At 37.3% G+C, this 288,358-nt stretch overlaps 17 protein-coding genes, 2 long non-coding RNA genes and 5 pseudogenes across 31 annotated transcripts in view; 8 read left to right on the forward strand and 16 right to left on the reverse strand.

Moving 5' to 3' along the window:
• Positions 1 to 49, reverse strand: part of LOC110762177 (monooxygenase 1) — a 2,714-nt gene extending 2,665 nt beyond the window's left edge. The window contains exon 1 of the mRNA XM_021964779.2: positions 1 to 49. This exon is cut by the window's left edge and continues 277 nt beyond it. The gene's annotated coding sequence lies outside the window, so the exon portion shown is untranslated.
• A 6,856-nt stretch (positions 50 to 6,905) lies between these two features.
• On the reverse strand, positions 6,906 to 10,236 carry LOC110762187 (monooxygenase 1-like). 3 transcript variants are annotated; one of them, XM_088245997.1, is made up of 6 exons: positions 9,964 to 10,236; positions 9,559 to 9,795; positions 9,413 to 9,463; positions 8,743 to 8,911; positions 8,433 to 8,667; positions 6,906 to 7,581 (listed from the first exon to the last, which is right to left on the reverse strand). In XM_088245997.1, exons 2-6 carry the CDS (start codon positions 9,570 to 9,572, stop codon positions 7,049 to 7,051), a joined length of 1,002 nt encoding a protein of 333 aa, XP_088102123.1. In that variant the 5' UTR covers positions 9,573 to 9,795; positions 9,964 to 10,236; the 3' UTR covers positions 6,906 to 7,048. The 3 variants fall into 3 exon arrangements, with proteins under 3 accessions (XP_088102123.1, XP_088102122.1, XP_021820484.2); XM_021964792.2 differs by having other exon boundaries at positions 6,941 to 7,581; positions 9,559 to 9,705; positions 9,964 to 10,231; XM_088245996.1 differs by lacking the exon at positions 9,413 to 9,463 and having other exon boundaries at positions 9,559 to 9,705; positions 9,964 to 10,235.
• Positions 10,237 to 17,715: 7,479 nt separating this feature from the next.
• LOC110762186 (Protein kinase superfamily protein) lies at positions 17,716 to 30,054 on the reverse strand. Of its 2 annotated transcripts, none has more exons than XM_021964789.2 (21): positions 29,520 to 30,054; positions 29,371 to 29,415; positions 29,194 to 29,232; positions 27,774 to 27,944; positions 27,521 to 27,673; positions 27,263 to 27,298; positions 26,357 to 26,400; positions 25,036 to 25,126; positions 24,643 to 24,684; positions 24,405 to 24,513; positions 23,783 to 23,897; positions 23,639 to 23,688; positions 23,429 to 23,507; positions 22,645 to 22,695; positions 22,085 to 22,226; positions 21,913 to 21,972; positions 21,639 to 21,734; positions 21,496 to 21,537; positions 20,352 to 20,534; positions 18,984 to 19,103; positions 17,716 to 18,107 (listed from the first exon to the last, which is right to left on the reverse strand). In XM_021964789.2, exons 1-21 carry the CDS (start codon positions 29,895 to 29,897, stop codon positions 18,003 to 18,005), a joined length of 2,151 nt encoding a protein of 716 aa, XP_021820481.2. In that variant the 5' UTR covers positions 29,898 to 30,054; the 3' UTR covers positions 17,716 to 18,002. The 2 variants fall into 2 exon arrangements, with proteins under 2 accessions (XP_021820481.2, XP_021820482.2); XM_021964790.2 differs by having other exon boundaries at positions 21,913 to 21,957; positions 29,520 to 30,053.
• A 1,704-nt stretch (positions 30,055 to 31,758) lies between these two features.
• Positions 31,759 to 32,787, reverse strand: LOC110762192 (18.3 kDa class I heat shock protein-like). The gene is made up of 2 exons (XM_021964797.2): positions 32,500 to 32,787; positions 31,759 to 32,218 (listed from the first exon to the last, which is right to left on the reverse strand). The coding sequence occupies exons 1-2, from the start codon at positions 32,705 to 32,707 to the stop codon at positions 31,968 to 31,970; spliced, it is 459 nt and encodes a 152-aa protein (XP_021820489.2). The 5' UTR covers positions 32,708 to 32,787; the 3' UTR covers positions 31,759 to 31,967.
• A 629-nt stretch (positions 32,788 to 33,416) lies between these two features.
• LOC148291227 (uncharacterized) lies at positions 33,417 to 34,151 on the reverse strand (annotated as a pseudogene).
• Positions 34,152 to 39,201: 5,050 nt separating this feature from the next.
• Positions 39,202 to 44,321, forward strand: LOC110762185 (Oxidoreductase family protein). Its single transcript, XM_021964788.2, has 2 exons — positions 39,202 to 39,859; positions 43,437 to 44,321. Exons 1-2 carry the CDS (start codon positions 39,395 to 39,397, stop codon positions 44,052 to 44,054), a joined length of 1,083 nt encoding a protein of 360 aa, XP_021820480.2. The 5' UTR covers positions 39,202 to 39,394; the 3' UTR covers positions 44,055 to 44,321.
• A 14,150-nt stretch (positions 44,322 to 58,471) lies between these two features.
• CYP78A7 (cytochrome P450, family 78, subfamily A, polypeptide 7) lies at positions 58,472 to 60,509 on the forward strand. The gene is made up of 2 exons (XM_021964773.2): positions 58,472 to 59,470; positions 59,877 to 60,509. The coding sequence occupies exons 1-2, from the start codon at positions 58,472 to 58,474 to the stop codon at positions 60,507 to 60,509; spliced, it is 1,632 nt and encodes a 543-aa protein (XP_021820465.2).
• Positions 60,510 to 62,675: 2,166 nt separating this feature from the next.
• On the forward strand, positions 62,676 to 112,168 carry LOC110762175 (cytochrome P450 78A7 pseudogene; annotated as a pseudogene).
• LOC110762178 (laccase-15) lies at positions 84,047 to 87,610 on the reverse strand. Its single transcript, XM_021964780.2, has 6 exons — positions 87,452 to 87,610; positions 87,093 to 87,244; positions 86,739 to 86,983; positions 85,609 to 85,737; positions 84,571 to 85,524; positions 84,047 to 84,281 (listed from the first exon to the last, which is right to left on the reverse strand). Exons 1-6 carry the CDS (start codon positions 87,545 to 87,547, stop codon positions 84,151 to 84,153), a joined length of 1,707 nt encoding a protein of 568 aa, XP_021820472.2. The 5' UTR covers positions 87,548 to 87,610; the 3' UTR covers positions 84,047 to 84,150.
• LOC148291228 (uncharacterized) lies at positions 88,017 to 88,955 on the forward strand (annotated as a pseudogene).
• Positions 112,169 to 123,196: 11,028 nt separating the features above from the next.
• Positions 123,197 to 128,194, reverse strand: LOC110762189 (TMV resistance protein N-like). 7 transcript variants are annotated; one of them, XM_088246061.1, is made up of 6 exons: positions 127,993 to 128,194; positions 127,072 to 127,627; positions 125,738 to 126,809; positions 125,326 to 125,601; positions 124,153 to 125,241; positions 123,197 to 124,061 (listed from the first exon to the last, which is right to left on the reverse strand). In XM_088246061.1, the coding sequence occupies exons 2-6, from the start codon at positions 127,572 to 127,574 to the stop codon at positions 123,450 to 123,452; spliced, it is 3,552 nt and encodes a 1,183-aa protein (XP_088102187.1). In that variant the 5' UTR covers positions 127,575 to 127,627; positions 127,993 to 128,194; the 3' UTR covers positions 123,197 to 123,449. The 7 variants fall into 7 exon arrangements, with proteins under 7 accessions (XP_088102187.1, XP_088102182.1, XP_088102186.1 ...); XM_088246056.1 differs by having other exon boundaries at positions 127,072 to 127,874; XM_088246060.1 differs by having other exon boundaries at positions 127,072 to 127,594; positions 127,746 to 128,194.
• A 2,164-nt stretch (positions 128,195 to 130,358) lies between these two features.
• On the forward strand, positions 130,359 to 134,585 carry LOC110762173 (TMV resistance protein N-like). Of its 2 annotated transcripts, none has more exons than XM_021964775.2 (5): positions 130,359 to 131,068; positions 131,668 to 132,100; positions 132,191 to 132,466; positions 132,567 to 133,583; positions 133,686 to 134,585. In XM_021964775.2, the coding sequence occupies exons 1-5, from the start codon at positions 130,569 to 130,571 to the stop codon at positions 134,370 to 134,372; spliced, it is 2,913 nt and encodes a 970-aa protein (XP_021820467.2). In that variant the 5' UTR covers positions 130,359 to 130,568; the 3' UTR covers positions 134,373 to 134,585. The 2 variants fall into 2 exon arrangements, with proteins under 2 accessions (XP_021820467.2, XP_088102272.1); XM_088246146.1 differs by having other exon boundaries at positions 133,672 to 133,834.
• Positions 134,586 to 135,681: 1,096 nt separating this feature from the next.
• On the reverse strand, positions 135,682 to 139,005 carry LOC148291229 (zinc finger BED domain-containing protein RICESLEEPER 2-like; annotated as a pseudogene).
• On the reverse strand, positions 138,983 to 144,550 carry LOC110762172 (TMV resistance protein N-like). The gene is made up of 5 exons (XM_021964774.2): positions 144,017 to 144,550; positions 141,769 to 142,864; positions 141,082 to 141,357; positions 139,740 to 140,825; positions 138,983 to 139,643 (listed from the first exon to the last, which is right to left on the reverse strand). The coding sequence occupies exons 1-5, from the start codon at positions 144,508 to 144,510 to the stop codon at positions 139,053 to 139,055; spliced, it is 3,543 nt and encodes a 1,180-aa protein (XP_021820466.2). The 5' UTR covers positions 144,511 to 144,550; the 3' UTR covers positions 138,983 to 139,052.
• A 5,318-nt stretch (positions 144,551 to 149,868) lies between these two features.
• Positions 149,869 to 152,531, reverse strand: LOC148291230 (laccase-15-like). Its single transcript, XM_088245626.1, has 6 exons — positions 152,430 to 152,531; positions 152,091 to 152,242; positions 151,734 to 151,978; positions 151,463 to 151,591; positions 150,424 to 151,377; positions 149,869 to 150,139 (listed from the first exon to the last, which is right to left on the reverse strand). Exons 1-6 carry the CDS (start codon positions 152,529 to 152,531, stop codon positions 150,009 to 150,011), a joined length of 1,713 nt encoding a protein of 570 aa, XP_088101752.1. The 3' UTR covers positions 149,869 to 150,008.
• A 583-nt stretch (positions 152,532 to 153,114) lies between these two features.
• LOC110762188 (laccase-15-like) lies at positions 153,115 to 169,655 on the reverse strand (annotated as a pseudogene).
• Positions 169,656 to 189,977: 20,322 nt separating this feature from the next.
• Positions 189,978 to 194,477, reverse strand: LOC110767503 (cyanogenic beta-glucosidase-like). The gene is made up of 13 exons (XM_021971053.2): positions 194,252 to 194,477; positions 194,029 to 194,098; positions 193,428 to 193,486; positions 193,225 to 193,300; positions 193,009 to 193,086; positions 192,840 to 192,927; positions 192,489 to 192,744; positions 192,223 to 192,338; positions 191,329 to 191,552; positions 191,210 to 191,241; positions 190,981 to 191,083; positions 190,726 to 190,834; positions 189,978 to 190,605 (listed from the first exon to the last, which is right to left on the reverse strand). The coding sequence occupies exons 1-13, from the start codon at positions 194,429 to 194,431 to the stop codon at positions 190,362 to 190,364; spliced, it is 1,635 nt and encodes a 544-aa protein (XP_021826745.2). The 5' UTR covers positions 194,432 to 194,477; the 3' UTR covers positions 189,978 to 190,361.
• An 8,463-nt stretch (positions 194,478 to 202,940) lies between these two features.
• On the reverse strand, positions 202,941 to 204,707 carry LOC148291231 (uncharacterized). Its single transcript, XM_088245721.1, has 6 exons — positions 204,491 to 204,707; positions 204,164 to 204,402; positions 203,864 to 204,064; positions 203,654 to 203,749; positions 203,478 to 203,558; positions 202,941 to 203,381 (listed from the first exon to the last, which is right to left on the reverse strand). The coding sequence occupies exons 1-6, from the start codon at positions 204,705 to 204,707 to the stop codon at positions 202,941 to 202,943; spliced, it is 1,275 nt and encodes a 424-aa protein (XP_088101847.1).
• Positions 204,708 to 216,662: 11,955 nt separating this feature from the next.
• On the forward strand, positions 216,663 to 218,917 carry LOC148291232 (uncharacterized). The gene is made up of 2 exons (XM_088246383.1): positions 216,663 to 218,534; positions 218,623 to 218,917. The coding sequence occupies exon 1, from the start codon at positions 216,668 to 216,670 to the stop codon at positions 218,132 to 218,134; it is 1,467 nt and encodes a 488-aa protein (XP_088102509.1). The 5' UTR covers positions 216,663 to 216,667; the 3' UTR covers positions 218,135 to 218,534; positions 218,623 to 218,917.
• An 8,975-nt stretch (positions 218,918 to 227,892) lies between these two features.
• Positions 227,893 to 232,184, reverse strand: LOC110764649 (cyanogenic beta-glucosidase-like). Its single transcript, XM_088246332.1, has 13 exons — positions 231,954 to 232,184; positions 231,728 to 231,797; positions 231,141 to 231,199; positions 230,943 to 231,018; positions 230,729 to 230,806; positions 230,539 to 230,626; positions 230,188 to 230,443; positions 229,921 to 230,036; positions 229,036 to 229,259; positions 228,917 to 228,948; positions 228,690 to 228,792; positions 228,415 to 228,523; positions 227,893 to 228,295 (listed from the first exon to the last, which is right to left on the reverse strand). The coding sequence occupies exons 1-13, from the start codon at positions 232,182 to 232,184 to the stop codon at positions 228,052 to 228,054; spliced, it is 1,686 nt and encodes a 561-aa protein (XP_088102458.1). The 3' UTR covers positions 227,893 to 228,051.
• A 10,089-nt stretch (positions 232,185 to 242,273) lies between these two features.
• Positions 242,274 to 245,989, reverse strand: LOC148291233 (uncharacterized). 3 transcript variants are annotated; one of them, XR_015826070.1, is made up of 5 exons: positions 245,218 to 245,989; positions 244,816 to 244,891; positions 244,227 to 244,557; positions 243,862 to 243,939; positions 242,274 to 243,721 (listed from the first exon to the last, which is right to left on the reverse strand). It is a non-coding gene; the product is annotated as an uncharacterized LOC148291233 (long non-coding RNA). The 3 variants fall into 3 exon arrangements; XR_015826069.1 differs by having other exon boundaries at positions 242,274 to 242,628; positions 243,660 to 243,721; positions 243,862 to 244,557; positions 245,218 to 245,987; XR_015826068.1 differs by having other exon boundaries at positions 243,862 to 244,557; positions 245,218 to 245,986.
• Positions 245,990 to 261,143: 15,154 nt separating this feature from the next.
• On the forward strand, positions 261,144 to 262,212 carry LOC148291234 (uncharacterized). The gene is made up of 2 exons (XM_088245722.1): positions 261,144 to 261,789; positions 261,941 to 262,212. Exons 1-2 carry the CDS (start codon positions 261,144 to 261,146, stop codon positions 262,210 to 262,212), a joined length of 918 nt encoding a protein of 305 aa, XP_088101848.1.
• A 13,637-nt stretch (positions 262,213 to 275,849) lies between these two features.
• On the reverse strand, positions 275,850 to 279,851 carry LOC148291235 (cyanogenic beta-glucosidase-like). The gene is made up of 13 exons (XM_088245723.1): positions 279,621 to 279,851; positions 279,397 to 279,466; positions 278,810 to 278,868; positions 278,612 to 278,687; positions 278,398 to 278,475; positions 278,208 to 278,295; positions 277,857 to 278,112; positions 277,590 to 277,705; positions 276,706 to 276,929; positions 276,587 to 276,618; positions 276,360 to 276,462; positions 276,085 to 276,193; positions 275,850 to 275,946 (listed from the first exon to the last, which is right to left on the reverse strand). The coding sequence occupies exons 1-13, from the start codon at positions 279,849 to 279,851 to the stop codon at positions 275,850 to 275,852; spliced, it is 1,539 nt and encodes a 512-aa protein (XP_088101849.1).
• A 4,752-nt stretch (positions 279,852 to 284,603) lies between these two features.
• Positions 284,604 to 286,878, forward strand: LOC148291236 (uncharacterized). The gene is made up of 3 exons (XR_015826025.1): positions 284,604 to 284,803; positions 285,572 to 285,652; positions 286,573 to 286,878. It is a non-coding gene; the product is annotated as an uncharacterized LOC148291236 (long non-coding RNA).
• Positions 286,879 to 288,358: the final 1,480 nt, after the last annotated feature.

Raw genomic sequence — 288,358 nt, forward strand, 5'->3', positions numbered from 1 at the left:
TCACTTGGTGTGCTCTCATTCTTTTTCTGGAGAGATACATTCTCTACTGATAGAGGTGTTTATTTATAGGCCAAACTCATAAGCCTTTGGATTCTCTCTAATGTTTGGCAGACAAGCATCATCATTTTTCTTCAATCAGTTAGGTTGTGGGCTCTACCATTTTGGGCTCCATTCTTGACTTTACAACATTGTAAAAAGAGGAGTGGAAGGTGAGACACTATCTAGTCCTCTTCTTGGCATTATGCTCATGTATTCATTCATTTACTGATTCCATTTTGAGAAAAGTTTTGGAAATTGATATTTTTCTCTCTCAATCCTCTTTTCCCTGGTCAGACAGTTTTGTCCAAGGCATTATATAAACCTGACTGAGCATATTTAGATAAACTTTAAGCAACTAATTAATTAGAGATTAGAGATGCGCTAGCTAGCTCTTGAGTTTAATTATTCTTGTATTTAGTTAATTCCCGGTTTAGTGCATCCCAAGTAAGAAATGACATTATTCCTTGTTTGATGCAGGTCTGATGGATAAAGAGCAGAAGACAATCTACTAGTGATGAATCTTATGTTATTTGTTTTTGGGAATCACTTGACATTTAAGTTGAACTTAAATATGTAGCATTTTGTTTTTGAGATATCTTGTGAATTTGTTGGAAGAATGTTAGATATATGGATTGCTTTTGAATGCAATGAATTATTTGATGCTATAAATTTTATCTACAGTACTGTTTGAAAGAAATTAATTGTGATTTAATATTGTAATACAATAAATAAAGAACATGGAGAGGTAAATCTAATTAGTTACCAATTTTTTGAAATACATTAGTGACCAAGCAAGTAGGTCACTAATGTGGGCACGTGACCCAGTTTCAGTGACCAAAATGCATGTTTTGGTGCCGAAATTGTAAGCCCTTTAGTGACCAAAGTTGTGGTCCCTAATAGCGTTTTTATTAGTGACCAGACAGGGATAGCCACTGATTCTTTGTGTTGTAGTGACCAATAGTTGACATTGGCCAGTAAATAGAATTTGTGATGAGCTTCTAGTGACCACCCAGTATATTTGGACACTGATTACATTCAGTGACCCAAAAGGGTAGTTTCTATGACCAAGTGGGCGGCCACTAATACCTGTTTTTCTTGTAGTGAACACTCCCCCTTGGAGACCACAAATAATATGTCAGTTGCCTCATTAAAATCTTGCTTGAAGAAAACCCAGTGAGATAGAAAACTAGTGGAAGGAAGAAAAGTACAACAATTAGTATGGCGTACTTCTGGATGCTCCTCCTAATGAATATCTCCCCCTGATATCTTCATAATTATCTCTCTTCTCATCTTTGACCAATGATATTGTTGACATTTAATAATAGAACGCGGTTACAATCAACACAACCCATTAATGATTTAAGTAGCTACTATTCCCATGTGCATGCACATGCATCAATTATAAGCATTTCTTTGCTTTTGAATACCCACGCCAATTCATGGGGCTTTTATTCTCTCTCTCTAATATATGCTTTTTGGCTCATTTTTCAAACCTCAATTACATATAGGTCCTACTATGTCCAGCACAAGCTTTGTCCTTTTCCAAAAAGCTTAAGAGGGGTGTAGTACATTTTGATTTATATGTTTGTAAAGGCTTTTTATGGTCCTACCATGTCGAGCACAAGCTTTGTCCTTTTTCAAAAAGCTTAAGAGGGGTGTAGTACATTTTGATTTATATGTTTGTAAAGGCTTTTTATGGTCCTACCATGTCGAGCACAAGCTTTGTCCTTTTTCAAAAAGCTTAAGGGGTCTTAAGATTTCGTCCAAAAAAAAAAGGGGTCTTAAGCTAGCTAGCCAGCTAGGTGCTTACCTTTCAAGTGTGTAATGTTTTGGTAATTTGTACTTGGGAAATTGACATGTAGGCCCCATTTGGTTCACGGAATGGATTTGAGGGGAAATCAATTCCCATGTCATTTCCCAATGAATGGGAATGAAAGATTCATTTCCCACGTTTGGTAATGTTGGGAAAGTAATCAGGAGATTTCACTTTGTTTCCTTTCCCATGTTTGTTTTGAGTAGGAATGGAAAACAAAATTTGTATAATTTTCCAATTATACCCATATTAAATCAAATAAAAAAAGAATGCATTTAATGATACGTTGTAATTATAAATTGTTCATAGGGACAAAATAGTCATGAAAATTGTGCATTGAATGTTGGCACATTTTCCCAAACTTTCTCATGAGGAGGGAAAGCAAAACCCAAGTTAAGAGGGGGGCATCACTTTCCCCCATACTTTCCCATGTGCCAGGAATCCGTTTCCCATTCCCGGACTTACCAAACATGGGAAAGCAATTGAATTCCCATTCCTATGCCTCCTTTCCCATGAACCAAACGGCCCCGTAGGGTTGATTGTTGAATGCCCAAATAGTTTCAGGTGTGTAGTACATTTAGATGTATACATTTGTAAAATCTTTTTTATAAGTGATAACTTTTAAAAATAAAGTAAGATTTGACATTGATTTTTTGCTCTGGCTGCCCAGATTGAAGATGAAAAGGAAATAAGACATGCAAATTCTTACCTTCTCTGCCCACATAAAAGATGTTAGTGTGAATTAAAAATGCTCACGAAAGAAATAGTTATTACCTCTGAAAGTAGAGACTCTAGACGACCAATTTTGAGAATGCGACATCATCTAGGAATCAAGATTGTGGTATGATGAAGAATATACAATGAGCAAAAAAATAGAAAGAAACAGCACTACTCCTCATATTGAAAAAAATTAAAAAAATTGTATTGGAGCTTTACCTCATAAAGAAGGGCCGGCAGGGAAGACTTGAGCTCTGGTGACCTATCAGCTCCAATACTTTCTCCACCGTTTGAAACTAGGTCATTTTGGATTTACTTTCTCCACAGTTTTCTCCTTTGTTTTATCAGCTTCCTCTTGATACCCTTTTTTACTTCAATTCTTCTTAAACAAGATGAAGTTGTTTGAATATTTACTTGTAAAAAGGTGACAAATTATTGTGTCAAAGTGGGACTGTCCTTACGGAATAAGGCATACTGAAAGATGACCAAGTCTGAGCATTGTGTTCCATTAGTTTATTTTACATTTTGCTAGCTTAAAAATTTTGATCTTCGTGATGATGTTCCCTTTCTTCTTAATGAATTTATGAATGAACCCTAATCATAACACCTAAAATACCTACCAGATATAAATTTGTGTATTCCTCTTCTCTTGTCGTAGAAACTCCCTAGTCTACTCTTTCTCTTTCACTTCCTCTTCTGTTGTCGTAGAATCTCCCTCATCTAGTCTTTCTCATATGAACGTCTAAATCGGTACGTTTCTCTCGAATTCCCTCTCTCTTTCATATTAAGGTTTGCATGTTATATTGCATTCACTTAATGTTTAAATTTTGTTTAGGATTTTAGGGCTTTGATTTTCTGGGTAAGAGTAGTCTATCTCTGTAGTAGTTGTGTTTGCAAAAATATAAATTGGCTTCAGTTTTTTTTTTGTGTTGTGTTTTTTAGTTTCTAGTAATTTGTTGAAGCATAGTAACTCTTTTTTAAAGTTTTGCAGCGGTTTTAACATTCTTTCATTTTTCCAAAATTTGGGTTTTTTTTTTTTTTTTTTTTTTTTTTGCAATTCTTTGTCGTAATTTGTTGAATTGTAGATTCATAACTGTTGCTGCTTCCTTTTTTTTTTTTTTTGCATTCTACTTGTTTGTTGTCTTTTCTTAAAATTCCAGGAACCTTTATTTGTTCCTCATTGTAATCCCGCTTTGCCCATCAAGTGGTGTGAGTGTAGGGCATCATTTTAGTGATTTAATGGGGCTTGAAAAACAAATAATAAGTACCATTAGAAGTAGAACGCAAAAGAGAAAATTAAATCTTAACTGTGAATATGAGATGATTTGGGATCATAAGGATCAATGCATCTTGTAGTAGGTATCAATTTTGTATCTTAATGTGTTGAAAATAGTGTTTGTAGGTGAAAATTATGTATCTTAATGTGTTGAAAATAGTGTTAGTAGGTATCAATTATGTATCTTAATGTGTTGAAATAGTATTTGTATGTATTAATTATGTATCTTAATGTGACGAAAATGTGTCGATAATATTGTGAGTATGTATCACTTCTGTATCTTAATGTGTTCATAATATTGTGAGCAGGTATCACTTCTCTTTCTTAAGCAAAAGGTGTTTGTTGCAGGTATAAAATGGAATCTGGGTTTGAGCTTTGTTTCCCGAAGTCAGAGGTCTATTCTACGCGGGTGAATAATATGTGTATCGCGAGTATAGTCCTATGTAATTTTGGGGCGCATTTCAGTGAGTCGCTTATGAAAGGATTTAGAGAGAGCTGTTTTGGGCACCTGTTGGGCCTCCATAAAATTGCATTTAGTGGTCAAATTGTGCATGCTCTGGCACTCATGCGAGTCAGAGGACTTGGTGTAAAGGACATGCTGGGCCTTAGTTATGCAATAGGGTCCAACATTGCTCAATTCAATGTAAAGGATTTTTGTTTGATAAGTGGTTTGAAATGTGCAACAGTGCCTGACATAACTTCGACGGGGGATGCTCATAATCGATTTATGAAAGCGCATTTTACCAACAGAAGTCACATTACTTGCCATGACTTAGAAAATGCATTCCTAAAGTCCGAAAGAGGAAGCGAGGACTCGTTCAAATTGGGACTGCTGTATTTTGTGGAGTTTGTGATAATGGGTAACCCCAAAAATGTAAAGATAAACGAGAACTACTTACATTTGGTTATATAAAGTCCAAATTGGATTCGGAGAATCTGCCTACAATCTGCCCAACCACGTTTTGGCCTCAAATCTCCTCTAAATCCAGCCCAAGATAGCTTGTTTTAAAGATAGAAATGTTATGAACACTTCTCCAGAAGGCCACGAACCCATCTTAGGTCATCTTGGGCTCCAAAAACGCAATAAAAGCCCAAAACGTCACTATTCCAGCACCGCACACTTCTCCTTTATTTTATTGCCAGAAAATAACCACTTGGTAGAAAAATCTGAAATTTTGAAACGATCAAGCTAAGTGACTCACGAACGTCCTTCAACTGGAATTACTCTAAAATTCGTCCATTTGATTATGTTTTGCTCCAGAGGAAGTCGAAAGTCCTATATTGGAAATATAATTCAAAATATCAAAATTCTTCCAAAATATTAACCAAAATATACTAAGAATGGGGTTAAATATATAATATAAAATATACCCATCACCTAACAAAGGCGCAAAGACCATCCCTTAGCGGTTCGTGTTGAACGTTGTATCAAATACCACCACATCTCCAAAAAAACCCATAAGCTTGTCTTGACCTTGCATCTAACCAGAAAATATTACCTATCCTTCCTTCCGAATCTACCTCACTCTTGAAATAAAATGATTCATTCTTTTCTTGATCAGCCAAAAAATGCTCCTTAAGCAGCTCTGCATCATGCCTAATCACCTCCCTACGCACGTCCCTTACATAATTATAAACATCTCTCTTAACAAACCCAACATTTTCCAATCCCCTACTTGCACCTTAAGAAGGCTTACCTGTTTATGTACAGGGATATTAACTTTGCTCATATGTGCACTATAGACCTTTGTAGACTCTGTTAAGTTACGGTGAGATCTCAATAGATGGACTTTATCAACTGTGGTCATGTCATAGTTGTGTACCTCATTGAATCCTACAACAACGTACTTATTCTTGTCTTTTACCTTCAAAATCGCAAGTTTAGCCTTGCAACCAGTTCGAGTACAATCTCAATGTCTTCTCTTATGAGTAACAGTGCTTGTCAACGAATACCCTTGTTTACAACATACATATTCTTTCCTTGTTACCTCTCCTGTTAATATGCACGTTCTCGTTGTAGAACACCAAATGCCGAATCCCGCTTTCGCGGCATACATATTATAGAAATTGAACACATTCTCCAGCAATCAAATTCAAGTCCTAATTTTGGTTTGAACTCCGAACTTAATTCTGGTGTCACCTGTCCTTCATACTCCATTTCACAATTCTTGTAATTTAACACCGAATATCACATCACCACCATCATACCAACATTGGCATATGCTTTCAAAGAGCTTTAAAATATATATTAACTAGCATATGATATGAAAATGAGTCTATGGTGAAACATTAAAGACCTACATACAAACTAACATAACTCACTAGAAATATATTTACTTACTCAACTAAGGAATTTTTGATGGCTACATCCTCCACTCACTCCGAAAGATTTTCCCTCCAAAAAGATAGTCATGAAGATATCAGGGGGAGATATTCATCAGGGGGAGCATCCAGAAGTATGCTACACTGATTACTGTAATCTTCTTCCTTCCATTAGTTTTCTACCTCACTGGGTTTTCTTCAAGCATGATTTTAATGGGGCAACCGACATATCATTTGTGGTCTCCAAGGGGGAGTGTTGTAAAGTCGAGAATGGAGCGCAAAATGGTAGAGCCCACTACCTAATTGATTGAAGAATAATGATGAAGCTTGTTTGCCATCATCCCTTGAGAGCCAACCACACATCCACAAGAAGCTATCAACTTTGCCTATAAAAAGGCTTTATCCTTCCCTTGCGTGACACACCATCTAAGAAGAAATGAGAGCCCAAGCAGAGAGGAAAGAAAGAAAGAAGAGAAGGAAGAAAGAGGGTGAGTGAGTGGAGAGAAAAAGAGAGCAGAGAGAAATTCTCCAAGAGAGAAAAATCAGTGAGCCACATATATTTTAAACACTAAAGTTGTAGCCCTATTATTTTACATAGTGAAAAAGTTACTGCTGCTACTCTCCGAGGACGTAGGCATGGCCGAACTTCGTTAAATGTTGTGTCTCATCTACTTTACATGCAGCTCAATATTCTAGCATATCACGTTTATTTTACAACAAAAAAACTATTATTGGCACTTCAAAAAAGTCGTTATGCACTCGATTCTGTAACATCGTTACAATAAGAAGTTTATTTCAATTAAATACAAAATTTCGATCACAGAACAATAGCATTATTTGAATCTAGTTAAAATGCTTCCACTTAAAGTAACACTAGAGTTTTAAAGGCATCCACAATCATATCGAGTGTGACGAGTCATATCATTAAAAAGAGTTGTCATCAAGATGATACACACAAATCTGACCATCAACCCTGAATCTTGTTGTAGCAAACCAGCAAGATAAGTTTGTGTTGACAGCAGTACCAATCTCATCCTTCTTTCCTTCACATACTTATCCAAAGCCTCTGCCACTTTCATCATCATTATATGCCTTGCCCTTGATTTTTTATCATAATTTTCAGCCAACTTTTGAGCCAAACATCTAGCAATGACAATGGAGTCTTCGATGGCAGCAGAGCCACCCTGGCCAAGGAAAGGTCCCATCGCATGCATGGCATCTCCAGCAACTGTCACGCTTCCTTTTCGAAAGTTTCCTACTAGAATGTCCCACGGCGAACGGTATCTCAAGCGTGTGTTAGATAATGATTCTGTGTCACTCTTGCTTATCATGTCTATCATTTCAGAAGGGAAGTCTTTGATTGCTTCTAATGTCAGCTGCCGAATGAGCTTTGGATCCTTTGGAACCTCCAACCCTGTTCATATAAACAATTTCTTTCATGTATTTAATCAGAATTCAGTCATGGTTCTACAATAGTTTGAGCTATTTTTCATTTTGGTTCCGAAAATTGTATTTTGTCCAATTAGCCTTAACAATTAAAGCCAAATCAGAATGTAAGTGTCAAATTAATTCATAGAATGTCAGCGTGACGTGCACGTGTAGAAATATTTCGATCTTGTGCATATATGTAGGCTTTAGGCTAGCACAAAAGAAAAGGTCAAAAATACCACATGAGGGCGTCGTGTGATTATTTTGTGAGTTAATTTAACGAAAATCTGTTTTAAAGAAAAGAAGAGGTTTTTTTTCAAAAAAATTTATTATACAAGCGATAGTCTAAATTATAAGGAGGAGAGGGTTTCTCACACACATTATAAAGGTGCCATGGGGATTTGAACCTAAGACCACGGGTTTTCAAGTCAAGGCATTTTTCCACTGGGTTAGACCCCGTTGACTAAAGAAGAGAAGAGTTTCTAGTTGATGAAAACTCTAAATTGGTCATTTGATTAACTAGAGGAATAAGAATAAGATTGAAAAAATAGGAACAATGTGGACCGAGATAGAAAATGACCTAAACTACAAGGATCAAAATTATAATTTGGCCTTGCTCGCAGAACTGAGCCAAATTAGTTGAGATACACGTTAGCTGGCCCGGACACCTCATGGTATTTATTCAAAAAAAAAAAATTATAGTTTGGCCATTTTGCCTAGAAATATGAAGATTATACACTCTATGTGCGATGCATATTCCAAAATCATAGTAAGCTGGAGTGGAAGGAATCCCATTTGTAATGGATTTTGTGTTGAAGAGAAGAATCAAGAATTTACCTCCTCTACCATACATGACTTTCTGAGTGACGAACCAATAAACCAATTTATTATGAATGGGCATTCTTCCAACTGTGCACTTGTCACCCTTAACTTGGACAAACTGATTCCCAAAATTATGACCACTTGGATACATTGTAAAACCTCTAACCTCCGATAATGAGAAGAGCTTTGATGGTTTTAGGTCAAGAAAATCTGCAACAACTGAGTTGGTTCCATCACATCCAATCAAAACCTGACACGTATAATTTTCATTTTGGCTTAGTATTATTTTTCTTTGGAAATTGACAAATGAAATATAATTGTTCACCTTGGCTTTGATAGAGCTTCCATTCTGGAGATGAAGACTTGGACTGGAAGTTGATGAGTCTAACCTAACAGAGAGTGCTTGGCATCCATGGCGTATGGTGCCACGTGGCAAGCTCTCTGCTAGTGCTGTGATCAGATCCATCCGTTTCAGGCATCTTGTTTCCCCACCTCTATAAAATTAATTATATTACAAACAATTATAACATGTTACATAATTTTGTGACACTACTTGTGTGTCCCTTTATTCAAATTATAAGGTTAGGCCTAAAAGATACATACTTCATGTAAACATGAAAGAGGTGGATTAGTAAGAGTAATGTTAATTACCACAAAGAGGTGGTTTTCTTTTTTACTTGCATTGATTTGTTTTTAGCTTTCTTTACAGGGTTTTGATTTTTATCATGCCAGACTAGATGTATCTTTGTTTTTCTTCTTAATAATATAAGGAGATAGGGGGTAGGGAGGTCTCCCTAAAGTATAGGTCCTCTCTCCTTTCGGGCCGAGAGTGGATGTTTACATTATCTGACCGTCATTAAAGAGCAAATTTCGCCTAATCTTCTATTTTAAAATGACTTGAACAAATAATTTGATGAAAATATATGATGATTATAAGCATTATTGATGTACGTAATATGCAGAAATTAACTTGGGTCATATACACTCACACTTACCCAAGCGGTATTTCTCGTTGCTTCCCACTATTGAGGCATACGTCTCTAGCCCTAAGTATGAAAATAGCAATAACAAAAACAATAATAGTATAATTAACTGTGAAAAAAAAAAAAAATTTGATAAAGACAAATATGGACATATATACCCTTGAAGCGGCATGGCAGTCTGTCTGAGCTTTGAGGCCACACCAAGTTCATCCAAAGCTCGCCAACCATTTGTTCGAATGGTGATTCCTGCCCCGGTGGCTCGCAGGGATTCTGATCTTTCCAACACCACACTCCTCAAACCCTTCCTACATATGTTCCATGTACTAAATCATGTTGATCTTTACATATAAAAATAATTACTCAGTTGGTTATGAGTACTTTGGCCTCAAGTCCTCCTGTGGCAGAGATTCGAAAACCCCAGACACCCATGAATGCTCGTGTGTAAGCCCCCTTTCCCCAATTGCTTGTACTCAAAATAAATAAATACTATAATTAAGCATAAATTAATCAACTACTTGTTCTGTTTTAAAATACACTCCAGTAGTAGTGAAGAATCAAAGTACCTATGAAGAGCAAGGGCAGTTGCAAGGCCGCAGATTCCACCACCAACTATGGCAATCTCTATCTCTTCAGCTACTTCCATATTTCTGACCCCTCTCTCTCTCTCTCTCTCTGGTAGAAATATATGCTTTTTGACTCATTTTTTAAACCTCAGTTACATATAGGTCCTACCATGTCCAGCACAAGCTTTGTCCTTTTCCAAAAAGCTTAAGGGGTCTTAAGCTAGCTAGCCAGCCAGGTGCTGACCTTTCAAGTGTATAAGGTTTTCGGATCCTACTCATATTGTTCTACTTGGAAAATGACATGTAGGGTTGATTGTTGAATGCCCAAGGATTTGTACTAAACAATGTTTAGTGGCTTTTGGGTACTCTTAAGAGAGAATCTTTTGTTGTAAAGTCTTGAGTGGAGCCCACACATTTGGAAAGAATGAAGAATATAATGATGAAAGTATTGTGGAAGTGGAAGATATGATTACACACGTTCACGGGAGGTAATAACCTTGCCTACAAAATAAGGCTTCCTCCTCATTTGTAATAGATAGAAAATGACTCAATGAAAACATCAGATTTCTATGCTTTCTCTATATCTCATTTCTCTCTACAATTTCCTCTAGTTTTATAACACGTTATAAGCATGAATATCTCTAAAATACCAGCTGAGATATTCAACCAAAAACTCCAACCCGAAGTTCCAAAACTCAATTAATCATCATATGGATCATCCCATCTCCGATGACCCCAAATCTCCACTTCTCCCTCTCCACCACGATCATCCAATCCAACGGTCACAAAGCTTCCTGTCAGATGGCCTTGTGGCTAGCTGGAACATGCTGGAAGTGCTTGTTTGGGTCTTTGCTTGGTGGCTCGCAGAGCTTGTGCCTATGCCCATCACCTCCATGGTTCAAAAGGTGATCAGCACCTAGGTCAGCCTTTGCCAATAAGGTGGCCATGGCTTCCATAAACATGAGACAGGATCTGCGCATGCCCTCAAGGAATTGGAATTGTCCCTGTATCTTACCGTAACAAGTACTGATAGGAAAAAGGGGATGTGAAGCAAAGCATGGTGGCTTTACTTGGACTTTGCTCGCAATATGAAAAAATTGATCAGAAAAACAACACCAAAAGGGGATAAGTTCTCTGCCTCTCACTTTATCTCTTCCATTAATTATATTATTATAATATTTGCACAATTTAATACTTAACTAACATTCAAAGCTAGTGTCGATTGCAGGTGGAAAAAAGAAAAGCCAACGTGATATGTCTAGCTTTCCACTAACATATTGGTATAATAATATTATATTATTTAATTGTGGTGTTGATAAGAACCCACCAATGACTGCCTTTACTTTATCCATATATATAGTAGTTCTATGGATGATTTCACCTTCTATATTTTTAGTGGTGGTTTTATTCCCACATTTACTATAGACGGTTTTCACCTCCTATATTTTTAGTGGTAGTCTTATCCCCATATTTATTTTATTTACTGTATGGTGTAAGTTTATTACCCATACGACAATATTTATTTAAAAATGTGGGGCGGGTTTATCGTCCACACAATTGCCTTTATTTTTTTTTATGGAGCAGAATTAGTGCCCATACCACCGCATTTACTTTATCGCATATTTACTTTATTATTTAAAGTATGGTGCGGGATTAACGTTCATACATGAGGTAATTTAATTTATGAATTTATTTTACCGCACATTTACATTTATTTAAAGTATGGTGCGGGTTTATTGTCCATACCAGCAATTTATTTACCAGCAATTTATTTTATGGATTAATTGTGCGATATGATGAGTTTTTACAGTATACAGATCAGGACCAGAAGCTCCTTGATCCTCATCATGCAACTGCATCAGGACTTGAAGATCCTTGATGATGATATTGATATGAGAGCTGGCAGTCTCTCGGTACTATATTTGTAAACAAGAGATTGGACCAGAAGATCCTTGATCCTTGACATGTAAATAAGGATTTGGAGTTCCTTAATAATGTAATAGTACCGTATTGGTTAATAGTATAGTACACATGAATAATAACTGTATTGGCAAATGTACTGTACACATGAATAGATATGTATTCATGACTTGATGAATAGTATCGTATACATGAATAGTGATGTATACATTAATATTAACCATTTTGGGTAAACCGTCACTATATACAAAGGGAAACCTGCAATTCCTTAAACTCATGGATGAGCAATTAAATGAGATGCCAGAAGTTCCTCAAAACATGGACAATTATATAAGGGCCCGAAGTCCTGAAATATGTACATGAATTTATAAAAATGTCCATACCGTGAGAATATGTGATTTTGACCTGAAGTTCAAAATCTAAGAGTATTGAATGTCCATACCATGAAAATATGCGATTTTGGCCTGAAGTTCAAATCTGGCAATATTGAGAACCTGAAGTTCCAACAGTTAAATGTACAATCCTTGAGGTATTATTGCAAATTGTGGTACATCACATATTTCTTTGGCATAAGAAAATGATGAATTTAATAAAGTTCAATTATGTTACAATCAACACCTCAAGGAAGAAATATATTTTGTGAATCCCAGTCGTTAAGAATACATCGTGAAATGGGTAACATCTGGATAAACCTCAAAGGATGAATTGAGGCTCCCCACATATTTTGTTATATTGTATGATCTGGGCCGGAAGCCCATGGATCCAAATATATGAGAGATCCCAAACCTGAAGTTTTGGGTATATAGTAGTTAATGCTCTTCACTACTATATTGCAATATTATCATGGCTTTTACTCAATTCATATTTCATGCCCATTTGAAAAGGGCAAATAAATTCTGAGGTCGTGTTTTAGCCTGGGCCAGAAGTTCCCGACTCACATGCATTGAAATATGTAACTTGAGAGATTTGTTGTGGTTATTTGAACCTATAAGGCACAAGATTCCAAACCGTCATTTTGAAAAGACGTAAAAAAAAAAAAAAAAACCACATGTGCAAGTTTAAGAATTTGCCCAATTATTATAACAGAAAAGGAGCATACAACAGATACATTTTCTTCACCTGCAAGAAAGGAGCAAGGTCTGTAAAATCTATAAAATTCCATTATGTTCTGGAAGCCTCTGCAGGAAGAGGACGACGCCTCTTAAGCTTAGCCATGAGTCTTTCGTGGTCTTCCAGAATCTTTTCATTGGAAATCTGCAGCATGTCAAGCCTTGTCTGCATATCAACGGAGTATGAACTCACTAGTTTCAACAAGGCATTATTCTCTTCTTTAAGTTTCTCAACCTCCTGTTGAGACTCATGAAGTTTTCTCTGAAGAGACAAATTTTCAGTGTTCAGCTCCTGAATCTCGTTTGCTCTAACACACAAACGATTAGCCAAGTTAGAAACAGAAGCAGCACTCTGAATGCTAAAAGCCAGTGAGTCATCAATGGCCTCTTCTTCAGACCTCCATGTTAACAACATGTCATCCATAGGAATAAGGAAATTCCTAGCTACTGTGACAGTAGTCGAATCATTCATCATCACAGAATCATTAACTGTGAGATGACGGTTTTGGGATACAAAGGATGGCCGCCAGACTTTGGCGTCACGGGTTGCTTTGGGATCAACATTTAAATCGAAATGATTTGGGCGAGAAGAAGAGGAAGCCATTTTCAGACGATTTTGAGGAAAGCCTTAGAAAAACTGAACTTTCAGAGAATGAAAGGGAATTGAGTTGAAATGCAGTTACTCTAATCAAATCTTACAGAGGCAATATCTATAGGTGGAAATGTGGCACCGTTTCCAGGATCCAATATTTCCCCGGATCCCCATATTCTCTTTTTCTTTCCCAGGTTCCAAAACTTCACGCGGCCTCCATTAATGTCTGTTGGCACTTTCGGCGTTTTCCAGGATTATTTTCGTCAAAGCCGATCTTACTTTGCGGATTTCACGGAGTTACTTTTTCAAAGAACCCCGAGAACTTCGCAAATTTCTGTGGTTAATTTGAAATTCACCAGATTTACTTATTCCCCTTATTTGTGTATAAATATGTTATTAACGAAATTTTCTTTGTAGAAGACATCCAGTTTACTCCAATTTTCTCCAATTTTCTCCAATTTTCTCCATATCCAATGATGCAATATCTACTTGTTTTTCTTGTCAGTGAGCACTCGATGTGCTTGAGAAGCGAGACTATCTCTGATCATCCATTCAGGAAGTGAGACTATCCCTGATCATGTTTCTGCAAGATCAGGGAACTGTAAGGACGGCCACATGCTCTGATCTCTTGAAGTTCTCCTAGGCTAGGAGAAATGAGAGTTTGTTGTTTGCTCCCACCAGCTTCCTTCCTTGATTGCTTACCTTACCTTGCAATCAATATCACAATTTTTGTATCTTTTCTTTCTTTTTATATCTCTCTGTTCATAAGGGATTTTATTTCCTTAGAATGAACATCCGAAGAAAGAATCCATGTAGTGATCCTAACACTGAGGGTTATATTTTTGACAGAGACAGAAGGATTGTGATTTTTGCTCTTGCAGGATATAACTAGATCATCAAGCGTCACATTATATTTGCAAAGCCGATACGAGCTTGAATGATACCTAAGAAAAGTTTCTCCCACCTAAGGATGTAAGAAATACTTGTGTTATTTCATGCTTGTACTCTTATTTTGATATTTTGCACTACATCCTTAAAGGTAACCTAAAGGGGAGACAAGATCGTTCTAGAAGAACGCCATGCAAAGAACCATCTCAGAAGAACGACTTGTATTATGACCATTCCAGTAGAATGACTTGTATCATTCTAATATGTATCCATAAATTATTAATGCAAATTTCACAGATTGCAAGTTGGATACATTGACAATACACTGCACAGATTAAAGTCCCATAAGGACAGAACATGGGTATAGCAGTGATCAATATGATGCACGCCTGTTGCGTAGCAAATGATATGGATTGAAGTCCCAAAAGGACAATCCTTTAACATGTCAATATTAATACGGTGCACGCCTAATGCGTAGCAAATTATATGATTTAAAGTCCCAGAAGGACAATTGATTGACATGTATGTATTAATCTGTGGCATGCCCGCAGCATGACAGATATATGGGTTCTAAACGTTCCAACTCCCTAAATGGAGATTATCCACGCCCTACTGTAAAATAACGCTCCATTGGAGGTTATAATCCACATTCTCACATAATAAAAGCCCCCTGAAGTGGCTTAGGTACCCAAAAGCAAAGAAATGCTTATAGTTGATGCATGCGCATGCACATGAGAATGGTGGGATCATGAATTGATGAATGACAGTTTTTGGTTTTAGAGTAGCTACTCAAATCATCAATGGGCTGTGTTGATGGAACCACGTTCTATTATTAAATGTCGACAATATCATTGGCCAAAATGGAAAGAGGCAATTCCATTACAGATGAGAATGAACGTAAAAGAACAAACCCATAGTACGAAACCCGAAAAGATGTTAATGCTGAAAGTTATACTTGGGTGTTCGGAATAAAAGGTAACATACCCATTTTGTATGACACAATGTTTCTGGCAGAAGCAAGAAATGTTGGGTTTCTCCATATTTACAGACGCAATCGTGCCTTCTTATTGCACATTTACGAAGACCAACATATTATCTTTAAGGGTTATTAAATGCACGAAGCATATCGCCAGAAGCGATTCCCTAAAGATGGACAAGCATAACTAATAGCTGGATTTAAAGCTATATAATGTGTCATGAACTGTAATCCCTTAAATAAAATCCCTGAAGGACATGTGCTTGAAGCACAAAATCTGTACTCAATACTAATATGTATAAATTGCCTCAGTGAGTACATTAATTATAATATGGTTGCAACACATTACAACTCCCGAAGAGTTGATAATTGATCAAAACTCCTGAAGAGTTAATACTTGGTTAAAACTCCTAAAGAGTTCAAGAAATATTTGTCTCGGCCTGAAGATCGAGCATTATGCCAACGAGATTCTTGCTTATACTAAGAAAGTATTGAAGCATTTTTATGTGGATTATCCGTTGGGTACTTAAATGATTTTCCAGAAATATACTGTACCGAAGATTGTATTTTATAGATAGAGCTCAACTCCATCACCATCGCTTTGGGATGATGTGAGGCATATTTGATGCTATCTCTGCATAACACCATATACGGGCATATTTTTTTCAAGTGAACTTACAAATGGCCCAGATTTTTTTGGATACGCGAACTTTGGAAATTTCTATGGTCGCTTATTAGAAAAAGTTAGTCATGAGATTTTAGGGGGAGATATTCTTTAGGGGGAGCATTCAACAATATTACAAGATTGACTCACAGAAGCAGTGTCAACTATCATATTCAGAAAGATGATCAACAGTATGGCTTAAAGATATTTTGCCAAGCATCAGGGGGAGCGTGTTGTCAATAAAGATATTCACACACTGTACTCTTTTTCCTTCGTCCAGGTTTTTATCCCACTGGGTTTTTCCTGGCAAGGTTTTAATGAGGCAGTGTCGCACGCGTGTCAATATACACAGATTTTTACAAATGGTTATGTACTCTTTTTCCCTTTGACCAGTTTTTGTCCCACTGAGTTTTACTGGCAAGGTTTTTAACGAGGCATATTCCATAGTGGTCTCCAAGGGGGAGTGTTGTAAAGTCTTGAGTGGAGCCCACACATTTGGAAAGAATGAAGAATATAATGATGAAAGTATTGTGGAAGTGGAAGACATGATTACACACATTCACGGGAGGCAATAACCTTTGCCTACAAAATAAGGCTTCCTCCTCATTTGTAATAGATAGAAAATGACTCAATGAAAACATCAGATTTCTATGCTTTCTCTATATCTCAATTCTCTCTACAATTTCCTCTAGTTTTATAACATTTTTACGTTTTTAAAAGTCTGAAATAAAATGGTTCATAAAACAGTCCCTATTTCATTCAAGACATAAAAATAACTCATGTCAAGCCAGTTCTCCAATCTATTCACAATTGTTTGATTTCCCAAGATAGATTGCTTATGTCTCACTCATATTTTCTCATTGGCCATTCGGTTCAAGGTTTAGGAGCTTGGAGTTGGAGAATGAGTATGAAATTGCATTCACATGTTTAGTGTGCATCTTCGAAAATGCAATACCTAACTCATGGGTGGGGAATTTCATACCATTTGCTCACTTGGGAAAGCATTTAATGCAGTTTTTTTTGACTAACTTATCTATGTTATAATTTTTAAATATCACTTTTGACCTTTAAAGAACTCTTTGTATTAATAACTCTTAATAATAAAAATCAAGGGTATTATTGAAAAACTAAACAACTTTTCAATCCTAATATAGCACAAACCAAACATGGGAATTGGAGAAAATGAAATTTCCGACTCCCTATTTCCCAACGTTCCCAAACATGTGAATGAGCATCCTCCATTGACATCTCGTGGGATTAGACATAAGAATTTCATTCTTTGGAAATTCAATCCGCAACCCAAACAGGAAGGGAGTTGTAAGTGAGTTGTACTCTGTGAATATTGAGCTTGGTAATTTTTTAGCATTTCTTTTAAAAATTATTAATGATCTCATTTAAGGATTAAAGTTCAGGGATTAAGGTTTAGGACAATAAACTCTTAAGGATATTAATATTAACAAATGGACAAATGATATTAATCAAATACACAACCATGTGGTGTATCATATACACAATAATCTCTCTAGAGTATAGCGGACATAAAACTTTGTTTTGGTTAAAACATGCCTACAAGGTGTCATTTAATCATGTGAAATCCATAAAATCAGTCAATCCTGTAAAAGTTATCACTTATAAAAAGCCTTTACAAATGTATAAATCTAAATGGACTACACCCCTGAAACTATTTCCACACCTTTATAATTTCCTACATATATATATATTTTGCTTTTAAAAATATTTTAGATTTAGTTTTAGCTAGACAAGAAAATAAAGGAGCCAATTGTAAGGCATGATCAATACAGCCAAGGAAAACCAGAAAGAAGACTGCACAAAATCTTGCTTCTTGTATAAGCTAGCAACTTTGATTGCTGTCGGAATTATATTTGGGTATCACAAAATGATCCTCCGGATCGTCCTTGCAGCAGCACGAGAAATTAATCTTCCGGTGAGATCGGCTGGCAGATTAAGTAACTGCTGCTGTGATTCTGGTGGGAGCTGCCAAAGTACGAACATATAAAGTTGTAATCAGCATAAATGCAGAATGCAGTCCAAAATTAACAAAATACGTACAAAGAAATTGTAATCAGAAAAGAAAGATAATTTGCGCATTATAAAAAGTACAAGTGTATGAGGTTTAATCCTAGGTTTGATTCCCCCACAAAAAAAAATTTATACTGATTGTGACAGAGAAAAGCTACAACCGGTAGAAAACAATAAATAACAATTGCATATAGACAATAGGCACAGAAGATGCTTGCCATATATTATAGAAAAAAGATGGTTCTTTCCCGATGGTGCATGAACCAAAACATCATCTAAGCAAACTTTCTAGCTCACAGGTCCCGACCCCATCTCTAGCACACCTCCTAGGCCCCTGCCCCCGCCCATTAAACCCCAAGTTTCAATCCTGGCTTCACCACTGGTGATCAAAAGGTATAATCTGTTTCCCACACTGGTAGGAAACTTCTATAAGGACCACATATTCCCACAAAATTCCCCAGTTCGTCTATGCAGAAGAGTCAACTTCTGACCAAAAGGTATAATCATCATTAAATTAATAAAAACATACATTGCTGGAAAATTTAAACAACTCTTCAACAACTGGACGACTAGTCAATTGCATAAATTAGGGCCAAATTCCTAGTCAAACCTATTCTGTGAAGACTACTCAGTTAATGCCACGAAATAACAACCATAGTTTCTAGGAATGCTGTCATAACCTTTTAAATATGAAATCTTGAAGAGAAGTGAATGGGCCATATGGATCCAAACACTACAGTTTTGGAAATCCCAAGCTACCAAGTACTCATTCCAGAACTAGCATGCCAAAATATGTAAATGATAATGTTCAAACATAAATGTGCTCCTTACCTCAGGAATAACAGAAAGGATAGGTAGAATGTCTTGAATGGATGCAAGCTGATTGAATACTAATGATGCTTCCTCCGAGTTCATTTGTTGATTCTTGTATGGGATATCCTCTTTAATTACCTTCAAGGCCAAAGTTGAGAATTATCAGTAAATAAAAATATTAAGATTACACGCAATCTGAAAAAGTTATATCCTTCACTGATAATTGGTAATCACAATGGGTACGTGATAATTAATAACAAAGCATAATACTCACACTATAAAATGAAATTATTGCAACAAACTCGCCTATACTATGAACATGTCAAGTCTCAAATGCAAGATAACTTTCTGATCATAGAAAACTAGGTGTCATCTTAAAATGTGATCTTCCATTTAATGAGGTTCCAATTCACAAATGGGTGGTTCTAGTAATCTTCCCCTTATTTGTAAAATTTTTAATGCAAATTTACCCTTAACAAAACAAAATGAAGAGCAAACAATTTATATAGAAAAAGATAAAAGACCTTCCATCTGCCATTCCTCTATGCACTCCTGGCACCTCTATCAATGGTGCTGGAGGCAACAACCCCTCTGCATCCTCTAGCTTTCTATGGCCAGGCCATTTTTTTTAATGCCAAAAAATTAGGGGTAAAAAAGTAACTTCATTACATGTTTCCATTTAAAGGGGACTAACTGAGAAAATATGGGTGGTCCAAACTCTAAATAGAACCATCACCTTATGTCCTCATCAGAAAAATTAAGAGGAAGAATGACTTCTTCAAAATGCAAAATTAAGCTTCCAAAGTGTTTAGTGTTCATGAACATGCAACTTGTCTTGCAAATACTTTCTCCATCTTTTCCAATCCAAAAAACTACTCTTCTTTGTCACAGGGATATCATCTCAGAGAATATTATTATTATTATTATTGAAATGAAATCATTTGAATGGCCACATTTGCACAAAGCATATAAAGCCAAAGAATTTAAAGAAAAATAAAAACAAAACCTAAGCACCAGTCTATGCACTTCCAATACTCAAAATTATACCTGTCAATATATTTATTTTTTTTGCAGTTTGTCACAAAAGAAAACTGTTTTGAAAACAAAAGAAACCATCGGTCCAAAAAAAGGAAAAAAGTGTCGCTAAATTTATTCAGATGAAAACAGAGATTTACCAACCCAGACTCAACATACTTGCCAGTCATAGTTCTAAACTACTATGAGAAGGTTCACAGGAAAAGCCTAAGCCGTACCACAACCAGAAAATCAAGCCCTTTATTTAGCCCTTTCAAAGAAATATTATGTGCATTTAGCCCTTTCGTCTTTCCCTATATTCTTTACCACTGATATTATTCATCACTACGCCAAACAAGCTTAAACTCTTACTGCTTTGGAGTTTTCAATTCCTTGAAGCCCTGACAGCAATAGCAGAAGGCGATGTAGTGTTCTTAAGTTGATTTTGTCTTCATTGGTCATTGTTGAGAATGAAAAAGTAGAAGTGAATGGTATGCTAGCAGATGCCACAGCAGTAATAGAATCCAAGGTTGCCAGCCCAAGTGCATCCAATCCCTGAGTTCAATTAAGGAATCAAATAGAAAAGAAATACCAAAAACAATAATAAGAAGAGCAATAATAATTACAATCGTAACTACAATAACCGCATGCCCAAGACATTTTGACAAATTCAACCATATCTCTGATGCGATATGCGAAACTCAGGGATTACAATGATGAAATAGTTTACCTCTTTCATCAAGGCCAATCATTTAATTGTTTCAAGGGAATTAAACATGTGTCATAGGATGGGCAACAGAAATGTCTTAGCTTGTGTAAACTGCAATCATTCAGCCATTTTCAAATTTTGAAATCCAGTGGACCTTGACAGGGAACATGTGATACACGTTTTTAATTCACAATCCAGATGTTGGGTTATAACCGTGTATTTGCTTTCACTAAAATTACAATAGAGATCTATTCTTCGAAGTCCATGCGTAAATATATCATTGAAGACTCATTTTACCCCTAACAATCTAAGTGGTTTTATGCCACCCTGTAAAGGCATATTAAATTGAACACTATATTAATTTATAAGTTGAAATTTGATAGTCCCCGATAAACAATAATTTTCTGTAGAACAAACTTCGCTCCATGTAAATAATTAAAAATTCTATCTCTTGTAGTCTTAAGATTTTTTTTTTCCTCATCAGTGAAATATATTTACGGGGAAACTAGTAATTCTATTATTTAATACATTTTATCCATCAAGGTTCAATTCTGTTTTCTTTTTAATGAACTAGTGGGGGGTGGGGGGGTACCCCAACACAAAGAAACTACTCAAGGTTCAATTATTAACGGCTCTAATGTAAAGGTAAAACCTTCCAAACAAAACAAAATATGTTTCAGATATTAAAAAATACAGACTGCAGTTACATTTCTATTATGTTGGTTAAATAAAATTGTACTTTTCTACTATCACCATTCCTAATATGGATTATAACTAAAATAACAAGCATAAGTGCAATGATTCTACCTTCGCAAATTCTTGAAGAAGTATATCCCTCACAAATGCACCCTGAAATGACATTACAAATAAAGTAAGATTTGACATTGATTTTATGATCTGGCTGCCCAGATTGAAGATGAAAAGGAAATAAGACACATGCAAATTATTACCTTCTCTGCCAACATAAAAGAAAGGATTTGCTTGATAACTAGCCTCTCATCTTCTTGTTTTCTTAATAAAGCCTTCTCTGTTTTGGCACGGAGGGCCTGCCACAAAAGAGTAATAAAATTAATTCAATGACATCAACTGTACCGAAATTCAAGATAACTAAGATGTCAGTGTGAACTAAAAATGCATCATGTATCTAACTCACATTCCATTATCAATACATATTTCACAAGAAAAAGACCAGAGGGCATGCATCACGAAAGAAATAGTTATTACCTCGGAAAGTAGAGACTCTAGACGATCAATTTTGAAAATGCCTTCCTGATAAGACATCATCTAGGAATCAAAATTGTGGTATGATGAAGAATATACAATGGGCGAAAAAATAGAAAGACACAGTACTACTCCTCATATTTAAAAAATTTTAAAAATTGTATTGGAGCTTTACCTCATAAAGAAGGGCCTGCAGGGAAGACTTGAGCTCTGGTGAGCTATCAGTTAGTACTTTTCTAGCAATCCATGGGTACGTACTACCTAAAACTTTGTAATCTGGGTTGGTGCTGATGGCGACGCCTTCCAATACAGCAAGGCTGAGAGCCATAAACAAACGTATTAGAAGACAATAGATAGCACCAGTATTAAACATTTGGCAGAAACTAAATTGATGGAAAGTTCTAAGAATTTTCAGATTTAACATTAGATGATGCTAGACTAATTGTCTTCTTAGATAAGGTCCAGAGATGTGCAGTTTTGGTTTCTATATGGATTGTTTGGTTGGAAAGACATAACAAGTTCTTTGATGATAAGGTTAAGTAAGCGGAAGTAAGTAGATTTCATTTGTGACAGAATTAGTTTTTTACATTCTCTTTGGGTGTCATTATCAAAGGACTAACCAGGTAATAAAAATTATTTAACAAATTGAGGAGCCATATACGAATCTCAACAAAATATCAAATATAATTAACAGTACATGAGGTCCATTTTATATTTTTGGAAACACAAAACTACCTTCGAATGACAAGAGAAAAATAAGAAGGTATACGGAATTTGAACTTGTACCTGCAACAAACAAAGAAAATATCAGACAATTCATTGATGAACAATTATATATAAAGCTCAAGAGAGTGAACATGTCAACTTCAATATAGCAGTACATACTTCCAATCTTCAGGAAATGTGAACGAGAAGTGAAGACATATGCACACTTTCCATGTGGAAAAAGTTAAAATGCAAACAATAACATCAAGTGGTCTGATATAAGACAGATTTCTTGGGTATCAAAAGAAGAGAAATAGAGGACATAATGTTCAACGTGACATGGCACAACAGTGACTGAACCAATAATATGAGATAAATTCCACGAAGACAACTATTACAAAAATTGCTTTATAAGTTCAATTTAAACTTACATTGTTCATACATTGAAAACCCCTAAAAGAGCTGTGTCTTCATCCTAGTGTGGGTGAAAAGCAACAGTCTTACAGACTTGGGAGGACTTTGTTTCCCAAAAAGCGAAGGAAAAATATGAGGAAGATGATAATGATGATAACGACGAGAATGAAGATGCGGATGCTACTGAAATTGATTTTTCATTTAATGTTGTGGATGAAGGAATATAAGTCATGAAATTGTGAAATCAATGGCCTAAAAATATACAATGAATCCACACAAGCTCAAGCATTGGCAACCTTGAAACGTTAACTGAGAAACAAAGGATGGCGGCACATTAAAGTTTGCAAATTTATAAATCTTATCTTCCAAGTGGATCAAAATGAAACAGGAAACACCTTACATGGTGGTTCCTAAATCTCCTAAGAGGTCTCCAAAGCTAATATTTCGCACTCCTTTGGCAACAGCATTCTGAAAGACACCTACAGACACAAACAATGCTGGTGGCTTCAGACCAGTTAATGGAGCCCTTCCACAGAAATAATTCCCGACTTTTAATTACAACACATCAGACAAACTAAGTCCTTAGGTTCATGTAAACACAAAGAGGAACCTGTTAAAGCCTTTGTAACAGCTTCCTTGTCTGCAGTTGGTGGAATAAGCCTGCAGAGTTTGTAAAAGAATTAACAAAGTAACTTCCAGCAATGTCAATTAACATAACCTGTGCATCAACTGAAAGAAATGGAAAACATGATACCCAAGAGTAACAAAGTCCTTAGCCAAAGCACCAAAATCACGGTTTACAAGATGGATGCAAGCTTCAATGAATCCATTGCGGAGTTCTTGTTTAAATTCACCCATCATACCAAAATCTGGTTGTGGAACCATGTAAGTTAATAAAGGTTGATAAAATAAATCAACACATTAATTGGAATTCAACCCATTAAGCAGCAAAGAGTAAATTTATCTCCATCTTGTGTCTTTGTGGCTTCTTTTCTTTCTTACATTGAACTATGTAAATCTTTGTTCACGGTCAAATTTGAACAGTCCACCAGTTCTAATTTGGATATAAATATCTATACAAATCTTTGTTCAACGCCGCTTCTATTTAATATCTAGATGGGCCTATTTTTAATAAACCTCAGTAGTTGAAACTTTATATTTTGGCAATCTTGCTCTAATTCCCTTATTCTGTTGTATTTTTTTGGTGACTTTCTTTTGTTTTTCAGACACGTTCCTTTCGTCCACTGTCCTTCATAAGTAACTATTCTCTCCAATCACCAGAGCAACTAGCATTTATTATCCCTCAACCACACATTCACATATGTTATGTACAAAAAAAATGTAAAGTTAACCTCACACGTGAGCAAGGCTAGTACCTAAATAGGCAAGTTTCCCATCATATGTACGAAGAAGGTTTCCAGGGTGTGGATCTGCATGATAGAATCCATATTCCAGAATTTGATTGAATGAGCAGTAAGTCCCAACCTATTCAGCACCAAGAAGCAAGCATTTTATTAAGCTCTTCAGCAAGGTAAAAATTAAACACAAAAAGTAAAGAGTTCAACAGGTTGATTTTTTACGAACGGTGAAACTGAAATTAGTTTAGCGCATGACCTCAACCATGTAAAGATCATTTACTTCTGACAGCTTCTGCCCCTAGAATACAAGTAAACAGAGAAAATATAAGCAGAAACATACAGACATACTAAACGGCACGTAAAAATACATCTTTAAAAACAGTAATTTCTATTGCCTAGTACTTAAGTCATATATATCCACATATATCCACCACTTTCAATTCTTATGATTTAAGTGCACAACAAATTACAAACAATTTTTAATCTTGTTGCAATATCTCATACGCCTTTCAATTCTATCTTGTGTCTAATTGGTTTTCTGATTATCACGTTTGTGCACTCCAATTAAATGTGATAATTAAAGGAGAATGGTCAGGGAGCCACTGGAAGTTGTTCTTTATAGAGCTGGTCCCATAGCATGTCATAATACCTCCACCCATTCCATCACAAGCACCCTACGAGTTGTGTAATCCAGATACATTTCTGGAACCAAAACATCAGGTATACCACCATATAGCTGTCTGATCAAGCGCAGAGGACCACAGTTAGAACATTAATTTTGTGCTCAAGCTCAATGCGAAACATAAACCTCATAACAATTGGAAAAGGATATAAAGTTATCAATGACATGAAAGAAAACGGGAGGTGATACATTGAAATTTTATGATAATACAGTGCATTATAGGCAGAAAGCGTGTCAAACTATGGTAAGGTCAAAGTCAAAGAATGTTACTGCAAATGAAACAAGTTGTCATCTTTAAAATTCAAAGGATAAAGCTTTTCAAATTGAAGCTTTTAGTTGATCAAGAGGCAATTCAAATAACTAATTTTCAAAGTAACTTCCTTGCGTGGTGTGTAAAGTAAACATTGCCAGAGACTGAAAAGAGGTACCTTCCATTAGGTAAATAATAAGCTTAGGCCTTCAATGAAATCAAATAGAAAGCATCATTTATGTAAGGAAGAGAAAGAGAATCTTACCGGGGAGAGAGAGAGAGAGAGAGAGAGAGAGAGAGAGAGAGAGAGAGAGAGGACAAATAGGCTATAATTTGACATGTGAGGTAGTATAAATTTAAGATTGATCTCTGAGTCCCATCTACCCAAGTATCAAGTATTTAGGATCTCCCACCATGTAAGGATATAGCAGAAGAAACAACTCTGATACCAAAACTGATGTAGTAGAAGAATGAGTTAAAGGAATATAAGAGAGATCCAGACTCACTCCAGCCTATGGAATCCCACCAAATGTTTACTGGAATCACTACAATAGAAATTAGAAAAATTACGGAATCACACCAGCCTTGGAGTCACTCCGAGTCAACCCATACTTTTCAAACGAGCAGGAAATCACAAGAACTTTCACTAACTTTTACTAAAGCTTGCTAAGTGCCCCTTTTATAGGCTCATTGGTACATAAATCTGAAAAAAGCCGCATTAATACACTTCGAAATTCTAAAAACATAATCTATCGCACTTAATACACTAATCATCTGACATCAATGAACCTCAAATGTATGTGTAAATTGCATTTATTACACAAAAATTCTAAAAACATAATCTATCCCACCTACTACACTAATCATGTGAATTCAATGAACCTCAAATGTATGTGTAAATTGTACTTATTACACAAAAGAGTACACTCATAATTATGTGCTTGTTCTTGGATTGGTTTTATTTATTATCCTTTGAACTTAGTTCCTACAACACTATCAATCATTAAGATTACGTAAGTTTTGAATCCCTCCACTTACCTGAATTTGAGACCATTATTTGCTTCTGTCCTGTAGTCCATCTCCTGCATTCAATGTGATTTACCTGTATTCAATTTGAAGTTCTAAGAATAAACCTTATACAACCAAAAAGAATATCTTAGATAACAGAAAGATGTTCAGGGAATTACAAAAAGGAAAGGAAATGTAAGCAAGTAGGCATAATAACACATGACAAACAAAGTATCACATTCAAGGGGTGCTGCTGAAAATTTCGGTGCAATTGAGACATACTTTTCACATGATGCAAATTTGTCCATTCATGCTAATAATGTCACTGCAGCATGTTTCTGGCAAGAGTATATTTTTAGTTGAATCGTGAGTTTTGAAGATGTTAAGAGCATAAAAATAATGCTTATCTTCTTTTCAAAATGATAATAATAATAATGCTTAACCCACATTCCAACAGCTTAAGCTTTTGAAACAATGGTAAACTCAAATATCATATCTGAGTGCAAGATCCTGAGTGCACATCGATAAAACTGCAATCTCGCAATTTACACCGAGTTCCACATTTTGGGCCCTCTAGAGGTGAGAGAGACCCACACGTGATATTAGAATATAAAATAACACATGGTCCACATTCTAATTGTCATAGTTTGAAAATATTAATTTGCCACATTCTAACAGTTAATCTTTAGGAAATAGTGGTAAACCAAGAAAAGTTATCCAAAGACGTCCATTATTTGTGTATACTATAGTCACTTCAATGAGAAAGCATATAAACAAAAACAAAGGGGAAAAAATAAAATAAAAATCCTTGTTCAGTATCTGGTTGCTAGTATACTTTATTTTTCTTTTTCATATCTTTTGATCAGATGTCAACAGTGATAACATATAATTTGAAACATCAAATTCCATAAGGTGCATAAAGGGATAAATACATACCCGAAAGAGACTTGATGCCCATTCATCAACAACTGCCTGCGTGTGAAGGTCATGTATACGTTATAAAAATCAAAAAGGCATAAAAGAACAATATAAAGAAAAGATATGCACATACACAGAGCGACCATACATTGATATGTACTAATGTTTCTCATAGACATACCTCATATAATAACTCTGGGATGGGTGCATAAATTTTCTTCTCATTCACACTAACTAGAGGGTGGTGCAATACTAGGTTACATGCTGCAACATTACCTGAAGATCAGTGTTTAATTTTCTTGCTCTCCTAAGTAGACCTGCTAGGAAACGCAAGATCAATATGTCTAAGGAAATAGCAGCTTGTACTCCGGGCCTTTGCACTTTGACTGCAACAACCTGTCCTGTATGACGAAGCCTAGCTTGATAAACCTAACATCAGAGAGAGAGAGATGAATTTGGACCGTCAAGATAAAAAAGGATGCCGAAAGTTAAGTTACATAATCAGGAACAAAGCATAAACAAATAAGACCTGTCCAAGGGAAGCCGCAGCTACAGGTTCTGGTGAGATCTCTGAAAAAAGCTCTTCTATTGGTAAACCTAGTTCTTGTTCTATTGTATTTATAGCAACTTCCGTAGAAAATGGAGATATTCGATCTTGCAACAGTGAGAGCTCATCCAAATATGATGGTGGTATCAAGTCCTTGAAAAAAAAAAAAAAAATAGGATAACCAAAGCAATGGCTGAGGTAGACCCAGAAATCTTACATTTTGCAAAAGAACAAACTAAATTTTATGACCATCTTTTACTCTGTCATTTTTCCAGTAAAATATTTGAAGTACTTCACTGTAAGTTGGGTGGTGCCAATCAACTTGTTAGCAAGGAAACAATGAGATTTAAACATCCACTGATAAGACACAAAATGGCAATTGTTTCTTCAACAATTTTCAATTACCATTCCGGTGCTAAGAGATGACACTCTTTCCTGGATAAGTGGCACTATTGAATTCCAGAACTTCATTTGAAAACAATGCAAATATTTCGACAACTAATAATACTACGGCATCCAATGTATAAGGATTCAAAAATTTCTCAGAGATTTCAGAGTATTGATCAAGAATATCTATAAGAATTAACAATTACTTTGGCAACCAGTTTAACATGTCTAAAGACAAACTGTCACCAAGGCATTCCAAAATATCCAAAAATACACATGAAGCCTTGAAAACATTAATTTTGGGAAAGTGCACTTTATAAATTAAAAAGTGAGGGCAGAACATCCCAATGCATATATGTAACTCTGCACAGCTGCATGTCATGAATACGTAGAGATATTGAACCAAGTTAAGAAGACAACTTCAAAAAAAAAAACCACTTAAAATATAATACATCAAAGGCAGAACTTCATAATCTTTTATATTTATCTTGTGCCTCCATTATTAGTACTAGCCAAACTCATAAGCTGGATCTAAATTCAGACTTTCGGTGAAACAATTCCACATAATTTAAAACATGATGTCTATAATATCAACTGCACTGCCTGCCTACCTGTATTGTGCTGCAAAGCCCCTATATCTTTCACTACTATATTAATGCAGAAGAAGTGAAAAAAAGAACAAAAATTCCAGAATTCACTAAAAACAGACAAAAAGGGAGAAGGCCCCTCCTAATTGAATAAAAATTCCACCAGTAATGACTAATGACTAATGAGCACTAGTCAGTCTCTTACACAAGCAATAGCCAAAAGTATGGACAGACATTATAGTACATGCACGGAATGCTTTCAGCATAAAAAAGGGAATGTAGTTTGGGACTGTCAATACCCAACTAGAGAAATATGCACAAACCATCATATTTTGATGACTGAAATGTCCTGACGTCAGAAAACCTTTAATTTCTTTTTTTTCTTTTTTTAAGGAAGAGCACGCTTTAATCAGAATGATTCAACTTACAGGTCGAGATGAGATGGCCTGAGCAATTTTGATATATGCCTATAAGATTGAAAATAATAATAATAATAAGAATTAACTAACAACTAGCTTAACCACAAAACAAAAATACAAATAATCAACAATTGTAAGCAATTCAATAATGAAAAACAAAAAAAGAGAGAAGCAAGCATAACGCACCGGTCCAAGTTGCAGCAGTACTTGCCGAAGCTCTGCAGCTCTGACCTGCAAGCAAACGTATTAATCAACCATTACATACTACTAAAAATTAATAAATCCTCAAAAGTTTCGCAATTTCATTTCAGAACAGAGCAGAATTAAAGATTGACCTCGAACATTTGGTCAGAGCGCTCCATTAGGTTATCAATGTAGCGAAACGCGAACCACTTTCCGAAGGTGAGACCAGTCTGGAAGAGCCGGCGAAGAAGAATCAGCGGCCTCCGCCTGTAAATGGCGCCAATTTTGGAAATGTCATAGTCTTCTATGGAGTTGGCATCGGAGTCACTGAGCTCGAAGAGGTAGCCCGACTTATTCGTGAAGGCGTCGACTTCGACGACGTCGTTTCCGGCGGCGCATCGGAAAAGAGAGCGGCGACGACGAGGACGGGGGCGAGGGGAGGAGGAGGAAGAGAATAATCGGAGGTGTTTGGGTGTGGAAGTGGAAAGGAAGGAGGAGGAGAGAAAAGGTGAGGGAGGGCGAAGAAGCATTTTTTTTTTGGAGGGGAAGTGAAAGAAGTGAAGGAGAAATGTGAGTATGGGAATTGGAATTTGAAAGGAGGTGTTTGTTGAATTTCAACCATTCATGTCATGCAAGTAATGCTCATGCTTTGTGTATGAGCGAATGTTGAGTGTTGTTGTCTCGTCTCCAAGTGAACGTTGCTTTTGCGTGGCCGTTTTGGTTATTTGGATGAGGGTCTTTTTGTGGTCCATAACCCATAATCTCAAAACTCAGTGTAAGGGAAAAATAATAATAATAATAATAAGGGGTGGTAATTCAATTAATTAAGATTTTAAAAGAGCTTGTAAAATTTGGTTGTATTCAATTCAAATTTCTATTGATTTTAAAAAAATTCATCAAAATCTAGGTGTATTCAATTACGACTTTTTAGAAGTCAAACAAAGTTCAGGTATATTAAAAAAGTTATTTATTTTGAAGGAATTAATAATTTGCCCAATTTCGTTAGATTTTAAAGTGGTAAGTATAAATAGAAAAGGCCCCGACAAATCTTATGTCAATCTTAGAAACTTTGAACTTGCTCGACGCTTTCCAGAACGTATATGCTTGTTAAGTGGAGGTAAAAAAACTCTTTATCTTTTTCAACGCTTTCATAGATCTTTGATACCCTATCGTATGGTTGATAGTCTTTGAATAGTTGTTGTTGCTGTACATATATCCATGTACAGAAGCATCCCAATTATTTTTTCTACTTTTCCTTCTTCGTTTTTAATTTTTTTTATTTTGGTTGTGGATAACCATGGCATCGTTTTCTGTATAATATATATATATGATGACAAACCATGGCTAGACATATAGGTAACTAATTACGCAAACCATGGCGTCGTTTTCTGTACATTATATCATACAGTAAGCATTCCCTTTTTTTTGTTATGCCTTTTTCATCTTTATTTATTTACTAGTTGTTGTTATTCGGTATTTGTTTTTTCGTACAATATATATATATTTGTTGCTATCATATATATATATGTATATATATCTAGTCCACGCCAAAAGGTAAAAATAATCTTCAAATTTTTTTTTCTTATGTACTAATTAAAGATTGCATGTATTATCTAGTAACATTATAAATGGGAGATTCACAACAGGAAAAGTAAAAATACCTTATAACCCATGGACCTCGAAAGAGAGCAATATGCAGTTAGAACTCATGGTTGATGCTGCCAACCGTGAATGGCGCGATTCTAATGGTTTGCACGGTTGCGCGATTCTAATGGTTTGCTAAGCAAGCAATTAGTAGAAAGCAAGATACTTCATATTCCTGATGAAAAATGTGTTCATGAAAATGTTACCTAAAAGAGCACTCAGAATGGATGCTATACAAAACATATGTTGTTTTTTTATTTTCTTTTGATGTATAATGTTTGAACGTTCTGTATTTGTAAAGGTACTTTTCTATTTTGAAAATATGGAAAAACAATAAACATCCCCCAAAAAAAAAATTTAGAACTCTAATCAACTCTTTTAAAATCTATGATAAAATTCTAACAACCACCATTCAAATCATTCAGGAATTCAGTCAAACTCTATGTGGAATTTATAGAAATCAATTTATAGAAATCAATTTAAATATATTGAACTCTATAAACTTAATAACTCCATTAAACTCTTTTAAAATTTTAATTGAATACACCCTCTTAAAAAAAAAAAATATTCATAGTCGGCATCACACCCAGTCGGATCACACAAATCAGCCGATTTTAACTATAATTGACGGTTTGATTTGGTTTGAGAAGGACGAGTTCTCTATAAACAGGGCCAGTCCATTGATTTTGGATAAATAAAAAATTGAGACCTTTTATGTTCAATATGTACCTTATTTTGAACAAAAAATGAAATTAAAAACTTCAAACTTAGGTGTTAAGTTTGTTTGTTTATGTAAAATAGGCCCATTTATATGAAAAGTAAAGAAAAAAATCCAATTATTTGTAGAATCGAGCCCAAAATGCATCACTTGCATACATAAAAGACATCGATGGTTCTAACATCTTGAGCTAAAAAGTGCCATAAAAAAAGATCGCTTAATTCTACAAGAGAGCTCACTAGGCCACATCGATGGTTCTAACATCTTTTGGGTTCTGCTCTGCTTCCTTCTTCGGAACTGTCACCTTCAGCACCCCGTTTTCGAGTCCGCATTTGATCTTTTCCGAGCAGCATTCTTGGGCAGCCAAAACTACTGCCTCACGAAACTGCCTCTCCGCATCAGTCTTCTCCTGTTCCTGAACCCTCTGCCCGCTTATTTGCAACATGTTGCCGTCCTCCACTTGGACCTTCACGTCCTCTTTTTTCACTCCTGAAATTGGAGCACAATCGTAACAGGTCTAGTATAGTATTTGCGAACTCACACCAGGGTGACACCAGTGCACACAACCCTACCGCACAACCCACTGTAGCCGCTTCTTCTTCTTTCATTTTTTTCTAGCATATATATATGCACCAATTTTCTACTCCTTCAAAATTTACAAAATAAATACGAAAACAAAAACCAAACAAGAGAGAGAGAGAGAGAGAGAGAGAGAGAGAGAGAGAGAGAGAGGAATGTCACATATATGTTGATTTATAGAAACTACAAACCAGGAAGATCAGCAACAAAGATGTGAGCGTTGTCGGTCTCACGCCAATCAAAATGAGCATTAGCGACAGCAGAGGTTTCATCACCGCCGCCTTGTTGTTCCCTGTCAGATATTCCTAATCCTAAGCCGAAGGGGTCCCACACTTCAGACCCAAACAACGGCTCAATCCACCCTCCTCCTCTATGCCCTCCTCGCCACGACCCCAGCATATATGCTTCAGAACGACGACGTTCTTAACCCTCTCTTGCTACAGCTTAATTTCTCTCACCAAATTTGGATATTAACTGGATTTTCTTACACTCTTTGCTGTAGAAGCTCAAATAATTAGGATATTAACTCAACATGCGGAGATTATGGGCATGCATAGGTGTCACAATTTCCTTCCTGTCAGTGTGATGTTGGTGCCACTTGTTTTTAAACATTGCCACGTGCTTCTTCTTTCTCTTGCTACGTGTGATGGATAATCAATAGACATGACATATAAATAAGGGTAAATTACCGAAATGCCCTCTGAACTTGTACCTAATTATCAATTTACCCCCTGACTTTTTTTTAGCGAATTAAGGGCTCAAACTAAATTTTATTCTCAATTTTCCCCTTGTCGTCCAAATTCTCAACATTTCACCCAATTTTAGTTAAATGATTAAAAATATTTTTTTTTTTTTGGAAAAAGTTTTAAAAAAAGAGAAAAAAAAAAAAAAAAAAAACCCTCTCCACAGCCATCACCTTTCTTCCCCACCATTGCCATCACACCTCTCTTCATCACCACAACCAGCCAGGGACGGAGCCAGAAAAAAAAAAACCCTCCCCACAACCATCACCTTTCTTTCTCTCTCTTTACCCAACCCCTGGCAGCCACAACCACCCTCACCTCAATCTCTTTACCCAACCTCTCAAATTCAAAAGGCCATTGGAGCTTCATGAATCATGATAATTCCCAGAAGCCACACCAGTGGCTTTGTGCCAATCAGAAACATGGAACATAGAGTAGAGAAAAAGAAGAACAAAATCACAAATGGCAAACCTCATTAAATTCAGCCATGGAAGAATGAGATCGGGATTTACAGAAAAGAAAACCCTATCCCTACCCACAAACCCAAACCCATTCACGCCCTTTCCCCTATGATTTTTTCCCCATAGCCTTAAAGGCCCGGACGATGTTTGAGCGGAGGATTCAGACGCTTTTCGCCTTTGCCTTTCTTCTTCTTCATCATCATCGTCATCTTCGTCGTCCAATTGGGACGACTTCATCGAATAAGAGCTAATGGGAGGCTTGAATTGGACGACCCTTTTAGGGTTTCGGCCTGAGGATGTGATATTGGTAATGGGTTGATTTGGGATTTGGGCGGAGGAAGCGTGGAGAACAAGGGTTTGGAGGTTGGTTTTGAATCTTGGTCTTCATCATCGTCATCATCATCGTGACGAAGATTTGATGGTTTAGTTTGGCTTTGTTTCGGTTGGGGAAGGGACTGGAAGAGAGAGGAAGTTTGGGGTTTGGGTTTGGGTAGAGAAGAAAAGAGAGAGGAAGAGGAAGAAGGTTCAGAGTTGGGTTTTGAGGGCAAAGCTGCAGGTTTGGGAGGTTGTTGTTGATCTTCTTCTTCGAAAGAAGAGGCGTAGTTAGCTAGCAGAGAGTCCATGAGAGAGCGAGAAGAGAGAAGATGAAGGAGAAGAGAGAGGGAGTCGTAGAGAGAGGGAAGAATAGGGTTTGGTTGCAGAGAGAGAGAGAGAGAGAATAAAGGGTGGGTAGGTCCCACCCCTCTGTTTATTAAAATATTTTTTTTTCATTTTCTATGTCATACTATTTTATTTTACAGTATTTAATTATTTTTAACATATGAAATTACCAATTTGCCCTCATATTTAACGGCAAATTGGATGAAATGTTGATGATTTAGACGGCAGGGGGAACATTGATAATAAAATTTAATTTGAGCCCTTAATTCGCTAAAAAAAAAGATCAGGGGGTAAATTGATAGTTATGTACAAGTTCAGGGGGCAATTCGGCAGTTTACCCTATAAATAATGTTAACAAATTAAACCTTTTCTTTTTCTGGCAAGAAAATAAAAAGAGAAAACACTTTTCTATACGAATATTTCCACTAGGCTAATACGCGCATGATGGGCCAAGCCGAATGAAGAAGCCTTGATTGGGTGCCAATGGCAATTGTTTACCAGAAGCCCAACTTAAAATTTTTCCTGACTTGGCATGCAAGTATGGCAAGCTATCAATTAAACTGTTAACATAATATATATATCCTCAAATAATTTTATTTGAACGACACCCTTTAGGGTCTTTTACGAATTTTTTTTTTCAATTATCCAAACAATCTATTTTTTAAGTCTACATTCATAGATCATCCTTTAAAAAAATTAGACAAATCGGAAACCGTTTTGATATCTAATTGTGTCCTACAAATTCAATGAACACGGTACTTCAAGAAAGTACTAAAATTTCAATAATTCAAGTGAGTAGACAAATGATATCGGATTCAAGTGATTTTTTTTGTAGAGATGATCTTTGAATGAGTATCTACAAAATAGACGGTTTGGATTAGTGAAATATAATATGAAGTGGGTTCAAAAATAGCGTCCCTTAAATAAGCTAATTTGAGGGATCCCTCAATAGAAGCTATATATATAAAGGCAGGATGCATTAAAAGCGAAATATTCAAAATTCTCACAATTGTCATTGGTTAATAAAATACTAAAACATAATACACTTAATTAAATAAAGATAAAATGGTACATTCACAATTTTTTAAATTCAAATAAATAGTAAATAAAAATAGAAAAGAATATATACTGTAGTTGTCCATAAAAATATGGGAGCATTTTTGCTCACCCGTTTAACTGAATATGCAATGGCGAATTCAGGATTGTTAACTCATGGGGTTGTTGTGTAAAAGTTCCGAAATTTTTTTAAAATGAAAATAACACTTAAAAAAATAGAAAGATAGTACCTTTTATTTATTTATCAAATATAAACTTTAATTAGATAAACTTCAACAGTACAATCAAAGATATCAACATGACATCTAAAATACTAATCCCAATAGAGCAACAAACACATGTTAAAATCAAAAGTAAAACGGACAAAAGTTACATTAAAACTATTAGCCCACATCACCGCAAAAAAAAAAAAAAATAGTACTTCAATTCATAATTTATCTATAAAAAAATATATGTACAAGTTACAATGAAAGCAAATTTGATTCAAAATCCATTAATCCGCATAATGAAAGCAAGTTTGATTACTAAACTGCCATTTTACAAAATAAATTATATTTTGTATACTATATTACTAGTGAAAAATCTTGAAATGAAAAATTCATCTCTTTACAAGCACATAATAGTAACTATATAATAAAATATATTTTCTATTTAACACATAAATCTTTGTAACAAGAAGCCGCTCATAATATAACATCAAAATGGTGATTAGCTCCATAACAATATAACATCAAGAAAGATATGTTAGATAACTATTTGATAAAATAAAATAAAAAACTAAAAATATTTAATAAATTAATAGTACAACAAAAAAGCTATTGAAACAAAAATATTTTAAAAATTAATAAAGTGATATTTACAAACATTTTCACAAAGTTAAAATTATAAAAAAAAATTTAAAAAGAACTAAAAGAAAAAGAAAAACAACCCATCCTACACAAATCTGCTCTTCCCCGACCACCATCCCTAGAACGCATCCCCTCCCTTTTCCTCACCCAGCACCAGTGGCGGACCTGCACATGCACCTTCGGTTAGTGGAAATCGCCATTATAGGTGCTGGAGTTGCATCTCTGCTTCAGACCAGCAATGCACATAATGTGTTTGACGAAATGCGCAAACCACTGGGCGCTGCGCGCTTTTTTTTTTTAACGAAGCCTAGCCAAAACGACGTTGTTTTGGACCAGGGTTTTTTAATTTAAAAAAAAAAAGGGGAAACTGCTGCTGTAACACGTGGGCTTTTCAAAATGGCTTCTATTTCCTTACTTAAATGGGTTTTAATTGGGAGTTCTCTTTATTCAATTGAGTTTTGGGAATTCCTTAATTAAGTAGAATTGAGAATTCTCTTTATAAAAGACCAATTTAACATCACCCAATTTCATCAAAGTGTGTGTGCATCACAAGAATCCTGCATTTTTTTTCGTTCTTGAGTGCGCCAATCCAAAGTATGTTAAATGCATTTTTTTTTTCTTTAGCAAAAGCCAATTTTGTTTATTCTTTTTTTAATAATTTTTTTTCTTATTTAGCTCTCTCTGTATAGTTATGGAACGGTACTTTCAGAGAAAGAGTTCAAATCCTCCTTCAAATAATTCATCTAGTTCCAACCCTCCTTCAAATAATCTGGCTCGTTCCAACCCTCCTTCAAATAATCCAGCTAGTTCAAATCAACCTTCAAATAATCCGCCTACTTCACATCCTCCCTTGAATAATTTGGGTAGTCCAAAACGATCAAAGGTCACTGAGTTGGATGAAATTTTTTTTTTCTTGAGCAAAAGCCAATTTTGTTTATTCTTTTTTTAATTTTTTTTTTTTCTTATTTAGCTCTCTGTGTATAGTTATGGAACGGTACTTTCAGAGAAAGAGTTCAAATCCTCCTTCAAATAATTCGTCTAGTTCCAACCCTCCTTCAAATAATCCGGCTCGTTCCAACCCTTCTTCAAATAATCCGGCTAGTTCAAATCAACCTTCAAATAATCCGCCTACTTTACATCCTCCCTTGAAAAATTCAGGTAGTCCAAAACGATCAGAGGTCACTGAGTCAGATGAAATATTAGCTAATCTTCCTGCAGACCCTGGACTTAGACCTCCAATGACTTATTATAATCCCAATTTTCGAGAACAAATCCGAAGAGCCTATCTGCAAAGGGGTCCTTGTCAGCCTAAGAGCCAAAACGACATGCCTCAAACACTTATGGGTCCTTGTAATCAACGTTTTCTTGTGAAATAGTTTGATTCATTTGTTTGGTTGGAGTATAGTAAAGAGAAAGATGCTACATTTTGTCTTCATTGTTATATTTTTAAATGCGACTTTGATAAACAAGGAAAGGCTGGAAGCGATGTCTTCACTGAGAAAGAGTTTAAAAATTGGAGGAAGGGACCCGAGAATTTTAGGGACCATGTTGGACAAGTTGGAAGGAGGGTTGGACAAATTGTAATGTTATTTTTTTTAATTAATTATGAATAACATTAGTATTGTTTAAATGATAAGGATGTTAAGTTTATTTATTTATTTATTTATTTTTAAGCTCTTAGCTTTTTTTTTTTGATGAAAACCAAGGTATCCCCCGCGCGATTGCGGGGACTAACCCTCGAGGTACTGTCGGGCGCAAAGCGGGGACCTCTCCCAACAAAGTCTGCTCTATTCGCAAGCTCTTAGCTTTTAAAAATTGCAACTACGCTGAAAAATTCCTGAGTCCGCCGCTGCCCAGCACAGATCCTCAATAACTTGATGGCCTCACAAGAGGCTGAATTCCAAAGATTTTGGTCCATTATATCCTAAATAAACGTTCTATGTCAAACCAATTCCAGTGATGAATGAATAATGGTTCAATGCATCAATTAGAAGAGAAAGAGATTGCGATATGCAAATTAATGTGACAAAAAAATATCCCAACAGTCACCACCACCACCTACTCCACCCTCTAAACTAATTTTTCTCATCCACCACATCTGGGATGGATGGGTGTGCTGAGGAAAAATATCCAATTCAAAGGAATGCAAGTCTACATTGATCTGAGCTCAATTGATCAATTGTTTCTTGTAAATTGGTACTGAGATGGATTGCAGAGGATGATGTTGCCGGAAAAGGGGAGGAGGGATTGAAATAGAATTCAAAATGAAGATTTAATTAAATCCAAAATTAGATGAATACAAGAACCCATATATGAATCCTCTCTTTCTCTCCCTTCCGTCTCCCGCTCTCCCCGTCTCTGCATAAACAACCCAAATATGAATATAGGGTTGTTTTTGTTGGGTAGGACTTATATTTGAATCGAGTTGGCTTGATTTTCCAGGTTCCTTTGTGCGAGAGAGAGCGGGGTTGATGAAGGGGCTGGGTTTCAAATCTGGGGTGCGATGGGGTCATTGGGCAGTGGTTGGCATTGGAGTGTGGTATGGGATGGTGGTGGGTGTTTGGAGGTTGGGTTCTGGGTTCTACGGGTGGGTTTGTTTTTGTGGGCGGAGAGGGCGGCGATGGTCTGATTCACCAGAGCACTGGCCTTGACGAGGATGATGATAGATCTGGATCGTTGGATCGAGAGGACGAAGTCGTGGGGATTGAGGGAGGTCGCCCTCATTGTGGGGATGGGATGGGGATGGGATGGAGGTGGTTGTTGGCGGGGATGAAGATTAGGGCGAAAGATGAGTTTAGTTTTTATATTTTATTTGTCTTTTATGTTTTTTTAGTTTTTCTGTTATTTTATTTTAAAAATTCATTCATTTAAAAAATAAGAATTTTTTATTAGTTTTTCAGTCTATGTGGATGCCACATCAGGTTAAAATTGGTATCCAGAGGGAGTATTTTGAAAGATTTTTTGAATTTTGTGTACTGATCAAACAGGTCAATAAATGTTGGGTATGAGTTTGTAATGACTCTCATACTTTGGCGGGTTTATTGTAGTTAATCTAAAAAAAACCTACCCAACCAAAATCGTAATTTTGACTGGATAAAAACTGATAGAAAGGCAAAGGACCCATTAGTGTAGTATTGTAGAGTAATTGCTTTGTCATACAAAGTTCTGGGTTTGAATCTTAGCATCCATCCATGTGTATAGTGTGTGAGTTACATGGGAAGGTTCTGATATAAAAACGAAAAAACCATAGATAGAAGACAGACCGGCAAAACACCCCCTCGTACTCTCCTCCATTTCTACTCCATTGCCTCCCCCGAAATGTCGGCCGAAACGCCAATCCGATTCGGAATTCTGGGCTGCGCCGAAATAGCCCGAAAAGTCTCGCGCGCCATCACTGTAGCCCAAAACGCCACTCTCTACGCCCTCGGGAGCCGGTCGATCGACAAGGCGACGGCCTTCGCCAAGGCCAACAATTTCCCTGCCAACGCCAAGATCTACGGCTCCTACGACGCCGTTTTGGACGACCCCGACGTCGACGCCGTCTATGTCCCCCTCCCCACAAGCCTACACGTCAAGTGGGCCGTCCTGGCGGCCCAGAAGAAGAAGCACATCCTGCTCGAGAAGCCTGTAGCGCTCAACGTGGCGGAGTTTGACAAGATTGCCGAGGCGTGCGAATCCAGTGGGGTGCAGATCATGGACGGTACCATGTGGATGCACCACCCGAGGACTGCGAAGATGTCGGAATTTCTCTCCGACTCGAACCGTTTTGGTCAGCTCAGAACGGTATGTGTTTCTTCAATTGTCAATTGTTTTTTTTAGAAGGATAAGGGATTGGACTTTTTTTTTTCTTTTGGTCAACGATTAGGCGAATGTTTGAGCATGCGCAGTTTTTCTTAAGAAAGTAGATTTTAGAAAAATTCTTTTTATTTTTCATTTTATCAATTGTTATTGTTATTGTACTGTTTTCATTTTGAAGTGCTTTTGTTTACTTCTTGAGTGTAGTGAATTGGGTAGTGACTCATTTTAGGTGTGGAATTGTTTTTTGCCTCAACCTCCCTTCACATGATATCAGGCAGATTTAAAAGGAGAAAAATAAAAAGGAAAAAGCCTGAATAGTGAGGCAGGATAAGGTTTGTATTGTAGGATTTAGGATTTCCAAACTGTGTTTTAATGGCGTGGTTTTGTAGAATTAGAAGTTTCCAGATTGTAGAAGAATTTGGGATCTGAAATGATAATTGCAAAACGGCAAATAGTGGATGGTTTGAAAGTAAAAAACGGGTAGTTCAAGTTCCTATTCGGCAGAGAATTCAGAAATTTTCAAGGGTTGTTTTGATGGATAGTTTGAGGGCTGCAGGGCTGGAAAATATGTGGGGTTTTAGTTGGTGGGCAAGAAAGAGAGTGATGTTGATGTTAGGAATTGATGATGGATATGAGTGAATTGAATATCTAGGCAGATTAGCGGAAGTGAAAACAATGAAAAACAGAAAATAGAAGAATAAAGATAGGTCTGGAATCAGTCCAGGGGTTTCACACCCGTCCTTGGCTCACACAAAGGGGTTTGGCTTCACACCAGAATTCCAATATCTGGAAAACAAACTTTAACTCAATAACTCAATTAATCTATAATGAATTACATGGGGGTATTTATAATAATCTAACCAAATCTTAATTAAACAAAAAATCCAGAAAATATTAAAAAAACATAGGAAACAAGTTAGAAACTAATAGCAGGAATCATCTACTGCTCCACAATTGCGTGATTTGAAGAATAAATTAAATGATTTCCTCTAGGTTCCTTTATCCAAATAGCCATAGGAGAAGCTGAGCTGGCGAACTGAAATCCGTTAAAGTTATCAAACCAGTGTGCTATTCTCCGTACTCGTATTACAGGCAAATCATGTTACTCGTAGTTCTGTTTAGTCCACTTGTAGATGCGCCAATCCTGCCTTCTCCCACTAGTACAGAAAACCCAACAGACCACGAGCACATGAAAACGGCCCTTTTGAAAGCATACCCAAGGAGTGGGGATCCAGCCAATCTTCACTTGTAGACATTAAATGACCTTATTTCTAACGAACAAGTTGGCAGAAATAGTAATAAGTATGTTTATCCTTCTATTAAAGAAACTAAACCTTACCTAAGAAAACGATTCCCCACTACTGCTACTAGTAGTATAGATGAAGATCTATTAACATGCATGGCTATCTATATTACAAGTTGCCTCTGACCTCTGTCTCACGACCACCAATGGAACCTGTAGCTTCATGACCTGACCTGAACTGTACTACTACTGGCCTAGCTGCCTAGCTACTAATAATTTGGCACCCGTTCAGCCAATATAGTGAAAGAGTAAAAGTAGGATCCCGCTCAGGGCACACTTGTTATCTACAGTAACCATCTATCTCGTAAAAAACTAGAACTCGAACTGTCCTCAGTTACAAAACTAGCTTCCCTGGCCATAGCAACTAATGGTATTCTTGCTCCTGAGTTTCCAAATCCTTACTTCAGGGGATTAAGGTATCTGTTATGGATTCCGGTTGACCTCAATAACTACTTTCAGAAATTTTAAGAAAGACCATCCTTCCATTTAGGCTATCCTTCACGTTCTGTGTAAGAGGATATTTCTAGATTGTATTTTTCTATAGTCTGTATTATTTATGTTATAGAGGCCTTTCAAAGTTTCCAGCTCTTTCTCTCCAAGACCTTGTAGTTTGTAGTGTTTATTTAATGCAGCATGTCCAATGTAGTTGCACAATCTTTTAAAAAAACATATGAGTGTCTGCGTATTTAATGGACTTGTACTACAATTATATGATTAATGTACTCTACATATTATAAGAGGTGAACGTTAACATAGTGATAGTGCATGTGTTGGCATTGATATTGTATTTGATTAAGCTGACTGCAGTACTTTGTTGCAGCTCTTTAATTTCGGACTGTAGTGTTTGCTTTGGACCATCAGAAAAGAAGTGGTCATTATTTAGTTTTCAAATTTCAGCCTAGCATTTCATTATGCAATGGAATCATTGTTCCATTGTTTGGACTGGTAGCATCTTCCTGATGCTAGTTGTGTAGTTTCTGTCTAGCACTTTGTCAAAGACCATTATAAGTTGAATTATACTGGCAGGTCGTGTAATGTTGTTTCTGCTTTGCACATTTGAAGCTTGCTGGTCAATAAAGTAGCATGATTTATAGCCTACTGCATTCCATTCTCAACGTATTTGTGCAGAAACTTTATGTTCTATTATTATGTAAATTCAATTTAATTTATTAATTTTCACTGAATTTTTTTTTCTACCTTTATATATATATATATATATATATATATATATATATATATATCATATATGTATTTATTTATATTTATTATTGTTATTAATTTTTTATTTTTGGCATTTCCATATTCCATTCTCTTAGCCTTCTTATAGATTAGCTGCTTTACTAGCTTTTCTAGGAAGCATAACATAACCCATTATTTCTGTATATAATCTTTGCTAGCATCCTGAATTCAGACTTCATTCAAATAGCTTTTTAGGCCTTCTGTAACCTATACTTGAAAGAAATTTGAAGGGATTAGAACTTTTTTGAACCTGGAAACCAATTTACTTTTTTTTCTCCCCAAAGATTAAACTTCGTTATGAAATAGTTAACATGAGATGATGGAAAAGTAAGGTTAGTACTTCTTGTAGTATTCTTTAAATATGAGGGAGGGGAATAATTCTTATTGGACTTGTCCATACTCATGAATATGAGAAGCCATTTGGCTAGTTTTGGGTTTAGGTTTTACCAATCCAATCCCAAACCCAGAACCCCCGAGTAAAGCTTTAGCCTTAATCTGCATTTGACTATAACTGGGTTAGGATGAACTTTGCCTGATTTCCTGTCCCAAGTCAAATGCAATACCAAAAGCATGTCCTTTTAGTTCCATATAGTACACTGAAAGATTATTTGATCCAAAGACAACCGTACTAGCCTTGTGATAGGACATGTTAATGGCAGGTGGTTTGGGCGGCAATCCTTGCAATATATTTGGTAATTTTAATAATAGAAAATTGCAATTTATGTTATTTGAGTGTGCAACCGTGTACATCTAATCCAGAAATGATAGTACTAGAATATTAGGCTGACAAAGAAAACTTGTGTACGTTAATTTCTACACTTGGATCGGTTCTTCGATTAGTAGTGTTAGGCTTTCTGCAAATGTATACTGCTCAGAGGGCATATATTCAGGTTGCAGTGGTAGAGATTAGATGATATGTGGGATTAGGTGATTATAATTTGTTTGTGGCAGCTCTGGACTGATCTTTTTGAACCCCACTTTCTGGTATTCTTTTAAAGGCATTCTCTTTCTGTACTGCAGATACACACCGTGTTCACATTTGCTAGTGATCCTGATTTTCTCAAGAATGATATTCGTGTGAAGCCCGACCTTGACGCTCATGGTGCTCTTGGGGATGCAGGGTGGTACTGTATCAGGGGAATCCTGTGGGTCAGTAACTATGAACTGCCTAAAACAGTAATAGCTTTGCGTGGCCCTATATTAAATGAAGTGGGGGTGATTTTATCTTGTGGAGCTTCTCTGCATTGGGAAGATGGGAAAGTGGCAACCTTCCACTGCTCTTTCTTATCAAGTCTGACGATGGAGATAACTGCTGTTGGTACAAAGGGTACTTTGCATGTTGATGGTTTTGTTATCCCTCATCAAGAGAAAGAGGCCCGTTTTTCTTTTGCTTCAGAAACCGGATTTGATGAATTTGTGACCTGTTGGGTACCCCCACCAAGTCAGCACATTGTTACCACAGATATTCCGCAGGAGGTTCTCATGGTAAGAGAGTTTTCTCGTTTGGTAGGTGCTATTAAAAATGGTTCAAAACCTGAGAAGAAGTGGCCAACCCTTAGTAGGAAGACACAGATTGTACTGGATGCTGTCAAGGCATCAATTGACAAGGGTTTTGAGCCTATTGATATCAAATATTAACTGAGGCTCATCTGGTATGTGTCGTTCATCTTCTGTTTGAGCTAGGGTGTCCTTGTTGTCAATAATAATATCCCCATTCTTCTGTATGCTTAGTTTCTTTATGGCATCCACAATTTGGGTCAGAGCTTGATGAACTTGAGCTGTATTGAAACGCCACTGTCGAAATGTATGAAAAATAAATTAAATGTAAAAATTGTAAGTGATTTTCATGGAAATCACATCTGTGGGTGAAGAGAAATATAAAACTGGTGAGCTTTGTTTTGGTTAGATGCAATAATGATTCTTATACTGACCCATGTAAGGAGGATACCCAACCGAGGTAATATTTTGAGATTCAAATAGCACTATGAATATAGGGACAGTTCGGTAGTTACCTGGTAACCCTTTTCATAATAATAAGTTTAGCTTCATAGCTCCTCCAACCTAGACAAGGTGCTTTTATGCACTTTTTTAAGGTTGGGTTGCTGGAAATATGCTGGACCAACATCCAGTTGAGAGAGGGAGAAGAGGGTACGTGGAATGGAAACAGTTTCCGTTCCAAGCTACGCTAATTTCCGTGGTACGGGATACGAAGGGGTAGGGATAGTCGGTACGGTATTTCGGGTTGCAATTTGTGTAACATTTTAATTCAGTACGGTATTTATTTAATAATACTCATATATAAGATAAAATGAGGTGCACTTTATTAATGTATCAGTGTATGAATGTGTGGACGGTAGGCATGATATTTAAAATACGGTGCTCAAGAATGCATGATATTATAGTAGGCAAACAATCGGCAATTTGGCAAATAATAATAAAGCATGACATTTATGCGATCTAATCTGTCGATCATGTGTGGAGTATAGTGGGCATGATATTTATAGGACAGTGAGTAAATAATAGGACTATTCTAGCTCTCCTCAACGAATTCGGTTTGTTAAATCTATTGATCATCATTCAGGTCACTAACGTACCGATTCCGCGACCCAGTTCAAAATTGACAAGGAGGAGAGTAAATTTTATAAGGGCAAGCCCAATGGTAGACTGTATAAGATAGTAAATAGCAACTTAATATATGGACCTTAGATGTGGACCATCATATTAGCCACATGATTAATCTAAATAGCAACTTCACGTAAGTTTAATGAAATGATCCTGTGATTAATATGAAGGTCCACATTAGGGGTCCATATATAACACCATCACTATAGAATTTTATTATATGGAGATGTATGCAATCCTCAGGACAGGCTTGGGGTATGAAAGACCCAATTGGTTCCATTGAGGATGGCTTTTTGACATCAGTTGCTACATTTTGCAGCACACGGGTGGTTAAGCCCCATTTAGATCCCCCATTGGGCTGTTCTAACAAAGTTGTAGCATCATGAAGTATGAGAAGAATTAAGATTGGTACAATTTCTACGTGATATAACTTGTACACGTGTTATAATATAAATGTGATGCAAGTTATTGTTTCTTATTTTTGAAAATTGTCTCTCAAAGTTATGGTTGGTGATGAAGATGGCACCATAAAGCGCCGGAATGTATGTGCTGCAATAACCCTTTCAAAATCTGCATCCTTGATAAAACCTATGTTCCATGTGCAGGAAACATAAGACAGCTTCCCCTTTTTAAACTTGCCTTGGAACGCAAGGTTCCTCATTTTCACACTCATTGGAATCTGGGTGGCGTGTTTAGATGATTGTATTGCAAAAGCCTCCTTCAGGGGAGTGGAACCACATAATTTGCGTATGAATGGCAACTTCTCAAATTCTCAAATTCTCAAAAAATATTATTTTCATATTCTCAAAAAGAGAGAGGTGGAGTATAAGTGGGGTCTAACTCTTTATTGGCCACGGACACTATTTGCCGTGAAATGAATGACAACGCATGTTTCGACCACAGGTATGTAATCTATAATTTTTTTTTTTGGTTTCCCAGGGTATCCCCCGCGCGACTGCGGAGACTAAATCCCTCGAGGTACGGTTAGGCGCAAAGCGGGAACCTCTCCCAACAGAATTTGCTCTATTCGCAAGTGCCTAGGATCGAACCCAGGACCTCTTGTATGTAATCTATATTCAATCTGTGGTTAACATGATTTAGCCACGGATAGTTTGTGACTAACATGAACACAAGTCGCGAGTATACCTGTAGTTTATAATTAAGGTTTTCTTGTAGTGTACGTGTAGTTTCTGGTTCGGTTATATTACTCTTGCTCCAATGATATATATCTAGAATCTCTACATTCCTTGATAATATCCATGTCCCACGTGCAATGGTAAAACACAAGCACCTTCCATTCAAAATCATTTCTTTTGCATATGATTGTATTGCTTAGGTTTTTATTTTATTTTATTTTTAAATGTATTGTCTCGAATGTGTCACGTTAAAATAATAGAATATCTTGGAGTAGTGAATGAGCTAGTTGACAGTTTTTTACCAGCCCATCTTGTAACGAAGAAGAAAAAAAACTTTTATTTATAAGAAGAGGGATAATGTTTGGCTCAATTAGCAGTTGACACATGTCCAAAAAATTAAAAAAAATGGTGTAAACTTGCCAACAATGCCTATACTATAAGAGGGAGGGGTCTCACATACGCTATTAAGGTGCTATGGAAGTTCAAACTTGAAAGGAAAAATGTCACTTTTGGTCCCTGTGGTTTACCACTTTTACCACTAAGGTCCTTGTGGTTTCAATTTGATCACTTTTGCCCATGTGGTTTCAATTTGAAGCAATTTAAGGCCAATCCTCAATTTCTGTCAAATTCTTCTAACTTCGGTTACTTATTAAGGGGTATTTCAGTCCAAAATTTATTCCTTAAAAAGAAACAACATTAATATAAATTAAAGAAAATTACAATTTTAAAATAAATATATAACCTCTCTCCCCTTCTCCCCCTAACCCAACTGCCCAACTAACCGACACCCACCTAACCCCAGTCAGCCAGCCACCACCTTCCTGTAACCCAACCACCATCACAACCACCCAAGCCCACCCCAAACCAAAATAACCAAATTGTGCCAAAATCAACCAACAATGCTTGCTGGAACTTTGAAATCGTTTAGGATTAAGTTCAAACCTTCCTTAGCGACAACAATGCTATGCAATGAAAATCAATTTTAAAAGATTATTAAAAGATTTCTCCCAAACAACCAATCGCCACCAAAGAATCTCCATAAAAAAATGGTGTCTACCTTGTTCATTGCCCATGAGACTATTGTTGGCGAGTCCTTACTTAGTTAGGATTTTGGTTCCTTATTTCATTAGAATTTTGGTTACTTACCAATTATTATTTAGTCCTATTGTAATAGAGATTTACTTCCTATTGTAATTTAGATATATTTCCTATTTTATTTAGGGTTAACATATCTTTGTACTTGTATAAATGCCTCCATATTGGAAAAGAATAATAATATGAGCGTATCTTAGCATAACTGAATATTTACCTTACTTTGTTCTACATGGCATCAGAGCCAACTTTTCTGGTGACCTATGTATTGAGCTCACCCGTGTTCTAGCCTCATATTTTTTCCTACCGGTGCCTTGTGTGCCCTCCTGGGTTTGTGTGTTGTGTCGCTGTGTTCGTGTCATTCCTGTCTTCGTGCATCTACCATATTTGTGTATTTGCTGTGCTCCGCTGTGTTCTCCTGTGATAACCTCTGCCAAATTGAGAGTCGTTGGCACTCCTCATTCCTAACCCATCATGGGTCTTCATCTTATGGTCTTTCTTGATGTCTCAGCTTCTCTATCTTTGAAACTTCATAACAAGTCTCTTTACTCCGTGAGCCTCGGCACCGCTCACCGAGCCGTTGCTTTACTCCGTGAGCCTCGTCACCGCTCACCGAGCCGTTGCTTTCCTCCACGAGCCTCGTCAACGCTCGTCGAGCCATATCTGCCGTGATTTCTTCCTCTGTGTTACAGACTTGGTATCACATCCCAAGTCAAGCTTCCAATTAAGTTTACAGGCTCGTCTGGCATCTGCAATCCCATACCCTACCAGTCTAAAACCAATTCATTCAAAGTTATCCCGGCCAATCCACACTGTCGTTGTTCCCTTTGCACAGCTACTAACTCTCTCTGTGTTGCCGACATTGTCCCGGCTTTTTGTCTTGCCCATATCCCACATGCACTCTGTCTTCCACTTGTTTCACTTTTTATATTCAATATTCTATGTTCTCTCTCTGCATGCCAACACCCTTTGTGATTAGCTCTATCTCTTGAGCTCTCTTTGTCTTTTCATCTCTTGCCCACATTCTGGATGTCTTGCCTATTTTTTTATCCTTTATTTTCTTGACTTGTTTTGCACCATATGTCTCTTCCTTTATCAACACCTCTCACATTTGTCAACATCACCTACCCTATCTATACAAATTCATCCACCTCCCTACCACCTTCCCATCTTGCATTTGTTTCTACCACAAGACTGGCATGCTTAAGTCTCTTTACTATTATTTCAATTTCTCTTCTTCCAAATCTCGACCCTTTACCAGTGTCGGATTTGAGGGGGAGTGTTGCAACTTTATTTGGGTGTTACTTTCTCCAAATCTCGACTCTCATACATTGTCAGATTTGAGGGGGAGTGACACCGCTGCTCATCTATTCCGCTGCAATTTAACCACCTATTTGCCATGGCTGATTCTGCTAGATCTCAATGTTAGGTAGTGCATGTTTCTCAAGTACCATTGATCATATGGCTCCATCGACCCCTTCTCTTCAGGGGGATAGGGGGAGTGAAGAGAAGTTGTCTCTGCTGTTGCTGGTGCCAATGCCTTGTATTGCTGTTGATGATGCCTGTTATGTTTCTGCCTTTTTGCTCTTGTTGGTGCCAGTATTGTTGCTCCTGCCTGTTATGATGACAGTATTGTTGCTCATGCCTTTGCTGGTGTGTTTCCGTTGTGGTCATGCCCGTTGACCTTGCCTTTGCTCTTGACTTTCTTTGCCTTGCCTTACCCTATTTGTTAGGGTTTGGCTTTGCCTTGCCATGCCTTGTCTTACCCTATTTTTAGGGTTTGGTTGCCTTTGCTTTTGCCGTGTTCACAGGGCTTCTGTGTTCTGCCTTATCTGCTGCCGTGCTCACAGGGTTTCTGTGTCCTTTGCCGTGTTCACAGGGTTTCTGTGTTCTTCTATGTGCCCTATTTTTTAGGGTTTGCTCTTGTGTTTCTGCTGCAAACTTTGCTTTAGTTTTTCACTTGTTTCACTTGTGGTTGACGAAAAGACCTTCTCTACAATTGGTGCTTCTCAAGTATGGTGTTCTGTGACTCGCTTGTCAAGTTGGGCGTGCGAAATATCTTTGCCCAACTTGAGGGGGAGTGTTGGTGAGTCCTTACTTAGTTAGGATTTTGGTTCCTTATTTCATTAGAATTTTGGTTACTTACCAATTATTATTTAGTCCTATTGTAATAGAGATTTACTTCCTATTGTAATTTAGATATATTTCCTATTTTATTTAGGGTTAACACATCTTTGTACTTGTATAAATACCTCCATATTGGAGAAGAATAATAATATGAGCGTATCTTAGCATAACTGAATATTTACCCTACTTTGTTCTACAACTATGCTCTGCCCTCAGGTCTGGAACCTTCTTGAAGTCGGCATGGATTGAGACCGAAAATCTTGGAATCGAAGGATGGGCTTCGACGATGACGACAAAGAGAGCGCGGGCTTCCAGTACAATTTCGAGTCAAACTAAGCTGGGGATTCTGCCGTCGCTGGACTCTGTGAAGTCAGTGGTCCAGAACGCGGCCTCGTTTAGCTCCTCGCCAGAGGCGGAGGAGGGCGGCGAGGACGAGAAGAAGCCGAGGTACCAATCCGACGACGACAATCGTTGATGGCAGAAGCTAGTTGAATCCATTGTTTTGAGTTTTTGTTTTTTTGTTTGTTGGTGAGAGAAAGCGTTGTTTGCAAGGAGCAATTTTTATTAGAGATTTTCTATTTAAACCCCACACTTCTCTTAGTTCACCCCATGTTTTAAGTTCACCCCATCTTTTAATTTAAATTTTTACAATTTCTAAGAAAACCCCACTATCTTCCCAAACTACCCTTAAATACACCCCAAACTGAAAAAATAAGAAATAAAAGAGATTTTTTTTATTTAAACCCCACAATTTTCTTTGTTCCCAGCAAAAAAAATACAACCAAATAGAACCCTAAACCCGAAATTTAATACTTTCTAGAGAAAGAGAACAACTTTACCTCTCTCCAAGAATTGTAACTGGAATTCCAAAACTTGGGTATTGTTGAGTTGATAATCAACATGTAACATCCCGACCCAGAATTAAGACTATTCACTAATTAATTTAATTAAATTAAATTGAATTTCCAATTTTGCCCTCGAGCAGGGGTAAAATGGTCATTTTTATACGGGAGGAGTTTGGGGCAACAAGTCGTGTTTTTAGGAAGGTCGTACTGAGCCGAGTTTGTAGACACGTAGAGGGCTCGATTTGGAGTTCAAACGAAGAAGTTACGAGTTAAATAACCTCAGTGGCAAAACTGTAAATAAATTGAAATGGAATTTTAATAAAAACTCTTAAATCTCTCTCTCTCTCCTCACTCTCTCTCTCCCGCGCGCGACAGCCCCCTTCCCTTTGGTTTTCCCCAGCCGCAACTTCCAGCACCCACCGTCGCCGCCACGCCGGACCACCGGCCACGAGACCGAACCCAATCGAACCGCCACCTCCCTCTTCCTTTCCCGACCAGCCTCAGCCATCACCGTCCACTGTGCTCGCCGGAATCTGCAGAAAACAAGCCGGAATTGTCGCGAATTTTCAGTCCTTCAATTGCCGCCGTCCGGCCACCGTTTCCTACGAGTGAGGTATGGTTTCTCATCTACTCTTCGTGCTCTAGTTGCCTGTTGGATAGGTTTCCAGAAATTTTGAGAGTTTGTAGTTCGATTTTCGAATTAGGTTTTGGTCGGTTTTCAATTTGAAATTCCGGCCACTTCCGTCGAGAATTTGGGGTATGTCCAAGAACAAAAGTGACTCCAAATGGTGTCTTTTACCTAAGGTAGGAGTCTTGAGTCGTGGTTTGAAGTTTTCCTGCTGCCTGAACTTTGCTCAAGCCACCCACGCGCTGTCAGCTCGTGGGGCGGCGCGTGGGCAATCTGGTGGGGTCACATTTTTATCCTAAAATGATCCTTGTGTTGTCTCGAGTGCGTAGGAGTTTATGGATCTCAATTTGGATATCGTTTGGGCCTCGAACGAATTTGACATATTGTGTGATTTTCGGGTTTGATGTGTTTGTGTGAAGTCCTGTATTTTAAAAATTATATATATATATATATATATATATATATATATATATATATTTCATGAAAATAAATATTTTGTTGTCTTGGTACATGATTATACTTTCATGAATATTATCATTAATAAATATATACTTTAATTAAATATCCAAATATGTTTTAATATTATTTCACCTCTTGCATGTTATTGATTACTTGGTGGTTAAGTTTAGAAGGTTGGAGTAACCAACTTTTATTTGTGCCTAATAAATCACGGCCATGGGCTGGCCGAGGGAACCCCTTTTCTCGGCCCCGGCCCTTGCTCGTAAAAACCAAAACGCAGCGTTTCGCCAGGGTACTTCGCCCTCCTGAAGACAAAAGAAGAAATGCTAAGGCATGATCATCTCGGCCTCAAGCGCAGGCCGAGGCCGAGGCCAGGCAAATTCCGGCCAAAGCATTAAAGGCAAATCATCACGTGACAATAGGGTCCCAGGCTTCATTTAATGAAGTAGTGCCTGTTTAATGCAGCAAACCCACTGGCCACAAATAAGCATTTAATGCATGAGGGAAGGTGGGAAGTGACTGGAGTCAGGATTTGGTGATGAGAATCAGAGTGATTAGACGTGGACATTCTCACAAGAATTCTGACAGCTTGAGAGGTTAGCTCACCAGCTATCCAGGCCATAAATGCGTCTCCACGGCCAGAAGCTCAGAACCCACGATCAAGAACGGCGGTCGAGATTCACCAGGATTTATGGGGTCACACCACCATACTTCACGATCCCAAATGTCGATTAGACTGCCCACTTGCTCTAATCAGGCTCCACCATGCAGATTTTCAGCCTCGATTACTCCTCCAGGAACTCTTCCTATAAATACCAGGCTCAAACTACATTCAAAGGGTTCAACACCAAAAACAAAGCCTCCCACGGAGCAACTTATTTTTTCCTGTAATGCACTTTCAATATCTTTACTTTCTTTCCTAGGAGTAGTGTTAGGTTGTAAGGAAAATCCATTCATCAATATATCATACGACCCTTGACTTTCAAGGCGCCGGAGCACCATCCTTGTTGTTCGTTCACTCACCCCATATATCACACGACCGCCGCTCCCTGAGCAGCGTGCCGGAGCACCGCCCAAAACTCACCATCTACACCATCACTCAACGGCCTTGTAGTTCAGGCCGTGAACCTAATAGCCGAGACCAGTTCCTCTCTCGGCTACAATCGTTTGATTAGGAAGACGAGTTCAAACAGGCGCACCACTCAACCATCCAACACTCATCAATTCATCGACGCACTTTAGACCGTGCTGGCACGCCCGCGCACAAACTGCACCGCACCCAAAAGCAGGAAACCGTGTGTCAACGCACGTCCCCTCGGCCCGGAACTCTAGGCCGTGAGATTTGCACGGCAGACAACTTTGATTCATATTTGGATAGACATGCCCGTTTATTTTTAGCTAAGCAAGGAGCATTATCATCTTGTGTGTTGTCATCAATATAGCTTGATTTTGCTAAGCTTTGAACACCTCTTGCTCAAAACTCTTATAGCTGGTAGCATTGCAATCACTTACACATGCCAATTGACACCACTTACATGAAATAACCGACTTTTCCCCTTCTATCTCACCTTAAGCCGACTCTCGTTTGCATAAATAGGAACCATTCCCTTAACTTTTTATTTACAACATGAATAAATAGTAAGTGATAGAACAAGAAAGTGATAGAGAGAAGAAAGAAGAGGAAAAATATAAGAAGTGTTGGTAGAACAAGAAAGACTTTGGAGGAACTCAAGGCGTTGGATTGTAGAGTTATCTCACGTTGTAAAAACATTGGAATCAAGGTAGGGGTTTCTTGGGGGCCTTTTGCAGAGATTGATTTAATTAAATTTTGTGAACAATATATTATGCATTAATTGAAGTGCATTCATGCATTATTATTATTAATAATGTGCTATTTGGATGTGTGATTATTTGTCACCTAATTTAATTATATCAATTTCATGTAAAAAGGTTTATGTCCCTACTGAGCTATGGTTTCGCTCACCCTCTAATAGATTTTGCAAGTATCGAACCTGAAAGCTAGAGCTTGTGATGATTTTGGCATATTTATAAGAGTGTACTGTGTACATAGCTTGTGGATAAATAATGAGTTACTCTTTTAGTAAACTCTTTAGTAGTTCTGGCTTGTAAAATAATATAACTATTTCAAGCTTTTAGATGTTGTTGTTTCGAATATTCTATGTGAAATATTTACTTTATTTATTTAAATGTTTCTTCACATTTTAGTTATAGTTTTTATTAAATTCTATAATTAAGGTGTGAATCACGTCTTAACCCAAGGTTACTTAAATCCGTGGGTTGGGGCGTGACAGTTTGGAACGTTGGATCAAACCCAATTTCACGTATGTTGTTCCCTGTATTCCTAGGATCGTATAGGAATTCGCGGATCGTGAATTGGAGCCCCGGATGTTCCGATTCATTAACTTAAAGTTTGACCGTCCGGTTGACCGAGCGTCTTCCGAGGCTTTTTCATCGTTCGAAACCTTTAGTTGGACCTTAGGAACGTCTCGTTCCTTGTACTTAAGAGAAACCCGGGAAATTAGGATTTTAATTTAAAGTCTTCTTTGGAAGCGTTGGATTTTAATGTCGTGTTCGTATTATGAAATAGGTAATCCGACTTCGCGTACACAGCAGGCTTGGGACTATTTGTGAGTGGACTTTGTTTTCAAATAAATTGCATGAGTTTTATGATGGAATTACTACGCATAAGAATTTAAGGGTTTATGGAAATTCACTTTATACTTTATAGTCAAAACTATTAGTTTTATAAAGTATTGGTGATATGTTTGGGTTTTGGACATATTCAAGTATCTTGAATTATATATGTATACTATTTGGGAAAGTACTATATTTGTTGAGTATGAGTGGGGGTACTTGAGATTTGGTTATGAGGCATGGAAAGATGCGAGAGTAGAAAGTCAGTTTGGAGTGCTATAAGCACTACACTGTGTACCTCCCCTGATTTGGATTGTGGAAATGGAATTGTGAGATACTTGGAAATGTCGGGACTCGGGGCATACCTTAACGGGGTGTTGCTATAGACCCTTAATTGGGTAGTCTGCGTGCGTAGGACTGTTTTCAGGTGTACGGGTCTTGATTCTTCGTCCGTACGTGCTGGCTGAGAGTTAGTCCCCCAGTTGGATAGCTCGTCTCTAGCCACATGGTCTTTTGGAGGACGGTTTACATGTGGTTAGTCAACAATCCCCTGTTGGATTGTTTCCCCGGTACAACTAGGTGTGTCATACTTATATATTATATTTCTTACATATATATATATATATAGCTATTCATTTATTCTTGTTTCTGAGTGAGGATACTTCCCCGCTCGTCGTACCAATGGGCACGTGTTTCGAGAGTTTGATTTGAGTTTTATAAGGAAAGGTTTGGATGGGTTGATTTGTAAGTTTCATTGTGGATTTCAGATTTAACTCTGGTTTTGAGCAAACTTTGTATACTATTGAATATGATGGATTTAATGCATTGGTTTTATGCATGATTTTCTAAACGGTGGGGTTATATTACTTTGATTTAATTGGAACTAAACTTTGTTTTGTCCACTCACAATTTTCTGTTTTGCGCCTCACAGCCAGTAGTTGACTGGAACGAGCAGCAGAGCTGTGTCGTGTGCTCCTGAATTCACGAGCTTCAGTACTTGAGCCTTCGTAGAGCCTTTATACTTTGTAAATTCGTTAACCTTCCTTCCTACTTGTAAATTTTGAATTCTGTTAGATTGCTCTGTTATCGCTCGTGTAGGGTTTATTTTGTGATGCCGGAGGCCATGGTTTGTAACACTATTGTTTGTGTAATGCATGCTTGCTGTTGGGTTGTAAGTATCTGTGTTTTTAACAGGTTGAATTTTTGGGATATGTTCATTTTGCAGGGGAGACTCTGCCAAAATTTTGGTAGAAGTCTTGGTTCTTAGTAAATGGGCCCGGCATCTGTAGGATGTCGGATTTTCAGACGCGATCCATCCCGGTTTCTGAGGAAATTTGGGGCGGGTCCTGTCACAACAAGCCTTTCCATAAACTCCCACACATATTTAAAGAGGTAGGCTCGTCAATTTTCTATGTCTTTAAAAGAGAAGAGCCGTGTCGAGGAGTTTGTATTTTTCTAAAACTTGATATGAAGAGTGGTGGGGTGTGTGTATAGATATACTAAGGTTAATTATTAAGTTGGATGACCTTTTTTTATCTTTTTACACAATAATAAAACTTACAGCTTAATGATTTAAGTATTGGGGTGAACAAAGAGAAGTGCGGGGTTTAAATGGAAAATCTCTTTTTATTATTGTATTTTAAAACTAATTTCCTTAAAAATTTAAATTTATATTGTTTATTTAAAAAAGGAAGAAATCTTTTAATAATGTTTGGACCAAATTGCCCCTTAATAAGTAACAAAAGTTAGAAGAATTTGACAGAAATTAAGGATTGTTCATTGCTTCAAATTGAAACCACAAGGGCAAAAGTGATCAAATTGAAACCACAGGGACCTTAGTTGTAAAAGTGGTAAACCACAAGGACCAAAAGTGATATTTTGCCAACTTGAAACCACTGTTTTGTAAGTCAAGACCATAATTTCTCTTTTTAATTGTTGAGAATGTGTAGGAACTGCGACTAAAATTTCCGGCGCATGCGTCGGTGTAGGGCTTTGATTGGAAAAAACTTTCTTATAACGGGGATATCAATGTTTTACTTTGGTATTGCTTTGCAAATCTTTAATTCTTCTTCTTTATTTGTATATGTGTCCACTCCCAATTAAGCCACATCTTCATTTCAGGAGCCACTACACATTATCCTAAGTAGAGTTCATATAATTGGTGATAGTTGACTTGTACGTGTGACCATAATATCTAGTCAATGAATAAAAGCCGTCTCAAAGGAAATAACTACCATGATACGACAATAGGTTGACAGAAAAGTTAAACATGGAATGGTGGTGGATATTTGAAAAATAAATGTTTTACTCATAAATTAAAACAAATTCACCTCTAAATCTGACCTAACCCAAAAGAAAAGATAAGAAAAGAGATTTGCCCTCAAATAATTAGAGTCTAATTATGTGGTGGTGATGAAGACACCATGGGAGCCGGAATGTGTGCTTGTAGAGTGATACGAAGAAAATCTACATAATTCCTTGATAAAACCAATGTCCCACTTGTGAAGGTAAAACACAAAAATATAAGACTAGCAAAAAGTTAGGTGCCTTGATAATTTCCATATACTTGGGAATCTGGCTGCGTGTGTTGTGTGATTGAATTGCAAAAGCCTACTTAAACGGACTACGAGCAATTGGGCATTGTAAATAGACAACAACTGCGGTGGGAATTTCTTAAAAAATGGAGTGGTCCGTATTCTAGTTTGTTTGTTTTTTTTAATCACATTTGATAATGTATCATTTAAAAGTTCTCATTTTAGCTTTGAAGCCTCGAATCAATGTAGTTATTCATTTTTTGGTCTATACATTACATTATGATAAAATTTTCGATAAAATTATCAGTCATATGACTAACTTTAAAGTGTTATCTTAATCAATATATATCTAAATACCTAGCTAGGAGACAAAATAAAATCACGTTTTTGTTCAACAATAGGCCATTTGCTCTTCATTTAAGGTTTCATATTCAGTTCCATCAAGAAGAGCATATCGCCTTGTTGAGCAAAAAATGTGATGTTTTATATTGTGTCATGGGTATATAGATGTAATTTGGATGAAAATACTCATTTAAAGGTGGTCACTTGCCATCACATGACTAATTTTAACGAAATGCGATGAGAGGAACTAAAATCTTCTAGATTAGTTTATGATATTTGCACTAAAATCTCCTAGATTGTTAACCTTTCTTTCTCTTTCTCTTTTTGTTGTTTCATGAAGTGTAAAATAATGTGCAAGTTATGTCGACCAACAAGGTGGCAGTTCAAGTTGCCATTTTCGAAAATGATTAATATTCATACAAAAACAAAAACAATATAATTCAAATTTTGGATCCCAAGTCATATGAATTCAGTGTTCCACTTGTTCATATAGCTCGCCTTCTCTTCCCCTCCCCAAAAAATATACAACAAGTTTAGATCACCCTTGAATCTTTTTATTTTATTTTTCTATTCATGTATAAGCAGGAGAGAAAAGGAGATTCAAATTCGGGAACTCTTTCAATGATCGAGAACACAAATACTACTAAATCAATAGCATGTTGGTGAACTTTTGTAGTTCAAACGTATGTTACTTGCATTACAACTGAAAACTAGGATGCAATATTTTTTTTTGGCTAGAAAAAAGGAAATTACAAGGATTTGGCACAACAACTCGGGTTCCAAGCTTTTTCGCTGTATTAGTAAACACATCAGCTGCAAAATTAGCTTCCCGAACCATTCGCAAAACTGAATTCATTGAAAGAAAGAAGCCAAATGCATGATTCCCCTTGAGATATATAGTCAATGAGGATTCTTGAGTCACCTTTAACCATGATTTTGAGTAGCCCGCAAGAACAGGGTTACTTTCTGCAATAACTACAATGCAAATTACCAAAATCACAAAAGTCAATCTGAAGCTAATTAATAACTCCTGAAGGTCAATAATGACTCTAATAAACAATAATTCATGGAAGAAAAAAAATCTGTCACTTCTAGATTGTCCTAGAATGCCAAATAATTGGTTTCGATCGAAAATGTCGAATTCGATGTTTTGGTTTCTCCAAATAATGCTCAAAATTAAATTTTAATAAAATTGGTTGCCCTAGAAAGCTTTGGTTGATCTCTTCTCATAATGTGGCTCATCACAATCTTTATCCTCTAGATTAGTTATATGTGTAGAAAATCTTGAATGACCAATCAAGTGAAAGATACTTGATTTATACATATTCAGGAGGTGGATACAGATAAACCAATCAACAAACAATCACTCCATGCATCAAGCTGTAAATAATGGAGTTTGATTAATGTAAACCTGCCTTGCCTTGATTTTGCTCACACACATGCACACGCATATATGTCGGTCTAATAAACCCACTCTTCATTCACGCTATCTCCCCACCATCAGCCATAGTTTTTATTTTTTTATTTTTACAGGACACTTATTTAAACCAAGCTTTCTCCTCCTCTCTAGCCACCTCCCAAAGCACTAGCTACCCAATTCCTTCACACTCTAAAAATGAACTCAATTCCAACCCCAATGGACCCAATAAGCTGGTGGATGTTTTCAATTGAAGCCATTGCACATTTGGGAACAGAAAACTTGATCAATGGTTTCTTTTTCCTGGCCATACTTGCATCATTTCTATCTCTAACCCTCTTAACCTGGGCTTTTTCTAGAGGAGGCATAGCATGGAAAAATGGCAGGAACCAAATGGGGCGAGTCTCGATACCCGGACCACGAGGCCTCCCTCTCTTTGGTAGCTTATTCAGCTTGAGCCATGGCTTGCCTCATCGTACCTTGGCTTGCATGGCTTCTAGCCATGCAGCCACTAAACTCATGGCCTTCAGTTTGGGCTCAACCCCTGCTGTAATCACTTCTGACCCTAATATTGCTAAAGAAATCTTAACCTCTTCCCACTTCGCCGACCGCCCTATTAAGCAATCTGCTAAGTGCCTCATGTTCAGCCGCGCTATTGGTTTTGCACCAAATGGATCATACTGGAGACTTCTGAGAAAAATTGCGTCTGTTCACCTCTTCACTCCTAAACGCATTGCCGCACACGAAGATGGACGACAGTTTGATTGTGCCACCATGTTGAAGTCTATTCATAATGAACAGACTCTTTGTGGAGTTGTTGGTCTAAGAAAACATCTTCAAGCTGCTGCTCTTAACAATATCATGGGCACCGTGTTTGGTAAGAGGTATGACATTGAATGCAATAATGCTGAAGCCAGAGAGTTGCATGAGATTGTTAGAGAAGGATTTGAGCTTTTGGGAGCTTTCAATTGGTCTGATTATCTCCCATGGCTGAGCAGCTTTTATGATCCTTTTCATATTAAGAATCGATGTGCATCGCTTGTTCCTCGAGTTAGAAAAGTGGTTGTGCAAATTATTGAGGAGCACAGACTTGATAAATTTGAAAGGGTTTGTGATAACTCTGATTTTGTTGATGTCATGCTTTCTTTGGATGGAGAGGAGAAGCTTGAGCTGGATGACATGGTGGCCGTCTTATGGGTTTGTATACATTTTCTAATTCAATACTCTTTAATTTTGTTCAATTTTTTATTATTATATCAGATGACTATACATTCGATGTGACAATTTATATGTACAAAAAATGTTGTTACTTTGCACATTTACTAACCATGACCCACTTATATAAATCGATAAACCTATAATTGTACGACACTTTTATTAGAGATGTGAGAGCAACTTATGTAAGTATATCTCACTTACATTAGAGATGTACTAAGTAAAGTAGTAAATAAATGTACATAGTAAAAAACACTCTACAGAAATGGCCAAACCTCTAGAGAAGTGCAATATCATGTGATTTAGTATGTGTTTGTAACATTACTCTTTAACTATTCCTATTTATATACTGATTTTATTCACCAAACTCTGCTTTTTTCCTGTGCAGGAAATGATATTCCGTGGAACTGATACGACTGCACTTTTGACTGAGTGGGTCATGGCTGAGTTGGTTTTGAACTCGGATGTGCAAGCCAAACTTCGCCATGAACTTGACCTAGTTGTGGGAAAGAAAGTTCTCACTGAAGCAGACGTGGCCAACTTACCCTATCTCCGAGCTGTGGTTAACGAGACTCTACGTCTACACCCACCTGGGCCCCTCCTATCGTGGGCTCGGTTGTCAACTTCTGATGTCCAACTCAGCAACGGCATGGTGGTTCCTGCAAACACCACCGTCATGGTCAACATGTGGGCCATCACCCATGATTCAAACATATGGGAAGAGCCCTTGGTGTTCAAGCCAGAAAGGTTCTTGAAGAGTGAGGGTGGTGCTGACATGGACGTGAGGGGAGGGGACCTGAGGCTTGCACCGTTTGGGGCAGGTCGTAGGGTTTGTCCTGGTAAAACCCTAGGGCTTTTGACAGTGAGCCTTTGGGTGGCTAAGTTGGTGCACCATTTCAATTGGGTTGAAGATGTGGCTAGTAACCCGGTTGATCTAAGTGAGGTGTTGAAGCTTTCATGTGAGATGAAGAACCCTCTCACTGCTGTGGCTGTTCGAAATGAAGGAGTGACTTTCAAGTGATTAGAGTAAGGGTTTAATAAGGAGCCAAATGTGGTATAAGATGTTATGGCTTTTCATAGTTTTGCCAATGTGGCATATGTTGAGAGTGAGTGAGTTTTAGTGAAGAATAAAGCAGCTAAGGTCGCATTAAAAAAAATAAAGCAGCTAAGGTTTGTCTAGCTTGTGTTGTTTACCCATAATTATGTAGAAAAATTGGTGTTTAAGCTGCTAGCTAGATGCGTTGGTGTCCCTTTTGCTGAAATTTGTGTTTGTTAAATTGTTAGAACAAAAATAAAAAAATAAAAAAATAATTGTGTTTGTCAAGTTTGAGAGACAAAGGGGAATCCTAGCTACATCTACTATTGAGTTTTTAACTTCAACGGTCCATGAATTTATACGTGATTTCATATGGTCTTCGAACATTTTTAAGGCAATTAGGTCTTTCAACTCGACCATTCATTGCAATTAGGTCTTTCAACTTGCCCCTCAATTTGAGGGTTAAAACAGTCAATTTAGACTAAAACAATTAAAAATTAAAGTAAAATATTATAAATATTAGAAAATGAAAAATAATACAATATATTGAATCAGGACAAAAACCTCAACTATACAGACTAGGAAACTAAAATCAATTACAGAGGATTATTTGCGTAATTGAGAGGAGATCACGATTTCAGTTTGAGTGTCGTCGGGGACTCCAATCTTAGAACGGAGAAGGTGGAACCGCTGGCGAGAAAGCGGCTTCGTCAAGGCATCAACTGACTGATCAAGATTGCAAACATGAGCAACCCTGAGATGGCCTTGAGCGACAAGATCACGGAAACATTGAAGATCCATGGCGATGTGTTTCACATAGGAATGCAGAACAGGGTCCGTACAGAAGAAAGTAGCACCAATATTGTCACATGCAATAATAGGAGGGTAAGGGAGAGAGACTCCCAATTCACGAAGTAAGTTGTGCAACCAAGAGAGCTTCGCAGCGGTGCAAGCAACGACGCGATCACTCAGGCTCGGTGGAGGAATGTGCAACAGATCGTTGTTTGCGGGAACTCCAAGATATCAAATTGCCCCCAAGAAAAATTGGGTAAGCAGTGGTGGAGGTGTCATCATCATAATTTCCCACCCAATCCGCATCAGAGAAGGCATGTAAAGATGAAGGCCATGATAAACAAATACCCTTGAGATAGCAAAGCAGGCGTTTGAGAGTAGCCCAGTAAAGCGCAGATGAACAGTGCATAAATTGAGACAATTTGTTGACGGCAAAGTTGATATCAGTTAAGACTCAGATATTGAAGATCACCAAGAAGGCTGCGAAATTGAGTGGCATCAACGGTGGGTGCACCATCTTGTAACACAATAGTAGTGGTGGTGGAAAGAGAAGTTGACACGTATGTCCTTGGCACCGTCTATGTGAGCTTAAATGAGAAGATGTCAGATCGGGTAGGAAGAACTTCAACACCAAGGAATGCAAGGGACCTAAGTATATGCATGCAGACACATATATGTCGGTCAAAACCCACACTCCACGCAACTCCCCATCAGCCATAGTTTTTATTTTATTTTTATTTTTACATTACATTTTTATTCATTTTTCTATTTCCCTCGTACTAAACTTAGGCACACCTATTTAAATCAAGTGTTAAATTTAATACACACTTGCTTTGAAGAATTTAGAAGAATCTAGAAAAAAGTAGAAAACTCAAGAAATGTCTACCAACTTTGACAAAGTCAAGTTTTAAGACATAATTATTGTAGGCTTCTAGAAAAGTCCTAATAAAAATCTTGTAATAAGGTAATAATATTATATTGTAAACTAGCCGTTCACCAACTTGGACAATGGCGGCAGCCTTAATCTATAAATAGGTGTTGCCTCTTGTACAAGTGAGATAAGAACGAAAAGGCCAATAAGCCAGAAAATAGGAAAAAGGCCAATAAGCCTAGTAAACAGTTTCTAGTTGTTGAAGGCCAATAAGCCTAGTCCTCTATGAAGCCTTGTACTCATCTATTGTTGAATAAATAAAATCACTCTATTGTTCTCCCATAAACCAACACCAAGCTTTCTCCTCCTCTCTGACCACTTCCCAAAGCTCTCTAAGCTACCCAATTCCTTCAATTGAAGCCTTTGTACATTCGGGAACAGAAAACTTGCCGAATGGTTTCTTTTTCCGGGTCATACTTGCATAATTTCTATCTCTAACCCTCTTAACCTGGGCTTTTTCTTGATAAAGCATAGCATGGAAAAATGGCAGGAACCAAATGGGTTGGGTCTCGATACCCGGATCACTAGGCCTCCCTCTCTTTGGTAGTTTATTGAGCTTGAGCCATGGTCTGCCTCATCGTACCTTGGCTTGCATGGCTTCCAGCCATGCAGCCTCTAAACTCATGGCCTTCAGTTTGGGCTCAACCCCTGCTGTAAACACTTCTGACCTTAATATTGCTAAACAAATCTTAACCTCTTCCCACTTTGCCAACCGCCCAATTAAGCAATCCGCTAAGTGCCTGATATTCAACCGTGCCATTGGTTTTGCACCAAATGGATCACACTGGAGACTTCTGAGAAAAATTGCGTCTGTTAACCTCTGCACTCCTAAACGCATTTCCGCACACGAAGACCGACGACAGTTCGATTGTGCCACCATGTTGAGGTCCATTCATAATGAACAAACTCTTTGTGGAGTTTTTGGTCTAGCAAACATCTTCAAGCTGCTGCTCTTAACAATATCATGGGCATGGTGTTTGGTAATAGATATGATGTTCCGTGCAATAATGCTGAGGCCAGGGAGTTGCATGTGATTGTTAGAGAAGGGTTTGAGCTTTTGAGAGCTTTCAATTGGTCAGATTATCTCCCATGGCTCAGCAGCTTTTACAATCCTTTTCATATTAAGGAACAATGTTCATTGCTTGTTGCTCGTATTAGAAAAGTGGTTGTGCAAGTTATTGAGGAGCACAGAGTTGAGAAAATTGAAAGGTTTGTGATAATTCCGATTTTGTTGATGTCTTGCTTTCTTTGGACACAACCTTAATGTTGAACTACATTTTAATTTTATAACCAAGGTACCGGCTTATGCAATGTGTGTGAGAATGTGAAGGTAAAGAGTCCCACATTGGAAGTTGAGAAACCTAGCAAGGGCTTATAAGGAGTTGAGTTACTCCCCCCATTGCCAATTGGTTTTGGGCTGGAACCTCAACTTCCTTCATGGTATCAGAGCAGGTTAGCCCACGTGTGAAAGCCCAACGGCCACATGTGCTCCACGTCACCCAATATGTGTTTTCCACGTGCTAGGCTTGAAAATTCGTCACATGTGCAGGGGCATGTGAGAATGTGAAGGTAAAAAGTCCCACATTGGAAAGTTGAGAAACCTAGCAAGGGCTTATAAGGAGTTGGGCTACTCCCCCCCATTGCCAATTGGTTTTGGGGTGGAACCTCAACTTCCTTCAATGCGATTCATGTGTCATATTAGTTTTGATGGAGGCGCACATCCGAATTTTTCAAGCATATGGAAAAACACAAAGAATGAGGCAGAACACTTGGCGGCATAATTATCCAGAAGAAAATGGTATTGGCCAGCCTTAAAGTATCGTGAACATAAGCAACATGGAAGACGAGTAAGAGGGAAAGCATCTATGTTAATAAGCTTTGAAATTACAGGAGAGATTCTTGGGGTAATTTCAAAGGTCAGAAGTTTAGGAAATAAAAAGTTAGAATCTAAAGCATTTAGCTATTATGTCTAGTTTATGAGTTGAAGTTAATGTGAGGTTTAGTGGGTATAATTGTTATGATTATGTTTAGTGTTAAGTTAATATTTTGGCCTATAAATAGGCATTGTATCCACACTATGTTATGTGTGTATCAAGAGTATCAAGTGTGTGTTGTAGTAGAGTATTTGAAGTATCAATCTTATTGAAGTTTGTCTCAAGTAAGTTTGTGTAGGAGCTCTGTGTAGCCTTCGGGCTTTACATCTCCAAAATTATATTATTTCTTTAGTTCGTTGTATTGTATTTCCCCCTTCATATTTAAAGTGCATGTGCATAAAGCTAAATCCACCAATACACACTACAAATGAGAATAAGATGACTTATATAAGTGGAGACAAATGACTAACTTCAAAACCCTAAGCTACCAACCAAGTGGACTAGGTGGTCTTTCTCTAACCCACACAAATGGGCTTTTAATTTAACCCAACAAATTCTAACAATCTTCTTCCTGGGTTAAATTGTCCCGAAGCCACAAGACCAGAACTTTCCTCCCACGCCTTCTTGTGACAGATAAATAACAAGCTCAACCAACTCTCCAACTTGCAAACCAGATAACGCCTTGATAAGAACAGTTGTGATTCAGACAAAGAACCTCAGCTTCTCCAAAATCACCAACAATATCAAACACACCTTAACAGAGCTGAATGTAAGTGCCACTTGCACTCACCAAATGCTTGAACATCAAGCTCGATTTGCTCCAAAACACCAAAGTTTAGACAACCATATAGCAGGGACAAACAGATTTAACTAGAAAGTCCGTAGACCAATTACTAGTGTTAGAAAACATACACCATGCCTTCTCAAAGATGGTTCCAAACAAATGTTCTCCAATTTCTTGTGGTGTCTCCAAAATATTATGGTTTCTCACTATCCAAACTTCACATAACCTATCAAATTGGCCCTCACTGGATAAACCCCTACCCAAACTCATTCCAAATTCTAGATCTGACAGATAACAAACTGATGCAACAACAATTGTGTTTCCTGATCGGTGCATATTTACATATCATTTTGTACCCTTCTAGCTTATGATTTGGTTATGTTTTTGAGTTAAACTTGTGCTTTTAATCCTTTTTGTGTTTATCTTTCAGTTCATTGAGCTTTAGGTAATAATGAGGGCTTTGGATAGTAAATGATGCAATCCATGCATGTTAGGGCCTAATTTGGATGAATGGATGAAGAGCTTAAAGACAAACTCAACTTTGGCTACAGTCCCCTGCCAGCCCAGTTTCGTAGGTCATATTGCAAGCTTTGTTTCAGCAACCTACATAGCTCGGATGAGGCCACATTCTTCATGAAAGTTGTTCCAATGGGTGTGTAATATAACATATCCAAAATTCAGCCCCATTAGATAAATATGGAGTCTGTTACCTAGCAAACACAGAGCCATACTCAGGATGGATTTTATCAGCGCGCAAAATGAGTTAGCAATTTGTTTTGGCCTTAACTTCCTCCTCCGACCTTGGATTGGCCCAAATGATATATGGCTGGAAAGAAGACATTCTGAACTTCAAGTTTGAGTGCTTAAAGTCTTAATTTGCTTAAGGGAAGCCCAATTAGTAAGCCCTTGAAGTTGCTGGTCATGCTGACCTCAGGATGAGCTATTATTTCTGGTTGGAAGCTTGGTCATGGTGACATGAAGATGAGCTAGGGCTGCTGGTGGGATTTATTAGTGAAGTGCATCAACCATTTCAGATTTTATAATGGAAGTGTTGTATGCATTAGTGAAGTGTATCAACCATTTCAGATTTTATAAAACAAGTGTTGTATGCATTAGCCATACTTAATTCAGATTTTCAGCTTCCTTAGGCCTATATATAGTGAGGTTTCCCAAGCTTGTAAACACACCCCAAGGGGGGGAGCTCTCAAACACTTCTCTAGAGCTCCCTTCCCTTCTCTCCCTCAAATTCTCTTAGTTTCATTTTCTAGTTTTCAATTGTAGTAATGAAATATTTGTGCTGAAATTCTCCTTAAGTTTTTCCAAGTTCTACTTAATTTTCATTGTTATGTAAATTCTTTTCTTTAGTTTCAAGTTTGATTAGTTTCCAAGTTTCAATTATGATTTTTGTTCTTATTCATTATGCTTATAAGTTAATATGCTAGTTTGAATGATTGATCACCATTTAGGCTTGCATGTTAGCTATCTTGGTTTGAATTAAGAGTAGACACCATGCTTTAATTCGAATTGAACTATGAATAGGAAGAGTATGTATGGACATTCGACAACAGGGATTAGATACATGCTTGGTTGTTTAAATTGTTCTTCTATGCTTAATGGGTTCCTAATGCTTAATTTTAGGTTAGACAACAAATGATCAAATTAGGGAATTAGGAACACAAGATTATGACCAAACACCATGGCTTAATCATACTTTAGCTAGAATCAATCCGTTAATCTAATTGAACTTGGGAATTTATCTGCTTGAGTTAGTTATTTCTTTCTTCCTTGTTTTATTTATTTCCTTTCTTTTTTATTTCTGTTTTGTGTAGGGAAAATGAATTGAATCATTCAATCACCAATCCTCGTGGGATCGACCTCGCACTTACATACGCTATACTACCGAACGGCTCGTGCACTTGCTAGTATCACAAGTTGAGGATGCAACTGAATCCATTTTGGTGCAGCTGTATCTACACAACATTTCCCACATCAAAATGTCTCAAATATCTATGACAAATTTATCAAAAATTGGATAGGTGTACCTTGTGACAAATAAAGAGTGCCGATTGGTGAAGGATTTGGTCATATACAAAATGTTAAAGCTTTCCTCTCGTTGAACTTTTTCTATTCCATATTTCGCCGACATATTCAAAAGTCTCATAGAAATTTAGAAGCACTGAAACCATGAGCATCAAATATGAATCCAATACAACAAGACAAATAATGACAGATGCAGGTAAACTAAACAACACACGTAAGTTTATAGTGGTTTTCGGCTTACAGCCTACGTCCAATTCGAAGATGCAGAGGAAATTCCATGTTTTTGATCGGTGTCTATCACACCCTAGACCAGGAGGTTGGTGGAAACCCCGCGCCCGGTTCTTGAGAAAATAAAATGTGAAATAAAATAAATAGAAGCTGAAACTTGGGTTTAAAATAAACTGCTCTTATAAAAATAGCTCTAAAATCTTACAACTTTATAAGAAATAAATAAAGCTTTATCACTCTAATCTAATTCAGCCTCAACTGTTTAGTTCTTGGTTTGCCCACCAATTCATCTGAAAAATTAAACATGGTGAAGGATGAGCAACCACCGCTCATTAGGGACATGAGATCTTACCACAGTAAATTGATATAACTAAATTAAGTGACATGCAATCACACTGCCAAATATCAGATTAATAATGTTAATGCATGAATGCTCTTCATCTACTCCCGTTAATTCATAAAATTGGACAAGTAGACCTGCACGTCCCATACCATGCTTATACCACTTGGTCCCGAATGCCTATTTATATGAACTAACACCCATTTTAATCATTCCATAATTCTCCTTTTGTTAGTCATCTTGTCTAACTCCCTATCGCCAGTCCCGAATCACCCAATAAAAACCATGTCACTACTACAAAAAAGGCAAAAGACGACGGGAATTCACCGTCGTGAATTTGGTTTTCAAACCGTCGTAAAATCGATCGACGTCTTTTGCAAAGTAAAACCATGACGCGAAATCACCGTCGTTGTTATAACAAACAACGTCATTAACAAAAAAACAACCGACGTCTATATACTGAAAAATGAACCAAAAAATTTTCCTGGAGAAGAATAGACGACCTATTTTATACAACCTCCGTCGTGTAAAAGAATACAATACGTCTTTAAATAAATAAAATATGACGTTATTAAATCATACGACGTCTAATATATTTATATAACCGTCGTGCAATAGTAATGCCACTTCGTTTTTTCCATTAATATTGACGTGGAAATAGCGGTTAGGGTAAATCACCGTCGTTGTTGTAACAAACAACGTCAATTACAAAACAAAACCGACGTCTGTACACTGAAAAATGAACCAAAAAATTGTCCTGGAGAAGAATAGACGACCTATTTTATACAACATACGTCGTGTAAAAGAATACAATACGTATTTAAATAAATAAAATATGACGTTATTAAATCATATGACGTCTAATATATTTATATAACCGTCGTGCAATAGTAATGCCACTTCGTTTTTTCCATTAATATTGACGTGGAAATAGCGGTTAGGGTAAATCACCGTCGTTGTTGTAACAAACAACGTCATTTACAAAACAAAACCGACGTCTGTACACTGAAAAATGAACCAAAAAATTGTCCTGGAGAAGAATAGACGACCTATTTTATACAACATACGTCGTGTAAAATAATACAATACGTCTTTAAATAAATAAAATATGACATTATTAAATCATACGACGTCCAATATATTTATATAACCGTCGTGCAATAGTAATGCCACTTCGTTTTTTCCATTAATATTGACGTGGAAATAGCGGTTAGGGTAAATCACCGTCGTTGTTGTAACAAATAACGTCATTTACAAAAAAAACCGACGTCTGTACACTGAAAAATGAACCAAAAAATTGTCATGGAGAAGAATAGACGACCTACTTTATACAACATTCGTCGTGTAAAAGAAAACACTACATCTTTAAATAAATAAAATATGACGTTATTAAATCATACGACGTCGAATATATTTATATAACCGTCGTGAAATAGTATTGTTACTTCAGTTTTTCCATTAATATTGACGTGGAAATAGCGGTTAAGGTAAATCACCGTCGTTGTTGTAATAAACAACGTCATTTACAAAAACAACCGACGTCTGTATACTGAAAAATGAACCAAAAAATTTTCATTTAGAAGAATAGACGACCTATTTTATACAAACACAGTCGTGTGTATGTATATACTACGTCTTTAAATAAATAAAATACGACGTTATTAATATTTACTACGTCTTATATATTTACATAACCGACGTGGAAAATATGTTAGGCTCATGACTTACGACATATTTATTTCTATAAACGACGTAGTATGTGATATACAACGTCGTGATCATGTAAAAGACAGCCGTGTTTCTCTATTTATACGTCGTCTTTAGTAAAATAATAGTCGTCTAATCCATCCAAGACGTCGTCTTTTGTAACGTTCAGGTTCGATATCTGTCCTTTTAGACGTCGGTATTATTGTACTGAAGTCGTGTTATTTGTAATTACATGTCGGCTCTTTATCCTTCTCCGACGTGATATCGTTAATAACTGTTTCACAATAACGTCGTCTTTTTTCACTTTTAGTTCGCTTTTAGACGTCGGTAAATTCAATGCCGTCGTTGAATGCTCCAAAACGTCATTTTTTATTGACAATTTTATGACAACAGACGTCTGTTTTTCACAGTTTATAAGGACCGTCGTTTTATAATACTGAACCAGTATTTTATGTACTGATTGTTTTGTGTCCAAAACCTGCATAATGAAAGTGAAGAAAACACATTACAATTTATTACAAAATTAATGTCATACAGTAGTGCTGTTTAGGGCATAAATAATTTCATAAATTACAAGAGCATCATTCAATCCATATATCTTCACACCCATCTCGAATATTTTGACTCCCAAACTCACCCACTAGTTCATTAAATGTGTCAACATTTGGCATCCCTCTAGTAAATGGCTCACACTCAATTCTCACATCACCTAAGACATCATCACCAATAACATCATCATTATATTCTCTATTAGGCGCTGATAACACTACCGACCAACCATGATGCATCGGGTTGTCAACAAAAAATACTTGTTTGACTTGAGAAGCCAAAACAAATTGGTCATTCCTATGTCCAATTTTACTCAAATCTACAAGGGTAAATCCAAGTTCGTCGACTACAAGGCCGGAAGTACTATCTATCCAATAACGGAAGTACTATATATCCTATTATCTATAATAAGGTGAAAAGACAAGCAATGACTATCACTATAGCAGATTATATAAGGTTTTAATAGCAAATAATATAGTAAACAGACGACGGTTTTTAAACAACAACAGACGTATTACACATATATAGACGACGGGTTTTAAAAGAAACGTCGTCTAATGCTAGCAAGAAACAGACGCCAGCGAACTTGAACCACGACGGTAGTTAAAAACTGCGTCGTGGTATATATTTACAAACGACGGTTTGTTAAAAAAACCGTCGTCGTATGCATAAAAAGATATCGAAATCCCAGTTTATTTTCAAGAACCCAAAATATATTCAGAACACAACATATATAAGGTGAAAAGACAAGCAATGACTATCACTATAGCAGATTATATAAGGTTTTAATAGCAAATAATATAGTAAACAAACGACGGTTTTTAAACAACAACAGACGTATTACACATATATAGACGACGGGTTTTAAAAAAACGTCGTCTAATGCTAGCAAGAAACAGACGCCAGCGAACTTGAACCACGACGGTAGTTAAAACAAGCGTCGTCGTATGCATAAAAAAGATTTCGAAATCCCAGTTTATTTTCAAGAACCCAGAATATATTCAGAACACAACATATACATTAATACTAAGCACGAAACCAACATATACTAAGCATGAAAACATTAAATCCATTCCCGATTCATAATAACAGAGAGTATTAAAAGATCCGACAACATTAAACCCTAAACCCGATTCATGAAAACATTAAACATTAAATCCATTAACCCATACCGTCGACAACATTAAAAAATCACAAAACCCTTTACCACAGAACTGAATATCATTCAATGAATTTACAAGCATGAGATTAGGGTTTGCACTTACAGGTAGGCAGAGCTCACAGCTTATGGCCAACTTGGATTCGACGGAGTTGTAAACTTGGCCAACTTGGATTCGACGGAGTGACCAACTTTGAATTAGAGTTGAAGTGAGAGAGTGGAGCGAAATGTTTTAGGACACAAGAATTTTGGCAACTTGTATAAGAGTTAGAGTGAAATCTGAAAATTTTAGGTCGAGGTGAAATTTTTAGAAAGCGCGCTTTTTAAAAAACATCGACGGAAACAAAAACACAATCGTCGTTAAAAGTTCAACCTAAACATGACGCTTATTTTAAAAATGACGTCGTTGTAAATATCCTTACGACGCAAAACCAAACTACCGTCGTTAAACCCTAATAGACAAATATAACCTAAACCCTAAACCCTAATACATAAAACCACAATTTTATATATATATATATATATATATTTTAAAAATAATTTCTCCAAAGGGATTAGGGTTTTATGTCCTAAAATATCTCGTCCATAAAACCCTAAACCCTAATCCCTTTTCTAAATTTATATAAACCCTAAACCATGAAAGTATAAGTGATGTTGTGACTCATGAAAACATTTCTCTTTTTGGTTTTAATTTTAAATTTGTATAACTCAAACTTAATTTTTTAAAGCTTAAGGGGGGAAGAAAATATCTCAATGACTTCATAGGAGTTGACGTTGCATTTTTTGGATTTATTTTCAATTTATTATGAATATTTCGAATTAAATAGAATAAAATATTATTAATAAAACCCACAAACCACGTCGGCGTTAATAAATTAACGACGTTTTAAATTATAATAAACGACGTAATTTTTAAACAAACGTCGTTTAAAGTTAAAACCATGGCCATTTTTACACAGAAAACGACGTACAAACCATTTTCCACGACCTAAACGTGTATAATGTAATTAATACACGTCGGTATATTACAAAAAACGACGTGTTAAATAATATACCATGACGCGAGAGATTAATTTATCGACTTATTATTTTGGAGCATACTACGACGGTACCTACAACACTACTGTCGTGTTTATTTACCACGTCCTAAGTTCAAATTACCGTTGTATTTTGTCAATTTATACGTCTGCCTTCTCTGTAAACCGCCGTCTTATTTTTATAGATTTTTAAAATTAATTAATTTTTCTTTTATTTTGGTAATATCTTTCTTAACACAAAACAAAATTTAATTCTCAATCCTCAACAACATTTTCATCTTAAAAGGCAAATCTCTTCGTGTTAAATATTTACACAATATATGTACACAAATTTGGCAAATACATATGAAAAATATATGTTCAACTGTTTCTTCCTCTCATATGCAAGCTGGGCCCTCTCCTTCCTCTTGTTCTCAAGCTCCTGCACAGCCTCGATTCCTGAAAATCAAAATCAAAATCAAAATCAACAAAGTGTGAACCCTCACTCCTCGATTCCTGGTTACATTGTAGTCCCCTTTTCCACAATGATCAACTTCAAAACTCCTGTGTAGCAAGGTGGAACCAGCCTTAGAACCTGTTGTGGGTTGTGCCTTTGGGGTGAAGCTGGGAGAGGGCTTGAGGTTCAGAATGAATAGACACCACCTACTCATTTTGAACCTCAAGCCCACTCCCAGCTACAGCCACCACCCGAGTCCGTCTCTGCCAGCATCAGGAACACCCATGCAGGTTCTAAAGCTGGTTTCACCCTTGCTACACAGGAGGATGTAGCAAACCCATGCTTGGTCTTGTGAGGAATCATTTTGCAAACCCATTTGCTTTCAGAAAGACAATTTCTTGTGAGGAATCATTCTGCAACCCTAATTGAAAACTGAGAGTTAAAAAACGCGTGAAAAAATCATATTTAAACAAATTATCGAAGTACAACGTCGGTTCTAATATACATAGCGACGTCATATTTTCATAATCAACGTCAGTTTAGATAAACAAGCGCCGTCATAACTACATCGGAAATCCAAAAGTCATTTGGCGAGTATTAAAAAGAGAAAGACGTCGTTTTCAGAACCCCAAAGTAACCACGTCGGTTTATTAAAATACACAGTTGTTCGGCAGTTGTGATAACTACGTCAGTTATGAATTATTTACCGTCGTTATACCTTTATAATACGATGGTTTGTAAACCCTTTTACGTCGCTTTGTAAAAACTATGACGTTGTTATGTATGTACAACGTCATTTTAAAGAAACCACGGTTTAGAAATGCGACCTTCGATAATCATCGACGGAAAACAAAAAAACCGTCGTTAACAATATAAATAAACATGACGCTTATTACATCTATACCCTAAACCCTAAACCCTAAACCCTAAACCATAAACCCTAAATTATATATATATGTTTAAATAATTTTAGAAAAGGGTTTATGGTTTTACTGCCTAATATATATTAACCATAAACCCTAAACCCCCAAAATAAACCTTTATCCCCCTAAACCCTAAACCCTAAACTATTAAAGTATAAGTGATGTTGTGACTCATGAAAACATTTTTCTTTTTGGTGGTAATTTTAAATTTGTATAACTCAAACTTAATTTTTTAAAGCTTAAGGGGGAAGAAAATATCACAATGACTTCATAGGAGTTGACGTTGCATTTTTTGGATTTATTTTAAATTTATTATGAATATTTCGAATTAAATAGAATAAAATATTATTAATAAAACCCACAAACCACGTCGGCGTTAATAAATTAACGACGTTGTAACTAATAATAAACGACTACATTTTAACAACAAACGTCGTTTAAAGTTCAAACCATGGCCATTTTTACAAAGACAACGACGTACAAACCATTTTCCACGACCTAAACTCTTAACCTCTCGCCGTCTAATGTCAAGAACACAACGTCGTCTATATAACCAATAGCGTCGTTTTAATAATAATTTACGTCGCTTTTTAAAAAAATATGACGTTGTTATATGTGTACAACGTCATTTTAAAGAAACCAAGGTTTAGAAATGCGCTCTTCGTAAATCATCGACGGAAAACAATAAAACCGTCGTTAAATATGACATCTATACCCTAAACCCTAAACCCTAAACCCTAAACCATAAAATATAAACCATAAATTATATATATATTTTTAAATAATTATAGAAAAGGATTTATGGTTTTAGGGCCTAATATATATTAACCATAAACCCTAAACCCCAAAAATAAACCTTTATCCCCCTAAACCCTAAACCCTAAACCATTAAAGTATAAGTGATGTTGTGACTCATGAAAACATTTTTATTTGTGGTGGTAATTTTAAATTTGTATAACTCAAACTTAATTTTTTAAAGCTTAAGGGGGAAGAAAATATCTCAATGACTTCATAGGAGTTGACGTTGCATTTGTTGGATTTATTTTAAATTTATTATGAATATTTGAATTAAATGGAATAAAATATTATTAATAAAACCCACAAACCACGTCGGCGTTAATAAATTAACGACGTTTTGAATTATTATAAATGACTTAATTTTAAAACAAAACGTCGTTTAAATTCTAAACCATGACCATTTTTGCACATAAAACGACGTACAAACCATTTTCCACGACCACAACTCTTAACTTCTCGCCGTCTAATATCAAGAAAACAACGTCGTCTATAGAACCAAGAGCGTCATTTGAACAACCTTTTACGTCGCTTTTTTAAAAACTGTGACGTTGTTATGTGTCTACAACGTCTTTTTGAACAAACTACGGTTTTTCACAACATGAAAACCTCAACAAATTTGGTTCAGCATGATCTTGGGTTTTTCACAACATGAAAACCTCAACAAATTTACAGGGACGTTGATTTCAACAAAAACTTGCTAATTCTAACCAATTTTGTACAAAAACTTGTCTAATTCTAACAAAATTTGTACATTTTATAAAAATGTTTAAGTATGCTAAAAGTCCTCTACTCCGTATGAACACACACAAACTCTGCCCATTCTTTCCTAAGTTCTTCAATGGCAGCTTGGGGGTATGGCGCTTGATCCTTTCCTTTGGCAAACTGCAGTCCATAAACAAAGATTAATCTCACAGACGACGCTATTATTCATTTACCGACATAGTATATATATTCAACGACGGTATTTTTAATTTACCGTCGTTGATAATATAAAAACCCACATAAAAATAAATCTGAAAATTTTCTTCTTACCGTCTTCTCAAATTCCAGGGAAGTATCCTTTATGATGTCTCTCATAAAGCGCATGACATAATACCCGCATTCTACACTGCTTGGTTGCTTTGGAGTGCCGGGCAGAGTTTTCCAAAGAGGTGTTTTACGGCCTACTCTGCCTATGTGTGTATTATACATTTTTAGAGTAGAGTTCACTATGTTTTTCCCGTCCTCATCCACAACGCGATTTCCAGGCAGTGGATCCAGAAAATAGACAGTCTCCTTCTTTGCTCTCACAATGATCAAGACCCAATGACGGCTGCACAAAATAAATATAAAGGTTAAATAGTTTTATATGCAGAGCATCATACAAACAAAATCCTGTTTTTTGTTTGGAGACTAACCCTGGATTGTAAGGCATCAGGAAAATCTGTTCACCATCTGTTTTTTGAAGTCGACTGGCTACGATACGTGATCTTTCAGTTAATGAACTAGCGTTGGCACTAACTAACTCCAGCAGGGTCTATAAAGCCAACCATATTCACCATATTTGCAGCTTTCAGATGATCAAACAGGCACCTAAATATATGAATTGAAACCATGAGTGTTTTTTTTTTTAAACATAAAGGAGAGTGTCAAATGAATATTTGATAAGGACAAACCTCATATATACTGCAACGACAGTAGCCCCAATTTCTTCCATGCCAGCAAATTGGGTAATATCTTCATGCAAGACGAAGGTGTTACGATCTATGCCAAACACCTCCTTCTCAATAATAAAGCTCATAGCCTTCTCCTGAGGCTTTAGTGTCGATTCAACATAACTACAAAGGGATTGTAAAGAAGATGGCAACTCCAGCTTTGAATAATCTGGTACTTCAGTACTCTGTTTGAACAAATAAAGCAACATAAAGTGACGTGGTAAATAAATAACAACGACGGTTTAAATAACAAAACATCGTCTTAAAATGAGTTACACGACGGTAAAAACATACCGTCGTAATGAATACTTTATTACGTCGTTTAAATAAAACCGACGTCTAATTCAAATGCAAAATTCATAATTAATGAATTTACCTTTTCAATTTTCTTTTCTCCAACACTGGATTGCTGTTTTAATAAATAAAGAGATATATATATAAGAAAGATTGTACAACAATTTAAACATTCAACTAAATAAAATGGTGTGGAAATTTAAAACAAACGATGGTTGAAAGAAAATATAGACGTCTGAAAATTGAAAAAGAAATGAAAAAGGCAAAGTTAAGAGAATTTACCTTTTCATCTTTCTTTTCTTCAATCTTTTCACGATCCCCAGATTTCTGTTATAAGAAATAAAGAAATATATATAAGACATAGTACAAAAAGGGCAAAAAAAAAAAAAGTAAAAAAATTAAATTAAACCATCGTGGTAATAATAACAAACGACGGTATTTAAGAATTACAGACGTGTATATTTAATCAAACGACGGTAAATAATAAACGTCGTGGTATTTCATATACTACGACGGTATCTAAGCTTGTACAACAATTTAAACATTCAATTAAATAATTGCAGACGTGTAACATTCATTAAACGTCGTGGTAATTCCTTTATTGAAAAAAAAAAATGAAAAAAGCAAAGTTATGAGAATTTACCTGTTCAACTATCTCAAGTGTCTTTCCTTCTACTCTCTTTTCTACTTCCCCTGATTTCTGTTTTAAGAAATAAAGAAATATATAAATGACATTGTAGAAAAATTAAAACAAATAAATAAACCGTCGTGGTAAACATTAACAGAAGACGGTATGAAATAATTACAGACGTCTGAATAACATCAAACGACGGTTTAATAAAAAGCGTCGTGGTATAACTTTAACACGGCGGTAAATATAAACAGAGAAACAGAGAATTCAAAGTTCAAAGACGTTACCATTTCCTCCTGCTTTTCCCCATTCTTGGCAGTATCCTCCTTAAATTGTAGGGCTCTAACATCAAGTGCCCCAGAGCAGCTTGCTTTGTCCGACATTGGATTTTTGGGACTTTTCCCTTGGATTTGGGACAATGTATTCAGTTTCAGCACGCTTGGATCAAAATTGGGGATGATTTTTGAAAGCTGACTCAGCCAATTTTCCCTCTCAGCTTCTACCAATTGCTTGGTCCTAGCCTCCATCTTTAAACTCTCTTCCCTTGATCTAGCCTCCATTTTCAAAGTCTCTTCTTGAAGGACAAGTCTTACACTTTCCTTCAATTGATCAGCAAACCTTACCTTCTGTTGTCTAGGTAAATTGAAGTATTGCTTAGGGGAAACCCCAGCCCCTACCCCTCTAACTCTTCCTGGATGCTCGGGACCCAAAGCCAATGTCAAAACATCATTGGATCCTGACAGAGAAAGAGTGCCTTCAGAGACTTGCTTTTGCAAATCATCCTAACAAAAAGACATAATAAAAGGTCAGAATAAGGAAACAAACGACGGTTATTTATAAAAAATAGACGTAATATAATATTTCACACGACTCAATAACATAACAATCGACGTAATATAATATTTAAGACGACGCTAACTAAATACCGACGTTATTAATATATTAACACGACGTCAATAATAATCCACCGACGTCTTATGATATAATTACAAAAAACAGAGCATGGATTCCAGATTCAGACCTTTAACGACGCCTTTTAAAATATTTCGACGTAGTAAAACTTTTCACACGACGCAAAAATATAACAGCAGACGTAATAAAATTTTTAAAACAGAGTGAGTAGGCTTACAATTAATTTTGCTTTCTCTGCAGTCTTTGGATCCGAGATGTTACCATGTTTGTCTTCTCTTGCTTTTTTCCATAAGGTAGATCGATCAATATCTACCCCAGGCATGATTTCCTTCAAGTCCTCCTTAAAACCAACATATCCTTTTCGAGACAATCGATGATTGTACTCGAGTTTCTCCCTCCTCTGTGATTGTTCTTCATGCACAGCCTCAAATTCTTTAGATAACCTTGAAGCTACAAAGGCATCCCATTGAGCTTTCTCTATGAATTTGTATGTTTCAGGGGGCTGCCTTAATCTATCCTGCTCCTTGATGAATGGAAGGATATGAAACCTCGTTAGTGTAGACTTGAAATCTTTCTATTTCTTGGCGGCAGAAGATAGCACCATTTGCTTGCCCCCTTTACCAACCACAAAAGCCATGTCAACGGCTTCCCAAATCTGCTCTTTTATATCCTTGGATATTTGAACCCATTTCTTGTCCACAAGTGGGACTCTGGAGCGTGCCAACACACCAATGTAGGACTGCATCTCATTATGTGCACGGCCATAAGGTTTCCCTTCTTCATTATACTCAACAACAGGCTTGATTTTCTGAATTTTTCTCTGCACAACACGGGGCATTGTGCTCATACCCCGACCTGACTTTGCCTCCTCAGAAATAGTTGCCGTGCTGGCTGGTTCTGTCTCAGAAGATGAAACAAACTTCATCTTCTTCGAGGCCTTGGTTTGAGGATTTACAACTCTAAGCTCCTTCTTCGAGGATTCATTTTTTTTCAAGCCAGACTCCTTACTTTGGGATTGAGAAACCATGGTTACAGACAAATTAAACCTGCAAGTGAAAATATATCAGTGAAATTAAGAAAAACCACGACGATTATTTATAAACTACGACGTATTATAATATTTCAAACGACGTAAGAACAAAACAAACGACGTAGTAATAAATTTACACGACGGTAATTAATCACCGACGTGATAAAATATTACAACGACGTCAATAATAAACAACCGACGTCTTATGATATAATAAAAAACAGAGTATTAAATATTACAACAACGTTTATAATAAAAATTCGTCGTGGTATTGAAAATAAAACGACGTAAATATTAATATACCGTCATCTATACCACAAAAACAAATTAGGAACAACGTAAAATATTTTCAGCAGAAAAATAATTAAAAAGATTTTCGAAACAAAAACCATTGTTCAGAGAAATCAAACATGCGATGAATATATCCTTAAAAATCAAAAACAAAAAAAGGATATCATTTTAAAAAACAACGACGAACACTTTCACACGACGCTAGGGTGACTGACGAACCGTCGTGGTCTATAAATCTAACCACGTAAATAACAAGCCACCGTCGTCTTATTTAGTTGAAGTAAAAGAACCAGAGTAGTGTTCAAACTTGGAAACTTTTCGTCTTTGTCTGCAAATTTTATCAAACTTGGAAAGAAAAAATGTAAAAAGATTTAAAAAAACGAAAATGATATGCGCATGCAAAACAGGAACAAAAATCCTTCCAGAAATGCTTACCCTTTGCTTGCGATGAAAGCTTTCTTCTGGAGTTTGGTGTTTCAGTTCAGAGATGAAGACGAAGAGGAGATAAGCTTGAAAGTTTGAAACAGTTCTTGGAGAATGAAAAATGAGAAAAGCTTGAAAGTTTTTCTCGGGTTTGGAAACAGTGCAAGTATGGGTCAGGAAGGCGAAAAGTTTAAAATAATAAAAAACCGTTTCATAAAAACGACGCTATTAATAGTATGCGCCCTAGTATGATACATTATACGGCGCTATTGTTAACACTGCCCTATAATATTACTTTAAACGACGGTATGTTTTAATGAAACGACGTTTTTAAATCGAATTACACGACGCATGTTTCTTCAAAAAAGATGAATCGTCATTTTCCAATTTACCCAACGACCTTATATTCAATAATAACGACGTGAAAAATTAATACCACGTCGTTTTAATTACTCATACCGACGTGTAAGTTTTTTAATTACCCAATAAATCAATTTTCCAAAAAATTACAACGTCGTTTTTATATAGCGTCGTTGTTAAATAATTTATACGACCTTATTTTAAATTTAAACGACGTGTATGTTATATATAAACGTCGATAATTTAAAAAACCGACGTGGTATATAAGATTTGTTTATAAATAATGGGTTTTCTGTCTTTCTGTCGTCTTCATTTTTCAATTAGGGTTTCAACTTTTTCTCAATTCTCTGGAGGCCTCTCTGTCTTATCTCGCTTTCATTTTTCAGTTTGGATGTTGATGTGTGTGCGCGTTTGTGTATCTGAAAGACACAAACACGCACACATCATCTAAAAAATTGTCTTTCTGCACAGAAGGAGAACAAGGTCTGCATCAGCCCTCTTTCTCAGCTCCTCCATGATGGGGTTCTCTGGGTTGATTTCCATGGTCTTCTTGCTCGACATGTACCCAGCCGCTCTGTTATCCCTCAAGGCCTGAGCCTTCATGATTCTTTCCATGTTGGCAGTCCAGCACGGTCAGACGGTCAGACACCACAACCTTCTCCACTCTGTCACCCAAAACATCCTTCACAACCTTGCAGAGTCCCTCAAACTTCTCCTTCAACTCTTCCTTCTTCTTTGCCTCGTCTTCACTCTCATCAAGCTTGAGACCTTCCTTGGCGGCTGAGACAAGCTTCTTGCCCTCAAACTCCTTGTGAGAGTAATTGGCACATCATCCACTTCTAAAACATTGCCTTTGTTCATTCTGGTTCGATTATGATGAGGAACAGAGTTCATTCTGGTAATGATAGACGAGTAATGGCATAAAATTTGTACGTCGTTAATTTAACAAACCGTCGTGGTTAGTACAATTATGCGACAGTAGAGTTATGGATACCGTCGTAGTATATTATAATTAAAAAGTCGATAAATTTATATTTACAGTCGTGGTAACTTAATTTAAATCGGCGATTTTTTTTGTAATTAACCATCGTAGATTCCTTTGAATTTATGCGTCGCTGACTAAGAAAATTGGGTTGTGTTTATTAATTAATTAACACGGCGTCTTATTTTTATATCGTCGTCTTTACTTTCTACGGCGGTGATTTCATAGATGCAGTCGTTGTTTTTAGGTTCAGATTTTAACTCTGAAAATACCTTTGTAATAAGACGACGCTTTTTTAATTTGGTGCATCGTGGTTTCAAAATATCTATACGTGTGCCGTTTTTTAGGTGTTTAAAGTATGTTTCTACGACGGGTTTCTATTACCGTCGTCTTTTAAAAAACAACGACGGTTTTTTGATCTACCGTCGTTGTTTACTGGTCTTCTTTTGCCCTTTTTGTAGTAGTGTGTGCACTGTGGGATCCCTGAGACCTGATAACTGCCAAGAGTTAGACTTAACTACACAAAAGATCATTTCCATTACCCTCCTTTTCCATTATTATTTTCTCAACCCAAGAACTCCAGCTAATTTCCATGACATGATATAGTTCTTTTCACATATCTCATAAAAGCAATGTAATCATTTAAATATCACAAATGTACATATAATCATGCCAACATTAATTAAATAATTAACAAGAAGTAAATACTCCATATCAAGAACATCCATCAAATTATAATATCACGCATAAAATAGTGCTCACAAAATTTAATTAAATCAATCCCTGTAAAGGCCCTCCAAGAAACCCCTACCTCGATTTCAAAGCATAAATCCAATTTAGTAAAACACAAGCAAAGCTCTCTATCTCCTCAAATATGTCACATTTCGGATCGGCTCCGCCATAGAACGATATTGTCCGCTTTGGGCCTCTGCCCTCATAGTTTTGTTTCTGGAAACTCATGAGCAACTTCCCAGTGGGTCACCCATCCTGGGATTGCCCTAGCCCAAACTCGCTTAACTTTGAAGTTCCCATGGAATCCGAAGCCAGTGAGCTCCCAAAAGACTTCGTGCTAGATGGAGGTGGGCATGTACATATAAGGCACATCATGTTGGAATTTTTGTGAGTATTTCGAAATACAAAATTATTTTATTACTTATTTTATGTTGAATTTATTTGTCCAGATTTTTGAGTGGTTTGATTACTTATTTAAAACTCCAATTATTTTGTATATTTATAAAATTTATGACCTGATACTTTTATATTAATTTTGAGGCCCGTTAGCTTTGATTTATTCATCACTTAAATGGTCACAATTTTGTAGTTTAATACGTTTTGTTTTCAACAACCATTTATGTACGTTTCGTACATTTACTTTTGGGAATTAATTGGTTGATTATGTTGGGCAATTATTGCCTTACTCTACCGTTGGATTTTTAGGGCATTTATTTTGCCTAAAACAATTTTAAGACCCAACCTCGAATAGGAGGGAGCCAGCTCCTATAAATACCTTTTGAGAATAGCTGGAAATAAGAAGAGAAATTAGATTGACACCTTTCTTCTCTCCATGTTCTTGAGTTTGTGTTCCAATTTGTTTTCTTTTATCAAGGGAATGATTTGAGTTGTTCATCCTACCCAAGTATTGCGAGTGTACGCTTATGAGGGTCATAGGTTGTTGTATCCTGGAGGGTAGGTCGTCATACAACCTTGCTACACCGAGACATTGTCTCCGAGGGGCGAAATCTACTCTTAAGGACAGTGAATGACACGCCTCAACCTAAAACTATTATTCTACTCAAGTATCAAGGAGAACGATCTTCTACATCCCAAAAGATAAGTATCTTGCTGTAATTTCATTAATTTTATTTAATCTACTATATCAATGTAAATTATAATTTTCTAATATATATTTTTTGTGATGTTTTGCAGGAAAAGTAGCATCCATAAACCAAATTCTCCAACAATCTTAAGAGTAGATATTCAGATGCTACTCAATTTATTTATATAACTAGAATTCCATCTGAGAACCTATTGAGTTTTATATAATTGTAGTGGAGGCTTAAGAGTCTCAGACTTTGACGAATAATGAAAAGGGAAAGAGGCGAAATCCCACTAGAACCTTTCAGAGGGGTCTCACAAAAATAATTGGCATTGCTAGATAAGTGTTTCCATGTGTTTGGTTTGAGAACTGGGTTTTCAGGGAAGCTTGTCTCATGCATAGTATTATTTTGTTGACGCATCTAGTGATAAAATCGCATATACATTTCTGATTTATGAATTTAGTTTCCAGCAGTACATTACTTTAATTTGCATATAGAATTTAAGGCTTTAATAATATATGTTACTGCTTATTGTCAATTTGTATCTCACCATATTTGTTTTAAAGCATATTTATTTCATGTCATTTGTAATATGACGTTGAGATCTCTTCAATTATTCATATTATTTACTTTGGTTTTACAAGAAATTAATGGGTTTTGCTAGATGCCTTTCTATCAATTCATTTCGACCCATTAAACACTAACGTTTTATTTTAATAGAGAGGAAACTACAGTGAAGTCTTGACAAGAGCCATATTGAGTCAATTGCCATGAAGTGTATATAGAAAAGACTCAAATAAAATGATAAATTTAAATCACTGTAAGTAGCATTTATTCTTGAGCATGGTGTAAGGATTTTAGCCTTAAATCCTTTGAGGCTTGTTGGCCTATGAGGTACGTGAATATTATGAAGACACGTACTGCTGGGTTAATGACTCAACTATTTCTTTCATTAATATCCCAATAGCTTGCAAGTTTAAAAAATGAGTAATCAATTGCAAATAGAAAAACCTTGCACAATTGACTTGCACGTCAAACTCAAAGCAAGGAAAAACTGCCACCTTTAATTAGTAATCTATGACCCACATAAAAAACTCTACACCATGAATTATAACGTTTTATAACACATTCTAAGACAATAATGATACATATATATATATATATATTAAAACAAAACCTCTTATTCAATTGAACATATATAAAAATATAAAAATAATTAATAAAATAAAATGCTTATAATTACTGGAATAGTACTATAAACGTAAAACAATGTATATATCCAAGATAATTACTTATAAATGTATATAATAATGTTTATTGCTCTTAAAACATTTTTTAAAATTTTTTAAGAACAGACTCTCACAGTGTCTCTGTTGATTTTTGCAAATTTGGTGTCTGTGTAGCTATGTTTCATTAAAATGAAGTCATGTTGTTCAATTTCATATGACCAAAAGATGTAATAAAATCAATGTAATTATAATGGCAATTCAATCAAGTGTATTCTTTCCTAATAGATAAACCAACGTACATTATTTAACATCAGCTAAGCCATTTTTCTATTTGCTTTTCTTAATCTATAATAAATTACAAATTCTTAGCATGGTGGCATTTCTTGTGGTGCGGGCAGCAACTTTTCCTTGTTGTGTTTTCCGTTCTTTACAATGAAAACGGTGTTCATTCCCCAGGTTAGGTGACGCTCTAAATGGCAGTGCAAGAACCATACTCCTGTACAATATTGGAAAAAAAAATATCACAGGACGTAACAATTAATAAAAACGAAATAACAACGATAACTTGTTGTAGACACCAACTGTTAGATTAATTAACTAGCTCTTATCCTTTTCATCCTTCGATCTAAATATATGCTGTACGTATCTAATATTAAAATTATGGAGCAAAGGGCTGGTAACTCATGATCAATCTTATATAATTTATGTAAAAAATATTAATATTAATATAAATAGTCAATTACTAGTCGAAAGAGGTTGTAACTCAACTGGTTAAGAGTATTTACCCGGATTTTTGACTTTGAATCTGATGGTGGTCCAGCCATTTATAGGCACAGTCACAGTGTTCCTGTGAGGAGGGTCAACGAGATTGTAGTTTAAGGGGTCCTTGTCTTGGTCAAAATTCCCAAACCCTGTTCCAACAATATAGAAGCTAAACCCATGCAAATGCATTGGATGATCAATCCCAGCAACCAAACTCGTGCCTTGAAAAACACATTCCACAATTGACCCATAATCAAAAACCTTCACCTTTGTCCCTCTCTTTGGTGTTTGTAAAATCAATGGCAGATCTTCACTTGTAAAATTATACACCAGTGGTGGAAAATCTGGGAAACCTTCTCTAAACACCCCATTAATATGATAATAATATGCTTCTAGGATGTCAATTGTTGTGGGGTCCACAAAACTTATGTTGTTCATGCTAGCAGCTAGGCGGGTCCCATTTGGTCCTTCGCAAGAATTATTTGGGCAGGGAAATGTGTTGACTGAAACTGTTGAGATTAATCTAGTGGTGATGTTTTTTGGGACGTCAATTGGGTGGTCTTCATTGGCTAGGCTTCTAAGGCTATCAAAGAAATTGAAGGCTGCATTTGTGTCATTATAGTAAGGAAGGTAAGGTAATATTGGAGGGCTTGAAAATGGAGTGGAATTTCTATTGTTGTATTGTACTATTGCTGTGGTTGTGGTGTTGTCAAAAGCAATAGTAGGACTGCTTGAGTAAGCCCTAGCAGCCATGTAATATTGGCCAACTTGTTGGTTTGTGAGCAGCAAGGCATCTAGCGTTTGTCCCGGTGATATTGTGATGTAATCTCTTGTCACTGGCTTTGTGTAGCTCCCATCTGCTCCCACCACTGTGAGGTTATGGTTTGCGATTGAGAAGAAGAGAATGCTGTTCATTGCGGCGTTTATTATCCGGAGCAGATAGGCCTTGTTTTCATCCACGAAGAGTTTGAATGTTTCTGCAAAAGGATAATTTTGAATTAATGAAGTAGTGGATGGATGAAACTATTTTGAAAAGTGAAAGGCTTGATTAAATTGTAGACCTGATTTTGAGCATGGATAGAGGTCACCAGGCTGACCATTGATGGTGTGAGCATCAGAAACATTAGGATCTCCTCCGGTTCGAACAAATTCTTCAAATACCTCCATTACGTCGCTTTTCCACCACTGACCTGTGTTTTCAACAAGAGCTTAAGTTGTTGGCTGTGTTGCACGGATACGGATACAGGTATGGCGACACGATATGATACATTGATACGGCAAATCTCCAAAAAGTAGGATGCAGGTGCGAAACCAATACGGCAATTACAATAATATATATTTAAAAAATAATATAAATAGAAATATTGAACTATTTTAGTAGGCAGCTATTTCCAAAACAATTAATACATATACAAAACAATTAGTATGCAGCTATTTCCAAAATATTTTAAACAATATACCCATATAGCATATACCTATTATCTAATTAACAACATTTCCAACTTCACAAATTAACCACACAACAACTTATTAAAGAATATACCCATATACCTATTATCTAATTAACAACACAGCAGCTTATTAAAAGAATAAGAAGAAAGAAAACCATGAGCTGCGTAAGAAACCAAATGAATCTGAGATGGTGACGGTGATGGGTGCGGCGGCAACCAAATGAATCTGAGAAGGCGACAGCAACGGGTGCGACGGAGCTGGGTGCGATGGCGCTGGTGAGTTCTCTTCCTTCTTCCTTCTTCAGTTTTGGTTGGTCTGAATAATCACCCAAAAGACCTAGCCTCTCGACAGAGGCAGGGTCTTTGAAATTCTAAGTTTTAAGTTTACATTTTAACCCCAAATATTCAATAACCTTCAAAATTATCCCCAAATATTCCAAATATTTTCGCTTTTACCCCTTAACGTATCGTTACCGTATCACAACTGTATCGATGGAGTATCAGAGCCGTATCGTAAAGTCAACAGGCCAGAAAAATCTACGATATGTCACGTGGTGTATCGAATATGTATCGGCACCGTATCAGATACGTGCATACCCCAAAATCCCACGTCCAACAGAGGCTGTTGGTGAAGAGGCTCAATTATTGTAATCCGAAAAAGAAAGAAAAAGAAAAGAAGATGCTCAATTATTGCTTGGAATTAGGAAATGTCGAGTATAAAACTTAAGAACTAGAATTACCTAATATAATTGGTACTTCTTCATGAGGCTGGGGAAATGGATAGCTAGCCCCACGTTTTGGATAGACAATAATTGCTCCGTAAACTGTGGCTCGAGACCAGTCACTATGTGCATGCCACCAAATGGTTCCTTCTTCTTCAGAAAATATAATATTTTGCTTGAATTTATGCCCAGGCTGAATTGGACATTGTGTGATGTATTCAGTACCATCTGACCATGGATACCTCGGTTGCTTTACTCCATGCCTGTCAAAAAATAACAAAATTTAAGTACTACTCAAAGCAAATTAATCAACCCATCGAACCATTTAGAGAAAAAAAAATATTATTCAAGTGAAATTAAATTCATATATACCAGTGGATAGTGATGTTGTATCTGCCGTTGTTGTGTACGTTGACATAGATTGTATCACCTTTATGAGCTTGTAAAACTGGTCCAGGAAATTTTCCATTTACTGTCAATATTTCCTTGGTGCTGCACAACCTAGTATATGTAGCTTCTTTCACCTATAATAACAAAGCATATGCACGCGCAAAACAGACATGTAATCAAGTGTGAGAATTTCAAGAAATGAATTGACAATGAAGACTGACAAGGAGGGATAAGCAATATGATCTTTTATGCAACCATTGATGGAAAATTAGGGTCATAAAAACATTACGTATGCATGTAACAAATTAACGAAAACATGAACATTGACCGAATCCAATTACCACAAAATGATAATTATGGGATGAAGCTGGGCAATGAAGAAATAGAAGTAGAAGAGATAAAATCTGCAGGGCAGAGTTCCTCTTTCCAGACAACATCTTTTTCGGACGTATGAACACAAGTACCAATTTCTTCTGCTCTTGCTACTCTACTTAGTTAATTTTGAAAGCTTTGCAGCTCGTTGAATTTGTAGAAAAAGATAATGACAGAATGAAGTTAAGGGCACCGACAATTTGATGGATGTGATAGGAATGATTCCTTGATTCAGTGGGTCACTTGACTAACACGTAAAAGATTATGGAAAATAACACGCAATTGAAATGTTAGGAAATAAGTTTGTATAATATCAATTAATATCAATATTGTTGTAATTAGGATTTACTTTCCTAGTAGGTTTCTTAGATTGGAGGACTTGTATAAACCAATTGTACCTATCAATTAAAATTATTCTCTTCTAATATCAAATTCACATGGTATCAAAGCAAGACATTAAACCCTTGCTCTTCATATTTCTTTTCCTGCCGCACCTTACCTTCTCGTGCCGCAGATCTTTCGCAGCCGGAAACCATGGGTGATTCCTCTGGCACATTCAAGGTTGAACCTTCAAGCCCTTACTACATCAATAATTCAGATCATCCAAGTTTGGTAATTGTACCAAAGCCCTTGAATGGAGATAATTATGCGACGTGGCGCAGATTCATGACTGTTTCATTGAACGCAAAGAATAAATTGGGTTTCGTTGATGGAACTCTCAAAAAGCCGTCATCGGAATCCAATCCTGATGAACACGTGGTATGGATGCACTGTAACGACATGGTTTTCTCCTGGATTGTCAACACGCTTGATCCCGAAATTAGCAATAGTGTCATATATTGCACCACAACCCGCGAAATTTAGGAGGATCTCCGTGAACGATTCTCTCAAAGCAACACTCCTCGTATCTTCCAAGTTGACACAAGACCAATTGTCAGTTGCTGCCTATTACACCAAGTTGAAAGGTCTTTGGGATGAACTTGCTTCCTACACAGATTCTTCTACCTGTACCTGTGCAGTCCATGGTGATCGCAACAAACTCATGCAATTCCTTACGGGATTGAATGAGTCTTACAGTCTGTTCGTGGCCAAATACTCTTGGAGCCTCACGAGCCCTGCTGGGATTCATTCATTCCTACACAGACGTCTGTTAGGCAAGCATACGCCTCCATCAGCCAAGAAGAAAAGCAACGCACGCTTGGAGCCTCACGAGCCCTGCTGGAACCTCCGATACTGCTGCTATGGCTGTTAGAACTAGACGCCCTAATCAAAATCGATCCACCAACCGCGAGGATTGTCACACTGACCGGTCAGACCAAAACCATTCCTAGACTGGATGAGTGGGGAGTTTCTCTGATCCCCGCGTCACTAGATGAGTGGAGGGTCAGATATGGTACAAACAGTAGTCCCCCAAGTTATCGATTGAGAAGCGACTTCTCGGTTGGGGACTTGAATCTGTCTTCGGCATTCTGATCCGGATTCGATGGTCTCGTTGTTGCCGATGGTGGCATGTAGTCCCCCAAGTGCCCGAGCGAGTGAGCTTGGAAAAAAGACGGCATTAGGTACCGAATGGTCCAAGAGGCTAGTGTAGGTCAAGGTTTAGGAACGCCTGCCGTTCGGCACGAGAGGTGTGAGAACTCATCGATGTGTGCCTACTGTTCGGCACGAGAGGTGAGTGAGAACTCATCAATGTGCGCCTGCCATTCGCCAGTGGAGTTGTGCTCGAAAGTGGCTAGAGTGGCAGAGTCTGGGAAGTTGAAGCGTCTCTGAGGATTGGAAACGTTTCGAATGAGGACGCTTGGGCTCTCCCATGCATGCGTGAGACGTGTCGGCATGGCTGTGAAGAATCGCGTCGTTTCATATCCCGATGCGTCGCTTCGCTTCCCGATGCTAGGTTCGTCCTATAAATGTAAGGAATGGACGATAGTTGGAATACTTGAAGCTTTTTGAGAGCAATCGGAGCTTATGAGAGGCGATTTTCGGCAACCGTGCGAAGGCGTTGTAGGCGATTTCCGGCGAGTTTGAAGTAGGCGGAGGCGATTTCCGGCGACTAGGAACCACCGTGGGAACAAGGTATGTTGCCCTGTTCTTGATATGTAGTGAATCAAAGTGTTGAATTCGTTGAATTTTTGTATGAACAAAGTATGATCAAGAATGAACAAGCATGAACAAGCATGAACATAGTGTTTAGGAGGTAGGATAGGATTTTGATTCTAGCATGGCACTTAGTTTCCCTTCGTGTGTTGTTTGTAGATGTCAGATACCGAATCCGAGCGTAGTGGTAGTCTGAGGGCATTCGAGGACGATTCATCCTCGGGGAGTTCTGCCGAAGAGAGTGGGAGTGCTGAATCTGGGAGCTCTTCGAGTTGTGAGATAGTGGAGGGGGCAGGGGTGTGTACCGAGGCTGGTGGCACTTCGCGTAGAGTGCCTGAAGGGAGTGAGCCTTCGACTTCTGGTCGTGGGGCCGATGTGGGCGACGTGTCCGTTGCTGCGCCAGGGGAGGGGGTGCTGAGGGTTGTTGCGGGTAAGCAATGGATCCCGATGGTGAAGCTGAAGGAGCTGGTGTTCGGGGAAGATCATTTAGAGCCGAACACACTGACCGAGGCTGAGCTGGCTAAGATTCGGGCGGAGTGTAATATCCCAGATTCGGTAGTGATGCGAATTCCAGCGCCATTGGAGTCGTTGAGTGATAATGACAAAGGAGTTGTCTTTTTCACTAATGTCTTCAAACATGGGCTTCGGCTGCCATTGAGGCATTCGGTGCAGAAAATCCTGGCGGCGCTTGGATATGCGCTGGGGCAATATAATCCCAACTTTTGGATTACATTGCTCGGGACAATAAGTGCTTTCGGCATAACGGAAGAGGGGGAGCCGAGCTACGAACAGTTCGCCCAACTGTATAGTGTGACAAGGGCGAAGAGTGCCAATCAAGGGGGGTGGGTTCAGTCCAACTGTCTTTCGGCAGGGCAGCGTGGACATTTTGTGGTCGGGGTGCCGAGCTCCCAAAAGACCTGGCGCAAGCGTCGGGTAATAGTTTCTAGTGCTTGGGAATCGGCACCAGGGGTGATCGTAGAGAGGCGGATCCCTACGACCTTCCAAACAGTTGGTAGGTTAGGGCCTGCCGTTCGGCAGGCGTGTTTAATATATATATATATATATATATATTTTTTTAAAAAAAAAACCGTTGGCAGTTTTGTTTCAGTGTCTTTGAAACGCCCTGCTGCGCCGATCAGAGAGGTGGAAGCGATCGAGCGAGTCCGAGTGAAGATTGCCAAAGAAGATCGCTTCTTTAAAGAGCTGCTGTACTTTCGGAATCTGTTCAAGGCAGGCTTGATCGGCAAGGCAGAACACGACTGAAGGGTGAAGGAGGAAGAGGAGGAAGAAAAAAGACAAAGTAAGTGATGCCGTTCGGCAGTTTCTTTCTTTTCTCTTTTTTTTATGACTGCCGTTTCCTATCTAACTTGTACACTTATGCAGTGGCAGGAGGGAGGCCCATGAGTGAGGCGACCAGAAGTCGGCTGGAGGGCCACGGGGCGCCGAAGCAGAGGAAAGGCGAGTCCCCTAGACCGAAGAAGAAGAAGGCTGCATGGGCGTCCGGAGGGGCTTCAGCAGACGAGATAACGGTGGCCGATCGTCGCCGGGAGAAGAAGGTGGCCGAAGCCGAGACCGTTCGGGAGGTCCACCTCCAGGTGACGGGCAATAGGCAGATCGAAGTTGCCCTTGACGTGACGCCGTTGCTGAAGAAGCCTAGGGGGCCGAGCGAGGGGACCTCCGTTATGATCCCCGATGATGAAGGAGAGGGGGAGGAGGGGCCGGTCAACATTGCCTGCCCTCGGAAGGCCGTGACGTTCATCAATTGTATGATCGATGACGCCCAAATGGAGCTGTCAGAGATCGAGCAGCTATTGATGAAGACGTTGCGCGAGCAGGCCGGACGAGCCTTCCGGCTTCAGGCTGCAGTAAGTTTGTAGTTTTTGTTGATTCCAAGTGTTTTAGGGTTCGGTATGTACTAAACTTGGTCTTGTCGTCTGGTAACGTTCCGCTGGTGAGGAATGCGTGGATTGGATCCATCCAACTAGGATCCTGCTGAACGGCATGTACCTCGGCCTCAGAGGTGCTGCGCCGAGCGAGGACTTCAATCGGCACATGGCGACCAATGTTATCGTTGATGGCCGATGCAAGGCGTGATAGGGCAAAGTGTTGGAGCAATCGGCGGGCGTGTGTCACGTAGGCAGCCATCGAAGTATCCTTGGCTTCGAATTCGGTGAGCACCTGATTAACGACAAGTTGTGAGTCACTGCATATCCTCAGTTGTTAAGCCCCCATCCCTTTAGCGAGCCGAAGGCCTGCCAAAAGAGCTTCGTATTCTGCTTCGTTGTTGGAAGCCTGGAATTGGAAACGGATGGCATATTCGACGGTTGTTTGGTCAGGGGCTTTTAGTACTAAGCTCGCTCCGCTGCCTTGTCGGTTGGACGAGCCGTCTACATAGAGAGTCCATAGGGGAATTGATGGATTAAAGGTCCTTCGGTTGGATCGGCGACTGGGGCTGCCGAAGCCGATCCGGGGGCGTCATCATCCGGATCTTCTTTTTTGGACGTAGTCATTTCGGAGATGAAATCAGCTACGGCTTGACCCTTCTCGGCAGGCCGAGGGTGATAGTGGATGTCGAATTCGCTGAGTTCAATGGCCCATTTTACTAGCCGACCTGACGTCTCCGGTCTCTGTCGTATTTGGCGCAGAGGCTGATTGGTGAGAACGATAATACTATGGGCCTGAAAATATGGCCGAAGCTTGCGTGCTGAGAGAACGAGGGTATAGGCGAGCTTCTCCAGCTCGGGGTACCAAATCTCGGCATCTTGCAGGGCATGGCTAGTATAGAAAATTGGTAGTTCTATGCCGTTCGGCTTGCGAATGAGCACGGAACTGAGTGCCGTTGCCAAAACCGATAGGTAGAGAATGAGTTCTTCGCCGCGAAGATGGGTGGACAATAGGGGCGCTCTGCTCATGTAGGTCTTGAGGTCTTGGAAGGCTCGATCGCATTCGGTAGTCCAGACAATCTGCCGTTTGCTTCCTTTGAAGGCTTTGAAGAATGGGGCACACCGATCGGTAGCCTTTGATATGAATCGGGCCAGAGCGGCGACACGCCCAGTGAGACTCTGAATATCTTTCTGTGTCTTCGGTATCTGCATCTTGAGCAATGCCTTGATTTTTTCAGGGTTGGCCTCAATGCCTCGTTGGCTGATCATGAAGCCAAGAAATTTGCCCGAGGAGACGCCTAAGGCACACTTGTTTGGATTGAGGCGCATGTTGTACTTCTTCAAGACATCGAACTTAAGGGAGAGGTTGTAGAGATGAGAATCGGCTGTTTTACTTTTGACCAGCATATAGTCCACATAAACCTCCATCGAGGTGCCGATGAGTTCAGAGAAAATTTTGTTCACCAATCGCTGGTATGTTGCTCCAGCGTTCTTCAAGCCGAACGGCATGACGTTGTAACAGTAAAGTCCTTTGTCGGTGATGAATGCCATATGTTCGCGGTCGGCAGGGCTCATGAATATCTGGTTGTAGCTTGAGTATGCGTCCATGAAGCTGAGAAGTTCATGGCCTGCTGTGGCGTCCACCATCTGATCGATCCTCGGCAAAGGAAAACTGTCTTTTGGGCAAGCCTTGTTCAAATCGGTATAATCCTGACACATTCTCCAGGCGCCGCTTGACTTCTTGACCAAGACCGAGTTTGCCAACCAAATTGGGTAGTTACCTCCTGGATGAAGCCGATTGTCTTTAGTTTATCCACTTCGAGCCGCATTGCTTCGTACCGTTCGGTATCGTAGGGTCGCCGTTTTTGTCTGATGGGTTTGAAAGTGGGACAAATGCTGGGCTTGTGACTGATGACATTTGGAGTGATGTCGGGCAAGTCATTGTATGACCAGGCGAAGACTTCTGTATTCTCGCGCAAAAAGGCAATGAAATCGGCACGTAGTGCCGAACTCAAGGTGGTGCCGATTCGGACCTGTCGGTCGGGCTGTGCCTCGGAGAGGGTGACCGATTCTAAATCTTCAACGGGTTGTGCTTGTGGGGTGACAGCCTCATCCCTGGGATCATCTGGTTTGTCCGTCCCTCTGCCGTTCGGCACAGTCATCCTGGTGGAAACTGAGTATGCTTCGCGAAGCGTAGCTCTTGCCGATTCCTTCGTTGCCGAGACGTAACATGTCCGTCTGCTCAATTGATCCCCTCGCACTTGGCCTACGCCAGCGTGCGTGGGGAACTTGAGGAGGAGCATGTGTGGTGAGAGCATGGCTTTTATTTTGGTGAGCGCCGTTCTGCCGATGATGGCGTTGTATGCCGTTGGGCAGTCAACTACCAGAAAGTGAGTGTAGATGACCGTCCGTCTGGGGACAGTGCCGACGGCGAACGGGAGCTGGACACTTCCGATCGGTTCAACCACGTCACCCAAGAATCTTAGGAGATGAGTGATATCCTTGTCGAGGTGCTGAGGGTCTATACCGAGGGCATTAAAAGCGTCGGCAAATAGTACGTTGACCAAACTGCCGGTGTCTATGAGGATTCGGCCTACATCGAATTCTGAAATATCGGCTCGTATGATCATGGGATCGGAGTGGGGGAAGATGATGCCTCATTCTTCCTCTTCAGAAAAGGTGATAGGTTCCCAACCGTTTCGCTGGATCTTTTCGTTGCGTCCCCCCGCTACACTGAGGATCTGGGGATGCCGTACGGCACGAACGTAGCTCTTGACGGATCGGTTGCTAGTTTCGGCGATGGGTGACCCTCCACTGATCATATTGATCTGCCGACTCGAGGGTTGATGCGGAGCCGTTTTGGTGTTTAGGCACTGATCCAGCTTTCCTTCGTTGATGAGGTGTTCGACAATTTTCCGATGGGCGATGAACGATTCTGTATCGTGGCCATTGTACTGGTGGTATCAGCAGAAGACTCCTGTGTCCTTCTCGTTCTGCTGAGGGAGCTTGCGATTAGTCGGCTTTGGTATCATCTCACTTTCTGTCAGGAGGATATGCTCGTAAGTGGTGTTGAGTAAAGTGAAAATTTCCTATGGCCGATTCTTTTTCGGATCTCCGAAAGCGCTTCGCCTGCCGGAGTCCTTGCCCCTTTTGCTGCTGTCCTGCCGATCCCGGAAGGTGTCCTTCCGTTTGTTTCGTGCTTCGTAAGGAGCAGAGGCCGGGGGTGCCGGTTGGTAGGGGGCCTGAGTTGTTGTCCAATTGGGGTGTGACATGTAGACACAAGGAAGTCTACTTCAGGATACATCTTTCTTCTGTCTGAAGGATGATGTTTCTTGGAAAAGTACGTGACATGCTATGAAGCTACAACATTATGGATTAGAAATTTTATCACAAGAGAAGATTGTTGATTCTTTAGCAATTTTACTAAAGGTTGTTGATTCTTTAAGGATTACTAAATAGTCGCAATTTTTTTAATTTTTTAAAGTTTACAGATTCGTGTACCTAGCATTATTCTTACACAATTCGTTCCATTATGTTACACAATTTTATTGTAGTTCAATTATTCAGAATCATTAAACAATTTGTTTTGTAACTAATCGATTTTCTTCCATTACAATAAAAGCAATTTGTAGAAAATGCTATGATATCCAACTCTTTATTTTATGTTTTAAAAAAAAAAGAAAAAGAAAAGAAAAGGGCAATGGCGAAGCCAATTTTGGACATAGTCTTAACGGGGTGGCATTCTTGGTGGCGGAGGCAGCAACCTTTCCTTCTTGGTTTTTCCGTCCTTTACAATGAAAACTGCGTTCATTCCCCAAGTTAGGTGACGCTCCAAATGGCAGTGCAAAAACCATACTCCTGTTTTATTGGGTAAATGAGAAAAATGATTACAAAGTAAATAAATAAATAAAAATCATTTAAAATAAAAGAAATAACAGCTTGGATTAACTAGCCTCTTTCGTTTAGTTGTTTCTATTTCTATCCATCTTAAGTGATAAACTAATTCTTGGTCTTGCTAGGGGCTTCTTTCTTTGCAATAGTGAAAAAGATTCCAAGTTCAAAAAAAAAAAAAAAAAAAAAAAAAACCAATAATATATTTGGTAATCGATATAATTTCGCAATTTTTGTTTTTGGGAATCAATTTCTTGACTAATATAATGTTCTTACTAGTTAGCATTTTCGTGTTTAATACTTGTATTATACATGCATGTACGTATTTTTAATAATACTTTTGTTTTTCGTATACGTCTTAAAGACTCGGTAAAATACACATTTTTTTTAAAACAAACGTACAATAAACGTATTATACACGTACAATAAACGTATTATACACGTACGTACATATTTTTCATGTTTGATACACATTTTTTTAGGGTTATTCGCAGCAATGGTCCCTCAACTATACCCGTAGTTACACTTTGGTCCCTCAATTCAGTTATTAGTTGCAGGGGTCACTCAACTCGGTTTTTCGTTTCACCAGCAGTCCTTCCGTCAAGTCCGTTAGTTTTTTCCGTTTAAAATGATGACGTGGCAAGCATCTGTGAGAATCTCATAGATTCGTGAGGGGCAAATCTGACTTTTCAGTTAGCCTTCTTCAGCTCCTTGAACTCAAATTCTCCAGACACGCACCGCCGCCAACCCCCCAAAACCCATGAGGCCAAGTTACACCCAGTCCCACCGTTATCCCAAGGCACCTCTCCAACCAAATCCAACCCTACCATCGTAACCTCCAATCTCCCCCACCTTAGCCGCCTCCAAGCCTTTAGACCCAGCTCAGTCGTTCAAGGGCTGGTCTGCAGTTTTCGTGTTGTGCTCAATCTGCAGTTTTCAATTTGGGGGTTTGTTTCACTCCCGACACCTGACAAATTCTCCACCGTCAGATTCCATCTCAACAAGCACAGATCCAAACCCATTGGTGTAGAACAAAAGAAACCCAAAAAATCTCTGCACACGGCGTGACCTCAAATTCATCAACAATGGCAGTCACTAACGGCTCTCTGCAACAAACCCATCATCAACCAAACCCTGCTTTTCAATATCTCTTCCAAGCCCTCGAACCCATCTCCCTCATTCTCTCCCAGAACCCAAAACCAGATCCAGAGCTGTTGGCGGCGCAAATCTCACGGCCTGGTGCTCCAGGACGATGGGATGTGCGTTAACACGTGGCTTTCTGCTTTTGGATGCGGAGCGGTTGTGCGCGAGTGTGCCAGCACGGTCTACCGTGCGTCGAGATGTTGATGTGGATAGAATGGTCAAGTGGTGCGCTTGCTTGAACTCGTCTTCTAATCAAACGATTGTAGCCGAGAAAGGAACTGATCTCGGCTGTTAGGTTCACGGCCTGAGCTATAAGGCCGTTTAGGGGTGGTGAAAATGGTGGGTTTTGGGCGGTGCTCCGGCGCGCTGCTCAAGGAGCGACGGTCGTATGATATATGGGGTGAATGAGATAGTAACAGGGATGATGCTTCGGCGCCTTGAAAATCAAGGGTCGTATGATATATTGATGAATGGATTTTCCTTACAATCTAAAGCTACTCCTAGGAAAGCAAGTAAATATATTGAAAGTGCATTACAGGAAAATATAATTTGCTCCGTGGGAGGCTTTTGTTTGGTGTTTGAACCCTTTGAATGTAGCTTGGGCCTTGTATTTATAGGAAGAGTTCTTGGAGGAGTAATCAAGGCTAAAAATCTGCATGGTGGAGCCTGATTAGAGCAAGTGGGTAGTCCAATCGACATTTGGGATCGTGAAGTATGGTGGTGTGACCCCATAAATCCAGGTGAATCTCGGCCGCCGCCCTAATCGTGGGTTCTGTGCTTCTGGCCGTGGAGACGCATTTATTGTTCTGATAGTTGGTGACCTAATCTCTCAAGCTGCAAGAATTCTTGTGAGAATGTTTGCGTCTAATCACTCTGATTCCTATCACCAAATCCTGACTTCAATCACTTCTTCCCACCTTCCCTCGTGCATTAAATGCTTATTCGTGGCCAGTGGGTTTGCTGCAATAAACAGAGGCATTGCTTCATTAAATGAAGCGTGGGACCCTGCTGCCACTTAATGATCTGACTTTAGTACCTTTGGCCGTGATTTTGTTCAGCTTCGGCCTCGGCCTATAATCAAGGTCGAGATGATCATGCCTTCGCAACTTTTCCTTTGCTTTTTAGGAAGGCCAAACATCTTGGCGAAACGTCGCGTTTTAGTTTCACGAGCAAGTGTTAGGGCCGAGAAAAGGGGCTCCTTCGGTCAGTTCATGGCCGTGATTTATTAGGCACAAAGAAGAGCCAGTCGAGTCCCTCTGCTGCTCATCACAAAGAACTACATCATGGAAAGAGGACCTAGATACAAAGCCTACGCGGAGCTCAAAGAATCAAAGCTGCGAAGAAAGTATCTGAGGCCAAAAGAGGCTAAGAACCTAAATTTAAACCACAGCTCGTTGAAGAAATAAGTCAAATTTCACACCAATACGACCAAATCGCTTAAAGGGTCCTCTGGCTAGGCTCAATCAGTGCCTGATTTCTCCGCTGTGTTGAGAAAAGAGAACCGCAAGCCATCGTCAAGGCTTCCGTCGACGCTTGAGATGACCCCGCCGGCGAAGTGTTGGTCAAAAGCAAATGGGGTTTTTGTCGAATTCGAGAGGGAGTAAATCGGGGACCGCAAGGGAGAAGAAGTACAACAATGGCGGAGGGTTGATGGCAAGGAGTTATGCGAGTATGGAGGAATTGAAGCGGGCGCTAGACGCCAGGCAGGCCTCTTTCATTTTTCATAAATAGTATAGCCGCGCGGCTATACCATTATTTGGGTTTAATGGATGAATTTGGGTTTTTGGTTATTTATTATTTGATTCTTGTGGATGAATTTCCGAATTTACCCTGACTTTTGACAGAAAATGTAACAGACTTGATGGAAGGACTACTGGTGCAACAAAGCACCTAGTTGAGTGACCCCGGCAACTAATAATTGAATTGATGGACTAAAGTGTAACTACGGGTATAGTTGAGGGACCATTATTGCGAATAACCCAAAAAAAAAACAGAAAAGAGATACCTCTTTCCAAGAAGGATCACCGACAAGAAATAAGGAGGAGAGTAAAAAAAACACACAATGGACTTCTCTAAAAGAGAAGGAATCGGTTTTAGTTTATTTTCACTCATGACAAATGATTCAACAAAAGAATATATCTAAAGATATAGTAAAATAAACCACAACATGCTTAGGTTTGCCCAAAAGAATAAAATACAAAATAGTAGAAGGTTAGCAGACAACAACTTGGTTGAAAATATTATATAATATATATAAAAAAATTCTTTGAATCAAAACCACATTTGAGTCAAAAAAGAATAAAGAATGAAGAAAGAAAAAACCAAATATATTGACATTGAAAATTAATTCTTTTCAAAACAAGTTTCATGGAACACAATATATTATAAAATAATACATTGGGTTTCAGGATGAATAAAGAGAAGAGATTTATCAATCTCCACACACACATCCGTTGGGCCATGGAGCCATATTCAAAAAAGAATGAAGAAAGAATGAATAAAGAAATCTGTCAACAACTTAAAAATACTGACGCTAGAATGGATCAATACTTTCGTAGAAAACAGACTGGAGAAATATGTTGCAGCATGCAACATTTTAATTCAGTAAGGTATTTATTTTATAATACTCATATATAAGATAAAATGAGGTGCACTTTATTAATGTATCAGTGTATGAATGTGTGAACGGTAGGCATAATATTTACAATACGTTGCCCAAGAATGCATGATATTATAGTCTAGTAGGCAAACAATCAGCAATTTGGCAAATAATAATATAAGGCATGACATTTATGCGATCTAATCTATCGATCATGTGTGGAGTATAGTAGGCATGGTATTTATAGGACAGTGAGTAAATAATAGGACTGTTTGTGAAGTATCCATTCTTCCACTAGTACTGTTCTAGCTCTCCTCAACGAATTCGGTTTGTTAAATCTATTGATCATCATTCAGGTCACTAATGTACCGATTCCGCGACCCAATTCAAAATTTGCAAGGAGGAGAGTAAATTTTATAAGGGCAAGCCCAATGGTAGGCTATATAAGGTAGTAGTTCTATGGTGAAGGTGTTGTATATGGACCATAGATGTGGACCTTCATATTAGCCACATTCATTTGAATAGCAACTTCACTTAAGTTTAATAAAATGATACTGTGGCTAATATGAAGGTCCACATGATGGGTTCATATATGGCACCCTCACTATAGAATTTTGTTGTGGGGATGTATGCAATCCTCGGGCCAAGCTTGTGGTTTGAAAGACCCAATTGGTTCCACTGGGGATGGCTTTTTGACATCAGTTGCTACATTTTGCAGCTCACGGGTGGTTGATCAGCCCCATTTGGATCCCTCATTGGGCTTGTTCTAACAAAGTTGTAGCATCATGAAAGATTGGTACAATTTCTATGTCTTGTATTTGAGAAATTATAGAATGATATTGTAGTACGGTCACGTGATACAACTTGTATACATGTCATATAATACGGGTGTAATGCAAGTTATTATTTCTTATTTTTGAAAATTGTCTCTCGAAGTTATGGTTGGTGATGAAGACGGCACCATGAAGCACCGGAATTTACGTGCTGCAATGACCCTTTCAAAATCTGCATCCTTGATAAAACCTATGTTCCATGTGCAGGGGTAAAACATAAGACAGCTTCCCTTTTTAAAACCTGCCTTGGAACGCAAGTTTCCTTATTTTCACACTCGTTGGAATCTGGGTGGCGTGTTTGGATGATTGTATTGCAAAAGCCTACTTCAGCGGAGTGGAACCACATAATTTGCATATGAATGGCAAAAGCCAACAGCGTTTTGTGATGCTAGAGGGATAAAGTTGTTTAACACTTGAGCTACAAATTCCTTGTGGGATCTCTTTTAACTTAAAAAATGGAAGTGCCATGAGACCAAGTGGCAGTTAATTAGTATTGCAAGCCGAGTTTATGAAGACAACTTATACTCGTATATAGGGTTCCAATCTTGTTAATCTAACCTGATAAACGATGAAGAATGTTGAGAGTCAGTCGAATCAAGTATGTGGTTCTTTGTTATAAATAAATGAAATTCATAGTGAGTTAGAAGAAAATAAATAAAGTATTGTCGCATTAGTTAGAAAATGGTATTGTCATGAGGGACATGTTACAAATTATGTGGGTTGTACTACAAATCAGTAAAATACTTGGACCCTCAAGAATTGTACAAAAGAATGACTCCAACAAAATTTATTTGTTTTTAGTATCTGAGTTCATATTCTTTTTTACTTTAAAAAAAAAAAAAGAAGTTTTGCATTTTTAACCACAATTGAGAAATCTATGTCCATGTTGAATAAAAAATATTATTTTCATATTCTCAAAAAGAGAGAGGTGGAGTACAGGTGGGCCGCAACTCTTTATTGGCCGCGGACACTATTTGTCGTAAAATGAATGACAATTGTTAATGTATGAATTTTGATTAATTCTTTTGGCTTCCCTTGACAATTTTGTAATAGGTCTTTTATATGTATTTATCAAGCTCAAGCATAGATTAAGATTAGCATCTCTAAGTGTTCTTAAATCTCATCTATCCTATGGAGGTTCAAGCAATTTAACAAAGGTAAATCATGCATTGCATATCATGCATTAAAACTGTTTTCATAAAAGATGACTAGTCATCTTTGCTCAGTGTGATTTCCAGCTGGTTAACCATCTGTTTTGTCCTATTCTATTTTCTCTCTTAGCTGCCATGTGTCAGTCTGACCTAAGGGATTCTTTTGTCTGTAAAAGCAAGAAAATCCCTCATTTGGAAGCCGTCTCTTTTGTGTGGAAGTTTTGGAAAGATTGGCTTGCCATCTTTCTCTTCTTCTTTCTCAAGAGTAAACCATATATTTCATCTATGAGTTTTTCTAATTGATTTCTTTTTGAAAAACTGCTTTTGAAATATGAATCTGCATCTAGCTATTTAAATCATTCTCTCATATAGATCTAGATTGGATTCATGACTAATTTCTTCAAGAGTATGGTTTCTTGAAGAAATTGGTCTTTCTCCCTTGAATCCAAAGTTTGGCTTCGTTCTAAGTTGGAGCTTGCAAGCTAGTGCCATGGGATGATCGAGCTGGAGAAGGAGCTGCCATTGCCATGATGAACTGAGCTTTGAGCTTTGCTAAGTTGGAGAAGAAGATTGCACAAAGGAGGTATAGCTCATTTTCCTAAATAGATCTAGGGTTTGCTTGAGCTTGCTTGTATTCCTTTGTAAGAATCTTTTTCTACTTAGTGGATTGCCTAGTCGGTTGATGACTTCCAGTTTTTCCCAATGGTGGGTTTCTGGGTAAACAAAATCTGTTTTGCATATCTGTAATTTTTCTGGGTTTCTGTTCTTGGTGGTTGACTAGTCATCTATATCTGCTGTTTTCTGTTTACTTGATAATAATGACTTCACACACTTTCACCATAGTTGTTGCTAGCACAGGGGATGCCTAGATTGATGGGTCCTTCTGAGTGCCCAGGTTGTCCCTAGTAATCTTCTAGGGCTGCAGGTACTTTGTGGCATGCTCTGTGTGTTCTCTTGATTGTTGAGTTGTTGTGTCTTGTTTGTTTAGTTAAATTTACCCCTCGTCACCTAAGTATCAATTTCAACAACACATGTTCCAACCACAGTTATGTGATCTAAATTCAATCCGTGATTAACATAATTTGGCCACAAATAATTTGTGACTAACATGAACACGGGTCACGAGTATACCTATGAAAATACCTATAGGATGGCTTAAAACACTAAAAGAGTAAAGTCTATGTTTTGAGTAGTCAAGAGTAATACAGTAATATAAAGAAAACACGCCAAAGGGATGTATCAATCCTCTACAGTGCATAACGTAAAAACAGAAAGTACACAGAAAGTATTTTACGTGGTAAAACTCCACCTCTAGGGAAAATCCACAGGACCTCATAGTCCAAGGAAAATCCACTATAGAACGATGATTACAAGAAGTATACAAACTTGTCCTAGACACTCTAGACAATGTACCAACTTCTTCGTAACTCAACTTTTCACGGGATTTCTCCTTCTCTCCTTATGTTGAATCAAATTCTTGACGCAATCGATCCAAGCTCACCGGAGGTATGAGAACCTTGTAACTTATGCAAATGAATGCAGAAAAATACAAAGACAAATCACCAAGATAATCTTACTCTTGATGATTTATCCTTCCGGAAAATAAAGCACATCAACTTTCTTTTGTTTATATGAAAACTCAAGAAAACTCTAGTAGTCAGAAGTTGTGCTAAAGAATGAAACCAAGCCTTCCTTTTATAATGGTTTTCAAAACTAGAAACAAGATCAATTAGTTCCTAATCAAACAGATTAATTTTCAAATTCAGACTAATTGATTTCCAATCAAAGAAGACTTTTAATATTCAAAACTAGAAAGCAGATATAAATGTTAAAATGGTCTCTATGTTTTATCTCATAGGCCAATTTAGTCCCTGTGTTATCAATTTGGCCAATTTGGTCCTTGTGTTTGTATATGTTAGTCAATGTGGTCCATTCCCTTAAAAATATAAAATATAAAATATTTAAAATTAATTAAAAAAACTGTAATTGATTATAAAATTTTAAATTCAATATGAAAATGGATATATTTTTTAAAAATTTCACCTTCCCCAATTTCACGCACACACCTCAACCACCTCCTAAACCCAGCCACTCTCACCACCACCACACCAACCCCAAACCCATAGCCACCCTCACCACCATTCCAACCCCACCTAAACCACAACAACTCTCTCTCTCTCTCTCTCTCTCTCTCTCTCTCTCTCTCTCTCTCTCTCTCTCTCTCTCTCTCTCTAAATTGGCCGATAAGGTAAAACACAGGGACCATTTTGACATTTAAGCCTATAAATTAAATCAATCTTTCTTTAAATAAAAAGTCTTCTTAATCATAATGTTAATCAGATTCTGAGTTTGAAATAATTCTTGAAATAGCACAATCAAGATGCATGATTGAATGAAGAATTTACCTCAGAGATCGTTGGTTGACATATGTGCCTTCAAATGATATCTTGGAATTTAGACACCCACCATTGCTCTTCTATCACAACTAATTTATCATCTATACTAGTCTATTTGATATCTAGGGAATGCCAATCACAAAATCAATACTAACAACCTGTAGTTTATAATAAGGTTTTCTTGTAGTGTACGTGTAGTTTCTGGTTCAGTTATATTACTCTTTCTCCAATGATATATATCTAGAATCTCTACATTCCTTGATAATATCCATGTCCCACGTGCAATGGTAAAACACAAGCACCTTCCATTCAAAATAATTTCTTTTGCATATGATTGTATTGCTTAGGTTTTTTTTAAAAATTTTTTTTTTTAAATGTATTGTCACGTTAAAATATAATAGAATATCTTGGAGTAGTGCATGTGCTAGTTGAGAGTTTTTTACCAGCCCATCTTGTAACGAAGAAGAAAAAAACTTTTATTTATAAGAAGAGGGATAATGTTTGGCTCAATTAGCAGTTGACATATGTCCAAACAATAAGAGGGAGGGGTCTCTCACACACACGACTAAAGTGCTATAAAAGTTCGAACTTGAGACCACTGTTCTACTATTCAAGACCTTAATTTCACTTTTAAATTGTTGAGAATGTGTAGGAACTGCGATTAAAATTTCCAGTGCATGCATCTGTGTAGGGCTTTGATTGGAAAAACAACTTTCTTATAACAGGGATATCACTGTTTTGTTATCACCTTTTGGTGTTGCTTTGCAAATCTTTAACTCTTCTTCTTTATTTGTACATGTGTCCACAACCAATTAAGCCACATCTTCATTTCTGAAGCCACACATTATCCTAAGTAGAGTTCATATAATTGGTGATAGTTTACTTGTACGTGTGACCATAATATCAAGTCAATGAATAAAAGCCGTCTCAAAGGAAATAACTACCATGATACGACAATAGGTTGACAGAAAAGTTAAACATGGAATGGTGGTGGATATTTGAAAAATAAATTTTCTACTCATAAATTAAAACAAATTGACCTCTAACTCTGACCTAACCAAAAAAGAAAGAAAAAAGATTTGCCCTCAAATAATTAGAGTCTAATTATGTGGTGGTGATGAAGACACCATGGCAGCCGGAATGTGTGCTTGGAGAGTGATACCTAGAAAATCTACATAATTCCTTGATAAAACCAATGTCCCACATGTGAAGGTAAAACACAAAAATATAAGACTAGCAAAAAGTAAGGAGCCTTGATAATTTCTGTACAGTTGGGAATCTGGCTGCGTGTGTTGTGTGATTGAATTGCAAAAGCCTACTTAAACGGACTACGAGCAATGAGGCATTGTAAATAGACAACAAGTGCGTTGGAAATATTTTAGAAAATTGAGTGGTCAGTACTCTAGTTTTTGTTTGTTTGTTTTAATCACATGTAATGAATCTTTTAAAAGTTCTCATTTAGGCCATCTTCTCTTCATTTAAGGTTTTATATTCAGTTCCATCAAGAAGAGTATATCACCTTGTTGAGAAAAACATGAGATGTTTATTTTGTGTCATGGGTATATAGATGTATTTTGATGAAAATACTCATTTAAAGGTGGTCACTTGCCATCACATGACTATTAACCTTTCTTTCTCCCTCTCTTTTTGTTGTTTCCTTTATTTCCTTCTCTGTCTACAAAATTTCCTAAAGCGTGTCTGCACCCTATTGAGAATGTGCGAGGATTAACTAAAGCTTTGTGAATTTTTTTAATTTCTCTCCCTTTTTTCATGTATGATGAGTTGGGGGATTTATTCTTTTGTATTTCTTCTCTTATTGGAATATAAATTATAAAATTTTGAGTCTTTTTTTTTTTTTCATTAATAATAAAATATTAATTTGAAGTGCGGAACAACAAATTGAGAATTTGAGCAACAGCTAGGCCTGGATACACGTGTGTCAATCTAGGCCTTAGATTACATGGAAATTACTTGGTTAATGTATAAACCTATAAACATACTATATTTTAGTGCTTTTGGGATTCGGGTGCATAAAGTGTAAAACAATGTGCAAGTTATGTCGACCAACAAGGTGGCAGTTCAAGTTGCCATTTTCGAATATGATTAATATTCATACAAAAGCAAAAAACAAAAATTCAAACTTTGTATTCCAAGTCATATGAAACAGTGTTCCACTTGTTCATAGCTCGCCTTCTCTTCCCCGGATTCAGATCCTCTGTTCTGATTTTCTCTGTCATGATCTGCTTTACTTTTGTTCTCCATATGCCACCTCATTAAAATTTAATCTAAGGGATTTAAATATTGACACATCATCATAAAACAAAAACCCAATTTACTCCTAACTCAAAAAGAAAAAAAAACCCCTAACACCCAAAGCTTTTTTTTTCTTCTTCTTCTTCGTTTTCTGTCCTCTTCTCTTTTTTTCTCCTTCTTCTTTGTGTTCTATCCTCTTTTCTTCTTCTTCTTCTTCGTGTTTTGTCCTGTTGAAAGACAAATCTTTTTTCTTCTTCTTTTTGTTCCTCATCAACCAAACAATGAGCATACACTTACTAATTATCTGATTTCTCAAACTTTTGGACAACAACCAGTTCCGCGTTTGATTGAATTTGACATAACTCTTTCAATGATCGAGAAGACAAATACCACTAAATCAATAGCATGTTGGTGAACTTTTGTAGTTCAAACGTATGTTACTTGCATTACAACTGAAAACTGCAATGCAATTTTTTATACGAGATATTTAGTCATATACTCATTCTTAGCACTAAAACTATAAATAAACCCCACACCATTTAATTTCTATAAATAAATCCAAAAAAAACCTAAAAAATAATAGCTGGCCCTATTGAATTTTATTTTGATTATTAAATTACTTTGATGCCCTATTGAGTGTTTTGGGCTTTTTTATGAGGTTGGGTTTGTTTTAAGAAATCAATGGCAGTTTTGTAATTTAAAAGAAGTTAAAAGCCTTTTTTTTATGTTGTAAATGAGCTTTGGGTGTGTTTCTAAAGTCCATTTCATATAGGGTTTTTTTTTTAAAAAAAAAAATTATAATTTGGGCTCTTATATTGGGTATAATAGTGAATCTCCCTTTTTTTATTCGCCAGAAAAAAGGAAATTACAAGGATTTGCCACAACAACCCGGGTTCCCAGCTTTTTCGCTATATTAGTGAACACATTAGCCACAAAATTAGCTTCCCTAACCATTCGCAAACTTGAATTCATTGAAAGAAGGAAGTCAAATGCATGATTCCCCTTAAGATATATTGTTAATATGAAAATTGTCTTGTCATTTCTAGACTCTAGCATAGGTTGGGAATTAGGGTATGAATATCTTTTACTAGAAGTTTTGGCGCAACACATTCAATCCCGGATTTCCGAAGTGTGACTTGATCGATATGAGGAAACTGATTTCAGGTAAATCATGACATAATCATGCATTCATTATAGGATTCCTAATTGGAGTTTTTTTTACTCAAGCACTTTTATGTTAGCCCTATTTTTAATAGGATTAGATTTTATCTCTTGAGATTACTTTTCTAGTTGGACTCTATTTTGATTTAAGTTAAAATATTATCTTTGTTTGGTCTAATTAATTTGTTTTAGGAGATATTGTTTCTCCATAAAAGAGTGGCTATTTGGCGTCAATCACTTAGAGTCCATATTGGATCAAATATGATATTTATGATTGAATAGAATTTGTGGTCTCCTATTTGGCGTCATTACTTAGAACCATATAGGAAGTTTGGCGTCTGTTATTCACAATGCATCTAAATCTTATATTCATGATAGGACGTTTGCATGGGCTGATGAATGGATGTAGGATTCTAAGTGAATCAAATATGATTAATGGCAAGAGATTGAGCACGTGGATTGGTGCTCTTCTCTTGCAAAAAGAAGATTGTGGTTTGTATAAGAAGATGATGTGCTTCTTTGTTTGTGTGAGCTTTCCCATATTTTGTTTGAGCATATAAAATTCCTAAGAAAGCTGCTGTGCATATATTTGAGATAAATCATCAAGTGTTCCATGTTTACTTGGTGATTTATCAAACACTTTAATTATTCATATTGCATTCATTTGCATTGTTTGGTGACTCATATGGTTGAGGGCACCAAGACCATGGTGGCAGTTTTCCTCCGGCGAGCTTGAAGCAATTGTGACCAGTATTGCGTTCAACATAAAGAGTGTCAAAGATCATCTCGTGACAGAAGTTGAGTTACGAAGAAGTCGGTAAACATTATCTAGAATGTGTCTAGGATAAATGTCTGAGTACTTCTTGTAATCATCGTTCTATAGTGGATTCGTGTTGGACTGAGGAGTCTCGTGGATTTTCCCCACAGGTGGGGTTTTACCACGTAAAATAATTCTCTACGTGTTCTTTTATTTTATGCCCAACACATTTCAGGATTGATAAGCCATATCAATCCTACTGCCGAAGTTTATTTTTTGTTTATTGATTATAATCTTAAATTGGCCTATTCACCCCCCTTTAGGCATTTTTAGTCATCCTACAAGTATTTTCAACTGGTATCAAAGCCGGTCGCTAGACACACTTAGCGAGATCCGGAATATTTTAGGATGAATTGTGCCACGGGCTCAATTGTACATCCACCATATTTCGATGGCAACAACTATGGCGCTTGAAAGGCCAAAATGAAGTCGTTTCTTTGGTCCATAGGTGAACGTGTATGGAATACAGTGGTTCATGGATTTCCTAAACCCACAAAGAAGATCGGAAAAGGAGATGAAGCAACACAGTTGTCAAAACCAGAGAGTAGTGGACCACTGAAGAAGTCACACATAGCACTAATAATCAAAAGGGGTTAAATGCTTTATTTACTGCTGTTTCTTCCGATCAATTTGAATATATATCTGGTTGTGATACTTCTAAGGAAGCTTGGGATATTTTGCAGGTTACTTATGAAGGAACAGATACTATCAAGGGAGCCAAGCTTCAAATGCACACTTTACAGTTTGAGACACTCATGATGGATGAGAATGAAACTTTTTATGAATTCTATGCTAAACTTTGTGTAATTGTGAATGCTTGTTCAAGTTTAGGTGAAAAAATTCTAGAAGATAGGGTTGTGAAAAAGATTTTGAGATCCTTGCCTCAATGGTTTCAACCAAAAATCACGACTATTGAAGAGATCCGTGACTTGAACACCTTGAAAGTTCAAGAACTCATAGGGTCCATACAAACTCATGAGATGAAACATCTAGCTCCTAAAAAGAGCAAAAGTGTTGCTTTCAAGGTTGTGAATGAAGAAGATGATGGGCATTCCGATGAAGATTGCAGTGATGAGGAATTAACGATTCTCACAAGACGATTCATGAACTTTCTCAAGAATCGGGATCCAAGGATTCGAGATTCAAAAGGTATAAATTCTATAATAGATTTGTTGACTATACTGATGGTGGGTCTAAATTTCGTAGGTCAAATGAACGAAAGAATTCAAGAGAAAAGGTCAAATGTTTCGAATGTGAAGGTTATGGATACAAATCTTCGGAATGTGCCAACACCTTAAAGAAACAAAAGAATGGCAAGAATAAGGCAATGCATACTACTTGGAGTGACAGTGATTCTGACTCTGAAAATAATGAGAAGGCCATTGCGCTTATCACGACTGTATGCTTGGATGAACCAATGAAGAAGGATGATGATTGTGAAGATATGGATGTTGAGTTTATCATGATCAAATATGATGATTTGTTGGCTGTTTCTCATAAACTTAGCAAACAAAATGAAGAGCTTGTAAAATCCATTGCCGTGCTGAAGCTGGAAAATTGCAGGATTGCAAACGAGTTTCAATCCCCTGATGCAGATTCCGAAAAGGTAAGTGCAGGTATGAAAGAAAAATTGATGTTTTTGCAGAAAAAATTGACTGATCAGAATAAATTAATTGCATCTCTGACTTCTGACAACAAAGCCCTTGAACTTGAACTTAAAAATATAAAGGAAAGGATTGTTTCTTTAACCAATATTTGGTGTACAAAAAATTGACAAGATGATTAGCATGGGAAGAAGAGATGGGGACAAACGAGGCTTGGGATTTGAACCAAGTAATAAGTCTTTCGCTGTGTCTAAAACAAAGTTTGCCAAATCCTCTTCACCTATTGAACTTCTGCAGCTCATGAAGTCAAGAAATTCATTCCAATTTGTCACTTTTGTGGAACGCGTGGGCATATAAGACCAAGATGCAATAAGCTTCGAAATGAATTTGTTCGTTCAAATTCTCATGTGATGGGTGGAAAAGTAAGTATCCAACATAAGATTTCAAATCTTATGAAAGAGGTAAACTGCTTATCCAAGCTATCTTCTTTTCATTGTTTGTCGTCCACTAAGACAAAGTTAGTTTGGAGGAAAAAGGAAAATCATAACTGTATGTTTGCCTCTACTAATGTTGTGCATGAACCTGCTGCTTTAGAGAATTTGGATGTTAAATGTCTTGTTGCAAAAACTTTAGATAATCATCAATTTGCCACTCTTAGACAATCTTTAGGTATCTGTGCTCTAGATTAATTCGGAGTCTACTGCATGCCAAAGCTCTTCTATGTTTAACAATATTTAAATTACTGTAGATTAATTGGTAAGAGGTATGATGTTGCATGCAATAATGCTGAAGCCAGAGAGTTGCATGAGATTGTTAGAGAAGGGTTTGAGCTTTTGGGAGCTTTCAATTGGTCTGATTGTCTCCCATAGCTGAGCAGCTTTTATGATCCTTTTCGTATTAAGAATCGATGTGCATCGCTTGTTCCTCGAGTTAGAAAAGTGGTTGTGCAAATTATTGAGGGGCACTGACTTGATAAATTGGAAAGGGTTCATGATAACTCCAATTTTGTTGATGTCTTGCTTTCTTTGGATGGAGAGGAGAAGCTTGAGCTGGATGACATGGTGGCCGTCTTATGGGTTTGTATACATTTTCTAATTCAATACTCTTTAGTTTTGTTCAATTTTTTATTATTATATTAGATGACTATATATATGATGTGACATTTGATATGTACAAAAAATGTTGTTACCTTGCACATTTACTAAGGGAGACCAATGGATGAATGATTGTTTGGTAGTATATCTTGAAAAATACATATTTAATAGTATTGATAATGAGCTTATTATGCAACGTTTTCAAAATATGAAAAGTCGTCGAGGACAATTGTAAATTTACTTATTAGACAATGCTATTAATATTCAAAGTTTGAAATATTTTTTGTTTGATTATATATTGGTTGAATTTTTTAAGGCCCCCAGATGAACGAAAGTCTAGGTCCGCCACTGCTAACCATGACCCACTTATATAAATCGATAAACCTATAATTATACGACACTTTTATTACCACATTGCCAACCATCTTTCTAACTCATAGAGGTGAGAGCAACTTATGTAAATACATCTCACCTATATTAGAGATGTACTCAATAAAGTAGTAAATAAATGTACATAGTAAAAAAACACTCTACAGAAATGGCCAAACCTCTAGAGAAGTGCAATATCATCAGGGACGAATCCAGCTATTGGGTTGTATGGGCTATAGCCCATGCATTTAAAAAAAAAAATTTCAATACCCATGCTCTGTCTTTTTCTTATTTTCTTCATTTCTCTCTCTTTCTTCTTTTCCTCCTTTCTCTCTTCTTCCTATTTCTTTTTGTTTTTCCGGCCTTTCTCTTGTTTTTTTTCCCTTGTTTCTCCTTTGTTTTTTTTTTTTTAATGGTTTGGATCTACTACGAACTGAGCTTTTTCCCACAGTCTCTTCTTCCTATATATATATATATATATATTTTGCTTTTCTTTTGTTTTTTTTTTCCTTCGTTTCTCTTTTTTTATTTTGTGTATCTCTTTTTTCTCTCACACGTGTTCTAAAGTCCAACTTGGTGCGATTTGGCCTTCACTGCTGAAATTTCTTGCGTACATAAAGTAAATTTAGCCCACCGAGTTTTGAAATCCTGGATTCTTCCCTGAATATCATGTGATTTAGTATGTGTTTGTAACATTACTCTTTAACTATTCCTATTTATATACTGATTTTATTCATCAAACTTTGCTTTTTTCCTGTGCAGGAAATGATATTCCGGGGAACTGATACGATTGCACTTTTGACTGAGTGGGTCATGGCTGAGTTGGTTTTGAACTCGGATGTGCAGGCCAAACTTCGCCATGAACTTGACCTAGTTGTGGGAAAGAAAGTTCTCACTGAAGCAGACGTGGCCAACTTACCCTATCTCCAAGCTGTGGTTAACGAGACTCTACGTCTACACCCACCTGGGCCCCTCCTATCGTGGGCCCAGCTGTCAACGTTCGGATATCCAACTCAACAACGGCATGGTGGTCCCTGCAAACACCACCGTCATGGTCAACATGTGAGCCATCACCCATGATTCAAACATATGGGAAGAGCCCTTGGTGTTCAAGCCAGAAAGGTTCTTGAAGAGTGAGGGTGGTGCTGACACAGACATGAAGGGAGGTCGTAGGGTTTGTCCTGGTAAAACCCTAGGACTCGTGACAGTGAGCCTTTGGGTGGCTAAGTTGGTGCACCATTTCAATTGGGTTGAAGATGTGGCTAGTAACCCGGTTGATCTAAGTGAGGTGTTGAAGCTTTCATGTGAGATGAAGAACCCTCTCACTGCTGTGGCTGTTCGAAATGAAAAGGAGTGACGACTTTCAAGTGATTAGAGTAATGGTTTAATAAGGAGCCAAATATTGTATAAGATGTTATGGCTTTTCATAGGTTTGCCAATGTGGCATATGTTGAGAGTGAGTGAGTTTTAGTGAAGAATAAAGCAGCTAAGCTCGCATTAAAAAAAAAAAAAAAAAAAAAAGCAGCTAAGGTTTGTCTAGCTTGTGTTGTTTACCCATAATTATGTATAAAAATTGGTGTTTCAGCTGCTAGCTAGATGCGTTGGTGTCCCTTTGGCTGAAATTTGTGTTTGTTAAATTAGAACAAAAAAATAAAAAATAAAAAGTTGTGTTTGTTAAGTTTGAGACAAAGGCAAATGCTAGCTACATCTATACTATTGGGTTTTTAACTTCAACGTTCCATGAACTCATACATGATTTCATTTGGTCTTCGAACATTTTTTAAGGCAATTAAGTCTTTCAACTCGACCATTCACTGCATTTAGGTCTTTCAACTCGACCATTCATTGCAATTAGGGTTAAAACAGTCAATTTAGACTAAAATAATTAAAAATTAAAGTAAAATATTATAAATATTAGAAAATGAAAATAATACAATATATTGAATCAGGACGAAATCCTCAACTATAGAGACTAGGAAACTAAAATCTTACAGAGGATTATTTGCATAATTGAGAGGAGATAGACTAGGAAACTAAAATCAAACTAAAATCAATTACAGAGGATTATTTGCATAATTGAGAGGAGATAGACTAGGAAACTAAAATCAATTACAGAGGATTATTTGCATGAGGAGATACAGACTAGGAAACTAAAATCTGTAATTGGTACTTAGGTGAGGAGAGGTAAAATTACAAGCTATTCAAACAGACACAACAATCTTCACACACATTAAACCACGACCAAACATACTTATGACTAGTAAATTGCTAGTCATGTAAAACTATACCCAAGAACACACACAGAGTATACAAACTTGTACCTGCAAGCCTAGAAGATTACTATTGACAACCTAGGCACTCAAAAGGACCCGTCAATCTAGGCATCTCTTGTGCTAGCAACAATTCTGGTGAAAGTGTGTGAAAACATCATAATCAAGTAAACAACAAACAACAGATAATGATGACTAGTCAACCGCAAGAACACAACCCCAGAAATACATGAACATCATGCGATGACTAGTCAACTATCAAGAACACAAACCCAGAAAATTACAGAGCTACAAACCAGAAATTGTTCACCCAGAAACCCATAACTGGGAAAAATTGGGGGTCATCAACCAACCAGGTAATCCACTAAGCAAAGAAGATTCTTACAAAGGAACACAAGCAAGCTCAAGAAATCCTAGATCTATTTAGGAAGATAAGCTATACCTCATTTGTGCAATCTTCTTCTCCAACTTAGCAAAACCAGCAGTTTGTGCAAGGTTAGCAATGAATCTTCTTTGCTTAGGGAGTTTCGAGCCCAATTACTGTCTGTTGAAAAGAATATTGAATCCAGAATGTTAACAATGAATCATTCTATGACCGGAATAATGAGCGTCAGTCCATTTGAAATTGGCTCATCTTCTCACTCTCAAGATGCTTCTCATAATCAGGGTTCGGCCTCTACAGTTGGTACCATTACTGCTCACTCTCAGACTTCAATTCCTATGGGGTTTATTGGGGCTAAGTCACAGACAAATACTTCTCATGGATCTTATCAGTCATCAGACTCCTCTGCTTCATCCTACCAGCCTAATAATGTCTCAGGCTCTTCCACTCCTTTTGTTCCTCGTGGTAGAGGCTCCACCAATGGTCGATTCTATAATAACAATAACCACAGAGGTGGGTTTTCACCAAGGTTCTCTTCTGCCCCCAGATCTCAAGTCATACCTGAGTGTCAAATATGCAACAAGAGAGGTCATACAGCTCCAAACTGCTACTACAGGATTCCAGATAACTCATCCACACCTATCCTTGAGTGTCAAATCTGTGGCAAGAAAGGGCACATAGCATTGAACTGTTATCACCGAGCCAACTTTGCATACCAAGGCTCTGCTCCTCCACAATCACTTCAGGCTATGACAGCCAATATGTCCTCTCACTATACTCCAAATGACCTTTGGATAGCAGACAGTGGGGCTTCCCACCACATGACACCCAATGTACATCAATTGCAAGCGTCTGTCCCTTATTCGTCTGAAGACAAGATCACTATAGGCAATGGGGAAGGTCTGAGCATAGACCATATTGGACATTCTACTTTATCAGCTTTACCAGGCACTTTACACTTAAATAAAGTGTATCATGTTCCTAAACTTGCTGCCAATCTTCTATCTGTCTATCAACTTTGTAAAGATAACAACTGCATTGTTATATTTGATGAGTATCATATATATGTGCAGGACAAGCACACTCACAGGATTCTGTACAAAGGTCAGAGTGACAAAGGGCTCTACCCCATCCCACAGTTTCATTCTCAACTTTCTCAGATTCACAAGTCACCCTTCACTTCTTCAACGTCTGTCATAGCAAATAAAGACGCACTAGATAATAAAGCCTCAAATTTGTTTCCAGCACAAGGGACTTCAAGAACTCATGCACTCTTGGGTTAACAAGTCAAAACCAAGCTGTGGCATCTTCGACTGGGCCATGCTTCCAATGATGTTCTTCGTCACATGTTAAATGTCTCCAAAATCCCCTTGTCTGTAGATTCAAATACTGAGATGTGTGATTCTTGTTTACAAGGCAAAATGCACAAATTGCCTTTTTCTTCTTCTTCTAGCACTAGTGTTACACCCTTTACTAAGCTGCATACAGATGTTTGGGGTCCTTCAACTGTTGCAGCCCTAGGTGGCTATAGATACTTTCTCACAATTATAGATGATTGTACACGCTACATGTGGGTATTTCCCTTGATCAATAAATCAAAAGTTTCATCTGTTTTCATAAGGTTTCATGCCTATATTGTGACTCATTATCAAGCTCAAGTTCAGTTTCTACAATCCGATGGTGGTGGTGAATATAATAGTCACATGTTCAAAGAATTTCTAGCCTCTAAAGGCATCCTTCATCAGCTTTCCTGTCCTTATACACCTCAGTAAAATGGCCTGGCTGAGAGGAAGAATAGACATCTTATTGAGACTACTCTTGCTCTATTAACTACAGCTGGGTTATCTCTTCCCTTTTGGTTTTATGCTGTGAATCATGCAACATTCTTGATCAATCGCATGCCAAGTCGAGTTCTTAATATGCTCTCTCCTTATTGTAAGCTGTTTGGTAGCCATCCAGATGTACTATCTCTCAAAGTCTCTGGGTCTACAGTATATCCTTTGCTGCGCCCTTACAATGCTCACAAACTGGAATCAAGATCCCATTAGTGTATCTTCTTGGGGTACTCCATGGGATATAAGGGAGTATTGTGTTATGATATGCAAACTCAGAAGGTTGTCATTTCTCGTCATGTTATACACAATGAGAATGTGTTTCCCTATAAGCCAAATCAAGTTTCAACTCAAACTCAGTCCTCACAGTCAGTCTCCACCTCTCAATATACACCAATGAAATCTACACCAGTTGCTATTGTTATGGCCTCCATGCCTCAAACCCAGGTCTCTCATTCAGCGGTGCTCCCTTCCTCTACACAATCAAGTCCTCTATCCACTTCTTCTTCCTCTTCCAGGCCTCAGGATCATGCTGATCAGATGCTACCAGTTTTCACAGATGCACAGTTAGAAGTTCTACTTCCTCTTGCCTCTTCATCTTCACCGATGGCTAGTTCAGCAAACCCTCATGAGCAGGTGCATCATGCAAACTCTATGAATAGTCACCCTATGCAGACTCGATCCAAGTCTGGAATTGTACAACCCAAGCATTTTCCAGAATTTTCTAGTTTTCATACCCAGTTAACTTCTATTACAGAACCAGACACTCCATCGCATTTTAAACAAGCTCTTGGTCATCCAGCTTGGCAACAAGCCATGACTGAGGAAATTCAAGCTCTTGATCAGCAAAGTACCTGGACTCTTGTTCCTCCTCCTATAGATACAAATATTGTGGGATGTAAATGGATTTTTAAGATCAAAAGGAATGCAGATGGCACTATCTCTCGCTATAAGGCCAGATTAGTTGCTCAGGGATTGCCTCTTCATCTTCACCGATGGCTAGTTCAGCAAACCCTCATGAGCAGGTGCATCATGCAAACTCTATGAATAGTCACCCTATGTAGACTCGATCCAAGTCTGGAATTGTACAACCCAAGCATTTTCCAGAATTTTCTAGTTTTCATACCCAGTTAACTTCTATTACAGAACCAGACACTCCATCGCATTTTAAACAAGCTCTTGGTCATCCAGCTTGGCAACAAGCCATGACTGAGGAAATTCAAGCTCTTGATCAGCAAGGTACCTGGACTCTTGTTCCTCCTCCCATAGATACAAATATTGTGGGATGTAAATGGATTTTTAAGATCAAAAGGAATGCATATGGCACTATCTCTCGCTATAAGGCCAGATTAGTTGCTCAGGGATTCAGTCAAGAATATGGATTGGATTATGAGGAAACCTTCAGTCCTGTGGTACGTCATACAACTGTGCGACTCATTCTTGGTTTAGCTGTCAATTTTCAATGGGAATTGCGGCAGTTGGATGTGAAAAATTCCTTCCTTCACGGTGAGCTTCAAGAAGAGGTGTTCATGAAGCAGCCTCAAGGCTTTGTCGATTCTCAATATCCTGATTATGTGTGCAAGCTTCAAAAATCCCTCTACGGCCTGAAGCAAGCTCCTCGTGCATGGAATGCGAAATTCACGGGCTATTTACCTACCTTAGGGTTCTCAGTTTCACACTCTGACCCCAGCTTGTTTGTGAAGAAAACTGAGTCTGCTGTTATTATCTTATTACTCTATGTAGACGACATAATAATCACAGGTTCCGATCCCTCACTGGTGACATATGTTATTCAAGCTCTTGGTGAAGTATTTGAGCTTAAAGATCTAGGAAAGCTCAGATATTTTCTTGGTCTTGAGGTGCAATACCATTCAGGGGGTAAAATCTTTGTTAATCAGGCCAAATATGCCAGAGATCTCATAAAAAAGGCTTCTATGGATACCTGTAAGCCTTGTAGCACCCCTTATAAACCACATCATCAGGTCTTAAGAGATGAAGGTATCCTTCTTGCAGATCCTACCTTCTTTCGCAGTATTGTTGGTGCTCTACAATACTTGACATTCATCAGACCCGACATTGCTTTTGTAGTCAACACTGTCTGCCAGTTTATGCATAGTCCTACAGATGTTCATTTTGGCCTTGTTAAAAGAATCCTCAGATACTTGCAAGGTACTTTGAAGTTTGGTGTCACGTTTGCTCCAGGATCCATGAGTCTATCAGGATATTGTGATGCAGATTGGGCTGGCGACATCAATACACGCAGATCAACCACTGGGTATGTGGTCTTTCTCGGATCAAACCCTATATCTTGGTCCTCCAAGAAACAAACTTCTGTTTCTCGCAGCTCTACTGAGGCAGAGTATCGTTCTCTTGCTCACTATGCTGCAGAGATCTCTTGGATACGGCAGGTCTTGTGCGATTTGCATATGATAGTTCCTGAAGCACCACTTTTGCACAGTGATAACTTGTCTGCTCTAGCTCTTAGTACAAACCCCGTGTTTCATTCTCGTATTAAACACATGGATGTGGATTATCACTTCATTAGAGAGCGTGTTCAGAGTAAAGATCTCATCGTTCAATACATACCCACAGATGAACAAGTTGCTGATATTTTGACAAAAGGCCTTCACAGCCCAATATTCATAAAACATTGCTCCAATCTCAGCCTTGGCTCTCCCCCAGCTGAGCTTGAGGGGGGGGTGTTAACAGTATAGATGCTGAGGTGTGAAAACTGAGCTATAAGCTGGAGAGTAGTCATGTGCTTAACACGTGAGGAGAAGAAAGATTGTTAGCTATATAAACACCAGATTAAGCTTTGCTTAAGTTCAGTTAGGATTGTAACAGTTTTTCATAACAGAAATATACAGAGTTAATTTCTCTCTCTCTCTCTCTCTTCGACTTTCTCTGTCAAACCCAAACCTAACTTTCTTTTCGCCTTGGTTAACATCTCTCTCTCGCAAGCACGACAAGGCTTGGTTGTATGAGGAAAACCAAAACCAAGAGGGATGACTTGGAGAACTTGCACGAATTAGCTCGGAACCCAGCGCAAGCCACCGCGGCACCTGTCGAACCACCAAGCTCCGACCAGCAAGACCCAATGAGGAGTATGGTCATTCGACGACAACATGGACTCGAAGTCTCACCGCCACTGCCACCTGCAAAAAAGATAAGAATATATCTTCATTAATAATTCAAGTTACTGCTGTGTGGTTAAAAACATTGTTTGATTACTATAATTTATTAGCAATGTTGCCATAAGGTAACTGGACCTTGGTTAAACTCATCACCTCCTTTGGTCAACACCACACAGTGATCCCCCACAGCAATATTATAACTTTGCTCATCTCTGCTTGTAGTGATATGCATGTGATATTGTCAATATCCTATACAACATCCACATCAATATTAATTATAATATTATTAAGTCATTCTCGTGATATTTTGGGGTAGATCATCACAACTTGGCCTGTAACTAACATAGGCCAATGGCAATAAAATAATACAAATCCTATATTAATATATGACTTATTATACACCATGCCGTGCGAAGCAACCAATAGTCAGACTTTCCATCACGGGCTCTCCTCTGCATGTAAGGGGTCAATCGTTATATGTCTCACCACACCCACCGCCCCCCACCCCCCCAACAAATATTATTATATGATTAATAATGTTATACCTTGAACACCACACTAGAATTTGGCTCTAATTGCCACTGCACCAATATTATGATGTTCGTCATACCCGCTTTTTTGGGAACTGGCAAACACTTTGATTGGTAATATTTGCTCGTGTGTGCTCAGTTTAACAACACTCGGCGTGGCATAGCACACCACCATCGGCTCTGCTCACACCAACTATAACATCATCGCATCTTGTGCTCCGCTCGGTGCCACACCTTGTCTAGTCATCCACCACTTCGCATAACTAACCTGTCAAAGATGCACCAGATGACCACCTTGCCACCTTTCATGGGTGGCTGTTTGCCTTGATGGGTCAACCACCACCTCATCAACGTCGCATGCGGAGCCGAGCAACTTGCATGGCAAAGCTCCACGTTGCATGCAAACCCGAGCAACTTGCATGGCCACCCACCACGTTAAACGACCGACCGGACCACGTCGCATGGATGACCCAAGCACTTTGTATATATGGTCATCCACCACCTTGCCATCTTGCATGGCCAACCACTACGTTGCATGACCAACCACATTGCGTGGTTGATTCTCCAAGGAACAAAAACTCTCTTCACCAAGCCACATAAACTCTCCTCACCAAGGCACAGGTTGATAAGCTCGGCCAAATAAGGAGTTTTATTTTAAAGTTTCCAGTCGAGAACAAATTCTCAACTAGAAACTTGGGGGCTCGGGGTACACCATGTATATTGACCTCAACAAACCTCCAACACCATAGTTAAAGAGAGACAATGAAAATACCGCCATGGTTAAAAAGAGACAGAGGAAAAAAAAAAAAAAATCTCCAAATATGTGCTCATCTCATCCTCATTATCTCCATCATGTCCCGCTATGCTCGGAGTGGGGGCTGTAAACATCACATCGGGTCGGATGGTAATTGTCTCAAACGCCACTTACAACAGGTTACCATAGAGTGTGTGTCTGTCATATCATCAACATATGTCATAACATACATCTTCATTACATCGCCACCATGACACATCATACATCGCCACCAGTGCATGGCATACTTCGCCGTTGTGGCATGACATACATCGTCATCAAGTCATTACATACAACACCAGCATCATAACATTATGTGATATTTGCTTGGCTCGGCATTGCTATCTTTATATATGAGCTCGGCTCGGCCACACCATCTCCAATATATTTCGCCATGGTTAAAGAGAATGAATATTATCTCCATATATGTGCTCGGCTCGGCACACTCTTCACCTTGTCCCATCATGGTCAAGGAGAAGGAATATTATCTCCATATATGAGCTCTGCTCGGCCGCACCATCTCCAATATGTCTCGCCATGGTTAAAGAGAAGGAATATTATCTCAATATATGTGCTCGGCTCGGCACCCTCATCTTGTCCCATCATGGTCAAGGAGAAGGAATATTATCTCCATATATGATCTCGGCTCGGCCACACCGTCTCCAATATGTCTCGCCATGGTTAAAGGGAAGGAATATTATCTCCATATATGTTCTCAGCTCGGTCTCATCACCTCAACAGATATGTGCTCGGCTCAGCCTCACCACCTTCAACAGATATGTGCTCGGCTTGGCCAGACACTGGTTTTACTTGAAAGTCCCCAGTCAAGAAGCTATTCTCAGCTGTGAAGTTGGGGGTTTCGGTTGACACCATGTTGACCTCACCTTCCCCCTTAAGCAAATCCCACCAATTAAGGGAGATAACACTTGCTTGTCATATGTCACATCCCACCGAACAAGGAATAGCTAGCCATGCCCCCCCAATGCCTTCTCAATGCCCAAGACCCAAAATTAAGGGGAGCCATGCAAATGACCCAACCATCAATCAACCTTGTCTACTCCAACTTGGATTATAAAAGGGAGCTCACCACCTCTAAGCAAGGGGATCAGCTACTACTTCTTCACTTCTCCAAGAGCTGTCCAAAGCTCTCCCAAGCTTTCTATTTCTCTTCTACTAGAGCTCTCGAGTCTCTCTCCCCATATCTCTCTCTCATGTACAATGTAATCTCCATATTCAAATACAAATACAAAGCTATAAGCTATATTGGATGTAGCCCCATTATGGGTGAACCACTCAAAACACTTGTGTTATGTGTGTGACTATATCTTAATCCGTTAGGTACAAATTCATCCGTTAACAGAGGTGTTGAAGCTTTCATGTGAGATGAAGAACCCTCTTGCTTCTATGGCTATTTGAATTGAAGGAATGTCGTCCAAGTAAATTACTATATGTGGAGCAGATGTCATAATATGTTTTGGCTTTCAGAGGTTTTCTGATTCTGGAATTTCAAGAGGGAGTTTGGGTGAAAATAAAACAACGGAGGTATCTCGCTTGTGTTGGTATATGTCTTATGCTGATTGTTTTGTTGTCCTGTGTTTGGTGTTTTTTTAATGGGCTTGTCTAATATAGGTCCCTATATTTTCTATTTCCTAGACATATACCTATCACTCTATAATTTTATGTGTAAAATCCAATTTTAAACTTAAATGACCAGTATGATATAAAAGGTCATAGTATTCCTATGTTTTTACATTGTTGCTACCAGACTTCATATTTTATTTATAATTTATTTCAAGCATTTCATTGACTACCTTAATTGTAATTAATACTACCTATTAATAGCATTTCAAGCACCCCATTTCTTTTGGTTGCAATTCCCTTTAACATATCGCCCCCTAAAATTGCAAACCAAAAAAAAATTCTGTAAATTACATATCCAATAATGTACCTATAAAAAATATAAATATAAATATATACATATTAAAATATAGGTATATTATTTACTAAAAAAATTAAAATTTGTAATTGAAATTTCCGTACATTTTTCATAAATTAAAAATAGGTACACACTAATTTATAGAAAATATACATACATTATTTATCCATAGGTAAATTATTTAAAAGAGAAAATGTAGGTAAATTCATGTACCTAAACACATAGGGGGTTAAATGGAGAGCAACATGTTATTTCCCTTTGAACAAATTAATTTCAAACAATAACAATTATTAAATTTGAAAATTAAAATACGAATTGATCAAGGAGTCAAATTTGAAAAAAAAAAAGAAGAGTATATTCTTGTTTTTTTTTTTTATAGGAACAAGTATATTCAAACCATATGGTAGTAATTACACGAAGCTTTAATTAATTATTTTTTAAATACGGAAAAAAATGACCCATTAAATCCCTGGAATCTATACAAAATTGAAACACAATTAATCGGCATTGAATTGCAACTAATATCTTAAACAAATCACATTAAAAATGTAATCAAGGGTATAATAGGAATTTCAAAAATATAACAAATTAACACATTAAGCTTGATTAGGAAAGTTGATGAGTTGGATCCTAGTCATCGGGTTTTATTTTTAGAAAAAGAAAATGATGGGTTGTAGCTTGTAGGTAAGAAAATATTAATTTGAAGGGGACGAGTCAAATTTACTATTTTAAAAATAATAATAATAAATCGATGTGAGGCTGCAGACACTAGGGTTTTTTAATTTCTATTTTATTGAGAAAACTCCAAATCTCAACAACAATGGAGGATTGGGATGGGTAGATTTGGTAGAGGAAGAAGGGAGCATTGGAGACGAAGAGTCCAGGGACGCTAGGGTTTTCTTTCTTCTTCTTTTTTGTGTGTAGTTTTTAATAATTATTAAAAAGAGAAATTTATAAAAACAAAATCCACATGGTAATATTTATTAATTGACATGGCATGATCACATCAGCTACAACATAAAGCTGTCAGCCAATGTGGTCAATCTTGTGTGTCCAAATAGCATTACTATAAACCTAATCATGTCTGAATTACACGAGTTTCTCTTGATTAACCAAAATCCAAGTGCGGCTGAATACGACTCTGGACAATCATGTTGAATACAGTTGATTGAGTATTAATCTTGAGCATTTGAACATTTCGTGTTTTATTCGGATTTGAATTTTTTATTTGTAAAATAATGGATAAATCTTTTTATTTTATTTTTAGTAGAAGCGATTAGAGGAAGGGGATTTATACAAATATTCATAGGTTGCATGGGGGTTCCAAACCTCTGCCCACATGAATGAAGGTAAAAGAACTCAACCAACTGAGCTATGCTCCACTTGATGAATAATCTTAAAAGAAAAGAAACATAAAATGTTAGCATAAACAATTGTGAAACACATCAACTGGCTCTCTAGACTTTTTCACTGACCTGGAAGACTCTCTAGACTTTTACAATCTTTAAGATTCAAGGAATAAACCTTTTGAGAACAGGAGAATTCAGAGTGATGCAATTTCTCATATCTAATAAAGAAGGTCTTGTCAGGTGTTCGACTGACAAAGGTAGTATATTTTCACAAGTAAACAAAAAAACACCGAACACAAAAGAAAAGAGACATAAAATGTTAGCATAAAAAATTATGAAACACATCTACTGGCTCACAGAAATTGAGATTGTGACTGACAGACTATCTTGAGAGAAGTATCATACCATATTAGCCTCTAAGACTATTTAGGGGCATCCAGTGATCAAAACTGTTCATATTCTTCGAAATCTTTTGAATTCTGATTCCTCATGAAAACTACTACTTCCATATAGTCCTTTCCACTCACTGTGATTGTAACTTGGCTGGACAATGGCACCTTGCACAGATGTAGAGTTTTCATCATGATGGACATTCGTAGCCTCATAAGGTGAAATTGTGCGGCTGGAATGGGTCAACATTCTGTTGAACTCTTCAACGTCGTGTTCATACACCAAACGGGCACCACACTTCTTTACCAAGCCGGGGCCTGAGCTCTTGAATGAAAATATTAACTGATTGCAGCTGTGTTGCCACTCATTCCCAAATGTTAAATCACGAGAGATGTACAGTAGCCAAAGATGATCTGACAAAGGCTGGACATTAGTTACTAATAGAGGCGCAGGATACTGTTCTTTCCCATTGACTTTCAAAAAACAATTGAGCTCCCATCCACTGCCAAATACTTGAAAAACAGTGCACAGAGCATATCCCTTCCACTTATTATCATGCCAACGCGGAGTTAGCTGTACACTTACTGAAGACCCCACTCTTTGATGGCTGAACCATGAAGGAATTTCAGTTCCAGGAATTACAATTTCATATCTATCGCCAGGATATGGAACTCTCTGCACAATATACACTACGGTGTTAAACAGTGAGAAAGAGGGAGAGAGACACACACACACACACACAGAAAAACAGAGAGAGACAGAGAACCTTAAGGTATCTTTTGAGCATAATAAATGCTATTTTCTTGCTGCCTTCTTTGTCAACCAAGCCAATGCAATTGATGAAATTGAAAGATGAGGACTTTAGTCTGTCCAAATTTGACGGATATTGCAACGTTTTGAGTGAAGTACAACCATCCGCAGTTACTTCTAAAGTTATATATGATGACAGTACTGGAAGCTGTTGAAGACTCTTGCAATCACTTAAGTATAAGTTCTCAAGCTTGGAAAGTAGGCTAATGGTTCTAGGAAGACTATGAAAATTGTTTCTGCTTAAATTCAAAGATACTAAAGAGGATAAGCAGCTTATATCAGCCGGGATTGCTCCTTCAACAAGATTTGAATCACTTAGATCTAATTCAGTTAAAGAACGAAGCCCGGATAGAGAAGGCAAGAAGGAATTCATATGCTGACGGCTCTTCATTGGCCTTAATCGAAAAGGGAGAGCCATATGCCACGGTTGTCGTGACGGTCCTTTTGGTCCACGGAAAAGTAATGATTTAAGGTTCAAAAGGACAACGGAAGACGGCCATTCTTTAATAGCAGTTCCAGTTAAATCAATCTTCTCCAAACACTCTAGTTCCCCAAAGCTTTCAGGCAATCTGGCAAGTTTTGTGCATCCAGAAACATCAAGACTTTTAAGAGACTTCAATTTGCCGATGGTACTTGGAAGACAACTAAGATTTATGCAATTTCTCATATCCAAAGAAGAAAGTTTAGTCAGGCATTCGACTGACAATGGTATATTTTCAGTTGCAGTCCCATCTAAGGAAATATACAACAAATGCTTCATACGTCCCCCAAACTCGGGAATCTTTTTAACATTTGAGCAACCAGAAAGAATAAGACTTTCAAGGGATTCCATTTCAATCTGACTTGGAAGACTCTTTAGACTTCTGCAATTTTCAAGATTTAAGGAAATCAGCCTTTTGAGAACTCCTGTGGATGGGTGAATCTCAACTAGACGTTTACATCCCTTAAAACATAATCTCTCAAGATTTCGGAGTCTTGTAAAATCTGGGATTTCTGTCAAATTTTGAGAATGACGAAGATCGATGACTTTCAAGCCGAAAAAATTCTGCATGAGTTACAAGAAATGAAGAATAATTAGATTTTTTTAGAAAAATAAAAGAAAAAACAATTATGCTTTAGTTGTAAACACCTGTTTTCCATTACAAAGCAGTTGAATGCTACAATCATGCATGCTGAGTTCGGAAATGTTCTCCGGCTGGAAACCTGTTGGGAGAGATTTTAAAGGATGTCCACTCCATTCGAGAAACCTCAAGGAATTAGAAAAACGGTTGCAGCCTTGGGGAATGCGAACATTACGAAACTCAAGAAATCTAAGAGGAACCATCTCAGGAAAGGCTCTGGAATCCCACTGTGCCTCTTTAGATCCAGGCAAGTCCAGGGAAATGCCATCAACTGCCTTGGTCCCCTAATAACGAACAAAAAAAACAAGTGAATTGCATAACATAATAAAGGATAACAAGATTACTATTATCAATCGTCTGTTTTGTATTTTGTTGATTGCTAGATTTATCTATACTTTGTATATCCATATAAGTTCTTACCGAATCATTGGTCAATACATGAAACATGTCCCTAGAATTCCACAACCTGCTACGTTTGCCAGGTTCTGTAGCTTGTTGACGAACAATTTCCCATCCCATATATTGTAACAAATCATGCATCCAAACCTTGTTATCTGAGATTGTCAACAGAGACTTCTCAATGAGAACATCCATAACACTATGCGAACAAAAGCCCATATTGTCTAGTATTTCAACTACTTGATCTTTGCACTTTCCATTAAAGAAGCATGCGATATCAACGAAAACATTTTTCTCCTGCTCGTCTAATCCATCATAACTTATTTTAAGGGTATCCATAACATCTCCCTTGTAAACCTCCTTCAGTTTATACAATGCGCTGCTCCATGCATCTTGACCTCTTTTATACAAAAATGATCCCAGCACTTTAAGAGCTAATGGGAGTCCCTTGGCATAATTCAAGAAACTTATTGACAGATCTGTAAAAATTTTATCCGGATAATCTCTTTTAAAGGCTCTCCAGCTAAAAAGTTTAAGAGCATCATCTTCATTTAACTCCTGCACTTTAAATCTTCTTTCCACACCATGTGCAATTAGCAGTTGTTCATTTACAGTTGTAATAATGATTCTACTCCCTGGACCAAACCAATCTTGATTTCCGCATAATTTTTCTAACTGACTTATATGGTCCACATCATCAAGAATGAGAAGAACCTTCTTTTGGCTTAACTTATTAATTATGGCTTCTTCATGAATGCCCCCATCTTCTGTATCTCTATTCAAAAGGCTCTTGGAAAGGCTTTTTTGTATACTGACTAGACCATTTGTCTCAGAATCCTCTCTAACACCGCGAAGAAAGCTTGCGACTTCATATTTGTGAAGAATTCTCTCGTAAAGCATCTGCACAATGGTTGTCTTACCTATTCCATTCATCCCCCATATACCTATATAGAGAACATCCTCTGACCCTGCATCTAAAAGCAAATCCAGTTGCTCCAATCTTGAATCAATTCCAACCAGCTTTTCTTGAGAGTCAGGATGTACTCTAGATAGTACGCATGCAACAATTTCTTTGATGAGCTGTGGTTCATCGCTACAAGGAAGAAAAGAAAGTGATAGCAATGTGATCGAATTTGAGTAAAAGAAATAGAAAAAGAAATGAAGTGAAGATGCTGCAAGAGTTAGTATGAGGCTATTGGATGAATTTTTGGTAAAATCAAGAATCCAAGATTTGAACGGGCAGAACAGGAAATAATTAAAGAGACGGGAAAGGTGAAAAAAAGAAAAGCAAAATAAAATTCAAGAGTATATCAAGTAAATTGCACAATCTAACGAAAGAAAGAATTTAATATTACCAACTATCCTCTGAAATCCACCCAGTAATACTAGCCACTTTTTTTAAAGCAGCTCTCCATCGCACCACCTTCTCAGTGTCATTCGTAAACCTTTTTTCAAAGCCATCGAAGGCTGCCGCTAAAATCCCCCGTTGCATTTGTACAACAGAAGGAACCACATTATAGAAAATTGGTAGAACTGAACCTCTAGTTTGAGAGCATTCAAGAATTTTTGAAAGTTCATCCAAGCACCATGTTGAACTAGCGTAATTCTCAGAGATCACAACGATGGAAAATCTTGATTCTTCAATTGCAGATAAGAATTGTGCAGGAATCTCTTTTCCTCTTAGAAGTTCTGAGTCACGAGTGAAAGTCTTAATTCCTTGACGTAGCAGTGATTCATTTAAATGGGCTGTAAAACCCTTGTGGGTGTCTACACCCTTAAAACTCAAGAAGACATCATATTTACATGGACGAGCTGAAGGAAGAGGTGATGAACAGGATCTCTTTGTTGTCAATTCCATTTGGGACTAGTTTCTCGATTCTGCCAACGAACCAGAGATGGTGTCAAAGCAATCTGCTCGACAAAGTGCAATTATAAGAAGCAATTTTGCTGAGTCGCTTCAATCATTTTTGTTAGTAAAATCAAATAATCTTACCCACCAAAAAATAAAAATTGATCTGCAAAATTATACCAAGTAGCAAAAGTTGACCTAGTCTTCAATTTTATAATTTTGCTCATACATGAGACCTGGTGCTCTCAATATACTACGTCTTCAAATTGCAATCTCTCCGACTCTTAAAATTCCCCAAATGTTCAAAACCTAAAATTACATTAGCCAAATTTAGACTTCAGCCAACCCCTAGACTCAGAAAGGGCAGATTAAATACAAATGGGATAAATAGCTGTGAGCAAAATTAGAGAATAGAGAAGAACTCAACTTAAGCGACCAGAGAAACACAACCGCCTTGCTGGGATTCTAGTATGCAGATGTTCAAGTCAATGGGTGAGGAAGCGAGGCGGGGTCATATAAAAAACAGAAAAAACGAACATACTCGGGGCGCCTGTCTCATTCGGATCTAGAAGCCTCCTTCGATCTAGCGGACAAAACAAAACTATGGTCGAGGAAGCTACGTGCTTGTCTAACCTTTAATATACTTTAAAGAGTTAATCGTTTTATTAGTTTTGAACATAGATCCAATTTGTATTTGAGTCTTTTAATTTCCAAAATCATTCCGTAATCTTTCCACTTCAGTTTCGTCAGGAAAAATGGTCCTATTGTCAATTTTTTTAACTTTTCTGTTAAATGCAAGGGCAAAATGATATTTTTGTATTAAATTGATTAAAATATATGAATAAAAAATTAAAATAAACTCTCTCTCTCCCCCTCTATTCCAATTTCTACTCCTCCCAAACTTTTTTTTTCTTTTTGGTTTTTTATTTGATTTTCTTTTATTGTTATTTCAAAGATATGATTTTTTATTCATTTTTTTGGTTTTAATATAAAAATACCATTTTGCCCCTACATTTAATAGAAAAAGTTAATAAAATTGACGACAAGACCATTTGTCTTAATGAAAGTGAAGTTAAAGAACCACGGGAATGATTTTGGAAATTGAGGGACTCAAATGCAAATCGGGTCTAAGTTCAAGGACTAATAAAACGATTAACCCTACTTTGAAATATAAGCTCTCTTCTTCACTGCGTATGCTCTCTTCTCTCATTGCGAATGATGCCAAAAAGAGTTCCGCTCGCAAGCTCCGTCTCATTGGCCATAAATAAGAAGCTGCCATCTTTCTAACTTACAATGAAATTTTTTTTTATCTTACTCACGTGTCACAATGTCATTGGAGATGTGGGGTGTCACTTACCTTCCACGTCATCAATACGAACATGAACGATTTTGATATGTACATGGTTACATCCATAGTCTAAAATATCGATAATAGCGACGAAATATAGAGGATATTATCGTTTTTTCGAATCACGGATATTTCGGAACGTATCCATACACATATTGTATATATATCAATAATATTGGAAAATATCGATATCGATAATTTCGCTCACACTTCAGCAATATTTTGTCAAAATATCGTTGTAATATCGCTATATTATTGAAAATATCGAAAATATCGATGTAATGAAAAAAAAACACTGAGCACACACACAAAGGGTATTCAAACCCTTGCCATTTCACTCCTCCAATGCCTTAACCACAATGCTGCTTATGTTTCTGTGATAATATGCTAAAATATGTAATTTATATTGTTTTGTTTTGAACAATTATATGCAAAACTATTTTGGGGGTTTATCATTTGATGACTACTCTTCACAATACACTTACTCTACATATAGAGATGATGATGATAGTGAAAAATTTGGTTATGGCCTTCTTGGCCCCATCTCACCAAAATAAAAAATAAAAAATAAAAAATTTGAACCTCATAAGAACTTTGTGTGTTACTAAGTCACTCATGTATTTTACCATGCAATGTATAAAGTGTAAAATATTGTAGTATATTATTATATATAAATGATTATGGTGTGTTTAATCTTCTTTTATTAATTATTACATATTTTCTAAACTCACAATGTTTGTTAGCTCTCTTTATAATCAACTTAACTCAGTTAACCCATCATGCAACGCATTTCCTTCCAATTTTTTGTGATAAACTAATAGATAATTGACTGAATAAACATTCTTCAAAGTTTCAATAAAAATTTCCAAGTTTTTTTTTATAATTTCCGTAGTTTTTATTTAATTTTTATCGATATCGATAATATCCTGATATTTCCATCGAAATTTTCGTATTTTTAGACTACCGATATTTTCGATACCATCGATATTTAAAACTTTGGTTACATCAAGGGCCAGTAATATAAGAAATATATATAAAACAAAGTTAAGCACGATGACGGAAGGTGATAATTTCGAAGATTTGATCAATTAAAAGGACAAAACATAAGTTGATCATATAAAAGGACAATACTTTCCCATCTCACTGACAGGCCAAATGGGCGAGGAAGCGAGGCGGGGTCATATAAACGGACAATATTATTATTATTTTTATACAAAAGTTTTTTATAATGGTGGATGAAGTCTCGAAATTATCACGTTTCTATGAAAAGCAGAAAAACTTTTCCATATTTTTTGGTAGCAAAAAACTTTTCCATATTTGCACCGGTTACATCAAAGCCCGTTATAAAAGAGGAACGGTTGTTTTTACTTGTAGGGTGTTGAATATTTTGTCGAACTGGGCTGCCGTTTGTTCTTAAAAAAATAAAAAATAGAAAAAGCCCCGTATTTAATTTTTTTTTTCTTCATAAAAACTGATAATTCATGGAAATAATAGTGCTAACAATGGTAATTTTTTTAGTTTGCGCTGCAGGCAGTGATGAAGAGGTTCTTTTCATTAACTGCTGCGCATTGGAGGGTTTCATGGCAATGATCCATTGACCATAACCCATCTATGGTCTAAGATATAAACGACCCCAGGAATTTGAGTTGACTTCCATGGCCGCTGAAGCAAACTCAAGTCCTTCTTCTTCTTCTTCTTCTTCTTCTTCTTCTTCTTCTTGTAGAGACCGTAGATGGAAATATGATGTTTACCTCAGTTGCAGCGGCGACGACATGCCGAGGAGTTTCACAGACCCCTTAGATGTTGCTTTGACTGGGCAAGGAATTCGCACATTTAGATTTAGGAATGGTGAAGAATCTAATCCCCCAGTAATCTCCTTAAAGGCAATTGAAAATTCAAGATTTTCAATCGTCGTTCTTTCAAGAAAATACGCCCATTCAATTCGGTGCTTGAATGAGCTTGAGAAGATCGTTGAATGCAGGAAAGAGATGGGACATGCAGTTCTGGCGGTTTACTTCGATGTGGATCCAGCTGAGGTGCAAAAACAGGGCGGGAATTTGGAGCAAGTTGCCGAAGACCATATAAAGAAAGTGCCAAGTTGGAGTGCAGCTCTTCTTGTAGTACCCAATCTCCCTGGATGGCATGTACGAGATCGGTGAGTAATTCTATTCTTTGCGAAAAATATAGATTTTCTGCTATCTTTAGTATGGCCATTTGTTGCTGTAGGACAGACATTCATAATTTTGTTTCTAGCACTGGACTTGAAAAGGCAAATACTTTTAGGGAGATTCACTAATATACCAAATATAGGAGTCCAAATTATAAAAATACCCTATATGAAATGGACTTTAGAAACACACTCAAAGCCCATTTATAACATAATAGAAAGGCTTTTAACTTCTTTTAAATTACAAAACTAACATTGATTTCTCAAAACAAACCCAACCCCAAAACATATAAACAAGCCCAAAATACTCAATAGGACATCAAAGTAATTTAATAATCAAAATTAAATTCAATATGGCCAATTGTCATTTTTTGGGTTTTTTTTGGATTTGTTTATAGAAATTAAATGGTGTAGGGTTTATTTATAGTTTTAGTGCTAAGAATGGGTATTTGACTAAATATCTCATACTTTTGTAACTGTTTTCACTATCTGCACTAGCAGTTCAATGAAGAAAGCTACAAAAAATACTTCTTTGTTGTGATTCTTACAGAGTCGTGAGATTAGTGTTTAATTTTTTATGCTTGTAGGTACAAAGCACAAAATATTGAACTAATCGTTAAAGTTTTACGGGCTGAATTGCATAGCTCGCTACCTATTTCTCCACACCAGTGGAATAGTAAATTGCTTGAGAAAAAGAAAAGTGATGCAGTCAAGATGATTATTCAAGGCCTAAATGACAATGAGAAGAGAATTTTTCTAGATATTGTTTGTTTCTTTAAAGGAATGGAGAAAAAGCGAGTAGAGGAAATCCTAGATTGTGATGGTTGTTGCCCGTGCATTGCAATAGAAGTCCTCATTGAGAATTCCCTCGTAACTATTCTAGACAATAAAGTGATGATGGATAGGTTCATACAAGAAACTGGGCAAGAAATTGTTAGTGCCGAGTCTCTTGGGGAGCGTGGTAAGCAAAGCAGGTTGTGGCTTACTGACGACATCCTTGATGTATTGGGGAACAATAAGGTAACTGGTTATGTAGAAAGACTAAGCATATATAGTAGCATTTCATTTTCTATACTCTGATTAACTTATCCAAATACTCTTGGTTAGTAGGGAACAGATGCAGTTGAAGGCATTGACATACACTTTCCTGAACTCAAAGAGGCACAATGGAACTCAGAGGCCTTCTCTAATATGCCTTGTCTTAGATTTCTCCGTATTCATGGTCTGTATATGACCGAAGGCCCCATACATCTATCTAATGCCTTAACGTTTCTCGAGTGGTTTGGGTATCCTGGAAAAGTTTTCCCACAAAGTTTTCAACCTGAGGAACTTCACGAACTGAATTTGTGCAGTAGCAAAATTGAACGGCTTTGGGCTGGAAAAATGGTTAGATTATGGAAACAAAACAAAAAGCTGTATACCAGTTATTTTATTTGAATAGTTACTAAGGTTTGTGTATCTCTCTTTTTTTTTTCTTTCTCAACAGTGCTTATATAAGTTGAAATTCATCAATGTTAGCTACTCCCGAGAGCTGTCTAGCACCCCCGACTTTTCAGGTACTCCGAATCTTCAGAGATTAGATTTTGAAGGTTGTCTGAATTTGGCGGAGATAGACCCATCCATTGCTCTGCTCAAAAGGCTTATATTCTTGAGTTTTAAAGAATGTACAAGTCTAGAACGTCTTCCATGTCCGATTGCAATGGAGTCCCTTGAAGTTTTTATTCTTTCTGGCTGTTCAAACATTAAGAAATTTCCAGAATTTGTGGTACCTATGGACCACTTGTTGGAACTTTATTTAGATAAGACAGCAATAGAAAAGTTACCTTTATCAATTGGACGCCTGACTGCCCTAACATTATTAAAACTAAAAGATTGCAAGAATCTCAGGTGTCTTCCAAGCAATATTCACAAGTTGAAGTCCCTCAAAATTCTCAATGTTTATGGATGCTCAAAACTTCGAAAGCTGCCAGAAAGCTTGGGGAGCATAAGTTGTCTGGAGCGGCTTGAGGCGGGTGGTACCTCCATAATCGATGTACCACCATCCATTTTCCTTCTGAAGAATCTTGAAGCTTTATCTCTTCGTGGATGTAAAGGGATTCTGCGATTGCAGTTGCCACCTGTATCTTCTTTGACACTACTGAATCTAAGTGACTGCAATCTTCAGCAGGGAACAATCCCAGCTGATATTGGTTGCTTAGCCTCATTAGTATCATTAGATCTTAGTAAAAACAATTTGGATAGAGTTCCCACAAGCACTAGTCAGCTTACTAAGCTTCAAGGTTTGAATGTGGGGAGTTGTAAGAATCTTGAGAGGATGCCAAAGCTATCATCATATATAGACTTCAGTGTTGGATCAGCTGGCCGCTCTTCACGTGAAAGGTTATCTTGTCCCTCGAATTTTTTCAGAATGGGGGACTCTTGCTTGAATTTTGTTAACTGCTCCAAATTGGTTGGCAATCAAGACTGCAACAATGCATTTACAATGCTAAGGAGGTTCCTTAAGGTCTTCTCCCTACCCCCGCTGTTCAATTCTCTCTCCCCTGTCTTTTATCTTCTCTCCTCCCTCTCACATATGTTTTTTAACTTTGCAGTTTGTGTGGTACAGGGAAACCCTTGTCCAGGAAAGAAGTTTGAAACTATAATACCTGGCAAAGAACTTCCTCAGTATTTCAGTGATCAACATGAGGGGTCTGTAGTAAGCATGAGCTTACCTCAGAATTGGTATACGGATAAGTGCATGGGATATGCTGTTTGTGCTGTTGTTGGTTTCCGTCGATATCGTCCAGCTAACTCGCTTGGTAAATTGAGGCATGAAGCGTTTGGAACTACACATGGTCTCGGCTGTGAAGTGAAGTGCAGTAAGTTGGATATACCTGGCTTGCATCCTTTCTTACGCTGCAGCCAAGAACTAAGCCAAATTGAGTCAGATCACCTTTGGTTCTCCTTTGTATCTTGTGAAAAGTTTAGTACAGAGTGGAAAAACTGCTGTCGTCACCCTGAATTTTCATTTCAACCCTATGGCGCTGGCTTAGTGGTGAAGAAGAGTGGGGTTCGTTTGATATATCAGCAAGATATTGAAGATAGGAAACTAACAATGACCCAATCTAGAGGCAGTGCCTCCCCTTGTGAGGTTGTTAATGTGTGGAATAATGATTTTAGTGGATCAGAATCTTTACAAGGTGCCATTGTTCAACAATCCAACAGTCTACAGGAAATTGGTGGAACAAATAACTCCAAGGTGGATGACGCAGCCTTAGACAACGTCCATTTATCAAAGAAATGTCGAAATTGATTTAGCTGGACTCTCTCTCTCTCTCTCTCTCTCATTCATTTGAACCCATCTTACAGAACTGATTGGAATTTTTTATTTTTATAATTCTTGATTCCCTCTGAGTGAAATACTGGAATGGTTTAGCCATCACAGTAATGATGTATCAGTCTGAGAATCCATGCCTACAATTTTTTTGTCCTAAGTAGTACAATTGTATAGGCATCGCCTGTGGGCTTCTTGCTTGTTCCCTGAATATTCAAATTTTAACCTGGATTGTCCAGATTCTGAACTTTCTGATCTTCTTATGTGCCAGTTGGATATTTTTCGCATGTTGATGCAGTTCTAACGTCTAGCTTAGGTGAATTCTGTTTGATCTCCTAAATGCCGTGTGCTGCCGTTTCCAGAGTGGCTGAGATGCCCTTAATAGGTGAATTCTGTTTGATCTCCTAAATGATACCAATAAGGCTTATGTAATCAGAACGGCTGCCTAGCTTTCAGACTCTCTGTTATATTGAGGGCATCTCAGACCACTCCCTACGAAAATAAGCATTTATTTATTTTTGAGTTAACTGCATAAAACTGCTAAATTTTGGGAGACCACCTGAAATTGGTACTCGATTCTTAAAGAACCTGCAAACTCATACTAAAGCTTAAAGAAAACCTACATATAGGATATCAGTTAACTAGTGCAGAGAGAAAATTGAACACAGGGTAAGGCTCAACTTGCCAAATGGGGTTAAGAGATTGCTTCAGTTTTACTTGTGATTGTTTCTTGTCTTTCTTTTTCTTTTCTTTTTATAGAAAAGATGGTATTTCATTAATCGCCTAAGGAAACAGTAGATGGTTAGAAACTAGCTTGTTAAGAGGCGGCCTCATTAAAACCTTCGCGGAGAACACAAATCCCCGGGGTAGGAAAGAGTACCACCCATGTTGCGGACTAAAATAGAAAAGTCAAACAACTTATACAAAAACAGACAATACCAAGAACCAACCACACCCTAAAGCACAACCCATCATTATGCAGGTTTTTATTGTCACCAAACCATTATGACGGTTAGCAAACCGAGGGAGGCGGTGTTAGTGGTGGATCCTCTTGTAGCATTCCAACCACTGTTCTATCTTTGTTTGTTTTGTGATTGTTGGTCCTTTTCCAGCCAACACTCTTTTTGTGGTTTGCTCTTGGATCGAGTTGCTCTGCAGAGTGAGGAGGTCGTTGGATCAACACCAATGCCCGATTGGATTTCTAGCTCGCGAAGAGAATTCTTTCAACTTTCAGACAAAATTGAAAGTTGAATCAAGTTAACAAGAACGAGCGAGTTCGGGCTAGGCCCTATCGGCTTGCTCCTTCTATCATGGTCATGAGTTGCGTAGGCGTGCCACTATTGGAAAGCTTGAACCGGGGGTCAATGACAATGCCTATCATCAAGAATGGGTTCATTTTATAAAGTTCACCCCAATATTTATCAGATTTCTTCTTCATTGATGCTGCTATATCATTTAAAAGTGTGTCCATGGATGTCCGTGCTTCAATAGGAGTTGTAACATCATATCTATACAAGTCCCGAATCTCCCCATCTGTGGCAATCAAGTCATGGAAGGTTGTGTGTGATGTTGGATGCAAAGAAGCTAAAATTTTCAATGTAATGTCATAGAAGGTCTTCAAAAACATTACATATGTCACGGCTTTGTCCCAATCTTCATCACTAAGTGGCCCCACCCTCTTATTAGTCTTAGACTTTCCCTTCCCTTTTCCACTTCCTTCAATGCCTTCATTTCCCTCTTCCTCTCCTTCCTCTTCCTTGAAGTACATTAAATAGGAAGAATCGGGATAATCTCTCATCCTATCAAAAGCTTTTCAAAATTTTAATGATGTGTCAAGCATCAAATAAGTGGAGTTCCACCTTGTTGGAACATCCATCACAACCAACCTCTTGCACTATATTTTTTCCATCTCAACACACATTTTGAAGTAACTCAACCGAGAAGGTGAAGACCTCACATATTTCACCGCATTATGTATTGCCACAATGGAGCTTTCCAATCTCTTCAAACCCTCCTTAACTATCAAGTTGATTATATGAACACTACACCTCATATGCATGTGTACTCCTCCTAACACACTATTTGAGTCTTTCCACCCATTGATTTTCTTCCTCACATAGTCAATTGCCTAAGTATTGCCAGCCGCATTATCTGTGGTAAAACTTGAAGGCCCGAGTCGAGAACTCGCAACCCAAGCCTCCAATTCACGACCCAAGCTACACCAGCCAGCCCGCTCCGCTCCAGCTTAGATGGGCTAGGCGCGTGTCGCGAAGAAGAATGGGAAGGGAGTAGTGGCGGCTTCTGCCGACAGCCACCACCGCCACTACTGGCAATTGATGCCAGCTGCTAGCATCATACCCACAGCAGACCGCCGCATTGCCATCAACAACATCACGATGACAACCGATCGAGCATGCCCAATTGGTCCTCGCTGCAAACAAAAGAAAAAAAAAGGCTGCGTCTCCACTGCCGTCATGACAACAACTGGCATGTCCACCCGACCAATCTTCGCGATGGAAAAGAAAAGACGAAGAAAAAAAAATACATGCTTGACTTACCTTGGGATGCACGACAACTCCTTTCTTCGACAAGCAATACAAATTCTCCAAGATCTCTCTCAAGCTAGAAAGTAGAGAAAACAAGTTTGCAATTTGAAGAAAAGTGAAGAAGAGTCTTGTATTTATACAGGTTGGCCATCCTAGGTCAAGGAGGAGTCAAAAGACTATTCCCATTGGGAGTCCAACTCCAAGAAAAGTCAAAAGCCTACTCTGATTAGGAGCCCAATTTGCAAAAGGAGTCCAACTCAAAGAAGAAAGCCCGAGGAATATTTTTCACCTCCTACATGCCTCACAAGTCCCATGTAGAAGCTGGGGGGCATTTGTGAGAGCAAATAATCCAGCTTCCAATCACAAGACACCATGTGGACAAAAAGAATATCTCCTAGGTCAATTAATTGAGCCCGTTTATTTGGAAAATTAATTGATACTAAAAATAGGGATATTACCTTAAATATGGGATATTATCTCTATTTAAAAAGATAATATCACCAATTAAGATATTATCCTAATTTGGAGATATCATCATCAATTAGTGATTTGATCTCGATCAAATCCATAATTGATTCAATCTCTATAATTTGGGGAAAGAATATATTCCTTCTAAAGAGGAATTATTCTTTGAAAAACCTTAGATACTTAGAGCCCTATAAATACATGGCTACATTCAACACACAAGGTAATTCCAAAACCCGAGAAAAATACCTGAAACTCCTCTATCCCTTTCTCCTAGCTGATGGCCTCTCCAGTTTTGTCTCTCCACACAACTCCGGCCACCCGGTTCTCCCCGTAGAGAAAACTCCATACCCTTGTTTAGCTATTTTTTCTCCTAGATACAATCGAACTAACTTAGGCATAACACCCGTTGAGTGTGGTCTTTTACTCCAATTTGATTTTACAGGGATTGCGGAAGAGAGAGAAAGAAGTTCAAAGGACGAAGGATCTTCAAGCGGATATTCTCTGAAGAGAATATTTGCACAAACACCCTGTAATGTGTAAAGTCCAAAAGAAACAAATCCCAAAACTTAACAAGGTGAAAATTATAATGTTGGGGTACTTGTTGTAAGCCCAACTGCTATTTGAAAGAACATTCAAAGCTAGCTATAATACACTCACATATGGTTGCGATTTGAGGAATTTGGCCATCCTTCAAGCATCAAAGAGGTTGTATATATGCCAGTTGAAAGAAATTATTATTTGCTGTTAAATATGAGGGCAAATTGCTTTCTTGTAACAATATTATGCCTTTTGGACATGTGTATCTTTAAACTTATATTCTGCTTTCTGTCCAATATCAGTTTAAAGTTGTTATTCCTTCCAAGTTTTATTCCATAGCAAGTGAAATATTAAAGTCCTCTTAATTGAGGCATAGAAAAGGACCTATCCAAGCCAGATTCCCCACTTGGAGCACAATGGCTTTGGTTAAAGGTTAAGATCGACTAGCGCAACACCATCTTCACATCACCTAATCATTCATCTCCTCTTTCTATGAGAAGAGTAAAACACTAGTAGTGGCATGCCAATCACATACAAAGAAAAGGGCAACTTTGAGCCCAACTTAAGGGCCCAAGCCAGCGTTCCTTGATCAACAAGTAACACAGCGCAGCTGGAATACAGCCTGCAAAGAGACTCGGGCATCGCAATGTTCACCAAAAGCCCACAAACTCTTTTGGCATTTACAGAATGTTAACGGTTTTAGGGCAAATTTAGCAATCTCCTTGAACTATTGCTAGTGTCCGACGTTCTCCCCTCTTCTCTCCTCTCTTTTCTCTTATCTTTATCCTTTCCCTCTTATCCGGTTGCCAGCATTGCAATGTCCCTTTCAGACAGCGTATCAAGCTGCTCCAAAAACTGATAATTTGCATCAGATTCCACATCCCCTGTAATCTGTAAAGTCCACGAGAAACAAATCTCAATACTTAACAAAGAAAAAGCATATATGTAAAGTGAAAATTATAATGTTGGGGTACTTCTTGTAAGCCCAACTGCTGTTTGAAAGAACATTCAAAGCTAGCTAATACACTCACATGCGGCTGTGATTTGGGGAATTTGGTCATCCTTCAAGCATTAAGGAGGTTGTATATATGCCAGTTGAAAGAAATGATTATTTTTTAAATCTTTTGAACTGTGATTCCTCATCAAAATTACTACCACTTCTACTAGATCCTTCCCTACTATAACTTCGCTTGATAGTGGCACCGTGCACAGATGCAGATTTTTCATCCATAGCCTCATATGGAGAAATGTCAATGCTGGATTGAGTCGTTACATTGTCGAAATCTTCCACGTCTTTCTGATATACCAAACGGACACCGCACTTCTTTACAAAGCAGCAGCTTGAATTTGTGAATGAAAATGTTAACTGATTGCAACTGTTTTGCCACTCTCTGTCGAAGCTGATATCACGAGACACATAGAACAGCCATAGATGTTCCCCTACAGGTTGGACATTGGTTGCTATTAAAGGCGCAGGGTACTTTTCTTTTCCATTGACTTTCAAGTCACAAGTGACGTTCCATCCACTGCTTGAAACCTCAAAAACAGCGCATACAGCATATCCCATCCACTTATTTTTACGGCACTGCGGACGTTGCTTTACACTTACTGAACTCCCCAAGTTTTTATACATGAACCACCAAGGAATGTTTCTTCCAGGAATTATAATTTCGTATCTATCTTCTGGATAAGGAACTCTCTGTACAGCATAAAAAGTTATGTTAAACACACAAAACACACACACACAGAGAGAGAGAGAGAGAGAGAGAGAGAGAGAGAGAGAGAGAGAGAGAACCTTGAGGTACATTTTGAGCATCACAAATGCTATATCATTGCAGCTTTCTTGGTCAATCAATCCAATGCAGTTGATGAAATTAAAACAGGACCACTTCAATCTGTCCAAATTTGAAGGGCATTGCAGCATTTTCAGTGAAGTACAGCCATCTGCCGTTACTTCTAAGCTTATATCTGAGGCAAGGACTGGAAGGTGCTGCAGCTTCTTGCAACCACTTAAGTACAAAATCTCAAGTTTAGAAAGTCTGCTAATGTGTTCAGGAAGGATAATAAAATGATTTCCACTTAAGTTCAATGATACTAAAGAGGTTAAGCAGTCAATATCCATGGGCATTTCTCCTTCCAAAAGATTTCGATCACTTAGATCTAAGTGCATTAGAGAAGAGAGCCCTGATAGGGGAGGCACGAACAAACTCATGGGCTGGCATCTCTTCATTGGCCATAATAGAAACCGGAGAGACGTAAACCATCGTTGTCCTGATTTACGTCCACGAAAAGTTAATGATTTAAGGTTCTTCAAAACGAAACTGGAAGACGGCCATTCCTTTATAGAAGTTTCACTTATATCAATCTCCTCCAAAGACTCTAGTTCCCCAAAGCTTTCTGGCAGTTTGGCAAGTTTTGGGCACCTAGATACATTTAAACTTTTAAGAGACTTCAAATTGCCAATGGTACTTGGAAGACAATTTAGATATTTGCAACCTCTCATATCGAAAGAAGAAAGGCTAGTCAGACATTCAATTGAAGATGGTATACTTTCAATAGCAGTTCCGTCTAAAAAAATCTCCCTTAAATTCTCCATAGGGCTCACAAATTCCGAAATCCTTTTAAGACTTGAGCAGCCAGAAAGAATAAAAGCTTCAAGAAGTTCCATTTCAATCTTTGCTGGAAGAATCCGTAGACTTGTGCAGTTTTTAACATTTAAGGAAGTAAGCTTTTTGAGAGCTCCAATGGATGGGTGAATCTCAACTAGACTTTTACATCCCTCAAGATCTAATCTTCCAAGATTTTGGACCCCAATGCAATTCGGAGTTCTTGTCAAATTTAGTGAATGACTAAGTTCGATGACTTTCAACTTGCCAAAAGTCTGTAAAATGTACAGGAAATTCATAATAAGAAGATTCAGAAAAACTTATAGAGTATATATATAGTGCCCTTCATAAGGGGATCCCGTTCCAGATACAATTGAATGGAATCCATTTCGACCTGATATCGGACAATCGATATGTTATCCATATTATTGATAATACAGATAATTCGATTACAGAGTTGTCGATATGGGTTTCCAGTGGAGTGGGATCCTCCTTTAGAAGGGGTATGTTCTAGTTGTATTAGACTTATACCTTTACTCCAATCCAAAGTTGTTTAATGCTACTATGGCACATGTTGAGTTCAACAAGCTCATGGGCTTCAAAATCTGGTGGAAGATCCTTTTCAGGATAACCTCTCCATTCAAGAAATCTCAAGGAATCAGGAAGATATTTGAGTCCTCTGGGAAGGTGCACATTATGAATTTTGAGAATTCTAAGATCAGACATCTGGGAAAATGCTTCAGGATTGCATTTTGCCTCTTCTGATTCAGGAAAGGGTAGGACAATTCCTTCAACTGATTTTGTCCCCTGATAATCAAGATTAAAGAACATGTTAACATAATGTTAGTGTTAATGTTTTGCTATTCAAGCTGAGTTAGTGGATTGGTCAGTTAGAGAAAAATGAAGGAATTGAGAATAGCTAATTGAAAGAATGCTCTGCTTACACACAAAGTATGTGTGTAAGAGTTTGTATATTCTCTATCTGTAAGAATGAGCTCACACGGCATGTACTACATGACTGTTAGCTCTTAGTGGCTATTTTCAGCCTTACACGACTGAAGTCTTACACTTGTCATTCTCTAGGACTAAGTGAATACACAATTAACACTCTAGGCTTATATGAAATCAAACTCATTACTTACAATTCTATAGTCAGAAAGTATAAGTCATCTGCACATTAGAAGGAAATCAAATTTAGAGAAGTAACTAGTCTCTTACCGTATTATCCCTCAAAATAGGATAGATGTCCCTAGAACGCCACAACCTACTACGCCCACCAGGTTCTTTAGATTGTTGAACTACAATTGCCTGACCCATTACTTGAAACAAATCATGCATCAACACCATGTTATCAGAAATTGTTATCAGAGACTTCTCGACAAGAACCTTTATGCCAATATCTGATTGAAAGCCACAACTGTTTAATATTTTCAGTACTTGATGTTTGCACTTTCCTTTAAAGAAACATGCGATATCAAGGAAAATAGTTTTTTGCTCTTCATCTAATCTATCATAACTTATTTTAAGTACCTCCATAATCTTTCTGCTACTGTCATTGTTTAACGAACAGGTATCTTTCAGTTTTGTCCATTCACTTGTCCATTCATGCAGATCTCTTTTATGCAAATATGATCCCAAGACTTCAAGAGCTAGCGGAAGGCCATTGGCATAATTCACAAAAAATCGAGATAAAGCTGTAAAATTTTTGTCTGGATAATCTCTTTTGAAGGCTTTCGAGCTAAAAAGTTGAATAGCTTCATTTGCATCTAACTCCGGCACCTTAAATATTTCCACACCATGTGTAATTAGCAATTTTTCATTTGCAGTTGTAATAATGATTCTGCTCCCCGGACCAAACCAATCTCTGTTTCCACACAAGTTCTCTAACTGACTTATGTCATCCACGTCATCAAGAATGAGAAGAACCTTTTTTTGAACTAAGAAGTTTATCATGGTGGCTTCCTCATCAATGTTGTCCCAGTATTCTGAATTTCTCTTCATAAGGCTTTTGCAAAGTCTTCTTTGTAAATTGACAAGGCCGTGTTTTTCAGAAACCATCTTAACGCTGAAAAATCTGCTCACATCAAATTTATCTCCAAGGGTTTTGCGAGCTATCTTAGCAATGGTTGTCTTACCAATCCCATCCATTCCGCAAAGCCCTATGAAGTGAACATCATCAGAGTCAATATCTAAAAGCGCATATAGTTGCTCCAACCTTGGCTCAATCCCAACCAGCTTTTTTGATTCCCAGAATACAGGAGGTATTTTGGTTTGTACCTTTTGAACAATTTCTTTGATGAGTCGTGGTTCATCCCTACAACAAGAAAGGAAACAAGAAGGGAATGAGATAAATGAATCATAAATAGACAAAGAAAAGAAAGTGACACTTACTTTTGTTTGCCTACCTGAACGGTACGTCTGCCCCCATTAGTAAGGGGTTTTTTATATTTCTTTTACTTATTTTAATTCTTTTAATTGGACGGAAATTCTATGTGATGGAAAGCTAACAGCGTTAGGGATTTGAAGATTCAATACGGCTAAGGAGACCTCTATGCCTAAACTCTGTCCTAAGCTTGGAGTAACAACAAAGCAAGGTTTACAACTCTTACCTAAACAAGGACTGATGAAACGGCGGCCACGGTGGCGAGTTGGGGTTATTTTGTACTTAGGGTTTCTGAAATTTGGGGTTATTTTGTTGTATTGTGCAACTACTGGAATGGACAGCTCTTTAATTGGGCATGTCTTTCTTTCTCTTACCGGCGCCTTTACTTGGTTTGATTTCTGGCTAGATGGGCACCCTTCCATTGACTTTTGTGGGTTTGGCCCTTGTTATGTGTTTTCTCTAATATTTTTATGAACACTGATGGATTTAGTTTCGGACCAAAAGAAAAAAAAAGGATTGATGCAGGATGCGTAGGACCTAAATTGATTAGTTTCCTAGTATGATTTCTAAATTTCATATTTTATTTGAGTTATGATTCCTGTTTTAGTAAGGGATTTTTATCCTATTGTCTCTAGGTTTTAGTTTGCTATAAATACCTCATGTTGTTTTTTAATGTTCAGATTTGAATATTGGTAAACCTTCTCATAAATCTATCTGATTTCTGCCTTTCTTCTATCTATTCTTCTCCTCAACCTCCTATATTCTTATATGTTCTACAGTTTCCATTGCACGGTATTTCCAAACCTCCACTAGACCGGGAAATTGTGAGCCAGCATATATGTTGCCATATTTGGCATTGTCATGTGCCAAATATTGTTAATCTGGAAATGCATTATTATGACATTTGAGAACCACATTATTTAACAAGAATAAATGGCTCAAATTGACAGATTGACAGTGTGACAAGATTAAATTGTGACTTCTATTTGTTGTCATGAATACGATGTTGTAATGAAGTGCTTTGAAGTCCACAGTTCATTTATAAAAAGGTTGGAGTTAAGGGAAGAAAGAAGTAATACTAACTTATCCTTTGAAGTCCACCCTATAAGATTAGCGACTTTTGTTAAAGCCGCTTTCCAGTCTTTCAGCTTATTTGTGTCAAACCTTTTTTTATGGTATCTGAAGGCTTTCGCAAAGCTCCCCGTTTGTTTTCGAACATCAGAAGGTTCCAAATCATAGAAAATTGGCAGAACAGCGTCTCTTGCTTCCATGCACTGAAGAATTTGTAGAAGTTCATCAAGGCACCATGTTGAAGAAGCATAATTTGGAGAGATCACAATGATGGCTAACCTTGATTGTTTAATTGCTGAGGACAGTTCTGCAGGAATCGATTTTCCTATTTCAAGTTCAGGGTTGTCCAAGAAAGTTCTAATTCCTAGATATTTCAGTTCCTCATATAAATGGGCTGTAAAACGCTTGCGGGTGTCTTCACCCCTAAAACTCAAAAAGACATCATATTTCCATTGAATAGCTCTAGGAACAGACGATGAAGAGGCTCTTTCGGTGCTCAACGCCATGGGAGACTAGCTAGTTTCTCATCTGTGTACCAATTAACCGAACATGCTGCCAAAGCAATATGAGATTAATATCACAAGCAATTGGCTGGAGACCTTGTAACTAAAACAAGCAATTTGCAGAGTGCTTACGATTCATTTTGTTAATTAAAGACAACAAAAAATAGTTTTACCTACTGCTGTTTGATCTAATCTGCAAAACTATACTCCCCAATGTATGTAACATCTTCAAAGTACAATCTCTCAGTCTTTTCAACTATCGCAAATGTTTGAAACGGAATATCAATTACCCAAAAAAAATAATCAGCAATACCATGACTCAGAACTGCACACTGAATAAAAATAGGGAAATAGATAATCAAGGGAGAGCTGTTAGCAAATCAAAATACTTTGGGATCCTAACTTGAGTTTATGTAATAGAAAAAGGAGACTGAGAACTCACAAAATCACGGCTGAAGTAAGCAACGATAAAGTGACTGACTGGCTGGAGTCCACGAGAGAAACACAACTGCCTTGGTAGTATCTAGTCGTTACTAAAAACAGCAAACCATTGCTCAGAAACTCATTATAACCTGGGCTTGTGTCCAAGGAGCGAAAACAAAGAACTCCCAACGGAAGTGTCTGATGATTAGCTGAAATCCACCAGAGAAACACAAGTGTGTTGGTGGACACTCGTGCTATGGGCGATGAAGACAACGGTAGCGAGAGTTGAACCAAGCGTGGCCAACAAAGCGTTCGAGGCTCCTTCTTGGCAAGTCCGCAAAATGTCTACATCATCATAATAAAGCTCTAGTAGATTGATTATTCTACACCATCATAACTTTTCCTTTGAACCGTAGTTTTGGAGCCATACCCGTATGCCAGCCAAGGCGCATAGGTACTCTAACAACAAACAAAAGCACAGTGGTGCCTCCCCCCTTCCCCCTGCTTGACATCCAAGTTCAAAACCCCAAGGCCCCGTTTGGTGGGCTGGACTGGATTGGTTAGGATTGGATTTTGAGTATTGGACTGGTTTGGCTTGGATTGGGTTGGACTTTAATAAGTTGTTTGGTACATTAGGTTGGGCTAGACTGCATTGGACTAAAGTCCAGTCCGTTGTTTGGTACAAGTATGGATTGGACTACATTAACTTCAAACAAAATTTATTTTAATGTTTATTAAAATTATTTAATATCAGAAATAATTAAATTTAATATATAAAAAAACATGCACATAAAATTAAAAGGCAAAAGACCATTTTCTTTAGTGGTGAAGGGGCAATTCAGTCAACAAATTTTTATTTTCTTTAAAAATAATTTTAAAACAATAAAATCAAATATATATATAAATAAAAAATAAAAGCTAACCCCCTCCCCTCCCAACCCCACCCCTGAACCGTCACCCCAACCCAGCCATCCCCATCCCCAGTCAACCTCCCTCTCTACACATCCCTATCCCCAGCAAACAATAACCACTTTCATAGAATATGCATACCGACCCAGCCATGAATAGTAACCTCATAAAGATTCATGGTCCCAACCTTTCAAATTGAAACAGTAACCTCCACATAACCACCATTAATCCCGATTCCAACCACCACTTAAACAGTACAAAGAAAACCCAGCCACCACTGCAACATAAACAAGAAAACCCAAGGGTAGAGTTGACGCCGGCGCCATTTCAGGTTATGTGAAAGTGACGGTGGTGGTTTGAAGAAGCAGAGAAAAAAAAATTATAAAAAACGAAAAAAAGAATCAAAATATAAAAACCAGAGAAAGAAGAAGAAGCATAAAATGGTGGGTTGGGTTCACCGGAGGAGAAGGGGGGATGAGGTTAGTTGGGTCTAGGGATGGCGGTGGTGATGCTGGGTTTGGAGGTGGGGTGGGTGATGGGAAGAAGAGAAGAGCAAACGTTGCTTTAAGCAGCGAATGGGGGAGGCGGAGGCTTCCAAACCCATGGTTTCTCTTGGGTTTATAATACCCCCATTTGCTGGATTGGTATCCCAAGCCAAATATGAAGCCCAACCAGTCCAAGAGTGCATTTAGACCCACCAAACAACGGATAGGATTTTAGTCCATTTTAATTACAAAAGTCTGGTCCAGTCCAGCCCACCAAACAGGGCCCAAGGGTTTTCTTTCCTCCCAATGTAACCAAAAAAAAAAAAAAAAGCCATAAGCACACAAAAATTGGACTTTTGCCATTACAGATACTTCCCTGTCCAATTTTGCATATATCATATCACCAAGGTCTAAAATATCGATGGTTTCGGAAATTTCGATGGAAATATCAAGAAATTACCTTTATCAATAAAAATTGAATAAAAACCACGGAAATTTGAAGAAAAGCTTGTAAATTTTTCTTGAAACTTTGGAGGATGTTTATTTAGTCAATTATCTAATACTTTATATCACAAAAAAATTGGAAGGAAATACATTGCATGATGGGTTAAATTGATTTAAGTTGATTATATAGTGAGTTGACAAACACTGTAAGTGTAGAAAATATGTAGAAATTAATGAAAGAAGATTAAAAAAACCAAAATTATTTATTGGCTTATTATCACAAAACGTCCATAAGGTTTACGAAACTATTAGATTTCATCCTTAATGTTTTTTTGTGTCATTTGTGATCCTCAATGTTAGTATGTGTGATCATAAATGGTCCATGTTGTTAGGTTCTGTCAAAAACTCCGTTAGTTTGTTGATGTGGCATATATATATATATATATATATATATATCACAAAACAACCCTGAGGTTCACGGACCTATCACAAATGGTCCCCGAATTTTTTTAATTTTTTAATTTAAAATTCATAAAATTTTGGTTTTCTTTTAAATATTTTATGAATTTTATATTATTTAAAAATATATATTATATTTTAAATACATGTGACACTATATTATTGTAGATGTGGGCTCCATATATATGCCACATCAACAAATTAATGGAGTTTTTTAAAAATAATTTAAAATTCATAAGATTTAAAAATGAAAAAACTAAGGGTTTAGGGTTCATAAATGGTTCTCAAGATTAAAATCCTTCTATAAATGGTTTTTTCATTTATAAATAATTTAAAAAAGAAAACTAAAATTTTATGAATTTTAAATTAAAAAATTAAAAAAATTCGTAGGGACCATTTGTGATAAGTGTGTGAACATTAAGGATGTTTTGTGGTATATATATATATATATATATATATACCACGTCAGCAAACTAACAGAGTTTTTGATGGAACCTAACGACAGGGATCATTTGTGATCGCAAATACTAACCTTGAGGACCACGAGTGACACAAAAAAACATTAAGGATGCAATCTGATAGTTTCGTAAACCTTAGGGATGTTTTGTGATATTAAGTCTTATTTATTTATAATGATTTACTACAATATTAACACTTTATACATTGCATGGTAAGATCCATGAGTGACTTCGGGTCAGTTTGGTATTGCTGTGCTGTGAAAATAATCACTGTCAGATTTGTTGTTAGAGAAATCAGCTGTGAGATAAAACAATTTGGCGTTTGGTAAACTTTTTGTTAAAAGTGTTGTTGGTATTGATTCCCGCATAATCAGAAAATGATTCCCGCATAATAATTAAACTCAGCACCTCTTCGAAACTAATTCTCTCATAATCAGAAAATGAAAGAACCTATTAGCTGCTTTCCCTTATAGCTTTCTCTCATAACAATTTTTAACAATAAGTGATTTTCTCATAGTTTACCAAACGGGCAGGGCTTCTCAAAAGTTTTTAAAAATCACTTATCACCCCAAATAAGCAATGCCAAACGGGCACTTAGTACCACATAGAGTTCCTATAAGGTTCAAATTTGAGTTATTTACACCAACACCTCCTGAGGTTTTCGGCTTTTTCACAAAACTCCTTGAGGTTTTAGAAATTACAAGAACACCTCTTGAGATTTTAAATTGTTTTCACTAAACTCCTTTTCATTGATTTTTTTATTATCCAAAGATTGATGAGTTTATACAAAAAAAAATTCCAAATGACAAAGCTGGTCTTTGAGATTAGATTGTATATACTTCATTGAGGTTAATTTTGTCATTTGCATAAGTTTTGTTTTCTCAATAAAATCATTAATTTTTGTACAAACAATCAATGAAAAGGGATTTTGTGAAAACAAACTGAAACCTCAGGGGGTGTCCGTGTAATTTTTGACACTTGAGGGGTTTTGTGAAAACAAAAGAAACCTCATTTGGCGGGGGGGTGGTTCAAAATTTTCATTGTCTTCATCATCTCGATATTATCAATATTTTGGCCAAATGTTGCTGAAATGTGAGAAATTATCAACGTCGATATTTTCCAATATAATTTCGTCGATATTATCGATATTTTAGTCCTTGAATATCACAACTTCTCATAGACATCATTGCAAAAACGCTATAATAGGCTATAATAGCGTTATAGAAATCACCGTGTCAGCCGACAGTAAGAAAACCAAAGCTATATAATAGTGTTTTTGACGTGCTATCATATGTCTGTCTTCCGTAGCGGTTTCTAAACGCTATCATTTTCTTTTTAATGGCTTTTCAAAAGTGCTATCAAAGTTTTCATACCTATGCATCAAAACGCTGTAATAGGGTACCGCAACATTTTTTTTTTTGTCTGAACCATGAGGTGGTCCTGGATGGGCCCCAACTATGGGTGGCACCTTTAAGCCTTAACCACAACCCAGACTAATCCCCACTCACACCGGGTCGGCCCGTAAGGGGTAAAGTGTTGGGCAAAGTGGTGACTCCGTACGAGAGCAGGGATCGAACCCCTGACCTCTCTTAAGGAATGAGAGTGCCGAACCACTCACACCAACCACCTTGGTTACCGCAACATTTTTGGATTGCCACGAAACACTACTTTTTTTATAGCACTTTTAGCCCAATGATAGCACTTTTACCCATGGGTTATCAGATTGATGAAAATGAAGGGGAGAGGAGATTGCATATTATGTTGATGGCATCGTCTCCTCATTAACCGTTTTCTTTCCACTTTTCCATTTTGTTGATGGAAACAAGTGAACTGAAAATGAATAACATGTTTTACCACTTTGGCCAACACTTTACCCCTTACGGGCCGACCCGGTGTGAGTGGGGATTAGTCTGGGTCGTGGTTAAGGCTTAAAGGTGCCACCCATAGTTGGGACCCATCCAGGACCACCTCATGGTTCAGACCAAAAAAAATAAAAATGAATAACATGTTTTTGATCGGTGTCTGTGTAGCTATGTTTGTTTAAAATGAAATCATATGTGGGAAGGAACATCAGGTAATTATTGTTCATGTCGTTCAATTTCATATGACCAAAAGATATAATAAAATCTGTGTAATTATAATGTCAATTCAATCAAGTATAGTCTTTACTAATACAGCAACCAACGTACATTATTTAACATCAGCTAAGCCAATTCTATTTGCTTTTCTTATTCTATAATAAATTACAAAAACAAAGTATTTTTTTTTTCACTGTCGTATTGTATATTATTATATTAACACAATATAATTATGGGTCAAATTCTTAGCATGGTGGCATTTCTTGTGGTGCGGGCAGCAGCTTTTCCTCCTTGTGTTGTCCGTTCTTTACAATGAAAACGGTGTTCATTCCCCATGTTAGGTGACGCTCCAAATGGCAGTGCAAGAACCATACTCCTGTACAATATTGGAAAAAAAAACATCACAGTACGTAACAATTAATAAAATAACAACGATAACTTATATACACCAACTGTTTAAATTAATTAACTAGCTCTTATCCTTTTCATCCTTCGATCTAAATATATGCTGTACTTATCTAATATTAAAATTATGGAGCAAGGGGCTCTGGTAACTCATGATCAATCTTATATAACTTATGTAACAAATAATAGTATTAATATTAATAGTCAATTACTAGTCGAAAGGAACTTGTAACTCAGCTGATTAAGAGTATTTACCCGGATTGTTGGCTTTGAATCTGATGGCGGTCCAGCCACTTATAGGCACAGTCACGGTGTTCCTATGAGGAGGGTCAACGAGATTGTAGTTTAAGGGGTCCTTGTCTTGGTCAAAATTCCCAAACCCTCTTCCAACAATATAGAAGCTAAACCCATGCAAATGCATTGGATGATCAATCCCAGCAACCAAGTTCGTGCCTTGAAAAATACATTCCACAATTGACCCATAATCGAAAACCTTCACCTTTGTCCCTCTCTTTGGTGTTTGTAAAATCAATGGCAGATCTTCACCTGTAAAATTATACACCAGCGGTGGAAAATCTGGGAAACCTTCTCTAAACACCCCATTAATATGATAATAATACGCTTCTAGGATGTCAATTGTTGTGGGGTCCACAAAACTTATGTTGTTCATGCTGGCAGCTAGGCGGGTCCCATTCGGTCCTTCACAAGAATTATTTGGGCAGGGAAATGTGTTGACTGATACTGTTGAGATTAATCTTGTGGTGATGTTTTTTGGGACATCAATTGGGTGGTCTTCATTGGCTAGGCTTCTAAGGCTATCAAAGAAATTGAAGGCTGCATTTGTATCATTATAGTAAGGAAGGTAAGGTAATATTGGAGGGCTTGAAAATGGAGTGGAATTTCTATTGTTGTATTGTACTATTGCTGTGGTTGTGGTGTTGTCAAAAGCAACAGCAGGACTGCTTGAGTAAGCCCTAGCGGCCATGTAATATTGGCCAACTTGTTGGTTTGTGAGCAGCAAGGCATCTAGGGTTTGTCCCGGTGATATTGTAATGCAATCTCTTGTCACTGGCTTTGTGTAGCTCCCATCTGCTCCCACCACTGTGAGGTTATGGTTTGCGATTGAGAAGAAGAGAATGCTGTTCATTGCAGCGTTTACTATCCGGAGCAGATAGGTCTTGTTTTCGTCCACAAAGAGTTTGAATGTTGCTGCAAAAAGAAAGTGGGTGAATTAATGAAGTAGTGGATGGATGAAACGATTTTGAAAAGTGAAAGGCTTGATTAAATTGTAGACCTGATTTTGAGCATGGATAGAGGTCACCAGGCTGACCATTGATGGTGTGAGCATCAGAAACATTAGGATCTCCTCCGGTTCGAACAAATTCTTCAAATACCTCCATTACGTCCCTTTTCCACCACTGACCTGCGTTTTGAACAAGAGCTTAAGCTGTTGGTGAAGAGGCTCAATTATTGTAATCCGAAAAAGAAAGAAAAAGAAAAGAAGATTCTCAATTATTGCTTGGAATTAAGAAATGTCGAGTATAAAACTTAAGAACTAGAATTACCTAATATAATTGGTACTTCTTCATGAGGCTGGGGAAATGGATAGCTAGCTCCACGTTTTGGATAGACAATAATTGCTCCGTAAACTGTGGCTCGAGACCAGTCACTATGTGCATGCCACCAGATGGTTCCTTCTTCTTCCGAAAATATAATCTTTTGCTTGAATTTATGCCCAGGCTGAATTGGACATTGTGTGATGTATTCAGGACCATCTGACCATGGATACCTCGGTTGCTTTACTCCATGCCTGTGTCAAAAAATAACAAAATTTAAGTACTACTCAAAGCAAATTAATCAACCCACCGAACCATTTAGAGAAAAAAAAAATTATTCAAGTGAAATTAAATTCATATATATACCAGTGGATAGTGATGTTGTATCTGCCGTTGTTGTGGACATTGACATAGATTGTATCACCTTTATGAGCTTGTAAAACTGGTCCAGGAAATTTTCCATTTACTGTCAATATTTCCTTGGTGCTGCACAACCTTGTATATGTAGCTTCTTTCACCTATAATAACGAAGCATATGCGCGCGGAAAATAGACATGTAATTAAGTGTGAGAATTTCAAGAAATGAATTGACAATGAACACTGACAAGGAGGGATAAGCAATATGATCTTTTATGCAACCATAAAAACAATACGTATGCACGTAACAAATTAACGAAAACATGAACATTGACAGAATCCAATTACCACAAAATGATAATTATGGGATGAAGCTTGGCAATGAAGAAATAGAAGTAGAAGAGATAAAATCTGCAGGGCAGAGGCAGAGTTCCTCTTTCCAGACAACATCTTTTTTGGACGTATGAACACAAGTATCAATTTCTTCTGCTCTTGCTACTGTACTTAGTTAATTTTAAAAGCTTTGTAGCCTGTTGAATTTATAGAAAAAGATAATGACAGAATGAAGTTAAGGGCACCGATAGTTTGATGGATGTGATAGGAATGATTCCTTAATTCAGTGGATCACCTGACTAACAGGGAAACCATTATGGAAAACTGACACGCAATTGAATTAAATGTTTACTGCTTTTAGTATCACGAACATGACTTTTTGTGTTTCACAAATTTGGTTCGAATTGTTGAACCATTTGGAAAGGGATTGGTTTGGTTGAGTTGATGGTAGGGGGTAGAACTATATAGGACGAACTAGAAATCTTCATCGGGCAAAACTTTTGGAAATTGTTTTGATGTTTAGACCATCAACTTTGGCCTCTTTCATTTTCAATGATAGTAATGCAGACTCAGCTATGTTTGACATTTATGCTATCAACTAGCATTTTGAGAATGTCTAGTTGTCTACCATAGAAATTGATGGTAGCTTTAGTACCCACTTTAAGCAGGAATATTAATAATCCACTTTAAGCAGTTAAGCCTATGCTTTTGGATAAGTATGATGTATATGCTTGACTACGACTACAAAATTGTTAGCTATAGCTACTGTTTCCACTTCGATATTGTTAATAAATCTGAAAGGGACATTGAAATTGAGCACCAGAAATGTACTAATAAGGTCTTGAGGTATATGTGCAAGGGATCATGGATTGTATAGGCTCATGTACATACATTCTGACATTCAGAAGTGGTTGGATATTCAGATTCGGACTTTGTTGATGTGTAGACACAAGGAAGTCTACTTCAGGATATACATCTTTCTCTTTCTGGAGGGTGATGTATCCTGAAGAAGTACGTCGTATGCTATGAAGCTACAACATTACATGAGAAGATTGTTGATTTATAGCAATTTTACTAAAGGTTGTGGATTCTTTAAGGATTACTAAATAGTCGCAATTTTTTGAATTTTTTAAAGTTTACAAATTCGTGTGTCTAGCATTATTCTTACACAATTCGCTCCATTATGTTACACAATTTTATTGTAGTTCAGTTATTCGGAATCAATAAAAAATTTGTTTTGTAACTAATCGATTGTCTTCCATTACAATAAAAGCTATTTGTATGAAATGCTATGATATCCAACTCTTTATTTTATGTTTTTTTTTTAAATTTAAAAAAAAGGGCAATGACGAAGCCAATTTCGGACAAAGTCTTAATTAATGGCATTCTTGGTGGCGGAGGCAGCAACCTTTCCTTCTTGTTTTTTCCGTTCTTTACAATGAATTCATTCCCCAAGTTAGGTGACGCTCCAAATGGCAGTGCAAAAACTATACTCCTGTTTTATCAGGTAAATGAGAAAAAAGATTACAAAGTAAATAAATAAATAAAAATAATTTAAAATAAAAGAAATAACAACTTGGATTAACTAGCCTCTTTTGTTTAGTTGTTTCTATTTCTATCCATATCTAAAGTGATAAACTAATTCTTGGTCTTTCTAGGGCTTTTTGCAATAGTGAAAAAGATTCCAAGTTCAAACAAAAAACCAACCATATATTTGGTAATCGATGTAACAATTTCTTGACTAATCTAATGTTCTTACCTGTTAGCATTTTCCCATTTAATACTCATATTATACACGCACGTACGTATTTTTCAATAATACTTCCGTTTTCTGTACACGTCTTAAAGACTCTGTGAAATACATAAATTTTTTATACACGTACAATACATGTATTATACACGTACATATGTATTTTTATGTTTGATACACGTGTTTTTTTTTAATAAAAGTTTGAATAATTAATACAGACAAAATTCACGTATTATACACATATTTTCACATATTATTGAATAAAAATGTAAATAAATTATTAAAAATATATAGTGGCCAAACTTTTCAGTTGTATCTTGCCAAAATTTTGCCGAATAAAACACATACGTATTTTATTTGTACTTTTCTCGTTCAGTATTTTACTAACTACTTCTTAGGAAAAATAAAAAAAACACAAATATATTAGATAGCAATTAATAATTAATGTTAGGGCATATCCTATATACTTACCCCGATTGTCGGCATGGAATCTGATGGCGGCCCAGCCACTTAGGGCACTTCCAGCAGTTAGCCCCTTGCCATGGCAAGGGGGGGGCTAGGGCAGCTACTATTCACATGAATAGTGGCTGCCCTTGCAAAAAGCTAAGTGTGTTTCCAGCAGTTGCCATGGCAAAGGGCGAACACTATTCATTTTTTTATATTTTTTTTCACAAATTTGTTTACCTAAACAATTAATTTGGACAATATTTTCGGATAAAATTTTTGGGTTCGTACTTGTCAATACTTGAGTAAAAAGTGAATAATAGTAGAAGTAGAAGAAAATGTATGAGGATTTGGTGTTGAAAGTGAAGAGTTTTGGTAGGTATTTATAGAAAAAAATTACATAATTTTTGGGTATTTTTTAAAAAAAATTCAATTTTTTTTTCATTTTTTTATTGCACAAAAATTGGCTGCCGTTGGATTGGAGGAAAAATTCTGATCGGAGAGCCCAAAACGCGACACTTGGCAGAGAGCTGTTGGCGGCACTGTAGCACGCTGACATCATCCAGCCCGCAGGCTGTCGCTCGGGCCCCCTCCCCCTTCGGGCCAGCCCAGGCTCATGGACCCCACCACTTGCCCGGGCCAGCCTGTGTTGCTGGAACTCACTTTTGGGCTCTTGCCGCCCCCCAGCCCGAGCCCTAGGGGGCTACTGGAACTGCCCTTATGGGCACAGTGAAAGTGTTCCTAAGAGGAGGATCAATGAGATTATAGTTTAATGGGTCCTTATCATTGGCAAAATTCCCAAACCCCAATCCAACAATGTAGAAGCTAAACCCATGCAAATGTATTGGATGATTGGTGCACCCAAGTTTGTCCCTTGAAAAACAAGTTCCACAATTGACCCATATTTGAAAACCCTCACCTTTGTCCCTCTCTTTGGAACTTGTAAAAAGAGGGGTAGGTTTTCCCCTGTAAAATTAAATACCGGAGGTGGAAAATCTAGGAAACCCATTTTATAAATCCCATGAATATGGTAATAATAGGCTTCTAGAATGTCTATTGTTGTAGGGCTTACGAAGCTTATATTGTTCATGCTAGCAGCGAGGCGGGTCCCGTTTGGTCCTGCACATGAATTGTTTGGGCATGAGAATGTGTTGATTGAAACTGTGGAGACTAATCTATTGGTAATCTTTATTGGGACATCAATTGGGTGGTGTTCATTAGCTAGGCTTTTAAGGCTATCAAAGAAAGTGAAAGATTGTCACACCCCAATTTATTTACTTAATTATTGAGAGTGTGAGGTAAAAGGAAAACTAAAGTTTAACATTTAAATAGCAAGAAACATGAGAATTAAACATAAAACTTCTATTTAAACTAAAGTAATTTACATTGTAATTTTACAAGCAAAATTTCAGGAAAATACAAACTCTTAACAAAACATTCAAAACTATCTGCAACTCATTCTTCTTGTTTCCTTGTCACAACTAAACTTCAGATTCAAAACCTGCAATAAATTCATTAAGGGGTGAGCATTACATGCTCAGTAGGGGCCCTATATGATTAGTGAGATTTTTAATGTACAATTTATGCAATGTATGAAGGAACTTCAATTCTACCCAACCCGTTAATCTATATAATAGGGCAAGCAAATCCGCATGTCCCATACCATGCATTTTACCACTGTGATTCCGAATGCCCCATTATATAAACTAACACCCATTTCAATCATCCCATAATTCCCCTTTTGCTAGTCATCTTGTCCATACCATTGATCTCCAAGCCCAAATCACCCAATCGACAATTATACCGCCGATTTCCTAATCTACTGTGCACACAGGCTCGCCTGAACTTGGTCCCTACAATGGTTAGACTCAACTACACAAAAGATTCTTCCCATTATCCTCTTTTCCATAATTTCCTTATCAACCCAAAAATTCCAACCACCACCGACAACATATGAACATGTCAATATTAATCAAATTATAATGATAATTGACAATTATGTAAACACCTAATATCAAGAATAATAATCAAACAATATTACCAAGCATAATATAGTGTTCACAATATTTAATTAAATCAATTTATGCAGAACCTCCCCAAGAAAGAACCCCTACCTCAAATCCAAAGCTATTGTATAACTCCCAGTTGTAAGCTCAAATACTTTGAACTTCTCCAAAATCTCACCTCACTTAACTCTTTCTTTCTTCCGTCTAGGATTTTTAGGAGACTAACATACTTGAAGTACCTATGATCAATGAACTATTGAGTAGACCTATTTATAGTATACTAGAGTCGGTTAGAGGAAGCTTAATATTGTGCCACTTAATCATTCTACAAGTTCCTAGACTCCCAAATAGCCTTTTGCGTTGGCTTGGTAGAGTGCTTTGTGAGCACTCTCCTAACAAGTTTTTATATATAGGAATAACTACCATTATTACACCTCAAGCTTTAATGGATTTTGAGGACACCACCATGCAACACGTTAGTTTTCAACAATGCTTAGTAAGCATATATGTTTTTCTAATAGTTTTTGTAAAGTAAGTATATATATATATATATATAATAATAATAATGATAAATAGTGCTGAAATAAATAAAACCATGCAATAACATTTGAATGGCTATTAGTTAATAGCTATCTTTACGTAACTTACTATACAATTAATTTATGAAATATTAAAAATATGGGGTTTCACAAAGATGCATTTGTGTCATTATAATAAGGAAGGTAGGCAATGGAGGTGTTGAAGAAAATGGAGTAAAATTATTCCCAATATTTTTATATTCTACTATTGCTGTGCTTGTGGTGTTGTCGAAGGGAATAAGAGGAGTGCTTGAGTAAGCCCTAGCAGCCATGTAATATTGACCAACTTGCTGGTTGGTGATTAACAAGGCATCTATGGTTTCTCCGGGTGAAATTATCACTAGTAAAAAAAACCCCTTGCGCAACGAAACACAATTCGTCGCACAAAGTGACTTTGCGCGACGAAAATTAAACTTTGTCACGCAAAGTCTTACGCGACTAAATTTTGCGCAACGAAATACAAATCGTCGCACAAAGTCACTTTGCGCGACAAAACTTTGCGCGACGAAACACTTAAATTCGTCGCGCAAAGTCTTGCGCGACGAAGTGTGGTTCGTCTCGTAAAGTCTTTACAAAAATAAACAAAATAAAAAATTATTTTTAAAAATCTTTGGATGACTTTGCGCGACGAAACAATAAAATTCGGTGCACAAAGTCTTGCGCGACGAAGTGTGGTTCGTCTCGTAAAGTCTTTACAAAAATAAAGAAAATAAAAAATTATTTGTAAAAATCTTTCATGACTTTGCGCGACGAAAAAATAAAATTCGGTGCACAAAATCTTGCGCGACGAAGTGTGTTTCGTCTCGCAAAGTCTTTACAAAAATAAATAAAATAATTTTTTTTATAAAAATCTTTGCATGACTTTGCGCGACGAATTTCTAAATTTCGTCTCGCAAAGTCTTTACAAAAATAAAAATAAAAAAATAAAAAAAATTATTTTGTTAGAAAAATATAATATTTTAAATGTATTATATTTTAAATTGACGATCAAATTGGTTCATTGTATTCATATAGGGTCAAGGAGTGTAGCTGTAAAAAATCATCTAAATCGAAATTGAAATAATCGTTAAATCGTGATTTTTCGTTTATAACCGTCGAAAAGTTTTGTCCTATTACTTGATCTCTGAATGTTTATTTTTTCCGATTTTTGGCGTATATGATCTCGAAGTATAAACAAACAAGTTTGATGGTTGGATCTTTGAAACTAGTTTCGTAGAATGCGTATGCCATCAAAACAATATATTCACTAACAATTAAGAGTTTATTTATACTTTCATTAAATACAACATAAGATTTTGTGGTATCCACTAGTGTAAATATTTTAAATTGACGATCAAATGGAGTCATTGTATTCATATAGGGTCAAGGAGTGTAGCTGTAAAAAATAATCAAAATCAGAGTTGAAATAACCGTTAAATCGTGATTTTTCATTTATAACCGTCGAAAAGTTTTGTCATATTACTTAATCTCTGAATGTTTATTTTTTCCGATTTTTGGCGTATATGATCTCGAAGTGTAAACAAACAAGTTTGACGGTTGGATCATTGAAACTAGTTTCGTAGAATGCATATGCCATCAAAACAATATATTCACTAACAATTAAGAGTTTATTTATGCTTTTATTAAATATAACATAAGATTTTGTGGTATCCACTAGTGTAAATATTTTAAATTGACGATCGAATGCAGTCATTGTATTCATATAGGGTCAAGGAGTGTAGCTGTAAAAAAATCATCAAAATCAGAGTTGAAATAACCGTTAAATCTTGATTTTTCGTTTATAACCGTCAAAATGTTTTGTCCCATTACTTGATCTCTAAAATTTTTTTTTTCCTTATTTTTGGCGTATATGATCTCGATGTGTAAACAAACAAGTTTGATGGTTGGATCGTTGAAACTAGTTTCGTAGAATGTGTATGCCATCAAAACAATATATTCACTAACAATTAAGAGTTTATTTATACTTTCATTAAATATAACATAAGATTTTGTGGTATCCACTAGTGTAAATATTTTCAATTGATGATCGAATGCAGTCATTGTATTCATATAGGGTCAAGGAGTGTAGCTGTAAAAAATCATCAAAATCAGAGTTGAAATAACCGTTAAATCTTGATTTTTCTTTTATAACCGTCGAAATGTTTTGTCCCATTACTTGATCTCTTAATGTTTATTTTTTCTGAATTTTGGCGTATATGATCTCGAATTATAAACAAACAAGTTTGACGGTTGGATCGTTGAGTAGCTTTAAAATTGTTTATTTTGTACGTATAACACTTAAGAAATTGAATAGTATATATATTTATTAGTAGCTTTAAATTTTTTTAAGACTTTGCGCGACCAATATAATAATTCGTCGCGCAAAGTATACTCTAAAAATTTCGGCGGGTACCAAAAATGGGAATTTAAAAAAAAAAAATTACGACTTTGCGGGACGAATATATAGTTCGTCGCGCAAAGTTTTGTGGGACAAATATATAGTCGTTCGTCGCGCAAAGTTTTGCGGGTCCAATATAAAGTTCATCGCGCAAAGTTTTGCGGGACCAATATATAGTCATTCGTCACGCAAAGTATACCCGAAAAATTTGGGCGGGTACCAAAAATGCGAATTTTTAATAATTTTTTTTTCCAACTTTGCGCGACCAATATATAGTAGTTCGTCGCGCAAAGTATACTCTAAAAATTTGGAGGGTACCAAAAATGGGAATTTTTTTTAAAAAAAATTACGACTTTGCGGGACCAATATATAGTTCGTCGCGCAAAGTAGACCCGAAAAATTTGGGCGGGTACCAAAAATGGGAAGCGGGAATATTGTGGTCGCGCAAAACTTTGAGCAACCAAAATTTCGTCGCGCAAAACCCTAAAAATTTGGGCGCGCACCAAAAATTGGAATTTTTTTTTAAAAAAATTTTCGAAACTTAGCGCGACCAATATATTGTTTCGTCGCGCAAAGTGATACGGTTTTTAAAACCAAAATAACACCTCCACCATTTTCTCAATGTCTTCTACTCTTACCTCTCCTCTCTCTTTCCTTCTCCCCAAATCCTACCCTTTCTCTCACACTCACTCCTCTCACTTAATCTCTCATCTCTCTCTTCACTATCTATCACTCTCACTCACTCTCTTATCTCTCTTTTCATCATCTCTCACTCTCACTCACTCTTTCATCTCTCTCTCACTATCTTCTCTATTCTCTCACACTCACTTCTCCCTCTCATTCTCACTCACTCAAAATCTTGCCAAAAGGTATATTCTCTCCAAACTTTAATTTTTTTTTTCATTAATATGTGTTTTTGGAGTTAGTTTTGAGTTTATTCTAATTTTTTGTTATTTTGTTGTTATTTGACAATATTTGTTTTTTTTTTTTGTAGGGAATCGTCGAGACTTTGACGGCTAAAGTTGAGGATTTGGACGCTATCGAAACATATCCTCCGCCACAATCACCACAATAGGCTTGTAGATTTTATTATTGTACTTTGTTAATTTATGTGTACATTTTGAATATTATATATATTGGATAATTTGACCACTATTTTTCATATGTAATTTTATTTTGAATATTTCAATTTAAATTAAAGTAATTAAAAAAAATAAAATCATACAATTAAATTAAATTTAAAAAGTAAAAATTTGAAAAATTAATATAATGAAATTGATATAAGAGAAATAATAAATAAAAAATGTCAAAAACCTTGGGTGACAAAATATTTCGTCGAGCAAACTATTAAACTAGTTTATTTTAATTAAAAATTTTAAAAAAACAAAAATTTAAAAAAATTGAATATTTCGTCGCGCAAAGATTTGCGCGACATTAACTTTCGTCGCGCAAAATAATATTGTTCGTCGCGCAAAGTAATTAATATTCGTCGTGCAAAGTTGATAGTATTCGTCGCGCAAAGTATCTTTGAGCGACGTTAGTATTCGTCGCGCAAAGTATCTTTGCGAGACAAAAAAAAAAATTTCGTCGCGCAAAACCTTTCTTTACGATCTTTGCGCGACAGAACTTGCGCGACCAAAATTTCGTCGCGCAAGTGCTTTGCGCAACAAAATTATTTCGTCGCGCAAAGTGTTTTTTGTAGTAGTGCATGTAATCTATTGTCACCGGCTTTGTGTATCTTCCATCTACTCCCACCACTGTGAGGTTATGGTTTGCAATTGAGTAGAAGAAAATGGTGTTCATTGCGGCGTTTACTATACGGAGTAGATAGGTCTTGTTTTGATCCACAAGGTTGAATGTCTATGTCTCTGCAAAAAGAAGTGGATTTGATGAAGAAATTTGAAAAGTACAAGACTTGATTGATAATGAGGATAATTTTACGGAGAGATTTATAATAAAAATGTCTATACCGGATTTTGAGCAAGGATAGAGGTCTCCCGGCTGACCATTGATCGTGTGAGCATCGGAAACATTCGGAGCTCCTCCAGTTCTAATGAATTCCTCCAATACCTCCATAACATCTCTCCTCCACCACTGACCTGCGTTTTAAACAAGCTTATTTGAACTTAGCTACTCAAAAAATGTTTGACTAGTGCTCAACATATTCTTCCTCATGTGTGAATCGATCATTCTTGGAATGATGTTAAAAGTGACCTTAAAATATTGATGCCTCCAAACACGGTGTTAAAGTTAATCTGGTACCGTATTGAAGATTAAATCGATCACTTGGACAAACGAATTGATTAAATCCAAGCTTAATTACACATGTTGAGTATAACACATGATTATATGAATACAAATTCACGCATGGTACCGAATATTATTTGCACTTGTTCATGAGGCTTGGGAAAAGGATAGCTAGCTCCACGTTTTGGATACACAAAGATTGCGCCATGAACTGTGGCTCGATCCCAGTCATTGTGTGCGTGCCACCAGATCGTTCCTTCCTCATTAGAAAATATAAGGGCTTCTTAGATATGGGTCCATTTTCATTTACATACAATGGATGCAGGACACTAATTGGACTCTCTTCAATTGCGGTCCTCCAAATCAATTGTATGGCCAGGTAAGCAAACCTTGTAGCCACCATATTCGAGACATTTACAATATATGACATTGGTTGAAAATGGCAAGTACATGCAAATACCACTTTTAAATATCAGTTTTCTCCTACAATCAAGCTTATGACATTCAATTTAAATGATGATTTCATGGCTCACAGATTAAAAACCTATTTAATTCAAATTTCAGCTATATACATTATGATATTTTTTAGAATTCTATATTCGTAGCTTTATTAAATTGGTAGCATATACCTACCTTTTAGCTATAAATTAATATATTGAGTTTTTCAAAATTCTTTATGGAATTTTTTTGTCATAATGTTAATTTTTTAATATACCTAGTATGGAGGTATAACTTCTTCTTTTTTAAACAAATGTGTTTTACCTGGCATTGAGGTGCATCCAATATGTGTTTTACCTAGTACTGAGGAACATCCAATATGTGTTTTACCTAGTACTGAGGTGCATCAAATATGTTCTATACCTATTAGATAGGTATATCAAGTTCAATGGTTAGTAGGGTATTGTACCTGAAGAATAGGATTATCAAATTTAAGAATAATATTAATAGTTCATGAAGAAATAAACGAGTACAATAGGTCCGACATTTACATTCAAAATGTAATTATTCCTTTAATTACATGATGAAATCTAATCATTAATGGCTTATAAATCCTCATCTTACCCGTTTTAGACAATAGGGATATAATAGGAACAAAAAATTTAAATACAAATCAGTTAAATACAAAAGATTGAGTCAGCATGTCAAAAATGGAATGTAATCTACATGGCAAACTAGTCAAAGGACTTGTATCAACAAACAATAATTCGAGGACTATACCCAACTATTGGTTGGATTTTTGGACCTCTATCAACTTTTCTAAAAATATAATCGTTTGCGTGAATTGGTCCCCAGGTTGAATTGGACATTGCGTGATGTATTCAGGACCATCTGACCATGGATTCCTAGGTGGCTTCACTCCATGCCTGCCAACAAAATTACCAAAACTAATCCCTCCAAATTAAGGGACTCAACCCATTTATAGTATCAAATTAAGTCAAATTGGATTATATTATCAAAATTACATATTACCGGTGAATGGTGATGTTGTGGCTGCCCTAGATTGTATCACCTTCATGAGCCTGTAAAACTGGTCCAGGAAATTTTCCATTTACTGTCAAGATTTTCTTGGTGCTGCAAAGCCTTGTGTATGTAGCTTCTTTCACCTTCGAAAAAAAAAAGGGTTAAGTTATGTTTTTCTTGTAGCTTCTTTCACCTAAAGCAAAGCATTTAAAAAAAAAACAAAAAACAATAAGAAAAATAGGTTCTTGAAGAAAGCATGCACCTACCACAAAATTATAATGGGTTGATGCTTGGCAGTGAATTAGGAAGACAAGTAGCAATGACAAAATCTGCAGGGCAGAGTTCCTCTTTCCGACCTTGATCATGTTTTTCTTCTGCTCTTGCTCTACTCGGTTATATCTGAAAACATACTCTAGCTTGTTTAATTTATAGAAGTTATAATCGAAAGAAGTTAAATGAGAAATGAGTTTCTAAACAGATGAAGTTATCACTAAAGATTGTATTGTAGGTCTATAATTCTTTAAGTGGAGTGAGTTTGCTAATAGGGAAAAGATGTATATGGACAATGACACGCATTTGAATGAAATGTTTTACCGTTATCTAATTTATTGAAGTTAATCTTAATTGATGATGAGAGCCCTTAAGTTCAGTTTACAGTGCTCAATGACGGCCGTAAATGTTGAATTATAAGCCTTAAGCTGACTTAAGGATTAGCAGATTTAGCATTCAGTTTTCTTTTAAGGTTTTATAGGCCAAGTGTAAGGCTCTCATTGGTTGACTAGTTGAACGGCTGAGATCACCTTGTGATGTAAGGGATCCAGCCACTGTACCTAACAGATATACTGCCTCACTCCAAGTGCGTGAGGATTGTAAGAAGAAAAAGAGAAACAACAGAATAGAAATATACATATTCTCTGCTACACGTATAGCAGAGCAAGTTTCCAATTCTCTTTGGTTCTTCCTCCTTCATTCTTCTGTGATTTCTTCACCCACACACTCAAAACTCTAACAGTAAAAACCTGTTTTCCTTGCAGTGTCCTCTTCCAATCTGATTAGTTTTTGGACTCAGACGATGGACATGCAGCTTAAAATTTCTTAGTTAGTTATATTCCTAGGGCTCTTCTTTTTGGTCTAGAATTGGATTGGATATGATAACTCCATATATTTAAAGCTTGTTAACGGAATAAATGATTTTTTTTTTGGCCAAGTTGCAGGTAGAAGATGGTTTACTCATGAATAAAACTTACCCCATCTAATCCCCAAAAAGCAAAATCATTCACTTCTACCTTCATTTCCTCCTTCAACATACCTTATAGATTTAATGACTTTTCCAATCCAATTCAATCATAAACACCAAACGAGCTCTTAGACAAATAGCTAGGTGGTGGAGAGTGTGACCTTTTTCTTAATGAGAGGCAAAACCAGTATAAAATGTTAAAATATTTCTTAGGTTTGATCACATATATTTCTCTTCCCAATGCCGGATCCAAATTCAAATCTCCCATTCCCGTTGATAAAAAAATTAAAAATAGAAATGCAAATTACTTGCTTTGGATCCACATCTTAATTGCAAATTAATTACAATTAGGAAGGATGCTTAAAATTTCTGAGTGTATGTTAATGCTGCCTTTGATTGATCTTTGATTGTCCACAGCTATGTACATTATATTCTAAAATGAATTAGGTTGGTTAGTAGGATCATTTTGTCTATTTGGAATTATTCGACCAAATGGAAATCTTAATTTGGGAAACAAATACGTGTGTTGAAGTCAAAGTGAGAACCTCTGCAAAATTTTGGAAATTGATATTAATGTTTTGGCGATCAACAACTTTGACCTTTGTGGTTTTCAACTTGTATCGATCAGCTAAATTTTTTCAAAACTATGCTTACCTATTTCAGTACGTAAAACACTATAAATGGGCAAAATCCCACTATAAGCAGCTAATTAAGCCTATGCATGCATCATTCATCAAGTCTCAGTTTTACCCTTTCTTTTCGGCAAACAATTACCTTAATTATACCTGAAAACAATTTTGGATTTGACAACAAGACTGTAAATTATATATACTTCAGAACACGTCCAATTAGATATTGTAAGTAACTCTGAAAGGGAAGTTGAGGACCTCAACAAGTTCCCGAAGACTAATCGCCTGAGCTTTCCCAATCTTATCTCATGCTCATGGCTGGTAAGAAATCAAATATAATTCACGAACTTTTCTCTCCCCCCCCCCCCAATCGCTTTATCTTTGGTTTAGTATATATGTATACAATAGCGTTCCAAGCTCTAACCAACTAGTAAACATTTTCGATTGGTATATATATATCAAATAGCTCTACTAGTAAGTAAACATACAAGTATATAAGGTATTAACTTTATAGTTAATTCAACAAATTATCCATATAAGATTTGAAGTCCAGAGCGTTTCCAACAAAATGGAGATCATGCTCTAGACCATGGTCATTCACACAGAGTCTCATTGCTTTTAAAAGGAACAAAATGGATGCATACATGAGCAGAATCCTCAATATGGTCCAATGATTCAATAATTCATTTGCAACTAGGTCCTCAATCAATGGTCATTCAAACCAAAATTCTACCAGATCACACCATTGGATCAATGATTCTTATATGAACCATCTATTTTTTAACTCTCAGCTAATCGATTATCCTTCAAGCCTTAATGTTTTAATCAATGAAAATTATTAGGGTTAATTACTCAAATGGTCTGCAAATTTGTACCCGATTTACATTTTGGTCCCTAAACTAAATTATTCGTTCAAATGGTCCATCAACTCTATATTATTCGGTCCATTGGTCCAATCGTCTAATTTTCTGTTAGATTTAACCAAATTTTAGGGTAAATATGACATTTCATAATTAACGAATAAAAATAGGGTTAAAATAAATACAAAATTAGAAAAAATTGAAGAAAAAAAGAAAAAAAAACATGAGACCCAGTCCCCCCTCCCTCCGATTTCTTCTCCCCCATTCCCCCACAGACCCCTCCCCCCTTGTGTTTTTCCCCTCTCATCTCTCTCTCTCTCTCTCCAAATTCAAAAACCAATAAATTGGAAAACAAAAAACAAAAATTCCAACATTGTTTGCATCTGTTTTTTCTTTTGGTCAATTGAATTTTCATAGAAACCTTAAAAACAGAGGCAAGGAAAAACAAAGGGAAAGAAAACACCATAAACGAAACCAAGGTGGAAACAGGGCCACAAAGAACACACTAGGAACTCAGACACAGCAAACTTGTTTCCCACAGAAAAATCAAACAGTTGGGGGGGCAAGGCAGGACGTCAGACACCAACACGCCTACTAGAGACGGTGGTGGTCTCTCGACCCAACACTCAGGTTCCACCGCTCGCGATCCTATCTTAGCAGCCAAGTGAGCGGCACCATTTACACTCTGAGGAGCCCACTTCCAGCACACCTCAGAGAAACTAGAGGAAAGAGTCTTAATTTCCTCCAAGATTGGGGCAATATTCTAAGCCCCATTGTGAATGTTACCAGCAACCCCATCCACAAGCACCTTAGAATCAGATTCCACAATGATTTTGTTCTGCCCAAGATTAACTGCCCGCCCACTTCAAAGCAAATGTTGCAGAACGAGCTTCTGATTCTAGAACACTAAAGCATAACCCAGGGGCAGCACACCCACCAATAAAAGCACCAACAGAGTCACATTGTTTGCACCTGTAGGTTGGTTGCAATGATGAGTTTAGGGTTTGTGGGTGAAAAACAGAATGGGGGAAGAGGGGGGAGGGGTTTGTGGGGTGGGGATTCTATTATGGTGGAATCTGGGAGGGTAGGTTGGGTATGGCTGTATTTTTGGGTGTCTTGAGAATATTTTTTGGTGGATAAATGGTGGTTGCTGGGTAGGGAGGAGGGTGGTGGGTGGTTGTCTCTCAACACCGAAAGAAAATCGGGGGGAGGAGGGGGCGAGGGTTTGGATGGTTGTTGATTTGGGGTTCTAGGTTCGCCGGGGGGGGGGGGGGGGGGGGGGGGGGTGGGGGTGTCTGTTTTTTCTCTTTTTCTGTATTTGCTGGCTTGGGTGGAGGGTGGGGAGGAGTTGGGGTTCTGGGTTCATGGGGCCTGGGGTGGAGGGTGGTTGTGGGATAGGTTTGGGGGTTGGAGCTTGAGGGTGGTGATCATGGGGGAATGGGAAGAGAGAGAGAGAGAGAGAGAGGAGTAATCACAAACAGTAATTTCTATTACCCCTTTATCACCACTATATCACTACTGTATCACCTATGTATCATATTGTGTAGATTCAGCTGCACCAAAATGGATTAAGCTGCATCCTCAACTTGTGATACTCGCAAGTGCACGAACCGTTGGTAGTTTAGCGTATGTAAGTGCGAGGTCGATTCCACAGGGATTGGTGATTGAATGATCCAATTTAGTTTCCCTACACAAAACAGAAATGAAAAAGAAAGGAAATAAATAAAACAAGGAAGAAAGAAATAACTAACTCAAGCAGATAAGTTCCCAAGTTCAATTAGATTAACGGATTGATTCTAGCTAAAGTATGATTAAGCCATGGTGTTTGGTCATAACCTTGTGTTCCTAATTCCCTAATTTGATCATTTGTTGTCTAACCTAAAATTAAGCATTAGGAACCCATTAAGCATAGAAGAACAATTTAAACAACCAAGCATGTATCTAATCTCTGTTGTCGAATGTCCATACATACTCTTCCTATTCATAGTTCAATTCGAATTAAAGCATGGTGTCTACTCTTAATTCAAACCAAGATAGCTAACATGCAAGCCTAAATGGTGATCAATCATTCAAACTAGCATATTAACTTATAAGCATAATGAATAAGAACAAAAATCATAATTGAAACTTGGAAACTAATCAAACTTGAAACTAAAGAAAAGAATTTACATAACAATGAAAATTAAGTAGAACTTGGAAAAACTTAAGGAGAATTTCAGCACAAAGATCTCATTATAACAATTGAAAACTAGAAAGAGAAACTAAGAGAATTTGAGGGAGAGAAGGGAAGGGAGCTCTAGAGAAGTGTTTGAGAGCTCCCCCCCCTTGGGGTGTGATTACAAGCTTAGAGAACTTCCCTATTTATAGGCCTAGGGGAAGTGAAAATCTGAATTATACAATAGAGTTCACTAACCACACTCACTTCACCAACTTACAACACTTAATTCACCTAACACACTATTGCCTTTGAAAACAATTCTTCTTGTCATTAAGCTTAGTGTTGCATCATCCACTTCAACTTCAATTAATTCATTTGGCTGCTGCAAAATTCCACTCAAAAATAGGTATTGAATATGCTTCACCAAACTTTCCCACAATCAACAACACTTCATCATGCATATGTCATGCATGACAATGCATTGCAGCCAGCTTGTGGGCTCGTTTTGGGCTTGTGGCTTCAATCTGAAAAATCTGGAAAAATATGGATCTTGAAGCTCTTTGAATTATCTTTCCAAGCATATGCAGCCCAACTCAAGGAAAAATCGGAAAGCCCTTCAAATGTGATTTTTGGCCCAGTAACGCAGATGCTGCCGAATTTGACCTTAAGTTGCCAAAACATGTATAACTTTCTCTAGAAGACTCGGAATCATGAACCGTAAAATTATACAGAAACTAGACTTCCGTATCTTTCCAATGATGTATGGGTCATCATCTGGTTCTTCTTGAGCAAGTACAGTCAAATCCGTGAAGTTGACTGATCTGCAGACACCGTTTTGAGCTAACTTGTCTCCAAAATGCAATTAGTAAGTCTCAAGCTTATAACACTGAAACAAACACAAAACTTATTAAAATCACAAGTTTAACTCAAAAACATAACCAAATCATAAATTAGAAGGGTACAAAATGATATGTAAATATGCACCGATCATATCACCACTTTATCACCTATTTGGAGAACTTAGGACTGTTATGGACGGTTTTACCCTTACATTTAACAGCAACATTGACAGAATATAGAGTTGATGGACCATTTGAATGAATAATTAAATTGATGGACCAAAATGTAAATCGGGTATAAGTTTGAGGATCATTTGAGTAATTAACCCTATATATATATATATATATATATACAATTACATGCATATTAGTTAGAATAAAACATAACAAGCTTAAAAGAAAAGAAGTTTACCACTTTATCATCAAAGACAATAAGATCTTATGGCCTAGCTACTTGCGACCCAATGGCATCCCCAAACGTTTCTAACATTCCTTTCACAGAGATTGGTAGTGGAGCATCTCCCTTTAGTGCACAATTCACAGCTACTCTTATGTTCCCCTTTTCCAAAGGAACATTATGAACCAACTGGTTTGGCACATTAATCTCAACTATTGTGCCACTTGCAACAATGTTTGCCTTTTCGCCGAAAGCCATTTTGCATTCTTTCCCCTAATATGCATATAAAAGACAAATATAATACAAGCTAAACATATCAATTTCAGCAAGCATTTATATCAATTAAGTAGAAGATGGAGTCAAAGAAAGAGATCATAGAGGCCTAGGAAAAAACCAAAGGCCTAGGAAGCTTCACAGTTAATAGAATATAATGTCATTGCCTTATTGGGTAAATGAGAATGAAGGATATAAACCTTTTTCCCACTTAACAACAATATATATCTTGGGCAAATGGGAATTCAGCTTTTAAAGTGCTAAGTAATTCTCTGCATGTACATGCTTTCTAACATTAGATAGGGAAAAAATTTATAATTAGTCAAACACTCAGTGTCAGCAAGCAATTCATAACATTAAGATCACGAACAAATAAATGAAAAAGGAGAGCAATGATGAATCATTACACCAATCTGCACAAAACTAACAACCTTTATTTCTAGTGAATTTGTCAAAAAGTATGGCGATGTGAAATTGATACTTAGGTGACAAGGGGTAAATTTAACTAAACAAACAAGACACAACAACTCAACAATCAAGAGAACACACAGAGCATGCCACAAAGTACCTGCAACCCTAGAAGATTACTAGTGACAACCTAGGCACTCAGAAGGACCCATCAATCTAGGCATCCCCTGTGCTAGCAACAACTATGGTGAAAGTGTGTGAAGTCATCATTATCAAGTCATTATCAAGTAAACAGCAAACAGTAGATATAGATGACTAGTCAACCACCAAGAACAGAAACCCAGAAAAATTACAGATATGCAAAACAGATTTTGTTTACCCAGAAACCCACCATTGGGAAAAACTGGAAGTCATCAACCAACTAGGCAATCCACTAAGTAGAAAAAGATTCTTACAAAGGAATACAAGCAAGCTCAAGAAAAACCTAGATCTATTTAGGAAAATGAGCTATACCTCCTTTGTGCAATCTTCTTCTCCAACTTAGCAAAGCTCAAAGCTCAGTTCATCATGGCAATGGCAGCTCCTTCTCCAGCTCGATCATCCCATGGCACTAGCTTGCAAGCTCCAACTTAGAACGAAGCCAAACTTTGGATTCAAGGGAGAAAGACCAATTTCTTCAAGAAACCATACTCTTGAAGAAATTAGTCATGAATCCGATCTAGATCTATATGAGAGAATGATTTAAATAGCTAGATGCAGATTCATATTTCAAAAGCAGTTTTTCAAAAAGAAATCAATTAGAAAAACTCATAGATGAAATATATGGTTTACTCTTGAGGAAGAAGAAGAGAAAGATGGCAAGCCAATCTTTCCAAAACTTCCACATGAAAGAGGCGGCTTCCAAATGAGGGATTTTCTTGCTTTTACAGACAAAAGAATCCCTTAGGTCAGACTGACACATGGCAGCTGAGAGAGAAAATAGAATAGGACAAAACAGATGGTTAACCAGCTGGAAATCGCACTGAGCAAAGATGACTAGTCATCTTTTATGAAAACAGTTTTAATGCATGATATGCAATGCATGATTTACCTTTGTTAAATTGCTTGAACCTCCATAGGATAGATGAGATTTAAGAACACTTAGAGATGCTAATCTTAATCTATCCTTGAGCTTTGATAAATACATATAAAAGACCTATTACAAAATTGTCAAGGGAAGCCAAAAGAATTAATCAAAATTCATACATTAACAATCTCCCCCTTTTTGGCTTTCCTTGACAACACTCTCTCTCATGAACACTCAACCCAAAACCAAACCTAAGAGGATGATTTAAATGAAGTACCTGCAAAAACAGAAACCAAACTCCCAGCACAAGACAAGCATATTATATCTCAGAATTTTAAAGTTTAAACAATATGCAATATGTGCAATAAGGGGGTTGAGATTGTTCTCCCCCTTGTTGATAAGGAAAGAGCAAAAAGGCAAGGAAATAAAACAGCAAATAGAGGAAATAAACAGAAGGCAGAAAATCAGATTTGAACACAAAGCATAGATTGATTACAAATCACATTACAGTTGTTAAAAAACAAGACAACAACAACTCCCCCAACAAGATGCACAAACTGTCCAAACAGAAACAGGGGAAACAAAAACAAAGGAAGTACAAACATAGACTTCCAATCTGCCCAAAATGAACACCCCTCCAAGATCACATTAACCCCACAATGTGATAACAAAATAAACCATCCAAATAGTCCAAAAAGACTCCCCCTATCTAGGATACAACCTAATCAAAACTCTAGCTAAAAAACCAGAGAATCAGCAGACTCATCAGATGCAGCAGAAGCATCAGAGTCCTCTGAGGCAGGAGCAGCTTGAGGATCCACTTTAGCAGTAGCAGCAGCTGCAGAGGAAGACGGAATGAGGCTCATAAGATGCTGGATGTGCTTCTCCTTGGCAGCAAGCTCAGCTCTGAGAGAGGCATTTGCGGAAGCGGATGACACAGAGGAGAGAAAAGAGCTTGAAACCTTCTGACTAAGAGCAAGGGAGGCCTTGCCAAAAGGAGCAATGGGAGCAGTCCACTGATCCGAGTCAAGAAAGGGCACCCTATGATGCTCACATACAAGCTGAATAAGAGATGGGAAAATAAGAGTTCCCTTGTGTTTCGTTCCGTGACCGATAGTCTTGCCAAGAATAGCATGATAAATAATATCTCCAAGGGGAATTTTATCATGATTCACCATGGATATCATGAATTGGCAGGCAGCTAAGGTGGGATTCGAATTGTTCCCGGTAGGGAGAACATTATGCCTAACAAAATCCCAGAGAAACTTGTAGAAAGGTGACAAATACGACTTAATAGGAAGGCCCTTAGAGGTCAGAGGCATAGACTGATCAGGATAAGCCATGGTTTTAAACAAGTCAATCGTATATTCAAAAGAGACAACAGCAAATTTCTCATAATTAAAACCAGGGAAAGAACAAAAACCTAACAACCGATTGATTATAGACGGTTTCAGAATAATAGGCACAGACCTAACAATAACTTGAAAGTTGGACCCTATGGGTTCAGCCGAGAAATTAGAGTAAAATTCCATAACAACAGAGGAGTTAAACTTACCAGAGAGAGCATTGAGTGAGTGAAGATGATAATGATCAAAAATCTGAGTGGCAGATTCTTGAGCCACCAAGGGGAGAGCTTCAAACTGGTAAGATCTTTCAAGCACGAATTTCCTCTTAGAGACAACATCCGCAAAGAAGGAGGCAGCCTCAGGGGACACGAATGGAGAAGATTCCTCAACAGGAGGAGAGGAAGAAGATTGGGTCCTAGGAACCCTAGGAACAGAGGATGTCGACCTGGAGCGACGCTTGGAAGAAGAGAGGGGATTCGAAGAAGACATGGCACGCCGGAATAGAAGGTCGAAATACAGAGAAGAAGGGGGAAAAAAAATTGAAAACCCAAGGGAAAAGAGGCAGAGAAGAAAGCGACAGAAGAGAGAGGCGTAAGACCAAGAGAAAAAAGGATTCGAAGAAAAAATGGCTGAAAAAGAACAGCCTAACAGAAAAAAAAAAAAAAAAAAAAAAAAAGACGAAGACTCGAGGACTCAAACAAGGGTTTCGATAGGGACTGAAGCGGCGGAAAGAGAAACTGAAAAAAAAGACAAACACACGAGGGGAAAAAGACCTAAAAAGGAAAAGACAAAAACTGACCCAAATATAAAAAACCGCTAAAAACGAAAGGGGCGTACCGGGTAGGAAGAAAAAAAAAATAAAATTGATGACTAGTCAACGAAAGCAACAGCATGACAAGCAATATATTTAGAATTGACCCTGTGAAAGACATGTTTTTGGGCGAAAACCACAAGTATGAACTCACAAATAACCCAAGTGATCAAAGATGCATCAGCAAAATATCCTAGACCAAGTCTTCAAGCACATGAGTAAAAAAAATAAAATAAAAATCAAATGCAAGGAACATAAGCAAACAGCGCTGAGAGGGAGAGGATGAATTGCAGCTAATGCTTAGAGACATGACACATTTTGGAATAGGGGGTTCAGAGCTAAAGGACATACAAGATGAGGTCATATCTCTCTTGGAGAGACAAGTATACAATGAAAAGTGAAGACATAATCAGAGTAGACTCAAAAAGCAAGTAACATCACTCTCTAAAGACAAAATATTGTAAGATTTATTTTGATTCACTTGCACATCCCAGACATAAGTGCTTGAATGGCCCAATTTTACGGCTCTTTGCTCTAGATGCTTCAAACATACCACCTTATACCTTCCTAGAGCCGTGACTACATTGGTCACACTTCCCTTTTGTTTTTTGAAATTTTATTTTTATGTGAAATATCTGAATAGAGTGACTAAGAGAGTGAGACAAGCTAAGAGACAATAACAATGATAGTCCAAAAAAATAATCATAGACACTTGGCTCACCAAGAGGATAAGAGAGCACAAGGTAAGTCTCAACTAAAAGCTCTAAACAAGAAAAGGGGTTGTGCACAAATCTGGAAAGCACAAGAAGCAGTCAAACTTCACACTATCAGAGAGGTGAGATATGAAACCATGACATATTCAATAAAACACATGTTGTTTGGGAAATTGAAATGTGCTGAAGACAAGGAAACAGACATGCTAATTAATCAATTGAGCAAAGGCCAATGGACTGTCTGAGTGTGACATGTTTCTGAAAGTCCAAGGCCTTGGTGAGTATATCTGCAAGTTGTTTTTCAGAAGGAACAAACTCTAAGGTTAAAATTTTGTCTTCCACAAGCTCTCTAATAAAATGATGCCTTATGTCGATATGCTTTGTTCTAGAGTGTTGAACAGGATTTTTAGAGATATTTATAGCACTCATGTTGTCACAATAGATTAGAAAGCAAGATTGAGCAAGACCATAGTCATCCAACATTTGTCTCATCCAAAGAAGTTGAGTGCAGCAACTCCCAGCTGCAACATACTCTGCTTCAGCAGTGGATAGTGAGACAGAGTTTTGTTTTTTGCTATGCCAAGCAACAAGGTTGTTGCCTACATAAAAGACCCCCCCGGAAGTGCTCTTCCTGTCATCACTACAACCTGCCCAATCGGCATCACTATACCCAACAAGATTGACACAAGTGTCATAGGTATACCACAACCCAAACTCAACAGTCCCACTCACATATTTTATGATTCTCTTAACAGCAAACAAGTGAGACTCTTTTGGATCACTCTGAAATCTAGCACACACACCAACACTATAAGAGATGTCTGGTCTATTGGTAGTCAAGTAGAGAAGACTTCCTATCATGCTTCTATAGAGAGTTTGATCCACATTTTTACCAAGCAAGTCCCTATGAATTTTTGCACTAGTGCTCATTGGAGTTCTTGCAGATTTTGCACCCTCCAAACCAAATTTTTTCACAAGATTTTTTGCATATTTAGATTGAGAAACAAAGATCCCATCATGGCTTTGTTTGATTTGAAGACCTAAGAAGTAGTTAAGCTCACCCACAAGACTCATTTCAAATTCACTAGTCATGACATGGATAAACTCTTGAACATGCAAATCAGAGGTAGAACCAACCACAATATCATCAACATACACTTGAGCAATCAAGACATCTTTTTTAAATCTTTTGACAAACAATGTTTTGTCAACCGACCCCCTAACATATCCATTTCCTAGAAGATGAGAGGATAACCTCTCATACCAAGCTCTAGGAGCTTGTTTCAAACCATAGAGTGCCTTTTTTAAACGAAACACATCATTTGGATGATGTGGATCTTCAAAACCCTTTGGTTGCTCAACATAGACCTCTTCATTTAAAATACCATTCAAAAAATCAGTTTTGACATCCATTTGATAAAGCTTGAATTTCAAGTGACAAGCAATGGCAAGAAGTAATAGACGACCCTTTTAAAAAAAAAATCGTCATCTTTACATATAATAGACGACCTTTTTAAAAAAAAAAACTGTCATCTTTACTTCACAATAGACGACCCTTTAAAAAAAAAAACCGTCATCTTTACATATAATAGATGACCCTTTTTAAAAAAAAACTGTCATCTTTACTTCACAATAGACGACCCTTCTTAAAAAAAAAACGGTCATCTTTACATATAATAGACGACAGTTCTTTCAAAACAACCATGTCTTTACCAAAAAAAGGACACTTGATTTTTAAAAGACGACGCTTGTCATACCTGCTGTCGTTGTTTTCTGGTCAGATTTTAACTCTGAAGAAAACCTTTTTAATAAGATGACGCTTTTTTATTTGTGTGTGTCGTTATAAAAAAATATTCAACAGTACCTCCATTTTTTAGTTGTTTAAGTCACTTATCCACGACGGTTTTTTCTTCTACCGTCGTCTTTTTCTAGTCGTCTTTTTCACTTTTTGTAGTAGTGAGAAATAGACACGACAATTAAAAGAAATAGTAATGGGCAGCCTAACAAACTTTCAAGGGTCTCTTGGAATATTAGTTTAAGAGTAAAAGAAGCAAAGCAAGGCAGAGTCAACTTGGACTAGAAAACTGTTCAATATTATTTACAAAGTAAACACAGAAATTGAAACTTAGTAAAAATAAAAATAAAAAGCTAATCTACTAATAGAAGTTACAGCCACCTTCAGGTGTATTGAACATGTAAGGAATGTTTAAAAACCCACCTTAAATTTGCAACTTCCAACAAACTACCCAAACTTATCAATGTTCTATCTTAGATAAAAGAAAAATTCAAAACCTAAACTAACAAATTATACTTAGAAAATAGCAAAACCACTTGTCAAACGAATTACATAACAAACTAAACACATAGACTCTGAAACTGATGGTGGCAATTTGTGATGTCAATTCAATTCCCATTGCATAGTCAATGAGCTTTGCAATGGTTCACCTATCTTTCTCATATGAGAGTTGCAGTAATTTTGTTTGATGAATTACGTAAATGGTCAATACCAAGCCAAGCTCTACGTATTTTACTAACCCAATTTTGTTTATAGCTTAGACTGAAAGCAAACACCTATCAAAAACTAAAATTCCCAAAACTCAATTCTACATGAAAATACAAAAGCCATAGAATCAAATTATCAAATAAACCAAGCCACCGAATTAGATTAAACCATCAAGCAGGCTCCAAGATAATCAATCACAAATTTAGCAACATAACACAACAAAAAGCTATAAAAAATATATATATAAAAATTGATCTGGTGCTGATTACTAAAATTTGAAGATTTTCCCAGTATTGAGAGGAAGAATGTTTAACCTTAAATTTTAGTTGTGAAGAGAGAAGAAAAGCTTACCAAAAGAGGAGGTGTGGGGTGTGGTCAAATCCCTAAATTTTGGGGAAAAGGGAAATGCTTCGAACTGATAGATGAAATCACACAATCGTCGACTTAAACTTCCGTCTGAGTGTCTGGGCTTGAGAAATTGTGTGAGTTGGCTTGAGAATCGTTGAATGGAAGAATGATTCTCACTGTGAATCGTAATGGTTGAGCATCTGAGGGTTTTAGCAAGAATGGGGCAGTGATGGAGGAGAGAGAACAAAGAGAGAGTTTAGAGGGACTGAAGGAGAGTTTTGTTCAGGAGATGAATTTTTAGGGTACAGTTTCAGAGGGAGTGAAAAAATTGAGAGGGAATTAGAAGAATTGGGGCTAGAGTTTGAGAGGGAGCTAAAGTTTTAGAGTGAGTTTGCGAGGGAGAGTAAAAATTTTGGGTTAAGGCATTGACTCAGACTTTAGGCATCAGAGGTATATCACCAAAAAATGACCCTCTTAAAAATAAAATAAAAACTAATCACTTTAGGCATCTGTATTTATGTAAATGATGCTAAAGGGGAATAAAGGCATCGTCATAAATAAATAAAAATGCGTGCTGATGTATTTATATCTGTTTAGTATCGTTATTTATGAAATTGATGCCTAATCTACTAATAGCATCGATTTCCCTCTTTACCGATGCCTATCTAGTGTTGCTGAAAGTGAAATTTGGCATAGTGACTAGGTGTTTGTTTTAAAGTTCTCGTTTGAAGTGCTTTATTTAATCTAGTCCTCATGTTCTTCAATAGGTACTCAGGCTCAGCTAGTGGCCGACCCGTGCAAGTGCAAGGAGGTGCACCTGCACCTCCGGTCACCGGAAAACTACATTAGAGTTGCTGGAGTTGCACCTCTACTTATACCGAAATTTCGGCAGAGTCCCCCCTGTAAAATGGACTTTTCCCAAATTAACACCTGCAAATAACGACAATCTAATAATCCCAACTGGCAACACATACAAGATAAGGCACACACAAATTTCACATGGCCTCCGGCCTCAAATTCAGTCATAAGTGGGAAATATCAGAGCAACTACTGGAGTAAAATTTACAAAGTTAGTTTCCAAATAAACAACGAAAATGAAAAATGAAGTTTCCTACTAGGTAGAACTACAAGAACTTCACCAATGCCATAGTAGCTTATGTGGTTGTCCGAACTCTGAGCTATCTAATTCCTGGGGGCGCAAAACAGAAAAAGCGTGAGCGGACAAAAAGAAAGTTTTTCTTGAAACTAATTATACATAACATACTAAGTACCCATTTGGCATGCTATAACGTGTGAGTAAAGACTTCCATGCCGTAACTCATGTGTTGGATCATGTTCAATGTACTTGTTCCTCTACAAGCACCTACACACATATCGATGTGTCTCCACACTTAATGACTTGAGACCTTGCCATTCTCTATATATAGAGACGATACTGTGTGTACTGGTCTTTGCGGAATGTTGATGCCCAATCAATATTCCTATGACCAGGAACATATTCAGGATTTAGAGATGATGAGAAGTCTCTATGTATGCAATCTCATTACATAGCTCTCATATCCACTTGTGTATTCCTTGGACTATGGTTGTTCTACATATTGAAAGATATAGGATGATTTAATGTATAAAACAACCTTTCTTGCCCATGGATAACATAATATGTATTTTATCAAAGATTCCTTAACTCTAACTATTACATAATTAGTTGGCTTTAAGGGCATATCTCTAACAAAAACTCCCATTTTCACAAATCCTTTTTCCAAAACTCTTACCCAAATCCTTTCTAAACCATTCAAAATTTCAAGTATGCATCAATAAATAATTAAATAAACGAAACCTTCTTTTTAAACCGTTAAATAAACTCGAATTTCGCTATCTTGATCTCCAACCAATAAAAACTTATCAAAACATTCTCAAAGTAAAACCGACTAAAAATCCACAAATAAAATCATTACTAAATAATTAATCGACAAACTCGCATAGTTACCACTTATAAATCCTCCCAAAACATATTGTAAAATTAAATCATATAAAAGCATTTTAATATAAACCTCAAGTACTAAACCATGAATAAACTAAATAAAAGTCATTTCAACCAAAACCAAATGCTTAGAAAGAAAACACCACAAACAATTCATTAACTTAACTCAACCATGGAAAATCCTTCAGAACCGTTATCAAACTAAATTCAAATATGCGTAAAATACTATTTAGAAAACTGAAAATAATAAAATTATTAATTCCATAAAACAAAACAATTAATAACCACTGTTCAAGAATTTCTTAAAACTATTTAGAAAACAAATGTCCACTCACACACGGTCCAAAGCACACTCAACCCTCTGCGGTTTCATTTGGAGCGATTCGTAGCACGAAAGAACCTATTTGAGCAAATATCAAGATTAACTGAATAATCAAACCCAACAATGAACTTTAAATCAAAACCCTAGCTCTCGGGACTCACAGTGGGTGCACGTCTCCAAAGACCCCTGGTTAACTGTCCAGTCAAACTAGTCATATTGGTCAATCGATGGTCAATCGGGCCCACGAGGTCCACAATTTTCAGTTTACATTCTGAAAGTTCCTACGAGTTCAACAAGGTCTACTTAACACGTCGTGCAAGTTTGGTTTCGATCGAGCGGTCGGATCACTCTCGATCGCACGATCAGATGGTCACCGTTTTATGTAACCGTAGAAGCATTAATTCGGAGTATCCGGGACTCTGATTCTCGATCCGTGAGTTCCTACACGATTCTAGGTACAAAGAACAACATACTTGGAAAAAGGGCCGATCCAAAGGTCCGAACATATCGAACTCGGATATCGCCTAATATACATAAATCTGTTCGACTGCCAAATGATAACCAAATTAAAATCCGAGCATACCGTCTTGCTCGAGAAGACACGGGGAACATTTTAGAACACAATGGACCCCCCACACCAAGGCCATGCTCCACCACACGCGCCGGTAGTGCGTGGGTGGCTTGAGAAGTTTTCAACAATGAAAATTTCTCAAATCACCCAACAATACCTATACCTGCGTGATCGGGACAACTAATAAAGCAACTAATTCGATTGGGCTGACCCCCAATGTGGCCGGGAAGTGGCTGGAAAACACAAACAAATTCGGGAAAATATAGGTTCCTAATCAAACTATCACGGCATCCAATCAATTGAAACCAACCATCGAAACAGCTAGAACGCATTGAGAGGATGAGAAACCATACCTGGTTTGACAATTTTGGTTGCCAAAAACACCGTGGCCGGCATCGAAAAAATTGAGATTTTTCCCCTCGTTCTAGTCTCTTCACAACTAGAAATCGGGTCTGGAAATCAGGTGGGTTGTGTAGATGAGGAGGAGAGGAGAGTTTTGCAAGTTACGGCGTCGGATTTGGTGGCCGAACAACAGATTTGGTGGCCGTCTGAAATTTCGGCTTCAAAATGGAGAGAGAGAGTGTCAAGGAGAGAGAAATGAGGGAGAAGAAAACTGTTCTAGTTTTTAAAATCTGACTTCACAAAAATTACATTTGTGCCATTACACTTCCGTAGATCATAACTACTTCGTTTTAAATCGGAATTGAGCGTGCCGCATGTCTACGAACTCGTATTTACTAGCTCCATGCAACAATGCTACTCAATTCTCCAAAATCTCTCCGAAACAAAAAAGTGACTAAAGTGCCCGTACTCCCAAAGGCAAAAGCGTAATTTCCACAAATTAATTAAATAATAATTAATTTGGGTCAAGATGTTGCAGGAAAATCCACAGGGTTCGTCACGGATTCCGAAGAATTCAGGACAGGTCCTGTCAGAGAGAGAGAGAGAGAGAGAGTGTGTGTGTGTGTGTGACATAAGAGAACAAGAGAGCGACACAAAGAAGCAGCACAACATCATAAAATTATATCACAAGCATTAAATACAATTATAATATCATTATATCACAAGCATAACATGCCTCTCAAGGGCACCTTGACCTAACCGCCCACTTATCTTGCCCCATACCCACATGTACATATCTCTTCTCACGGGTAATCCCCCAAAGTCATTAGACGACCAAGAAAATAAATTCCTAAATTACAGATATACGGACCTTAAAATAAGGTGTTGACGGATCCCGAGCCTCTGCATTTAAAAAGCATGCATTTTCGTGCATTTTGCAAAATCTAGAGCATTCAAATAATCCAATGATTATGGATAGGCCACCTCAACAATAATAAGTTGGTAATTTTTTTTACCAACTGATGGTGTTAACTTTGTTATCTCTCCTCTCTCGTCTTATATTTGGAATTTAAAAGCTATCAATTGCATTATTTGAATGCTCCAGATTTTGCGACATGCACGAAAATGCACGCTTCTTAAATGTAGAGGCTCGATCTGGTGTTGACTATCTAAACAAGGTAACAAAATAAACTTTATTGCTATGAATCTTTCCATATCTTCAATATTCCCCCGCAAGCTGGAGTATGGAGATCAAGAAAACCCATCTTGTTTTTCAGTGTTTGAGGGCTTGTTTGGTACGCCGGTGACAGGATCTGCCACCTTAGAAAGTTCCTAAGGCTATTCTAGTACTTTCCAAAGGACGGGACGGTCTCAAAAGAGCCGTGGTCAACGATTTGGTCAATGGGGCTAGCGGGGCCCACTGACAGGACTCAACGCAAATTTCACTTTGGAATATGAGCCGAACCCTGTTCACGTCTGACACTTGGTAGGTGCCAAGCACTTTTGACCAAAATGCCCTTCTAAGTTTTCCAAAATTCTTTTCTTCAAGTTTGACTTCTACCGAAATTTCGGCAGAGTCTCCCCTATAATTCGCTCATTTCCCAAAAATTTTACCTATGTAAAACAAGATTTTATAATCCCAAGCATTCAACATGCACAATAATATCATTCACGCAACCAAACATCACGTCATTTTGGCCTCAGGCCTCTTTAACCCGAGTAAATCATTCTGTCATCTACACTGATCTCGACTTTTATATGCGATATCCGATCGACGATCAAACGACAACCAAATTGAAATTTGAGATTAGCGTCACACTCGGGACAACACAATGATCATTTTAGGACACAATGACAGGCCAAAACAGTGCCCACGCGCCACCCCACACGTCGGCAGTGCATGGGTGTCCTTAACAATTTCTGGCGATAGGGAAAACTCCAAACCGCCGGCCAAGACTTCCAGTATCGGTTCAGCACATTGAGTGGAGCAACTTTTGTTCTTGGACCTACCCCAAAAAGTTGATGGAAGTTGCCGGAATCGGAGGCCAAAAATCGGCCAAACTTCCATCGCTTAATTGATTTGTTAAACGCAGAAATTTCTCAAAACTAACACAACCAGCAGCAAGAAAAGCTTGAGAAGTTGAACAATCATGCCTAGATCGTCGAAAATGGTGGCCGAAATCGCTCAAACGAGCTTGAGAAAAATCTGTCAAAAACTGTCAAAACCAGCCTGTTTTGTGGCTGTTTCCGGCGATGGCAGCTGTGGATCGAGGCTGCGATGGGGCGGGACTGGAAGAGGGAAGTGTGGTGGTTCTAATGGGACCGGTGGCGCCCAGTTTGGAGGTCTGTGGTAGCGGTGGTGGAGGAGAGAAGTTACTATGGTGGAGAAAAAAATATCAAAAGTAGGGGGGGTGGGGGGTGGGGGGTGGGGGGTCTGGTTCTGTGCTCGGGAGGCGAGAGAGAGAGAGAGAGAGAGAAGAAGAAGAAATGTCAGATTTAATTGCACAAAGTTCGAGAAAATTACGATTATGCCATTGGTTTTTTTTTATCATAACTTTCTCATTACAACTCCGATTCGAGCCCACTACGTGTCTACGGACGCATCTTGGTACGATCTACATAAAAATACCACTCACTACCCCAAAATCCTCCCAAATTAAAAAATGATTGAAATACCCCTACCCCCGAGGGCAAAATTGTAATTTCATATTTTATGAAATTAATTAAATAAGGGTCGGGGTGTTACACCCACAACCTCCGATTTCAAATCCAAAAGTTCTTAAAGGTCCAACAAGGTCTACTGAACACGTCCTGAATATTTGGTCTCGATCGAGCGGTCAGATCGCTCTCGATTGCACGATCGGACGGCCACCGGTTTACCTATAATACCTATATCAATACGTTCAGACTAACAAGGGAAACACTTTTTGTTCTTGGACCATTGCCAAAACGTGACTGGAGCTAGATGAAATCACTGCCAAACCGTCGGCCTAATATGGGTATATTGAACGATTTGTAGTGAAGGAAATATTATGGGAATAGAGATTTCTAAATACTCTGCAACCAAACTTTGAGAGTATAAATCACCTAGCATGCCATATCTAATATGAAATCAAAGTAGGAGCAGAAGCATTAAATAAACTAGGGATTCATGCAAGTCTCATTTAGTCCCAATTTTTATAAGTTTATGAAAGTGTGCACCAAAGTCTCTCTAAATCCTATTTAAGAGGAAGATAAGATGTTCATACTCTTGGAGTGAATCTTGAAACCAAGAATGGTGTTCAAGTAGAGGGAGTGGTCCCTTTGTTGTTGGCTCTCCCTTTGATGTTGATTCTCCACCTTGTAGCTCTCAAAATAGGTACAAAGATGTGCACCTCCCCAAAACTCTTCACCAAAGATTGAATGGGATGAGAGAATGAGTACACAACAAGTGAAGAGTGGTGCTAGCACCCTCACTTGATGTGATAGATTCAAGGGGTTAGGGAGAGAGAGCTTGATGTTTTCTCTCTTCCAATTTCACCAACTTGAAAATCGTAAGATGATAGGATACCATTGCTACACACTTATAGGATCAAAAATGTCACAAGAGTGACAAAATTACCCTCAAGCCCTAGTGTAGCCGCACCCCCCCTTTGTGTGTCATCTTTTTATATCTTGGTCCAACACAATAATCCTATAATGTGTCACATATGTGCCTATGTCCATATAGTCAAATCCCTTTTGAATTTCCAAGTCATATGGGACCTTTAATTAAAGTTTCAAAATTTTAATTGAATAATTAAATTAATCTAATCAATTTAATAACTCTAGTGACTTAACTAATTTAATCACTCACTTATCTAACGAGTGTTGATCCCGGTCATCCTTAGTTGACCGTGTCAAGTGTCGGGTCAACCATTTGACCTTTGACCTTTGACTTTTGACTTTAACCTTTGACTTTTACATTGTCTTTGACCAAGGCACAAAAAATTCATTCTCTTCTTAATTTCCCAATCGATTCCTTTTTGGTGTGCGATCTTATAGGTTTTAACTAGCGAGGCAATGGGTACGAGTGATTCACTCTGAATCAAGTGTGAATTGTATCCCTCCATACAATTCTCCTTATTGGCAAAGGCTAATTATAATTAGTCCTTACAAGGCTTCCACAAGCTATGAGTGACACCTAGCAGTATGTCATGGCTACCCAAGCTAAAAATAATTCATTTAGAGAACCTAGTTAGTTTGTGATTACAATGCAATTCAATCCTTCTCTAATTCAATACTCTATGTCATATTCTCGGCAGGGACGGTACTACTAACAAGCTAACCTGGGCTATAGCCCAGGTGACTTGTTTTTTAAAAGACTAAAATAATACCCTAGCCTAGGCCATTCTTATTAACTAATCCCCACTAGGCTGGCTAACCAAACAAAAATAAAATAAAATCAACACTCTTATTGATTGGCTGTACCAGTTCCAAGGCTGCTTCTTCTCAACTCCACAGAGGTCTTTTTCCTCCACCTTTGTATTGGGCTATTGTTTTTTTGGGGAATTCTAGTAACAATTATGCTAATTTGGAAAATGACTATTTTAAATATATGTTATTTTAATAGCGGTATTGGATATGGGGTTTTTGAGGGATAAGGCTCATTATGTCCCCTGTAAATTTTTTTGTTATCAATGAAATTCATTCGTACAGTCGAATTTTCAATAAATTTGTACATAAGGTAAATTTAGCCCACGTCATTTTCAAATCCTGAGTTCGTCCCTGATTCTCGGGATATGGTAAACTTGTTTCAAAATCCCTAATATGACATTTCTATATTATATGATTCAATTTGATGAAATTGCAAACGTTCTTGTCTCAATTTCCATCCAATACTTTGGCCAAAGATTCACGAATCATATCTTTAGAGTATTCTCTCTTCTTACAAAGAGCAGAGATTCCTTGTTGTACATTCAAATGTCTCTACGTACATGCTAAGAATCCTGAGGAACACCTTTAAGTCACATTATTTTGATACGACCATATAGTGCTCTCAAAGAGAAACAACATATACAAAAGACAACTGTGATGTCTCAGGTATAAGGATTAATTTATATTATCACAACTTAGAATTCTTTGTTTAACACTTGTGAGTAAGACTTCCATACAAGAATTCTAGAGTTGATTGAGTTCAATGGACTCCATCTTCTATAGAGCACCTACACATCTGTCTCAGTGTCTCTACACAAATGACTTGAGACTAGTCATCCTCCCAATTGAGCAGACATAATGTGTACCAGTCTTTGCGGGTCAACAAGGTCTCATGCATCTAACTTCTTTAGACCACTTTCCATTTATATCTTAATCCATAGACTTGTTACTTTGTGTACGTTATGTATCTAAAGCAACATTCTTGCCCCTTTGATTATTATTTATTATTTCCTTAGAATTATCCATTTTTATATTGGCTTCTATGGCATATATCTAACATGTAATACCTCAAAATCGATCTACAATACCTACATAAACGGATAGATCACGAAGAGTAGATGAAGTTTCAAAATCGATCTACAATACCTACATAAACGGATACTAAAAGCCCAATCTGTTTAAAATAGTGGGGTAATTAAAAAATACAAGTTGACACCAAACAACTGACATGAATTATTTACTCTTATCCAAAGACTAATACAGTGTACCAAATGAGCCCTGAAGGAATATAGGCAGTACGTAAAGAACCATTATGAATCTTCTCTCGAACAACGTGACAATTGAGCTCAATATACTTGGTACACTCGTGATATACTGGATTAGCTGCTATGTATAAATGTAACAGCTTGACCCAATTTTTAATTATCCATTTAAACATTTAAATTTATTTAATTATGAAATTACAATTTTTCCCTTGGGATAGGTTCATTTTGATCACTTTTTAATCCGATAAGATTTTCGGGAAATGAATGACACTATTGCATAAAGCACGCTAATATGAGTTCGTAGACATGTAATGGGCTCAAATCGGAGTTGTAACGAAGAAGTTATGATCAACAGAAGTGTAGTGGCACAACCGTAAATATTTCGAAGTTGAAATTTTAAAACACCCGATTCTCTCTCTCTTCCGACGATGATTCCTGCACCATTCGAAACACGTAGTTGGACCTTAGGAACTTCTCGTTCGTCGTACACACACACTTTGAATCCCGGGAAAAACTATGAATTTATTTTAAAGTTATCGTCTGAAATATTTTAATTAATCAAGTCCTCGTATTCTTCAATAGGTACTTCGGCCCAGCGTACTCAACAGGCAGGACCCTCTCAGGGTCAAGTAGCATTTGATTATCTGTGAGTGGACTTTGTTTTTAAATAATATTCATTATTTTCAAGGATGGAAAAATATGCATAATGAGTTATTTGATTATTGAGTTTATTATTCATTTAAATGTTGAAATATAATATTTTTATGAAAGTATTGGAAGTATATTCGAATATTTGCAGATTGGGGTTATCTTGAATAGATATGTGCTATTTTTGAGAATTATTATCTATACTTGGATACATGTCGGGTACATGGGGTTGTTGGTAAGAGATTATGGAATGAGAGTGGGTTGTGGTTTATGTCAGTTTGGAGTGCTATTAGCACTATCATATGTACCTTCCCGGATTTGGAATACTGGAATTGGATACTTGGAATTATGGGATACTTGGATATGTCAGAACCCGGGCACCTTTGACGGGGTGTTTTGTAAACTCTTAGCGGGGTTAGTCTACGCGCGTAGGACTTGTCACAGGCGTACAAATATTGAGGATTCTGTTGTACGTGCTAGTGTGCCCAGTCCCCTAGTTGGATTACTCGTTCCCTAGCCACATGGTCAATTGAGGATTCTCCCATGTGGTCTAGTTAAACAATCCCCCGGTTGGATTGGGATTGTTTCCCCAGTACAAGTTTGGTAGTGGTATATATATATGTACATATACCTTTGTTCTTGTTGATTGGTGAGGATACATCCTCGCTCACGGTGCCAATGGGCACGTGTTTTGGGTGAGAGTGGTTGAGGAAAAGGGAAGGGTGTTTAGTGAGTTTGAGTATTAGTAAACTATTACAGGATATGGATTTCAACTTAGTTTTAATGGATTATATACGAGTATATCGAGTTTCAATTGCATGCTTTCTGCATAGTTTTCCAAACCGTGGGGTTATTATATGTATTTTCAAATATAACAAAACTTTATTTTTATCCACTCATAATTTTCTGTTTTGCACCCCCAAGGCAGTAGTTGACCTGAGCTGAGCAGCAAAGTCGAGCTGTGAACTTCCGAGCCTCGAGCTTCTGTAGGACAAACCTTTACTTGTTTCTATTCCTTTGAACTTTCTTTACATTTGCTATGTTACCGCCCATGCTAGGGTTGGATGTAAGGTCGGAGGCCTATTATGTAAACTGCATGATTTTACATTGTGCATGCTGCTGTTGGAAATTTATTTCTGTGTTTTTTATAGGTAAAAATTTTGGGAAATGTTCATTTCTCAGGGGAGACTCTGCCGAAATTTCGGCAAAAAGTCTCATTCCTCTCTTCTTTGTTTTGGAAAAGAGGACAGTTAGTAAGTGGGCTCAACATCAGTCTGATATCGGAAATACCACAGGATCCGTCACGGATTCCTAGGAATTTGGGACGGGTCCTGTCAATAAAGCAACTTGGTTGTCACACTAAAGTAAGCTTGGTGTGGTGTGTGACATACCAAGATCATGAAGCAGTGTCATAACCATTGGAGTCCATAAGTTGCCATAGTCATTGCTCTATAATCTGCTTCGGAAGATGAGCGTGATATAATATCTTGCTTCTTTGTTTTCCATGAGATATGACTTTCTCCAAGAAGTACAAAATAACCGGTAGATGACCTCCTTGTCATTGGACAGCTAGCCCAATTAGAATCACAGTAAGCTCTCAATTGAAAATTATTAGAACCTGATAACAAAAACCCTTGGTCTGGAGTCCCTTTCAAATAATGTAATAATCGATCTACAGCCACTTTATGAATCGTACGGGGGCTTTGCATGAACTGGTTTAAAATATGAACTGTATGAACAATGTCTAGCCTAGTGATGGTGAGATATATCAAGCGACTCACCAATCTTTTATAGATTTCTGGATTATGTAATAGTTCACCATCTTCATTGTTTAACATCAGATTTTGTCCCATAGGGAAGAAAGTAGGACATGCACCCATAAGACCTGCGTCTTTCAAAATGTCAAGTGCATACTTCTGTTGGCTCAGATACAATCCCTTTGAAGAAAGAGACACTTCTATCCCAAGGAAGTATTTTAAATCACCAAAGTCTTTTAAATGAAAACGTTGGTGCAGCAAATTTTTGATAATTGATATAGTAGCAACATTGGTACCTGTAACAATAATATCATCAACGTATACAAGCAAGAAAATTGATGACTCACCTTTGTGAAGATAGAAAAGGGAGTAATCTGCTTTAGATTGATAAAACCCTACATCAAGTAAAGCTTTGGAAAATTTGGCAAACCAACACCGAGAAGCTTGCTTTAATCCATAAAGTGATTTGTTAAAACAACACACCATATTTTCCCCCTAGCCGTGATAACCTGGAGGGAGCTGCATGTACATGTCTCCATGTAAATCACCATGAAGAAGGTGTTGTTGACGTGTAATTGTTGAAGACACCAACCCTTGGCAGTGGCCAAGGACAATAAAACATGAACAGTGGTAAGCTTGGCAATAGGAGAAAGAGTTTCATGATAATCAATCCTTTCCATTTGTGTATATCCCTTGGCAACAAGGTGAGCTTTGCATTGTCCAATAGTTCCATTAGAATGCCCGTTGATTTTACAGACTCACTTGCAGCCAATGGGTTTTTTATGAGCAAGCAAGGCCATGAGGGTCCATGTATGATTAGCTTCCAAGGCAGCAAGTTCACTTTGCATAGCTTTACGCCAATAAGGATATTTAGTGGCTTCATCAAAAGTGTTAGGCTCAACAATGATAGTAATAGAAGCAAGAAAACTTTGATGTTTAATAGAGAATTTTTCATAAGATAAATAATGGGAAAAAGGGTACCTAGTGCCATGTTGAACCGGGGTGGAAGAGGGAAGATGAACTTGAGACTGGTAGCATGGTAGTCACTAAGATAACCTCTGGTGGCTTTCGGTGGTGAGGAGGAAGAGAAGTAGAGTCAAATGGTGTTGGTGAAGATGGAGGAGAGGATGATAGAATAGGAGGGAGAGAAGAAGTAGATGTTATTGGGGAGGAAGGGGTGGTAACTTGAGATGGTGAAGGTGTGGTCTCTATAATGAGGTTAAGAGATTATGTAGGTGCGGAAGCTGTAGGAAGGTCAGAAGGCTCAAATTCTGGGATAGGAAGAGGAAAGACGTTGGGCATGGTATTTGTGTGGGATAAATTGTAAGGAAATACAGTTTCATAGAAAGTGACATCACGTGAAGTGTAAACCTTCTTAGTGTGAAGATCATAAATTTTTTAAGCCTTTTGAGAAGGTGGATAACCAATTAAAATGCTTGGTCTGGCTCGTTTATCAAACTTTGGTGGGTGTAGTCGCGACAATGCTTCTTCAGGTGGTGGTGTTAGGATTCGTTTAGGCTCATGGGTTGTTTTAGGGTTTCGGTTATGTAAGGTTTGTGGGCTTTGTTTGGGATTATGGTTAATTGTGTTTATGTGGGATAGTAGTTTTAGTGCAACTTTTATCTACTTTCGTTTTGCTTTTAGCAAAGTTAGTTTGTTACCCTCTTGGAATTGGTACTTTAGATGTCGTGTTGATATCTTTGATTGTACTATTGAAGTTTATGTCATGAAGTTTCTCTTTGATAAGAAACAAAAACAAAAAGGAAGAAGTTAATTTCAACTTAAAACAAAGTAGTAAAAGTAGCAAATATTTCGGTAAGGGCTCAACATACATTAATTTTAGTTTTTATTTTATTTCATCAGTTTTTAATCCGGAGGAAATTACATTCATAATTTAGACATAAAGGGTCACTGGCCACAAGGACTAATAGAAACACATGAGGGATACATCAACAACATCTAGACAATAAGGTATCCCTCCAACAAAATCCATAAACGGCCAAAGCACCTCCACCACATAAAGCCAATAAACTTGGATACCAAGCACATCAAATAAAATTAAAACTAAAATCTCATAAGGAGAGATAGCTAACTCATAATGAGTTGCTACAACTTATTCCAACTCAGAAAGAGTCAAACAAACAACGTACAACATGAAAAGCAACTTGTGCAACAACTGCGGAGGAGCTGCTGTACTTTATTCATCATATGGGATTCAAATTTGATGCACAAATTTGGTAGCCGTTGCATTATTGTTCCCAAATGTTTGGATTTTTTTTGTACTACTTGAGGATTTCTTGAGGAAACTTTTGAACCAGTGCGCCGAGAGTTTTGAGTGTCTTTCCAGTCCATTGTCGTAATCAGCATAGTTGACACCAAATCGAACAGTGTATCCTGAGCTCCATTCAAAGTTGTCTATAAATGACCATGCAAAGTATCCCCGCACATCAACACCTTTTCTGCAAATACAAGAAAGAAAAAAAGGATTGTATTCGAGTCAATATAGTGATTAAATAAAGGAAATGTAAGAAGGCTAGACCATACATATATAGCCTTAATTAATTTGTTGACAAACTTACTTCATTGCTGCTTGGAGGTAACAGAGGTGACGATAGTAGAATAAAACTCTATTGGAATCATCAAGGGCTTGCTCAAGTGGAAAATTGGGAATATTTAACTCATTCATGCCTGCAATATAATCCAGTCTAATATGAATACTTTTTTTTATATATAAAAAAGAAATGTGCATTTAGTTTTAGATTTAGAGTTTACAACACTTAAGAAATGTGCAACATTGATGATGCAATTAATTAATGTTTAAAAGTATTGGTTACCATTCTCAGTAATGTATATAACTGGATTATTATACTTTTCCTTTGTGTAGAGCAAAACTTCGTAAAGTCCTTTTGGGTATACATATAACCAGTCATGTGCAGGCTGCAATCCCATTTAAAGATTAGTGAGATTGTAAGGAGTTATATATATATGTGTGGAAAACAAAAGATATGCATAGGTATTAATTGTCAAAATGCCAATAGCTTAAGTAAATAATTTGATGCTTACCCGTGGACCAATGGGGACGCCATTAAGTTCAGCTGCCACAACATATATGAATATGAATATTAGTATCTAATTATTCTAAGAACTCAATTAATTACTTGAAGTTTTCTATTTGTACTCACTTGTAATATTAACGTATGGATCTGTTACGAAGCCTGGAGGCGTAGGTACAATATAACCCTCAGGGTAAGCTTTTGCATATCTAGAAATATAGTAGTTAACTCCAATATAATCATATGAGCCAATCAGTGAATTGGATTCTTCTTCTGTGAATTGTGGTAATCTTTCTTTAAGCATAGATCGCATGATTTGTGGATAGTCACCTCTTGTCAATGGATCCATATACCTATGAAAATATGAAAATTCCAAACGTGACCTTATAATATTATATAAAGTACTACTAGCTAGCTAGCTAGCTAATGTTATTCATAAATAAAGCATTTAAATGAGTTGATATAGGGTTTATTACGTGAATGCATATAAATGAGACATAAGGTTTTCCCTATTTGTCTTCCTTTTGTTATGATTTTCCTCCGATCATCACAAGCGAATGCGTTGGAGTCGGATCTCCACCTGTGTTTCGGTGTCGGATCTCTAGCTACCACCATCCTTTTTGCGGTTTCTTCATGTTTGGAATAAGTCGCAGAGACTCTTTGGGTTTTCTATGTAGTTTTCAGCTCTCCTTTTGTGAGTTTTTCACATCTATTTTCTTAGAGCTTTCCACCTCTCTTTTGTGAGAGTTTTATTTGTATTGTTATGGCTTGATTTTTTTCAAGTTCTTTTTGGTTGTTCTGAGTTTGCAATCTTAGTTGGGATGCATATGCTAGAGTTTCTTCGATCATGTGTGATTGTTAGTGAAGGCACACCAGATTGTCTTCATTTTGATGTTAAATCACTCCGTTATTGTAATGACCACTTGTGGCTAATTTGTATTGGATTTTTGGTTGAATTCTGAATGCAATCTTAAAAAATTTCAACAACAAAAAAGAGTTGATATATATTAGTAATATACTTACCATCCATACAAAAAATCCATAGCTCGAATTGCAGCATCTTTATCTTCCTGTGACTCCGAAGCGGGCTCATACCAGCGTGTTACATGTGTTATTCCTATCACACCATTTTGAGATGGCTGCTCCATAAAGATCAATATTTATTGGTTGATTTGGAGCCATAAAAAATTATAACCATTGTTTATCTTAATATTATGTTGCTATTTAATACTACGTAATTACTCGTAGGACCCCAATATTCATTAAAAATAAAAAACTAATTAAAGTACCTGAAAATCTTTCTTATATGATTTTACAGCAGCAGCATGAGCAAGGAGTAGGTGGTGTGCCACCAAATATGGCTCAATAGCCGAATCTCCCCCAAGGCAGGTTGAGTCATACCAAGATGAGCATCGTCCTGGTGCATGGTCCCCATTTGCATAACCACTGAAACTAAGGTGATATGGCTCATTAACTGTGGTCCAATGCTTTACTCGATCACCAAATTCCTTATAACAAAGTTCCGCGTATGCTTTAAAATCATCGCTGTGTATGCACATTTAAAATCATATTTGTTATATATATTAGTATTTTTATAATTAACTGAAATATTATACAGAGGATAAAATTTGTTCACTTACACAATCCGATGATTTAAAAAACCATCATATTCGTCAACTAAGGCTTGGGGGACATCCCAGTGGAAGAGTGTCACTACTGGCTTTATACCTATATATCGCATGACCAGTAAAAGAAAATTAAAATTTCGATTATGTAAGTGCATGTGATTGAGATTGGTAGTTGTATCACCATTGAGTTGGAGTTCATTGATGAGATTATTGTAGTATTTGATTCCTTTCTCGTTAATTCCACCGCTTAGTGTTCCCTCTAGTAATAATTAAAACAAAATAAGAAAATATAAGCCAATAGGTATATTAAGAAATAGAAATTAAATTGAATAAAAGATGTTAAACTATAAAGTGTTTGTGTCGCAATAAAATATGTGGATACAGATTATCAACTTACTTGGTAATATTCTAGACCATGAGATAGAGAACCTATAAGAATCCAACCCCATATCCTTCATCATTGCCACATCTTCCTGTAATTACACAAAAGATGCACATAATTATAGGAAAGAAGCTAAAAATTAAGGATCTCATCTTTAATGTCGTGTGCTCAATTCAAATATATAAGGTCTACATAATAAAATTTTGTGATTTTCAAACCTTATAGCGGTGATATTGATCAACAGCAACATCTCCATTGCTGCCATCAGCGATCTTTTCTGCAATTAACCAATATGATTTTAATTATTTTAAGCATAAAGTTCACGGAAGTCATATCAACTAGTATGTGTGTTTGCGTGCATGCTTGTTTGTAGACCAAATATATGCATACTACGTGACAATTAGTAAATAAAAACACAAAGGAATTTAGCTATCTAAACATTTAAAGAGGAGAATGATGTTGGAACTTCTTATTTATTTTCATACAATGTATCATTCCTCTTATATTTTACACAATATCTTAAAAACTTTGAATTTTATTTTTCACAATTACCCTTATTAAATGTCATGGCCTTCTTCAATTTTTTACAACTTTCTATCTTCTTTGGTCTAGTGGAGTAGTCTCCTCTTTGCTGGGTAAGATCGTAGTTTTGACTCACACAAACTTAAATCCAAGAACGACATATATTTCTACACAGTTCCCACTGAACACTTTTAAAAACTTAAAACAAAATGAATTCGCTCTGTATAATAGCTTTTGAAATGAAGTAGCTGGTCATCAATTTAAAAAAAAACTAGTTGATTGTTTGATTCAATAGACCTGGATGGTCGTGGGTGAAGGTATCCCATATGCTTGGTCCTCTACCATCTTCGTTTGCAGCACCTTCTACCTGAATTGTACATACAAATATATATTATATAACACGATATACCGAATGAAGATGCCTATATGTATGAATGGGACATGCTAGATGATCTGAAACTGAAATAAAATTAAACCAAATTAAGGAGTAACATTAATTAAGCCCTCAGAAGACACTGACTTGGTACGATGATGATGCTGTACCAAATGTGAACCCCGGAAACAGAATATCGAAATCGGTCCTGTTGAGGGTTTCACAAACAACGGGTGGATCTGTCCTGGCAGCATTGGTATTAGCCAATGCAAAGCCAAGGAGAAGCAGCAGCACACACAGGAGGAAAGAGCGGAATTGCAATGCCATAACTGAGTGGAGGGCTTTTGGTGATCGAGCTAGGTTTGCTCTTCCTGCTATATTGCATGGGCTTTATATAGAGGGAGTACGTAACTTCTACACGTGAAAATAATGAATCAAAAACGATTTTATTTATTTTTCCTTTCCCTTTTTGTAAAGTCAAGCGGGCTTTAAAGCTATAAAGTAGGGGGGTACCACTTTTTAATATGGGACCATTTTTTTTTCTTTTCTTTTTTCCTTCTTCTTTATGCTATCTCTCATGGAAGCTCTCGCTCATCTTTATGGGCGAACTCTTGCTCATTGGTTCCTTAGAAAGTATTTATCTCTCATCAAATATATTTTCAAAAGCGGTTCATCACCAAACTTATCAACAACAATGAAGAAAACTATAACAGTGCTTGTTTTTCTGCACTACTGTGAGCAATTTGAAATTTCTGTGGCTCAGATGCTTTATTGAAGTGTTGGCTCAATGCATGCAATTGACTTCTGCTAACTAATTTTTAGATCGCCTCCTTTGTGCAATCTCCACCAGTTACATATAACCTAACGATGAGAAGGGATTTCCATGAGAGAGCTATAATGATTTGGGAAGATATTCCAATATTAAATAAAATATAATTATCTAATTAAATATGAGTTAATTAGCACAATTAATTAACCTAAGGAATATTTCTTTTTCACGTGTCACCATTTTATTGGTTGCCGAAAATATGTGTTCCCACAAATTATTATTAAAATTAAGGTTGTTAAATTAATCATATTTGTAGGGATGGCAATCATCTTTGTAAATTAACCCAAGTACGCAATAGTCTAAGTAGGGATGGCAGTTTTACTTTTGGGTAAGGATTTTCGCGGGGATTCGACCCTAATGGATCGGGTATGAAGGATAAAAAACGGGTATGGAGAATTTTTTGGGTATGGTGTTCGAGGAGGGGCGGGTATGGGGAATATGCTATTAAAGTGGTTGCATACTAAGTTTTATATTTCCTATTATTATATTATATATTTATATAATTTATACAAATCTTAAGCCACTAATATATTTAATTAACTTCCAATCAATATCTAAACATTCTTACATAGTCTTATACGTGTATATTATATATATATATATATATATATATATATATATATATTCATTATCTTGCCTTAATTTTTTTTTCTTTCAACAAAGTAGTTTTATATTGGTTTTTTCTTCCGTAATGCGGCGGGTCGGGGAACCCATTCCCCAACGAAGGTGGGGATGGGGAATCCCGCCCTCAGTTTGGATGAAAGAATTGAAAATTTCATAGAATTCTAAAATGACGGAATATAGATTTCCATCATTTCAATTTCTAGCAATTGAAGATTTCAGTGTTTGGATTTATATATGTCGAATTTTGTAAATGACAATGTGAAAATTGTGAAATGATGCCTATTTTGGTATAAATTAAACTTGGGAATTTGCTGTCCAAATTTTCAAAACTTTTTCTGCTCATTGTTTAATAAATTTCGCACTTAAGTTGCCAAACAAGGGAATTGTCAATTTCTCCCCTTAAATTCTCGACTTTTAACTGGATTTCGAGTTATTTTCCCTCATCCAAACGGAGGGTGATATGAATATTGCAGGTATGAAAATAGGAATGAGGGGAAAAAGCTTAACGGGTATGAGGAATAAGATTTTAAAACAGACATTGCTTCCCTCCAACTTTATGCAAATAATAATTTGACACATGCATAAAAACAATGCATAAAGATAAAAAAAAAACTCTAGAAACATGTCAACAACACCTATACACCCAGTTGTCTACGTGCCCCCACCTTCGATAAAGAGATAATGTGATTCCGCTTTGGAAAATGTTGATATGTCAACAACATTTTAATATTTTAATGTCTGCTGTCAATCAAACTCAAGCACAGCAGAGGCAGAGGCAGAGCAGGGGCAAACCTTCTGTCTTGTCAAAGCATGGCACTCTGTGCATGGTTTATCTTCTTTGACTTTTATTTCCTTGTTTCTCTTGGTTTTGGCCTCGGGTTGTTGGTGTTTTTTTTCACTTGATCGTTGGACTTTTTTCAACAAAACAATATTTAAAGTATAGGAGCAGATAAAACTCGAGTATAAAAAGGCGGACAGATTATTTTGATCAACTGTCCTAATTCATTTATACTTGTTTGTTAAATTTTGATTATCACAGACTCAAAGCCAATAACATTTTGCACAATTTTATTTTGTAATTAGGCCTTGTTTGGAGCGCAATTTTATTCTGTAGTAAGTCCTTTTGCAATTCAAAGCCTTTTTAATTATGAAATTTTTATTTGGTCAATTGGTCAACAAACCCGTGTTAGTTATTAACTTTTTTTATGGTCTGAATGGAATAAATATTCAAACTACTGGTCATAAGTTCCGTATGCATTAGTATTATTATTATTGTTTTTGCATATCGATTAAATTTGGCCAAACTATCTTTGAATACATGCATTATGCATATGTAATTGATTGATATGCAACCAAAATACATAATTGCTGGCACATATCTACCAAACGGGCCCTCATCTTTTTGAAAAGAATTATAGGGCCTTAGGCACCACAAGCTGATTGTTCTTGAGGGAGACATGACAATGTGATTCCGCTTTGTGATCACAGCTTTGGAGAGAAATATAACTTTTATTGCATCTCTGTGTGACTTCAAAAAATCTAGAGTGTGGGAGGGTGGGGCGAAAGGGAAAAAGAAAGTACATTTAGATTCTTTCTATGGCTTTCGACACAAAGAGAGGGTTCAATTTTTTATTATTATTTTTTTCAAAAGTACATTTATGGTGCACCAATCTTTATCTAATCAGAATCAGAATTTTATTAGCTTACCACTGAAATTTTTTTTTTTAAAAAAAATAACGAATTACTATGTTTTTCTTTTACATTGTTCTTCGAACGGGGTGCAGGGGGAGGGGGAAGCCACCACCAATAATGGATAGGGTTGGGCTCGGTGTAGTTTGGTTAGGAAAAATCAGTTTGTGACTTATGTTATTGGATCAAAATATTAATGCAGTAAATATTATAAATATAAAACAATGGATTAAACCAAACTGCAATAAAGACAATATTACAATAAAGGAAAGATAACAATTTATTGAGTAGATAGAGGTTTGCGGATTGGTAATATCCTAAAGACAGAATTTCGCTCATTCTGAGTGCTTGAAGTTCAATGGATGTCGATCTCCCAAGTAGTGCAGGGACAGAGAAAGCTAAGGCCCAAGGGGGTCCTATGCCCCCTCTCAGCGTTCTTGACAGCTTGGGTTTCTTAACTTCAAAGTGCCTTTCATGTTTTTCTTCTCTCCTTTTTCAACTATTATTACTAACCATACTCTCTTTTTGTACTATTTTGACTTTGATTGTAGTAATAAACTACCATTTGAATTTTGTTAGTGTGTATATTTAACTAAGTACATGCAATATCTTTTGCTACTATCAATGATGAATAGATAGTTAATGTGATATGTAAAATAATAGAGTATAGTAATTAAATTTATGAATTTTTATCAAGTAAAAAATTAATTAAAATGTCACTAAGGTAGTGGTAGACCCAGAATTGTATGACGGTCGAACCGTGATACAAGTATCCAAAAAAAAAAAATCAACCTATCAATAATTTATATATATATAAAAAATAGACATTTTTTCATAACTTTGTATTTAATTTCATGTATCAAAACGGAAAAGTCTTTTGATAAAATCTCATTTCTCTTTAAACTATTTCTTTTCCATTCCCTTGGCTCATCCGTTAGAATATTAGAGGATTAATACTTTCCTTTTCTTTTTTCTTTTTTTTTTATGTCAATTTGTAATGGACCCACAATCATTTTACACAAAATTATAAATGAAGTTATCATGCATTGCAATGGGGGCCATTAGAATGTTTATATGGTTTGCATTGTTAAATATATGTACTAAAGCCCAAGCTTTACTGTGTTGAGAACAAATTGTGGGGGTGGGGGGAGGGCCAGGTTGGTGTCTTAAGAAAATTAACATAGTTCGGTTTTGAGCCAAACCGTCCACTGAACTGAAAGCCTAGGTGGAGGAAATTTTGGCACCCACGCCGAACCACCGTCAGACCTTTTTGGTTCACCTAACTAACAGCTCGGGTCGGCTAGGTATCAGTTTTCGAGACGGGAACGGCGACGGCAAGCTAGATCCGACACAGACACCAGAAGGTGGTTTGACAGCTCCAAATCTCCAGATCTTGAGATTGAAGAGAACAACAAGAGGTAGGAATAGAAAGCGCGGGAGAGAGAGAGAGAGTGCGTGTGTGATGAAGCTAAGGGAGAAAGAGGCATTAAATACAATTATAATACCATTATATCACAAGCATAACATGCCTCTCATGGGCACCCTAAGCTAACCACCCACTTATCCAGCCCCATACCCCACACGTACATACGTCCTCTCACGGGTAACCCCCCAAACTCATCAGACGACCAAGAAACGTTGTGTTCCAGTCTGTGATGCCAGCTATTTGGTGAGGAATATTAACTTTTATTGCATTGTCACTTCAAACCTAAAGCGGGAGCTAAAGGGAAAAGGGAAGTAGATGGCATCTTTTATAAGGGAAAAGAGTGCTATATAAGGTAAGAAAATAAATTCCTAAATTACAGATATGGTCCCTAAAGTAAGGTGTTGGCTGTCTAAATAAGGTAAGAAAATAAACTTTATTGAATCTTTCCCTATCTTCAATATTCCCCGTCAAGTTGGAGTATGGTGATCAAGAATACCCAGCTTGTTTATCAGTGGTTGGAATTGATCTTTACCTAAAGACTTGATAAAGACATCTGTCAAGAAGGAATATAGGATATATGAAATAATTTAATAAATACATAAATTTCTCTCATAATTGTGGCATGAAAAACTATTAATTGCAAATTGTTAACGATGGTTACTTTAATTAACATATGCCAAACTTTAAAAGGATTGGTGAGGTTGTGAACAAAATTGCGCTAAAGAACATGTCCTCTCACATATTATGTGATTTGAACAATTTTTACTATTGAATAATATGCAAGTAATAGAAATAAGATTTTAAAACAGACATTGCTTCCCTCCTACTTTATGCAAATTATAATTTGACATATATATAAAAATAATGCATAAAGATAAAAAAACCTCTACACAAATGTCAGCAACACCTATCCACCCACTTGTATACGCCCCCACCTATCCACCTAAACCCAAGCCCCGATAAAGAGATAATGTGATTCCACTTTGTGATCACAGCTTTGGAGAGGATATAACTTTTATTGCATCTCTGTGTGACTTCAAAAAACCTAGAGTGTGGGAGGGTGGGGCAAAAGGGAAAAAGAAAGTACATTCAGATTATTTCTCTGGCTTTCGACAACAAGAGAGGGTTCAATTTTTTATTTTTATTTTTTTCAAATGTACATTTATGATGCACCAATCTTTATCTACTCAGAATCAGAATTTTCTTTCATACCGATGATTTGGCAAATTGAATAAACTAAAATGTTGAACAAACTAATTTGTAAGAGTACCTATAGTATTTATTCGCTTACCACTGAATTTTTTTTTTTAAAAAAAAGAATGAATTGCATTTTTTTTGTTTTACATTGGACTTCGAACGAGGTGCCGGGGGAGGGGGAAGCCACCAGTGCCGGTCCTGAGATTTTGAGGGCCCTATACGAAACTTAAACGAGAGCCCTCATATATATTTATAATATAAAAAAATTTGCCATGACTTAATACCATAAATTATTTTTTTAGTAACTAAAATTCATCATCGATTAGCATGCAATGGCAATCGTAAATGAAATTCATAAAAGTTTTAATGTTTCATTTTGAGAAAAAGAAACTTATAAAAAATCATTTGAGAAAAAGGAAGAGGAAGAGGAAGAAGAAGACATGAACTTCTAAGGTGCCATGAAGTATATATACTGTATGTAAGTTTTTGTATTCTGTTGCTGGTGTGGTTTCACTGGAAGTTGGATCTATATATTCTGCCTCTTAAGGTGCCTTGATTTCCTTACACATATATATAATATATACTTCGAAAAAAAAAACCAAGAAACTTTGTGTTTCGCAATTGAAGAATTGACCTTAAATATTGAAGTTTTAATTTTTGGTGCTTCAGGTGGGATGTAATTAGGAAGTAGGCCATTGAAACATTTTGACTTTTTGTTTTGCTGGGATATATGGTGGCACTTAGAGTTGATGCGATTCTCCTTGTAAGTCTTGTTTTTTATGCATTAAGGGAGCTTGGGAATGGAGTTACCAAAAAGAGAATGCATATTAGTAATGTACAATGCAATTGGGAGTTGCATAAGTAATAGTAATAACTTAATTGTCCTTTTCTTTTCCCTTGGGTTCGTAGGAAATGGAGTTGAACTTGTATTGATAAGTTTTAAACACTTGTAGTTTTAGAAGATGATATTGAAATGTTGGAATAAGTTAGCGGTTAATAATGTGTTGCTAGTTTTGCAAATTCTCTATATTCTTGAATTTGCAATTGCTTAACTATTAAATTTCCCTGTTTGATTTTTCTCAAAACTTAGGTGCAACCTTAAGACGGATGAAGTATGACTGCTTCTTGGAAATGATAGGTGCACATCGTTGGTTAGATAAGATTTGGAAATGCATATATGTAAACTTTAATTATTGATCCCCTTGAATTTTAGTTTCCAAATTCTATTTAGATGCAATTGCAGGCCATGTGAGGATTCTAAATTAGGCTCCAATCTTTTTTCCTATAATTTTGTTTCTTGAAGATTTGTTGGCTTCATTGAGAGTGCTGGTCAGTTTTTTTCATTTCCTGTTATTTTTTAGGATGATGCTATTTGAATTTGATTAGTTGTTTGTAAAGTAAATTTTGAAGCATATTGTCACACTGAGTTGTGTTTGGAATCTTGTTCAGGTTTGGCACTTATAACAAAGAATGAAGCTCGGCTTTGGACGGATGCACTAGTAAAAAAAACCCCTTGCGCAACCAAATTTTGCGCGATGAAAATTAAACTTCGTCGTTCAAAGTCTTACGCGACTAAATTTTACGCAACGAAACACAAATCGTCGCACAAAGTCACTTTGCGTGACGACAAAACATCGTCGCTCAAAGTAACTTTGCGCGACGAAACAATAAAATTCGGTGCACAACTTAACGACTAGCGGCAGCTTATGCGAATGGAGGAAGACCCTGCTGTAGATATCTGTACGGCAGATGTGAGCCACTGGTTCTTTGAGGAACCCTTGTAATTATTTTCAATGTTGTAGATTCACTAATCATTTATAATTTCTCATATATAGCTTTCAACCCTTTTTGATTTGCACAACAGTGCTTTGTTTCCTTTAATCACTTCATCATGTGTCTGTACTAGTGCTAATTTATGAGTTGCTTCTAAATGATGATTCTCGTTAAATTGCCTCAATAGCAAGTTTGCGTATTTTTATTTACAAGTTCTTTCCGTTAGTGGGTGTAAGTATTGTAATGCGTATGATACTATGGGCAATACATTAATTGAAAGGCATCTAAATAGAGATAAATGTGTATTAAATAAAAGCTATGACCATTAGGGACTGATATACCTTCAGTTCCTAGGGAATGCATTAGGCATGGATGTAGTTCTTTAATAGAATACATGAACGTGTATTGGGTATTATAAAAATGTGGGACCCATTGCAAACATTAGGCACGGAGGTTTATAATCAATGACAAAATATCAATAGAGGACCCCTTCAAAAGACACTGATATACATCAGTCCCTAATACACTACTAGATTTTTGTATTTGCGCGACGAAGGAGTTTTGGTCGCGCAAAGTACATTTGTGTCGCACAAATAGTAATGTGACAGAAGATTCGTCGCGCAAAGATCGTAAAGAATGACTTTGCGCGACGAAAATATTCGAATTGTCGCGCAAAAGGCGCGACGGTAAACCTTCGTTGCACAATATTTCGCAGGACGATGAGATTTTTCGTCGGTCAAAGTTTTGCGCGACGAAAGTACGTTCGTTGCATTAACATAGCGCGAGGAACAGTAATCGTCGCGCTAAAGTAGAGGGACGAGAGTATGAACGTGTCTAAAATATTTGCGCGACGAAACATAGTCGTTGTAAGGACACTGCGCGACGACTAACGTTCGTCGCGTAGGTATTGTGCGACGAGTGTATTCGTGATTAAAATATTTGCGCGACGAAACATTTTTGTCGCATTTACTTAGCGAGACAAATTCTTTCGTCGCACAAAATAGAATAAATTCTTTAAAATTTATTTTTACGGTTGTGTATTTTCAAAAAAGAAAATTTGCGCGAAGGAAATTATCGTCGCGTAAAAATAAATATATTATTATTAATTTAAAATTAAATTTAATTATTTTGGTAAAAAAAATAAATTTGGTTTTTTTTAATTTTTTTTTTATTCTTAATTTTAATAATGAAATGAAATTGCAATTAGAAAAGGTAATAAAGAGAAATATGTAAAATGTTATAACATAATGTATTTAGTACAATAGAAGTATTTAAAATGTAATTAAGAATGTTAAAATCTAATCAAACAACCCTCCAAGATCTACATTGTCGTCTGACAAATGCAGCTCGGAGGTTTGGACATTGTTGACAGGGGGAGAGGTGTGGTTGCCATGCTCGGAGGTTGACGGGGGAGTAAAAGGCGGGATTGAAATGCCGGAGTGAGCGAGGGACTGTAGAATATGAGACAAATGACTCTTGAGGTCTGCCACCTCTATCTTCAAAGCAGTCACCTCTTCATTTCCCTCCGATGATTCACGGGGTCTAGGTGGCCGCTGCCTGGCATTCCCCATCCCTCGATAATATGTCCTTGGGCGCCTCCCGAGACTCTGATCCAAGGTTTCAGTCAGGATTTGAAACCCTGCATCTGATGGAGGAACCACGGACTCGAGCGGCGTATCGGGAGGAAGCTGGGAGGCGGACTCCTGAAGAACCAACTGGCTCCTCTCAATCATCGTCGTCTGTTGAACATAACATAAAATATGAATTAAAACATTCATATAATAACTATAAAAACTTGAACGCTTACATAATAATTTAAATTAAAGGCTACTTACATGAAGGGACTCCGCCAACTCATTCCCAGGTCGAACATAAACGTCGCCAAATACGTCAATCTCAGGGAATTTGGACCCCCCCTTAAATTGAGCAGAAAAAAAAAATGTTAGTACGAAAAAAATAAATTAATATTAATGACATATTAAAAAATAAATAAAAATGACTTTATTATTACCTGGCGCCGCGCCTCCATCCTATAAGAGAAGGCCCTGGAACCTGAATGGTGGAGAAGAGTATTCCTATGCCTATTGCCCTTATTTGCTTTGGCCTTCTTCAGTTATACAAAAAATAAAACGTATTAGTTGAAAGTGAAATGAAATATAAAAAATTAAATACACATTAGTAAGAAACATGTAATAAGTTTCAATTTAATATATAAAAATACCACATAATCGGCCTCTTGAAAATGACCGCAGAGCCACTGCCAACTATCCTCCCGGCCCTCAAGCTCCTTCGGGCAACCCTCTTGAAGAGCAACCTGCGGATCATCATATGCCTGAAAATGGTGATGCAGGTCGCTCTTCCACTGCTTGTACCTGTCAGCAAAGAGTCTGTTGATGTAGGCCAACAACTCTTCGCCGACGTTCTCCAAATTGTAGTTTGTCTAAAATAAATTCATTACATACATTAAATATTAAAAATAAAATTTGAAGGGAAAAACAATTAAAAGGTATAGAATACATACCGACAGGTGTCCTAACATCTCCATCCGCACCTGATCAGGCATGACCCTCCAGGACTTCCATTTGATCGGGCAATAAGTCCGAACGACGGATCCAATGTCATGGGCCAACGAGCTGTGCTGGTCAGCCGTTGGTGCAACCCGATGTCGCGCGTCGTATGCGATGTTGATACGACTGTTGTTCACCCGGGTGACTTTGGCCGTCGTCAACTGGCGACAGGGTCCTCGGGTGTTCTTCTTGGCTGCAAAGAAATATAAAATTAACATTAAATAACAAATCCTACTAACATTCTTGGTCTGAAACAACTGGAGTTGAAGGAAAATCTTTACCTGGTTGTGACCCCGACGCACTAGCAGCAGATGGCGACGTGGTGTCGGTCGTGCTGGGAGGGCGGTGACGCCGCCTGGCACTAATTGGTTGCGCCACTGATGACTCTGATGACACCGGCGCCCTGGAGACGTGGGGAGAAACTGGCATGTCCTGCGACTGTGCTACATCAGTGGGAGCTGACACCGCAGTCGGGGGAGCTGAACTAGGTGAAGTCATCACCGTCTTACGACGTCTGATAAGTTGTGACATCTGATAAGGTCTTACAATTAAAAAAACATCCTTGGCTAAAATTATTATTTTGTAAAAAAAAAAACCTCAAAGCCTAATGAACAACAAATTCAATATTTAAAAAACAAACAGAAACATGTATTCTTTATATGGCAAAAAACAGAAGCACATTTTTTAAAGCAAAGAAAATAGAAACATGTATGATATTACAAAAAACAGAAGCACATAATAAAGAAAAATCAAATTGCTGCCCAATTTTGAAATAGTTTTTTTTTTTTTTTTGGTAACTGAATAATTCCATTAGGCACCCGCCAAAAAGAAAAGGAAGGAACCCAAACAGACAGAGCAGCAAAACAGGCTCTAACAGAACCAGAGCAACGAGAAAAAAAGCTCTAAAAAAACTAGCAAAACAAACACCCAAGAGAGAGCCACAAAAACAGAGTTAGATCATAGCCATAGCAAGACAGCAAAGCTTCTTCAGACGCATCGCGGAGGCAACAGGTGTCAATATGGTGATAAAAATACAAAGCAAAATACAAAATTTGGTTAGTAGCACATAGTTTAAAGCCCCTGAAAATTAATCAAAATACAAAAAACAGCAGCAGATGCTCCAATCAAATCTGAAATCTAACAGGAATACACCTAAAAATTCACAAATCGTACACCACAATGCAATTTCAATACAAAAACAAATCTGAAATAAAAAATACAAATCCAATACAAAAACAAAATTGAAACAGCAATTTAAACACTTAGGATGCCGCAATACAAATCCAATACAAATCCTAACCAACCATCAGACTAAGCATCAATTTAAACAATTACAAAATAAATATACAAATTGAAACAGCAAAACAATTCCAAACTTAATCCGAAAATTTCAGAAATAAAACTTAACAATTGAAAAAATATATATCGGCGAGAGTTGGGAAATTTACCAATTGGATTTCGAGGGAGACCGGAGAGCACGGCAGTTCGGCGGTGGCGAGCGAGACAGAGAGTGGGGGGCCGCCGTCTAACAGGGATGAGCGGAGACGGAGGAGGTGACAGACTGACAGGGGACGGAGGAGAGAGGGACTGAGAGGGATGCGAGGGGACGGAGAAGAGAGGGACTGAGAGGGATAAGTGGGGACGGAGGAGACTGAGAGGGATGAGTGGGGACGGAGGAGAGAGAGCGGCCCGGAGGAGCCACGAAATGCGAGGGATGAGAGGGGTCCGAGGAGAGAGGGACTGAGAGGGATGAGTGGGGACGGAGGAGAGAGGGATAGAGAGGGATGAGATAGAGGGAAAGGAGAGAGAGCGGCTGCGAGTTAGGGTTCGAATCGGAAATGCATCGGGGCTGCGATTTTGATGTCGAGACTGAGAGAGTGAGAGAGGTTGAAGACAGACCAAAACTGCGCGTTTCTTTCCCTAAATGTTTGCGTCTTTGCGCGACGATAAAACATCGGTCGCGCAAAGTTAAATTTCGTACTTTGCGCGACGGAACAATAAACGGCGTCGCGCAAGAAATTTTTAATACGCGGGATTGGAACCGCAAAAAATTTGAGAACTTGCGCGACGAAATAAACAACTTCGTCGCACAACATAAACCCTAAACCCTAAAACCCTTTCAGAACACTAAATCCTGAGAATTACATTGCGCGACGGCAATTTCCTTACGTCGCGCTATCGTTTATTGCGCGACGAATCAGACAAATATTCGTCGCGCAAAGTACAAAAAGTAAACAATATAAAATGTTAGTGAATATATTGTTTTAATGGGGCTACGCATTGTACGATACTTGTTTCACCGATCCAACTGTCAACCTTGTTTGTTTATACTTAGAGATCGTACACACCAAAAATTGAAAAAATGCAAGATTCATAGATGATGTTACGGGATCAAAATTTTCAACGGTTATAAACTAAAAATCACAATTTAACGGTTTTTTTAACTCCGATTTTGATGATTTGTTACGGGTGCACTCCTTTACTGTATATGAATACAATGATTGAATTGGATCGTCATTTAAAAATATTTACAATAGTGGATACCACAAACTCGTATGTTCTATTTAACAAACATATACAAAATGTAGTCATTCTTTTTTAATATAGTGTTTTCATGACACACGCATTCTAGGAAAGTAGTTTCAACGATCCAACCGGTAGAGTTATTGGTTTATACTCAGATATCGTACACGCCAAAATTTGGAAAAAATATACAATCATACATGATGTAACGGGATCAAAATTTTCGATGGTTACAAATGAAAAATCAAATTTTAACGGTTAATTTAACTCCAAATTTGATAATTTTTTACGTCTACAAACCTTGACCCCGTATATAATAACGGAATTTGATGTTCATTTAAAAATATTTACAGTTTAATTTCCCCGTTTTTTTTAACCACACTTTGCGCGACAATTAGTTACACAATATACATATTCGTCGCGCAAAGTGAAACAGAAAATAATAAATAATTTATATTGATTATTTTTTAAACGAGGATTGCGACGAGGTGTTATTATTCGTCGACCAGATAACTGCGCGACGATAGTCTTCGTCGCACAAGGTTATTTCTGTTATTTCGCAATAAGTTGAGATTTTTTTGGACATGTCTTATGCGCGACGGGTAATTTTATTCGTCGCGCAAGATTATTTTCTATTATTTCAAAAATTTGTAGCATATGTGTTAACTGCCGCGACGAAACACGGCGTCCTGCATAACCTCCTATTGCGACGGGTAAATATTTTCGTCGCGCAAGATTATTTTCTATTAATCAAAGATTATTGCATATTTGTTAACTTTCGCGACGAAATTATTCGTCCCGCAAAACTTCCATGTGCGACGCCAGAGTATTATTCGTCGCGCAAAGATAAGACCTGTCGGTTAACAGTGACGACCGGTCGTTTTGTTACAGATTCTTTGGCCCTTTTTTGCAATTCCGACCTCTGTTCAGTTTTTAATCTATAACTTCCTGACCATAAGTTCAAATTTCGAGTTCTTTATACGGTTGGATTTAGCACAGAAAAACAAAGAACACTTCGCGGACCAAAAGTCAAAAACAGTTACGGACGAAGATTTCCGTCCCGCAAAAATGACGACTGGTCGTTTTAGACAAAAGTACTTTTCTTTTTTTTTAGTACAACTCAAGTACATGAGCATTGAGATTCTTTCTCAATTTGAGATGTATATGATGAAATTGGGAAGATGTGCAACTTTTCAGACCCGAGATTCATTTCCTAACCGTACTAATTTGCATTTACGCCATAATTAAATGTAAAATAATTTAATTAAAAAAGTATGAATGACTTGAGTTCATTGCTTTTTACATTAATCTTCTCAGTAGAGTTGCCACATACATATATAATTGGAAATTAGATATATCAAGTACATATATTCAACAAAAGTAGAGTTGCCAATATATTTACACTAACGTAATTACATTACAAGTTATTACCTATACTAAAACATAGTAAGTCACAAATAAATTGCATTATTCATCATCCGAACTATAATAACCTTCGTTGTCTTCGCTATCATCACTTTCAGTCTCCCAATTATCCTCCTCCTCCTCCTCCTTCTCCCCATCCATAAATACATCATCGTCGTTGTTGGGGCCCACTACAGCATCGTATCTAGGAAGATCACCGAGGTCAATTGTAATGGATTGAATTGGTATTTCTCTTGAAGACACTCCTTCGAGCTGAAACGGTTCCTGAACAACATTTGTATCACGAAGCGTTTCCGCATCATTTTCCATGCAAGATTCTGACCGTTGGTCAGCGACATCGACGTCAGATGGGTCTAGTTCTGGTATAGCATATACGTTCTTGTGATCCATCTGCTGAACAACTTTCCACCCGCTCCTTCCTTTAGGGTCATCTACATAGACAATTTGTTTTGCCATGTTTGCCAAAATGTATGGGTCGTCATCATACCAAGTTCTATTCATGTTCACAGATAGTAACCCTTGATCGATTTTAACACTTCCCTGCCTATTTGGGTTTGTATCAAACCATCGACACTTAAACATGATGACTTGGTATCGGTCTTTGTAAAGAAATTGCACGACAGTTGTGAGTTTGCCATAGAAATTAATGTCCGTACTTTCCCCTCCACCTGGAACATGGACACCGCTGTTTTGCGTACACAACTTGTCATCTCGTGCAGTCCCTAAAAACTTGACGCCATTAACATGACAACCCGAGAATAATTCAGCTCGAATTGGGCCGAATGCCAAGTTATACAACTCTTCACTGTAAGTGGGGGAATTATCTGATTTCAACTTATTCACCTAATATTATACAAAAACATTCACATGTTAGTTTGAGAAAATTAAATACTACAATATATACGTCATTTACAAAACACTTATAACTTACATATTCCAAAAACTATTTTGGAAACAATTCACGGTGTTTCTTGGAATACAAATGCGATGGATGTTCTCGCTTCATCATCTCTTCATGCTCATCTAAATATGCCATTATCTCATCACAATTGTTCAATACGAACCATTGCGCTACCTCCATATCATTTCTGGAAAACGACTCTCCTCGTACAGGATCTCCAAAGGGTCGTGCACTTTGGGCAAAAACAGAAAGTTGCTCATTTCTCACACCTCCGTCATTATTGCGCTGAGGTCGATTGAAAGCCGTGTCCACGTCTTTTAAATACATTCCACAAAAAGTAAGCGCCTCATATTGAACCCAAGCCTCTACAATTGATCCTTCGGGCTTCGCTCTGTTGCGTACGCTTTTTTTCAGCTCTCCGAGTAGCCTGCCAAAATAAAATGAAAACATGCAAATTAGCAAGTAGGAAGCATAAGATAATGATGCTTACACAAATGATGATGATTATATACCTTTCTATTGGATACATCCAGCGATAGTTGACTGGACCAGCAAGCAATGCCTCTTCTGGTAAGTGAACCATCACATGAATCATACTCGTGAAGAAAGCCGGAGGGAATATCATCTCAAACTTGCATAAGACTTGGACAATGTCATGGCGCAACTGATCAATGTCTGTCTTTCGCAACGTTTTTGCCATCAGTTGGGAAAAAAATCTGGACAACAATATGATTGGCTTCACTACATCTTCCGGCAATAGGTGTCAAATCCCCACAGGAAGTACGCGTTGCATAAACACATGACAGTCATGGCTCTTGAGTCCAGTAAATTTACCCCCGTCAACATTCACGCAACGTGCGATATTAGAAGCATATCCGTCAGGAAACTTAACAGACGATACAAACTGTAGAAACTCTTTTCTGTCATTCGGTTTCATGGAAAAAAAATGCAAGATCTCTTATTGTTTACCCGTTTTGGTTTGTTTCCGGTAATAATAGGGTAAAGTTCCCCATTAATTCAAAGACCATTGTTTGGTCAATAAATTAACTTTCTTTATGTGTTGAGCGTGCCACTGTTAGCAACTTTTTCAATTCTAACAGACTCGAGAGTAAAAATAACTTGCGCCCCAAGCTATTGACTTTGAACAAACGATTGTGAATTTGGGTGAGGAATATCTCCCAAGTAAGTTCTTTTCTATGCCTTAGACTGGTAAGGACTTTATAATTTTCCTCAATATAAAACCGGTAGTTCTGGCCAGAATAACTGATAACAGACTGAATTAATTCCAGGCAGAACTCCCCTTTTCAAGACTCAAAAAGGGAAAACTGACTATACAAAGACAAAAAGAGGGCTGTACTTCCATTTCTGGCTGGGTAGTTGCCTCTGTTCTGGACTGGACTGGATGTTAAACAACTTCAAGTGCTGGACTCCGGCTGCAAATCGATACCAAAGATTGATTTTGGTAGAGCTTTAATTCATTTCAAACCCTAGAAGGCTTTTGGATGGGCAGAACTGGGACTTCTCCAGTCTGAAAGGGACATAAGTGGCTGGACTTGAGCTGGAGGCGTACTGTGGTACCTGTGCTGCTTAGTCAGGGCTCTCCATAAATTTGTTGAGTTTTTCATTTTGAGAAAACTCAAATTATGCTTGTCTTGGCTTTTGCTGAACCAAATTTGTAACGAGAGAAATCTCGTTATTGTTGACTTGTGAACTGAGATTCAAATCCGAAACAGTATTCTAACTGTCTTTGCTGGGAGAAAAAAGGATGATTCTGCAAGCTTGTTGAGAAGCTTTGGAATTGAAGTGCTTCAGACTCTAAGTCTGCTGGACTTAGTTTGAAGTTTTTGTGATTAAGTGATCATTTGAATGTTTGTCCTTTGACTGGGTTTTTTGGTTGTGTTGATTGATTGTGTCTGTTTCTGTTCACCCTCTCTTGTATATATAAGAAATGTTCTTTGAGAGTGGGCGGCAAGTAAAAAGATCTTTTTTTAATTTTTAATTGAAATAAACAGGGGTTCCATCCATTTTCTGGCAAGTAAACACTCAACGATCAGTTCCTGAAATGACTACTTCTCTGTTTTCTTTTGATGGGGTGCCATGCCCCTCTTTCATTTCAACTGCTTTCTGAGAGTCTGAGAGTCTTTTGAGATAGTAAGTTCTCAGTTTTTTGATCCCTGTTTCCCGCTTATCCCTTTTTCACAGAGGCAGAGTCTGCTTATTCCTTGAAAATGGTGTTTTCTCCGGAACAGGAAATATCTTTTGAATAATTAAAACGGGATTTGATCTCCAGGCAACTGAGTTTTTTTAGAGACGTTCTTCTTTTACACCTGCCCCTGTTCAATCTTTTATTTCAGCCGATTTTGTTGACTTCTCTAAGTCAGGGATCACGTGGGACTGTTTTTAAAAGACCAGTTGGGTTTAGTTTGCTCTGAGCCCAATTCTAGTTCTTCCGAGGCCCAAGTCTCTTTTCTGATTTCCACTGTTTCTGGGCCTTCGACGTTTTGGGTCGAGTTCTTTGTTTTGGCCTATTTATTCGTTTAACGGGCTGGGCGCTTTTGATGGATTGAGGGTGCCAATTTTGGGCCAAAATAGGCGACTTTAGAAGAAATGATGTGGGCCTTCGCTTTTGAACTGGGCGTGCCAAATTTAAGCCCAAACACTTATAGCTTTATCAGTGCCCCTTTTCAGCCATAAACCCCTTCGTATGCCCATTCTTTCCAAATCAAGACGAGCTTTTATCGTGTCCTTTGTCTTCTCCTTGATATCTAGAATGGTTCCCATCAATGTGTCAAACACATTTTTCTCAACATGCATAACGTCGAGATTGTGCCTCAATTTTAGTTTCGACCAATATGGAAGCTCAAAAAACATAGACTTGTGCGTCCAGTTCATATGTGTAGCAGGTCTAGTCTGACTAACTGTTTTCCCAAACGGGGCAAAATCCAAACGATTAAGCTGTTCCAAGATCTGATCACCGGACGATTCTCTAGGTCTTGCGCGACGCTCTTTGTTCCCGTCGAACTCTTTATCCTTTTCCCGCCACTCGTGGTCCCATGGAAACCATCTTCGATGCCCAAGGTAACACACTTTTCCAGCGTGCCAACCAGAAGTTACATCTTTCTTGCATACAGGGCATGCCATATAACCCTTTGTGCTCCACCCCGACACCATTGCATATGCGGGAAAATCATTCACAGTCCACATAACTGCTGCCCGCAAAGTGAACATCTTCCCAATGGATTTATCGTACATACGCACACCGTTTGTCCATAAATCCTTGAGCTCATCAACCAACGGCCTTAAGTACACATCGATTGACCTGCCAGGATCCTCAGTTATCAAAACAGTCATCATCATGTACTCTTTTTTCATGCATTTCCAAGGCGGCAAATTATATGGGAATACGAAAATCGGCCAAGTGCTGTGGTGTTGGTTTAGAACCTCGTACGGATTGAATACGTCAGTGGCAAGTCCCAACCTAACATTTCGGGGATCAGCAGCAAACTCGGGGAACGTTCGATCGAACTCTTTCCATGCCTCCCCATCTGCAGGATGCCGCATCACATCTTCGTCTACCCGTTTTTCCTTATGCTATCTCATGTCTGTGGCAGTATGCGTCGACATATACAATCGCTGCAATCTTGGCTTCAGGGGCAAATAACGCATGACTTTTTGTGGAACCTTAGTCATTCTATTCTGAGACGTCTGTTTGAACCTCGACTCATTGCATATAGGGCATGTATTCAATGTTTCATACTCTTTTTAGAATAACATGCAATTGTTTTTGCAAGCGTGGATTTTTTCATAACCCAATCCAAGACCACTCAACATCTTCTGTGCATGTCTGTGGTCTTTCGGCAAACAATTGTCCGTCGGAAGCATTCTCTTGAAAACCCCCAAAAAGTAATCGAAACACAGGTTCGACATACGATACTTTATTTTTCCGTGCATTAGCTCCACAATCGCCGTAAGAACGGAAAAGCTCTCGCACCCCGGATATAACTCTTGGTTGGCATTTCTTAACAGTTCTTCATACTGTTCAAACTCTGCACTATCCATTGGTGTAGGCACGTCATCTTCCCCTTCCTGATTGCTGCTGGTTGATGCAAATGGAAAAGCATCATGTATAATATCCATGACTTGTTCATTAACTTCCACAATAGGTTCAACATTGTCCACTCTTGTGGCCCTTGAAGACGAACCAATGTCTAATTGTTCCCCGTGATGGTTCCACCTGCTGTATGTCTCAATCATTCCATTCCTTACTAAATGAAATTAAACATTTTCAATTGTATCCCACAACATGTTGTTACACCTCCTACAAGGACATCTGATTCTAGTTGCACCCGGGTTGTGTGACCGTGCAAAGTGAATAAATTCCTCGATTCCATCCAAGTATTCGTCTGCGCACCTGTTAGGGTTCTGTATCCACCTTCTGCTCATAATTCCTGGAACCACAATCACAATACAACAATTATGTTGTATTCTTAGAAAATCATAACGTCACCTTATGCCTTCGGTAAGGGCCCTATCCCATTCGGAAATGCATAGTCATGCCACGTAATTTACAGCTACATGAGATTAGATTTCGACGTGGATGAATTTCGGCAGCATCTCGCTACAGTTCTTGAGGTGTACCATAGATATCAAATACCTACGTACCACCCGAAGAACGTACCGAGATGACACCGAAATCTCCACAATCGAAACCTAATCCTGTAGCTGTAAATTACGTGACACGACTATACATTTTCAAACTGTCCAAAATATGGGACAATTCAAGAATTAATTGGACCGTAGTCGTGGTTTACCCACCCATGCACGGTCCAACTAACCTCGAACGGGAACTAAGCTTTACAATAAAAAATGTATGAAGATAATTTCAATTAACTTCGTACATTGCCGTGCATAATTTAACAACAGAAAACAAATATAATTTCACAAAAACAATATATAAAGAAATTAAATTGATATTTTAAATAAATAAAAAACAAATAAAATACCTTCTTCAATATGTCCTGAACTGATTTGCAGCTGAGAAAATGGAGAGAACGGAGAGAGAGAGGGGTAGAAGCAGAGGCAAAACTGATTTTTCAGTTTGCCTCTGCAATGGCTGAAATGAATCTGTTAAAGAAGACGGCTTTGCGCGACGAAGGCTTAATTCGTCGCGCAAATTCCACTTCAGCGACGCGCAAAGTCGTGCCGACATCACATCTTTGCGCGACGAACACATTTTTTCGTCGCACACACTACTACGTTTTACTATTTGCGCGACGATAGTTTGCGCGACGACAACATATGCGTCGCATAAAACACTTTTGCGCGACGGACAATAATATGCGTAGCGCAAAGAATAGCGACGACAAATAGTCGTCGCGCAAAAATATTTAGCGGGACCACACAAAAAATCGTCGCATAAACCAAGGGGGAAAAACCGCGAAAGAATATTCTGGCGCCAAACCCTTGCGCGACGACTTTTCTCGTCGCACATGACATATTAGCGCGACAATTATATTTGTCGTCGCGCACCTTTATTTACGCGACGATTTTTACTCTTGAGCGAAGAACATTTGCGCGACGAATACACATAATCGTCGCATATGATCGTTGTCGGCAGAGCATTTTTGCGCGACAGAAAAATTTAATTGCGACGAGAAATATTTCGTCGCGCGAAAATATTTGCGACAAAATATGAACGTCGCATATGATCGTTGTCGGCTACTGATGTTTGCGCGACGATAAAAGCTTTGCGCGACGAAAACTAAAAGTGCGACGATAAATATATTCGTCGCGCAAAAATGTCAAACTTTGGGCCACGATTTTGGGGTCTTTGTGCGGTGAAAAATATCGTCGCGCAAAGTGGATTTTTTTGCGCGACCATATGTATTCTTGCGCGACGAATTATATGCGTTTCGCAAAAAACGTCGTCTACATCGAGCTCAGCCATGCCAGAGGCAAACTGCAAAAAAAATCTGCAGCTTACCTCTCCTTCTCTCAACCTCTCTCTGAAACGTTTCAGTCCCAAAAAGCTATTCAATTTCATTTCCTGTATGAGTTGAACTACCTCTACCACTGCTAAGTTCGTTGGGTATGTATCTTTTGTCATTAGTTTAAAAGTATTAATGTAAATTTATACTAAAAATATTAATTTCATTGTCTATAGGGATATTATATGTGATTAGCGATTGGTGGAGAACGATTGATAAGGTATTTTTGTCGTTTTTTAATTTTTAAAAAAAAATTATTACATTATATTTATATTGATTTATGAAATTATATTTGTAATATGTAGTTAAATTATGCATGTACGTTGATGTACGAAGTTAATTGAAATTAACTTCGTATATTTATTTTTTTGGTAAAGCTTAGTTCCCGTTCGAGGTTAGTTGGACCGCGCATGGGTGGGTAAACCACGACTACGGTCCAATTAATTCTTGAATTGTCCCATATTTTGGACAGTTTGGAAATGCATAGTCGTGTCACGTAGTTTATAGCTACAGGATTAGGTTTCGATTGTGGAGATTTCGATGTCATCTCGGTATGTTCTTCGGGTGGTACGTAGGTATTTTATATCTATGGTACACCTCAAGAACTGTACCGAGATGCTGCTGAAATTCATCCACGTCGAAATCTAATCTCATGTAGCTGTAAATTACGTGACGTGACTATGCATTTCTGAATGGGATAGGCCCTTACCGGAGGCATAAGGAAAGATTTTGTACGAATACAACATGATTGTTGTATTGTGATTGTGGTGCCAGGAACGATGAGCAGGAGGTGGATACAGAATCCAAATAGGTGCGCAGACGAATATTTGGATGGAATCGAGGATTTCATTGACTTTGCACGGACACACAACCCGGGTGCAACTAGAATCCGTTGTCCTTGTAGGAGCTGTAACAACACGTTGTGGGACACAATTGAAAATGTTCGATTTCATTTAGTGAGGAATGGAATGATTGAGACATACATCACTTGGAACCATCACGGGGAACAATTAGACATTGCTTCGTCTTCAAGGGCCACAAGAGTAGATAATGTTGAACCCAGTGTTGATCCTAATGAACAAGTTAGGGATATTATAAATGATGCATTTCCATTTGCATCGACCAGCAGCAATCAGGAAGGGGAAGATGACGTGCCTACAGAAATGGACAGTGCAGAGTTCGAAAAGTATGAAAACCTGTTAAGAAATGCCAACCAAGAGTTATACCCGGGGTGCGAGAGCTTTTCCGTTCTGACGGCGATTGTGGAGCTAATGCAGGGAAAAATAAAATATCGTATGTCGAATCTGTGTTTTGATTACTTTTTGGGGGTTTTCAAGAAAATGCTTCCAACGGACAATTGTTTGCCGAAAGACCACAGGGCGGCACAGAAGATGTTGAGTGGTCTTGGATTGGGTTATGAAAAAATTCACGCATGCAAAAACAATTGCATGTTATTCTACAAAGAATATGAATCGTTGGATACATGCCCTATATGCAATGAGTCGAGGTTCAAACAGACGTCTCATAATAGAATGACTAAGGTTCCACAAAAAGTCATGCGTTATTTGCCCCTAAAACCAAGATTGCAGCGACTGTATATGTCGACACATACTGCCACAGACATGAGATGGCATAAGGAAAAACGGGTAGACGACGATGTGATGCGGCATCCTGCAGATGGGGAGGCATGGAAAGAGTTCGATCGAACGTTCCCCGAGTTTGCTGCTGATCCCCGGAATGTTAGATTGGGACTTGCCACAGACGGATTCAATCCGTACGGGGTTCTAAACCAACACCACAGTACTTGGCCGATTTTCGTATTCCCATATAATTTGCCGCCTTGGAAATGCATGAAAAAAGAGTATATGATGATGACTGTTTTGATAACTGAGGATCCTGGCAGGTCAATCGATGTGTACTTAAGGCCGTTGGTTGATGAGCTCAAGGATTTATGGATAAACGGTGTGCGCACGTACGATAAATCCACCGGGAAGATGTTCACTTTGCGGGCGGCAGTTATGTGGACTGTGAATGATTTTCCCGCATATGCAATGGTGTCGGGGTGGAGCACAAAGGGTTATATGGCATGCCCTGTATGCAAGGAAGATGTGACTTCGGGTTGGCACGCTGGAAAAGTGTGTTATCTTGGACATCGAAGATGGTTGCCATGGGACCACGAGTGGCGGGAAAAGGATAAAGAGTTTGACGGGAACAAAGAGCGTCGCGCAAGACCTAGAGAATCGTCTGGTGATCAGATCTTGGAACAGCTGAACCGTTTGGATTTTGCTCCGTTCGGGAAAACAGTTAGTCGGACCAGACCTGCTACACATATGAACTGGACGCACAAGTCTATGTTTTTTGAGCTCCCATATTGGTCGAAACTAAAAATGAGGCACAATCTCGACGTTATGCATGTTGAGAAAAATGTGTTTGACACATTGATTGGAACGATTCTAGATATCAAGGAGAAGACTAAGGACACGATAAAAGCTCGTCTTGATTTAGAAAGAATGGGCATACGAAGAGGTTTATGGCTGAAAAGAGCCAGTGATAAAGTTATAAGGGATCTTGCATTTTTTTCCATGAAACCGAATGACAAAAAAGAGTTTCTACAGTTTGTATCGTCTGTACTATTTTCTGACGGGTATTCTTCTAATATCGCCCGTTGCGTGAATGTTGACGGGGGTAAGTTTACTGGACTGAAGAGCCATGACTGCCATGTGTTTATGCAACGCCTACTTCCTGTGGGGATTCGACATTTATTGCCGGAAGATGTAGTCAAGCCAATCATATTGTTGTCAAGATTTTTTTCCCAATTGACGGCAAAAACGTTGCGAAAGACAGACATTGATCAATTGAGTCATGACATTGTCCAAGTCTTATGCAAGTTTGAGATGATATTCCCTCCGGCTTTCTTCACGAGTATGATTCACGTGATGGTTCACTTGCCAGAAGAGGCATTGCTCGCTGGTCCAGTCAACTATCGCTGGATGTATCCAGTAGAAAGGTATATAATCATTATTATTTCTGTATGCATGTTTATCACATGTTTGTTACTTGCTAATTTGCATATTTTCGTTTTAATTTGACAGGCTTCTTGGTGAGTTGAAAAAAACCGTACGCAACAGAGCGAAGCCCGAAGGATCCATTGTAGAGGCTTGGGTTCAATATGAGGCGCTTACTTTCTGTGCAATGTATTTAAAGGATGTAGACACAGCTTTCAATCGACCTCAGCGCAATAATGACGGCGGTGTGAGAAATGAGCAACTTTCTATTTTTGCCCAAAGCGCACGACCCTTTGGAGATCCTGTACGAGGAGAGTCATTTTCCAGGAATGACATGGAGGTAGCTCATTGGTTCGTATTGAACAATTGTGATGAGATAATAGCATACTTAGAGGAGCATGAAGAGATGATGAAGCGAGAACATCCATCACATTTGTATTCCAAGAAACACCGTGAATTGTTTCCAAAATGGTTTTTGGAATATGTAAGTTATAAGTGTTTTGTATTTGACATATATATTGTAGTATTTAATTTTCTGAAACTAATATGTGAATGTTTTTAATTAATATTAGGTGAATAAGTTGAAATCAGAGAATTCCCCCTCTTACAGTGAAGAGTTATATAACTTAGCATTCGGCCCAATTAGGACTGAATTGTTCTCGGGTTGTCATGTTAACGGCGTCAAGTTTTTGGGGACTGCACGAGATGACAAGTTGTGTACGCAAAACAGCGGTGTCCTTGTTCCGGGTGGAGGCGAAAGTACGGACATTAATTTCTATGGCAAACTCACAACTGTCGTGCAATTGCTTTACAAAGACCGATACCAAGTGATCATGTTTAAGTGTCGATGGTTTGATACGAACCCAAATAGGCAGGGAAGTGTTAAAATTGATCATGGGTTACTATCTGTGAACATAAACAAAACTTGGTATGATGACGACCCTTATATTTTGGCAAACATGGCAAAACAGATTGTCTATCTAGATGACCCTAAAGCAGGGAGCGGGTGGAATGTGTATGCTATACTAGAACAAGACCCATCTGACAACGCCGTTGCTGACCAACGTTTCGAATCTTCCATGGAACATGATGCAGAAACACTTCTAGATACAAATGTCGTACAAGAACCCTTTCAGCTTGAAGGAGTGTCTTAAAGAGAAATACCGATTCAGTCAATTACAATTGACCTCGGTTTTCTTCCGCGATACGATCCAACCACGGCCCCGAACAACGATGATGATGTACTTATGGCGGAGGAGGAGGAGGAGGAGGAGGAGGATTGGGAGACCCCAAGTGATCACAGCGACGATAACGAAGATTATTATAGTTCAGATGATGAATAATGTAATTTATTTGTGACTTGCCATGTAAAACATAGTAATGTGAAATTATTTGTGATGAGATAATGTTAGTGTAAAGATTTTGGCAAAGTATGCTTGTTTGAATATATATATATATATATATATATATATATATATATATATATATATATACTTGCATAATCAGGAGAATCTGTAAAAAAAAAAAAAAAATTGCATAATCAGGAGAATCTTTTAATTTAAAAAAAACCCAAAAAAAAATTTTCAATGACCTTTTTGCGCGACGACAGATGGGTTAGCGTCGCGCAAGATGAATTTGCGGGACGAATATCGTTGTCGCGCAATAACAAAATTTTTTTGAAATAAAAGTGAATTTTCCGCGTAGACTCTGTAAAAAAACGACCGGTCGTCGCATCTCTCTGACCGGTCGCCCATATTTGCGCGACGAAGAGGATTATTGCGTCGTGCATGGTAGTTCACAATAATAAAAATTATGAAAATTATGTTGTGCGACGAACATCATCGTAGCAATTCATATGTTGCGCGACGAATATCATCGTCGCAAAATGTAGTTCACAATAATAAAAATTATAATTAATTTCCAGAAATTATAGCACCGTGTTTCCGCGACGGAGAATGATATATTCGTCGCGTAAAAGTCTTTCCGACGACTGGATTCGTCGCGCAAACATGTTCGAACTCCGAAAAATCTCCTAAACTAGTCCAATAATAGAAAAAAAAATATAAAAAATTTCATTTGCACCTCAAATAATTACACTTTAAATCTCAGTAAATTGGTCACCACCTTCTTTGTGCGGGAACGCCTGTTTTCTAGCTAGGAGAGAACCAGGAGGACAAATGTGCGAAATATATTTTGAAACTAAAAAGTGTTCTTTCAACTCTACAAAACTAGTTTCAACGATCCAACCATCAAACATGTTTGTATATACTGCAAGATCGTATACCCCAAAAATCACAAAAAACAAATATTCAGAAATCTTGTAACGAACAAAAGTTTTCAACGGTTATAAATGAAAAATCATGATTTAACGGTTATTTTAATTCCGATTTTCATAATTTTTTACAACTAGACTCATTGACCCTATATAAATACAATGATTGAATTTGATCTTCAATTAAAATGATGTACACTAGTGGATACCACAAAATCTAAAGGTATATATAACAAAAGTATAAGCAAACTTTCTATTGTTATAGAGAATGAATTGGGTTTTGATGGCATACGCATTATAAGAAACTCGTTTCAACGATCCAACCGTCAAACGTGTTTGTGTATACTGTGAGATCGGATACCCCAAAAATCGCAAATAAAAATTATTCAGAGATCCAGAAATGGGACAATATATTTAACGGTTATAAATGAAAATGTTTGTGAGACGCATCGTGTCGTCGCGCATAATATCTTTGCGTGACGCTAAGTATAATAAGTCACGCAAAATGGTTTCGCGAGACGGATAATATCGTCGCGCAATGTTGTAATATCTTTGCGCGACGCTAAGTATAATAAATCGCGCAAAATAGTTTCGCGAGACGGATAATATCGTCGCGCAATGTTATAGTTTTCAGCATTTAGGGTTTAGGGTTTAGGGTTCAGGATTTGCGCGACGCAGGCATAGTTACGTCGCGCAATGCGGTGAAATTGTGGCGCTTCAATTCCCGCGCATTAAAAAATATATGCGCGACTAAATGTTATTTGGTCGCGCAAGACGGAAATTATCGAATTTGCGCGACGCATGTTTCCTTTTATGTCGCGCAAGATTGAAATATCGACTCTGAGCGACGTAAATTTTTTGGTCGCGCAAGATTAAAGTATCGTTTTGCGCGACCTTATTTTACATGTTGGTCGCGCAAGGTTAAAAATTGAATTTGCGCGACGAATAATTCGACGTCGCGCAAGGTCCTGTATATTTTTCATCAGAACGCGACTCTCTGTTTCACTCTGTCTTCCTCCGCGAAAATCCCCATCAGCCGTGCCCTTCCGTCCAGACCACCACCAGCTTAGCCTACCTACGCCGTCACATTCCTCCAGCCGTCTCCCTTTCCTCCTCACTGACCTCAAATTCTCTCCCTCTCTCTGCAACCCAAACTCCCCCGCCCACCGTCGATGCCCCCTAAGTTCACAAACCCTCTCTCCCTTTCCCCCTCACTGACCTCAAATTCTCTCCCTCTCTCTCCAACCCAAACTCCCCCCAACCGTCGACGCCCCCTAACCAAACCACAAACCCTCTCTCCCTCTCCCCCTCACTGACCTCAAATTGTCTCCCTCTCTCTCCAACCCAAACTCCCCCCAACCGTCGACGCCCCCTAACCAAACCACAAACCCTCTCTCCCTCTCCCCCTCACTGACCTCAAATTCTCTCCCTCTCTGTCCAATCCGAACCCACCATCGGTGAAATCCCGCAAAAATCCTCAACGGTGAAATCCCACGGTCTCTGTCACCATCTCCATCTTCCTCTCACGGTCTCCTCCAGGCGTGTCTCTGTGGGAAGGTATAATATATGTTTTATTTTTCTTTCAATTATGTTAATGCATTTGTGATTTTGTTTTGCTGTTTCGATTTCTCAATTTAGTTTGTACGTGTTGAAATTGCTTAGTCTGATGGTTGGTTAGGATTTTATGTTTTTTTTTTTTGTTACATTGGGAGGAAAGAAACCCCTTGGGGTTTCGAACCTGGGTTGTCAAGCAGGGGGAAGGGGGAGACCACCACTGTGGTACCTGCTCTCGACGTTAGGATTTTATGTTTCAATTTCCTTTTTGTATTGGCTTAGTCTCTGTTTTTCTGTGTTTTTATTTTTTATTTAGGTAGAAATTATTCTAGTATGGGGTCACAAAATTATTTAGGTTTGGAAATGGAGAAAAAAAACAGTTAATATCCTTAATTTTTTATAAATAAATAAAAAGTATAAGGTCTAAAACGAAAATTAGGTACAAAGGGCAAATTATGTTAGTTTCTTACTACATCTCTCAACTCAATCTTAGGTTTCTAATTCTGTAAATCTGAAATTTTTGGAATTGTGGTTCTTCGGTTTGTTTTATTTTTCAGATTGCATTCATCCATTTCATTTTGTAAATCTGAATTTGTTTGGGGTTGAGGTTCTTGGGTTTGCTTCACAAAATGGAATGATGTGTTTTTCTTTTTTATTTAGGTAGAAATTATTCTAGTATATTTTGCAATTAAATTTTCTTGATTGATTTCTTTCTTTATTGCTACTTGATATTGAATTTGTTCTTGATTAGTTGTTGAGGTTTTTTATTTATTTATTTATGTATAAATTATAAATTCTTGCCCCAGGAGGTACTTTAAATGCTTGTTTTGTGCAGATGTCGAACCTTATCAGAACCCGTAAGGCGATGACGAGTGCACAGCCTTTGCCACCCCCGGCTTCGACGTCACCTGTCAGTGCTCCACCACAGGTGGATGTTATGCAGGTTTCTCGTCAGGTCTCCCATGAGCCGGTGACATCTGAGTCATCAGTGGCGCAGCCTGTTAGCGCCAGACGGCGTCATCGCCCTCCCCACATGATTGCCACCACTTCGTCCGCTGCTGCTGGTGCAGCAGATTCACAACCAGGTAAAGATTTCCTTCAACTCCAGCTGTTTCAGACCAATATTTTACTAGGATTATATATTTAACATTCATGTGATATGTGTTTGCAGCCAAGAGGAACACCCGGGGACCTTGTCGCCAGTTGAAGACGGCGAAGTCCACCCGGGTTCACAACAGTCGTGTCAACATCGGATACGACGAGCGACATCGAGCTGCACCAACGGCTGACCAACATAGCTCATTGGCCCACGACATTGGTCACGTCGTTCGGACCCATTGTCCGATGAAATGGAAGTCTTGGAAGGTCATGCCTGACGAGATGCGGACGGTGGTGCGCGAACATATGTCGGTATGTATGCCTTTTAATTGTTTTGCTTTCAAATTTTATATATTTCTAATACTTAATGAATGAATGTCATTAATGTATTGTAGACGAACTACAATTTAGAGAACCTCCCCGACGAGTCGTTGGCGTACGTCAACAGACTCTTTGGTGAGAGGTACAAGCAGTGGAAGAGCGATCTGCACCATCATTTTATGGCATATGATGATCCGCAGGTCGCTCTTCAGGAGGGTTGCCCGAAGGAGCTTGAGGGGCGGGAGGATAGTTGGGAGTGGCTCTGCGGTCATTTTCAAGAGTTCGATTATGTGGTAATTTTTTTATATTAAGTTGAAATTTATTACATGTATTTTTTATTAATGTTTATTTACTTTTTTTAAAATTTCATTTAATTTTCAACTAATACGTTTTTTTTTTTGTATAACAGAAGAAGGCGAAAGCAAATAAGGGCAATAGGGACAAGAAGACTCTTCTCCATCATTCCGGTTCCAGGCCCTTCTCATATAGGATGGAAGCGCGGCGGCGGGTAATAATTATATCGTTTTTTTTTAATTTCAATATGTAATTAATATGAATTTGTTTTTTTTGTACTAACAATTGTCTTCTCTTGTTCAATTAAGGGGGGGTCCAAATTCCCGGAGATCGACGTCTTTGGCGACGTTTATGTTCGACCCGGGAATGAGTTGGCGGAGTCCCTTCATGTAAGTATTCTTTAATTTTAATTATTGTTTTACTCATGAGTTCATGGTTATTATATGAGGATTTTAATTAATATTTTATGTTATGTTAGGCGATGATGACGGAGAAGAGCCAGTTGGTTCTTCAAGAGTCTGCCTCCCAGCTTCCTCCCGATACTCCGCTCGATGTTGTGGATCCTCCACAGGATGCGGGGTTTCAGATATTGACGGAGACCTTAGATCAGACTCTCGGGAGGAGGCCAGGGACATATTGTCGAGGGATGGGGAATGCCAGACGGCGGGAATCTAGAGCCCCTCCATCGTCCCAATCAGACACTGAAGTGATTGCTTTGAAAGCTGAGGTGGCCGAGCTTAAGACCCAAATGGCTTCCCAAATGGCCTCGTATAATGCCCAGATGTCACAGCTTATAGAGTCCATCTCTCGGTCCGGCATTCCACTCCCGTCACATTTTGGTTCCTCGTCGACCTCCGTGCCCCCTCAACCAGAGCATGGCCACCACACTTCTGCCCATGTCGATGTCTAGACTTCCGAGCCGCATTTGCAAGATGACAACATAGATGTTACTACATTTTTTAATTAGTTTTTTACTTTCTTAATTACATTTTAAACATTTTGTCTTGAACTATTTCAATTTATATTATCTTTTCATTATGGTTTTTTATTGCAATTTTATTTTATTACAAAAAAAACATAAAATTTAAACTACATAAAATATAGTTTATTGCAAAAAAAAAAAACGTACAATTCAAATATATTTTATTACAAAACAAAACGGTAAAATTGAAATTAAATAAAATGTATACTTTTGCGCGACGACATTTTTCGTCGCGCATTTACAAACGGATAAATAAATTAATTTTGAAAACTATATATTTATTTTTGCGCGACGAAATGTTTCGTCTCTTTAAAGAAAATGCGACTAATATTTTTGGTCGCGCGAAAGTGAACGCGAGTATATAACTCCGTCACGCATATTTTTGGGACGCGAAAGTGCGACGTGTTTTAATCGTCGCTCTGTTTGTTGCGCGACGAATACTATATCGTCGCTATTACTCTCGTGAGACAATGTAGATCTCGTCGCGTAATACGTTTGCGCGACGAATAAGGTGTCGTCGCCATGTCAGGAGTGAGACGATTCAGGTATCGTCGCGCTTACTATGGTGAGACGAATATTTGTGCGACAAATAATTTTGCGCGACGAAGAATATATCATCGCGCTTTCAGAGTGGAGACGATTCAGGTATCGTCGCGCTTACTATGGTGAGACGAATATTAGTGCGACGAATACTATCCGTCGCTATGTTTGCGCGACTAAAAGTGGTCTTCGTCGCACTCTGCGCGACTCAACCATATATTTGTCGCGCAAAGTCAGTCTTTACGAACTTTGCGCGACGGTTGTTTTATCCGTCGTGCAAATACAATAGCGACTCGATTGTTCGTTGCACGACTAATTATTCTCCGTCGCGCAAAAGGGTAAATGTAGTAGTGACAAGTCAAATTCCGTCACGCAAAATCGACTTGCGCGGCGCGCAAAGACGTGCCGACATCACACCTTTGCGTGACGAAACAATCGTTTCGTCGCACATGATGTTAGTCGCGCAATAGAGAATTTCCGTCGCGCACAAGCCCAGTTTGACATGCACGCAGCCACGATGGACACCTTGTGCGACTAATTTACTCTTTCGTTGCGCCAAGTTGTGGCGCGAAACATCTGGAACACTGTTTGTTTTCCCGCTATTTATTGTGCGCGACGTATTGATTTTTTGGTCGCGCAAAACATCATAGGGCGACGAATATATCTTCGTCGCGCAAATCTTTGTCGCGCAAACGTTTTCATTTATAACCGTTGAATATTTTGTCCCATTTCTAGATCTCTGAATATTTGTTATTTGCGATTTTTGGTCTACCCTTTAGTCTACTTGCTTCTGACACTAGCACTAATCCTACCTGTTGCGACTGCAAGTGTAGAGCGAGTATTTTCTGCTATGAATATTGTGAAGAATCGGTTACGCAATCGAATGGGGGATTTGTGGATGAATGATTGCTTGGTTGCTTATATTGAGAAAGACATTTTTAATAGTATAGATGACGAGGTTGTTATGCAACGATTTCAAAATATGAAAACTCATCGAGGACAATTATGATTGTAATGAATAGACAATATAGACAATATGATTTTTGATGTTTTGATGTCTAGTTCGAAATTTTTAATATTTATATTTTGTGAAAGGCCCCCAGACACATGAAATCCTGGCTTCACCACTGTGGTGCCGTGTTGAACTGGAGTGGAAGAGGGAAGATGAACTTGAGACTGGTAGCATGGTAGTCACTAAGATAACCTCTGGTGGCTTTCGGTGGCTAGGACGAAGAGAAGTAGAGTCAGATGGTGTTGGTGAAGATGGAGGAGAGGATGATAGAATAGGAGGGAGAAAAGAAGTAGGTGTTAAATTTATAGTAATTAAATTTATGAATTTGTATCAAGTAAAACATGAACAGTGGTAAAGCTTGGCAACATGAGACAAAGTTTCATGATAATCAATCCTTTCCATTTGTGTATATCCCTTGGCAATGAGGTGAGCTTTGCATCGTTCAATTGTTCCATTAGAATGCCCATTGATTTTACAGACTCACTTGTAGCCAATGGCTTTTTTATGAGCAAGCAAGGCCATGAGGGTCCATGTATGATTAGCTTCCAAGGCAGCAAGTTCAATTTGCATAGCTTTACGCCATTCAAGATATTTAGTGGCTTCATCAAAAGTGTTAGGCTCAACAATGATAGTAATAGAAGCAAGAAAACTTTGGTGTTTAATATATAATTTGTCATAAGATAAATAATGGGAAAAAGGGTACCTAGTGCCGTGTTGAACCGGAGTGGAAGAGGGAAGATGAACTTGAGATTGGTAGCAGTGGTAGTCACTAATATAACCTCTAGTGGCTTTCGGTGGCGAGGAGGAAGAGAAGTAGAGTCAGATGGTGTTGGTGAAGATGGAGGAGAGGATGACAGAATAGGAGGGAGAGAAGAAGTAGGTGTTATTGGGGAGGAAGGGGTGGTAACTTGAGATGGAGAAGGTGTGGTCTCTATAATGGGGTTAAGAGATTGTGTAGATGCAGAAGCTGTAGGAAGGTCAGAAGGCTCAAATTCTGGGATAGGAAGAGGTAAGACGTTGGGCATGGTATTTGTGTGGGACAAATTGTAAGGAAATACAGTTTCATAGAAAGTGACATCACGTGAAGTATAAACCTTTTTAGTGTGAAGATTTTAAATTTTGTAAGCCTTTTGAGAAGGTGGATAACCAATAAAAATGCATGGTTTGGCTCGTTTATCAAACTTTGGTGGGTGTAGCTGCGACAGCGCTTCTTCAGGTGGAGGTAGGGCTCATGGGTTGTTTTAGGGTTTTAGTTATGTAAGGTTTGTGGGCTTTGTTTGGGATTATGGTTATGTGGGATAGTAGTTTTAGTGCAGCTTTTATCCAGTTTCGTTTTGCTTTTAGCGTGTTAGTTTGTTGCCCTCTTGGAATTGGTACTTTAGATGTCTTGTTGATATCTTTGATTGTACCATTGAAGTTTATGCAATGAAGTTTCTCTTTGACAAATTTTTTTATAAAAAAAATAAAAAAAATAAGAAGTTAATTTCAACTTAAAACAAACTAGTAAAAGTAGCAAATATTTCGGTAAGGGCTCAACATTCATTAATTTTAGTTTTTATTTTATTTCATCAGTTTTTAATCTAGAGGAAATTACATTCATAATTTAGCCACAAAGGGTCACTAGCCACAAGGACTAATAGAAACACATGAGGAATACACCAACAACATCCAGACAATAAGGTATCCCTCCAACCACATCCATAAACGGCCAAAGCACCTCCATCACATAAAGCCAATAAACTTGGATATACCAAGCACATCAAGTAAAATTAAAACTAAACTCTCATAAGGAGAGATAGCTAACTCATAATGAGTTGCTACAACTTATTCCAACTCAGAAAGAGTCAAACAAAAAACGTACAACATGAAAAGCAACTTGTGCAACAACTGCGAAGGAGCCGCGTTGTACTTTATTCATCATATGGGATTCAAATTTGATACACAAATTTGGTAGCCGTTGCATTATTGTTCCCAAATGTTCGAATTTTTTTGGTACTACCTGAGGATCCCTGGAGGAAACTTTTGAACCATTGCGCCGAGAGTTTTGAGTGTCTTTTCAGTCCATTGTCGTAATCAACATAGTTGACACCAAATCGAATAGTGTATCCTGAGCTCCATTCAAAACTGTCTGTAAATGACCATGCAAAGTATCCCTGCACATTAACACCCTTTCTGCAAACACAAGGAAACAAAAAGGATTGTATTCGAGTCAATATAGTGATTAAATAAAGGAAATGTAAGAAGGCTAGACCATACATATATAGCCTTAATTAATTTGTTGACAAACTTACTTCATTGCTGCTTGGAGGTAACAGAGGTGATGATAGTGGAAGTAAACTCTATTGGAATCATCAAGGCCTCGCTCAAGTGGAAAATTGGGAATATTTAACTCATTCACGCCTGCAATATAATCCCGTCTAATATGAATACTTTTTTTTATGTAAAAAAGAAATGTGCATTTAATTTTAGATTTAGAGTTTACAACACTTAATTGTATTTTAGACCATTATACATAAATGTGAAACATTGATGATGCAATTAATTAATGTTTAAAAGTATTGGTTACCATTCTCAGTAATGTATATAACTGGATTATTATACTTTTCCTTTGTGTAGAGCAAAACTTCGTAAAGTCCTTTTGGGTATACATACAACCAGTCTTGTGCAGGCTGCAATCCCATTTAAAGATTAGTGAGATTGTAAGGAGTTATATATATGTGTGGAAAACAAAAGATATGCATAGGTATTAATTGTCAAAATGCCAATAGCTTAAGTAAATAATTTGATGCGTACCCGTGGACCAATGGGGACGCCATCAAGCTCAGCTGCCACAACATATATGAATATGAATATTAGTATCTAATTATTCTAAGAACTCAATTAATTACTTGAAGTTTTCTATTTGTACTCACTTGTAATATTAACGTAAGGATCTGTTACGAAGCTTGGAGGCGTAGGTATAGTATAATTCGCAGGGTAAGCTTTTGCATAACTAGAAATATAGTAGTTAACTCCAATAAAATCATATGAGCCAATCAGTGACTTGGATTCTTCTTCCGTGAAACTCGGTAATCTTTCTTTAAGAATAGATCGCATGCATTGTGGATAGTCACCTCTTGTCAATGGATCCATATACCTATGAAAATATGAAAATTCCAAACGTGACCTTATAATATTATATAAAGTACTATTAGCTAGCTAGCTGATGTTATTCATAAATAAAGCATTTAAATGAGTTGATATAGGGTTTAGGTGAATTCATTTAAATGAGACATAAGGTTTTCCCTATTTTTCTTCCTTTTGTTATGATTTTCCTCCAGTCATCATAGGCGAATGCGTTGGAGTCGGATCTCCACCTGTGTTTTGATATCGGATCTCTACCACCATTCTTTTTGTGGTTTCTTCATGTTTGGAATAAGTCGCAGAGAATCCTTGGGTTTTCTATGTAGTTTTCAACTCTCCTTTTGTGAGTTTTTCACATCTATTTTCTCAGAGCTTTCCACTTCTCTTTTGTTAGAGTTTTATTTGTATTGTTATGGCTTAGTTTTTTCAAGCTCTTTTTAGTTGTTTTGAGTTTGCAATCTTAGTTGGAATGCATATGCTAGAGTTTCTTCGATCATGTGTGATTGTTAGTGGAGGCACACCAGATCTTCATTTTGATGTTAAATCACTCCGTTATTGTAATGATCATTTGTGGCTAGTTTGTATTGACTTTTTTGGCTGAATCCTGAATGCAATCTTAAAAATTTTCAACAAAAAAAAGAAAAAGAGTTGATATATATTAATAATATACTTACCATCCATACAAAAAATCCATAGCTTGAAATGCAGCATCTTTATCTTCCTGTGACTCCGAAGCGGGCTCAAACCAGCGTGTTACATGTGTTATTCCTATCACACCATTTTGAGATGCCTGCTCCATAAAGATCAATATTTATTGGTTGATTTAGAGCCATACAAAAATTACAACCATTGTTTTTCTTAATATTATGATGTTATTTAATAGTACGTAATTACTCGTAGGACCCCAATATTCTTTAAAAAGAAAAAATTAATTAAAGTACCTGAAACTCTTCCTTATATAATTTTACAGCAGCGGCATGAGCAAGGAGTAGGTTGTGTGTCACCAAATATGGCTCCTTAGCCGAATCTCCCCCAAGGCAGGTTGAGTCATACCAAGATGAGCATCGTCCTGGTGCATGGCCCCCAATTGCATAACCATGGAAACTAAGGCCATATGGCTCATTAAGTGTGGTCCAAAGCTTTACTCGATCACCAAATTCCTTATAACAAAGTTCTGCGTATGCTTTAAAATCATCGCTGTGTATGCACATTTAAAATCATATTTGTTATATATAGTAGTATTTTTATAATTACCTGAAATATTATACAGAGGATAAAATTTGTTCACTTACACAATACGACGATTTAAAAAACCACCATATTCGTCAACTAAGGCTTGGGGGACATCCCAGTGAAAGAGTGTCACGAATGGCTTTATACCTATATATCGCATGACCAGTAAAAGAAAATTAAAACTTTGATTATATAAGTGCATGTACTGTTATTATATGTTAGGAGGATTGAGATTGGTAGTTGTATCACCGTTGCGTAGGAGTTCATTGGTGAGATTATTGTAGTATTCGATTCCTTTCTTGTTAATTCCACCGCTTAGTGTTCCCACTAATAATAATTAAAACAAAATAAGAAAATATAAGCCAATAGGTATGGAGAAATAGACATTAAATTGAATAAAATATGTTAAACTATAAAGTGATTGGGTCGCAATAAAATATGTTGATACGGATTATCAACTTACTTGGTAATATTCTAGACCATGAGATAGAGAACCTATAAGAATCCAACCCCATATCCTTCATCATTGCCACATCTTCCTGTAATTACACAAAAGATGCACATTATAGGAAAGAAGCTAAAAATTAAGGATCTCATCTTTAATGTCGTGTGCTCAATTCAAATATATAAGCTACATAATAAAATTTTGTGATTTTCAAACTTTATAGCGGTGATATTGATCAACAGCAACATCTCCATTGCTGCCATCAGCGATCTTTTCTGCAATTAACCAAATTTATGATTTTAATTAAGCATAAAGTTCACGGAAGTCATATCAACTAGTATGTGTGTTTGTGTGCACGCGTGTTTGTAGACCAAATATATGCATACTACATGACCATTAGTAAATAAAAACACAAAGGAATTTAGCTATCTAAATATTTAAAGAGGAGAATGATGTTGGAACTTCTTATTTCTTTTCATGCGATGTGTCATTCCTCTTATATTTTACACAATATCTTTAGTGCATTAAAAACTTTGAATTTTATTTTTCACAGTTACACTTATTAAATGTCAAGGCCTTCTTCAATTTTTTACAACTTTGATGGGTAAGATCGTAGTTTTGACTCACACAAACTTGAGAACGGCATATATTTCTACGCAGTTCCCACTGAGCCAATTTAAAAACTTAAAACAAAATGAATTCGCTCTATATAATAGCTTTTGAAATGAAGTAGCTGGTCATCAATTTAACTAATTGATTGTTCAATAAATATAAAAACTAATCGATTGTTTGATTCAACAGACCTGGATGGTCGTGGGTGAAGGTATCCCATACGCTCGGTCCTTTACCATCTTCGTTTGCAGCACCTTCTACCTGAATTGCACATACAAATATATATATATATATAACACGATATATCGAATGAAGATGCCTATATGCATGCATGGGACATGCTAGATGATCTGAAACTGAAATCAAATTAAACCAAATTAAAGAGTAGCACTAATTAAGCTCTCAGAAGGCACTAACTTGGTACGATGCTGATCCTGCGCCAAATGTGAACTCCGGAAAAAGAATATCGAAATCGGTCCTATTGAGAGTTGCACAAACAACAGGTGGATCTGTCCTGGCAGCATTGGTATTTGCCAATGCAAGGCCAGGGAGAAGCAGCAGCACACAAAAGAGCAAAGAGCGGAATTGCAATGCCATAACTGAGTGGAGGGTTTTTGGTGTAGGTTTTCTCTTCCTGCTATATTGCATGGGCTTTATATAGAGGGAGTACGTAACTTCTACACGTGAAAATAATAAATCAAAAACGTTTTTATTTATTTTTCCTTTCTTTTTTGTAAAGTCAAGCGGGCTTTAAAGCTAAAGTAGGGGGACAGACACATCACGATATCATTCAATATGGAATCCCTTTTTTTTCTTTTTCTTTTTTCCTCCTTTATGCTGTCTCTCCTGGAAGCTCTTGCTCATCTTTATGGGTGAACTCTTGCTCATTGGTTCCTTAGAAAGTATTTATCTCTCATCAATAGTTGATCTTCGATTCAAAATAGACGTTAAGATTGAGAGTGTGAATCTCACTCATTGCTAATCAATTTTGAGTTGGATAATCATATTCTAATAGAGTATCATAAAGTATTATAATCAAGAACGTTCCATGCTAAAATGACTAAATTAAACGACTTGAAATATATTTTCAAGAGCTGTTCATCACCAAACTTGTCAACAACAATGAAGAAAACTATAACAGTGCTTCTGCACTACTGTGAGCAATTTGAAACTTCTGTGGATCTGTGGATCAGCGATGCTATTAATTAAGAATTAATGATTTATTGAAGCGTTGGCTCAATGCATGCAATTGACTTCTGCTAACTAATTTTCAGATCGCCTCCTTTGTGCAATCTCCACACGTTACATATAACCTGACGATGAGAAGGGATTTCCATGAGAGAGCTATAATGATTGGGGGAGATATTCCTATATTAAATAAAATATAATTGCCTAATTAAATAGGATTTAATTAGCACAATTAATTAATCTATGGAATATTTCTTTTTTCAAGTGCCCCCATTTTATTGGTTGCCGAAAATAGGTGTTCCTACAAATTTTTATTAAAATTTACACTGTTAAATTAAATTATTATTATTATTCTTCTAAGTGTGAGGTAATCGGCAATCTTTGTAAATTAACACAAGTACGCAATAGTCTTAAGTAGGGATGACAATTTTCCCCGCGAGTAAGGATCTTCACCAAATTTGTAAACACGAATTTCCTGCGACAAATGAGACAAGAACACGTGTACAAAATAATATTTGTATTAATGAAATTTAGGGTTACAATCTCTGTATTGAATCCTCTGATTCGATCTCCAAAGTGTTTAAAGAAAAGTTGTGTTTGATACAAGGGTCGTAGAGACTTGATCTTGATCAAACAAGTAGCACAAGGCTTGTTTGGGTGTTTGGATTTTTCTAGGGTGGAGGAACCGGCACGTATTTGTTGTGCTTGATGACTCTTACGAAGTGAGGTGAAGAATGCGGAGAGTTTTCTGTTTCTTCTGAGTGCTTGGGTGTCTAAGCCTTCTTTTCCCAGCCCCTTTCTTCTGAATATGAGCCTGGTATTTATAGGCAAAGAATTGGGCCTTGGTTTGGAATCCTCAATCTGAATCCCTTGATTTGTGGGATTGATTTCTGATTTGATTTAAAAAGACGACGCTTTTTTATTTGTGTGCGTCGTGTTTAAAAAATATTCAACAGTACCTCCATTTTTTAGTTGTTTAAGGCACTTATCCACACAAACTTGAGAACGACATATATTTCTACGCAGTTTCCACTGAGAACTTTTAAAAACTTAAAACAAAATGAATTCGCTCTATATAATAGCCTTTGAAATGAAGTAGCTGGTCATCAATTTTAAAAAAAAACTAATTGATTGTTTGATTCAACAGACCTGGATGGTCGTGGGTGAAGGCATCCCATACGCTTGGTCCTCTACCATCTTCGTTTGCAGCACCTTCTACCTGAATTGTATATACAAATATAAATTATATAACACGATATACCGAATGAAGATGCCTATATGTATGAATGGGACATGCTAGATGATCTGAAACTGAAATAAAATTAAACCAAATTAAGGAGTAACATTAATTAAGCCCTCAGAAGGCACTGACTTGGTACGATGCTGATGCTGTGCCAAATGTGAACCCCGGAAACAGAATATCAAAATTGGTCCAGTTGAGAGTTTCACAAACAACGGGTGGATCTGTCCTGGAAGCATTGGTATTAGCCAATGCAAAGCCAAGGAGAAGCAGCAGCACACACAGGTGGAAAGAAGATTTTAGTGTTTCGATTTATATATGTCGAATTTTGTAAATGAAAATGTGGAAATTGTGAAATGATGTCTATTTTGGTGGAAATTAAACTCGGGAATTTGATACCCAAATTTTCAAAACTTTTTCCGCTCATCGATTAATAAATTTCGCGCTTAAGTTGCCAAACAAGGGAATTATCAATTTCTCCTCTTAAATTCCTGACTTTTAACTAAATTTCGAGTTATTTTCCCGCATCCAAATGGAGAGTCATATGAATATTGAAGGTATGAAAGTGGGAATGAGGGGAAAAAGCTTAACGGGGATGAAGAATAAGATTTTAAAACATACATTGCTTCCCTCCAACTTTATGCAAATAATAATTTGACACATGTATAAAAACAATGCATAAAGATAAAAAAAAACCTCTACACAAATGTCAGCAACACCTATCCACCCACCTGTCTACGTGCCCCCACCTTCGATAAAGAGATAATGTGATTCCGCTTTGTGATCACAGCTTTGGAAAATGTTGATATGTCAACAACACTTTAATATTTTAATGTCTGCGGTCAATCAAACTCAAATCACAGAAGAGGCAGAGAGGGTCGAACAAGAGCAGGGGCAAACCGGTCATGCTGATCTAATTTAATGCCTTCTGTCTTGTCAAAGCATGGCACTCTGTGCATGGTTTATCTTCTTTGCCTTTTATTTCCTTGTTTCTCTTGGTATTGGCCTCGGGTTGTTGGTTTTTTTTTCACTTGATCGTTGGACTTATTTCAACAAAACAATATTTAAAGTATAGGAGCAGATAAAACTCGATTATAAAAAGGCGGACAAACTGTTTTGATCAACTGTACTAACTCATTTATGCTCGTTCGTTAAATTTTGATTATCACAAACTCAAAGCCAATAACATTTTGCACAATTTTATTCTGTAATTAGGCCTTGTTTGGAGAGCAATTTCTTTAAACTACTACATTAGTAGGTCATTTTGCAATTCAAAGCATTTTAATTATGAAACTTTTGTTTGGTCAACAAACCTGTGTTAGTTATTAACTTTTTTTTTTAAGTTCTAATGGAATTGAATGATGTGCTTAACAATTATCAATCAAGATGGACATAGTAAAATTGATATAATGAAGTTGGTGGAAACAATACCAATGCTCATAAACACATATACGCTAATATTCAAAGTCTGAATGGAATAAATATTCAAACTCTACTGGTCATAAGTTCCGTATGCATTAGTGTTATTATTATTGTTTTTGCATATCGATTAAATTTGGCAAAACTATCTTTGAATACATGCATTATGCATATGTAATTGATTGATATGCAACCAAAATACATAATTGCTGGCACATATCTACCAAACGGGCCCTCATCTTTTTGAAAAGAATTATAGGGCCTTAGGCACCACAAGCTGCATGTTCTTGAGTTAACATGTGTAGCATGGCCTTAGGTACTTCAAATTTTTGATCCTTATATCAGAAAACTTGAGCAACATTATCAAAATTATTGAGAAGAAAGGGAGGGAGACATGATAATGTGATTCCGCTTTTTTATCACAGCTTTGGAGAGGAATATAAATTTTATTGCATCTTTGTGTGACTTCAAAAATTCTGGAGTGTGGGAGGGTGGGGCGTAACGGAAAAAGAAAGTACATTCAGATTCCTTCTATGGCTTTCAACACCAAGAGAGGGTTCAATTTTTTATTATTATATTTTTCAAAAGTACATGCTGCACCAATCTTTATCTACTAAGAATCAGATTTTTTTTTTTGTTGAAAAAAAGAACGAATTACTATGTTTTTCTCTTACATTGTTTTTCTCTTACATTGTTGAATAATATGCAAGTAATAGAAATAAGATTTTAAAACAGACATTGCTTCCCTCCTACTTTATGCAAATTATAATTTGACACATGTATAAAAATAATGCATAAAGATAAAAAACCTCTACACAAATGTCAGCAACACCTATCCACCCACCTGTCTACGCTCCCACCTATCCACCTAAACTCATTCTGAGTGCTTGAAGTTCAGTGGATGTTAATCTCCCAGGTAGTGCATGTTAGCGAGATCCTAGCGTAATTAGGATATTTCTTTCCTAATTTATTAGGGCTATATTTCTTTCCTTTTGTACAAATATTGTGTAATTAGGATTTTATCTTGTTTCCTAGTTTGACCCTACTAGGGTTACATCTTTGTATTATAAATACCTCATTTTGGAGAATAAAATACAACCTGCAAAATATTCTACCCATATTGTTTGACTTGGCATCAGAGCCAACTTTTCTGGTGACTTGTGTGTTGTGCCCACCCATGTTCTAACCCCATATTTTTTTTCTCTTCCTGTGCCGGAACTTTTTTTTATAGTTCTAATGGAATTGAATGATGTGCTTAACAATTATCAATCAAGATGGACATAGTAAAATTGATATACAATGCTCTTAAACACATATACGCAAATATTCAAAGTCTGAATGGAATAAATATTCAAACTCTACTGGTCATAAGTTCCGTATGCATTAGTATTATTATTATTGTTTTTGCATATCGATTAAATTTGGCAAAACTATCTTTGAATACATGCATTATGCATATGTAATTGATTGATATGCAACCAAAATACATAATTGCTGGCACATATCTACCAAACGGGCCCTCATCTTTTTGAAAAGAATTATAGGGCCTTAGGCACCACAAGCTGCATGTTCTTGAGTTAACATGTGTAGCATGGCCTTAGGTACTTCAAATTTTTGATCCTTATATCAGAAAACTTGAGCAACATTATCAAAATTATTGAGAAGAAAAGGAGGGAGACATGATAATGTGATTCTTCTTTGTGATCATAGCTTTGGAGAGGAATATAACTTTTATTGCATCTCTGTGTGACTTCAAAAAATCTAGAGTGTGGGAGGGTGGGGTGAAAGGGAAAAAGAAAGTACATTCAGATTATTTCTCTGGCTTTCGACAACAAGAGAGGGTTCAATTTTTTATTATTATTTTTTGGGCTATTCTCTGGTGGGAACTTCGTTTTGCAAACCTCTATATGGGAACACCATTGGATCAAATCCAACGGCTGCTAAGAAGCAATTGTAACTGAAAGTGTCTAAAACTGTTCCACTGGAACGATGCCTCCTCCCTCCAAAACAGATGTATTGTGCTCTTGAAGACCACAATATCTCCCTCCAAAAAAAGTTCTCTCTCTCTCTATGTCTCTGTCTGTCTATCTCAGTCTCTCTCTCTCTCTGAGAACATAGTTTTCTTCTTTTTTCTGGTTTGATATTCTATTTCAAGAAAAACAGTGCATACATCTACCCCCTCCAAAACAGCTGTTCATTTTTCTGGTTTGGTCATTCAAAGCATACAAAGCAAGGTATTATCCTGAAGAGCACATGTAGCACTGTAATTCTTATTTCTGTTTTTATTTTTCTGGTTTGATGATTGTGTTCTGCGCTCTTGTGAAGCCTTGAGGACCCATCTAGTTACCAAAAAACTAGTGAGCGTGACACCTTGTTAGAATCGTTGAGCACAGTCGAAACTAGCGTTGACTTCGAATACTTGAGGATTTGAGACCCTCTGGTTCTAGAGTTGTCGGTTTAAAGTGTTGGAGCAAACGGGAAACTAGAGTTGAGTTTGAATCGTTGAGGAGAGGAAGGTTGAATTTTTTGGGGTAGATGTTCCGCTCTAAATCGACGACATTATTATATTTGTTGAAATTTCAAAACTCAAAATAAATTACAAGGTAAGCGATATCCTGTGTTTGTTAATTTCAATATACTTGAAAAAATGTTTTGACCAAGTATATGGTCATAATTTACGCTAGTTTGGATATAGGTTGTTTAAGGTTTCACTAAAGACTCCAAACGACCTCGTAGGTGTAGCATTTATATTCACTAATGGGTTCATAGATTATTTTGTTGCAGACTCCATTATTTAATAATGTTGCATAGTCTATTTGATATTTGTGGAAAGTTTGAAGATCAAAATCACTTATAAGGTAATTAATATCTTGTAATTGTTAATTTCAGTATCCTAGAGGAATTGTTTTTACCAAATATATTTGCATAATTTACGTTATTTTGGATGTCGGTTGTTTAATATTTCACTAGAAACTCCAAAAGGCTTCGTAGATATAGCACTTGTATTCACTAATGGTTCATAGCTTATTTCGTTTTAGACTTCATTATTTACTAATGTTTGATAGTCTATTTGTTATTTGGTGAAAATTTGAAGATCAAAATCACTTACGAGGTAACTGATATCCAGTAATTGTTAATTTGAGTATATGGACATAATTTACGCTAGTTTGGATGTAGGTTGTTTAAGGTTTCACTAGTGACTCCAAACAGCTTCGTAGGTGAAGCACGTGCATTCACTAATGGTTCATAGCTTATTTCGTTTCAGACTCGATTATTTACTAATGTTTGATAGTCTATTTGATATTTGTTGAAATTTTGATATTTCTGTGTTTATAGTATTGTGGTTAATATACATTTGAATTCTCTTTAAACGCATGTGGCAATATTATTATGATGATGATATGATTTTCAAGGTTAAATTGCAAGAATTGTGAAATGGAGTCTGAAGCAGAGGTGAAACAGGAAGTTAGTGTGGAGTTCAAACCAAAACTAGGACTTGAATTTGATTCCCTTGAGGATGCGTTGAAGCTGTATGATCTATATGCACTAAAAGCAGGATAATATTCACTCAGAAACTCTTTTGTATCATGGCATCATTGTGTATCATGCTTGTTGCATATTTCAGGCTGTCTATGGGGATTATGTATCATTATGGTTATCGTTATGCACCCTACAACACATATTCAACATCACTGTATCAAAACATTGTTTAGAAGATTGGATTTTCCGAAGAGCAAAGAAGAAGGCGGAGAAGAGGAGGAGTTGGAGAGATTTGTGTGGGGTTTTAGGGATATATCTGGCACATGCCCCACCCTAAAAAATGTCAAAATAGTATCAGGAGAGTATCACAAAGGTATCATAAGAAAGGTTTCTGGTTTCGACAGAACAAGTGAGAAATGTCGAGAATGAGAACAGCACAAAGATGTTTTCTGGTTTTCTTTCTTGTTATTACTTTCTATTTCTCATGATACATTTATACAAGTGTTGCCTGACATTAATTACACAACTTCTACCTGGGATTCCTCCATGAAACAAGGTCTCCATTAGACAAGGAGAGAAAGTCTTCCATGAAATAAGTATTCCATGAGACAAGGAGAAAAGGTGTAGGGAAAGTGTCCTCCATGAATTAAGGAGGGAAAGGTTTGGTCAAGTGTAGGGACTTATGTTTGGTCTTGGTGTTTCACATGATGACAACTCATAAGTCATAGGATTCTTCATATGCTAACAAAAAAACAAGGGAATTATGAATTTTATGAAAACAAATATAATCATAATCATATTACACGTGGCACAACAAGAGATTAAAATCAAATCATATCAGTGTTTGTGACATAATATGTATATTAAAATTCCAAAACATGATAAACTGTTGATAATCTTTTGAGTCATTTATGACACTTTACATTTTTACTAAGGAGAATCTAGGGAGAAAATTAAGTAAAATTACATTTATGACACTCTACACTTTCCAAAACATGATTATCTTCAAATAATACTCGAAAATATAGGGAGAAAATTTACTGTGTTTTTTAAAATCATTTTTTGTGAATTTTGTCAGTTAAACAAAAAAAAAGAACATATGATGACATGTGGTGCTGCAAGAGGAAGAAAATTGAAACTTTGATAAACTATTTGAATTTTTTTATGTGTAAAAATTATATTTTAAAGCTTAAAAGATAAAGAAAATGTCATAATGAGTTTGTGAGAATTTATGGTGATTGTGATTTTTGAAACTTAAACTATGAGGTGTGAAAACAAGATTTTGACTTTGGGAAATTTGAAGTAATAATTAGAGGAAAAGTTGTTGTAAAGTAGTGATCAATACTTTGTAAACCACTTTTTGGACTTGGGATATGAAGTATTGATGTTGAGAAATATGTATGTAATTTTTTTTTTGGTAATTTTTCCATTTATTTTAATATTTTAAACAATTTTACAACAAAATATGATTAAAATATAACAAACGTAACACGTGGCAGAGTTATTTATTATGAATTTTAGAAATTAAATTGTAGAGAAATAATATGAAATATAATAGACTGACACGTGACAGAGTCTTGGACATTGATTTCTCCTCCCTTTTTTTTCGCTGCCGCTCTTTTTTTTGGGCGAAATTCTATTTTCGCGCTACCCATCTTGTTCCCCTCATCCTAAAAAAATTGACGCTTCTTTTCTCTTTTCAGCCCCAAATTGAAACCACTTCCCTCCTCCTCTCTCCTTATATCTTTTCCAGACCCAAACCTTAAAATTCCCACACCCACTATCTGCTCTCCCTCTCCTCATCTCTCTCTCTCTCTCTCTCTCTCTCTCTCTCTCTCTCTCTCTCTCTCTCTCTCTCTCTCTCTCTCTCTCTCTCTCTCTCTCTCTCTCTCTCTCTCTCTCTCTGTGTGGCTACATGCTCCAAGAAGAAGTATGATTGCTTTGTAAGTATCCATTTCAAGAATTCAATCTCTTATTTCGTATTTGGGTTTCAAGTTTTATTTTTATTTTTGCAGAATCTAGGTTGGTTTGTCTACTTTCTCCCTCTTCGTTCCAGTAACCCTCTCACTCATGGTTTGTATCAATTCCTAAATGCCAATTTGTTTTTTCTTTAAATGTTTCTTGATTAATTTTTCTGTATTTGTTCTGAAAAAATGGGTATATTGTTGTTGGTTCATTGTATCTAGTTCACGATTTTGATAAATTTTCAACCATCTTAAGTAAGGTAATTGTACAGATTGATGGTAGAAAAAGTAGCAGATCTTGATAGTCCTTGAAAGTTTGTGAATCTCCTTTGTTTGATTGTGTTGTGAATTTTTTTTTTTCCGGATAAGATGTGCTGTGATTCTTTAGTGGCAGTATTATCTGAGGAGAGGGTCTTGCAAATTTGGCACTTCTTGTAAGTTTCACCATCCTAAGCAGGGAGGAAGCTCTGGTTGCCTGCAAATTTGGTAACTATTATGTTGGTAAAAAAAACCATAAAAGAAAGGCTGATTTTCAACTCCCAAAAAACAGCCCACGTGCATGCTAAAGAAACCATAATGATGTTGATCAAATAACCTCCCCATCATTACACCTTGTCTCCCACCAAAGACATTATTAATACAAAAACTATTCCTCCACTAAAGAGGAAACCCAAGGCGCTGAAAGCATGTGCAGCTCCCCTATTTTCCTTCTCCTTTTCAGCCATCAATTAATGACCATGCATGCATATCCCATACATTCATCCATGTGCTTTGCAAAGGGAAAAATACCAGCCGCATATCTTGACTTCACACTAAAGAGGGATTTCCAACAGATGTTGGGACATCGGAGGTTAACAACCACTTTCATACATTAAAATCATTTTCTTGTTCAATTTTATTCGAACTCATCGTTTCATTTACTTGTGTTATGTTGCTGGCTCATTTGCTTTGTTTTTTAAATTTTTGTTAAAATTTGCTAAACAGAGTATCAGAAGAAAGGTTTTTGGTTTCAATTATATGTCCTTTGTATTACTTACAACATAATGGTTGTTGCATCCAAGTTTTTCCATGCATGAATGCAAGATAAGGGTTTTGTAGTATGAAAACAACTTGTGAGAGCACATTGTTTAATATGGAGCACAGCGTGATTCCCAACTATTGCTTTAGGTGTGAATTCCCAACTTAGCACGGAATGAATGTCTCCATCCGCTTTGGGTGTCTCCATTTTTTGAGCATCGTATTACACTATTAGAAATGCATTTTAATTTTTTTCTACAAGCTTAAAAATGGAGGCAAATCCTCCACCACATGTACATCAACTGTTAGATCCAAATTTTCATAACCAAGATTGGAGCTTAATGAAGCATAATGGAACAACTGACTGACACAGCAGAATGCCGGTTGATACTCTATTGACTGCGTTCGACTTCAAAAAATGGTTTCAGCTTCTCAGATTACTTTGGAGCATGTTTGAGTGTGTTTATCTGTTTCCCAATGGATTCACTATGGCTTCAACACAAGTACAGGCTAGTTTATGTCAATTTTAGATTAACCTTCAGTATCAGATATGAACATACATAAGTCTCACAAACGATTCAGACCCAAAAAAAAAAGTCTCACAAACGATTGATTAAAACTCAACAATCATGTGAAAATGTAACGATAACTACTCAAATGCAGGGTCCGTGCATTAAATCAAAGTCTTGCAAAAATGCCTTTGTCGGATTAGGCTGCACAATACGTTCACTATTCTGCGTCTTCTACGTAGGGTGCATATTCTCAGCAACTGAAGCAGCCACATCTGTTTCAAAAGATGATGAGCTACAACAACGACAAAATATCGTTAAAATCCTATGAATTCCTTGTGGCATTTTGTTATCTTTTAAGTTGAAAATATAATTTTTAAATATAAAAAATTCAAATAATTTCTGAAAGTTCTATACTAACAATAATACTATGTTGAACATCATTACTCTCCCTTACAACAACTCTTTCTCCAATTATTACTTCAAATTTCCCAACTTCAAAATTTTATTTTCACACATCATAGTCGAAGATAATGTGCCATGGTGATGGCTTCCCTTACTAGTAAAGGAACTGGAAGGGAGGTGCTATCAGTACTGCTCTCGTTATCATTGGCAGATATCAATAAGTTTCTATAAATTTTTGGTGCATTTTTCTGATTTTTCATCATTTTTTTGTGTGAATTTTTGAAGTTTAAGATACAAAATTGAACCTGTGATGACACGTATTGCTACATGATACTGACACATGTCAAAAACTCTGATGATGCATCAATCTGACGCTGCCATGTGTCATTCTCTTTAATTTATTAGTATTTTCCAATGCTTTAACTTCCAAAAATCATAATAAATTCATACAAAATTAGACACATTCACCAAAAAATCCTACAAACTTCTAATCACATTTCCTTCATCTTTTAAGCCTTAAAATATAATTTTGACATAAATTTCAAATAATTTCTCAAAGTCAAGTTTATTTCTATACTACCAATACTACTATGTTGACCACCATTACTCTCCCTTACAACAACTCTTCCTCCAATTATTACTTCAAATTTCCCAAAGTTAAAATTTTATTTTCACACATCATAGTTGAAGCTACCTTTTAGGATACTTATGAATGCCAAGAAGCCATCAATAATTTGTCAACAACAGGTGAATAGATTATCACTCTAGTCTATTTTATCAGTAATAACACGTGCATAATTTGTCAATATTGTATCAGTAACCCATCAATAGTGCATCAGAAACCATTAGATTTATTAATCCAACTCCAACTGTACTAAAGGCTATAATGGAGCACGCTAACCATTTTGAGCTCAAAGGGAAGGACCAAAAGAAGGAGAGTTTGCAGTAGGAGGGCCTTGACCTCTGTGACAATACAAATAAAAGAAACGTAGGATCAACTGTTAACCTTATATCCAAAATCACCAGTATCCACAAACATACATGTACCCAAAAAAATTAGCATAAAATTTGTGAAAAAACAATCAATAAGGAGAGGGACATACATTGCAGCAAAGGAATCAGCCGATTTGAGAAAAGATGTGCCAAAGTCTCTGTTCTATTTTTTTAAGAAAACAGAAAACCTGTACACATCACAGTTTTAGATTGAGGCTTAAACTAGAAATAGAAAAACTCAAACACTATCCAAACATGAACAATATATCAAAATTACATAACAAACTAAATTAACAATTAGAAAACTAAAGGGATATGGTGGTGGTGGAGACAGCTTAGGTGGTCAAACCTGTTAAAACTTAAAACTGAATACAGATACAAAGTCATCAAATTGATGGAGAAACAAAACGTAAAAATGGCATAATTCACATTTTGCCAATACTTTTGTGCTAAGTTAGAGATAGTGTTTTCTCACCTTACAGCCATGTTTCTTAAGCTTTGAATTATCAGCAAAATATTGCATATTTATCTCATAATACTGCCCCATATCAACAAAATGCCCTTATTCATCTCATCTGTTGCCCAAGTCACATCGATAGTGAATAATTAAATGCATTTCCTGGCAGATACAAAGGAAACGGAGAAAAAGCAAAAAAGAAATATTGGTTCAGAAACTTACACAGAGCATTCTCTTTGTTGCCAAGTTTCAATCAAATGGGTTTCTGTAATTTCCATTAACATAATACAGTTGGTAGGAAGTTGGAAGGTAAAGTCATCACAAACACCAAGAGATCTGATTCTCATCTCTTGTTACAACAACAAATCACAAACAACAGGACATCTGATTTAGAATCTCATAAACAATTGAGGAACAAACGCATATCCACATATAATCACTAATATTTCTATGTAAATCGAAAATATATAGAAAAAGATAATGATTTCGCATATAATTTACAATTAAATACACAAATATTTTAACCCTAAATCAAATTAGGGATATATAAATTGATTTTTCAAAAATTATAGAAAATAATTCTAGGAGGACGAAGGACATTTGTTACCTATGGAATAGAGGAAGGTTTGACGGTGAGAGAGACCAGTCGAAAGAGAGAGCCGGCGAGAGAGAGTCAGTGTTTCCTAAATGTGAATAATGAAATTGCACGGGTAAAACTCAGTGTAGGTTCGCATTAAAAAACCAACAACTGAACTGAAAAGTGCCTAATTTGATCAAAAAAATGGAACTTCAAGGGAATTTGACAGTCATAATTTACAGATAATTATACAATTAAATACCCAAATATACAATTAAATACCGAAAATATATACAAAAAAATAATGATTTTCACAGATAATTTACAATTAAATACCCAAACATTTTAACCCTAAATCAAATTAGGGACATAGAAATTGAATTTTCAAAAAACATAGAAAATAATAATAAGAGAAGGAAGGACAGTTGTTACCTATGGATCCATGGAGGAAGGGAGGCTCCCATGGAGAGAGAGCGCGAGACCGAGCGAACCAGAGAGAGAGAGAGAGAGAGAGAGACATCAAGAAAGAGAGCGCCGGCGAGAAAGAGAGCCGTCGAGGCCAAAACTAGTCTACGGAAAAACATCTTACGATCCCAAACAACAACAAAAGCTCACTGAAACAGCAAAATAGAGTAACAGATCCAAGTAACAGGGAAACAGGCCCAAGACAGAGCCAAGGCCCCTCACTTTACCTCCTACACTGGCGGGCAAGGAAGGCAGTCGTGAGAGAGAATGAACACAAAAATTAAAATTAGGATTTTATGAAATATATTTGAAGGTTAGAATTCTAAAAACTTAAAGATTTTCTTGGGATTCATAGATGTCTGAGGGAGGCGATGTCGGTGTATGGGTACTATGTGCGTGGAGGAGGTGAAGGAGATGGGAAAAACGTGAACAGTAACTGTTATCAACCCTAACCCAATCGCCACTCACAGAGAGAATAAACAGGTGAGAGAGAGAGGAGAATTTGTCTGAGAGGAAAAAGAGGGAGTCCGAAAAAAATAGGCGCGATTGGATGGAAAAAGGCGGGATTTGAAAAGGCGTGCCAGGATACGTGCCTTAAGGGGAATTGCAGCGTACCCATTTCTATTGTAAGCTCTTTTTTTCTTTCCAGCCGTTGAGATTACTTTGATGGCTGAGATGAAGCAGCAAATAGGGGTTCGCAAAAAGGAGTTCCCACCTGAGCCGCGGCGTTATTTTTTTCAACTGTACATTTATGATGCACCAATCTTTATCTACTCAAAATCAGAATTTTCTTTCATACCGATGATTTGGCAAATTGAATAAACTAAAATGTTGAACAAACTAATTTGTAAGAGTACCTATAGTATTTATTCGCTGACCACTGAATTTTTTTTAGAAAAAAAATAATGAATTGCATTTTTTTTTACATTGGACTTCGAATGAGGTGCCGGGAGGGGGGGGGAGGGGGAAGCCACCAGTGCCGGTCCTGAGATTTTGAGGGCCCTATACGAAACATAAACGGGAGCCCTCCCATATATTTATAATATAAAAATTTTTGCCATGACTTAATGCCATAAATTATTTTTTGTAAAACTAAAATTCATCATCGATTAGCATGCAATGGCAATCGTAAATCAAATTCATAAAAGTTTTAATGTTTTAATTTGAGAAAAGGAACTTATAAAAAATAATTTGAGAAAAAGGAAGAGGAAGAGGAAGAAGAAGACAAGAACTTTTTTTTTTGGTCTTGTTTTGAGTGGGTGAAAACATACACTGCAAAAAAATTTGGTTGATTGGAGAGAATGAGTAGAAATGTAAAAATACAAAAACTAAATGACATAATACGAACTTGAACCTAACTTGCCTACTAAAATCATGGCGCTAAACTCCAACACAACCAAATACAATTTGTGTTATTGTCCTTCACGCTCGAGTATATAATATACGTGAAAAAAATTTGGGGCCCTGTGCGGTAACACCACTTGCACACCCTCAGGGCCGCCCCTGGCCACCACCAATAATGGATGGATAGGGTTGGGCTCAGTGTAGTTTGGTTAGGAAAAATCAGTTTGTGACTTATGTTATTGGATCAAAATATTAATGCAGTAAATATTATAAATATAAAACAACATATTAAACTAAAGTGCAATAAAGACAATATATATTACAGTAAAAGAAAGGTAACAATGATTTATTGAGTAGATAGAGGTTTGTGGATTGCCAATGTCCTAAAGACAGAATTTTGCCCATTCTGAGTGCTTGAAATTCAATGGACATCGATCTCCCAGGTAGTGCAGGGGCGGAGGAGCTAAGGCCCGGGGGGGTCCTATGCCCCCTCTCAGTGTTCTTGAGACCTTGGGTTTCTTAACTAACAAAGTGCCTTTAATGTTTTTCTTCTCTCCCTTTTCCACTATTATTACTACATACTCTCTTTTTGTCCTATTTTGACTTTGCTTGTAGTAATAAACTACCATTTTAATTTTTTTAGTGTGTATATTTAACTAAGTACATGCAATATCTTTTGCTAGTATCAATGATGAATAGATAGTTAATGTGATATGTAAAATAATAGAGTATAGTAATTAAATTTATGAATTTGTATCAAGTAAAACATGAACAGTGGTAAGCTTGGCAACATGAGACAAAGTTTCATGATAATCAATCCTTTCCATTTGTGTATATCCCTTGGCAACGAGGTGAGCTTTGCATTGTTCAATAGTTCCATTAGAATGCCCATTGATTTTACAGACTCACTTGCGCATCCAATGGCATTTTTATGAGCAGGCAAGGTGACAAGACCAGCCCCGAATTTCTTGAAATCCGAGACGAATCCTGTGGAATTCCCGACATCACCCGATGTCAGGCCTACTTATTGAAACTATATCCTCTTTTCCATAAAGGATTAAGGGCACGGGAGTTCCTACCGAAATTTCGGCAGAGTCTCCCCTGTAAATCGAACATTTCCCAAATTTTCAACCTGCATAAAATTCACATTTTAATATCCCAACAGGCAGCACGCACAATTTAATCTCATGCGATTCATTAAATCGGCCCTCGGCCTTCAGATAATTCGAAACAACACCAACAATATTCTTAAGTCGAACAATACATAAACCTAACAATTAATGGTCTCAAACAACTTTATAAATACCACGGAAACCATTAAACCAGATTCAAATCTGACAATCACATCGAAAATCACATACACAGAATCGATCAAACCCTTTAAACACAATCATATTTCGCGGCTGCGCCTGATGAGACCCCAGGCTGCCTACGTACCCTTGGACAAGGGATCAAGCCACACGTAGTTCTCATATGAACAGTCACAACTCCGATAATATACAATTATTTGAAATACAACCAACAATACATTTCAGATTTAACACAACTCCAATTTCCGACAAAAATACAAAGAACACATTCTCAATCTCTTTCTTTATATCAGTTCAAACCCCACAACCATACCCTATCCAAGGCGTATGTTCAATGAACACATCATCAAATTACTCCCTTTATAACAGTTCAATCCCGCAACCATACCCTATCCAAGGCGTATGGTGCCAAACAACACTGCCCAAATCCAGGGCTTATACTTTCGTATATAAACAGGGTACTCACAAAGTACAAACTTACGAATCTCAAACCAGAATCAAAACCATATATACATATATGTAATATAATAACACTCACCTCTCACCATCATCATGTACCAGGGGAAAACAATCCAACAGGGGATCGTTTGACTAGTCCACATTTAACAGCCCTCAAACAACATGTGGCTAGGGACGAGCCGTCCAACCGGGGGACTAACTCTCAGCCAGCACGTACGGACGAAGAATCAAGACCCGTACGCCTGTAAACAGTCCTACGCGCGCAGACTACCCAATTAAGGGTTCCATCATATCCAGACCACATTCACAATTTCCATGTATCAGTATCCAAGGGGAGGTACATGTGATGTTGCACATCATGTACTGGGGAGAACAATCCAACAGGGGATTGTTGACTAGCTCACAATTATCAGCCCTCAAACGGACATGTGGCTAGGGACGAGCCGTCCAACTGGGGGACTAACTCTCAGCCAGCACGTACGGACGAAGAATCAAGACCCGTACGCCTGTAAACAGTCCTACGCGCGCAGACTACCCAATTAAGGGTTCCATCATATCCAAACCATATCCACAATTTTTCCGGCATCCCACAATTCCAGGATCCGTGACCAAGAAAGCCCACACGCCCGAAACACGGCACGTGTGTGAATAGTAACCAAACCATATCCATATATCCATTTCCATGTATCCCAGTGTCCATATCCACTGTTTCCAAAAATCATAATCCAAGGGGGAGGTACGTATGATGGTGGAGTTCGTAATCCTTATATAAATATTATATAAATAATATTCCCATCCTTAGTTCAATTTTCCCAAAATAAAATACATATTCATAGTAGACAAATAACTCTCAAACATAAAACCCATAACCGGGGAAATACCTAAGATAGTGTTTTCTCAAATATTATATATATAAACTCCAAGACCCTCAAACATATCAAATCCACAAATATATCACAAATACTTTACAAAGTAATAATCTCGACTATTAAATATAAAGTGCATTACAATAAACCATTTAATTCATATGCATAACATTTCCATCTTAAAACCATGCCATTTATTTGAAAGCAATACCCATTCTTTTCCTAATAAACATAACCGAGTCCCAAGACTCACTTTCACAACTCTACGAATCGAGTATCCCATAGGATATTATAAACAAGCTCATACTCCCAATATAATCCAAATAACTCAAATAACAATTAACACTCGTTTACAAGGTCATTCTAATACTTTTCGAAGTATGAAACTACCTCGGAAGACTCACGGTCAACCGAGAGTCAAACTTTCTAAATTTGGTCAACCGGGCCCGCGGGCCCCACGACCTCCATATTTCGATCCGAACATCCCTAAGGGTTCCACAAGGTTTAATAAACCTATCCTTCAAGTTTGGTCCGAATCCGACGGTCGGATCACTCACGATCGCACGATCGGACGATTATCGTAAAAATACAAACTTTAACTTATTGAATCGGAACATCCGGGACTCCGATTCACGATCCGTGAAATCCTACACAATCCTAGGAATACCTAGATTAACATATATTAAATTGGAAGCGATCCAACGGTTCTAACATATCGAACCCGGAATTCACACAATATGTAAAATCCGTTCGGGGTTCAAACGTTATCCGAGTTGAGTTCCGTAAATTCCTACGCGCTCGTGACAACCAGGAGATCATTTTAGGATAAAAATGTCTCTCTGCTACAGTGCCACACCACACGCGCCGACAGCACGTGGGTGTCCAAAGCGATAACCACTCGCCGGAAAAACTTAACATCTTGACTCCAAACTCCTACCTTAGCTAATACACCTAATTTGGAGTCACTTTTGTTCTTGAGCTATGGCCAAAAAGTGGCCGGAAGTGGCCGGAAATTCTAACTGAAAACCGGCAGAATTTAAATTCACAAAACGGACTACAAACTCTCAAAATTTCTGGAATCCTATCCCATAGGCAGCTAGAGCACGAAAAGTAGTCCAAAAACCATACCTCACTCGTCCAATTTGGTGGAGAATTGAGGGAGAACGAGCGACCCAAAGTTTCTGAAATTTCCGGCCGTTTTTCTGCGTTTTCTGGCGGGATTCATCGGCTCCGAGGGCTGTGCTGGCCGGGGAAGAGAGAGGAGGAGGTGGCGGTTCGATTGGGACCGGTCTCGTGGCCGGTGGTCCGGTGTGGCGGCGGCGGTGGCTCTTGGAAGCCACCGGCTGTTTCAAAAATAAAAGAGGGGGGGGGGGGGGGGGGGCTGCTGTCGTGAAAACCAGAGGGAGAAAGAGAGAGAGGGAGAAATTCTGGTTTTAAAACCAGTTTTTCCAAATTACAAATTTGCCCCTCCAAGTATTTAGATCGTACTTTCCTCGTTATAACTCCGATCTGAGCCCACTACGTGTCTACGGACTCGTTTCGACGTGATCTTCGCACCGGTACAATCGAAATTCCCAAATTCCTTCCCGAACTTAAAATGACCTTTTTGACCCTTTTTAAATTAAATAATATTTTAAATTTTCAAAAACCTTAATTAATTCAAATCATTTTATTTTATTGTTTACTCCAAATTATTTCCTCTTAAATTAATTATTTTACTTCTTTTTAGGACCGGGATGTTACACAAGGCCATGAGGGTCCATGTATGATGATTAACTTCCAAGGCAGCAAGTTCACTTTGCATAGCTTTACGCTATTAAGGATATTTAGTGGCTTCATCAAAAGTGTTAGGCTCAACAATGATAGTAATAGAAGCAAGAAAACTTTTATGTTTAATAGAGAATTTGTCATAAGATAAATAATGGGAAAAAGGGTACCTGGTGCCGCAGTGGCGGAGGCACTTGGGGACCAGTGCAGTCACTGGCCCCCACTGAAATTTTATTATAAAAAAAAATTAGTACTAGTATTAGAAGTCTGAAGCCATATGGATATGGGCCAAAGAAGGCTTCAGCCAAAAAAGTCAAGTCATAGACTCATTGTGGCGTTTAAGTCATCACTACTACAAAAAAGGCAAAAGACGACGGGATTAGAATTAATTTATACACTACCTATTCCTAAAAGGATTAGAATTATTATTATTATTAAATATTGCCTTCTAGTATAAATCAATAAACCTAAGCCTTTTTCTCTTTTCTTGAGTCAGAAACAACCAGTTACTTGTGAGTTTTTTTTTTTCTTCTCAAATTCTAATTATATTATCAAGTTTTTTATTATTTCTATTGATATTAATGGGTCTTTCAATTTATGTGTAGATTACCAAAGGAAAAAGGCTTTGGCGATATTTGGTAAATCGCTATTCAACTCCAAGTACGTATTTGTCTATCCCTTGTAATTTTTCTTGTGTAGTATGTAATTCATTATCCCTTTAATGCAATTGTGAACTTGTGTTGGTGAAATTTTAATTTTATTTTATAAATTTCTATATGTATGATTCTCTATTGGTTTGATTAATATATTGCTTTGAATTGAATGCTCAATTTGCTTCGGTTTATAAGTTTGAGAAGATGTTCATAATTGTTTCGATTTAAATATAGTTGAAATTGATACTTAGGTGACGAGGGGTAAATTTAACTAAACAAACAAGACACAACAACTCAACAATCAAGAGAACACACAGAGTATGCCACAGAGTACCTGCAGTCATAGAAGATTACTAGTGACAACCTAGGCACTCAGAAGGACCCATCAATCTAGGCATCCCCTGTGCTAGCAACAACTATGGTGAAAGTGTGTGAAGTCATCAATATCAAGTAAACAGCAAACAACATATATAGATGACTAGTCAACCACCAAGAACAGAAACCCAGATAAATTTACAGATATACAAAACAGGTTTTGTTTACCCAGAAACCCACCATTGGGAAAAACTGGGAGTCATCAACCGACTAGGCAATCCACTAAGTAGAAAAAGATTCTTACAAAGGAATACAAGCAAGCTCAAGCAAAACCTAGATCTATTTAGGAAGATGAGCTTTACCTCCTTTGTGCAATCTTCTTCTCCAACTTAGCAAAGCTTGAAGCTCAGTTCTTCATGGCAATGGCAGCTCCTTCTTCAGCTCGTTCATCCCATGGCACTAGCTTGCAAGCTTCAACTCAAACCGAAACCAAACTTTGGATTCAAGGGAGAAAGACCAATTTCTTCAAGAAACCACACTCTTGAAGAAATCAGTCACGAATCCGATCTAGATCTATATGAGAGAATGATTTAAATAGCTAGATGCAGATTCATATTTCAAAAGCAGTTTTTCAAAAAGAAATCAATTAGAAAAACTCATAGATGAAATATATGGTTTACTCTTTGATGAAGAAGAAGAGAAAGATGGCAAGCCAATCTTTCCAAAACTCCCACACAAAAGAGACGGCTTCCAAATGAGGAATTCTCTTGCTTTTACAGACAAAAGAATCCCTTAGGTCAGACTGACACATGGCAGCAGAGAGAGAAAATAGAATAGGACAAAACAAATGGTTAACCAGCTGGAAATCGCACTGAGCAAAGATGACTAGTCATCTTTTATGGAAACAGTCTTAATGCATGATATGCAATGCATGATTTTACCTTTATCAAATTGCTTGAACCTCCATATATAGGATAGATGAGAGTTAAGAACACTTAGAGATGCTAATCTTAATCTAACCTTGAGCTTGATAAATACATATAAAAGTCCTATTACAAAATTGTCAAGGGAAGCCAAAAGAATTAATCAAAATTCATACATTAACAATCTCCCCCTTTTTGGCTTTCCTTGACAACACACTCTCTCATGAACACTCAACCCAAAACCAATCCTAAGAAGATGATTAAAAGAAGTACCTGCAAAAACAGTAACCAAACTTCCAGCACAAGACAAGCATATTATATCTCAGAATTTTAAATTTTAAACCATATGCAATATGTGCAATAAGGGGTTGAGAGTGTTCTCCCCCTTGTTGATAAGGAAAGATAAAAAAGGCAAGGAAATAAAACAGCAAGTAGAGGAAATAAAACAGAGGGCATAAAATCTGATTTGAACACAAAGCATAGATTGATTACAAATCACATTACAGCTGTTCAAACACAAGACAACAACAACTCCCCCTAACAAGATGCACAGACTATTCAAACAGAAACAAGGAAAAGAACCACAATGTAATTACAAAACAAAGACTTCCAATCTGCTCAAAATAGACACCCTTCCAAGATCACATGATCGCCACAATGTGATAACAAATTAAACCATCCAAATAGTCCAAAAAGACTCCCCCTATCTAGGATACAACCTAATCAAAACTCTAGCTAAAAAACCAGAGAATCAGCAGACTCATCAGATGTAGCAGAAGCATCAGAGTCCTCCGAGGCAGGAGCAGCTTGAGGATCCACTTTAGCAGTAGCAGCAGCTGCAGAGGAAGACGGAATGAGGCTCATAAGATGCTGGATGTGCTTCTCCTTGGCAGCAAAGCTCAGCTCTGAGAGAGGCATTTGCGGAAGCGGATGACACAGAGGAGAGAAAAGAGCTTGAAACCTTCTGACTAAGAGCAAGGGAGGCCTTGCCAAAAGGAGCAATGGGAGCAGTCCACTGATCCGAGTCAAGAAAGGGCACCCTATGACGCTCACATACAAGCTGAATAAGAGATGGGAAAACAAGAGTTCCCTTGTGTTTCGTTCCGTGACCGATAGTCTTGCCAAGAATAGCATGATAAATAATATCTCCAAGGGGAATTTTATCATGATTCACCATGGATATCATGAGTTGGCAGGCAGCTAAGGTGGGATTCGAATTGTTCCCGGTAGGGAGAACATTATGCCTAACAAAATCCCAGAGAAACTTGTAGAAAGGTGACAAATACGACTTAATAGGAAGGCCCTTAGAGGTCAGAGGCATAGACTGATCAGGATAAGCCATGGTTTTAAACAAGTCAATCGTATATTCAGAAGAGACAGCAGCAAATTTCTCATAATTAAAACCAGGGAAAGAACGAAAACCTAACAACCGATTGATTACAGACGGTTTCAGAATAATAGGCACAGACCTAACAATAACTTGAAAGTTGGACCCTATGGGTTCAGCCGGGAAATTAGAGTAAAATTCCCTAACAACAGAGGATTTAAACTTACCAGAGAGAGCATTGAGTGAGTGAAGATGATAATGCTCAAAAATCTGAGTGGCAGATTCTTGAGCCACTAAGGGGAGAGCTTCAAACTGGTAAGATCTTTCAAGCACGAATTTCCTCTTAGAGACAACATCCGCAAGAGACATGGCACATTTTGGAGAGGATGAAATGCAGCTAATGCTTAGAGACATGGCACATTTTGGAATAGGGGGTTCAGAGCTAAATGACATACAAGATGAGGTCATATCTCTCTTGGAGAGACAAGTATACAATGAAAAGTGAAGACATAATCAGAGTAGACTCAAAAAGCAAGTAACATCACTCTCTAAAGACAAAATATTGTAAGATTTATTTTGATTCACTTGCACATCCCAGACATAAGTGCTTGAATGGCCCAATTTTACGGCTCTTTGCTCTAGATGCTTCAAACATAACACCTTATACCTTCCTAGAGCCATGACTACATTGGTCACACTTCCCTTTTTATTTTTTTGAAATTTTATTTGTATGTGAGTATATCTGCAAGTTGTTTTTCAGAAGGAACAAACTCTAAGGTTAAAATTTTGTCTTCCACAAGCTCTCTAATAAAATGATGCCTTATGTCTATATGCTTTGTTCTAGAGTGTTGAACAGGATTTTTAGAGATATCTATAGCACTCATGTTGTCACAATAGATTAGAAAGCAAGATTGAGCAAGACCATAGTCATCCAACATTTGTCTCATCCAAAGAAGTTGAGTGCAGCAACTCCCAGCTGCAACATACTCTGCTTCAGCAGTGGATAGTGAGACAGAGTTTTGTTTGTTGCTATGCCAAGCAACAAGGTTGTTGCCTACATAAAAGACCCCCCCGGAAGTGCTCTTCCTATCATTACTACAACCTGCCCAATCAGCATCACTATACCCAACAAGATTGACACAAGTGTCATAGGTATACCACAACCCAAACTCAACAGTCCCACTCACATATTTTATGATTCTCTTAACAGCAAACAAGTGAGACTCTTTTGGATCACTCTGAAATCTAGCACACACACCAACACTATAAGAGATGTCTGGTCTACTAGCAGTCAAGTAGAGAAGACTTCCTATCATGCTTCTATAGAGAGTTTGATCCACATTTTTACCAAGCAAGTCCCTATGAATTTTTGCACCCTCCAAACCAAATTTTTTCACAAGATTTTTTGCATATTTAGATTGAGAAACAAAAATCCCATCATGGCTTTGCTTGATTTGAAGACCTAAGAAGTAGTTAAGCTCACCCACAAGACTCATTTCAAATTCACTAGTCATGACATGGATAAACTCTTGAACATGCAAATCAGAGGTAGAACCAACCACAATATCATCAACATACACTTGAGCAATCAAGACATCTTTTTGAAATCTTTTGACAAACAATGTTTTGTCAACCGACCCCCTAACATATCCATTTCCTAGAAGATGAGAGGATAACCTCTCATACCATGCTCTAGGAGCTTGTTTCAAACCATAGAGTGCCTCTTTTAAACGAAACACATCATTTGGATGATGTGGATCTTCCAAACCCTTTGGTTGCTCAACATAGACCTCTTCATTTAAAATACCATTCAAAAAAGCAGTTTTGACATCCATTTGATAAAGCTTGAATTTCAAGTGACAAGCAATGGCAAGAAGTAATCTAACAGATTCTAATCTTGCAACAGGGGCAAATGTTTCATCAAAATCAATGCCTTCCATTTGAGTGTATCCTTGAGCAACCAATCTAGCTTTGTTTCGGACCACATTACCTTGTTCATCATTTTTATTTTTGAAAATCCACTTAGTGCCTATGACATTTGTGTTAACTGGTCTAGGAACAAGGTACCAAACATCATTTCTCACAAATTGATTTAATTCTTCCTGCATTGCAAGAAACCATTCACCATGATGCAAGGCCTCTTTCACATTTTTAGGCTCTTCCTTTGAGACATAACACACATGGCTAATCTCTTGAGCGAGTTGTTTCCTAGTTCTCACTCCTTGATTAAGAGGACCAATAATGACACTCTCAGGTTGAGTGAGAGGACTATGAACAGCATGAGAGCTGTCAGCCGGGACAGATGGGATGGAACTAGAAGTTGAAGGGGTTGACAGGGCAATCGGGACAGAACTTCCAAAAGTTGACAGGTCAACCACAAGATCCAGACCTGGAGGATCATGCTCAAGAGGAGGAGGAAAAAGACCATCCTCATCTAAAGCCATCTTTGTAGAGGCAGCAAAATCATCAATATTGACATTTATGGATTCAATAATGGTTCTTGTCTTACAATCGTACACTCTATAGGCTCGGCTGGAAGTGGAATACCCTAGAAATATTCCCTTGTCACACTTAGAATCAAACTTAGCAAGATGCTCTCTATCTCTCAAAATATAACATGTGCTACCAAAGACTCGAAAGTATGACACATTAGGCTTCTTTCCTTTCCAAATCTCATAGGGAGTTTGTTTGGTACCAGACCTCAAAAACACCCTGTTGGAGATGTAACAAGCTGTATTGACAGCTTCAGCCCAAAAATGTTTAGCAAGATTTTTGCTATTTAGCATCACCCTAGCCATCTCAACAAGAACCCTATTTTTTCTCTCCACAACACCATTTTGTTGAGGTGTAATAGGGGCAGAGAACTCATGTTTAATTCCCATTTCTTCACAAAATTTAAGGAACTGAGAATTCTCAAATTCAGTTCCATGATCTGTTCTAATTCTAACAAGTGGCAGATGACTAGTCATTTTCTCTTTTTGCAAAAGATGACAAACAGACTTAAACCTTTGAAAGGTTTCAGATTTCTCACGTAAGAATGAGACCCAAGTGAACCTAGAGAAATCATCAACCATGACCAGAATATATTTCTTTCCACCAAGGGACAAGGTTTGGATAGGACCAACAAGGTCCATATGAACAAGTTCAAGACCTACATGTGTTTGAATGTGTTTGACCTTTTTGTGTGACACTCTAACTTGCTTACCCATTTGACATCCTTCACAAACATGCTGATCAGATTTGTCAAGCTTTGGTAGACCATTCACTAACTCTCTCTTGGACAATTTATGCAAGTCTCTAAAATTCACATGTCCAAGTCTTTGATGCCACAAGACACTTGTTTCATTCACAACCTTGTTGCAAACAACTTCTTTGGCATCATTGACACCATCAATGCAATAACAATTATCCCTAGACCTAGACACACTCACAATCTCATTGCCACCCTTTCCAATGATTTTGCAGCCATGCTTGGAGTATCTAACTTCTACTATTCCATCATCACACAGCTGACTTACACTAATGAGATTGGATGTGAGACCCTCAACAAATCTAACATTCTTAAGCTCGGGTAAACCAGGGATACAAACAGTACCTTTCCCCACAACTTGAGACTTGTGACCTCCACCAAAAGTCACAGTGCCTCCATCAAAAGGGCTGAGAGATGAGAAAACACTCCTATCACCAGACATGTGTTTGGAACAGCCACTATCAAAGTACCAAGAATTGATATTTGAAGCAGCAAAAGCATTTAGCACAACAAGGCATTTGTCATGACCTTTTGTAATCCAAGTAGACCTAGGAACAATGGGTGAACTTATTTTAAGGGAGACAAGTTTGGCAATCTTAGTGACTTCATTTAGCAAATGATCAACCTGATCTTGCAAAGATCTGGGATTCCTTTTAGATTTTGAAGACAATTTTCTGGTCTTATCCTTTTTGTACATATGACAGACTGGTCTAATATGACCAGTCAACCCGCACCTGTGACAAGTCGGAACAAACTTAGGTTTTTTGACTACCTGCTGAACATCAAGAGATGCAATGGCTGGAGATTTTGACTTGACAAACTTAGTGGTAGAGCTGGAAAACTTAGAATCAAAATGATTAAATCCAAGACCACCTTTGTCCCCATGAAGTTTTCCCATATTCAACATTTTGTCAATTTTTGTGGCACCAATGGTCATAGATATAATCTTACTTTTTGATTCATTCAATTCACCTAGGAGCTGTTTGTTTGAGTTCTGGAACCCAATGTTACTCTCCTTGAGCACATTAACTTGATTTTCAAGATTACTCCTAATTGACACAAGTACAACAATTTCTTTTTCTAGAGACTCAAATTTTTCACTCAACTCCTTTTTGGTTTCTTTTAAGATGAGAAGGTCATGTTGAAGTTCTTGGTTATTAGCCTCAAGTTTAAGACTCTCTTCTTTCAAGGAAAAAGTCTCTTTGAACAAGCAATCATATTTTCTTCCTAATGACTCGTATGACAGGTCATCAGACTCAAAATCAGAATCATCAGACACAGGCTGCACAGAGGCAACGAAGGCAACCTGTTGGTCTTCATTATCAGAGGAAGATGAATCCTCTTGAGACACTTCACTTTCACTCTCACTCCAACTTACTTTCATGGCCTTGTCCTTTCCTGTGGAGTATTTTTTCTGACTGTTTGCACAGTCAGCAGCATAGTGACTAATGCCTCCACATGTGAAGTACTTGACAGATTTTCTAAAGTCTTTAGTGAAAGGTTTGACATCCTTGTTCCTCTCATTAGACCGATCAGTTGATGGTCTAAACTGTCTCTCACTACCAGAGCTACCCTCTCTAGCAAACTTTCCCTTATCCTTAAGAATTCTCCTAAATTTTTTGACAAACAAGGCCATTTCATCCTCAAAATCTGAGGATTTTTCACCACCTTTCAGAGAAGAAACATGCACTCCTTGAAGTGCAACACTTTTTTGATTTTTTAGTGTCATTTTCTTCCATATTCAACTCCATCTCATAGGTTTTTAATTTTCCTACAAGCTTGCCAAGCTTAATTTCATTTAAGTTTTGGACCTCCATGATTGCGGTTTTCTTTGCTCTAAATCTAGATGGTAGAACACGAAGAATTTTCTGAACAACAAGAAGCTCTTGAATAGGTTGACCAAGACTCATGGCTTCATTTGTGATCATTTCTACTCTCCCATAGAACTCAGAAATAGACTCAGTTTCAGACATCCTAAGTTCTTCAAATTGTGCAAGCACCATCTGAAGTTTTAGGGTTCTAACTTGGTCATCCCCTTCATGAACCACCCTTAGTTTATCCCAAGCCTTTTTAGCATTTGGGATGTGTTGTATATGTGCAAACTGTGTGCTGGACAAAGCTGTAACTAAGGCATTTCTGGCCTTCTTGTTTGCATATGCAGCAAACACCTCTGCTTCAGTCCATTCAGACCTAGGCTTGGGCACAACTTCACCCTCAACAGTCTTGACCGGAGCAACCCACTCTTTTGTGAGATACACACTTGCATACTCATCAAGAGCATCAAGAAATATCTCAAATTTTTCTCTCCAAGCAGCATAGTTATTTCCGTCAAAATAAGGTGGTGAGTTGCAAAATCCAGCAACTCGATCCCTTTCCATAGTGAGTACACCTAAACACCAAAACAAATCCTAGGATCTCTCTATTTGTGTTAAGAGCTGATGCTCTGATACCAATTGAAATTGATACTTAGGTGACGAGGGGTAAATTTAACCAAACAAACAAGACACAACAACTCAACAATCAAGAGAACACACATAGTATGCCACAGAGTACCTGCAGTCCTAGAAGATTACTAGTGACAACCTAGGCACTCAGAAGGACCCATCAATCTAGGCATCCCCTGTGCTAGCAACAACTATGGTGAAAGTGTGTGAAGTCATCAATATCAAGTAAACAGCAAACAGCATATATAGATGACTAGTCAACCACCAAGAACAGAAACCCAGATAAATTTACAGATATGCAAAACAGGTTTTGTTTACCCAGAAACCCACCATTGGGAAAAACTGGGAGTCATCAACCGACTAGGCAATCCACTAAGTAGAAAAAGATTCTTACAAAGGAATACAAGCAAGCTCAAGCAAAACCTAGATCTATTTAGGAAGATGAGCTTTACCTCCTTTGTGCAATCTTCTTCTCCAACTTAGCAAAGCTTGAAGCTCAGTTCTTCATGGCAATGGCAGCTCCTTCTTCAGCTCATTCATCCCATGGCACTAGCTTGCAAGCTTCAACTCAAACCGAAACCAAACTTTGGATTCAAGGGAGAAAGACCAATTTCTTCAAGAAACCATACTCTTGAAGAAATCAGTCACGATTCCAATCTAGATCTATATGAGAGAATGATTTAAATAGCTAGATGCAGATTCATATTTCAAAAGCAGTTTTTCAAAAAGAAATCAATTAGAAAAACTCATAGATGAAATATATGGTTTACTCTTTGAGGAAGAAGAAGAGAAAGATGGCAAGCCAATCTTTCCAAAACTCTCACACAAAAGAGACGGCTTCCAAATGAGGAATTCTCTTACTTTTACAGACAAAAGAATCCCTTAGGTCAGACTGACACATGGCAGCAGAGAGAGAAAATAGAATAGGACAAAACAGATGGTTAACCAGCTGGAAATCGCACTGAGCAAAGATGACTAGTCATCTTTTATGAAAACAGTTTTAATGCATGATATGCAATGCATGATTTTACCTTTATCAAATTGCTTGAACCTCCATAGGATAGATGAGAGTTAAGAACACTTAGAGATGCTAATCTTAATCTAACCTTGAGCTTGATAAATACATATAAAAGTCCTATTACAAAATTGTCAAGGGAAGCCAAAAGAATTAATCAAAATTCATACATTAACAATAGTTCATATACGTGTTTCAGTTATGGATGCTTCTTCGTGATATGCTGGTTTGTAATGTGGTGAATGTTGTGGGTGCATCTGCTAAGCGCCGTGATATGCTGAGAGAAAAGCATGCTGATGCAATTTTTGAAGCACTCAATAATAATGAGCTCTTAAGTGGGCAAGGCCTGAATCAAGAAACTAATCTTAAGCGGTCTAGTGATACACGATGGAGCTCTCATTATAATTGTTTAATTAGTTTGGAAAACATGTTCCTGTCTGTGATAGATGTGCTTAAGATTGTAAGAACAGATGGATCAGGTTACGAACAAAAATTTGAAGCAAAGGTTCTATTGACTTTTATGCAATCATTCAGCACTAGCACTAACAATCATTCAGCACTAGCAAAGGTTCTACTCGAAGAACAACTTGAGAATTACATTTGGGACGTGAGCTCTAACAATGAATTTACAGAATTGAAAGGGATTACTGATCTTGCGCAAAAGATGGTTGAGACAAAAAAAGATCAGATCTACCCTTTAGTGTACTTGCTTCTGACACTAGCACTAATCCTACCTGTTGCGACCGCAAGTGTAGAGCGAGTATTTTCTGCTATGAATATTGTCAAGAATCGGTTACGCAATCGAATGGGAGATTTGTGGATGAATGATTGCTTGGTTGCTTATATTGAGCAAGACATTTTTAATAGTATAGATGACGAGGTTGTTATGCAACGATTTCAAAATATGAAAACTCATCGAGGACAATTATGATTGTAATGAATAGACAATATAGACAATATGATTTTTGATGTTTTGATGTCTAGTTCGAAATTTTTAATATTTATATTTTGTGAAAGGCCCCCAGACACATGAAATCCTGGCTTCGCCACTGTGGTGCCGTGTTGAACTGGAGTGGAAGAGGGAAGATGAACTTGAGACTGGTAGCATGGTAGTCACTAAGATAACCTCTGGTGGCTTTCGGTGGCTAGGACGAAGAGAAGTAGAGTCAGATGGTGTTGGTGAAGATGGAGGAGAGGATGATAGAATAGGAGGGAGAAAAGAAGTAGGTGTTAAATTTATAGTAATTAAATTTATGAATTTGTATCAAGTAAAACATGAACAGTGGTAAAGCTTGGCAACATGAGACAAAGTTTCATGATAATCAATCCTTTCCATTTGTGTATATCCCTTGGCAATGAGGTGAGCTTTGCATCGTTCAATTGTTCCATTAGAATGCCCATTGATTTTACAGACTCACTTGTAGCCAATGGCTTTTTTATGAGCAAGCAAGCCCATGAGGGTCCATGTATGATTAGCTTCCAAGGCAGCAAGTTCAATTTGCATAGCTTTACGCCATTCAAGATATTTAGTGGCTTCATCAAAAGTGTTAGGCTCAACAATGATAGTAATAGAAGCAAGAAAACTTTGGTGTTTAATAGATAATTTGTCATAAGATAAATAATGGGAAAAAGGGTACCTAGTGCCGTGTTGAACCGGAGTGGAAGAGGGAAGATGAACTTGAGATTGGTAGCAGTGATAGTCACTAATATAACCTCTAGTGGCTTTCGGTGGCGAGGAGGAAGAGAAGTAGAGTCAGATGGTGTTGGTGAAGATGGAGGAGAGGATGACAGAATAGGAGGGAGAGAAGAAGTAGGTGTTATTGGGGAGGAAGGGGTGGTAACTTGAGATGGAGAAGGTGTGGTCTCTATAATGGGGTTAAGAGATTGTGTAGATGCAGAAGCTGTAGGACGGTCAGAAGGCTCAAATTCTGGGATAGGAAGAGGTAAGACGTTGGGCATGGTATTTGTGTGGGACAAATTGTAAGGAAATACAGTTTCATAGAAAGTGACATCACGTGAAGTATAAACCTTTTTAGTGTGAAGATTCACTACTACAAAAAGGGGAAAAGACGACCAGTAAACAACGACGGTAGATCAAAAAACCGTCGTTGTTTTTTAAAAGACGACGGTAATAGAAACCCGTCGTAGAAACATACTTTAAACACCTAAAAAACGGCACACGTATAGATATTTTGAAACCACGACGCACCAAATTAAAAAAGCGTCGTCTTATTACAAAGGTATTTTCAGAGTTAAAATCTGAACCTAAAAACAACGACTGCATCTATGAAATCACCGCCGTAGAAAGTAAAGACGACGATATAAAAATAAGACGCCGTGTTAATTAATTAATAAACACGACCCAATTTTCTTAGTCAGCGACGCATAAATTCAAAGGAATCTACGACGGTTAATTACAAAAAAAATCGCCGCTTTAAATTAAGTTACCACGACTGTAAATATAAATTTATCGGTGTATTATTATTGACGTCGTGTTAATATATTAATAATGTCGGTATTTAGTTAGCGTCGTCTTAAATATTATATTACGTCGATTGTTATGTTATTGAGTCGTGTGAAATATTATATTACGTCTATTTTTTATAAATAACCGTCGTTTGTTTCCTTATTCTGACTTTTTATTATGTCTTTTTGTTAGGATGATTTGCAAAAGCAAGTCTCTGAAGGCACAATTTCTCTGTCAGGATCCAATGATGTTTTGACAATGGCTTGGGTCCCGAGCATCCAGGAAGAGTTAGAGGTGTAGGGGCTGGGGTTTTCCCTAAGCAATACTTCAACTTACCTAGACAACAGAAGGTTAGGTTTGCTGATCAATTGAAGGAAAGTGTAAGACTTGTCCTTCAAGAAGAGACTTTGAAAATGGAGGCTAGATCAAGGGAAGAGAGTTTAAAGATGGAGGCTAGGACGAAGCAATTGGTAGAAGCTGAGAGGGAAAATTTGCTGAGTCAGCTTTCAAAAATCATCCCCAATTTTGATCCAAGCCTGCTGAAACTGAATACATTGTCCCAAATCCAAGGGCAAAGTCCCAAAAATCCAATGTCTGACAAAGCAAGCTGTTCTGGGGCACTTGATGTTAGAGCCCTACAATTTGAGGAGGATACTGCCAAGAATGGGGAACAGCAGGAGGAAATGGTAACGTCTTTGAACTTTGAATTTTCTGTTTCTCTGTTTATATTTACCGTCGTCTGTTAATGTTTACCACGACGGTTTATTTATTTGTTTTAATTTTTCTACAATGTCATTTATATATTTCTTTATTTCTTATAACAGAAATCAGGGGAAGTTGAAAAGAGAGTAGAAGGAAAGATACTTGAGATAGTTGAACAGGTAAATTCTCATAACTTTGCTTTTTTCAATTTTTTTTTCAATAAAGGAATTACCACGACGTTTAATGAATGTTACACGTCTGTAATTATTTAATTGAATGTTTAAATTGTTGTACAAGCTTAGATACCGTCGTAGTATATGAAATACCACGACGTTTATTATTTACCGTCGTGTGATTAAATATACACGTCTGTAATTATTAAATACCGTCGTTTGTTATTATTACCACAACGGTTTAATTTAATTTTTTTACTTTTTTTTTTTTGCCCTTTTTGTACTATGTCTTATATATATTGAGTTTATTTCTTATAACAGAAATCTGGGGATCGTGAAAAGATTGAACAAAAGAAAGATGAAAAGGTAAATTCTCTTAACTTTGCCTTTTTCATTTCTTTTTCAATTTTCAGACGTCTATATTTTCTTTCAACCGTCGTTTGTTTTAATTGAATGTTTAAATTATTGTACAATCTTTCTTATATATATTTCTCTTTATTTATTAAAACAGCAATCCAGTGTTGGAGAAAAGAAAATTGAAAAGGTAAATTCATTAATTATGAATTTTGCATTTGAATTAGACGTCGGTTTTATTTAAACGACGTAATAAAGTATTCATTACGACGGTATTTTGTTACCGTCGTATAACTCATTTTAAGACGACGTTTTGTTATTTAAACCGTCGTTGTTATTTATTTACCACGTCACTTATGTTGCTTTATTTGTTCAAACAGAGTACTGAAGTACCAGATTATACAAAGCTGGAGTTGCCATCTTCTTTACAATCCCTTTGTAGTTATGTTGAATCGACACTAAAGCCTCAGGAGAAGGCTATGAGCTTTATGATTGAGAAGGAGGTGTTTGGCATAGATCGTAACACCTTCGTCTTGCATGAAGATATTACCCAATTTGCTGGCATGGAAGAAATTGGGGCTACTGTCGTTGCAATATATATGAGGTTTGTCCTTATCAAATATTCATTTGACACTCTCCTTTTGTTTAAAAAAAAAACACTCATGGTTTCAATTCATATATTTAGGTGCCTGTTTGATCATCTAAAAGCTGCAAATATGGTGAATATGGTTGGCTTTATAGACCCTGCTCTAGTTAGTGCTGACGCTGGTTCATTAACTGAAAGATCACGTCTCGTAGCCAATCGTCTTCAAAAAACAGATGGTGAACAGATTTTCCTGATGCCTTACAATCCAGGGTTAGTCTCCAAAACAAAAAACAGGATTTTGTTTGTATGATGCTCTGCATATAACACTATTTAACCTTTATATTTATTTTGTGCAGCCGTCATTGGGTCTTGATCATTGTAAGAGCAAAGAAGGAAACCGTATATTTTCTGGATCCACTGCCTGGAAATCGGTTTGTGGATGAGGACGGGAAAAACATTGTGAACTCTGCTCTAAAAATGTATAATACACACATAGGCAGAGTAGGCCGTAAAACACCTCTCTGGAAAACTCTGCCCGGCACTCCAAAGCAACCAAGCAGTGTAGAATGCGGGTATTATGTCATGCACTTTATGAGAGACATCATAAAGGATACTTCCCTGGAATTTGAGAAGATGGTAAGAAGAAAATTTTCAGATTTATTTTTATGTGGGTTTTTATATTATCAACGACGGTAAATTAAAAATACCGTCGTTGAATATATATACTATGTCGGTGAATGAATAATAGCATCGTCTGTGAGATTAATCTTTGTTTATGGACTGCAGTTTGCCAAAGGAAAGGATCAAGCGCCATACCCCCAAGCTGCCATTGAAGAAGTTAGGAAAGAATGGGCAGAGTTTGTGTGTGTTCATATAGAGTAGAGGAATTTTAGCATACTTAAACATTTTTATAAAATGTACAAATTTTGTTAGAATTAGACAAGTTTTTGTACAAAATTGGTTAGAATTCGCAAGTTTTTGTTGAAATCAACGTCCCTGTAAATTTGTTGAGGTTTTCATGTTGTGAAAAACCGTAGTTTGTTCAAAAAGACATTGTATACACATAACAACGTCACAGTTTTTAAAAAAGCGACGTAAGAGGTTTTTCAAACGACGCTCTTGGTTCTATAGACGACGTTGTTTTTTTGATATTAGACGGCGAGAAGTTAAGAGTTGTGGTCATGGAAAATATTTTGTACGTCGTTTTATGTGCAAAAATGGTCATGGTTTAGAATTTAAACGACGTTTTGTTTTAAAATTAAGTCGTTTATAATAATTTAAAACGTCGTTAATTTATTAACGCCGACGTGGTTTGTGGGTTTTATTCATAATATTTTATTCCATTTCATTCAAATATTCATAATAAATTGAAAATAAATCCAAAAAATGCAACGTCAACTCCTATGAAGTCATTGAGATATTTTCTTCCCCCTTAAGCTTTAAAAAATTAAGTTTGAGTTATACAAATTTAAAATTACCACAAAAAAGAAAAATGTTTTCACGAGTCACAACATCACTTATACTTTAATGGTTTAGGGTTTAGGGTTTAGGGTCTAGGGTTTAGGGTTTAGGGGGATGAAGGTTTATTTTTGGGGTTTAGGGTTTATGGTTAATATATATTAGGCCCTAAAACCATAAATCCTTTTCTATAATTATTTAAAAATATATATATAATTTATGGTTTATATTTTATGGTTTAGGGTTTAGGGTTTAGGGTTTAGGGTTTAGGGTTTAGGGTATAGATGTCATATTTAACGACGGTTTTATTGTTTTCCGTCGATGATTTACGAAGAGCGCATTTCTAAACCTTGGTTTCTTTAAAATGACGTTGTACACACATAACAACGTCATAGTTTTTACCAAGCGACGTAAAAGGGTTTACAAACCGTCGTATTATAAATTTATAACGACGGTAAATAATTCATAACTGACGTAGTTATCACAACTGCCGAACGACTGTATTTTAATAAACCGACGTGGTTACTTTGGGGTTCTGAAAACGACGTCGTTCTCTTTTTAATACTCGCCAAGTGACTTTTGGATTTCCGATGTAGTTATGACGGCGCTTGTTTATCTAAACGGACGTTGATTATTAAAATATGACGTCGCTATGTATATTAGAACCGACGTTGTACTTATATAATTTGTTTAAATATGATTTTTTCACGCGTTTTTTAACTCTCAGTTTTCAATTAGGGTTGCAGAATGATTCCTCACAAGAAATTGTCTTTCTGAAAGCAAATGGGTTTGCAGAATGATTCCTCACAAGACCAAGCATGGGTTTGCTACATCCTCCTGTGTAGCAAGGGTGGAACCAGCTTTAGAACCTGCATGGGTTTGCAGACGCACAACCCACAACAGGATCTAAGGCTGGTTCCCCCCTGCTACACAGGAGGATTGAAGTTGATCACTGTGGAAAAGGGGACTACAATGTAACCAGGAATCGAGGAGTGAGCTTTTCACACTTTGTTGATTTTGATTTTCTGAAATTATTAGATATTCATCTGTGGCTGTGCAGGAGCTTGAGAACAAGAGGAAGGAGAGGGCCCAGCTTGCATATGAGAGGAAGAAACAGTTGAACAAGCTGAGGGTGAAGGCAGAAAAGAAACCACGATGTATTTGCCAAATTTGTGTACATATATTGTGTAAATATTGATCAATATTTAACACGAAGAGATTTGCCTTTTAAGATGAAAATGTTGTTGAGGATTGAGAATTAAATTTTGTTTTGTGTTAAGAAAGATATTACCAAAATAAAAGAAAAATTAATTAATTTTAAAAAGCTATAAAAATAAGACGGCGGTTTACAGAGAAGGCAGACGTATAAATTGAAAAAATACGACGGTAATTTGAACTTAGGACGTGGTAAATAAACACGACAGTAGTGTTGTAGGTACCGTCGTAGTATGCTCCAAAATAATAAGTCGATAAATTAATCTCTCGCGTCATGGTATATTATTTAACACGTCGTTTTTTGTAATATACCGACGTGTATTAATTACATATACACGTTTAGGTTGTGGAAAATGGTTTGTACGTCGTTTTCTGTGTAAAAATGGCCATGGTTTTAACTTTAAACGACGTTTGTTTAAAAATTACGTCGTTTATTATAATTTAAAACGTCGTTAATTTATTAACGCCGACGTGGTTTGTGGGTTTTATTAATAATATTTTATTCTATTTAATTCAAAATATTTATAATAAATTGAAAATAAATCCAAAAAATGCAACGTCAACTCCTATGAAGTCATTGAGATATTTTCTTCCCCCTTAAGCTTTAAAAAATTAAGTTTGAGTTATACAAATTTAAAATTAAAACCAAAAAGAGAAATGTTTTCATGAGTCACAACATCACTTATACTTTCATGGTTTAGGGTTTATATAAATTTAGAAAAGGGATTAGGGTTTAGGGTTTTATGGACGAGATATTTTAGGACATAAAACCCTAATCCCTTTGGAGAAATTATTTTAAAAAAAATATATATATATATATATATATATATATATATATAATTGTTGTTTTATTTATTAGGGTTTAGGGTTTAGGTTATATTTGTCTATTAGGGTTTAACGACGGTAGTTTGGTTTTGCGTCGTAAGGATATTTACAACGACGTCATTTTTAAAATAAGCGTCATGTTTAGGTTGAACTTTTAACGACGATTGTGTTTTTGTTTCCGTCGATGTTTTTAAAAAAGCGCGCTTTCTAAAAATTTCACCTCGACCTAAAATTTTCAGATTTCGCTCTAACTCTTATACAAGTTGCCAAAATTTCTGTGTCCTAAAACATTTCGCTCCGCTCTCTCACTTCAACTCTAATTCAAAGTTGGTCTCTCCGTCGAATCCAAGTTGGCCAAGTTTACAACTCCGTCGAATCCAAGTTGGTCATAAGCTGTGAGCTCTGCCTACCTGTAAGTGCAAACCCTAATCTCATGCTTGTAAATTCATTGAATGATATTCAGTTCTGTGGTAAAGGGTTTTGTGATGTTTTAATGTTGTCGACGGTATGGGTTAATGGATTTAATGTTTATTGTTTTCATGAATCGGGTTTAGGGTTTAATGTTGTCGGATCTTTTAATACTCTCTGTTATTATGAATCGGGAATGGATTTAATGTTTTCATGCTTAGTATATGTTGGTTTCGTGCTTAGTATTAATGTATATGTTGTGTTCTGAATATATTCTGGGTTCTTGAAAATAAACTGGGATTTCGAAATCTTTTTTATGCATACGACGACGCTTGTTTTAACAAACCGTCGTCTATAAAAATATACCACGACGCTTGTTTTAACTACCGTCGTGGTTCAAGTTCGCGGGCGTCTGTTTCTTGCTAGCATTAGACGACGTTTTTTTAAAACCCGTCGTCTATATATGTGTAAAACGTCTGTTGTTGTTAAAAAACCGTCGTCTGTTTACTATATTATTTGCTATTAAAACCTTATATAATCTGCTATAGTGATAGTCATTGCTTGTCTTTTCACCTTATATATGTTGTGTTTTGAATATATTTTGGGTTCTTGAAAATAAACTGGGATTTCGATATCTTTTTATGCATACGACGACGGTTTTTTTAACAAACCGTCGTTTGTAAATATATACCACGACGCAGTTTTTAACTACCGTCGTGGTTCAAGTTCGCTGGCGTCGTTTCTTGCTAGCATTAGACGACGTTTCTTTTCAAAACCGTCGTCTATATATGTGTAATACGTCTGTTGTTGTTTAAAAACCGTCGTCTGTTTACTCTATTATTTGCTATTAAAACCTTATATAATCTGCTATAAGTGATAGTCATTGCTTGTCTTTTCACCTTATTATAGATAATAGGATATAGTGTCGGAGATGGATAAGTCATGGATGCACTCGGATAGAAGATCGAAGGCATATGAGTTAGGGGTGGAAGCATTTTTGCAATTTTCTGTAGAAAATCTTCTAACTACAACGCATATCCGTTGTCCATGTGTTAAATGTGCGAATTTGAAATTGTTTGGGGTTGGAATTATAAGGGATCACTTATACTTTAATGGAGTTGACCAAAGCTATAAGAATTGGACATTTCATGGAGAACCTTGGGAACCAATTGCAACTAGTAATGCTAGTAGAAATGTTGAAGAAGATGATGACCATAGTAGGTACAGTTTTGTGTCTGAAGAAATAGAGATGGATGATAATGATTTTGGTGATTTTGGATCCGATCCTTATGAGTTTGCTAATGTGATTGGGGATGGAGATCAACCATTGTACCCTGGTTGTAGAAAGTACACCAAGTTATCGGCATTAGTGAAGTTGTATAATTTGAAGGCAAAACATGGGATGAGTGATGTATGTTTTACAGAATTATTGATACTTCAGGGCGAGTTGCTTCCAGAAGGAAATACAATACCGGCCTCTTTGTATGAGGCAAAAAAGACTTTGTGTGCATTGGGGCTGAGTTATGAGAAAATCCACGCATGCCCCAATGATTGCATCTTGTATAGGAAGGAGTATGAAGATTCAACTAATTGTCCTACTTGTGGTATCTCAAGGTGGAAGGAAACCAAAGATGGATTCTTGAAAGAGGGTGTGGCAGCGAAGGTGTTGTGGTATTTTCCTCCAATTCCAAGGTTTAAAAGGATGTTTCAATCACATGAGACAGCTGCGAATTTGACTTGGCATGCTGCTAGAAAATCAATTGACGGTCAGATGTCTCATCCGGCGGATTCCCCGTCTTGGAAACTTGTTGATGATAAATGGCCCGAGTTTGGTAATGAGCCGAGAAACTTGAGATTGGCTCTTTCATCTGATGGATTCAATCCCCACAGTTCTCTAAGTAGCAGATATAGTTGCTGGCCAGTTATCTTAGTTACATATAATCTCCCACCATGGCTGTGCATGAAACGAAAGTTCATGATGTTGACTTTATTGATTTCCGGTCCTAAAAAACCCGAAAATGATATAGACGTCTACTTGGAGCCTTTGATTGATGATTTAAAATCTTTGTGGGATGGGATTAGAGGAGTGTATGATGCACACATAGGAGAATATTTTACACTCAGAGCTGCATTACTGTGGACCATTAATGATTTTCCCGCCTATGGAAACTTATCTGGTTGTGTTGTTAAAGGATATAAAGCTTGTCCAATATGCGGCGATGATACACCTAGTCATAGGTTGAAAAATGGCCACAAAATTTGTTACATTGGGCATAGAAAATGGTTACCAATTAATCATCCATATAGAAGGCAACGTGCAGCTTTTAATGGGAAACCTGAATATGGCACGCCTTTGGAGCCATTAAGGGGAGAAGAAGTGCTGCATATGGTTGAAGATATTAATTACATATGGGGATCGAAAAAAGGGGGAGGTGGAGGTGAAAATGATGGTGACAGAATTTGTTGGAAGAAGAAGTCAAAATTCTTTGATCTTGAGTATTGGAAATACCTTCCAATGAGGCATGTCCTCGATGTTATGCACATTGAGAAGAATGTTTGTGATAGTATCATTGGTACATTGCTGGAGATCCCTGGAAAAAATAAAGATGGGATTGCTGCTCGGTTAGATTTATTGAACATGGGGGTCAAAACTGATTTGCAACCCGAGTATGGAGAAAGAAGTACTCGTTTGCCTCCAGGGCCTTGGAATTTGTCAAGAGCAGAGAAGAGAGCGGTTTGCAATTCTTTCTATGGTATGAAGGTCCCTGAAGGTTATTCTTCAAATATAAAAAATCTTGTATCTTTACAAGATTCAAGACTTCTTGGCCTTAAATCACATGATTGTCATACCTTAATGCAGCAATTGCTCCCTGTGGCAATTCGTTCTGTTTTGGAGAAGCCTGCAAGGTATGCAATAACTCGTTTGTGCTTCTTCTTCAATGCTATATGTGCAAAGATGGTTGATGTTTCCAAGCTAGATAAGTTGGAAGAAGATGTAGTAGTTACTTTGTGTTTGCTTGAAAAATACTTTCCACCTTCATTCTTCGATATCATGGTTCATCTAGTAGTACATCTTGTTAGAGAAGTTCGTCTATGTGGGCCAGTTTATTTTAGATGGATGTATCTGTTCGAAAGATATATGAAAGTTCTAAAGGGGTATGTTCAGAACCGTACTCATCCCGAAGGTTGCATTGCGGAGCGTTATATAGCTGAAGAAGCTGTAGAATATTGCACTGAACATTTATCTGATATTAGTACAATTGGAGTGCCATCAAGTCAGAAGATAGGAGTTTCAAAGCCATTATCAGGTTGCACAGTGAGCTTAGTTGATCGGGACCTGTTGAACCAAGCACATCTATATGTCTTGGAGAATACGGAGGAAGTTCTACCTTATATCGAGTATGAGTTTTATTCCTTAAGTTTCCATTTTAAATTATTCCTTATGTTTATCTTATATGTTTGGGACCGTAATGCTTGAATTTTTCGTGTCATGTAGGGAACATATGATCCACATCAAGGCCACTTATCCAAAATTTAGAAAGAGAACAAAGTGGCTGCAAGATAAGCACAATAGCACTTTCATTCAATGGCTACACTTCAAGGTATATGTTATTCAATAACATATTGGACTTTTAATTTTCTTCTTTCTATGTTAGATTGAATTAAGATATGATTAATTTGCAGGTTCAAAGTGAACTTGATGAGGGAGGCAATCATGGGGTATCAGAAAATTTAAGGTGGCTAGCAGCTGGTCCAAACATGGCAGTGCCATTATATAGGAGCTATCTTATTAAAGGTGTTAAATTTAACATCAAGGCACAAGATGATGTGCGGACAGTTCAAAATAGTGGAGTTTATTTACTTGCACATACCATGCAAGTTGCTAGTGCCAAGGATAAAAACCTAATTCTCTCAAATATGGGTTTTTATGGTGTCATTCAAGAAATTTGGGACCTTGACTACCAAAAGTTTACAATCCCAGTCTTTAGGTGCGATTGGATAGATAGTACTTCCGGCCTTGTAGTCGACGAACTTGGATTTACCCTTGTAGATTTGAGTAAAATTGGACATAGGAATGACCAATTTGTTTTGGCTTCTCAAGTCAAACAAGTATTTTTTGTTGACGACCCGATGCATCATGGTTGGTTGGTAGTGTTATCAGCGCCTAATAGAGAATATAATGATGATGTTATTGGTGATGATGTCTTAGGTGATGTGAGAATTGAGTGTGAGCCATTTACTAGAGGGATGCCAAATGTTGACACATTTGATGAACTAGTGGGTGAGTTTGGGAGTCAAAATATTCGAGATGGGTGTGAAGATATATGGATTGAATGATGCTCTTGTAATTTATGAAATTATTTATGCCCTAAACAGCACTACTGTGTGACATTAATTTTGCAATAAATTGTAATGTGTTTTCTTCACTTTCATTATGCAGGTTTTGGACACAAAACAATCAGTACATAAAATACTGGTTCAGTATTATAAAACGACGGTCCTTATAAAACTGTGAAAAACAGACGTCTGTTGCCATAAAATTGTCAATAAAAAATGACGTTTTGGAGCATTCAACGACGGCATTGAATTAACCGACGTCTAAAAGCGAACTAAAAGTGAAAAAAGACGACGTTATTGTGAAACAGTTATTAACGATATCACGTCGGAGAAGGATAAAGAGCCGACATGTAATTACAAATAACATGACTTCAGTACAATAATACCGACGTCTCAAAGGACAGATATCGAACCTGAACGTTACAAAATACGACGTCTTGGATGGATTAGACGACTATTATTTTACTAAAGACGACGTATAAATAGAGAAACACGGCTGTCTTTTACATGATCACGACGTTGTATATCACATACTACGTCGTTTATAGAAATAAATATGTCGTAAGTCATGAGCCTAACATATTTTCCACGTCGGTTATGTAAATATATAAGACGTAGTAAATATTAATAACGTCGTATTTTATTTATTTAAAGACGTAGTATATACATACACACGACTGCGTTTGTATAAAATAGGTCGTCTATTCTTCTAAATGAAAATTTTTTGGTTCATTTTTCAATATACAGACGTCGGTTGTTTTTGTAAATGACGTTGTTTATTATAACAACGACGGTGATTTACCTTAACCGCTATTTCCACGTCAATATTAATGGAAAAAGTGAAGTAACAATACTATTTCACGACGGTTATATAAATATATTCGACGTCGTATGATTTAATAACGTCATATTTTATTTATTTAAAGACGTAGTGTTTTCTTTTACACGACGAATGTTGTATAAAATAAGTCGTCTATTCTTCTCCATGACAATTTTTTGGTTCATTTTTCAATGTACAGATGTCGGTTTTTTTTGTAAATGACGTTATTTGTTATAACAACGACGGTGATTTACCCTAACCGCTATTTCCACGTCAATATTAATGTAAAAAACGAAGTGGCATTACTATTGCACGACGGTTATATAAATACATTGGACGTCGTATGATTTAATAACGTCATATTTTATTTATTTAAAGACGTATTGTATTCTTTTACACGACGGAGGTTGTATAAAATAGGTCGTCTATTCTTCTCCAGGACAATTTTTTGGTTCATTTTTCAGTATACAGACGTCGGTTGTTTGGTTGTTAATGACGTTGTTTGTTATAACAACGACGGTGATTTCGCGTCGTGGTTTTACTTTGCAAAAGACGTCGATCGATTTTACGATGGTTTGAAAACCAAATTCACGACGGTGAATTCCCGTCGTCTTTTGCCTTTTTTGTAGTAGTGATTTTAAATTTTGTAAGCCTTTTGAGAAGGTGGATAACCAATAAAAATGCATGGTTTGGCTCGTTTATCAAACTTTGGTGGGTGTAGCTGCGACAGCGCTTCTTCAGGTGGAGGTAGGGCTCATGGGTTGTTTTAGGGTTTTAGTTATGTAAGGTTTGTGGGCTTTGTTTGGGATTATGGTTATGTGGGATAGTAGTTTTAGTGCAGCTTTTATCCAGTTTCGTTTTGCTTTTAGCGTGTTAGTTTGTTGCCCTCTTGGAATTGGTACTTTAGATGTCTTGTTGATATCTTTGATTGTACCATTGAAGTTTATGCAATGAAGTTTCTCTTTGACAAATTTTTTTATAAAAAAAATAAAAAAATAAGAAGTTAATTTCAACTTAAAACAAACTAGTAAAAGTAGCAAATATTTCGGTAAGGGCTCAACATTCATTAATTTTAGTTTTTATTTTATTTCATCAGTTTTTAATCTAGAGGAAATTACATTCATAATTTAGCCACAAAGGGTCACTAGCCACAAGGACTAATAGAAACACATGAGGAATACACCAACAACATCCAGACAATAAGGTATCCCTCCAACCACATCCATAAACGGCCAAAGCACCTCCATCACATAAAGCCAATAAACTTGGATATACCAAGCACATCAAGTAAAATTAAAACTAAACTCTCATAAGGAGAGATAGCTAACTCATAATGAGTTGCTACAACTTATTCCAACTCAGAAAGAGTCAAACAAAAAACGTACAACATGAAAAGCAACTTGTGCAACAACTGCGAAGGAGCCGCGTTGTACTTTATTCATCATATGGGATTCAAATTTGATACACAAATTTGGTAGCCGTTGCATTATTGTTCCCAAATGTTCGAATTTTTTTGGTACTACCTGAGGATCCCTGGAGGAAACTTTTGAACCATTGCGCCGAGAGTTTTGAGTGTCTTTTCAGTCCATTGTCGTAATCAACATAGTTGACACCAAATCGAATAGTGTATCCTGAGCTCCATTCAAAACTGTCTGTAAATGACCATGCAAAGTATCCCTGCACATTAACACCCTTTTTGCAAACACAAGGAAACAAAAAGGATTGTATTCGAGTCAATATAGTGATTAAATAAAGGAAATGTAAGAAGGCTAGACCATACATATATAGCCTTAATTAATTTGTTGACAAACTTACTTCATTGCTGCTTGGAGGTAACAGAGGTGATGATAGTGGAAGTAAACTCTATTGGAATCATCAAGGCCTCGCTCAAGTGGAAAATTGGGAATATTTAACTCATTCACGCCTGCAATATAATCCCGTCTAATATGAATACTTTTTTTTATGTAAAAAAGAAATGTGCATTTAATTTTAGATTTAGAGTTTACAACACTTAATTGTATTTTAGACCATTATACATAAATGTGAAACATTGATGATGCAATTAATTAATGTTTAAAAGTATTGGTTACCATTCTCAGTAATGTATATAACTGGATTATTATACTTTTCCTTTGTGTAGAGCAAAACTTCGTAAAGTCCTTTTGGGTATACATACAACCAGTCTTGTGCAGGCTGCAATCCCATTTAAAGATTAGTGAGATTGTAAGGAGTTATATATATGTGTGGAAAACAAAAGATATGCATAGGTATTAATTGTCAAAATGCCAATAGCTTAAGTAAATAATTTGATGCGTACCCGTGGACCAATGGGGACGCCATCAAGCTCAGCTGCCACAACATATATGAATATGAATATTAGTATCTAATTATTCTAAGAACTCAATTAATTACTTGAAGTTTTCTATTTGTACTCACTTGTAATATTAACGTAAGGATCTGTTACGAAGCTTGGAGGCGTAGGTATAGTATAATTCGCAGGGTAAGCTTTTGCATAACTAGAAATATAGTAGTTAACTCCAATAAAATCATATGAGCCAATCAGTGACTTGGATTCTTCTTCCGTGAAACTCGGTAATCTTTCTTTAAGAATAGATCGCATGCATTGTGGATAGTCACCTCTTGTCAATGGATCCATATACCTATGAAAATATGAAAATTCCAAACGTGACCTTATAATATTATATAAAGTACTATTAGCTAGCTAGCTGATGTTATTCATAAATAAAGCATTTAAATGAGTTGATATAGGGTTTAGGTGAATTCATTTAAATGAGACATAAGGTTTTCCCTATTTTTCTTCCTTTTGTTATGATTTTCCTCCAGTCATCATAGGCGAATGCGTTGGAGTCGGATCTCCACCTGTGTTTTGATATCGGATCTCTACCACCATTCTTTTTGCGGTTTCTTCATGTTTGGAATAAGTCGCAGAGAATCCTTGGGTTTTCTATGTAGTTTTCAACTCTCCTTTTGTGAGTTTTTCACATCTATTTTCTCAGAGCTTTCCACTTCTCTTTTGTTAGAGTTTTATTTGTATTGTTATGGCTTAGTTTTTCAAGCTCTTTTTAGTTGTTTTGAGTTTGCAATCTTAGTTGGAATGCATATGCTAGAGTTTCTTCGATCATGTGTGATTGTTAGTGGAGGCACACCAGATCTTCATTTTGATGTTAAATCACTCCGTTATTGTAATGATCATTTGTGGCTAGTTTGTATTGACTTTTTTGGCTGAATCCTGAATGCAATCTTAAAAATTTTCAAAAAAAAAAAGAAAAAGAGTTGATATATATTAATAATATACTTACCATCCATACAAAAAATCCATAGCTTGAAATGCAGCATCTTTATCTTCCTGTGACTCCGAAGCGGGCTCAAACCAGCGTGTTACATGTGTTATTCCTATCACACCATTTTGAGATGCCTGCTCCATAAAGATCGATATTTATTGGTTGATTTAGAGCCATACAAAAATTACAACCATTGTTTTTCTTAATATTATGATGTTATTTAATAGTACGTAATTACTCGTAGGACCCCAATATTCTTTAAAAAGAAAAAATTAATTAAAGTACCTGAAACTCTTCCTTATATAATTTTACAGCAGCGGCATGAGCAAGGAGTAGGTTGTGTGTCACCAAATATGGCTCCTTAGCCGAATCTCCCCCAAGGCAGGTTGAGTCATACCAAGATGAGCATCGTCCTGGTGCATGGCCCCCAATTGCATAACCATGGAAACTAAGGCCATATGGCTCATTAAGTGTGGTCCAAAGCTTTACTCGATCACCAAATTCCTTATAACAAAGTTCTGCGTATGCTTTAAAATCATCGCTGTGTATGCACATTTAAAATCATATTTGTTATATATAGTAGTATTTTTATAATTAACTGAAATATTATACAGAGGATAAAATTTGTTCACTTACACAATACGACGATTTAAAAAACCACCATATTCGTCAACTAAGGCTTGGGGGACATCCCAGTGAAAGAGTGTCACGAATGGCTTTATACCTATATATCGCATGACCAGTAAAAGAAAATTAAAACTTTGATTATATAAGTGCATGTACTGTTATTATATGTTAGGAGGATTGAGATTGGTAGTTGTATCACCGTTGCGTAGGAGTTCATTGGTGAGATTATTGTAGTATTCGATTCCTTTCTTGTTAATTCCACCGCTTAGTGTTCCCACTAATAATAATTAAAACAAAATAAGAAAATATAAGCCAATAGGTATGGAGAAATAGACATTAAATTGAATAAAATATGTTAAACTATAAAGTGATTGGGTCGCAATAAAATATGTTGATACGGATTATCAACTTACTTGGTAATATTCTAGACCATGAGATAGAGAACCTATAAGAATCCAACCCCATATCCTTCATCATTGCCACATCTTCCTGTAATTACACAAAAGATGCACATTATAGGAAAGAAGCTAAAAATTAAGGATCTCATCTTTAATGTCGTGTGCTCAATTCAAATATATAAGCTACATAATAAAATTTTGTGATTTTCAAACTTTATAGCGGTGATATTGATCAACAGCAACATCTCCATTGCTGCCATCAGCGATCTTTTCTGCAATTAACCAAATTTATGATTTTAATTAAGCATAAAGTTCACGGAAGTCATATCAACTAGTATGTGTGTTTGTGTGCACGCGTGTTTGTAGACCAAATATATGCATACTACATGACCATTAGTAAATAAAAACACAAAGGAATTTAGCTATCTAAATATTTAAAGAGGAGAATGATGTTGGAACTTCTTATTTCTTTTCATGCGATGTGTCATTCCTCTTATATTTTACACAATATCTTTAGTGCATTAAAAACTTTGAATTTTATTTTTCACAGTTACACTTATTAAATGTCAAGGCCTTCTTCAATTTTTTACAACTTTGATGGGTAAGATCGTAGTTTTGACTCACACAAACTTGAGAACGGCATATATTTCTACGCAGTTCCCACTGAGCCAATTTAAAAACTTAAAACAAAATGAATTCGCTCTATATAATAGCTTTTGAAATGAAGTAGCTGGTCATCAATTTAACTAATTGATTGTTCAATAAATATAAAAACTAATCGATTGTTTGATTCAACAGACCTGGATGGTCGTGGGTGAAGGTATCCCATACGCTCGGTCCTTTACCATCTTCGTTTGCAGCACCTTCTACCTGAATTGCACATACAAATATATATATATAACACGATATATCGAATGAAGATGCCTATATATGCATGCATGGGACATGCTAGATGATCTGAAACTGAAATCAAATTAAACCAAATTAAAGAGTAGCACTAATTAAGCTCTCAGAAGGCACTGACTTGGTACGATGCTGATCCTGCGCCAAATGTGAACTCCGGAAAAAGAATATCGAAATCGGTCCTATTGAGAGTTGCACAAACAACAGGTGGATCTGTCCTGGCAGCATTGGTATTTGCCAATGCAAGGCCAAGGAGAAGCAGCAGCACACAAAAGAGCAAAGAGCGGAATTGCAATGCCATAACTGAGTGGAGGGTTTTTGGTGTAGGTTTTCTCTTCCTGCTATATTGCATGGGCTTTATATAGAGGGAGTACGTAACTTCTACACGTGAAAATAATAAATCAAAAACGTTTTTATTTATTTTCCTTTCTTTTTTGTAAAGTCAAGCGGGCTTTAAAGCTAAAGTAGGGGGACAGACACATCACGATATCATTCAATATGGAATCCCTTTTTTTTCTTTTTCTTTTTTCCTCCTTTATGCTGTCTCTCCTGGAAGCTCTTGCTCATCTTTATGGGTGAACTCTTGCTCATTGGTTCCTTAGAAAGTATTTATCTCTCATCAATAGTTGATCTTCGATTCAAAATAGACGTTAAGATTGAGAGTGTGAATCTCACTCATTGCTAATCAATTTTGAGTTGGATAATCATATTCTAATAGAGTATCATAAAGTATTATAATCAAGAACGTTCCATGCTAAAATGACTAAATTAAACGACTTGAAATATATTTTCAAGAGCTGTTCATCACCAAACTTGTCAACAACAATGAAGAAACAGTGGCGGATCCAGGATTCAAAAGTCAAGTAGGCGAAGCTTAAGCTAAAAACTCGACGGTACGAGTGAATTTCATTAATACACATAAACATATACACCTAACTAGACATGAGTGACATACTAAGCCCTACCCTCAAATATACATCTCTGTACGAAACAAAGTTTTCATATGTGTGGGGGCTTCTTGCAACATATAAACAACGAAAATTCAAACTCTCACAAGACATTAAAAAACCCAAAAAAAAATCATATTATCTATTCATTACAATCATAATTGTCCTCGACTAGTTTTCATATTTTGTAATCATAAAATAAAATTAAAATTCACCAACACAAGTTCAGAATTGCAACAAAGGGACATACAATTACATACTAAGCAAGAAAATTTATAAGGAATAGACAAGTACATACTTAGAGTTGAATAGCGATTAGCAAATATCTCTAAAAGCCCAATAAAATCAATAGAAAGAAGAAATCAAAATTTCACGAACTAAATAAAACATAGGTAGAGAGAAAACAAGAGAAAGATTAACAAACTGTAATTAAATAAATTAAACTAATTAAATTTGATATGGAGTTTGAGAGAAAAACTCACAAGCAGTTAAAAAGTGTGATACGTGTCTGTGCCAAGAAAAGAGAAAAAAAAAAGGATAAATTTTTAACAATTTATGTCAAAAGGTCAATCATAATAATAATAGATACAAACCTTGGAGGGATGTTTTTCTTCTCTTTATGATTGTACTTTTTTTTGTGGTAATTACCATGAGGTGTTCGGGCCAGCTTGCGTGCACCTCGACTAATCCCCACTCGCGCACATGATTGTACTTTTGAAGTGGGGTATAAATCATATATCTTAATAATAGAGTAGGCGGCAGTGTACTTCTAAATTGAGCCCCACATGATTGTATATGAGTAATTATTTATTTGGGAAAAATTGGAGTAGGCGGCAGCCTACTCTGCCCTTGGCGTAGGACCGCCCCTGAAGAAAACTATAACAGTGCTTCTGCACTACTGTGAGCAATTTGAAACTTCTGTGGATCTGTGGATCAGCGATGCTATTAATTAAGAATTAATGATTTATTGAAGCGTTGGCTCAATGCATGCAATTGACTTCTGCTAATTAATTTTCAGATCGCCTCCTTTGTGCAATCTCCACACGTTACATATAACCTAACGATGAGAAGGGATTTCCATGAGAGAGCTATAATGATTGGGGGAGATATTCCTATATTAAATAAAATATAATTGCCTAATTAAATAGGATTTAATTAGCACAATTAATTAACCTAAGGAATATTTCTTTTTTCAAGTGTCCCCATTTTATTGGTTGCCGAAAATAGGTGTTCCTACAAATTTTTATTAAAATTTACACTGTTAAATTAAATTATTATTATTATTCTTCTAAGTGTGAGGTAATCGGCAATCTTTGTAAATTTACACAAGTACGCAATAGTCTTAAGTAGGGATGACAATTTTCCACGCGAGTAAGGATCTTCACCAAATTTGTAAACACGAATTTCCTGCGACAAATGAGGCAAGAACACGTGTACAAAATAATATTTGTATTAATGAAATTTAGGGTTACAATCTCTGTATTGAATCCTCTGATTCGATCTCCAAAGTGTTTAAAGAAAAGTTGTGTTTGATACAAGGGTCGTAGAGACTTGATCTTGATCAAACGAGTAGCACAAGGCTTGTTTGGGTGTTTGGATTTTTCTAGGGTGGAGGAACCGGCACGTATTTGTTGTGCTTGGTGACTCTTCCGAAGTGAGGTGAAGAATACGGAGAGTTTTCTGTTTCTTCTGAGTGCTTGGGTGTCTAAGCCTTCTTTTCCCAGCCCCTTTCTTCTGAATATGAGCCTGGTATTTATAGGCAAAGAATTGGGCCTTGGTTTGGAATCCTCAATCTGAATCCCTTGATTTGTGGGATTGATTTCTGATTTGATTTAAAAAGACGACGCTTTTTTATTTGTGTGCGTCGTGTTTTAAAAATATTCAACAGTACCTCCATTTTTTAGTTGTTTAAGGCACTTATCCACACAAACTTGAGAACGACATATATTTCTATGCAGTTTCCACTGAGAACTTTTAAAAACTTAAAACAAAATGAATTCGCTCTATATAATAGCCTTTGAAATGAAGTAGCTGGTCATCAATTTAAAAAAAAAAACTAATTGATTTTTTGATTCAACAGACCTGGATGGTCGTGGGTGAAGGCATCCCATACGCTTGGTCCTCTACCATCTTCGTTTGCAGCACCTTCTACCTGAATTGTATATGCAAATATATATTATATAACACGATATATCGAATGAAGATGCCTATATGTATGAATGGGACATGCTAGATGATCTGAAACTGAAATAAAATTAAACCAAATTACGGAGTAACATTAATTAAGCCCTCAGAAGGCACTGACTTGGTACGATGCTGATGCTGTGCCAAATGTGAACCCCGGAAACAGAATATCGAAATTGGTCCAGTTGAGAGTTTCACAAACAACGGGTGGATCTGTCCTGGAAGCATTGGTATTAGCCAATGCAAAGCCAAGGAGAAGCAACAGCACACACTGGTGGAAAGAAGATTTTAGTGTTTCGATTTATATATGTCGAATTTTGTAAATGAAAATGTGGAAATTGTGAAATGATGTCTATTTTGGTAGAAATTAAACTCGGGAATTTGATACCCAAATTTTCAAAACTTTTTCCGGTCATCGATTAATAAATTTCGCGCTTAAGTTGCCAAACAAGGGAATTATCAATTTCTCCTCTTAAATTCCTAACTTTTAACTAAATTTAGAGTTATTTTCCCGCATCCAAATGGAGAGTCATATGAATATTGAAGGTATGAAAGTGGGAATGAGGGGAAAAAGCTTAACGGGGATGAAGAATAAGATTTTAAAACATACATTGCTTCCCTCCAACTTTATGCAAATAATAATTTGACACATGTATAAAAACAATGAATAAAGATAAAAAAAACCTCTACACAAATGTCAGCAACACCTATCCACCCACCTGTCTACGTGCCCCCACCTTCGATAAAGAGATAATGTGATTCCGCTTTGTGATCACAGCTTTGGAAAATGTTGATATGTCAACAACACTTTAATATTTTAATGTCTGCTGTCAATCAAACTCAAAGCACAGAAGAGGCAGAGAGGGTCGAACAAGAGCAGGGGCAAACCGGTCATGCTGATCTAATTTGCTGCCTTCTGTCTTGTCAAAGCATGGCACTCTGTGCATGGTTTATCTTCTTTGCCATTTTATTTCCTTGTTTCTCTTGGTATTGGCCTCGGGTTGTTGGTTTTTTTTTCACTTGATCGTTGGACTTATTTCAACAAAACAATATTTAAAGTATAGGAGCAGATAAAACTCGATTATAAAAAGGCGGACAAACTGTTTTGATCAACTGTACTAACTCATTTATGCTCGTTCGTTAAATTTTGATTATCACAAACTCAAAGCCAATAACATTTTGCACAATTTTATTCTGTAATTGATTGATATGCAACCAAAATACATAATTGCTGGCACATATCTACCAAACGGGCCCTCATCTTTTTGAAAAGAATTATAGGGCCTTAGGCACCACAAGCTGCATGTTCTTGAGTTAACATGTGTAGCATGGCCTTAGGTACTTCAAATTTTTGATCCTTATATCAGAAAACTTGAGCAACATTATCAAAATTATTGAGAAGAAAGGGAGGGAGACATGATAATGTGATTCCGCTTTTTGATCACAGCTTTGGAGAGGAATATAAATTTTCTTGCATCTTTGTGTGACTTCAAAAATTCTGGAGTGTGGGAGGGTGGGGCGTAACGGAAAAAAAAAGTGTAATGACCTCAAAAATAATATTTGGTTTTATTATTTTTGTGGAAAATCTTATTAAGTCATGTGACTATTTTGGGTGTTGTATGAATTTGGTTTGATGTGAAAATATTGGAATTAAGTGAGTTTAATCACAAATTGGGACAAAAATACCCATATAATGAAGTTTATGATTTTTCAAAGGAAGTATAAGAAATTGAAGTGAGAAAATTATGATTTTTGAATTGGAGAATCGAGATTGATCTCACGAACGCGTAGGCGCAAACGGTTCGTGAATCCGAGTTGAAACGAAGAAGTTATACTCGTTTGAAGTTTCAGGGACAAAATTGCAAACAGAGACTTTGCCTATAAATTTCAGATGGACACTGTTGGGATTCATAATTTGCAATTGAACCCGGAGGTTTGAGAGCTCGTCGGAGAGGCGATTTCCGGCAGCTTCTGAGGCGGTGTACGGTGGAGGTGATCGACACCACCAACCCAGATAGGAAGCCTGCTATCTTGTGAACATAACCCAAGAAGAATCGGAGCCATCGGAGGTGTAGTGAAGGCACGGTGGCGCCGTGAAGTTGGTTCGTCAACAGTGAAATCAGCAAATTCAACCGGCAGTTTGAGCGACTTACACTTCTAATTGGACCTCGAGGTAAGAATTAAAGTTGTTCTACTCAGTATTAAGAACATTTTGGCATAGGTCTTGACCAGCGATTCTAGGGTTGGTCCGTCGCCGCCCGAACCACCATCGGCGGTGGCGGCGCGTGGCGGCGCAGGGTGGCGATTCTGAGTTAGGGCTTTAGAGACAGAATGTAGTCCGGGAGTTACTGAACATGATAGTATGTTTAAATTGTTGAGATTCCGTCGTTTAATCGACGATCGGAGCCTCCCAAATCTGGACCATTGGTTCGAGATGATTGGACCGTTGGATCGTGTCCAATTTTAATTATGTTGTAGCTGGTGTTGTGAGGAGTCTGTAGGTTCAGAAGGATTGATGATCGGACTTCCCGATCTTAAGTTATTAAATTTCAAAGTTAAGGCGAGCGATCGCCATTCGATCGTGTAATGTAGAATAATCCGACCGTTGGATTGGGCCCAAATTGTTGCAGGGTGATGTCGGGACTATTTAGAGTCCATTGGTGTGATCGGATTTGGAATCCGAGGTTGTGGGCCCAAGGCGGATTTTTGGAGTGTCGGTTAGACATGTGGGACCCACGGGACCCAAATAGTGACCTTTTGGACAATGGGTGTCATTGGTCATGATTCGACGTCGACAGCACGTACGTCACAGTTTTGGAGTTGGTTGGAGGAGATTTGATCACTTTGGATCCCCGGTTGGTCCAAAGGGCAATTTCGTCATTAGATGCGAAATCTTGGATTTTGGAGTTTTGTGCTAAGTTGAGCTATGTACTTTTCTTAGGTACTGTTGGAGTTTGAGTTGCTCGTTGAGGTTTGAGATTGAGGATTCGTTAAGTTGTTGAAGACGCAGCTTGGACGAGAGGTGAGTAAAACCATCCTAAATCGTGAGTAAAATCACGAATTACTATATTTATTATAATGTGACCTTGGATAATGTTAATGGCTATAATTAACATGTTTTTTGTAATTTTATAAAATGTTTTAATTGATTTAAAACACATGAGCTTGTTCTTCAATGGTTCATGAGGTAATTGAAATCTATTTTGTTTTGAATTAATTATTATTATTGGAGATTTTGGTGTTTAACCATATAACATATGTTGTGGATGTATGGTGGAAATTCATTCGTGAATAACCACATAAATATATATAATAAATATATATTGCTGTGATTGGTGTATTTGGCTAGAAAACAATGTTTAATGTGAAATGACATTTTATATTGTTTTGGTGTTGGTGTTTTTGGTGTTGGTGTTTTGGTGTTGATGGATTTAGGTGAGAATACCTTGAATCCCTTCTGAGTTTGTTAGGTGGGCATTCTCGTGGCAAATAATGAGGGATTAATTACCCTAGGGAGCAAGACCCAAGAACAGTTAGAGCTCTAGTCTGGCGCCATCTAGTACTCATGACTGGAGTGTAATCATGATTGAACACTACTTTGGAGTTTTGTAGTGTTATAGATTAGAGGTTCATAGTATTCTCTCTTCTATCTGTCAAATAAATGACGTGTGAAAACTACTTTGAAATAAAGAGTTTTGGTGTGGTCACAGGTGGTGATTGAAACAGTTCTTTAATTAAAATAAAAGAATTGTGATTGTGATGATATTGATGATTATGATTACCTTGATTATACAAGGATGGTGGTATGCTAATGAAAGTGCATGTGTTTGTATATTATGTGTAATTGACATATTGTACTCTGGACGTGGTTTACTCATACGAGCTTTAGAAAGCTTACCGGGTTGTTTTGTGGTGAACCCGGTGCACTATTCAATGGTGTAGGGGAAAATCCTGCAGGTGGTAGAGACCGTGAACAGGAGATTTAAGGTGAGGAGCATGAGGCTCGTTGGTGGTTCCACAGAGTGTAAAGTGTGGTGTGAGAGTGTTGGTGAGTGTTAGACTTCCGCTGTGTGAAATGAACTCTGAGGAGCAGATTTTGTAATATAATGATTGTTCATTTATTATGTGAGTTTGTAATGTAATATTTGACTCAGAAGAGTTGAGTCATTATTGACATTGTGGTTCGGAACAGTGGTGTTGTATCAAGAAAGAAAAGTTTAAATTTCTAGGTACTTTTGTTGAAGGTTCCGAGCTTCGCGTCCCGGATTGTTGGTTGTTCTGTTTAAATTTGCAGATTATTTGTTGTTGAAAATTCGGGGCGTGACAGTTTGGTATCAGAGCTTATGGTTCTGCTTTGATGGAGTGTTAGAGCTTATGGTCAGCTCTGACAGTGTGTTAACTGCTCAATTGTTTTACTTTGTCGGAACTTTGGGTAAGTTCAGGAGATAATTACGGTGTTCAGCTCTAAGAAGGGTTTAAGTGTTAGAGCTTAAGGTCTGCTCTGACAGTTTGGTGTAGGAGCATATAGTTGGCCTTGAAGAAGTGATAGAGCTTATGGTCAGCTCTGACAGTTGTTAGCAGAGCAATTGGTTTGCTTTGTTAGGGCTTTGGGTAAGCTCTAAAGATGTGTAGTATGGGTACATCTGAGATGGATCTCAGTGCTGGAACATTTGGATTGTTCTGAAAGAAGTCGTTGGTTGACTCGAAGGGGGTATTTTGTTGACTCTAAGGAATGTGCTTGGTGTGCCTTTAACTGTTGAGTCACCTTTGGATAGTTCTATGAAATTGATTTTGGTGTGTGAATCTTGCCCATTGTTGATTGGTAACAAGGAGTTCATTGCTGATTTAATTGTTATGGATAAAAACTCATATGATATGATACTTGGTGTGGACTGGTTACGGTGTAATCATGCTGTAATTGATTGTCATGGAATGTTAGTGTCGTTTCATACTCCTGGACAAGCGGTGGTTCGGCATAGGTGCATTAAAATTGATGCAACTATGAAGTTTGGGTTTCTAGCTCTTGTGGAAAGAGTAGAATGAGTTTTAGCATTGGAAGATGTTCCTAAAGTATCTTTGTATCATGATGTTTTCCAAGATATTGTGGGTTTGCCTCCAAGGAGGGTAGTGGAGTTTACTATTGAATTGATTCCGGGAACGTCACCAATATCAAAGGCTCCATATAGAATGGCACCTACCGAGTTGAAAGAACTCAAGATTCAAATTGATGGCCTAGTGGAACAAGGGTTCATTAGACCGAGTACGTCACCTTGGGGTGCACCTGTCCTATTTGTGATGAAAAAGGATCACACACTGATATTATGTGTGGATTACAGAATGTTAAACAAGGTGACGATTAAAAATAAGTATCCGTTGCCAAGGATTGAAGATTTGTTTGATCAGTTGAAGGGGGCAACTGTGTTCTCAAAGATTGATTTGAGGTCAGGATATCACCAAGTTAGGGTGAGGGAGGAAGATATTCCTAAAACAGCATTTCGAACTAGGTATGGACATTATGAGTTTGTTGTCATGCCTTTCGGGTTGACTAATGCACCTGCTGTGTTTATGGATTTGATGAACAGAATATTCGGTCCTTGGATGATTTTGTTGTGGTGTTTGTGGATGATATCTTGATCTACTCAAAGAATGATTGAAAATGGTACTTAGGTGACGAGGGGTAAATTTAACTAAACAAACAAGACACAAGAACTCAACAATCAAGAGAACA

The sequence above is a fragment of the Prunus avium genome, chromosome 8 (genome assembly GCF_965620075.1).
Source record: "Prunus avium chromosome 8, drPruAviu1.hap1.1, whole genome shotgun sequence".
NCBI lineage: Eukaryota > Viridiplantae > Streptophyta > Magnoliopsida > Rosales > Rosaceae > Prunus > Prunus avium.

What these genes read in the sequence shown, in the direction of transcription:
- LOC110762185 (XM_021964788.2), top strand. Translation starts at nt 39,395, where the DNA reads ATGTCGGCCGAAACGCCAATCCGATTCGGAATTCTGGGCTGCGCCGAA. An exon ending in GTTTTGGTCAGCTCAGAACG is followed by an intron (nt 39,860 to 43,436) that starts GTATGTGTTTCT and finishes TCTGTACTGCAG; the next exon opens with ATACACACCGTGTTCACATT.
- LOC110762186 (XM_021964789.2), bottom strand. Translation starts at nt 29,897, where the DNA reads ATGCTTCTTCGCCCTCCCTCACCTTTTCTCTCCTCCTCCTTCCTTTCC. An exon ending in AGGCCATCTCATCTCGACCT is followed by an intron (nt 27,945 to 29,193) that starts GTAAGTTGAATC and finishes TTTTTTTTCAAG; the next exon opens with GACTTGATACCACCATCATA. An exon ending in GGGCATCAAGTCTCTTTCGG is followed by an intron (nt 26,401 to 27,262) that starts GTATGTATTTAT and finishes CATTGAATGCAG; the next exon opens with GAGATGGACTACAGGACAGA.
- LOC148291232 (XM_088246383.1), top strand. Translation starts at nt 216,668, where the DNA reads ATGAGATGGCATAAGGAAAAACGGGTAGACGACGATGTGATGCGGCAT.
- LOC110762173 (XM_021964775.2), top strand. Translation starts at nt 130,569, where the DNA reads ATGGCCGCTGAAGCAAACTCAAGTCCTTCTTCTTCTTCTTCTTCTTCT. An exon ending in GGCTTTGGGCTGGAAAAATG is followed by an intron (nt 132,467 to 132,566) that starts GTTAGATTATGG and finishes CTTTCTCAACAG; the next exon opens with TGCTTATATAAGTTGAAATT. An exon ending in TGCTAAGGAGGTTCCTTAAG is followed by an intron (nt 133,584 to 133,685) that starts GTCTTCTCCCTA and finishes TGTGTGGTACAG; the next exon opens with GGAAACCCTTGTCCAGGAAA.
- LOC148291231 (XM_088245721.1), bottom strand. Translation starts at nt 204,707, where the DNA reads ATGACTTCACCTAGTTCAGCTCCCCCGACTGCGGTGTCAGCTCCCACT. An exon ending in AGATGTTAGGACACCTGTCG is followed by an intron (nt 204,065 to 204,163) that starts GTATGTATTCTA and finishes TACAATTTGGAG; the next exon opens with AACGTCGGCGAAGAGTTGTT. An exon ending in GGATGGAGGCGCGGCGCCAG is followed by an intron (nt 203,559 to 203,653) that starts GTAATAATAAAG and finishes GCTCAATTTAAG; the next exon opens with GGGGGGTCCAAATTCCCTGA.
- LOC110764649 (XM_088246332.1), bottom strand. Translation starts at nt 232,184, where the DNA reads ATGCAATATAGCAGGAAGAGAAAACCTACACCAAAAACCCTCCACTCA. An exon ending in TATATAAGGAAGAGTTTCAG is followed by an intron (nt 230,037 to 230,187) that starts GTACTTTAATTA and finishes TTTATGGAGCAG; the next exon opens with GCATCTCAAAATGGTGTGAT. An exon ending in TATATACATTACTGAGAATG is followed by an intron (nt 228,524 to 228,689) that starts GTAACCAATACT and finishes ATTATATTGCAG; the next exon opens with GCGTGAATGAGTTAAATATT.
- LOC110762172 (XM_021964774.2), bottom strand. Translation starts at nt 144,510, where the DNA reads ATGGCGTTGAGCACCGAAAGAGCCTCTTCATCGTCTGTTCCTAGAGCT. An exon ending in GGGTGGACTTCAAAGGATAA is followed by an intron (nt 142,865 to 144,016) that starts GTTAGTATTACT and finishes TTCTTGTTGTAG; the next exon opens with GGATGAACCACGACTCATCA. An exon ending in AACTTTGGATTGGAGTAAAG is followed by an intron (nt 140,826 to 141,081) that starts GTATAAGTCTAA and finishes TACATTTTACAG; the next exon opens with ACTTTTGGCAAGTTGAAAGT.
- LOC148291235 (XM_088245723.1), bottom strand. Translation starts at nt 279,851, where the DNA reads ATGCAATATAGCAGGAAGAGAAAACCTACACCAAAAACCCTCCACTCA. An exon ending in CAGGATCAGCATCGTACCAA is followed by an intron (nt 279,467 to 279,620) that starts GTCAGTGCCTTC and finishes TGTGCAATTCAG; the next exon opens with GTAGAAGGTGCTGCAAACGA. An exon ending in TATATACATTACTGAGAATG is followed by an intron (nt 276,194 to 276,359) that starts GTAACCAATACT and finishes ATTATATTGCAG; the next exon opens with GCGTGAATGAGTTAAATATT.
- LOC110762187 (XM_021964792.2), bottom strand. Translation starts at nt 10,043, where the DNA reads ATGGAAGTAGCTGAAGAGATAGAGATTGCCATAGTTGGTGGTGGAATC. An exon ending in ACTGCCCTTGCTCTTCATAG is followed by an intron (nt 9,706 to 9,963) that starts GTACTTTGATTC and finishes GAACATATGTAG; the next exon opens with GAAGGGTTTGAGGAGTGTGG. An exon ending in CAACGAGAAATACCGCTTGG is followed by an intron (nt 8,912 to 9,412) that starts GTAAGTGTGAGT and finishes TTAATTTTATAG; the next exon opens with AGGTGGGGAAACAAGATGCC.
- LOC110767503 (XM_021971053.2), bottom strand. Translation starts at nt 194,431, where the DNA reads ATGGCATTGCAATTCCGCTCTTTCCTCCTGTGTGTGCTGCTGCTTCTC. An exon ending in CAGCATCATCATCGTACCAA is followed by an intron (nt 194,099 to 194,251) that starts GTCAGTGTCTTC and finishes TGTACAATTCAG; the next exon opens with GTAGAAGGTGCTGCAAACGA. An exon ending in CTTCACCCACGACCATCCAG is followed by an intron (nt 193,487 to 194,028) that starts GTCTATTGAATC and finishes GGTTAATTGCAG; the next exon opens with AAAAGATCGCTGATGGCAGC.
- LOC110762192 (XM_021964797.2), bottom strand. Translation starts at nt 32,707, where the DNA reads ATGCTGGGGTCGTGGCGAGGAGGGCATAGAGGAGGAGGGTGGATTGAG. An exon ending in CTTTGTTGCTGATCTTCCTG is followed by an intron (nt 32,219 to 32,499) that starts GTTTGTAGTTTC and finishes CTCCAATTTCAG; the next exon opens with GAGTGAAAAAAGAGGACGTG.
- CYP78A7 (XM_021964773.2), top strand. Translation starts at nt 58,472, where the DNA reads ATGAACTCAATTCCAACCCCAATGGACCCAATAAGCTGGTGGATGTTT. An exon ending in ACATGGTGGCCGTCTTATGG is followed by an intron (nt 59,471 to 59,876) that starts GTTTGTATACAT and finishes TTTCCTGTGCAG; the next exon opens with GAAATGATATTCCGTGGAAC.
- LOC110762178 (XM_021964780.2), bottom strand. Translation starts at nt 87,547, where the DNA reads ATGTTGTCTGGAAAGAGGAACTCTGCCCTGCAGATTTTATCTCTTCTA. An exon ending in CCCATAATTATCATTTTGTG is followed by an intron (nt 87,245 to 87,451) that starts GTAATTGGATTC and finishes TTGTTATTATAG; the next exon opens with GTGAAAGAAGCTACATATAC. An exon ending in AGAAGTACCAATTATATTAG is followed by an intron (nt 85,738 to 86,738) that starts GTAATTCTAGTT and finishes TTGAAAACACAG; the next exon opens with GTCAGTGGTGGAAAAGCGAC.
- LOC148291230 (XM_088245626.1), bottom strand. Translation starts at nt 152,531, where the DNA reads ATGTTGTCTGGAAAGAGGAACTCTGCCTCTGCCCTGCAGATTTTATCT. An exon ending in CCCATAATTATCATTTTGTG is followed by an intron (nt 152,243 to 152,429) that starts GTAATTGGATTC and finishes TCGTTATTATAG; the next exon opens with GTGAAAGAAGCTACATATAC. An exon ending in CTATCCATGCTCAAAATCAG is followed by an intron (nt 151,378 to 151,462) that starts GTCTACAATTTA and finishes TTCTTTTTGCAG; the next exon opens with CAACATTCAAACTCTTTGTG.
- LOC148291234 (XM_088245722.1), top strand. Translation starts at nt 261,144, where the DNA reads ATGCTGGTTTGTAATGTGGTGAATGTTGTGGGTGCATCTGCTAAGCGC. An exon ending in TGAGCAAGACATTTTTAATA is followed by an intron (nt 261,790 to 261,940) that starts GTATAGATGACG and finishes ATTTTGTGAAAG; the next exon opens with GCCCCCAGACACATGAAATC.
- LOC110762189 (XM_088246061.1), bottom strand. Translation starts at nt 127,574, where the DNA reads ATGGAATTGACAACAAAGAGATCCTGTTCATCACCTCTTCCTTCAGCT. An exon ending in TGGATTTCAGAGGATAGTTG is followed by an intron (nt 126,810 to 127,071) that starts GTAATATTAAAT and finishes TCTTCCTTGTAG; the next exon opens with CGATGAACCACAGCTCATCA. An exon ending in ATGTATTGACCAATGATTCG is followed by an intron (nt 125,602 to 125,737) that starts GTAAGAACTTAT and finishes GTTCGTTATTAG; the next exon opens with GGGACCAAGGCAGTTGATGG.